The 288,358-nt window shown below is 47.4% G+C and overlaps 1 protein-coding gene and 5 long non-coding RNA genes across 9 annotated transcripts; 1 reads left to right on the forward strand and 5 right to left on the reverse strand.

Moving 5' to 3' along the window:
* Positions 1-26,785: 26,785 nt before the first annotated feature.
* Adamts16 (ADAM metallopeptidase with thrombospondin type 1 motif 16) lies at positions 26,786-151,752 on the reverse strand. 2 transcript variants are annotated; one of them, XM_078018537.1, is made up of 23 exons: positions 151,077-151,752; positions 150,850-150,952; positions 144,176-144,501; positions 118,031-118,292; positions 116,277-116,476; positions 114,887-114,970; positions 112,688-112,847; positions 111,144-111,249; positions 103,235-103,372; positions 99,478-99,631; positions 93,388-93,483; positions 86,712-86,860; positions 85,750-85,922; positions 83,953-84,083; positions 82,007-82,130; positions 81,413-81,657; positions 79,498-79,636; positions 67,591-67,717; positions 41,272-41,473; positions 40,944-41,138; positions 38,646-38,870; positions 28,710-28,857; positions 26,786-27,988 (listed from the first exon to the last, which is right to left on the reverse strand). In XM_078018537.1, the coding sequence occupies exons 1-23, from the start codon at positions 151,134-151,136 to the stop codon at positions 27,873-27,875; spliced, it is 3,663 nt and encodes a 1,220-aa protein (XP_077874663.1). In that variant the 5' UTR covers positions 151,137-151,752; the 3' UTR covers positions 26,786-27,872. The 2 variants fall into 2 exon arrangements, with proteins under 2 accessions (XP_077874663.1, XP_077874660.1); XM_078018534.1 differs by having other exon boundaries at positions 150,850-150,955.
* On the reverse strand, positions 68,712-79,491 carry LOC144365791 (uncharacterized). The gene is made up of 2 exons (XR_013424553.1): positions 79,213-79,491; positions 68,712-70,873 (listed from the first exon to the last, which is right to left on the reverse strand). It is a non-coding gene; the product is annotated as an uncharacterized LOC144365791 (long non-coding RNA).
* Positions 150,870-162,336, forward strand: LOC144365788 (uncharacterized). The gene is made up of 4 exons (XR_013424551.1): positions 150,870-150,970; positions 154,365-157,568; positions 158,862-159,073; positions 161,938-162,336. It is a non-coding gene; the product is annotated as an uncharacterized LOC144365788 (long non-coding RNA).
* Positions 162,337-166,848: 4,512 nt separating this feature from the next.
* Positions 166,849-171,377, reverse strand: LOC144365793 (uncharacterized). Its single transcript, XR_013424554.1, has 2 exons — positions 168,156-171,377; positions 166,849-167,449 (listed from the first exon to the last, which is right to left on the reverse strand). It is a non-coding gene; the product is annotated as an uncharacterized LOC144365793 (long non-coding RNA).
* A 1,197-nt stretch (positions 171,378-172,574) lies between these two features.
* Positions 172,575-191,234, reverse strand: LOC144365796 (uncharacterized). Of its 3 annotated transcripts, XR_013424558.1 has the most exons (6): positions 187,914-191,234; positions 186,676-186,970; positions 180,818-181,052; positions 178,671-178,778; positions 176,438-177,066; positions 172,575-175,875 (listed from the first exon to the last, which is right to left on the reverse strand). It is a non-coding gene; the product is annotated as an uncharacterized LOC144365796 (long non-coding RNA). The 3 variants fall into 3 exon arrangements; XR_013424557.1 differs by lacking the exons at positions 172,575-175,875; positions 176,438-177,066 and adding an exon at positions 177,520-178,430 and having other exon boundaries at positions 187,914-191,222; XR_013424556.1 differs by lacking the exons at positions 172,575-175,875; positions 176,438-177,066 and having other exon boundaries at positions 177,520-178,778; positions 187,914-191,221.
* A 15,692-nt stretch (positions 191,235-206,926) lies between these two features.
* On the reverse strand, positions 206,927-212,036 carry LOC144365799 (uncharacterized). Its single transcript, XR_013424559.1, has 2 exons — positions 211,355-212,036; positions 206,927-210,824 (listed from the first exon to the last, which is right to left on the reverse strand). It is a non-coding gene; the product is annotated as an uncharacterized LOC144365799 (long non-coding RNA).
* Positions 212,037-288,358: the final 76,322 nt, after the last annotated feature.

Genomic DNA, 288,358 nt, shown 5'->3' on the forward strand with positions numbered 1-288,358 from the left:
CTCTGGGTGACAGGGAGGACTGTTGTGGACCTGGTCTGCTGCAGGCAAAGCCAGTTGTAAATGTGTGCACACTGGATTCTTCCACAGCTGTGGGTTTAGGAGCAAGCACCCCTCACAGGTGAGAAGGGGTCAGGGCTGTTCTTCCCACCCGGTGGGAAGCGGCAAGCGGGAGGCCTCAGCAAGATAGACTAGGTCCGTGTCCATCTGGGGGACGGTTGCTCATGCATGCATGGAGACCCCTCACACCATTCTGGGTGCACCTTATGCCCTTTATGAAGTTGGTTTCTCCCTTGATAGAGGCACAGAGTCACGCTCGGTCATATGGGGGTTCAATTGGGAAAAGCTATTTTCTCAGTGGAGAGGCCAAGGTCAGGGATGCTAGGCAGTGTCCACTGATCAGGCCTAATGATGGTGGGCACACCAGTGTGTTCCGAGGGTCCCTCCTCCTGTCCCATCCTGTCCACATCACACCCACACAGCACTGAGCTGCTCAGGGCCTGAACAGAACACCTGAAGCGCACACACACACACACACACACACACACACACACGTGCTCATGCTTTACTTCCTGCTAAAGCACTGGTTTTGAAACCTCCCATTGGTTCTCATGTGACTGATTGTCATGAAGCAAGGTGTCTGTGACTCAGATTCTGTGCTGGGTCGTGCCTCACTTTGTGGGAGGAAATGAGAGGTGAATGCAGAGGAGTGAACCCAGTGACTGAGACCCCTAGGAACACACAAGTGTGCTCACACTCTTCTCGAGGATGCCCACGTCACTGCTGTCCACTTCAGTCCACTTCAGTCCACTTTAGAAGACCCTCCTTCCCTGTCCCCCTGCCCCTTAGACCACACCCTCCCAGTGACTACAGCTACCCCTTGGCCGAACTCCTGTGTTTTACTCAGTTTTTTCACTGCTGTGACCAAGAGACCTGACAAACACCATTAGAGGAGGGACAGTTTATTAGGGGGCTCACGGTTTCAGAGGTCTCAGTCCGCAGACAGCAGGCTCCCTTCCTCAGGGCTCGGGGTGAGGCTGAACGTCATGGCAGGAGAGTGTGGCGGAGGGAAGCGGCTCAGGTGGTGGTCAGGAAGCAGAGAGAGACTCCACTCACCCGATGCAAATAGACACCCAAAGCCACGCCCCTGATGCCCCCTCCTCCAGCCACATCCCACCTGCCTCCAGGAACCACACAGGTAATTCCCTCAGGGATTAATGCACTGATTTGGTTAAGGCTGTAGCCCAGCCATTTCTCCTCTAAGCCTTCGCGCACCACCTCACACATGGGCTTTGGAGGGACACCTCGCATCCAATCCTAACAGCCTCGCCTCCCTGTGCCGCCCGGCTCCTCCCAGCCCGTTCTGAATTACTCCTCGGGTCACCCCTCTCCTCTCTCTCTCTGGCCTCTCTGCTTGTTCTCCTCTTGCACTCATGATTGAGTCCATCTGCCCTCGGCCTCAGGACGTGACCCAGGCGGCCGTGACAAGCTGAGGCCCGACTCCAGCCCAAACAGTGGCCGATTCTCCGCCTGCTCCTCTCTGTCCACCATTGGTGGGCCTGCCTCATACCAGCCCAGAGTGTCTCCCTGGTCCTACCCCAGCACAGCATGGGGCGGGGGTGGGCGAGGACAGGCTGTGGGACCCCACTCTGTGCTGCAGTAGACAGTGGCCAGGCCTCCACCAGGTGGATCTGGCTGACGTCCTCCTTGGCAGGCAGGCATGGCTGCAGGGAGGAGAGGAACGTGACTCTGTCTGGGGAAAGAGCAGGTGAGTCCTCTAGGACAGAATCAGGGGTCAGAGCAGATGTCCCCCTGGGAAAGTGAGAGGAAAATGGGTGGCCTTAGGAGGAAAGAATAAAGTGACCCCAAAACATAATCAGGGTTTGATGCAACGGCTGTTTTCCATGTCGCAGCGGCACACGGCTGGGTGAAGTCAGTGGTTTCCGAAGGTGCAGCACCAGGTGGGGAAAGGCTTGGGAGGATGTGCAGAGAGACTTGAGTTCCACTGGGAAGATCCGGGCTTTCTGTAGCAGAGCCCTGACCTCTCGCACCTTTGGACTTTGCTATGGTCAGGGGAATTGAAGGTGTCTTTGGTCTCACCAGTCAGGATCTCTCGGCTGGCCCCAGCCTTCCACCTCACTGCAGGGAAGGGCCCCCAGCCTGGAGAGTCAGGGCTCCCTCCTGAGTGGCTGTGGTGGAATCCTGTGCTGCTCTCCCCTCCTCCATGCTGACAGGAAGCTGGGCCTGCCCAGTGGCCTCTGTGGGAGCAGAATGGGGGTCAGCGTTTCCTCCCCAAAGGGGAAAATTTAGGGGAACCAGGCTCCCTACCACGTCCCAGAGGCCTGGCTTCTCTGTGACGTGCTGGGCCTGAGGCATGGGGCCACTGTGCATCTGGTTTATGTCGGAGATATTTCATAATTAAAATGAGAAGTAGTGGGACAGAGAAAAATCAACATGGCAGAGAAAACAGCTGACTGAGCTCATCCAGCTTGGGGAACTGGTAGATGGGATTGAGAGAGTGTTGATGGCCGGACAGGTGACAGACTCGGGAGCAGAGAGGTCAGGAACGCTGCAGCCAGGTGGACTCAAGATCAGCTACGAGGAGAACAAGAGAAACAGCAGAGGGAAAGTCTTCCTGGGAAAGCGCTCAGCTGCCCTGTTCCAGGCTGAGCCTCACAGGCACGAGAATCCACAGGAGCTTAGAGGTTCCTGGTGGCTTCTGAGTTGAGACTTGCTTTGTACTCAGCTCTATCAGGTTTCATGGGAGGGATTCTTTTAGGAGCAAAGTGAAGATGCACATCTTTAAACCCCAGGAGGGACATGGAAAGGCAGGACACATTTCCAGCCAGGAAGGTCCCTGGCCACTGGGAACGCGGCAGGGTGAGCACCCTGCCTCTGCCTGCCCGGTGGTATGGAACCCTAGGAAAGAGGCGCTTTCACCATCTGGGGTGGAACTCCATCCAGGGTGGAAGCTCTTCTGGGCCTACTGAGGGCAGGGTCACTGGCACAATGTCCCGGGCTCCATTGCTCCATGGCCCCCTCCCTCCTGGTCCCCAGGCTGGCTTGCCAGAGAGGCCTCTGCAGAGCTGACGGGTCAGACAAGCCAGCTCACACACGCTGTTTACACTGCTCTGCAGGATGATGAGACCTCGGGCATCCAGAGTCCAGATGGATATTTAGTCCATTTTAGATGATTTGCAGACAGCAGTCGTCCTGGTGAGTCCATTTGTCAATCATCTCGACCATCGCCACCACTTGTCGCCAGGGAGCACAGTGCCCGAGAAAGGACCCGAGATCGGGAATCGCAGCCTGGGCACAGTAGAGAAGAAAAAGGCCCTTCCTCCAGACAAGTGCGGGCTCTGAGCCCTGGTGATGTGTGGCACGTCTCCCTGGAAACGCAGGAGGACGGCTTCGGGGCGAAGCTTGGGAGGTCAAGAAATGCAGCCATTATTCTCCCCTGACATGCCGGCACCCAACCGCCCCTCCTCTCGCCCACCTAGGGCCCCGCGGCCCAGCCAGGCCCGAGCACCCCCTGCTTGCTGCAGAGCCGCAGGTGCCTCCTGCCTGCTGAAGGGGTTCTCCAGTTGCCCTCCCAGGGTGCAGGCTGCACGGGACCCGCTGAGTGTTCACTGTGGAGCCTTTGGGGCTGGGACAGGGGAGCCACCGGGGCAGGGGTCAGCCCTCGGGATGTGAGGAAAGGGTGCCCTGGGTTCTCAAGCCTGTCACTGGGGTGCCAGTGGGTGGTAAGGACTCCCAGTCCTGCTTTGCATTTCCCAGCAGGCGACCTGGGGAGAGTTGGTTCTACTCTCGGCCCTCAGTGTTCTGACCTATGGCACAAATGGCTTCGATTCTGTGATCTCTCCATTTCAAGATTCTTTTGCAAAACTCTGATTTTCCAACTTTGAATGAAGTGAATTGCAGTGCACAGAATTAACTGGTTTATGCCAAGCCATCAGATCACCCATGGCTTTATCTTTAAATTTGTTATTTTTATTATTTTTATTTGTGTATATGTGTGTGTGTCCAAGTGGGGAGTGGCCTCATTTTCTGAAGTTATTATTATTTTGTGTTGTACACAAGGGGGTGGCCTCCTTTTCTGCTGTTCTCATTGTTTCGAGTGTGTGTGTGTGTGGGGGGGGCTTGCTCACGAGGGGCGTGGCCTCATTCCTTAGTGAGGAGTGGGTGAGTAGGAGGGGTGTGCACCTATTGTCCTCTGGGTCCACAGGCAGCTGCTTGCACAGCTGGGTTTCAATGCAGATGTCTTATTGCTGTGCGCATCGTTCTAAAGTGATTGGCAGTAGTGCAGCTGGGAGAAGGGACATGTGTCCCCGTGACTGCCTGAGAACTGGTGTCCTGCGACCAGAGGCAGTAAGAAGTACCCAGTGTCCAGAGCAGAGGCTGTGGCTCAGGCCTGAGGCGAGGCTGGCAGAAGCCACAGCACCCGCGTGTTGGCACCCATCTAGCAGTGACAGAGAGGTGCCACTGACCTCCAGCAAGAGTGTCAGTGGGCAACATTTGGCTAGAAAAAAAGCATCAATGAAACCTTAATATCCCTCAAAAATGCTTCAGACTTCCTTGTCCACTGACATAGATTGGGCCGATGGGTTCTGCCTTTGATCCCTGCTGCCGAGTCCTGGCAGGGAGCCCAGGCCATTGCCGAGACGGGCCACACGGCACCAACCTTGGCGTCAGCTTGGCTCCCTGCTGCCCACTCCCACCTCCTGCCATACAGCAGCAGGTCTTCCTGCTGCCCCCGACACAGGGACTCTGGGTGTGACCTCCTTCCATAGCCTCCACCTCCAGCACCCTGGAGCCTCCCCCCTGGATGGTGATGGCACCTGTGGGCCTTGCTGGCCCACCCCCCCCTCAGGCCCCTCTGCTCCACAGTCTCAGTCACAGCCTGTCCCTCACCCGCCCTCACCCCCGGCTTGCTCACAGAGGCCACTGTCCTGGAGACTCCACGGCACAGCGCCCTGGACCTGACTTGCCCTCCAGTCCCTCCCTGACGTCTGGAGGTCTCTCTCCTGCCAAGAGGGACACTGATTCGGGGAACTTGTCCTGCTCTTCCCTCTGGCCAGTGGCTCTCACGGCCCCTGAGCAGCCAGGCTGTCCTGCAGATGAAGACACCCTTCCTCCCCGTCCCTGCCTGCGGAGCCCTTCTGCCCTTGTGGCCACCAACTCCCACAGCCTGGACGGTGTGAACGACAGGGATCTGCTGTCCAAGACCAAGGTGTCCATGGGCTTGGCTCCTTCTGGGGCTGACAGGGGGATCCAGCGCAGGCCTCCCCTGGTTTCTGTGGTTTGCAGTCCTTGGCCTACAGGGGCATCACCCTGATCTCTGCCCTCATGTTCACAGGACGTTTTCTCTGTGTGTGTGTCACTTCTCCTGTCAACAAGGACAGCAGTCATACTAGGGGACACCCAGTGACCCCGATTTAGCATGATTACCTCTTTCCAGACCCTCCCTCCGGCTGGGCACAGTGTGCACACCTGTAATCCCAGCTGCTCAGGAGGCTGAGGCAGGAGGATCATGAATTTAAAGCCAGCCTTGGCAACTTAGTGAGGCCCCAAGCAACTGTCTCAAAATAAAATATAAAAAAATGACTGGAGATGTGGGGATGTGAGCGTGTGGCTTAGTGGTTAAGGGCCCTGATACAATTCTTGGTACCAAAAAAAAAAGAAAAAATGATACCTTACCTCCAAAGACAGCCACAATCTGCGGAACAAGTCAATTCAGGGGATATACCTTGCCTGTGACATGGGAGACTCAGCACAGAGCAAGAGAAAACAAAGTGGGGGGTGCACTCGAGTTGGCTGTGGGCAGGGTGGAGGCAGCTCAGAAGTGTTTTCAGGGTGGACTGAAGAGCAGACAGGTCAGGATGCAGACAGATGTAGCTTGCACTTTAAAGGAAAGAGTGTTGGTGAAAGTGGAAGGGAAGTGTGGGTGTGTGAACGTGTGGGGTGTGTGTTCAGCGTCCTGGGCCAGGGTGCAGAAATGCAGATAAGGGAGACAGACAGTTGCCGAGGAGTGGTCTCTGGGACAAGTGGGAGCAGTGCTGGGGAAACTTCAGCATGGCTTGACTCCTCTCCTCCCAGCATCAATTCCTCGTACAATTAAAGAAAGACCAGTGGAGGGGAGAGTGGCCACAGCATCTCCAGGGCTGACTTCAGGAGGCAGACGGACAGGACTGAGAACAGGGCTCGGTGGCTGTACTAGAGGAGGGGGCGACCTCAAGGCCAGGCTTCAATCTCCTGCCTCCCTTTCCCCTCCGGCCTTTGGCTCAGGACCACAACCTGGTCAGGCATCTCACTTGTCCCTGATGCATTTTAAACCTGCCCAGAGCTGGACTGATGAGTCTGAGCTTGGGGAAATGGGACAGCCTTCTGCAGACACTGCTGACAATGGCTCGGAGATCTCTGCCTTCCAGGGCTGATCAGGAGCTCTGATGACAGAAATCGTCTCTGTGGGAGGTTTCCTCCAGCAGGACCGACCCATCAACACCCCACCGCACGCCTTGCTTCAGCAATACAGGTTCAGGGAAAGGCCCCAGGAAGTCTTCTTGCACTGCCCCCTGGGCTTCCTCCACCCATGGGGCTTTGCTCGGGTGTCCTGGGCTGCAGCCTACACCATCGATCCAGGCCCAGGGACTGCAGGACACCCGTGGCCATCTTCTATAGGCCCAGACCACCGAGGAAGCCAGCATTAGAGCATGTCCTTGTGGGGACCCAGGTCAGAAACTCCTCCACGTCTGCATTATCAGGCACAGGTGGCTTCTTTCTGAACACTGAGTTTATTTTTATGTGTATTACATAGTCATGTTTCGGGGTTCAGCTAATTTTCCTACAGATCTAGCATGTGGGGCTGTGTCTCACCAGTCCCTGCCTTCAGGGCCTGAGCCGCTCGGCTTTTCTACTCTCTTCTGTCTCTTCCCCAGCTGCCCGCGCTGCTGATTTCACTATCCTGTGTTTATTTTTACAAAAGCCCTCAAAGTCTTTGCTGATCTAAATAGGCTTATATAAATAGACTGCTCTTTACTTTAAAAAATGAAAGATTATTAATTTTTCTAAGGCTTCTTAAGGAGTGGTATGCACCCTAGGGGTTCTCCAGAACATTTCAAGGGGGATGCAGACAAACACATTTTAAACTTATAACACATACAAATTTATGACACACATTCAAATACACATAGATGCAGATTTTAAATGAAAACTATGATCCCATGAATAGTATCAACTAAGACAAGGTCAAAGTAAGTAGCACGTATTTAAATTTTTTAGTCACTCAAGATGTATAATATGTGTGCACGTGTATACTCATGTTATTAAGGAGGCTTAAAGAGAGGTAAACACGACAGACTTACTTGGAAGATGTGAGCTTGCAAAACGTGGATACTCAACACACACACAGTTTGCAACATCCACTCAAAAATGATCAGAGGCAAGTTTTCACATGTAAAATCTGGCTATATGCTGACACACTTACAGCAAGAGGTACAGGAAAGCTGCAAGTAGGTACAGAAAAAATGCAAAAGGCTACATCCAGGACATGCTGTGCAGCTGGCACAGCCTTGTCCCATTAGATAAGGTGGATCCTAATTCAGAAAGCACCAAAAACAAAGTTGGCACTTCCTGGGGATGAGAAGAATAACTGAAAAGGAAGGTACACGGAATGTCAATCACTACGTGCCTAATAACAGAGCCTCAAAATACATAAAGTAAATCCACAAAATAACTAGCAGACATTCCCGGGCAGCGGTGGATGCTGTTAGGACAGGAGGTGACTTAGCCAGAGTTCCTCAGCAGCCTGAGCCCAGCCTACCCAACATGCAGCCACGTGCTACAAATGCTGAAGCAGAGAGCAGAGACAGCTGCTCTAGGAGGTGTCACTGGCTCACGCTGCTCTTGAGACCTGAAGAGCTTTAAATGCAGAGAAGCAGCTAAAATGTTACCGTAAGGCACAGAGGACCCTCGGGCGTGTTCTGCAGCAGGTCGTATGCAAAGGTTAGTCTGAGGTCTCTCAGAAAAAAGTGACCTGCCCTCTGGTCAGAGTCCCTGCAGCTGGGGTGGGTGGGGCTTGGAAGAGTGCTCACTAAAGCCCAGCTCCCTCCCTGAGCCTGAGACCCTGGGTCCAGATTAGCCTGCACTTCTAGTTCTCAGGTCACACACTCCCTGCTCCTGTGTTGAGCAGCCACAGGCTGGGCAGTCCCGACTCTTCAGCGTGTGCTGTGTGGGTACTCCTCTCCCATGCCCCATGTCTTTCCCTCAACGGTCGTTTGGGGAGATGGGGAGCTGAGTAATGGCTGCTTCAGGCCCCTAGAGGGTGAAAGAACAAATATGTGCTGCTTAAAGCCATTAAGTCTCTGGAAACTTGCTACAGCAGCCACAGGAAACCAGACAGGTGGGCTCCACTGTTGAGAACTCGGCATGGGAGGGGGAGCGGGGGTCAGCCACTGTGGGCCCAGCCTGTCGAGGTGCAGCCTGGAACACGGAGATGACCACTTCTCAACCATGATGATCCTGGCCCAAAGTACTCGCTCACAATTTCTGAGGCTGTGAATTCTGATATGGAAGTACCCCAGGGGAACAGGCTGGGACCAGACATGGGGAAGTGAGCCAAAGTTCTCAGAGTTTCCTGGTGCAAGGCTTGGTGCCAGAGAAGTTTCATCTCTCCAAGTGCGTTCTTCTCCTCTCCTTGTAGAGACAAGTTTTACTGAGCTCCTCTGTTCTCTCACAGGACAGTGCATTTCCAGACCCATGTGGGGTGAAATGGCGTGATGGGTTCCTTCAACGGCCCCCGGGCATCTCCTCGGATGACCCTGAGGCCTTCTGAACCATGTGCATCTAATGTCACTTGCACGAGAGGCGGGAGCACTGAACAGTGGCATACAGAGTTCAGAGCCACCACGTTCTGTCAGAGGCCACAGTGGTCCACACAGCCTTGCAGAAGAATTTGCTGCAGCAGAAGTGCCCCTTGTGTGCTGAGCTGGAGGATTCCATTTCTAAGGAAGCACGCAAGCCTGAAGACAGAAGGCACATCTCAATTCTACAGCCAAAAACGAGGAGAGAGTATCTTCTACTTGGTTAGCTCACCTGATCTGAAAGAGTATCATTGAACACACACGTTGCACAGGTTGATGTTAAATCTTGTAGCTATTTATTAGTATCCACAAGTAATAAATGCTGGGTGGTTTGTCTCTGCATGTAAGATGTCACAGATTGCCACCTCCAGGACTATATGTCATCTGAAGAGTCCTGGTCCATTCAGGCTGCTGAAACAGAAAGCTACACATGGGTGGGTGTCTCCAACACCATGTGCTCCTCACAGCTCTGGGCTCTGGGAAGTCCAGGAGCAAGGCCGTGTCCTGGTTCATGGACAGCTGTCTTCCCGCAGTGTAGCACATGGCCGGAGGCTGAGACAGCTCTCCTGGGCATCTTTTTGTACAGACACTAATCCCGTGCCAAGGGCTGCACAATCGTGACCTCATGACCTCCTAATGCTGTCGCTGGGGATAGGGCTCAAGGTGACTTTCAGGGCACACGAACCCCCAGTCTGCAGTACAGAGCCTGTGTTGGGCCTGCACTGTACTGGCCTCTGGGAAGACGGCTCTGAGTCCTTTTGCTGAACTGCACGTGCTCTTGCTTGCCAGGCTCTGCACTTGCTGAGTCCCCTCTGTTCGCCACTCCGTGCATTTGTAACTTTACAGGATCCTCGAGGATGCAGGTTTTGAGATGTTGCTTCAACAAGCACTGTCCATCTTAAAACGACTTGTATGTTAACGAAGCTGAGAGCAAGAAGAAACACAGCCATGATTTGTGAGCTGTGTCTACAGAACCATCCGTGCTGGAGGAATCCAATATTGGCTGATTTTTGATTAATTAATAGAAGATGGGTGAACTTGATACAGGATAGACACAGGTTTTTTTTTTAAATTTTTTTATTTTTTATTGAGTTGGCACACAAATTACTTATGTTTACCTGAGAACAAAACTTTGTTACGGGTTTTTTAAGGTAGAAGAGACATTCCAGAGTACCTGGGTCCCTGATTTTTGTTTTGAAAGAACTGAGGCCAGAGGAGGAATTTGGAAACTTCCGAGTTCTTTTTTCTTTTTTAATCTCTCCTTCAGAACTTATTGTGAGAGACACCATTTTCTTTGCCGGAATTTCAGCCCCCTCCCCTCCCTTCCCGCTCCACAGAAGGGATTTCCTGGGACATTAGGCTGAGATCTGGTTGGATCCACCTGGAGCGTCTGCACACGGGGCAAGTACAGGCTTTGTAACTGACTGAGCCTCATCCCATGCAGATCCGCAGGGCAACCACCTCTGACGCTAGATGGGACAGGAGGCTCCAGGGCTGCAGTGGACACCACACTGAATAGTGGAGAATGGGAAAGTCAGGCGTGGATGAGCTGGAGCAGATAGCAAGAACGGGGGGCTGCCAAGAGACTGCGGCCGGAGCAGTCAAGAAATAGGGTCTGAACAGGGAGCCACGGTGATCCTGCTGCGTCTATGCATTTAAGATGCTCAGCCGTGAAGCTTGTACCAAGCCAGCAGGAGCTTTGCCTGACACACACTAATACTCATGATAAAACAAGAGCAGAGCACCTCAAACATCTTATGTTAAGGTCTGTAAACAAGTTAAAATAACACCTGGCATTTTGCTAGGGGAATGTTAGGGTTCGTAAACAAGTCTGGATGGTGCCTGGCAAAATGCCAGAGGGAGTGGTTTGAAAAGTAACAAAAGCTAGCCATTAAGTGTGGAGATTCCTTATTGGTTGAATGATGTATCTAGTTTATGCTAATTAAGATAAGCTGTGCAAAATGTATAAATAGCTCTGTTGTCCTACAATAAACGGCTCCCTCTCCTGCTGTATCAACATACACAAGTTATTCGTCACCCCCGCCCCTTATTTTGCTCAGTCCAGAGGTTCCTCTGAATCTCTTCAATTAGTTCTTACCCTCCCATAAATGACCTGATGGTGGTGGAATGACCTTGCTACACCTTTTAGATTTAAAGCAAGGCTTGTCCAGGCAGAGCCCGTTGGGCACTACCCCAGGTCCACTTCTGATCCTGGGGCTGTGGGGCAGCAATGACCCCCTCCCTCCTGAGCTTCCATGCTGGTCGCGGACACACATGGCAAATCAAATGGACAGGTGGCCATGCGGTTGTCAAAATGACGTCTGACTTGAAGACCCCCGCTGGTGATCCTAAACTTGGCTTTGGAGTCAGATCTGCCTGTGTCCCTGACCTTCCACTTCTGTTGACCTTGGGTGACTGGAAATGCTTTAAATTTAATTTTAGTGTTCTATAAATTCAGGTGCTAACACTGTTTTCTGAGTTTGGAGTTCCTATTTACAAACACTCTGTATCTTGTCTATTTAGAGAACTGTTATCAATACATATTATTAGTAATGCAATATTCTTTTCTTTTTTTTTACTTTCTATTTTTTTTTGTTTTTAGGTATTCATGACAGTATAGTGTATTTTTTTTGTATTTTATTTAATTTAGAGACTGAGTCTCATTGAGTTGCTTAGCACCTTGCTTTTGCTGAGGCTGACTTTGAACTCACAATCCTCCTGCCTCAGCCTCCCAAGCCACGGGGATTATAGGCGTGTTCCACCGCACCCAGATAATAAGGTGTATTTTGACATATAATACATACATGGGGTGCAATCTATTACAATTTTGGTCCCATTTTTGTGTTTGAACGTGATGTGGAATTACACTGGTCATGTATTCATATATGAGCATAGAAAGTGATGTTGATTCATTCTGTCGTTCCTATTCCCATCCCCTCCCCCTTCCCTTCATTTCCCTCTGTCTAATCCAATGAACTTCTATACTTCCCCTTCCTACCCTCCCTGTTATGGGTGAGCATCCACATATCAGGGAGAACATTTGACCTTTGGCTATTGGGGCTGGCTTATTTCACTTAGCACGATAGACTTCAGTTCTATCCATTTACTTCAAATACCATAATTTCATTCTTCTTTATAGCTGAGTAATATTCCATTGTGTATATATTTTTCTTTATTCATTTTCTTTATTCATTAATCGGTTGAAGGGCACCTAGATTGGTTTCTTTTTTAAAAAAATTATTTATTTATTCTAGTTTGTTATATATAACAGCAGAATGCGTTTCAATTCATAGTGCATATACAGAGCACAATTTTTCACGTCTCTGGTTGTTCACAAAGTAGAGTCACACCATTCGTATCTTCATATATGTACTTGGGGCAATGATGTCCATCTCATCTTTCCTATCCCCATGCCCCCTCCCTTCCCCTCCCTCCCCATTGCTCTATCCAAAGTTCCTCCATTCCTCCCATGCTCCCTCCCTATCCTCATTATGGATCAGTATCCACATATCAGAGAAAACATTTGGCTTTTGGTTTTTGGGGATAGGCTGACTTCAGTTAGCACAGTATTCTCCAACTCCATCCATTTACCTGCAAATGCCATGATTTTTTTCTGTTTTAATGCTGAGTAATGTTCCATGTGTATATATACCATAATTTCTTTATCCTCTAGGTTGGCTTCATAACTTGGCTACTGTGAATTGAGCTGCTATAAACATTGATGTGGCCGTGTCACTGTAGTAGGCTGATTTAAAAAGTTCTTTGGATATAAACCTAGAAGTCTTGTGATAATTTATGTGTCCCAAATAGCTGACCAAAGGTTATTTTCCAGCTGGAGAAGAACATCTGTATGACAAGTTCTCGTAATTCTTTATTTCTCACAGGGATTAGAGGCATTTCTGTTCAGATACTTGAGAATTTTGGCCATTTTGCACTTGTGTTCTGAGCAGGCCTCTCTGTCCCTCACTACCTATAGTGTTTTCCTTTGAAGAATCTGATTTTGGTACTATATTTTGCTAAAGTCTGCAGAATCTGGACGTATGCTAGCTTTGAGGAAGTGGTTTATCCTTTGGGTTTTCTGAACTCTTCTGAGTGACGCCTGGGAGTGTTGACCACAGAGCAGCTCCAGGGTAGACAGTGAACGGATACTGAAGGAAAGAGCGTAAGATGGGAATTGACTGATCTTTTGACATTAAACATGCAAATTGGAATATGCAGTACTTGCAAAGTAACTTGCACTATGACTATAATTTTTGAATTTATGGCTAAATGAGATATATCACTGGGAGTGATGGAGTGGGGTGTGTGTGTGTGTGTGTGTGTGTGTGTGTGTGTGTGTGTGTGTGTGGTTTTATCTCTTTCCCATCAAAAGTGAGTTGATAAAGGATGGGGAGGTGGATGATGAAACGCACAGTGTGATCAAATGCCAGGGGTTGGCTTTAACTTCCAACCTCCCCCTTGGTTTGGCAGCAGAAAACCAAACCAAACACACTCCGGGGATCCCTGTGTATTAATGAGAAACTTTGGCCTCTAGGGGCAGATGTGATAAAATCTGTGAAAATGTGGAGCTTGAAGGATGTTGCCTAAGAAAGAACAATAGATGGACTTTTGCTGGGCAGGATGCGTGGGTTGAATGACTTTTTATTTTATTTTTTCTTCATTTCCTGAATTTGTGAGCAACATTTGTGAGCCCAGAGGCCTGGGGTGGGGAAGAGCCGCAGCCATGTCCTGACCCACTTGGAAGAGTACAGGGTGGGAGGAAGGAAGGACCCGGGGAGCCTAGGTGGAGGCTGGGAGTTCACTTTAGGAAGGGAGTCCCGGTGTCTGGAGAGAAAGGAGGACAGGTCCTTCCATGCTGAGGGTCTAGACACGTGACACCTAGTGTCCAGGAGGCTGGAATATGCTTCCTGTCTGCAGTGAGGTGGACGTAAGCTGGGAAGCTCCCTGCTCTGAAGGAATGGTGAAAACTTGGACTGTTCAGATTTTTAGAGCATTCTAGAAAGAAAGGAAATGAGGTTTGGATGTGGAATGAATCATTTTTCAGCTACAGAAAAATGATTAGAACGAGACAGGGAGTGAAGTCCCAGAAGGGCTCGGAGCCTCCTGCACCCACCGCCTGTCACTGTGCCCAATTCGATCACACTGCAGAAGGGGCACCCAGGAGCTAAGAAGGAAGGCTGCAGAAAGAACCAGGGGTTCCCCAAATATACAAGTACACCTCTTCTACTCTGCTGTAAGGGCTGGTCTCCTATCACTCTGGCTTTAATCTCGCAGGATTACCTAAAGAGAATGAAACGGACTGACTCATTTTTCTCTAATATTTTTCCTTCTTTTCTTGTCCTCCTTAAAGAGTATAGATCATGGCTGGACTCCTCAAGAGCAAAGGAGGATTCAACTCTCAGAAGAAAACACAGGCGTAAATCTTTGAGATCTGGGATTGGGCAATCTTATCTTAGAGAAGATACCAAGAGGCCAAGCAGCCAGAGAAGAATCCAGATCAACCAGATGTCACTGGAATTCACTTCTGTGGTCCAGAGGACACTGTGAGGACAGTTGAAAAACAATCCTCAGGAAGGGAGAAGCACTCGTGGGTCCTGTCTCTGACAAAGGACTCATTCCCACGACACGCGAACACGCTTAGAGCTCAGTGACGAGAAGACATGTAACCCAACCGCAAATCAGCCAAGACTTGTATTGATCGTTATCCAAATAAAATGTACAAGCACCCCGCCCCCCAGCACTGACAAGATGTCAGTATCATTTGTTATTAGGACTATCAAACCAAAAGCACAAGGAGGCGCTCTTGCACTCACTGGGGTGGCTTTTATAATAAAGATGGACGGTGGAAGGGCTGTGGAGAAGGAGCACATAGAGCGCCCTCACGGCTCGGGAGAAGTGGAGGGTGCTGCTTTGGGAACCAAGTTGGCAGTTCCTCAAAATGTTAAAGAGTTGCCACCTGACCCAGCTGTTCTACTCCTAGCAATAAACCCAAGAGAAATGGAAACAGGGGTTCCCATAAAGCCTTGCACACAACTGCTCCTAGCAGCCCCAGTGCCCGTCAGCTGGTGAGTGGGTAAAGGACTCCCATTATCTGTGATAGAGAAATGCTTTTACTATGTAAGTGAGAGAAGTCATACATCATAGCCATGCACTGTATGATTCCATTTATGAGAAATGCCCAGAGTAGGCAAAGTCACAGAGACAGAGAGCCCATTAGTGGTTAGCAGAGGCTGAGACTCGACTGCTAATGTATGAGGTTTCTCTTTGGGACGATGAAGGCATCTGGAGCTGGATAGTGGTGACAATTGCAAAACTTTGTGAACATACGGACAAAACCACTGAATCGTAATCATACATTTTCAAAGGGTGAAACTTACATGTGAATTGTGTCTCGCTCTAAGAAGAAAAGGCAAGAGGAGGAAGGCCTCGTGCCTCCACAGGCCCTTTGTCAGTAAACTGGTGGGAGTGATACTTAAGGAGCCCCGTCAAGTACTCCAGCCACAGATCGTATGTCTGCATGTCCAGTGGCGTCCTTGGTGCTGGTTGGATGGCTGGGACACTGTTGTCCCCTCTGGCACTCTCCAGCAGCTTAGTGGACAAGTAATTAGTGAGGTTGTCACTCTTGGAGAGGCGCCTTGCCCAGCTCCCCTGGTGTCCACCCCCAGGACCGAGATCCTCCCCAGCTGCCAGCCCCAGGTGGGGGGGAGGGGCTCCTTCACCTTCTGCTCTGTTCCGGTCAACGTGGTAGCCAACAGGGAGCCCTGCTGTGTGTATGGACGTCAGAAGGCGTTTTAATTTATGAAGTTGGCTGAGGGGTGGCACAGAGAGGGAAAAGACACAGAAGAGAAATGGGGGATCTTTATTTCTTAGGCTTTCGGAGCAGGGGTCTGCACGCCACCCAGGGCCACACAAGGGAGCACCAGTGTCCTCAGGAGGCAGAAAGGAGGAAGGAAGAGGGAGTCCAGGCCAGACCCTCCATCGCATTTCCATGGAAAAGACGGGAAGGGCTCAGGACTGGCCACTTGGAATCATTCTGGGTCTCTGGCCAGTGGCAGGCCCCCTGGGCCTCTGGTGATTCTGAATTCTGTTTTCAGTTATTTTGAACGGTCACTTTCTCCCAAATAAACTCCTCCATCAAATTCAAGGCCCTGAAAGGTGGACGGTGCTAAGCATCCAAGGCCTTATTTTTCTAAGCCCAGTCCTGGACCATTCACGGACGTTGGGGCCTGAAAACAGCCATGAAAAGCACAGGAAAGAGGCAGAGGGCAAGGGTGCGCGGTCGTAAAGGCCCACCTGTAACTGACTTCTCAGATACTTAGAGATAAATCAGCCAGAAGCCCTTAAGAAACAACGCCAGGAAAAGGTGGTCTGTCAGGGTGCAGGGGATGGGGGTCACAGGCCTGGGGAAGGTCCAGCCATTGTGGAATGAGTCATGCTAAAAGGAAGTGAATGTGTGGAGGGTCCACCACACAGGAGGCCGGCCAGGGCCTGGTGGATGGGGCTCAGGAGTGGCCGGCAGTCTGGGAAAAGCGTGCTGATGTTTAGGGTCCCCTTTCCTGCCAGTCCCCTTGCCGTGTCTCCTCACAGCCAATGTGGCCTAAGTGGGTTGGTGGATTAATTGCTTTCCTCCTTTGTTTGCCTGTGAAATTTGCTCTACCTCCCTCACCAAGGATTTGGCCACACAGTTTTCTTCTGGCCTCAGATCCTACTAGGGGGCAGGAAGGTACCAAGAAGAAGCTGCCAGGCTCCAACCCTTCACTACAAATCGTAGCAATACCAATCAAAGAGGCAAATGAACATTGTTTCATAAATTTAGATTTGATGAGAACAATTTTGGATTCATTGTAAAACACAGTCATTAAACCAAAAGGAGCTCTGTCCCAGAAACAGGTTAGTATCACTGAGAAGAAAAGAACACATGGTAGGCTTGTCTGCGGGTCTGATTTAACCCTGGGAGGTGGCTCATGAAACACCCCAGGGAAAGCCACAGGCACCTCCCAAGCCCCGGGCTTGACACATCCAGGAGGAAGCGTGGGTCTGCAGCCCCCCTGGGCTGTGAAAGCTCATGCCAGCCCTGAGACCTGAGGCCTGTGGAGGTCCAGGTTGTCCCAACACAGAGACGGGAGGGAGCGCGCCGCGGAGGGTGCTCAGGCACTGCCTCACCTGACCTCACCTGGTGCAGATCTGGCCAGGAGAGGTCACTGCTGTGGTCCCGACTCTCCCCTCTTCCCAGCGGCTTCTCTGCCTGTTGGAACTGACTCTCCTGGATTCTAGCAAAGGGCAGTGACCACGAGTCTCCTGAGGGTGGCTCCTGAGCAGAGCAGGGCCCTGTGCTCCAGGGAAGGCCAGCCTGTGGGCCTAGCTATTATGAATAATGTCACTCTGAGTATTCATAAGCATTTCAGAGAATGTGCTTTTCAATTTTTTTGAGTTTGCACCTTAGAGGGTGATTGCTGTATCTTATGGCAATGCGGCGTTTTACTTTGTGGGGACCTGCCAAACCATTTTCCACAGTGGCTGCAACATTTTGCATTCTCAACACTTGGCATTTTACATTTTTATCATCATTATTATTATAACTATGATGGTGGGTGTGAAGTGCTATTTCACCGTGGTTTTGAGTTTCCCTAATGACCAATCATATTTAGTTGTTGGCCATCTGTGTATCTTCTTTGGAGAAAAGTGTAAAGCAATTCTTTGGCCATTTTTACTTGGATCAAATAACCTTTTAAATGTCATTTTATTGTCAATCTGTACATTTTATTTATAAATATATTATGTATATGTATATACTCTGTATGTTAGATCCTGTCTTACCCTGGGTTGTTATGACAGAATGCACATACTCTTTGACTTGGGATGGTGTTAGGCCGTAATTTAATACAGCTCCTGTTTCCTATTAAAGCACTGAGTATCTCATGTATTTTTTCTTTGAATGCTGTCTTGAAGGGGCAAAACAGAATGGCTGTATAGATATCATTTTATATCATTGTAAAGTTGAAAAATGATAAGCCAAATCATTGTAAGTTAGGATCGTCTGTACCTTAGACTGGGAAATTCTGAAACCAAGACCTTCATGGTTCAGAGTTCTGCAGGCTGGGAAGTTCACCATCAAGGAGGCACACCTGGCCCCCTCACATTCTCTGCCTCCAGTGATGGGCCTTGCTCCTCCTCCTGGAGGCCCGTCCTACCTCCACCCTCCCTGCTTCACTGAGGATGGGTCCCGTCTCACCCCGTGGCCCACTCTGCCTGACAGCTTCTTGAGGATGCAGTCCTGTTCCCTTAGACTCCACTCTAGCCCTGCCTCCAGGGCTCCAGTGAGAAGGTGTCCTTGATACTTAGCCCCTTTCCCGTCGTCCCCCCTTCCAGCTGCACTAGAGAAGTGCTCATGCGCAGGCACCAGCTGGAGAGTCTAGCCTCCCTGCAGACCCCAGCGCCCAGTCTGAGGACGGGCTCCTCTTTCCACACCTTAACCTTAACACATGCCTTCCACCCTCCTTCCTGCATGCTTTCGGGTTGGATGCCTTTTGCTTCACATTTGCAAAACTGATTCCCACAGTCAGTGAGAAAGCAGGATGAGGCCTGGCTCGTTCTAACTTCATAGCACCTTGTTGCAAACACAATGGGGAAGAAGGACCTAGTGATGAACTGGGGTGAATGGATTTGGCCACATGCCTGTTAGACGTTATTAGCTCACCCAACCCCACAGTGTGACCAGACGTTTGCAAGTTTTACTGTCTCAAAGGTCTTGGGGTGAGTGAAACTGGGTAAAAGGGAGGAAAACAAAGAGAAGCAGTGATCCAGGGAAATTGGCAGAGAGGTTTCTGGAATGAAAAGTTTCTTGGGGTTTGTGACCCTAGAAACCACAAGCTTTGGGGACCTGGTGTTCAGGACAGAACTGCTGAGCCCTGAGGAATGTGTGCACACTCGCTCCAAGTGCAGCCATCTGAGAGCATCCACAAAGAATGTCTCATGTGACTGAAACCAGATCATGACCCCCAGGACGGAGATTCCTGGCACACAGTGGCTGAAGCCGGCTCCAGGCAGTGGTTTTCTTCTGTGCTTGAACACCCGCCCGCACTAAAGGAGAGCCCGTGTTCAGATCTCCCTCCATGCCCACCGTGCACCCAGCCCTGGTTAGCAGCACATTATGGTTGAGGAGGAGAAGAGAAAAGGTATCTTCAACGATGAGCTATTATGAATAATGTTACTATGAATATGAGTAACACACTTGTTTTCCCTTGTCAGAAGACAGAGCTGAGGAGTGATTAAGGAGATCTGAGATACGTGCATAGGATTTCTTTTTAAAAGGGAATTAATCACCACGGAGTCATCACAACTTTATCCTAACAACATCTTGCATTTTATGGAACTCTGCTTTTTGGAGTGTTTTTGTGTCTTTGATCTGCATTTCAAGAGGAAGCCAGAGTGGCACAGCAGCTGCTCCAGCAGGGCCCTCTGCCTCACTGGGTCTGCCCAGTGGCACCGCTGGCCATTTGATTTCAACCTAGAGACTCAGGGTTTGCTAAACACCTTCACATTTGCTCTCTCGTTATCGAAGAAGTCTGGTGCAAACATACACATTCATTTATTCCTCAGTAATTTATGACTTATTCCCTGATAACATTAACTGGCAAGGAGATCAGGGCCTCTCTGGATGACAATCTTTGCCCTTCACTTGGCTCATGGCTCTCATGAGGAAGTCCCCGTCCTTCCGCCTTCAGCCACCTGCTGCCTGAGAGTTTGACCTCCTCTGGCTCAACCTCTCGGCTCCCGCAGAGGCTTCCTGAGGCCTTCCTGATGCTCCCCATCCTGGCTTCTGGGCTGGGCCGCGGAGCATTCTCTGTCTCTTTCCTGTCAGCCGAGGAGAAATCCTAAGCAAGTTGGGTTTCACTGAGTCCTAAAGCAAAAATGTCTCAGCCCTCTCCCAAGCCAGAAGCCCAGGGGCGTGTGCAGCATGGCTGATGTCCTTGTGCCAGCTTACTTTCTGGCCTCTGGTACTCTTCTGAGACAAGGCTCTGTCCCCATCTAACCCACTTCCCCTGCTAGGAGCGACGCAGTCGGGTCCAGGGTGTTCCGAGCCAGGTTCAAGCGAGGCAGTTCTTGTGTGAAGGGAAGGAGGGGTGTGTTTGGGAGTCTTCAATGTGCAGAGGTGACAGGAGGTGGGAGGGATGGGTGCCAGGTGTGGAGCTGGGAAGGAGCTGGACAGAGGACGCACTCAGACCTGAGGGTGAGCTGGTGGTTTTGCCAGGACTCCCAGGAATCAGCCCTCGGGGACCAGAGTGAGAGGGCCTGAGGCTGAGGCCATGGAGCTGGTGGGCCAGGGGCTGTGGGCATGGCGGAGAACGCCCAGGGAAGCCCTTGCACAGGGGTGAGGACAGCTGCTGAGAGAAAGGGCCACGCAGAGTCAGGCTGGGGCCTTGGTTTCCCTGCACCTTTGGCTCAGTTGGAACGAAAACAGTCAAAATGTTAAGGGGAGCTTAGCTTTAAAAGTCCCCCTGTTGCTGTGGTAAAAACTCGGAAAGCAGGTGGAAATCCTCCAGGGTGCTTGGGAGAAAGTGTTCCTCTACCCCAGGACTGGGAAATGACCCCGTCCTCCACAAAGACCTTAACCCCCCAGGTCACAGGTGTTCGGCTTCTGTGGACCCTAAAATAGAGCTGGACTGGAGGCCTGCCAGGTCATGCCAGGCAAATGCCCGTAGGGACATTGTCCAGTCTCTCTGCCCGTGTACCTGGCCCCCACCTCATGTCAGCAGTCTTCCCCAAGACAAGGCTGCCTCCTGGAGCTGGGAGCAGCTATGGAGTGAGGGCTGGGAGGGACCCTGAGATAGGAACTGGTGGGACCTGCCACAGGGCTGGACACCCTGGATGTGAACGTCCATTTCCAGACAGAAAAGCCACCCACACGAAGGGTGTGACGAGTCTCAGTAATTCTGTCCTGCTGTGGAGGAGCACCGGAGGGCAGGACGGTACTGAGAGGTCCTGAACATCCACCTGCCAAGGCCTTCTGTTCCTTCAAGTCGAGAAGTGTGCCATCTGTCACACGCTGCACCCTTGGCTACGGTGATAGTGAAACTCAACTACTTTGCCAGCCATGGTGGTGCCTACCTGTAATACCAGCAGCTCACAAGGCTGACGCAGGAGGATTTCAAGCTTAAAGCCAGCCTCAGCAACTTAGCAAGGCCCTAAACAATTTGGTGAAAATCTGTCTCAAAATAAAAGAATAAAAATAAGGCTGGGGATGTGACTCAGTGACTATCCCCCTTGGGTTCAATTCTCAATACCCAATCAATCAATCAATCAATCGATCAATTAAACTACTGTGTGTGTATGTGTGTGTGTGTGTGTGCGTGTGTGCGTGTGTGTGTGTGCGTGTGTGTATGTGTGTGTGTGCATGCGTGCGTGCGTGTGTGTGTGTGTGTGTGTGTGTGTGTGTGCTTTCAAATTACACATGCTCTTTCTTGATGAAACTTCCAATAATGAATGGTTATACCTCGGACCTTGAGATCTACTTGACCACAAATTTATAAAAACAGCACAAGTTTTTTTCCTCTTCTTAACATCTTTTCTAACTTCATTTAAAATTTCCAAGAGCTGAGAGAGGCATAGATATCATACAACCCTCATTGTAAAACAAAAATGGAAAATGAATAAGAAAATACTGTGAGAGATGCGAGACAAGACACACACATACCCTGGGAGGCTTCAACACGGAACTTTGTCTCCCCACAGCTCTGGAGTGAGAGGTCCCAGGTCAAGGGCCCAGCAGGGCTGGTTTCAGGAGAGGTCCCTCTTCCTGGCTTGTAAATGCCACCTTCTCACTGTGCCCTCACATGGCCTTTTCCCTGTCTGTGTACACAGGGGATCTCTGGGTCTTTTCCTCTTCCTACAAGGACAGTGGTCCTGCTGGATTAGGGCTCCACCCTGTGACTTCATTTAACCCCTTTAAAAGCTCTGGACACTTTGGGAGTCAGGGCTTCAGCGTGGGAGCTTGGAGATGTGGTCCACAGCAGGAAGTGATACAGGAGGAGAGTCTAGGGTGCCCAGGGGTGAGGAAGTGAGCTTGGGGGCTGTGAAAACGTGACAGTACAGCACGTCCTAGAAGCACTACACTCACCAAATACAGGAAGCAAATAGACCAAATACAGGAAGCAAATAAATCCTCCCTGGGAGGAGGCCCGTTGCAGGTAGGACCCCTCTGCAACCCTCAAATGCCCCCGGGAAGGTACAGCTTTCAGCTTGCATGAGCACTGGGAGCTAATGGCACACCCCTGCACCGTCATGAACCAGAGGAAATGGTCCTGCAGGGGAATTGTGCAGACAGACCTGGCCTTCCCCTTGTCCTGGTGATCTAGAGCTGTTTTTTGTGGGGGAGATCAGCGGGCTGTTCTTGGCCTTGGGAAGAGGACAGTGACAGCCAGGTGAGCCAGCAAAGCAGATCAGACAGGCTCTGCCCAGTCCTTCCATGCGCTGGCCTGCCCCCTCCACCATGGGCTCCTGGCCCGCTCTGTGGGAGGACACAGGTGCTGCTGGCACTCTCCAGGCTTTGGATTCGCTCTTGTGATTTCAGACCCACCTCAGATCCTTGGTGGTTTTCAGCCTCCAGCTGGGGCAGCTGCCACAGGGCCAACCATCCACAGCCCTGAGATCAGAGAATAAGTCTCCATCATGAAGTCATGGTCCCCTGGTGGCAGCTGTGAGCCCTGGGAGGCTCCTCTGTGACATCCAGACCCCAGAGGGGTGGCAGCCAGGCCACAGTCAGTGTGAGTGGCAGGTATGTGAGCATGGGTACCACTCCTGCTGAAGGCCACTGGCAGGAGGATCTCAAAGTCGCCTTGGGTCCCTTTCCTCACCAAGTGGGCAGCTTGTCCTGGACTCTACCCACCTGGCCTGTCCACATGTCAGAGGTGGTTTCTGCTCTGTCCATGACCTGCAGTATGAATGTGGTTGTATAAGGCTTTCAAAAGGCATCACCAAAATCATCCTTAAAAATTCTCCAGAACTCTCTGCGTCTGGCTTCTGAGAGCAGAACTTCCTCTTCGTCAACACCACGTGAGCCTCAGTCCTGTTCTCAAGGCTGGGGTGTGACTTTAAGTGAAGAATTGACTGCACAATAGTAAGTGAGAGGGAAGCACTAGCATCCTAGCATGGTATACTCTTGGAGGAGCCTGGAAGAGTGAAGTGCTTTTTATAAATAACAAATCCAACAGCCAGGGAGGTGAATTGACTTACATAAGGTCACACAGAGAAAGTGTATAACATACCTGTTCACTGTACACCCCAAGGGAAGGGACCCTGCCTTGGAACTGACCACCCTGCACATGTGATTGATGGTATCACTCTTCTGCAGTTTTCATTCCTTCTTGGCACAGTGCATTATACATCCCACCATGCCACCGACCACACAGGACTTGACCATGTCCTGTGTTCAGCCAGTGGGGTGTGGGTGCAAGCCACAGTGTGCCCACACTAGGCAGAGGCATTGAGAGGCAGCCTGCATTTCTAGGAATTTCTTCCTGTTTTTCCTGGGTCAGTGGAACAGGAAATCCTGGATAGGAGCCATCCTTTTACTTGGATTCAGGGCTGAAGAAAAGGCAGAGAAGAGAACCAAAGTCATGTGAGTCAACATGAGACAGGAAAGAGATAGCCTTCATGGCTGCATGCCATGGGATCTGGAGGTTGTCATTACAGTGACCACGCTGACTGGTAGAAGGTCTGACTACAGCGTCCTTGAGATTTTCTCCAGCTCCAAGAGACCACAGGACTCCATCCTCCTGAAGGAAGTGAAAAGCAGATATGGGGCCATGACACACTCCTTGCCCCTGAGGGACAGGAACAAGAAGCTGCGGAGAGGTGCCTAGTACCAGAGTCAGAGTGCAAAGGACCAGGCTGAGAAGGTGACCTGAGAGCTGAGCCTGGGAATCTGGCCTCCCTGCCAGGGGAGACTCAGCAGTCCCAGGAGGTCCCTGCATGCCCGAGGCAGAGGCGTGAGCACCCAGCACTTAATGAGGCTCCAGGCTGAGGTGGTGGTTTGGTTTTCCAGAAGCTGCTGCTCAGAATGACAAAGCCCAGCAGCACAGCAGGTTTGGGGTGGGCTAGGGTGAGCTCTGACTCAGGGAGGCCCAGAGGGAGTGCTGGGCTGTGCTGGGGGCGCTTCCCTCTCTGAAGTCTCCCGTAGACCTTCCTGGTCAGGGTTGCTGGGAGCCAAGAGTTTAGGCAGGGAGATTTTGCAGAGTTGCAGGGAGACGGATGGGCAGACGGCAGACTGGGAGGCAAGGCTGCCACCGCCAGCTCTGGGGTGTCTGTCTAAGCTGCTTCCTCCTCCTCCCACGGCTTTGCTCTGCCCACGCCTAGCTCAGCAGGGAATTCCTGGGGGCTGGTTCCTGGAGCTCTGGGATGCCCCCACCCTGCCCTTGGGCTCCAGGGAGCAGCACCTGGCAAGGTTCCTGGGGGCCCAGGCCGAGAAGGGCAAAGACTGTCTGTGATTCCCTGTGGCCTCTGAAAGCAACTGAGAAACAAGCAGAGGAAATCCACGCCAGAGTGCAGTGTCAGCCCCTGCAGGTGCCTGGGCCCTGTGCCGGTCATGAAGATGCCTCTCAGCTCTCCACCAGCCTGGCCCCTGACACTTGGGGATCGGGGCAGTGCACAGCACACCAGGATTCATCAGGATCGAATCACCAGAACCACAGAGCCACTTCCTGGTAGCTGCAGTTTCTGCGAGTGTGTGGCTGAGGCTGAGACTGAGGCTGGGGCTGAGGCTGGGGCTGAGGCTGGGGCTGAGTGCAGCGAGAAAGCAACAGGGTGAAGAACAGTGACCATGGACCCACCTGTGCTGGGAGCTCAGGGCATTTCACACGGGGGTGGTGGTGGATCATCCTGCTCTCCACTCATCCCCGGGGCGTCCATAAGTTTTGTACCTAGAACTTTTCCAGCCCAAATTGCTGAGACTACATTAGAAACAAACAAGGAGAGGAAAACAGAAAATCCTCAAGCCCGGTCACTCTGCATGTCCAGAGGCTCTCTGAGGGCAGATGGCGGGGGCAGAGCAGGGCCCAGCATGTGGTTTTCAGGAGCTCCCCAGGTGTCTGGACACCAGTGGGAGAGCTGGTGGGTCCACCTCACTCTGGCTGGGGTGGGAGGGGCTGCACTGGCTACCGCTGAGGGAGGGCAGCCAGCAGAGAGGCTGCCATGGGGGGGCTCAGGCCTGTCCATCAGGAGGGTCCATGTGGAGGTGAGGGTACTTGCTCCTTGGTCCAACCCAGCTGTGCCCCGGCTGACTGGCAGCGGGTGAGTGATGTGGCACGCGGTGCTGTCGGCTGCTCCTGTGGCTGAGCACGTGGTGCTGTCGGCTGCAGCAGGGGCAGGTTCTGGGTGGGCCTGGCAGGTCTGAACCAGAGCCCCTCTTCCTCCTTGTCAGGATGTGAGCTGGAGGGGCCACGCCCAGATGAGGGGGATTCACCAGGTGCTGAATGGTCAGTCCCACAGTCCCCTCAAGCCTTGGTCCTGGGCAGCCCTTGGCCCTCCCTCGACTGCCCAGCACCTTTCCTGGACGGGTACAGATGCCCACTATGCCTTCCTCCGACTGTGTGTGATTTCTTCCATTTTAAGCACCTGATCAAAGCTTCCCCTCTCTGACCCACCATTTCCCTTCTGAACAGAAGCAAATCTCTTCCTTTGCCTATCCCTGACCCTGTCCTCTGGGGCCTGATCAGCCTTGAACTGCGTCAATATGTGGCTGTGCATTTTCTCTCCACACCTGGGCCACTCTTGCCCCCTCTCAGCTCCACCCAGCAGGCGTCTGATGAGGAGCTACTGAGAACAGTAAGCATGGACACTGGAAGTCCTCTCTCTGTGCAGAGGCCTAGAGACCCGCTGAGTGCCTTGGAGAATCGACAGGTCCCTGGTGCTGGTGTTTGGGTGGTGAAATAGGTGGCCCCTTTTCTCCTAGCATCCCTCAGAGACGTTTTTCCTGGTGTGTGATTCTAGGAAGAGCCACATTTGTTTCCTGTCCTGATTTCCTCTCTGTGAAACGGGATGAGGGCTATCTCCTCCCGCGGTCAGGCCCAGCTGCAGGTGGTGTGGGCTGAGCGAATGCAGGTTTTCTGTGAACCAGGCAGGCCCTCCAGGGGCATGGGGCCGACCCTGTGGAGCTGCTGGTCAGTAGTTGACATTCTGAGGGGCCAGGGTCGCCTCAACGACAGGGCAGCAGTGGCTTCCCATGGGCTGGTTACATCCAATCATGGGGACTACAAAGGATGAGTTCATGTGTCAGCTTGGACAGACTCCGTGACAGTCCGACACCAGACTGGACGCTGTGTCAGGGTATTTTGTAGATGCGATTAAGGCTAAATCAGTAGACTTTAAGGAAAGCACATCACCCTGCATTCCATGGGTGGGCCTCCGTCTCATCTGATGAGCCCTTGGACACCAGCACTGAGGTCTCACTAAGAAGGAATTCTGTCCCAAGCTGGCACCATGGGGACCCTGCCCAAGTCTGCAGCCCGCTGTCTCATGGAGGCAGACCTAGGAAGGCCACTCCACTCAGCCTTCAATGTCCAGCATTGCAGTCCTCTGTATGGTTTCAGGGTATCCAGGCTCCACAATTAGGCAAGCCAGTTCCTTAACCTATCACCCCACTTTTCTCTGTATGTCCTATTGGTTCTGCTTCTTTGGAGAACGCTGATTGACAAGCAGGGGTTGCAGGGTCAGGACAGCTTTCCCACTGGACCTGGCACCAAACCTCCATTGCTGGAGGCCACCATCACCCCTGCAGCCTCTGCCTCGCGGAAGCATCTCTCCTGGTCTAGTCCAGCCCTTTCTAACACTCTCCAGCCCTGCTCCTCCCTCGTGAGGCTCATTTGCCAGGGTCTCCTGCCAGCCCTCCATCTGGGAAGCAAAGCTCACGGAGAGTCACAATGCCACTCAGGGGCTTTCCGTACTATATAAAATTTATTATAAAACTTCGGCAAATATAAATATCCAGATGCCCATTCAGAATGGAGCCACACCCTAGGAGGGGAGCCAGAATTAAGCACCAATGAGGACAGGGAGAGGGTGGAGGCCCACGGTGCAGCTGGCCTTCCTCCTCAACCTGTTCCACAGAAACAACCAAACTCACAGAATGAATGTGAAAACCCCACGACACACAAAATCGGACCGCAAGGCTTCCGGTTATGATCACACAGGCTGCTCCGCCGACACCTCTCATGGCAGGAACCCCTGTTTCCGGGAGGGTCAGATCTTGCTGTAACCTGTACATCCAATCCATCATTTAAAACAGAAACGCACTAAGAAACAGGTTCGAATAGGAAACCTCGCTGGTAAGTAACTGAGAAAGATAAAACAGTAAGCATGAAGGTCTCTCCTCCAGCGCCTGCGTCTGAAGGGGAAGAGGCCCTTGAGCAGGAATTTCCCTCTTTGAGTTCATAAGCAATGTCCAGATCAGGGGCCTGGGAGCTCCTGAGGGATGACCTAAACTCCCGTGGCCACTGGGGTAGGAGGGGGAACCTGGGCAGAGCCAGGGAGCTGCACAGCACCTGCCCCTCCAACCCTGAGTGCAGAGGGGCCTCTGAGGTGGGGCGGGAGGCTGGAATGTCAGTGACAGGTATTGGTGCACTTTTCTTATTTCACAGCCTCTCCTTCATTTCACAAAGCACCGATCATTTCGTGTTCAGCATGCTCAGCTCTGCCTGACTCTGGACTGATTTAGCTGGAATGTAAATGAGGTTGAGCTTCTCCTGCTTCACAGGGTGGGCCCTCCTGCCTGATATGCCAGAGGTTAGCCCACAGGGCCCCACAGGTCACCCCAACAGGAGACTGTGCACTGCATGGGCACGGGTATGCATGTGCCTCACCCCGAAACACTTGTGCACGCACTCTGGGTCAAAGGGCCTAGCACTGTGTTCCCTGTTCCAGCCAAAGCTTCCTTGGAGGCATCCCACTGTGGATGGCACAGCGACTCTGTGCTGAAACTCCTCTACTGCTCAGTGTCTTCTCTGCGCGGTGGGCCGGTCCGACTCACAGGTTGGACTTGGAGCAAGTCTTGCAGCACTGCTTGCCGTAGAATTTGTGGCTGCACATCCCATGCTGAGGCACCAGGTGGCACCAGTGAAAGTAGTCTTTGCAGAAGGTGTCTGGAAACAAGCACACTCTACGTTAGCCAAGTGCACTGAGCACAGCATCGGCAGACCTCTGCTTGCTAATAACGGCAACTTATCATTGGAGGGCAGCTCTTCAGGTCTAACAGAGACCTGTAGAACTTCTACTTTTCCCAAGACCTGTGGGAGTTTCTGGAACAATTCTGCTCTTCTTTTTGTGTTACATGCACCCACCCAATCACCCATCCCCCAAGATGATGGGTTCTCTAGGACTGAATACCAACTGCCTTCTTCTCTGGGTGAGCCCATTCCTTATCCCCTGTTCCATTTGCTGTCAGAGGAACCCTGGCAGATTGCCAGCTCTGCAGCTGCCTCAGGCATGGGGTGGTGTTTTGAGACCATTAGAAGAAAGTGAGACCTTTGTGTAATGCAGGGTGAAAAGCTCTGTTAGTTAAAATTTTCTTCTTCAAGTATTGTAAATAGCCTTGCCAGAGTCAGGAATTATATGCCTTTTAAGGTCAGACTTACATCACAAACAGCTCCTGTCTTCCTAAGGAGGCATGAGGATGGCAGAGGCCTGCTTTGTAAGTATTTTATTATAAAACTGGAGGATGGAGTGACAAAAAAGAAAAGGCAAAATGGACAGAAGGCCCAACTCTGGATCTCTCTAGCCGTGGACACCCCCACTTCCACAGGCCTTCCAAGGAACTACTCCTGACCTGACACCCCCATCCCACATGAGGGGATCCAGGCTCACCTTTCTTCTCTGGGATGGTGCAGAAGTGAGTGTTGCAGGCCAGGGAGGACTCAGGCTTCTGGTGTGGTGAGCAGTCGGAGGCTGGCCGGCCCCCTGCCATGCACTGCACAGAACGCCTCTGCACACCTCCCCCACAGCTGGCTGAGCACTGCGAGAACAACACAGAATGGTCACCAGGCTGCCAGGTCCCAGCACAGGGCTGGCATCACTGCACCCACCCACCAAAGAAGGCAGTTGTTGCATGCCAGCACATCTTTAGTGAGGATGAGGGTCAATAAAAGGCATCTGAAGTGATGCTCAGCCCCAATACAGTCAAACTGCCCCTGCTCACCCCCTCTCCAAGAGTGCTTCATGCTGGGCACTGGGTTGGGCCCCTGCAGGAGCATTCTGAGCCAGCTGGTGACCCTTCCAGGTGCTCAGGTGGGAGGTAGCCCTGGTGTGACTGGGGTCACTCAGGCTGGGGTTTCAACAGCTACAGCCTGAGGGAACTCCTGAGATCAGGCACTCTGGGGCAGAGTACACTTGGTAAAAATAATTATACCAAATAATAATGGATATTCATGGATTGGCATGTTATCTCCTCAAACAGGCAGTAGTGAGAAAAAAAATACACTTAGGTTCCAACCTCCAAGAAGGTTACCCATGAGTTATTCTTTGATTACAGAACAAGAGGCTCCCCTCTTTGGTTTCTATTTGAGCATTTGAGAGAAAATTGCTGATGTCAGACCCAGAAGCAGGGCAAAGGTACTTTCTTACCTGTTGGTTCTCCCCTGACTCTTAGGGCCTACACCAGCCCTGGCCACTGGGGAATGCAGGGTTCCTCTTCCTTCCCCTCCCAAGCATCCCCCTTGCCCAGGTGGTCTCCCTCTATGACTGTGGTTGCTGCCCAGGTCCTCGATTAACTTCAGGTATCACAGAGGGGAAAGGTTATCATAAACCTGGAGTGTTCTTGGGGAGCCATTGATGGTCTGATGAACGCAGGAAATGGGTGCATTTCTGGTGATGTCAGGTTGCTCTCTGTGTCTGATGTAAAAGAACCAGTCCTTCAGGGAATGTCCTCACTCAGCCACCCTTCAGGTGGTCCTCACTGGGAAAGGCTTCATGAGCCAGCTCCTGGTCACTGCTCCACCCCAGGTTCACCGGCTGCAGTGCCTGGGTGGTTCTGCCAGCTGCAGGGATCACTGCTCATTGTGCCTGGCCCTTCACATCCCAGGGCTCTGGGCAGAAGCAGAGAAGGAAGGGGTGTGCCCAGTAGATGATCCTTCATCAGCTGGATGGGTGCACACACCACAAACTGTGAACTGGACCCATCCAAGATCCACTGGGGCAAAGAAATCAGGGGGTAAGTGACTAGAGAGGCAGCGGAACCTGGACCATTGTGATTAATCCACCTCAAAAGGCCACTACACAAGTCTAGACTAAATCACGTACGAGCCGCTCCAACGAGGCTACCAGCTCAACAGTGTCAATGGTTAAGCCATGAAAGAAGTACCTGCAGAAGATGGCCAGGATCAGGGGTCAAAACCCCGGGTGTGTGGTGCCAAACTAAGTGGGTGCTTAGCTTGAAGGATCACGCTGTGCAAACCTGGGGACATTCATGACCAACACTGCTCGCCCAAACCTTGAAGACCACGTCCTGGAGTCCCGCTGCAGCCAGTCACGGGAGAGGCTGTGGGGGCTCTCCATGGCTGGCACCAGCCCACAGGAGCAGCCAACCTGAGGCCCAGCTTTCTTTGCCTCTCTCTAGGATCTGCTGCAATCAGCACTTTCAAAGTGACCTTAAGTCCCCTGGAAGAGCAACCAGGTGATGGAGCAAGTAAAACCTCTTCCTATACCCTCGGGAAGGGAGAAGAGGGAACACTGTGACTCTAAGGTGAAGGGGTCATTCGCTGTCTGCTCTCTGGATAAGGCAGAGCAGGCCCTGGGCCTCTGTCTGGAGCATTTCTCGGAGGCTTAGCCCTCACTTCAACCCCAGTTTCAGCAAAAGTCACCAATAATTCAGTTTCAATATATGTCCATGGCAAATGAACAAATTATGGTACGGGCAGATTCATGTCTGGTTTCTGAATTATCAGGGTCACCCACGATAGAGCCAGATGTTTCCTGTTGCTTACGACATCTTTCTGAGCATTCTGTGGAAGCACAGCTCTGCCTCTGTTCTGTGTTCTGCATGTCGGGGGTGCACCCAGGGCTTTGGGGCACGGATGTGCTGTGCTGAGATGGCCATTCCCAGGGTCTCATTGGGCATATCCACATCTGTTGGGGTCCACAACATATTCCATCCTTCAGGCTGAATTTCTTTCCTAATCAGCAGCTGGGGAAGAATTCTACTCTTGCTAAGGGTATTATGCCCACCTTAGTGATCAAGAGAGCTCTCCAGAGACTTTCATCAGTCATAAAATAATTAATATCTGGTTTGATTCATTTTTGTCATTGATTCTCTTACTCAACAAATATTGATCACTCATCTCTTCTGTACCAGGTATTATTCTAGGCGGCAGATACTCAGTGATGAGCACAGCGACTGGCCCTGGCCTCAGGGTGCTTTAAAACCCAATTCTTGACACGTCTTTGGTGCAGCGGTGAACAGCCGGGACCTTGAGGTGGTGCTGACTCTTGGCATCCTTGCTTCCCCACTAGCTAGATGGGAATCTGCACCGGGCTCTGATGATTCAGACACACAGTAAGCATGAGAAGCCTTGGTCTAGAAAGGTTTAAAGTTCCCCAGGGAAAACATACTTGTGGGATAAACAGCCTCTAAATTCCTCAAAATTTGCATCTCTTCATGTAAACTGGAGGAACTAAGATGCAAAGCTCCAAACTCTGAAAATATTTTGAAAAGAATGCTTTGAATCAATAAAGACATTATTATACAAGGAGATGGAAGGGAAATAAGAGACTTGAAGATGTGTGTTCATTTCTCTCCAGGAAGGAAAAAAATGCAAGTTGTTTGTCCACAGCACTGACACGGTGGCTCAGAACTCGGCAGGGTGTTTAGAACTCCCATTCCAGACTGTCCGCTGAGTCGGGCAGCCTCTGGTTCCCAGGCAAACTCAGCTAAGAAGCACCTGGACCCCTTGACCACCAAGTGAACTCCAGGGGTGGAGACCTGTGGGCCAGGCAGGGACAGGAAGAGACCAGGAGGCCACGGTTGGACAAGACGGGCGGGCAAGTCACTGAAACAGCACCACGGGGAAAATAAGTCTCAGTGAGAAGACAGTCTGGACCCTGGACCTGGAGGCTAAAGCTTCGGCTTCCTCCCCCAGCTTCATGAGACTCACCTGAGCCTCCTGCCGATGGCCCAGATAGGCCTCCATGCTGCTCAGTCACAGTGACCTGCTCATCCAACCCCCACCCAGGGCCAATTGTTGGCTCCTTCCCCAGACCACAGTTCTCACTTTTGAATGTGCATGGAATCACCTGGAGGACCTGTTAAATAGACTGCTGGGTCCCCAACAAAAACCTGAACTTGGGCTGGTGTGGGAGGCATCTGGAAACCTGTATTCTAACAATGTCACTGTGGCTACAAGTGGGGACACGCTGGGGGAGCTGCTGCCCCAGGTTTTCAGTTCCACTGGCTGTGCTGTTCCCTTTTATAGTTTTCAGAAGTGACCTCAGCTACCTCGACCTCTAACAGAAAGGGTCCACAGAGTCAAAGTGTTCTGACTGTGAATGCTGAACCAGATCACCCTTTAAAAAGATGGAGGCTCAAGATCACTGTATTGTTTTGAGCAACTAATAAAAAAAAATAGTAGAAGACAGAAAAAAAAAATAAATAGATGGAGGCTTTTTCCAAAGTGTGGCCTTTGCAAACGCCATCATCTCTCAGTCTCAATGGGCTGCTTCTCACTCCGGCCAGTTGTAGCCTTGGAGAAGACCCTGTGGCCCCTTATTTAAATGAATCCTTCTGTGCACAAAACTCCCCCCCCCCGCAACACAGTACAGCCCCAAGTCCCAGCAGCTCTGCAGGATCAGTGTGGACATTCTTTAAGGTCCACTTCTCCTACTGGTATGGAGGCTCCCCAACAGGACTGGGCTGTTGACGGGTGAGCGCACCCTGGCCTGGTTGTGAGATGTGGTGGTGGGGTGAGGATACAGAGCAGGACCACCCTGCACTCCAGTGGGCTCTGCCAGGGATGGGCAGCATCTCACAGAGCTGGCACCTTCCTGCACCCAGAGAGCCTCTCCTTGCCTCCTTTCCTGTTGACCTCCACCCTGCCCAGCCTGAAGCCATTGCAGTGAGCCCAAGACTCCCAATTGCCAAGACTCTGTCCAGCTGGGAAGATGGACAGAGATGTGGAAGAGTCACTGCAGTATCAGGGGGACAGTCCTTCTCAGGCACCAGCAGTGAGCGTCTTCTGGCATTTCCAGTATGGAGTCAGCTGCCTTGGGATGACATTCATTCCTTGGCTGGGAGACCACCTTGCTGGTTATCAGAAAGACCACCTTGCTGTTATCAGAAAAATGCTGCAGATCCAGGTTGGATCTCATGTCCGCACCCTCCAGTGGGTCCGACATAAGACATGTCCTGAGAACACATTATTCAAATTGGTGAAGAGCCCGATTCTCTCCCTTCTGAGAGTCTAAGACACCAGAGTCTCCCGTGTCACTAGTGATCTGATGTCTGATTTTAGAGAGACCAGCGGCTCACTTTGGGAGGCAACACAATGAGGTGAGTGGGAAAGATGGTTACTCTCAGTCATTAGTAAGATAAACCAAAGAAAAGCAAATAATAATGTTTGCTTCTAGCGCTTTTTTGTTTTTAAATGAGAGAAATACTTCTTTTCTAGGCCATTGGGCTTTGTGGGAAAATGCCATGGGACATGGTGACTGCCCGTCTCCAATGGCGCCTGGTGTTCTGACTGCCCTGCCTTGTCACTCAGAGGACACATTGAGATCATGGGGCTTCTCGCATGGGACATATTGTCCCCCAAGCACAGGGGACAGTGAATACCTGAGTACTTGCCCACTTCCAAGGCCACAGGTTTCTGGCTTTCATCGCCCGCCTGTCGTGTCTCCACTGAGAGGTCCCACTCCATTTCTCCTTTGATGGGCCGTTTTCTGCTGGGCCTCCATGCATTCTCCGCCTTCAACTCTAGAGCTTCTTTGCACTGTAACTTGTCCCTCTGTTCCAGAGACAAAATGCCAACTCGACTGAGAATGGAACCAGGCAGGTCTCAGTGGCCTGACCCAGGGCAGCTTCTGGTGGCTTATGCTGCAAACCTGAGTTGAGGAGCTTTGGGCTGTAGCTGTTGTGCCAATTCAGTCCGTCACAAGCCCAACTCCTTGAACTCAGGAAGTGTACCACGGCCCGTCAGTGGTGGTGAGCTGTTCTCGCCCGGTCCTGGCCACACTGGCAGCTGTGAGGACGAGGGTGCGGGTGCCCTTGTTAGAGGCTGGCATTTGGAACGGCATCAGAGCCACAGTTACCAGGGTGAAAAACCCAGCACTCCGTCTGTGACATGGCTGCTCACTCCTCACAGTGCAGCGTGCTCCTCCGTCAATCTGTGCACAGTCCTGGTAAGGGGCTCCCAGAGAGACAGCTGGGGCCCCCGCCCACTCAGCAGGGCCACATTCATCTCTGTCATGTGGAGCAACACAGTCCAACAGGTGATCCCGCTTAAGCTGTTCCCAGTCCAAACAGTGTGGGAACCACCTGATTAAGCCCACATGACTCAAATGATCTGGGCCAGTGCTTCACCACGCCTACCGTAAAATGTGGGGATAAGCAAAACCATTAGATCTGCAGAAGCCCCACAGAGCAGACCAGGAACAAGGACCTTCAATTTCTAAAGGAATAAGCCTGTCTGGAGGCAGAGCTCAGTGGTCACGGGCCATTCACCTCACTGGCAACGTCCCAGTTTGAGGGCACAGCCATGGGTACAAGGGCTCACGGCAAACCTAGCTCCTTATCACCTTTCCAAAAACAGCTGCAGTCTCCTAACAGTGGATGAGGCACAGTGGATGGAGACTTTAGTCAGCTGGTGGTAAAAATCATATATCAGACAACCAGACGGGATTCTTCAGACTTGCAAAAACGATGGAAGATGTCCTTTTGGTTTTAGGTTTGGGTTTGAGTTAACTATTAGTAAACCTTGTTTTACTCTTTCTAAATGTGCTGGCCGGCTCCGTGCTGAGCAGTCGGGGTTAACAGCTGGAGTTGGGGGCGGGACTCACCTTAGGAGCCTCAGTGTCCTTCCCTGGTGAGGACCAGACCTGGGCTCGTCATACCTGCATACCCAGAGCATCAGTGGGGTGAAGTATGGCATCGTGTGGGGGATTTTAAACTGTTATTATTCTAATGAGCTTTTATCTAATTCTGAAAAGCATTCCATGATGGACTTAGTTGGTTCTGTGAAGATGTCTGTTTTCTTTGGGCTTCAGTAAAATACAAACAAAGGTGTGTGTGTGTGTGTGTGTGTGTGTGTGTGTGTGGTTTTTGTTTTTGGTACTGGGGATTGAAGTCAAGGGCATTTAACTACAGTCACACCCCAGCCCTTTTTATATTTTATTTAGAGACAAGGTCTCACTAAGTTGCTTAGGGCCTCACTAAATTGCTGAGGTTGGCCTTGAACTCTTGATCCTCCTGCCTGAGTCTCCTGAGCCCCTGGGATTACAGGCATGCGCCACGGTGCCTGGCCAAAGTGTGTTTTCATTTCTGTCAAATTCCTTGGTTCATCTCGGTTTCCCGTGCAGGGCTGGGTTTAAGAGAGAGGATGCTACGCACCAGCTGCCAACAGAAGGCAGCAGTGGGTGGGTGGGTGCAGGCCGTTGCCCTGGTTTGGGGGGATCAGGAGAACCTAGAGAGAAGGCACCAGTGGGCCATCACCTCAGCTGTCCTGGCAGCTGGACTGCACAGCAGGGCACCTGGAGGCCTTGACTGCACCTGACCTTCTGGAGAAGCAGGTGAAGGAGGAGCTGCGGCGTCCAGAACAGAGGCATCCTCTTCACACGCCCATGGGCCCAATGCCCGGCTGGGGCCAGGAAGGACATGGAGCTGAGGAAGACAGCCATAGCCCATGGCAGCTCACCCTCTGGGGGCCAGGAGGAGACCCCGTGGGGCAAGGAATGCCCTACATGTCTTAGCTCCCTGGGGCTGCTGTGCTAGACCTCTGCCTGTGTGCTGGACCTGCAGAAACTTATCCTCATTTCACATGTTCTGGGGGCCACAGGTCCAGAGTCGAGGTGTCGGCACAGAGGTGGTTCTTCTGGGGTTCAGAGGGGATCCTCTCACCCCTTTCCTGGAGTCTGGTGGTGCTGGCCACCTGTCACCTTGTCTCTGCCTCTCCCTCATCTCATGTCCCCTCCCCCATGAGTCTCTGTGCTCATGGGACCATCTCATAGTAGCAGTTCCCAACCTAATTCCAGGTGTCCTCACCCTAACTAATGTCACCTGCATCTATTTCCAAATGAGATCACCTCCTGAATTTCTGGGTGAACATGAGTTTTGGGAACATGATTTAAAGCAGGACACTGCTCTTGGGGCACAGGGCACTTCCCCTTGAGAAGGTCATGCCCAGTGGCAGGCTGACAGGAAAGGGACTCACGGTGGGCAGTGCAGCCTGTGTGCCCCCCACCATGGGGAGGATAAAGTCAGCCTAAGGAGAGAACCAGGTTGGGGAGAGCCGGTCACTGTCAGGGAACCAGACCCCAGGCTGGCTAAGCATGTGAGACACAGTGGGCTGCTCAGCTCAAGGCTCTGTCCATTCTTGGACCTCACCCCTGGCCACCTGCTCAGTGAGCCCCTGACCCCATGGAAACGGATTTCCTTCTCAGGACGGGTTGTGTAGGCAAGTACCACCTGGCCTGTGGAGTGGGCTCTGTGGCCTTGCCCAGTGGGTCCAATCACAATTCTTCAATCCTTCAAACATACTCAGATCAACTTGGTTACTGGAGTCTACAGGCCTGGGGACATGGTGCCTGGCGGGATGTGAACTGTGGGTGACTTTTGATGAGTCAGTGGCTGCCTTGGTTTGCTTTCTCCAGGAGTTCTCCTCATGCACCTGACATGCACATGCACGGGGTCAGCCTGGACCTCCGGACCCCACCAGCCTGCTCTCCAGCTCAATCCTGGGAATCTGGGGGGACACACCGGCAGGCAAGCTGGCATTGTCTTTGGCTATCAGGGATGAGGAGCTACGAGTGGGTCCCTTGGCAGAGCCTGCCACGCTGGCAGACAATGAAAATGAACCTCAAGACAAGGGCACCCCTCCCCTATGAGGAGTGGGCTCTCCAGCAAGACCTGAAGCAGCTGCCCCAGTGCACTCATTGGACTCGTTTCCCTGCAAATCCACCCACTCATCAAGCATTCCCTGAGCGTGGGCTGGGTGCAGTGCTAAGCACAGTACAGCACGTGCACAGCATGTACATACGTGGATATGTGTGCATGTGGTGTTCATACGAGTGCAGGAGCAGTACATAGAACATATGTGTAAAACACCTAGCAGATGCTTCCACCTGTGACCTGTGGCTAAACATCGTCCCCATGGTGATCTGCAGGGATCTCCCCTGCCTGGGCCTGTAGCAGCTGCATGAGGCTCCAGGTGGGAGGGGCGGGCACCTGGGAGGTTCCAGACGGCAGCTGTGCTGTGTCCACACTTCATTTATCAGGCCTGGGGAGCTGGGGGGGGGGTGCACACTTCCTCAAGGGGGCCGCACCCTCCCTGGGCACCCTCCCTTACTGACGCTGGGAGCCCAGAGTAACACTCGCTGTGATGCAGGCTCCTGGGACAGGCTGGCACAAGGACAGTGAGAGGACAAAGTGGGAGAGGGGTGCTTGGTTACTGTCCCAGCAGGTCCCCTTTGTGGGCAGTGGCAGGAGTTGGACCAGGGGAAGACCATTCTCTGGCACCAGGCACTGGAAAGACCATTTGAGAAACATCTTGGAGAGAGACCTGAACCCTGGAAGGTCCTTCTGGAAGTGACGTGGCACAGATCCCAGCCCGTGTTCCCTGGGGTAGGGTGCTGGAATCCACAAGGGCACCAGCTGGGGCTGCAGGAAAGCCCTGGGTGGGGCGGCCTGATGCCCCTGTGCATCTGATAAACTTGGGACTTTACCTCGGGTATGTTGGAGCAATGTAACTGACAAGCTTTGGGACACTGGCCAGGGACGGAGGTGTTTCTGTAAGAGCCCACGGCTCACTCTGCTGCCAGCCAACCAGACAGTCACAAAAGGAAAATGGCCCTGAGCTGGACAGAGGCGAGGCTAGACTGCTGGCCAGTGGAGCAGGGGTTGCATGCAGGGCCCCGGCATCCATGGGCTGCGTCCTCCTGGCCTGTGGCAGGAATCCCAGCAGGCGGGAGAGGAGCTAAGCGTGGTTCCAGACAAGAGGGGATCCAGAAACCAAGGGCCTGGGAAGCAGGACCACAGACCCTGAGAGCTGAGGCTGCTGGGAACCCAAGCAGGAAACAGGATGAGGGATGGGGGTAGGACAGTCTCGGCCGAGTTCTTCCTTAGAGTGGAGGACGTGTGGGAAGAGGAGGAGGACGGCATGAGAGAAACCCCGAGGGAAAACGGTGGGCACTCAGCGGAGGCCAGCCAGCTCCCCGGGCCCAGGCAGGCCACTGTGTTCCCAGAGTGTCAATGGCCTCTCTACAGCTGACAGCTGGTGACACATTTCTTCCCATCCACACCCCTCTCTGAGAAATCCTGCCCAGCTGTGACCAAAACCATCACATTTCTTTACACTTAATGGGACAGAAATTCAGAACAATACCCGCGGGGCCTGTAGGGCTGAGTGACATTCGGAGTCCCTCCTCAGAACGAAACGCCCAGGAAAGGGGCCACCTGCACATGCTGGAGAGAAGGTCATGGGGTGGCCAGGTGGGCTCGGGCAGCACACCTCTGCAGAGAGCCCCCGACACCTCCCACAGGCCACCAGATCCTGGGGCCGGGAGCTGTGCTGCTCCCCCACCTGGATGCTCAGAGCCTCTTACCTGGGACCAGGGCGAGGCAACCCAGCTGCCCCGTGGGGGCCCTGCGGCAGCCTGTAGGGGGTACGCTGGGCACGGGAACAGCGCACAGGGGCGCGCCAGCTCCAGGTCGGGCTTTGGCACGTGCAAGCACTTCCTGGAGGCCAGCTCCCGGTACTTCCCCGAGACGTACTTCTCAGCACATTTTAGGAATCGCTTCTGGGTCCCCCTCTCACATGTCGCAGAGCACTGAAAGAGGAAGCAAAAGACAGCTTTTTTTTTTTCCTTTTTTCAAAATCAGCGGTTGTCATGTCTTCTCACGATATTAGCTTGAAAATTTATGTGAATATAGACATTTGGTGGCAGTTATTGGGCCTTGGCATTCTGAAAGGCATGATGGATCCATCACTTTCACAAGGAGGATCTTGAGGTCACCGTGGTACCTGATCATAAGCAGGGGCAGGGCAGTCAGGAACCACTGTAGGAATGATTCTGAAGCTACTGTTTCTCTGAAAGGTTAGAACATTGGGCTCTCACTGATTAAGACGTAGAGAAATTTTATACACAAAGGACATGAGATCAACGACACAGACCCACGGATTGATTCAGCCACCCAACTTCAGGCATGCTGGGGGTCCCTGAAGCAGAGACAGGTAGAAGCAGCCAAGGGCTCACAGATCTTCCCCAGAAAACGGGGTGCTGCCCGTGAAGACAGCAGCATGAATGGAGAGAGCAAGCACATCTCTTTGCTCCCTCCAAGGTATGCACTAAGCCTGGGCTGTGCCTGCCACCAGCAGCCTGAAGGCGCAGAGAGACCCTGGGCAAACAGCACATTGGGCAGAAGTCTGCAGCCACCTGTCAGGCAAGAACAAGACATGCTGCTTTCCCCCAGCCAGGCCAGGGGCTCTGAGAGGAAGCCTGGTCCCCAGTGTTGGTGACTTGGGCTGGGGGACAGTGGGTGAACCTGAGAAGCCCAAGGACCGCAGGGCTGAACTGCTAGCTGGTGGCCTAAGCAGAGGGGACCAGGTGGCAACACCTGCCCAGTTCTGACCTCACACCCCCAACTATCACCTCGCAGGTGTGTCTTCTGTGTGTCCTGATGTCACAACAGAGATTGCACTGAAATAATCATCTAGGTTGTTTAGTGGACCATGCCTCAGAGAGAAGCTCTGGGGTGTGTATGTGAGTGTGTGTGTGTGTGTGTGTGTGTACGCTCGCCGGTGCATATTCCGTTTCTGGCCAAGGGTTTTCTGTCTGGACCCAGCCCACAACCTGCACAACCCAAGCTGCTCGCTCCACCATTAGGCTCCAAGAGCATGCACAGCCAACATATTTTTTCTCATTACGTAGGATTCTGTCCGGAGACACTCGATCAATCCTGTGCCTGGGTGAAAGAGAGCCTAGCGCTCCTCATTAGCAATGACCAGCTTGCTCCGGTGAGCAAGCATGACCTTTCTAGTTTCTAGTGGCAAACAGCAGGATTAAAGACCCTGCTTGGCGCTTTCCATTCTGAACAAGGCATTTCTGAAGGAGCATGGGGAAATGAGACACCTAGAGGGACCCGTGTCCGACCCCGAGGAGTGTGAGACAGGGACGGCTGGGAGCTTGTTGCCTGCCTGTATGGACGTGCAGAGCTGCAGCCCGGGAGGTGGAGACCCTTTGACACTCATGCGGATGGGTGCTCATTTGGTGGGCTGCTGCTGCCATTCTGTGGGTTGTAAGGTATTTGAGGTCCTTTAGGCTCACTTGGCCAAAGCAGGTCAAGAAGGCTTCCACACTCCAAAGCCATGCTTTCGCTGTGGTCCCATTGTGATGGTCTCTAGGGTGGCCCCTGAAGGGGGCAGCACAGGATGGGAATTCCAGGGCGCTCAACACAGAGACGTCCCCTGGGAATATACAGGCTGCCTACATCTCGGGAAATGAGACTTCTTTATCCTAAGTGACCCAGCTTCTTCCTGCTCTGCCCTGGGGGAGCATCTCCTAGAAATGGTTGCAACTGTTCTGGAGTTAGGGGAGGTTCTGGGACCCCCTTTCACCACGAGGAGGGTCCCCTGTACTCACGCTCGTGCCCTGTTCTCACACTCCTGTGCTGGATGCTGACCGAGTGGGGCGGCATGGATGTCCCTGGAGGTGATGCTCAGGGACATGACTTAAGGAGTAGACCTGAGCCCAGGGAGGGCCTTGGAGAGGGGCTAGGAGATTCAGGACTTGGGCAGTGCAAGAAGCCAGGTGAAGGAAGGGGAGCAGGAAGCAGGGAAGCAGGAGAGGAGGGCGGCCCAGGAGGTGACAGGTGGGGCTGTTCCTGAGGACTGGGAGGCCTACCTTGGACCAGGCGGACACCAGCCACTGCAGCTTCTTGTGCTTGTGGCAGCGCCTCAGCAGGCAGGGCTCGTGAGTCCTGGGCTTGGGCTCCGCGGTGCAGGTGGCATCGGGCAGCAGCTGTGCTCTGGCTGAGGGGTTGGTGCTCTTGCAGGCCACGGCCCTCTTCCTCCACCCCTTTCCGCAGGTTTGGGAGCACTGTGCACAAGAGCCGACGGTCAGCCCCCGGCAAAGGAGGCAAAGGAAACAGACAGTGCTGGGGCCCCCGCTGCAGGCCCTGCGTTCCAAGGGGAGGGCCATCCACTGCCTCCTGGCCACCCCTCCCAGTTACCTCTGCCCAGGGCCCGGCGCTCCATGCGGGTGGGCAGCTCTGAGAGTTGCAGGCCTGCCGGCTGGAGGGCACAGGCTGTGGACACAGGCTGGCCAGGACAGTCTCCGTCTTGTAGTTCGCCCGCTGTGTGCACCGCACAGGCCGGCTCTGAGTGCCCCCACCACACGTCCGGCTGCAGGTGCTCCAGTTCCCCACGGACCAGCTGGGGGGTTGGCAGAGAGAACCACAGTGAGGGCACAGATGTGTCCTGGCCCCAGGAGTGGAGGTCGGGTCTCTAATGGCTCAGTGTGTGGCTGGCACGGCTTCAGAGCTGCGGTCTGCACCTGCGTATGCTTTTCAACTACAATTTCCACAGAGGAACCATTTCTGCCCCCAAATCTGTCCTGATCCCACTTGCTCCTCCCATCTTACTGAGGGATCTGCCATTCTCTCCCCTTCCCTGGCTTTTGGGCTTCCTGGACTTGGAAATAACCCAGCTCAGAGTAGTGTGTCCGTTCTCTTTTATTAAACAGAAAGCTCCAAACATATTCAAAATACAGGACCTTCACATTCCCTCCTCTCAACTCCAACAAGTGTCAGTGTATGTCCTTAGGCATGAGGCAACTTAAAGCAAATTACAGATGGAAATATTTCAGTGTCTCTAAAAGATAAAAGTTCTTTGTTGTTTAACATAATCACAATATCACGATGACTCCTAAAACATCAAGTATACTTTTTTTAATATCACTAAATATTCAGCATCTGAATTCCTAATAGTGTTATAAACATTCTGCTTATTAAAGCAAAATCCAAATAAAGCCTGAACTTTGCAATTGATTTGTGTGTCTTTCTTGTCTTGTGTCTCTAGGTTCTTCCTTAATCCTGTTTACTTTTATCTTTGATTTATCTGTGGCAGAGCTGGGTTGCCTGCCTTACTGATTCTCCCTCTGCTGTTCTGCTGATGAGGGATATTGATAGTTACGTCTCTGTGTTCCCCAGTCCTCTACCCTTCCTGTGCATGGTTGGATCTAGAGGCTTTGCTTAATTCAGGTCCAACTTGATTTCACATGACTGTTTCACAAGGGCTAATGTACTTTTCCAACAGCAGGTTCAGAATGTCTGATCATTTTCTTTTAATGTTGATGCTATATAATGTGTTTTTCCCTTCAAAGTCACAATATTATTTTTCTTCTCTGGTTATAAAAGTATCCCTTACAGACAGCTGTGTAGACAGGTGATGGAGCCGGGACGGAGGTGGGTGTGTGTCAGACCAGTGGTGCCCACATTGGGTCTCGGTCAGTCTGAGCAGGTCCACACAGACCTTGCTGGCTTTGCACAAGCCCACCTGCAGCAAGGCTTCGTGTGCACATGGGAGTGGGCCATGCAGAGAAGGGGAGATCAGGAGGTCAAACATGGCCTGAATGAAGGTCAAACATGGCCACTGGGATGAGGAGCCAAAGCAGCACCAGTGAGCCTGGTGAGGAGCTCTCAGGCACCAGACACACCTGCAGCAACCAGGGGAGATGCGTCAGCGGCTGGAGCCTGGAAACTGCGTGATTCAGAGAGTGAGGAGGGAGAAGCTGAGCCTGCCCTCACACCTCCTGGCAGACTGCCGCTGTCCCCACACTCAACGTGGCTGAGGCAGATTGTATATGCAACTTTTTATTCAGCATTTTAAAACTTCAATATTTAAATCAACCACTTTCCCACACAGCAAAGCCTTTGTAAATATATCTCCCGTGTCTCTGATACTTCAAAACATGGACCAAGCACAAACCCAAGGACACGAGGACCTAACGGCAAAGGACCGCTCTCGAGCTTCAGCAGAGCCACAGACTGCCTGAGATGGCCAGGACTTCTGAGCAAACTGGCCAGGGCCTTTCCTCAAGTTCACAGGGAGGCCGTTACTCAGGTGCTGTTAAAGCCAAGATCTGGGTTCTTCTGAAAGTCCTGAGAGTGGCTTGGTGGGGTGGAACCTCTAAGGAGAGGGGAGGGATGCACTTCCTGGGTGAGAAGCGGGAGCCATCCCCCCCAGAGCCCTTGGTGGCCCCCTCACGAGGCTCCACGTGGACCCAGCAGGCCTTGGTAATTTTATTGCTTTCATTTGGAGAAACCTGAACTGATCCAGGCTGGGTATTTTTCCTGAGAAGATTCCATTATGGTTTTAAGAGAATGGTCAAAAGACTGTAGTCCCAAATTTTGTGCACATAAAAAGAAAACAGGACCCCTCCCACACCAAGAAAGGGAGCGCTCCGCGTCTTCAGTGTCCACAGGATGGGAGTTTTGTTACCTGTGAAGCCAGCGCAACGTCACATCCTCCTGTGCGGAAGGCTGCTCTAGGCCGCCAGGAGGTGCTGACTCTGCCCTCGGAACCTCTTGGTGGCCCCTCCGCCACGTCTGTGTGCTTTCTTGTTCCTCCTCACATTTGCTCTCAGTTCTGCAGCCTTATAAATCATACTTGGTGTCCACCCTGGGCTGTGAAGGACGTCCTGGCTGCTCCTGGACTTTCCACCCACCCCACCGTCTGCTGTCCCCTCGTCTGAAGACGTTCTCCCTGGGTTCATCCAGCCTTGCCCTTCTCTCCTAGGTCATAAGAATCCTCCCGAACAGAGATGGTTCAGACTGCGTCTGAAGGGCCCAGGTCTGCTCTGCTTCACACACAGGACTCTGCGGAAATGTCTTTGTGGGGCTCATGAAAAGGTCGGGATCCCCACCAGCTTCTGTGCTGGCGCCCGAGGGTCTCACAGCTGGGTGGACATTCGTAGCTCACCAGTGGCCACAGCTGCTTTATTTCAGTTTTCCTAAATCCACCAACTGGAAGGAAGTCAGAGGCTGGGATTCCTCAAACCAGCTGAGAGTACTAGACGGACACGGGAGGACTTGGTCACCGGCCCACCATGGGAGCCTGCCACTACTGAGGGGTCCACTGGCAGGGCACCGGGTGACTCTCGGTGCTCCAGGACAAGAGGCAGGAGTGGCTGCCATCACTGCTCAGCTCAGGTGGGATTCCCAGAACCACGTGCTCCAGGTCGCTGCTAGCACTGGGGACGGGGATGTCCACCAAAGGCCCACGTGTCAAAATCCTGGTTCCCCGGCGACAGCCCTTAAGTAGGGAGCCTCCTGGGAAGTCTCAGGTGACAAGGGTGTGCCCTCAAAGGGGGTCATGGGACCCAGGCCTCCTTCACACCTGTTTCCCAGAGGAAAAGGGGCTTCCTGCCCCCCACGCGCCTGCCAGGGTGCCTGCCTCCCCACAGGCCCAGAGCAAGAGAGCTGCTGGGTCTTGGGCTGCCACTTCCAAAGCTGTGAGCCAAAATCAGCTAATGAACTTCCACCCTAAGTTGATTTATTTCAAGTATTTGCTTTAGCGAAGTAAAGCTGACTCGTACAACGGTCACTAGACGTTTCTCAACAAAATGACGACACCCCCGTCTTTCAGAATCAAAGCAACCCTTGGGCTTTGGTCATGGACTGTGTCCTCGACACTGCAGGTTCCGACAGGGGCTGAGGAAAGCCCTGGTCAGGGAGCACCACGGGAGCGCTCGGGGTGCCGGGACAACAGTCCAGACCCAGAGCCCCGCCCTGACCTCTGCTGCCCACGGCTGAGCCCCAGAGCCAGGCTCGGCTGCTCTGGGCTTGGCAGCCTGGTTTCCGGAGGCCAAGGGGACGCCACCTTCCTCCAGAACTTGGCCCCAGGTCCTTTCTCTCTGGCTTTTGTTGGGGTTTTAGGTGAAGCACTCTGCTGCGTTTTCAGTACTAACTCTTGGCTCCGTGCACAACTCTGGCTGCTCGGTAAACACTGGGGCACAGTGAGAGCGCAGAAGCTGTCACACACCGTGAGAAGCCACCTTGCGCTTCAGGTACTCGCAGCAGGGTGCAGAGGACGATGTGGAGGTGTAGCCTTAGCACTTACTGCTGCGTGCTTCTTCAGCGTCCCAGCCAGACCAGGGCGCAGGTGGCTTTCCCACGTTGGCACCCCTGCCACTTCAGGTGGGCTGTTCTTCACGGAGTAAGTCACCCCCCGACTTCCTGACATGAGCTCCGATGGGTTCTACACGCGGACACGTGCACAGACAGCCCCAGCAGCAGGAGGCCGAGGCAGCCGTGGTGTGGCCGGATGGGACAGGCATTAGCTGGGCCGTGAGGACACAAGGACCCCGTCCTCCTCTGAGCAATGACAGCGTTTTCACATGTGTAAGTGATTGGAGATCTACCACTGTTCTAAATGAAATGTTTTAAACATAACAATCCCCACTCAAAAATAAACATATGTTGCTTTGAAAAATCTGCCTTTCCTTAGGAAAAAAAATACTTAACAAGTTAATTTAAAGCCTTCTGGCAAGCTGCAAGCTGGTGGTGCCGCCCAAGGTCGCAGCCTTGGGGGACAGGAGGAGAGGAGCGGGCTTTCCAGCTGGCAGGTGGCCCTGCAGGTCACCTCTCCCTCCTCCCTGACTTGGGTTTATTGTTGTCAAGGTCTTAGGGCATTTTGTCAGAACCACGTGGTGCCAGGTACACTCCGAGCAAGCTCAGGTAGAAGTCCAGCTCTGAAAGAGCCCATGGTCTTGGTAGGCGAGGGTACACGTCAGAGGCATGAGCATCCAGTCGCTGGACTGAGCTGGGCTTGTGTGTGCTGATGTCTAGGCGACTCAGAGTCCTCCAATCCTTCTAACGCAGAGAGTAAGGGCCACAGGAATGAGGCCAGGTGGTGAGTGAGTCCCTCCTCACTCAGTCGGCTGGCGCAGATGAGCCGGGCCTGGACTGGCCAGGACCTTCCAACTGTGTCTCCTGGATGGTTCTTCTCACAGCGAATGCGGGTCCAGCCTGCTCTTCCCATCAGAACAGAAAGCCCACTAGTGGCCATGGTTGCCAGGGAACGGGGCCCAGAAACCAGGCCTTCAGGGCACGGCAGGACTCGCGGCTTGAGAGATCTGCTTTTTTCTTCAGCCTCAGAAAGTCAAAGCACTTACTTTGCCTTGTGAGACTCGGGAGAGATTTATAATGAGCCAGACACTCATGCAGGATGGTTTTCATGCTCCCTGGAGCATGCAAAGCCCAACTGGGGGACGCAAGACGCTCCCTGCAGAGGAACCACTGTGGGCGTTGATTTTATGAACTGTGAGAAGCCAAAGGTATGTAAAGTGGGCAGCCTGCTATTTTTACCAGGCTCCCCTGTCTTGCTGTCCTGTCACCAGATCTTATCTGATCAGAATCCATGGGACAGACAGAGCTTCATTTACCCAGGCAGCGGGGAGACAGGGAAATGGGATGAGACACGCAGACAGGAAAGTCTGACCTTGTTGTTCAAAAGGGCCTTAAGAATTACCTGTTTCCAAAAAAAAAAAAAAATCCCTCATGTGGGGTTTCTCTCTGCACAACACTGGGGTGTCCTGCTCCGTCCTACTTGGCCTCCTAAACTCCCTGCTCCCTGAAGCTCTGCCTCCTCAGGAGACTGCTCCTTCCTCCAGTGTCCACAGAAGATTTGCCAAGAGAAGGCGAGTGATGGGGCTGGAAGGGAAATAAGAAGTGACGAAGGTTCCTAACCTTGTCATCTGTATGGGGACACTGAGGCCAAGAAGCCAAATTGTGTTTCCAATGTGTTAGTGGAAACACAAACAGGAGGGATGAGAATCCTCAGGCTGCACCTGCCCTAGTGACTCCATGGTGTAGGACAGCAGTCCTCAGGCTGTGCGTGCCCTGGTGACTCCATGGTGTGTAGAACAGCAGTCCTCAGGCTGCACCTGCCCTGGTGACTCCATGGTGTGCAGAACAGCAGTCCTCAGGCTGTGCCTGCCCTGGTGACTCCATGGTGTGCAGAACAGCAGTCCTCAGGCTGTGCCTGCCCTAGTGACTCCATGGTGTGTAGAACAGCAGTCCTCAGGCTGTGCCTGCCCTAGTGACTCCATGGTGTGTAGAACAGCAATCCTCAGGCTGTGCCTGCCCTAGTGACTCCATGGTGTGTAGAACAGCAGTCCTCAGGCTGTGCCTGCCCTAGTGACTCCATGGTGTGCAGAACAGCAGTCCTCAGGCTGTGCCTGCCCTGAGTGACTCCATGTTGTGTAGAACAGCAATCCTCAGGCTGTGCCTGCCCTGAGTGACTCCATGGTGTGTAGAATAGCAGTCCTCAGGCTGTGCCTGCCCTGAGTGACTCCATGGTGTGTAGAATAGCAGTCCTTAGGCTTTGCCTGCCCTAGTGACTCCATGGTGTGTAGAACAGCAGTCCTCAGGCTGTGCCTGCCCTAGTGTCTCCATGGTGTGCAGAACAGCAGTCCTCAGGCTGTGCCTGCCCTAGTGACTCCATGGTGTGTAGAACAGTAGTCCTTAGGCTTTGCCTGCCCTAGTGACTCCATGGTGTGCAGAACAGCAGTCCTCAGGCTGTACCTGCCCTGGTGACTCCATGGTGTGTAGAACAGAAGTCCTCAGGCTGTGCCTGCCCTGAGTGACTCCATGGTGTGCAGAACAGCAGTCCTCAGGCTGCACCTGCCCTAGTGACTCCATGTTGTGTAGAAGAGCAGTCCTCAGGCTGTGCCTGCCCTGGTGACTCCATGGTGTATAGAACAGCAGTCCTCAGGCTGTGCCTGCCCTGGTGACTCCATGGTGTATAGAACAGCAGTCCTCAGGCTGTGCCTGCCCTAGTGACTCCATGGTGTGTAGGACAGCAGTCCTCAGGCTGTGCCTGCCCTGAGTGACTCCATGGTGTGTAGAATAGCAGTCCTCAGGCTGTGCCTGCACTAATGACTCCATGGTGTGTAGAACAGTAGTCCTCAGGCTGTGCCTGCCCTAGTGACTCCATGGTGTGCAGAACAGCAGTCCTCAGGCTGCACCTGCCCTGGTGACTCCATGTTGTGTAGAAGAGCAGTCCTCAGGCTGTGCCTGCCCTGGTGACTCCATGGTGTGTAGAATAGCAGTCCTCAGGCTGTGCCTGCACTAATGACTCCATGGTGTGTAGAACAGTAGTCCTCAGGCTGTGCCTGCCCTAGTGACTCCATGGTGTGCAGAACAGCAGTCCTCAGGCTGCACCTGCCCTGGTGACTCCATGTTGTGTAGAAGAGCAGTCCTCAGGCTGCGCCTGCCCTAGTGACCCCATGGTGTGTGGGACAGCAGTCCTCAGGCTGCGCCTGCCCTAGTGACTCCATGGTGTGTGGGACAGCAGTCCTCAGGCTGCGCCTGCCCTAGTGACTCCATGGTGTGTGGGACAGCAGTCCTCAGGCTGCGCCTGCCCTAGTGACCCCATGGTGTGTAGGACAGCAGTCCTCAGGCTGCACCTGCCCTGGTGACTCCGTGGTGTGCAGAACAGCAGTCCTCAGGCTGTACCTGCCCTAGAGACTCCATGGTGTGCAGAACAGCAGTCCTCAGGCTGTGGCTGCCCTAGTGACCCCATGGTGTGTAGGACAGCAGTCCTCAGGCTGCACCTGCCCTGGTGACTCCGTGGTGTGCAGAACAGCAGTCCTCAGGCTGTACCTGCCCTAGAGACTCCATGGTGTGCAGAACAGCAGTCCTCAGGCTGTGGCTGCCCTAGTGACTCCATGGTGTGTAGGACAGCAGTCCTCAGGCTGTGCCTGCCCTGAGTCACTCCATTTTGCAAAGCAGTAGTTTGCATAATTTGATCCATTTTCAGTTTAATAGCTAAGGATGGATGAGTCTATACCTTGTTTGTTCAAGTAAATAACCACCATAAAACAAACTGATAAATAAATTAAGTGTGCTTTTTAAGAATGACCACTGTGACTTATCAAATCAATCAGAAGCACATGGATGCAGGGATATATCAAACTCATAACAGAATAACCAGGCCCATGAGCTTCCTGAATACACCAGATCACCTAGATCACCACAAGATATGCCCGGTTACTAGAGACCCACAGAACTGGTAGAACAATTCAGGGATGGGGTTGGCCCTGAAGTTCTGAATCACTTTCACCCATTTTGTACTTCAATTCCTTGTATTAAGGTTGTACTGATTTTGTTTTTAAACCATAATAGAAATAGTATGTGCTAATAGAAAATCTGAAGGGTAAAGTCTGATGGATAGGTTCTTCTGTGAATGATGGATGCCTTCATTCCCTGTCACTAACACCTCAGAGAAACCCACCTCAGCTCCTCCCTGGGCCACTTCCCTGTCCCTGCACAGCCCTCCTGGTTTTGAAGATTGTGCCCTGGGGCTGGGGTTCCAGCTCAGTTATAGAGCCCTGCATGCTATCCCTAGCACCACAAAAACAAAACAAACAAAAACAACCCACAGCCGGGCGCATTGGTACATGCATGTAAGCCAAGAGGCTCTGGAGGCTAAGGCAGGAGGATTGCAAGTTCAAAGCCAGCCTCAGCAAAAGTGATGCACTAAGCAACTCAGTGAGACTCTGTCTCTACATAAAATACAAAATAAGACTGGAGATGTGGCCCCTGAGTTCAATCCCTGGTACCCACCCCCCATAAACCAAAACACACAGAAACAATCCCACAAAGACAGTCCTGCAAGAGGCCCTGGCCCACACTCAGCTGAGCTTCTGTGAATGGAGAGTCCAGTAGGTGTGAGATCCTAACCAAAGGGCCGTCCAGAGCCACTGCTGGGAAAGCTTTGAGACCACTTCCTCCTACATGGACCCTCCCAACACAAGAATGCAGCTGTCAGGGAAGCGAAAGGAATTCTCATGGCATTTCCTTCCTCCAAGGCCCCCCTAGAAGTCTACACAGACATCCCTGCCCCGGGAGGCTCTGGGATGCAGTGTCTCACCTTGTCCTTGCATTTGACGTGAAGGGTGATGATAATGGATATTCACAACTGGGGATGCTGCCAGGTGATCAGGGTTCCTCTTATGCACAAAGTGACCGCCACTGGGCAGGGGCCTCTAGCCTCCCACAGGAGTCTCCTCCGTTTTCTCCCAGGAGGTTAGAGCAGGGGCATGTTTGTCACGTTGGTCTTTGTCTTGGTGGCTCCCTACACCTATTCCATTCTGCCCTGGACACCAGACACACATCCTGTCCCACATGAGCACCTCCCTGCAGTCTCACTGCAGCCTATGACAAACTCCTGTGTGCTCTGAATGGACACCTCGGCTCACTGTGCTGCTCCCCTCTGCTGGCAGAGCCCTGGGAGGTGCCAGCCTTGCCCAGGGAGGTCAACAGCCTTCTGCTGCCACTGGTGACGGGAAGACTCCCCAGAGCCCGCTGAGTCGGCCTCCGAGTCTGTTTATGCCGACCGAACTCGTCACTGTTATGTAATATCATTAGATTTGGTGCGGCTGCGTGAAACACGAAAACAGAGGGGCTTGTTTCTAAGAAAACCCAGCTGTGTGGTGGGCACGATGCCCTGGACGCAGTCATTAAGTGAAACTGCTGCCAAGTGAGGTGTGGCCGAGGCAAAAGTAAAACATGGAGAAAAGACGGAAAATTAAACTGCTCTGGCACCTGGACAGACAGGACGTGTTTCACCCTTCGTAAAAAAAACCTGAATTGGACACCATGCTCAGTGGGCCTGTGAATGCAGAGGGTTAACCTGGACCTCGCACAGGCAGACCCTTACGGGATGAAAGTTTGGGGCCGTAATGAAAAGAGTTAGCAAATGGATGCATTTAATTATTTCAAAGGAAAATACACATTTAAGGTATCTGTGTACCTTTGAAATGATTCCTTCCCATAGTCTACTTTTCTCCTCAAAGGGTGGGTAGACTCCTCAGGTGAGGACCTCGAACCTCCCTGAGGGGTCCCTGCATGAATGACTGCTTCAGGTTCTCTTCATCTGATGGCCCCGTCCTGGCTCTCCCTGTCCTTGCAGGCACCTGCAGCAGAAGTGGGACCTCGCCAGCTTCCTGCCTGCAGGCCCCACAGCCCCAAGAGCACAGATGCTGCTTCCAGACTCCCCAGCCAGGTGCTCACCCCTATACCTCTGGTGCCCAGGTGGAGTCCAGCTCTGTGACGGTTGGTTTTGTCAACTTGACTTGGCCGTGGGGCACAGATATTTGGGAAATCATTTTTCTAGATGTTCCCGTGAAAGTTCTTTTAGATGAGATTGATATTTAAGTCAACAAACTTGAAGTAAAGCCAGTTTCTTCTCATACTGTGGGGGGCCTCGTGCAATCAGTTGAAGGCTCAAATGGACAAAGTCACTCAAGGAGGAGAGAGGTCTAGCAGATGGACTTTGGATTTCATCTGCAGAACTGCAGCTCCTCCCTGGTCTCTGGTCTGTTGCTCCCCCCACCCCTTTGTAGATTCCAGACTTGCCAGTCCCCACAATCACGACAGCCGATGCTTTGAAATCAGTCTCTCTATGCTCACACACAAACACACAACCTATCGGTTACTTTCCTCTGAAGAATCCTAACTAATGCCAGATCCTGGTCATTTCTCATGTAAATGTCTCTTAGTTATCTCCCTCGTGGGTTTTCCCAGAAAAAGCCAGTCTCGGATCTGTTGGTAGGAAGTATTTTCAGTGCTAATATGAACACTATTTCTTTGGTTCCGTTGCTGTCTGGACCCCTCACTGGCTCCAGTTTCCCAGGCATGGGCTCCCCAACAGCAGCCTGCCACACCTGCCTCCCCAAGTGCTTGCTGCAGGCGGTGGCCAGGTATGCAGGAGCTCAGGGTCCCCGGAGAGACCATTGGCTCCTAGAGCAGAGGAGGGCTGTTCTGGCAAAGTGCTTTACGATGGGAATCTCCTGGCCTCGGTACAGAGCCCCACTCAGCGCTGAGGTGCGTCACCGGGGTCTACACAAGGGACTGATTTTGTCTCTCTAGTTACCTAGTGAGCCTAACGCTGGCTTCTGCTGATTTTTCCGCTGTGTGGAAGCTGCCTTGGGAGCTCTGACTTCCTACAGGGAGGAGTGGAAGCCTACTGCGAGTACAGGAGCAGGTCATGAGAAACACGGTGTCTTCTGAGGACCTCGAGAGCCACCCCTGAAGGCCACAGACCCTGCCCAGATGGCAGCTCCCTCACCAGCCTGGCTCCCCTCCTGCTCAGCTCCTTGGACAGGCCTCAAGGGGAGACAGCAGCTCTGGGTGGCAGGAGCCAAGGGGGACCAGGATCTGACGCCACCAGGGAACAAGAGGGGTGCTTCTGTGGGCAAGAGAGAGGGACTGAGGGTAAGACGCGGGAGGCCCAGCTGGCCTGTGGGAGGCTCAGGCTGGCCCAGCTGGCAGGTGGGCTCAGGCCGGACACAAAACCTACACCTTGCACCTGGGCTCCTCAGTGCCTTTGTGAGGCTCCCACAGCTAACCACCTGCAGAATTCTCAGCCTGGTTGTGGGCTGACAATGGACATCACCACCCTGAACCCCAAGATAAAGCTCTGCTCTTTGTTAAGTACCATAACATCCCTGTGGCCTCCTCTGGGTTCACCATGCTGAGTCCATGCTTCCCAGGATCTGCTTTTGCCTGTGGACTCGGAAATCTGCCAGTTTGACCCTGTGCCCTCAGAGCCATGCAGACAGTCTGTGCCCTGGGTTCCCATGGGCTGCATGGCTTCCATGGGCTGCCTTTCTGGTGTCTGACCTGGGTGTGAGGTCCTGGGGTGTGGGGGTTCAGGGGTGACTCTGCCCAGGTGGCCTGGGTTGGACCTGCTCCTCCTCACCAGCTGGGCAGCTTTGGGGGAATCACAGAACGCCTAGCCACTGCATTGTCTGCACAGTGGGCCATCCACACCCCAGCCCCGGGCAGAGCTGGGAAGGTGGGGTACTGAGTGGCAGCTGAGGTCCTCCTCCACCTAGTCCCTCATCTCTCGCTCGTCAATCGTCACTGGGGAAAGCGAGGCCATTCACAGAGACCACACGACCAGCGCATCCAGCCCCTCCACCTCACTGCTCAGCCGAAAGACGGGGAGGGAAACCCATGTTTCACACTTGATTTCTACGGTTTTTTTAAAGTCAGTGAAGTTACAGTTAATAAATATGAATTTTTAAAAAGCAAAAACTCATAATAGGGACATAAACAAATTTTGTGGTGTTACCTCCTAGAGATTCTCTGTTTTTGTAACGGAATGAAGAGGCCAGGAGGTTGAGCCTTGCAATTCTAGAGGACGCAGTCTTAGAGGACAACTGAGGGATTTCAGACAAGTTTCTTGAAGGGGGCGGGGGAGTGTGAGAAAGGACATGGAAAGCAACGTCCATGGGGAAAGGGGACCAGGAAGCAGGCACGAAGCTCATTTAGAGATGCCCAAAAGGCCTGCACAGTACCCCCACCTCTCACCCGAGGAAAGGACAGAGCAGGTCGCGTCCCAAACTGCAGGTCTGAAGAAAGGATAGGCCTGGTGATAGCTCTGTGAACCCGTCTTTCCAAGAGAATGCATAATTAAACACCCACACAGCCCTGGAGAGCCTGCTGAAGCCCACCATGTCTGGAAATGAGAAGAGCTTGGGGCCTCTTGAGCTGCTGCTGGTAACATGTTGCTAACATTCCCAGAGAAGTGGCATCCCCCACCACGTCCTTGGAGCGTGACCGCACTTGGGCATTCTGATAGCTGGCTAGGAAACAGCCTCCTGACACCATTTAGGTGAAAACCAGCCTCACAGACAGGAGCTTGTGGGCTCCCTTGGTGTGACAGCGCCAAACCTAACTTCTCTTCACTTTGGGAGCCTTCCCTATAAGGACAGGGTTAGGGTTAGGGTTAGGGTTAGGGTTACTTAACAAAAAATGTTATGTTACAGCAGCACAGTTGGCCTGTCAGGTGCCTGGGCAAACTTCCATGAGCGATTATCCAGAGAAGGCCAGGCACTGAGGGACCACATCATTTATCAACCGAACCAGGACACCTTGGTGGGAGGGGAGCCGCTCCTGAATAATAGGACAACAGGCAAACGTGAGCTCCATCCTCCCTGGGCAAAGGGGGACGTAGTTCACCCTTCCTATAGGAATGTCCAGTATTCATATCTTGCATATACACATAGAAACATGCATTATCAATTTTTAACAGACACATGTATTGTACATGCAATTTCCTAATACATACACATGCAAAAAATTAATAAGGTGAAGATAAGGAGCTTTGAAATTCACTTTTGCATGAATTCACTAACAGCTTGCTCATCTGTTCGATAGTGTGCTTCAAGCCTGGCTTGATGTTTTTCTCACGATACTCCTTTGGGTGCCCATCTGCCTCAGTCTCTCAATCTATACTGTGGGGATGACAGCAGTGTCTACTGAGTGGGTTACTGGGAGGATTGAGAGTTAGCTTTTCATTTTTTCAAGCATTAGGTAAAAGCTGGTTCTGTTATTTTATCATTAGATCATCATTTATATGGATTCTAGTTTTGTGGGGCCAGGGGCTAACGAAATTCATGGCCGACTCCTCTAAGAACAAGACCATCAAAATGAAGAACCTAAACTTGGAGGAGCTGAGGGCTCCACGTGAAGAACACCGAACCTGACCAACAGGTGCTGGGGGAGGTGACCCCTTGGCCTGGTTTGCCTGGGAATTCCAACTGTGAACCCAGGAAGGTTCCAGGCAATCTAGGATAGGTGGGTCTCCCTAGGGTTAATTTACTTTCTCTTCTTGTTGGCAGATTTAATCTTAGATTATATGTATTTCCAATAACTGTGCTATAATCCGAATGCTTTCGTATCCACTCATTACTGCTAATTATCATAATTGCTGTTCCAAAAGTGTCTACCTTTTTACAGTGTGTCATGAGCCATTAGCTGTTGCTCTAAGCAAAACAGATACAGGTCTTTTAGTCAAATGTGGCAGATGTGGCAAATTAACACCTGCTATGGTTTGGGTGTAAGGTGTCCCCCAAAAGCTCACATGTGAGGCAAGGCGAGAGGGTTCAGAGGGGAAAATAATTCCGTGGTAAGAGCCCAATCAGTGCATTATCCCCGGATGGGATTAACTGAGGGTAACTGGAGGCGCGTGGGGTGTGGCTGGAGGAGGTGGGCATTGGGGGCATGGTTTTGGGTGTATATTTTGTATCTATCAAATGGAGATCTCTGTCTCTCTCTGCTGCCTGATCATGGTGTGAGCTGCTTCCCTCTGCCACATTCTTCTGCCGTGTTGTTCTGCCTCGACGGGAGACCTGAGGGATGGAGCCGGTTGTCAATGAGACCTCTCAAACTGTGAGCCTTCAATAAACCTTTCCTCCAGAACTGTGCTGATTGAGTCTTTGAGTCACAGTGGCAAAAAAGCTGACTATGACAACACCCATGTCTGTCTCTTTGCTGCCTTACTAACTGGTAATGAGGGCCAGGAGGGACTGGAGAGACCGACTTGAGGACTCCAGTGAGAGGTGTCAGGGTGGCGGCTCTGAGACTTCCTGCATCTTCCCTTTCGTCCCTTCTGTGCTCAAGGGCTGGGCACAGGCACCAGCTGCCCCCACCCAGGATCTCCAACACCCTTGGCTCCAACACAGGGTCCTTCTCTGGAGAAGCAGGTGGTCCCTGCAGAAAGGATGTCAGAGGTGACAGAGCAGAAACAGAAGCAGCTCTGCCCAGCTGTCCTGCTGGCTGGGGTCCCCCAGTGACAGCCTGACTCAGCACGGAGGGTGTGGGACCAGCATGTCCTGGTGGCTCAGCCCCAGCCTGCCTGCAGGGTTGAGGACCACGGGGGTTGGAGCAAGCCCACACTCCAGCCATGGAAACGTGCCATTCCTCTTCAGCCCAGTAGGGGACTGTTGGTGAAAACTGTCTCACGGATTTCAAAATGACTAGAGGACTACAAAATTTACAGCTCAGAGAAATGATTAATGCTTGAAGAGACGGAAGTGCTTGTTACCCTGATTTGATAATTGCATATACAATTATAAAATTACCAAGGCACCCCACAGATGTGTGAATAGTCTGTCTCAATAAAAAGAAAACATAAGAAAGTGAAAATGCTAGTTGAATATGTGCATTCAGAAGGCAAAGAATATGAAGAATGAAGGGAATATTAATGTTTTCTCCAAATTGAAAGGTATCGCTGTGGACTCAGCACACTGAGTGGAAATACCATGCCATGTAAAGCACGTCAAAGCTCATCAGAGACATGGGGGTAAAGAGGCCACCCTAAGCTTCCCCAAGGACTGATGGGAAATGCACGGACCCTCGTAAGTGAAGGCTCGTAACAGAACAACAGCAAGCTCCTGGGCAGCCGCAGTAGGGAAGTGCACCACAGTGTCCTGCCCAAGAAACTCCAGGGGGGCACTGCCCCCAACTGTATTTCAAACTGCCACTGAGAAGTCTGAGAAAACCAACCCAAGGAGGGGAGTGTTTCCAGATCTGGTGTGGCCAACAAGGCAGGGCATCCAAGACACCGTCTGGACTGGTAGAGACCCCAGCGCCAGGATGTAGGTGGCACGGGCAGGGAGGCTCCGGAGAGGCTGGAGAGTCTGGTGTGCTTGGGTTGTGGGTGGGATGTGGGCGGGATGTGGCCAGCACCTGGCCTCCCCAGGCCCTCCCAGCCCTGTTCAGCAGGCGCTCCGCAGACAGTCTGAGGCTGCCTCCTCTCCTCCCAGCTCTGCTCCCATGGGCTCCGCCCTGCTCTGTTGATTCTTCTTCTTTTCACCCATGACAATGACCATTTCTAAAACAGGTTATCACTTAAAATTTATATTGATAAACAATAAGTTAAAGGTAAAGTCTAAGTAAACATGTATTGACAACATTGCAGCCTCACAGTGCTGTTAACTCTGCTCCTCAACTCAGGAATCCCAGGGGCCGGGCCTGAGCTGCTAATCACCAGTCTGTCCCAGGTGCCCAGCGCTGCGGGCACACACTTGGAGGACGACTCAATGAACTTAATACATATTTTGGAGCTTATGTAAGGAAACCTAAGGAAACAAAAGTCAGATCACTGTTAACTTTTAGGCAAGCAAAATTTTATCTCTGAAAGGCAACACACAAGGTGTTGTACTTAGCCAGCAAGGAATCATAGGTAATGAAGAAAATAACGACTACTGGTAGGATAAGGGTCACACTGGCATGACACAGGAGGGGAGCCATGCAAGGAGCCCAGTGATCCAAGTGACGAAAGAGACCCCAAGGGACTACGTCTTCACCTGTTATGGGGAGCAGGTTGATCTTTGAAACCGGTAAGTAGACAAAGTAGTCACATATATTATTTAGACATGTTGGGGACAGAGACCAGAAGAGAGAGAAGGTAACTGAAATTGTTGACTTTGGTCTGTGAATTTAGGTGTTTGTTGGGAGGATAGAAAGGAAATTAACTTGTATAATGAGCTTTAAAGGATGGGACAGTTTATTTATTTATTTTAAAAGAAACAAAATAATAACTGAAAAATAGATGCAAGGAATAAAGGCCTAGATTCAAGTTGGCATGTTGAATTTTGAGAATTTAAATGGATTCTTCTACATCATCCTACTTTTTAAATTAACAAAGTATGTAATAAATGCATCAAGTCAATTAGAAAGTCCTTAGGGTTGGAACTTCATTTGGTACAAAAGTAAAATCAGACTTGGAGACAGTCAGGGTAGCTGGCGGTGAAGGGATGTTCTTGTGGGGATTCCTGCCCTGTGCTGCATCTCGACAACTCTGAACGAGCCAAGAGACTGTGGTCCTCCTCCAGGGTGATTATGTTCTCAGTGACCACAGGCAGGGGCAGATGGAGAAACTGTTCGCTGTTTCAGAAATTTGCCTTAAACTTACAGGGGCCCTGGAGGAAAGCAAGCCAGGCTGGACACAACTGTGTCTAAGCCATCACGTGGTTTGACTTTTTACCTTGTAATACTAGTTCATCAGGGAGGCAAGGTCTGGCTGGAATGCAGTGTTTTAATCGAAAATGCTACTTACACAAACAAGATTAATTTGAGGATCACTTTGATCCTGGGAATGTTGTTGAAAAATGTATGCATATCTTTTAAATGCAGTGGGAGATTTAAAAATTATTTATTGGAAACTTAAAAAAATAAATTAAGAACTGCTTAGTTAGAAACCCAAGGAAAACAGGAGGATGGAAAAAGCGAAAATTTGGAAATCTTCTTCCTACCTGTAGGAAATGCTCATGGCCATATGCTAAAATGAGTGGATAAGGTTTTTCCTTCTAGATCCTGGTAACTTCATAAGGAGAGAAAACCCAAGTCAGTTCAGATGGCAAATACGTTGCACAAAAGCATGGGTACAGGTGATTTAGAAATGACAGTACAGCAGGACAACAAAAAGTAGCTTGAATTCTTAAGCAAATGCTAGTGTAAATTGTAAAATAAGCTGTCAAATTCCTGAATCAAATCTAAAGTCCACCGGTCGGCTTTAGATTCAACTGTTAACACACAGTTCTTATGCAGGGCTTGATCAGGATGGCAGGACCTCACTATTCTCACTTTCCCCGCCCTGGAGGCCAGGGAATTTTTAGTTCAGTGAAACTCTGGATTTTCATTTTTTATTTTTTTATGGTGGTGGAACTGGAGTTGGGTGGGGTGGAGTGATAACATAAAGGATGGTTATGATGGGAAAGTGACTTTTTCTTCCAAAATGATGCAGGTAGCTTTTCATTGAAAAGATGGAAAAGTGCCATTTCATGAAAAGCTAGAGGCACCCCTTGGAAGTTGGTCTAAAACCTTAGAGAAAGTCTGCATGCTCTGTGGGTCAAAGCCCTTCCCTTAGCCAGCATTGCTACAGAGATGGATGGCAGCAGGCCCTGGTCCAGCGTACAGATGCCCAAGGTGCCAAGAGCTGCACACTTGAAGGGACCACCATGGTGACCCTTTCCACCCACTCCCCACACTCTGCTGGGCTCATTCCAACAAGCTGCTCCCTGTAGGGGGCGCTAAAGGTGGGGCCCTCCTGGCTTCCCAACTTCCAGCTGACTTGTGAGTTCCCGGAGAGCTGCAGGAGGAAGCCCTTGATCTTGAAGAGAAAAGGCAGGAGTTTTGTCCAAGGTAAAGACCTTGAACAAAAAAGATTAAAAAGAAGAAAAAAAGAACAGAAAAGAAGAGACAGTCTCCTTTAAAAAGCCAAGTTTGATGCAATGCCACCTGATACCAAGTATCATGGCCTGAGTGGGGCTACTGTCCACTGTCGAGCACTCAAGAACGTGTCTGAGCAACAGTACAGTTGGCTCACAGGAACGATTACTTGCCACCCTAAACTTACAAACTCTAGAATTCGTACATTTTGTTTTCATCAGATCTAAACACTATCTAAAAATACCATGTTTCACTGAGTGAAAGTCCCTTATTCCCATTAAGTATAATAGAATGATTTATAGTTAAACCACAACATGAAAATGTGTTATCCAATCACGCTCTAGAGGATAGCCATACATTTCCACAAGATGGGGATTTGAAGTGCTTATTTCCTTATTTTTCCATCCTTACATTTTTGAGTTTGGTCACGTGTTTTGATTTCTTGAGCTGCACCACTGAGTGAGTATGGGATTTTTGCTAGGGTGATGTTCAGAACCTTTGACCCCCTAAACATGGCTTGGGCAGGGACTGACTACAAAGGACACCGAGAGTTGACATCAACTGCTGAGTGGTCCCTGTGTGGCTGCTACCCACTGCCCTGTGTAAGAACACTGTCACACAATGGCTGGCTGGGAGTCAGGCTAATGACTCTTTCAGGTGGCACCTAGCATTGTGAAAGTTTTGAGTAGCCAATTCTGAACTGATGGAATAATTGAAAACATTTGTTCAACGTTCAGTATTCGTACAACCACCGATACCAGCCTCCCTCCTCCCTCCCCTAAGCCTTGCTTTTCTTAAAACACAATATGAAAAACATGTGTCTCCATCCTGTGAGGAAGAGCTGTTGGAAGCTCTGACCGCAGCAGACCCCATGTTTCACTTGACTGTACAGTTATGGCTCCTGAAACAGTCCTCAGAACAGCTTGGGTTTTAATGCAGACAGAGAGTTTCCCCACCAGATACCCCTAGAAGTGTAGTTCCTCCCTGTCCCTTCACATGCTGGGCTCTGGGTATGCCTGGAGGGACAGAGCAACCTTCAGTCACCGTGAGGAAGCCCCCAAGGAGGGGTGCCTGGACCAGCAACAAGCTCCCTCCAGCAGTGGGTGCATGGTCACCTCTACCTTGGAGCCACAAGCCAAGCACTGGTTTGCTCAGATTTGGTCTCCAGGCTGGAAAAAATGCACTTCATTAACACAAGGCCCAAGGAAACCGTGTCAAATGCAAGAATGTTCAGGGGTGGAATGATTTGATTATGAAAAGTGCAACCTAATCTGTGGATTAACACACTGATATGGATTAACTGGGCAGTGACTGTAGGCAGGTGGGATGTGGCTGAGGAGGTAGGTCACTAATGAAGTGACTTTAGGGTGTAGAGTTTGTCACTGGTCTTCAAAGCCTCTCTCTCTCTCTCTCTCTCTCTGCTTCCTGGTCACCATGTCCTGAGAGGCTCTCTTCCTCCCTGCCCTTCTGCCATGATGTTCTGCCTCATCTTGGGCCCAGCACTATGGAGTCCACCATCTATGTATGGGCTGGACTCCTGAAACTGGGAGCCAAAACAAACTTGTCCTCTTCGTTTTTCTTGTCTTTTGGTGGTTTGGTCACAGCCACAGAAAGCTGACTAAAACAGACCTTTCTTTCCTTCATTAGTGAACTGAGCACCAACCAATATCTGAATAGACCTCTAAGTGCTTTGGCGGGGTGCACATGTGACCATGAGGGGTTCCCTTACCTGCAGCTGGTGCCTGTATAGACACATTTTTATTCTCCGTCACTGCAACAAGATACTCTGGGATTTATTTGCTTTTCAAGTGGGCCCAGAGGTTTGCCATGTGGTCAGGTCACTGCCTCAGCTTTGTCCTTCCTACTCAAACAACCGGTCCTCCCCACTGTCACTCAAAGCAGGTGACTATGCTGTTTTCACAGACAAAAAGAAGTGGTCAGTAAAATACTTCTCAGCACGTGGCCACCTTCCCTCTCCCTCCTCGACCCTGCCCTGTCCACCCACAGGTAGCACCTGGGGCCCTTCATCGGCTGCCCACAGCTGCTCCAGCAGGGCACAGCCACACAGGCCACCTCCCCAGCTCTTGACCTAGGTCGCTTATTTCTAGGGTCTTGTGATAATCATGCAGGAGTGCTCTTAACTCGAAAATGTGAGAATAAAGAGAATTAATAAATATGAAGCCGGAAGGAAAGAAAGAGAAGTGGAATCTGATGACAAAACGTTAACTTCAAACAAAATCGACTGTGAGGTGAAAACAATATTAGAGATAAGGATGGTCCTTACAACTCGTGCTGAAACCAGGCCCTGTCTCGCAACACAAAGTGGAGGTGTGAAGTCAACTAAGAGGAAAACTAACAGGAAAGGCTAAAAAACACAAATCCTGTGATTTTAAAACAAGTCACTCAGCAATAGATGGGGCTGGGGGTGTGGCTCAAGTGGTAGCGCACTCGCCTGGCATGCGTGCGGCCCGGGTTCGATCCTCAGCACCACATACCAACAAAGATGTTGTGTCCGCCGAGAACTAAAAAATAAATATTAAAAAATTCTCTCTCTCTCTCTCTCCTCTCTCACTCTCTCTTAAAAAAAAAGCAGAAAAAAAATTAGAACATAATGGATTTATAGAATTACCTAAGGAATTAATTGTCACATAAATATCTTAATTCCAGCCCAAAACACACATTTCTTCATTCCCAGGATAAATATTTATAAAAATGCCTATTCGTAATATGTCAAGAAATCTCAAAAGGGCCAACAATAGATGATTTTAACCCTTTCTTTGATCTCAATGTAAGAGCACTTGAGATTAAAACAACAACAAAAACCGACCCCGAAGCCTCCATACATTTGAAGTGCAGAACTGCAATCCTACATAATTCATGGGTCAGAGGATAAGGCAATGGTGTCTGGTGGTATCCAAAAACAGTGTGTCTCATTCTTCCCGCAGGCTGCTAATTCTGAGGGAAGCTCCCAGCTTCAAGGGAAACTTAAAGAAGCATGATGAGTACACACTCACGGAGTGTGTGGAGAGAGCGCAGGCTTGGAGCGTGGCCCAGTTAATATTTCCATCTCTCTATCCATCCATCCATCACCTCTCATCTTTTATATCCACCATCCATTTGTCTATCATCTGTCCATTATCTATCAATCCATTATCTATCAATCATCTATTCTATTTTTATAGTTTAGACATGAGGTGTCTCCCAAAAGTGAAAACACAAAGTTTTCAAAGTTTGCAACAAAGTTTAGGGTTGAGATCCTAAACCCAATCAATGCTTTAACCCCCTGAAAGGGACTAACTGGGTGGTAACTATAGGCGAGTGGAATGTGGCTGGAGGAGATGGGTCCCTGGGGGCATATTTTGGGGATTGATATTCTGTCTCTTGTGAACAAGGGCACTCTGTGCTTCCTGATGTCACGTCCTAGCTGTTTTCCTCTGCCACACCCTTCCACTTGATATTCTGAGTTGGCCATCTATAGACCATGACCTCTGAAACCGTGAGTTCCAAACTCTTCCTCCTCTAAAATTGTTCTTGTCAGGTCTTTTAGTCACTGCAATAAAAAAGTCGACTAGAACACCTATCTTGCATTCTACATACTTATCTTTCATTAATTCATCTGAAATCTATTATCCATTTACCTATCTACCATCTACTTCCTATTTATCATCTAGCTGCCGTCTTTTTGTCTACCATTCATCTCTTGAATATCTCTCTCTCCTCTATCTAGTTTATCTAGTCTAAACTACCATCCATCTATCTCTGTCAGCTTATTTTATATTCTTATTCTGAAATATCAGAAGCATATGCCACAGTTTCAATTACTAGGCTAAGGTTATACTGATTATAGGAAGACTGAGAGAATTTTGGTGTCAACCACACTGGGATCTGAAGGCCAAAATAATGAAAATATTATGAGAGATTAAAATATTTAACCTAAGTAACCAGCTAAGTTTCCTCCCAAAATAAGTATCTTAAGTTTCCAAGTCACAGTTAAATGACCCCAGCTGATAGCCTTGGCATTCCTGCCAGCTGACCTCTTCCTGTGTAGATGCCACCTAAGTGGTCTGGTTTCCTTCATTGCCGTGGCAACCAGCAAGCTGCTGGGTGGTTAGTATTTACAGACTCACACTTAAAAGAGACAGAAGAGGTAAAGAAAGGAAAATAAATAAAATGAAAGGAAAGGAAATGAAAAGAAAAGAAGGAGTAAACTTTTTTTAAATCCCAGCAGCCCAGGAGACTGAGGCAGGAGAATTGCCAGTCTGAGGTCAGCCTGGACAGCTTAGCTGTCTCAAATGAAAAAATAAATAAATAAATAAAAATTAAAAAGGGCTGGGAATGTATCTCATGGTAAAACACCTCTGGGTTCAATCCTCAGCAACCCCCACCTCCCCCTAAAAAAACCAAAAGTTAAAATCATCCCCCCTTCCTGTGACTGAAAGCATTGCTATAAGAGAATGTTAGTAATAGGATTATCCAGCTGAATCTACGTTCAATTTATACAGTGTGCAGCCCGAGGACACAGTTCCTGGCCTGGGTATCTCTGTTGTGGAAGGAACAACTCTGCACGAAAAAAGTAACGTGGTCAAACCAACATCAAGCGGACACGTGGCCCGTCTGCATGGATTCCTGAGAGGCTAAAACAGCACTTCATCCCAGTGTCTGCCCACACTGTCACTGTGCGCCCCTAGACTGGAGGGCCGGAGCGGCCCTTCCCCATCTGGAAGGCATTTCCTCGGGCCGTCAATCCCTGTCCAGGAAGGTTTGCTATCAGTGTTTGTGCTTAAAAAACTAGATATTGGAGATAAATGACTTAAGAGCCAGTCCATTTAGATAAGCTGACAAACATAAAGGAAGTAACTGGTTGTGTGATTTATAATTCCTGTTTCAAAAGCAAGGGATGAAAATGCCTGACTCACACTAAAATAGGGCAGGGGCAGGGGGGGGGGAGGGCTGCAGGCTGCTTGTCTGCTGTAATGTCAGGAGGAGGGGGAGGGCGATGGGGACCTGTGTGGGCTTCCTCCATCCCAGAGGAGCAGCTGCAAACTGCTCATGCCCAGGAAGCCCCAGGGGTCCAGGCCAGCAGACACAGACCCATTAAGATCATCTCTCCCTCACCAGGGGATCAGGGGGCTCCCCATCCCCACCCCCACAGAGATTGACCATTCAGGGCCATTCCTTCTGGCTGGTGACCCTGTGGCTTTACAGTGACCCAGCCCAGGGCCCCAGAACCTGGGCAGGCAGGTTTCTGGATGTTGATGGGGGCTCAGGGGCTCTCACCAGCAGAGCTCTGACCCCCTGTCAATTAGGGTGCACATGGGAAGGCCGTGGGTTAAGAGTGTAAAGGTTCCCATTCTCCATTCTTTGGGGACCCTCCTCCAAGTCAACATGAAACTCTGAATCTCCCCCCACTGCACCCTGCCATGGAATCATCTGGAGCAACAGCTGAGGGTGGGATGGTTTGCTCCTGCCACGCAGCCGTGTCAGCTCTGAGAGCTTCAGAGTACCCGAGGCTGGGCAGGGACCTGCAGCCTCGAGGAGAAAAGAACAGGGACACACGCTTTCCCTGTCCCAGAAATGGACTCACTCGGGCTTTCTGTCTACTTAATTAGAGGAAAAGAATTAATTGTCAGTAACCTACAACACAGAAATGTGCAATACCTTTCAGAGGAAAACCAAAACATTTTAAAATTAAAATCTATTTCCCAACTCAACTGCTAAAAAATAAAGTGATAAAATAATATCCCGTAAGTATTAAGTAGTGCAGGACCATGTTTCTGCATTTCATCCCGATTATTTTACTTCACAGACTAAATAAATAACTGGTTTGTTTTTCTTTTTACAGAAGAAATAAAAATATCCAAGCTTTAGTGTTTATCAAACCGAGGAGCTTTTATGTGGATGATCTCAAGAGACCCTCAGCTTGCTCTAGAAGACAGGTACCATTACGACATAGATCACATCCGAAGTGGGGGAGGAGGTGGAGCCCACTCACCCTCCAGCCACCAATGGCATCCACCGGGCTGAGCCCTCCACTGGAAGAACTCCATTTAGGAGGCCTGTGAAATAGACTCTGGGGGAGTCCCATTTGTTTGCAGGCTCCTGTGACTTGCTGGGGGTGAGGCAGGAATGGGACAGATGCACTCTTGCTCCTCCAGAATCTCCCAGCCAGGAGCTGGGTCTGTGGTCATGGGCAGCACCTTTGAAAGTTTCCTCTTCCAAAGGATGATATCAATGGTTCTCAACCATGCAACACACAGACATCAAGGAGACCGGAAGGAGGTCTCTCGATTTCCCCTGGGTGGATCTGGGGTCACCTCAGCCTCAGTTTTCCATCAGTCCAACTTCCCCTAGACTGACCCCTTTGTCAACTAATTGTGACTTTTCTTTCAGCATACAATGCTTTTGGCAGAATTTACTTATTAAATTGGATTGGAATGAGTTAAGCATAGAATACAGGACCCAGAGGACTACAGAAATGTCTTTGGCTCCGATCCCTCTGTAATAGAAAGAGGCAGAGGAGAAAACTAACCCTCATCATTATAAACGGATGACAGAGGAGGAGAAAAGGGCAATGCATGAATTCACATACACACCTAGCACAGACATGGTCATTCGCCGTGTGACAGCATGTTGGTCCAAGACACACCACATAGACCAAAGTGGCCCACAGATTATCTTGGGCTGACACTTACCATCCATGACGATGGCCACTGGAGCACAGGATCAGTCCCCGCTGTCCAGGGAGGTGGTGAAATTAGTGTGCCAACGACAAAGATCCCTCCTTCCCCAACTAACTCCAGGCTCCTCTGAGCCCTCCTCCTAACCCAGCCTTGGCCACAGTTCAGTGCATGTCCCTAGATGACCCCAGCCCTCACTGTCTACCACGTTCTCCATGGGAAGGCGTGAGCCCGACTCCGTGCAGCCTGACTTCTGTAGACAGTCCAGATGCCTTGCCCAGAGACCTCCCCTTCCCTCCCAGGATCCTGCTTCCTTCCCTTCCAAGACTCCAGTGAGCTCTGCTCACCTCCACAGGGATCCCTTCTTCTCCCAGTGACCTCTGCCCAAGTCAAAGCCGAGCCCAGTTCACGCTGCACTTTCCCTGCTGCAGTAGTCATTCTGATTAAGACCTTCTCATGTCCAGCCTGCCTTGTCTCTGAGCCCTAGTTCCTGCAGAGGTGGCCTGTTCTGTTCTGCCTGCCTCAGCTGCCCTGAGGTTCTTGTTCTTCACTCTCCTGAAGTGCCTGCTTTGGTACGACCCGCCAGGTCCAGAACTGGTGCTCTTGCTGCACCCTGGCTGTCCTCAGCCCCGCCTGTAGGGCTGTCCAGTCAGGGGGAACATGCAGCTGACCCTCCAGGACCTGCAGGGGTGCACAGCACCAGCTCTGGAATCGCTGACACTGTGGAGCCTCAGAATTAGGTGTGTGTGACCTTGGAAAGAATCCCCAGGGAGGCGACAGAGACCTCAGTAGCTAATGGGTTTCCAGGACTGAAATTCTTGTGTCAGTCCTGATGGACATCTCTATCAGTACCAGTGGGACATGGTGGTCGGGGAACCAGGACTGAGGCAAGTCCAGCGGTGAGATAAGGTGGTCCCCAGCTGCACTGTAGGCAGCTGTGCGGGGAGGACTGGAAATTCCCAGCTCCCCAGGTTCTGATACGTTGTCTGCATGCCTACACCAAGCCGGAGCCCAGCACATAGAGAGCTCTGAGAAGGACAGAGGGAGAGCACCTCTCTCCTCCTCTCTGGAGGAACATTCCAGCACACCAGGCACCCATTCTCCCGCCACTATGGATCCTCACAGCCATAAGTAGTGATTGACTTCTAGTGTGTTTAGTGCATTGGGCTCTCCGAAAGGTCTTGCTGAAGCTCGAATTTCTCCTGTAAACACATTATCTTAGGCAATTTACACCATCCTCCTTGACGTGTCCCGAGGCCAATATGAAGACCTGGAGACCAGACAAAGCAAGGCCTTGCTCAGGTGGTGCTCCCGGGGGCAGAGCAGGACAGAGCAGGACCACACTGCCTCTTGGGGACATTCCCAAGCCCACGTCTCTGAGAAGCCCATGTCGATCTGGAGATCCCCAGGGGTGGCAGCCCTGAGGGCAGAAGCCCTGGTGCTGTCCCTCACAGGTGCACCTTTATGGGGTGTGGCAGCAATTCTGTATCCCTTATCAGCTGGGCAGGCCTGGGTCAGGCTCTGCTCCTCCAGTGTATTTCATTAAGTAAGAAAAATGCCATGACACTGAACAGGACCAGAGGCTAAGAGAGAACGTGTTACTATCACCAAACATAAATCCAATGGAATGCTACTGTGAGAATGTGATTCACAGACACAGACCTTCCAGGCCATTTCTCACTAAAATATGCTTTTCTAGACACCTTATTCAGGCTGCTCTTGTCCACTCGCCTCTCGGTGGCTATGCATTGAAAGGAGGTGGTCAGCACTTCTTGTGGTGCAGACTTTGGACCTCCAAGGACTCCCTGAACTGTGATCCTGTTGTGTCGAGCAGGGTACCACTTACCTGGGGGGACAGGCAGAGACTTTGCAGGACACCAGCCCTGTGATGGGTCGGGTCTTGGGACTGCAGAAGGATGTGTTAACTTGAAACTTCAGGTCTCTGTAGCAGCCTTCCTTGGTGACCATCTGTCCTGTGGGAAGGAAGAGATGGACATTACAGACTTGCCATTGTGCTCTGTATCAGAGGAAGAGCTGGCATACCTTCCTGAAAACCTTGATTACACTTTTATGCCTGTGTGTTAAGGTCCAAAGGCCAATTCTGAATACTCCATTTGCTGACCTGTCTTAATGACTTTTAACTGGTGGATTTCAACAGTTCTAGGATGTACACAGCTCCTCCCATATTTTAACACCTTTAAAATTAATACGTTTCTTGTGTTTAATGCTGTAATGTGTTTGATAGAATATAGCAGTTTTTTTTTTTAAAAACTATAGCTGGGAATACTAGCATTTATCAAAAGAAATGCCAAGATTATATAAACTGTCTCAGATTTCCATTTGAGAGATGACAAAGGGAGACAACTAGCAATAAGTCAGCAGGAAGCACGCACAACAAAATGGTTAGCAGTTTATCACCAGAGAATCGGGGGCTAAGTGTTGCCTGGGTCACAATCTGGATGCTTGACTTGATGATGGTGACTCAGAAGCTGCGTGGAATGAGGCCGGTGGGAATGAATGTCGGTCTGATTGCTCTCCTCCATGTACATCCCATGAGCTATTTAAAGCTTTATGAATGTCCCTTAATTTGTTTAGTGTTCCAATTAATGAAATTGTCTTGAAGGAAGCATTATGTGAGGCTCCAGGAACAGCCATAGTCCTGGAGACAAGGAGCAGAAGGGTGGTTCCAGGGCCTGGCAGGAGGGAGAGGGTAGACTCATTGTTTTATGAACTCAGAGCGCCTGGGCTGACGATCAAGTTTTGAGGTGGACAGCGTTGACGGCCGTGCAGTAACACAAATGTACTTAACACCGGTGAACCACACACTCAGGAGCAGTTAAAATGGTGATTTTATGCTGTGTATATTTTTGTGATATCAAAAGAGACTATAAATAATTGAAGGATAATAATTAGAAGTTCGTACAATAGAGAGAAGTCGTGACTTTGAGAAAGTCACGGAATACTCTGTGAAAGTGTAAGAAAATTTATTTGAGAATGTATTTATTCTCCTGAAGAACATTCATATGAAGGAACAAGGTCTAAGTCACACACAGTGCCTCTAAGAGTAGAGATGAGAAGTCAAGTTGGCATCCACTGCACGTGAGGCTGTGGGCAAGGAAAGGTAATTAGGACAAGCGGTTCCGGCACGTGGCGAGTTTGTGACCCCCTTATTCTAACAGATGGACTCAGGAAAGTCAACAAAGGGTTTGGTGACCAGCCTTAGGGGCCAATCCCCACAGGCAGGAGTGATCCGGGGGGAGAGCAGAAGTGGGGGGCAGCACAGGGGTGCCTGTGCTCGAAGTCAGCACAACAGTGCAGTTCAGGAGCTGCGACCCCACAGCCACAGGCCAGCGGAGGCAGACGAGGGCTGGAGTGGAATCTGCAGACCCCAGTGCTCCAAGGATCCCACTCAGGTGCCACTGGGCCAGCCCGAGGCAGAGCAGGTGAGCACAGGACCTGGAGGAAGTGTGGGCAGCCCAGTGGCTCCTCAAGGGAAAGCACAGCAAAAGCAAGTGATGTCCCAGAAATCCAGCATTCTCAGGGACGCTGGGACCTTGGCAGGCCACACGAGCTGTGCCATCACACGTGGGACAGACAGGCACTGGGGGCACTGCAGCACTCAAATGCCTCCATACTCAAGTCCTTAGCGAAGCCCCATCCACTCAGGAGGGACAGGCTGTACTTGTGCCAGATGGGCTCAACTTTCTAAAGGAAATTCCCTCGTGTCCATGGGCGAACACATATGCCACATTCCTACTGCTACCCTTGTTTAAATCCTACTTAACCCTTCCCTTGCAGCCATGTGACACTGTGACCCTGACCTGTGGCCTTCCCCCTCCTCTGACCCCCAGGCCTGCCCAGGTGCTGTCCTCTGAACCTGGAAGGTACCCCCCACTGCCATGCCTCTGGGCTCACCAGGCACATGGCTTTCCCTTCTGAGTGAGACCCTGGCACTGCCTTCCCTGACTCCCTTGGTGGGGAGGGGGTCCCGCATCAGACTCCCTTGCTAGTGAAAACCCCGGGAAGCCCGGGCCACCCAGGGTTTCTGATGCATAGATCTGCAGGAGCTGCAGTTTGCAACAAAAGCCCTGGAGCTGCAGAGGCTGCCAGACCAGGGGCCACCTTAAGAACCTCTACTCTAGGCCATATGAGAAGCTGTGACTTTTATGCCTCAGTTTACCCAGGTGTCACAGAGTACACACAATTCCCCAAACCCTGGGACTCTCTGGAGTGTGGGAAGATACATGCATGCTGAAGGCGTAACTGGGGACTGGGGGCCCCATAGCTTCAGGAAGGCAGCTGGCCATCAGAAAGACTGAGGCACCATTGGGAGGTTGGAATTCTCAGCCCTGAGCGCTGGCCTGCCCTCGCCAACCTCAGAGAGGGGAGAGGGGCTGGAGGCCGAGTTCACCTCCAGTGGCCAATGAAGTACTCGATCAGGCCTACCTATGTAAACCTCCACTAAACTTCTAAAGGATGGGTTCAGAGAGTTTCCCAGTCGTGAACATATCCATGATCCAGGAGGAGGTGCACCCCAGCTCCACAAGACAAAAGCCTGTGTCCCTGCTTGACTCTGAGCCTAACATGCCATTCACTTTTATCCTTCATGATAATCTGTGACAGTAAAGGAACACGTCCTGAGTCCTGTGAGCCATGCTGCAGTGAAGCCACCTACCAGTTATCCAAAGGGAAGGACTGTGAAAGCCCCAACGTGGCAGTGAAGTTGGGCAGAAGCGTGGGGACCTGGTGCTATGGTCCAGATGTCTGCACCAAAATTCATGCTGAAATGGCCTCCCTGTCCAGAGGGTGGACACTTCATCTGGCCATATGTCTGGGGGTGGGGCCTCTGGGAGGTAAGAGATTACATGAGGCCTTAGGGTGGGGTGCGAGCCCACAGGGAACTGAGCTGAGTTGGAGACACCCAGCTGTTTCCAGAGAGGGGAAGACTGCTGCTATGTCGGTGTCAGGGGTGTTGAGAGTTAAACAGTCGATGTCAGCCCCACAAGGTCTGTGCTCATCATCCCGGCAAAATGCCAAATGGCAATGTCTCTGCTGCTCGAGGCATGCATCATAGGCCGGTTCTTGCAAGGTTGGCCTAACGAACACATGTCATCCTCTGGAACACGTTTCTGGAGGGCAGAGAACATGTGTTATTCATTTCTGTAATTTCAGTAGCTGGCATGGATTAATTTGTTCTCATTCATAAGTACTTGGTGAGTCATTGGCCAATTTTTTAATGTTTAGTAACTTCTAAGCTCGTACAAGTTAATGGGGGTTAACTAATACTTTGCCAAAAAAATCATCAACGTAGGGTAGTAATCTTTCTTTTATACATTACTTAGGAGGAACTGGGACACATTTGGTATGACTCACCTACGCATCAATACCAAGATTGAATTTGGATCATGTTTTATGAACTCACTTTTCTACTTGCTCACCAGGAATGAGAAACTATTAAATTAGAAAAAGAAACAAATGTCTATTTAAAACTATTCTTCAGAGAATCTTATGGACTCTCTTAAGGTAATCATCATAATGACCCCATTTAAGGGAGGAGCGTACGGAGGAACTGTCCTCTTTTCTAACACTGTTGGAGGTCTCCCTAATGAGCAAGGAAAGCTAACTTTTCCTCTACTTGCGTTTCAAGCCAAAGTTCCTTTTTAAATTTCTTTAGCCAAATTCCTACACTGTTTTAGGGGGCGTGAGTCTACAAGTAACAACTTCAGTTTGATTTCCTGCTTTGAAATTAGAAACATGTGGAATTCAAACCTGTGTTCTAGTCTCAAAAAAGATCACTGGGGATTCCCAGCAAGGTAGAGCCCCTTAGCTAAGCAAATGGAAAAGGTGCTTCACTCCAAAACAGAAGCAGAAGCTGACTGACTAATATACATATTTTTCTTTCTTATTGGAGATATTCTTTTGGCTTTACTTTGAATAGCCTTAGTGTCATTTCAAACTCCTATGCCCAAGGCCCTGGGTTTTTACCTGCCAGGAAATCCAGATTTTACCTGCCAGGAAACTCATGTGATAACCAAGTAAGAATGCATATAGGTATAACACACACATATTTCTCAAAGATAATGTTGGCTTTGTCTAGTGGGGGTGCATGTTCTGACTCTGTTATTTTTTAGCTGTGACTTGTTTTTCTTGATGGGACATTACCAGCACATGAGGCAAAACTATTCTCTGCTGTGCAGCTCAGACACAATGCCTCGAGGCTTCTAGCATCCCGGGGTCTACCCATTAGTGCCTGAAGTGCACCCATCACAGTGACAGCTGAAATGCCTTCCCAGTTTTCCAAATGCCCCTTGTGAGGACAGCACCATCTTCAGTTGAGGACATTAGAATGACTGTAAGCAGATAAACAAAAAAGTATAAGATAAGGAAAGAAAGGTGAAGTGCTCTGTGTACCCTGGACAGCTTAACTGGTTAATGGAAATAGAGCAGAAAAGAGAGTGGTTGGCAGGTTTAAAATAAAATTTTCTTATGAAAATGTTACAAAAAAGGAATATGTGGGATGTAGATAAAGCAAAATTCCGAGGACAACTCATGGTCTTAAATACAGACATGGATAAATAAGAATGGAAATAGGTGAAACCAATAAGGGAAGGTCATGGAAGAGATAGAGAACCAGAGGCCAGGGCATTAGAATCCGATGGCAGATGTCAATCTATTGAAGATGAACACTGTAACCCCAGCCCTGGAACTCCCCCCCCATCACACTGTTCCTAGCAGCTCAGTGGCAGTCACTGGCCGTGTGTTTTCTGAATCCCTTGTCCATGTGGCAATCAGCTGGACCCACCAATGGGAGCACTAGCACAAGACCAGGCAGGAAGAAGAGTAAGAAGTTGAATCACCACATCTCTTGCCCCAGTGGACATAACCTGGGCTCTGGGAGGTGCAAACGTTTGCAGTAGGCCTCAGGCATTTTCCGGGGAATCACCTGCTCCTGTGGTGGCTAGAATCCCCTACAGCTTCTCTGACCTTCAAAAACTGGAGCCACCCTGGGAGCTAGAGTTGTCTGTCTGTGACCTTGACTCCTTCATTCTATCTAGTAACCACCAATCCTCTGTATTAAATGCCTCCTGCCTGAACACTTCCTGTTAGGATCTGCATTCCTGGCTGAACTGTCACTCACATACTGACGGAAAAAGAAAAGAAGTAATAAGTAGAAACTTACAAGATCAGAAATGAAAATGAAAGTTCATATGTAGAATAAATAAAAATAATCTAGTGAGAGACTCAGTTTAAACATAAAAAATAAAAATTTTGCATCCCTTAAAAAGATGGTTTTCTTAATTAGAAGAAAATAGCACCAAAATTGATAAAAATTTTTATACAGTTACCATTCATAATATTAAAATGTATTATAGATCTGCCTCCTGAAAAAGCAACAGATTCTCATTCTTCAGTTATAAATTATACCAACTGCTAAGAAATAGATAATACCAAAGTTACTTAAATTGCTCCAAAGCATAAAATTTTTTTTTAAAAAAAAGGTTTCCAACATCAAAAGAAATAAATTTAGTACATCTTAATACATGAAAGAAAACTACTGCTCAATGATACTTAAAGGAGTAAATGTGAAAATGTTGAATACGAGAGGATGGGATTGAATAGTACATGGAGAAACATAAGTCATCAGACAATGATTCACAGCAAGAACGTAAGAAGGTTCTAATATTAGGGATGAAGGTCACAATTCAGTGAATAAAGGAGTAAACAAGAGCTCTGCCATTAATGTAATAAAATCTACCTTGTGATAAATTCAGCCTCCATTTTTGGTAAGAATGTTAATGAACCATATATAACAAATGAATATTCACTTACATCAATATATTAGTAAATTTGTGTTTGTGTGCAGATGTGTGATATTTATGTGTACATATATAGATATCATATGTTTATTTAAGCCTAGAAACTGGCATCATTGAGAACACCAGGAATATTTTCTGTAAGGTCAGGGATATGAAAATAATTTTATTTATTACCAGTAGTAAAATTTAAATGATTTTGAGAACACTGTTTTACACAATTAGACAAGAGTGTAAGTGTCATGAAATTTACAAGGGAAAATGCATGTGGTGTATCTACCGAGGCAGGTGAAGAGAACAGACGTGAAGTCATCTGCTAAGTGAGCCTGGGAGTGGGGAGTCGGGGTGGGGGGACCTAGAGACAGAGGAAGATGGACTGCCAGAAATTCTTGGGTTACTTGAAAAGAGTCAAGCCTGACTTTGGAAAGACCAGAGGGGTCTGTGGTGAAGGGGCTGACACTGGGGCTGAGACGGGCTGGGAGTCCAAGAGTGGAGGTGTCCACCGGTTGCAGAGAACAAGGATGGAGGCAGAAAGTGCTCACGGGTGGTAAGCTGAGGAGAGATGTGAGGACACACCTCTGCTGGGGGCCAGAGAGAGGGAAGGAGGGCCTGTTTCGTTACATGTGTGCATGGATGGAGATGAAGGTCCTGAGATGAAGGGAAGAAGCAGTTTCCAAGACAGCGTCATCAGCTGTAGAGCACTGCAGGTCGCAGAGAGAAGGGTGGGAAAGAGCCCGTGGATTTGGTGCCTGGATGGGTCCTGGCCAGCAGGTCTTGTGGCTACAGGTTCGGGCTCCCTCTCTGGACAAGCAGGTGGCCCCTGCATGGGGCCCAGAGCAGGAAGTGCAGAAGACGCCTGTGAAAGGTTTCATGTTAAAAGACAAGAAATAAAAGGAAAGAGTAGGAGGAGGGGAGAAGAGCTTGTTTTAAGATGAGGCACACATGCCCCTGGCAGAGAGAGGGCGCCCGTGCTGAGCAGAAATCCGGGAAAGGGATGGGGAGAGCTCCTGGGGAGCTGGGTCTGGAGAGAGAAGCGCCTCCTGGGCAGACAGGCCCAGGGAAGCCCCAGGAAGAGCGCAGTCCCTGGGCAGGCTGGTGGGAGCAAGCCCCTGGGTGCGCCTGGCACGCCTTCCCAGCACTGGGCATGGGAGTGGCCTTCTGAGGGGAGACTCCACAGGGTCTCTGTGCAACATGTGGAACCCATGGTGGCCCTGCTCCACCACGGCTCTGGCTTCCAGTTTGCTTCTGAGGGTTGTTAAAGTGGGGACTTCAATCTGTTAAGATCAGGAGAGTTTGGGATTCTGTTAACAGAAACTATTCTCCTCTTCCTTCAAAATCACAGCGGGGAGGGTGGGTTAGCTCCCCAGGCCCAGTCCTGGGACTTCTCCAGGGATGCCCTGGTCTTCTGTTCTCCCAGCTCTCACTGAGCCCATCTTTGCCCACCTTCCAAAAAGACCTTAGACTTTCTCTGTCTCAGCCGGAGGCAATCCTTTGATCGCCATTTATGCAAGCTTCTGTGTGCAGCAAAGTTGTTCTTTTAGAATTTTCCTCCAGAACAATAGTTTTCCATGGCAATTTCTATACACAAGGGATTTCAGGAATTTCTGGGGGTTGCCTGGAGATCAGGGCAGGGACTGCACATTAGATATGACGTGTTTGGAGAGAAGTCCACAGCAAAAGCCCAATGGCAAGGGTCCCCTGCACCAGGGTTTCGCCAGCTTTGGTGCACAATAGGAATACCAGGCAGTGGTGTCAGCTGACTTTGGGCCCCATCCTTGGGGCTGTGGGATAGCCCAAAAATCTGCATTTCTAACAAGTCCCTCAGAGATGCTGATGCTGGCCTGGGCTCCTAGATGCTAAGGGCCTGCCGTTACTTTTCCACAAGATTTCTCACAAAATGATCTTAAACTGACAGCCCTGAGATTATGAAGTTAAAATCAGAATCTTTTCAACTCCGTCACTCAGCTCTCATGCTACTGTTCTGCCTTTGTGTCTACAAGCAAACTAATTGTGTGTGGGGTCACATACAAGTACATACATGCATACGTATGCACCCATATGTAGAAAAGTTCTTCCCCCAAAGAAAAATTTTTAGACTTTTGGTAATCACCCCTGGGAAACACTTCCCCAAGTGGAGTCAATATTTGCAATTTCTAAGACAATTCTGAGAATATTTTACAGTCTATTCACTGTGAATAATACTTAAATAATGCTTAAATATGCCAGTGCACTGGCAGTAAAAATTCACTGGCATAGGAGAAACTAGGCTGCTCTCCAAGGACCGCGGTGAAGGGGCCCAGGCATGTGGAATACACACACCCTAGCACGGCATCAGGTCGAGGAGCCACGGAGCGATGGGCATGCCTTCTCCATTTTTATTTATTTTTGACATTTATAATGAAAAATAATCCCAACATGCCCAACTGGGCCCCCATGGAAGTGGACTTCCTGTCTGAGCAGGCCCAGCTCAGGGAGTCTGGGGCGTCCAGCAAGAGAGCAGGGACCTCACTTATCCACAGGCTCCTCTTGTCTGCAGGACTTTGGAGTCTGCTCTGGCCTCTCCTTATCTCCTGCTCACCTGTCCCCAGGAACCCAACATGGAAAGGCTCCACAGGGCAGGGGAAGGAAGGACTAGCCCGGGGCCAAGGAAGAGCTCACTCTGGGTTTCCTTTGAACCATATTGTACTGTTAATTGACATGACTGCAGAACAACTTCTCTGTGCCTGGCACACCTCACACTGAAGACACTGAAACAAACCTGCTTAAACTCCCACTCCCTGGCCTGTGCCCAGATGTTTACTCCTGAGCTCTGGAGTGGCTTCAGGGTGCAGGTGAGGGTTATGCTTCAAGAGATGCTCTTTCCAGTGAGTCCAGTGCCACAGGGGAACAGACGGGCCTCAGTCGGGGCTCCTAGGTCTGCCCAGGAGGAGCATCTGGGGCTTGCGACAATCCCTGACTCTCTCCTCAATTTTCCTCTAACTCCTGTCAGACCAGGATTTCCTTCCTGACCCTCTGAGGGAGCTCCTCCACTGTCCATCAGACACCACGCTTCCCCGTGTGCCAGCCACCTGTCACCTCATCTGCAGCGGAAATGACCAGGACTAAAAGTTAAGCACACAAACCCACACTTAATTCTTGCACAATGTCTTTTTGTCAAGGGGATTTCCTGGGGTCCTTAATCAGAGACTGTCGCTCTGATGTGGTTTGTGTACTCAAGATCCTGGGCTCTGTGTGCACCTAGACATGGGTATTGGGGCCTGGGGCGTGGGTTCCCGCCCTTGGGTGTCAGACGTGGGTGGCTACACCGTTCTCCCTACCTCTCCTCCCTTACACTGGTCTTCCTGGTCCCTGCTTGGGGACAGCATGGAGGCTCACACCCTCCATGATGGTGCGAGCCCATCTGTAGAACACATATAAACACATATCTGATACATGTACACGTGGCTGTATATGTGGTCACATCTCAGCTTGTGGTTCAATTTCTCTGGAGAGTCCTGACTAATAGGCCATATAAACAATAAAAGACAGGCAATGAATTTAAATATTTCTTTCTCTGTTTTCAAATGTCTTTTCTGAGGAGACAAAATTGTGTGTAGTCAGCCACGTGTCCAGTGGCCTTTGGCTTGTCCACGACCCGTTTTTACCCCATGTGTGGATGATCGTGCTGTCCGATGAGTCCCACTTGGTGGAGTGGGGTCTCCTTAGTCATCTGGCTGAACATTTAGAGAAACTAGGGTTTTATTTCTCTGCCCAACAGCACATCTGTGAAGCAATTTCTCATCATTGCATATGGCCACTTCACTTTGTCAGAGAGAAAAGTCGCATAGTCCATGGAAATGTGAGATGAATGCTGGCCAATTTTCTAAGATGACCCATAGTAATAGATAAGAGGAGAAGGCTATAAAATTCAAAGTACAAAATAAGAGATCCAGAGAGAAGGATCCATTAGCTGTGGCGAGATGAACGCTGGCCATGGAAGGAGGTGAGTTTAATGAGCAATGTGCTCAGCAACTACTTTTATCTTTCTATAGAAACCAGCTTTGGCCTGTTCCTTAAAAATCACTTAAAATCTCCATATTTTGCCAAAGTACTCGAAAGAGGACTATTCATTCTTAAAGACTATGATTTTATCAAAGAATCTCTAATTTTCAATAATTCTAACTACAGAATGAATTCCAGCTGTTGCCAAAAGCGTTATCCTTCTAAGCAAAGCCACGCAGGGCAGTGGAGATGGTTCCACAATTAGTCGTGTGCGTCCTAGGGCAAGGGGCTCTGCCTCTCTCTGAGTGCTGGATACACGGTTGGGTGCAGCGCAGGAGCCTTAGAGAGTCTCAGAATCAGAAGAGGAAGGATCTCTCTGAGAAACCACCGTGAGATCCTGGGAGGTGTTCAGATTCTGAAGTCCTGTGTACTTAAGTGACAGCTTCTCCAGACACGATCGCTCTACTCACAGGACCTAGGGTGCATCAGAGCACAGAGGATGGTGACAAGGGTCACTTATAGATGGCTGTGACATCGTCCCCTGTCTGATCAGAAGCAGACACTATGCTTAACAAGGAACTGACCAAGTGCCTGACTACCCCAACAGCATCAACCTATCAAAAATGGCAAAAGGATACTGAATTAGTCTGTTTTCTCAGTGTTTCAATGGCAAACCTGAGGCAGAGCACTTTATAGAGAAAAGCAGTTTCTTTGGCTCGCCGTTTGGGAGGCTGGAAGTTCAAACAGCATGGTGTTGGCTCCTGTGAGGGCCCTTGGCTGCCACACGGCACACAGCCAGCGCCCAGCCAGCGCCCAGCCGGAGCTGCTTTGCTCCTCCTTTCCTTAGGTGGACAAATGGCGGCTCCCTGGGGCATCGCCTATGCAGGGCCTCCTTGTGCTTCTCTCTGCTGCTGAAGAGCTACCTGCTTGCTGTCTTTCTGCACAGAAAGGACCCACATTTCTCCACAGAAAGCTCCTGGTGTCTAGACCCAGGGCTTTATGATTGGAATATTTTCTGTTTGGTTTAAAATGGGAAGAATTAACATCCATCAAGTGTTAGCTTTTCAGATTAGTGTGGTTTCCTTTACCTTTCGGTTTTCCTTTTTCCCCTTTATCTCATGTATTTAGAGTGACTATTGTGAATATATGAATACAAATTTTGATTTTTCTTTATTCATGTCATTCTCTCATATTGAAACACAGTCTTGTCTAATTTCTTGACCACTAAACCTGAGAATGCACCAAGCCAAGATCCATTTGTTCAGGTGGAAATGTGAATGTCAGAGCCTGCGTTTTATTCTAAATTCGCGAATATTTACAAATTTACTCCCACCTTTCCTCAGGGCACATTGGCTCTTTAAAAAAAACTGTTTCAGTGGAATTGCTTTTATCAGGGAAAGCATGGGCTTAAAATTTGTATGTTGTTAGGACAGCAAAGCCATCTGTTGTCACGTGAAGATCTTTTTGACATGTCCTCTCATAGCATCTCACTGCAACTTTCATCAGATTCACATGATTCCTGGGTGGTTTTGAGTCTATGACTTGAAAGTGAGTTTTCTTCCAGTAAATTCAAGTCTAACACAAGGTCAAATTAAAAGAAAAACTCTCCATCACCGTTTTCCATGCTCAATTCTGCTTCCCGTCACAGACATATCTAATAATCAGCCACTTACATTTGAATGATATTTGAGTAACGACGTGATCCTTAAAACATCTTACGATGCACCAGAGGACGTCCTCATGGCTCCACACTGAGGCAGGCAAGGTGGCATGGTGGCTGGGGCTCACCAGTGACAGGGCCATCTTCCCTTCTCTGTCACTTGGAATGATTGGTTGCTCAGGGGGATAAGCCCTGGTTTACTTACTGGGACCCGATGAGGACCCAGTCAGGGTGCCCCAGGGCCTGATGCACTGGGCACCAATGTCCCCACCTCCAGGAGCCGCCAGAGGAAACCTACCCCCTCCGCAGGAGACGGAGCACTCAGACCGCACGATGGCCCATGTGTAGCTGGGCTGAGCGCTGGGCTTCTTCTCAGCACCCGACCGGGGCACTGAGTATTCCCAGGAAATGCCTGGGTTTCTTCCCTGGAACAGGAGCTACAAAAGAAGAAGGAGAAAAATAAAATTAATTAAAGGTAAATAAATAGCTACACACTGGTTAGTTGCTTTAAACCACTTAAAACGTGAATGGAATCAAGGAGAAGTTGGATGGAATGGTAAAACAGACACTGCCCATCCTTTGAAATGAACATGAGCCTCCTAACAGGGAAAGACTCAAGTAGACTCAAACACAACGAGGAGAATTAAACATTCCACTCTGCTGCTGTGTAACCTATTACTCTGTACGAATTTTCAAGTGTCTGCAGGACATCCAGGGCATCTCCCTTCATGTTTCTTTGGGATTCTCTGTGGGTCCTCTTCATTGTAGTGAGCCAGAAAGTGATACTGAAAAAGGAGTCTCACTTCCTCCAGGTTCGTAGGTGACCAGGACACTGAGGTAAACATGGCTAGGCCCACGCCTGGACAGTCAGGTGGGAGCACTCCCTGCCCCTCGAAGCTCAGGGACTTCGGCGTGCTGGAAAGGCCCTTTAGTCCAGGAGAGACAGGTTTCATTAGCAAAGCAGCTTACTCAGGCCCAGTGAGTGGTGCCTGGTGATGGAATTGGATCTGGATCGTGCACTTTCTAGCCTGAGACCTAATCGTAGCCCTCAACATAGACCAGACCCTTGCATCTCAGTAAGCACAGATGTTTGGAAACCTCATCTTCATTTGCTGACACAAATTCCACCTGCTTGCTCCCCTTGACATTAAAGGTGGATAGAGACACTGGCCCCTGCCTCACTGCCCTGGAGTCTCTTTCTCTCCCTGAGGACACAGCAGGGGTCCCAGCTGGTACAGATGTGTGGGAGGGGGGCAAGCTGCAGCAGATGGTCACATGGCCGAGCAACAGAGATGTTCTCCAGACCCTCTTCCATGAAGAGCAGCTTCCAGAGAACCCCATTTTTTTCCACCCTAAATTATCTGTCTTTTGTTGAGGTCATTAAAGTTAAAAGCTTAAATGATGGAAGAGAAAAAGCAAGCAAAGAATCCAAGATGAGGACATGTACAGTGGGCAGAAGGCCGGGGGCTGGGGAGATGGAGGTGGCCTGTGGAGACGCAGCAGCACCCTGGGCCATCTCCCAGGCCGACACAGAGGAGGGGATGGGGCTGCCTGGCCAGAGAGTGGGTAGGGGCATCTGGTAAGCTGCCACCTCCACGGTGAGGTGTGGGTTCACCGGCAACTTCTGAACCAAGAGCTGTTCCTGAGCTTCACAGAAATGTGAAACGGGCGGAATCTAGTACATCCACAGTGTGCGCTGCCCTCTGCCTGGGCCGCTGGGGTACATTTGGTTGCCAGAAGAAGCCTGACGGTGTCAAGTGACTACACACTCATGGCGGAAAAGGCTAGGGCTTGGGTCAGGAGGAGACCCACATGCACACCAGGCCAGTGAGACAGCCCAGGTGTGGCCAGTGAGGGTCAATGCTGTGACACTGGCAGGTCACACAGCACATGGCAGCAGAAGGCTGATGTCTCCAAACATCGCAAGCTCCCCACTCCCAGAACGGGCTCTTCTCACAACCATTGAGTATACAGGAGAGAAGTGGATATTTATAAAAATCAATGGATAAAGACCAAAGATGGAAACGTGTGTTCCCCTCATCACACACCAAGAAAAGACAGGAGACAAAAGCAAGTCTACAGTCCCTGCAGCTGCACATGGATCACTCTTAACTGCACATTCTGCCCCATAGTTACAAGTAGGCCAACAGCCGTGACCTATGAACACACCCAGTGACCACCAAGCCGAGCCCCCAACCACCAGGCTGCTCTACCTCCACCATCAGCGTTTCGTTGGTTGGCCCGGCAGCGGTCAGGCTCTCTGGCTCCTTGTAGGACCGCCTGTAGCGGAAGGTAGTGCCTGCAAATTCGTATCGTCCAGGCCAGTCCACAGTCCAGTGTCCGTTCAGGTAGTACCTCTTGAGGGCGTTGCGCACAGAGATGTAGGAGGTGGATGTGTTCATTTCATAGATGCGAATGCTCCGGGCTCCAGGAGGAAGGGTGACCACGTGGTAATACTCTGCATGACCAAAGGGGACAGGGCGTCTGACTAGTGCAGCTTCTCCACAGACTTCAGAACCCACGTAGGACCCGTAGAAGATCTGTGTCAGCCATCAAATGGAACTCGATTTGGAAATTGATGCACAAGGTTTTTACGGAGTGAGCAGGGCTCCTGTGATTTTCACCCTCCTAAGAACCCTTTAAATTCAAGTAGACTGGCAACCACTCCTCATCCACACCAAAGGCTCGAGAAGCCAGCTGTTGGCACTCTGAGCGCCTGCTGTTTTCACTCTGCCTCCTCCTCCCCCCAGGAGCTCCAGTTCCACTCCCCCTTGCTGGAGACCTGCAGGCAGCGCTGGGACACTCACGGTTGGTGTGGTGGTGTGCGGTGTAGACGCCTCTGTGGGTCGTGCAGTCTGAGTTATTTCCCCTGCACACCCCACAGGAGTCCTCAGCAGCATCAGATCCAAGGATGTTGTCACAGCCCACTCTCTGGAGGACCCACCAGGTCCCATGTCATTCATGAAAGAAAGGACAATACAAGCAATACCGTCATTAGTCTCATGCAAGAAACCTCTTTGCCAGCGTAGGTGAAAATCTCACCCACACTGGGTAGTTAACAAATATTTATTGGATACCCAATATGTGCACAGCGAGACTGTGGTTCTACTCTTGAGAAACCTTAAGTTGTGGAACGCTACAGTGCTGCTCCCCAGCAGGAGAACCCCGAGCCCAAATGAGACCTTGGGTATTCATGTTGGAAACGTGGGTGAGTTTCAGACCCATAAAGAGCGTGGCACAATGACAAACAATGGTGCACGTGAGCTCCACTGGAATGCACCCATGTGCTTCTGAGCTGCCAGGTGCCGCGGCAGAAATGGCAGCTGCCACGAGGAAATTCTCCCCTGAGATCAATTAGAAAGGGTGTATGTGTGGAATTTCAGGAGCTCTTACTTTCTATGATGCTTATTTCTTTTATCCTACCAAGGAAAATAGGATCTACATGTTTTTAAAAATCCACACAACTATAGCCCACAATTGCTTGAAATCCACGGGGTCAGATTTCAGAACTCAGAGTGGAAACTTTGGAAAGATGAAGGGTGTCACACCTAGATGCACATGGGAGACCCAGCGAGGCCTGGGGAGCACCCCACACCTAACACATTAATGTCTCCACTGCAAAGTCACTACACTGAGTGGGATAAAAATGGAAAATCGACATTCACACATTAATTCAGGGCAGATTTTGCCACCAAACAAGTACAGGTCCTAAAGCCCTTTCACAGTTCTTTGGAGTTCAGCTTTCTAGCTTTTTAGATGTCAGTTACAAACAAAGGGTTGTGACACTATAGGTATTTCATGTTTAGGTGTGCTTAATAAGTACTTAAAATAACGGCATATTGAACAAATCAACTAATAATTAGACAAAATTGAGCATTTTGCAGAAGAAAGAGGTTCCTGGAATACCCCATCTGCTCTTCCTGCCTCTGGAAGGATTTCCCCAAGGACCTCCGTGGGGGACCAGCAGAGCCCCGAGGAGCTAGAACCGGCCTTGAGGCTTGGACTCCTGGGGATATGCATACCAACTGGCCTTCCTGGGTGGTAGATGGGGTCTGGCCAGCAGCACTTTCACTTCTTGGTAACAGAATCCTTTCCACCCTTATCTCTGTGAGTAATGCAAGTCCCCCGCTAGCTGCTCCCCTGGCTGCCACCTCCTCCCGCCTGTCTCCCCCAACCTTTTCCTTCTGCCCTCCCCCTGAGGAGCCTGGGTTGCTGCACCTTGAAGAAACCACTGTCCTGCAGGAGCTGCTGCACGGCCCCAACTTCCCTGCTGTCCACGTCCCCACTGACTATCCCACTAATGCCCAGACCTGCCACCTCTTCCTACAGCTCCACTGTCCCCAGTCTGCCTCAGCCGGGCTTGAGGATGGAAATGCCAGTCTTCATCCTGGCAGGCAGTTCCCTGGAGAAACATTGCTCCCTGTCCCCTTCCTCAGTGTCCCCCAGCCCTGACGACTACACCAGCTCCCGTCCACCCAGCTTTCTGACATTACCTGGCTGCCCACCCTCTTCCACTCTCCTCTGAGACCTGGCTGGGATGCGGATGCCCCCTCCTCCTGGCCCCCCGGATGTCTCAGACCCACATCTAAGAAGGGAAGGCTCCCCCTCTCCGGCTCTGCTCACTCCTCCGTGATCACTGGCTGTGACTGGGAGGGAGGGGCTCCTCTTCCAGGGCCTCTCTAGCCCCCAGCATGCCTGCCTCAAAGCGGACTGTCTGGAGACATGTGTTGAATGAATAAGCAATCATCATTACCTCACATATCCCATCTACACAAACATTACGGCTATCCTCCGAGCATGGAGTCCCATCTTTCACTTTATTTGACAAAGAAAAGAAGAAATCAAATCCTTCTGCGATACAGTAGAGTTTGCATAAGTCCTGATCTTAAAAAGAAATACACACACAAACACAAATAAGAGAGATACTTAAGCTCGGATCATTTTGCTCTGAATTCCAGATAGATCTCGATTTCCCCTTAAAATACCTCCCACAGTGACACATGGCAATGACATTTCCCACAGTGGCCTCCTTGGCCTTTGCTTTTTCTTTAAACTTGTTGGGGTTATTTCTAGCTTCACTATTCTCTCTCACTCCAGGGTTCCCTACTGTCCCTGCTCTTTACACAGTGGTTGGCACATAGTAGGCATTCAATAAATATTTGTTGATTTAACTCCGACATTATGTTTCGCCTCACAATTCTCTACCCTTTCAGGAGTGCATAAAGGCCACTGCCATTGTGGAGCATGTGCAAAACTCTTACAAATAAGATGTAATAAAATACTTAAGAGAGCCACCAAATTTCTTAACACATTTGATGAAATATATACAGTTTTTAAACATAAAAGGGATCACTTTTAATAGAATTTTCCAGAAAGCAACAATTTCTACAAAGGTAATGGATTCTCAAGAATAGTGACTGGTGTATAGAGAATATAGAAAGTTCACGTCCGGCCCCAGGAATCCCTTCAAGGTCTTGTGGCTGATCTAGTTAACATGGCTTTTGTAAAAGCCTTTATCTTTGTGTTCTCTTTCTGATAAGGAAGGAATTAGTTGGGGATGAAAGCTGTCCACCTTGGCAATTTCCATAGGCCCAAGACTCATCCACAGGTCATTTCCCTCCTGTTCAGGGTAAGTGGCCCCACAGAATGATTTCAAGAATCAAATTTAGTGTGTGCTTCCAGGGGTGACTAATTTATGACTTGGTATGTGCTTCCATGAGTAACTGATTTATTCACTGAAGGCTAGCAAAATCACGAGGAGCACACACATTTCTGACCCCTGTTTCAAAGTTCATTCCTCTGGTCTCTCCTGACCTTGGCTTGCTCCTCCTCCTGCCTGGCCTGATTCTTGCAGGGTGTGGGGAAGAGCACAACCAAAGGTGTCATGTAGGAGTGGCCTGCCATCTCCCACCCTGCATTTACTGCCCCTGTGCACCTGCCTCCCGATCACAATGAATCAACGACTGTGAACCCCGGGTGGGATATCCCAATGCATGTGTTTCCCAGGGTCTCCGTGTCTGTCTGGACAGTGTTCCCATTTCAAAGAATGAGGTGACTAACTGTGCTTTAGGTTTCTCCCAATTATGCCACTTGAGCTACACTTCCTGAATATAGTATATTTGAAAATTATCTAATGTTCTAAAATCTCCTACAGTTTTTCTTCCATTATTTAATAATTCTAAATATTTAATGGATTATATGTTTCTAATAACATTGCCGTCAAATACTGGGACTCATATTTTAAAAAATTGATTCATTTTTAATATACCATCAGCTTTGAATTTCTTATTATTTCTTTAACAAATTTCCTTGCATTATGCCCCTGCTCTCTGTCTGGCCTATGGATTGCTGACCACACAGCTGGCCACATGTGGATGAGATGCCAAGGTGGTGGGACAGGCCAAACTACACCAGCCCTCATTAGAGTGAGCAGCGGAGCCGACCCCACAGGGTGGCGTTAACGTGCCTTGGCAACCGCGCTGCCAGTCACACCATTGGTAAGCAAAGGTCACAAAGCCAGGGCTGTGCCCAAGAGTGGGCTCCGGCTTACCTGCCACCTGGGTGTAAGGCTTCCACTTGTAGTGCCAGCCCCGGAACCGCTGGCTGTTGTACGCGGCGCACTGGGCGGCGCGGAAGTCCATGCTGTCCGGGGGGCATGGCTGACTGTTGCAGAGCTTCAGGGTGCGGGTCGGGCCCTCACAAAACTTCCCTCCATGCGATGGTCTGGAATGTGAAGCCCCCAGTTAGGAAACTCCCATGTGAGAAGCTGCACCATGTCCCCCTGGGGGAGCTGCTCAGGAGGGGGGCTTTCCCAGGGAGAACTGGGACTGCTGGTCCAGGGCTTTGATCTCCTGACCCTGCTCCTTCCCAGGCCAGCCTCTTTGTCCCAAGGCCAGCATGCCAGGGCCCATGCAGAGCTCCACCTGCCCCGGGGCATGTGCAAGCAACCTGGGAGCAAGGGCCTGAGAGGACAGTGGACAGGCCATACCCGCCTCAGGCTTCTCGGACAGGAGGAGCAGAAGAGTACGGCCACTGGGGTCTTCAACCAACCAGGAGCAAGAGGAGGATTTGAAACTCTCCCATGTGGGAAGTGCCTCTCTCTGTCTGTCCTCTACCCAAGTCCATGGTTAAATCTCTTGTTGTAAAGGTGAAGGCATTTGATGGAAAACCAATTTTTTTTTTGTTTTATCTTTTTGCTTGGAAGAGTTGTTCTTAGGGCTTCTTATTCCCTTGGGTTCTACATATTTCTCTTACAATTTAGCTGGTTAAGCAGACCCTTAGCATTTCAAGTACCTGTGGTTAAATCCCAATTTCTGAGTCTGTTGCTTTTTGCTAGGGTCAGGGAGTTATCGGCATCTGACATTGTCTCAGAGATGCTCATTTAAGCAATTCTTGAGTAAAATGCTTTTTGTGCTCAGTGTCTTGTACAACATTGTGCAAAGTACACAGTCGGTGTTTCCGAGTGTGGGCACTGGCAGGCTGTTGGGAGGGCCCATGAATCGAGGGACATACCTGGGATTGGTGCAGAGGCGGTCTCTGTGAGACACCCCGCCCCCGCAGGTCCTGGAGCAGGGGGACCAGGGGGACCAGTCCGACCAATGTCCATGGGTAGGCTTGGGGCCTTCGGCACCATACTTCACACACTGTCCTCCGCGGCACCACTAAACATTTTAAAAATACATAAATAAATAATTCAGGTGAGTCACGGGTGAGCAAGTGGACTGTTCTACCGCTATGTATTGGCAAATTGCGGATTTGTAAAATGCGCACACACTAGCATCCCCACTCGCAAGTGGACGCTCAGAACAATAGTGCTGCTGCTTCTGCCTCCCATCCCTAGGGAGAGCACACCCAGGGAAGACGCGGAGAAGACCAAACATCCGAGTCCTGGAACCTAAGAGGGCGTTGTGCTCTGTGGGCATTCAGTCCACCTGCTCATCTTCCAACACTGAACTCTGATCTCTCCTGCAACAGGTGCTTTTCATAGCTCCTGCAGAAGAGTCAGTCTCAGGTGCAAAGCGCAGCTGGAGGCCCCAGGGGCTCAGCGCCTTGTCACTTCTGTGACACTCTGTGCTGTCACTGCAATGCACCTGGGCCTGGAACCTCAGGCTCCTTCACGAGGGCATGTTAGAGGTCATCCAGCTGTCCACAGAGAGGACACGATTCCTGTGGAATCCCATCTGTCCCCACTTGGGCCAGAGATTCCAGCTGCTCCTTCCCAAGAGAAGTGCTCATGGTTCTCAGTTCACATTGGATCTGACGAGATGACGTTGCCTCTGTGGAACAGCGAGGCCACACTCCTCCTGACACGGAGGAGGAGGGAAGGAAGACGGCTGTGCCTGGCCCTGGGCTGCATGGAGCCAGCAGAGCCCGAGGGCAGGGGAGGCGCAGTCACTGCTAGATCAATATCACAGGTAGCAAAGTCACTCCAAGATTAGAGCCGCGGCTCCAGACTGAGAGAAGAGTGCTCCTTCTGTAAGAGGAAGATCACACCAGTCCCTCACCGATTCATGCACCTGGTGAAAACTCAGCACACCAGTGGTGTCAGAGTATCCATGACACAGGAGTGGCAAGTTCAAGGGTTCCATTTAAAATTACTCCAAAAATAAAAACTAATCTTAAACCCGTAATTAATTTTGAAATCTTTAACCATCTGACTATTTGATTTTTCTATATAAGTAAAAAACAAAAACAAAACCCTCTGTCTCCCATCACTACTTGTCCACGTCCCAGGTGGCAGAACAAGCCCTGCCAGTTCCTCAGTCAATGACAATCCTGCAGCTGGGCACTGGGCACTTTGTGAGTTGGGAAGAGAGAGGAGAGAGGAGAGGAGGGGAGGGGAGGGAGGGGAGGGAGGGGAGGGAGGGGAGGGGAGGGGGGGTGAGGGGAGGGGAGGGGAGGGGAGTGCAGGGGAGGGAGGGGAGGGAGAGGAGGGGAGGGGAGAGGAGGGGAGGGGGGGTGAGGGGAGGGGAGGGGGGGTGAGGGGAGGGGAGGGGGGGTGAGGGGAGGGGAGGGGAGGGGAGGGGAGGGAGGGGAGGGGAGTGGAGGGGAGGGGAGGGAGGGGAGGGGAGGGAGGGGAGGGGAGGGAGGGGAGGGGAGTGCAAGGGAGGGAGGGGAGGGAGAGGAGGGGAGGGGAGGGGAGGGGGGGTGAGGGGAGGGGAGGGGGGGGAGGGGAGGGAGGGGAGGGGAGGGGAGGGAGGGGAGGGAGGGGAGGGGAGTGCAAGGGAGGGAGGGGAGGGAGAGGAGGGGAGGGGAGGGGAGGGGGGTGAGGGGAGGGGAGGGGGGGAGGGGAGGGAGGGGAGGGGAGGGGAGGGGAGGGGAGGGAGGGGAGGGGAGGGAGGGGAGGGGAGGGGAGTGCAGAGGAGGGGAGGGAGAGGAGGGGAGGGGAGGGGAAGGGAGGGGAGGGGAGGGGAGGGGAGTGAGGCCCTGGAAGGAGGAGGAGACAGCAGTGTCCTGTGTGTCTGTTGCTATTAGTGTTTATCTTTTCTGTTTGTTTTTTTTAATCACCTGGTTGTAGCTTTCTAATAAAAAAGGGAGCAAATATGAAAGGAAAAATCAACAAGTTGAGTCGGTTAAAAAATGTTTTCAGAAACATCTGTCCAGTCTGAAGGTGCAGAGAGGACTGGCGCTCCTGAAGGAAGGCAGGCGGGTGGAGCCAGGGGCCCCCTTGAACGCGAGGATCCATTGCACAAGCAGCAGCAAGGCTTTCGACAGGTGCCTCTAGGCAGCCTTGCTGGGTGGTGACCACTGCTGTCGATGTGATGTTGCTACCTGGCCACGTCCACAGCAGTGAATGGGTAGTTACAATGCAGTGGATATAACCACCTGTAGTGGATATAATACATGGAGTGCAACCCGTTCCAATTAGGATCCTGCTCCTGTGGTTGTACATGAGGTGGACTTACACTGGAAAATGATGTCTCGTTCATTCTACAGCCTTCCTATTCCCACCTCTCCCTTCCCATCATTCCCCTTTGTCTAATCCAATGAACTTCTATGCTTCTGCTCCCTACCCTCCCTTGTTATGAGTTAGCATCCACATATCAGAGAGAATATCCGGCCTTTGGTTTTGGGGGACTGGCTGATTTTACTTAGCATGATAGTCTCCGGTTCCATCCATTTCTTGGCAAATGTTGTAATTTCATCCTTCTTTATAGCTGAGTGATATTCCATTGTGTATCTATACCACATTTTCTTCACCCATGCATCTGTTGAAGGGAACCTAGACTGGTTCCACAGCTTAGCTATCATACATTGACTGCTATAAACATTGATGTAGCAGTGTCACTGTAGTATGCTGATTTGAAGTCCTTTGGGCATAGGTCGAGGAGTGGGATAACTGGGTCAAAGGGTGGTTCCATTCCAAGTTTTCCAAGGACTCTCCACACTGCTTTCCAGAGTGGTTGTGCCAATTTGCAGTTGTATCATTTGACTTGCTTCTAGGTACTTATTGTAAAATATACTCTTATCTGTTAAATGATATATGAAGCTATTCATTGCAACTTTTTTTTTCTTTTTAAATAATAAAAGGTTGGAATCAACCTAAATGTGCATCAGGGCTTTAGTTTAACTATAATAACATTTGTACTAGGGACCACTTTTCAGCTTAAAATAGAATAACAGTATTTTTTATGTATACATATAGAATGGTATAGATATTATATAAAAAAGTATATGAATATATATAATAAATGTTTAAACATTTATGGTTACTTGTACTCTTTATAATTGCCATTCTAACAGGAATGAGATGGAATTTCAGTGTAGTTTTGATTTGCATTTCTCTAATTGCTCGAGATGTTGAGCATTTTTCATATTTTGAGGTGGTACTAGGGATTGAACCCAGGGGCACTCAACCACTGAGCCACATCCCCAGCTCTATTTTGTATTTTATTTAGAGACAGAGTCTCACTGAATCACTTAGTGCCTTGCTTTTGCTGAGGCTGACTTTGAATTCATGATCCTCCTGCCTCGGCCCCCAGAGCCACTAGGATCACAGGCACGTGCCACCACGCCTGGCTCATATATTTTTTGACCATTTGTATATCTTCTGTGAAGTTTCTGTTCAGTCCCTTTGCCCATGTATTGGCTGGGTTACTTAAAACCCTGACTTTTTAAAAAGGAAAGTTTCAAGATCTCACAAGCACAGTATACCTCACAGACCCCCGGGTGCTGGCATCCAGCTCAGCACGTATGCACTCAGGGGCAGTCCTGTCTAACCTGCATACTGTCCACATTTTACTTCCCAAAAACTGACCCCCAGACTTTGTACCACTTCTTTAGAAATATTTCATTACATGTCTTAAAAATTAAAGACTTTTAAAAATATGGACCCAATACCATTGTAAAGAAACTTACAGCGATCACTCAGTATCATTGAATATCCAGTTGGCGCTCACACTTGCATTCATACCCATATTCTTCACTGATGTGGAAGCAGGGTACGGGCACAGGTGCCCTGCCTTGCCACATGTCCTCCCTCCATCCTCTCTCCTGCCTCCATCCACCTGTCTCCTGCGTGGGGATCTTGCTGGCTGCATCTTCAGGAGACCTCCATCTCCAGGGTGCCACCAAACACGATCCTTGGTCCCCTGGGCTTGCTGCATTGAGACAGCTGGGCGAAGGAGGTTGCCCAGGGTGTAGACTCACACACAGAGGGCTGTGTGTGTGCATAGGTCGAGGAGTGGGATAACTGGGTCAATGCCTGGAACCCTGTGTCGAGGTGCCTCAGTGTCTCAGGGGTCCTGGGGCTGCCTGCTGACCATGAAGGTCCCCAGCATCTTCCCATGTGTGAGTCTAACAGCCATTTTACTAGTTGGATCAGACATTAAGACAAAATATCCTTCATCAGTTTGATGTTTGGCCCCTGAGGCTGAGTTCACATGGGAAAACAGGATGCTCTCTCTCTGTGATTGGAGACGTCTCCACTCCACATTTCTCTTGGCAAAGCTGCCCCGCAGCCCTTCAGCAGGACCCAGAGTCTGGGAGCTCCCAGGTCCACTCACGAGGTGTGCCAGGCTGGCCTCGCACGTTGCTTCTTCTAGAACTGGAATCATCCTTGACACAAGAAGATCCTGGTTTCTTTTATTAATAACACTGGATTAAGAAGCTACAATCCATTTGAAAGGTGGCCATTGCTATCAAGTTGGCCAACAGAGTTTGTGTATATGTGTGAATTTTTAAATTTTAATTTTAAAGAAAACAAATGCTTCATGAATTCAGAGCAATTTATCCAATTCAGATTTAAGGGTTACGCATGTTACTCATTTCTTTGATTTTGTACCTGTATCTTTTTCCTCTCACACATGAGAAGTCTGGGTCTTAAGGACACAGCACTGACTATTTCCTCTGTCTTCCATAGTTTTAGAAGAACAAAGCCAATGGCTGCTGAAGAGCTTAAAATTCTTTGTGGTAGTCTTTTTTCCTATTGTGTACATCCCCCTGGAGATGTAAGGTCCAATTACTGGGGTTAAAGGTCATTTGGGCTCATTCCTCTATTATGGCCATGGTAAAGCCACCCACTAGAATTATCGTTAGTTTACATTTTTTTATGTCACTTTTGTTTGTTAGGGGTTATCTTAACAAATTTCAAAATCACCTAGAATGTTTCAAGCTTTTTATTTTAAAATATAAGTTAATGATTATATAGAATAGTTTTTTTTCTCTCTCTCTCATTCGCTTGGTCTTTGATAAATGACAGCATGCTACATAAAACTTTTTCTCCTCTTCTTCTGCATTTGAGAAAGTCTGCAGATCATTCCACAGAAGGACGCAGCCATCTTACCACTCTTTTCTAAGCTACATAATTCTCCATCATGTTTGTTTCGAGAAAATTCCCTCCTGATGGACATCTGTATATTTCCAGGGTTTTGCTATGATAACTAGAGCTGCAGTTCATTTTTCTGAAAATGTATCTTTTCCTATTCCTGCAGACATCCTTAAATGACTATTCTAGTTTTAAAAACTGTCTTTTAAAATCCCTTTTAGAGAATCTGACAAGAAAACATCATCCCATGGGGTTGGGAGAAGATGCTCAGGTACAGGCGCACACACAGTTGTGAGTACAGCTCACCTGTCATGATTACCTGCTGCCTAGCACTCAGGCCAATTACCCCGTGTCCTGGCAATCAGAATCCCAAGACTGCAGGATCCCATCAAGAAACAAGAACAATTTTTACTAGGGATTCATTGAGCTGCAGCTGCCGATATCAGTAGGTGAACTTAGCTCCAGATCCCACCCCTGTGAGGGTGCCGGCCCTGGCCCAGGGAGCTAGCCTCTTTCTCTGTGCCTCCTCAGTCACTCTCAAGGCTTAGCACCCGTCTCCGACAGTCTGAAACCTTCCTGTCTGCAGCCACATTTAAATACCTTTAGGATGTGCTGTAGCTTGGAATTTAAGCTCAAGAGATCAGTGATACATTTAGGTAACATTTCTCTTACATATTCATTAGTAACACTAAAAAGATCACAAACATAAAACATGAAAATGTCTGCGGTAAAAAATTGATTTTCATATATTTCTATCTTCATCAATTATTTTTGCATTCTAAAAAGGCAACCAGGTTAAATCAAAAACATTAAAATATTATTCTTACTTGCTAAGATAACTTATTCTTTTAATTTATTTTGTTTTATTACTTTTTGTGGTACCGGGGATCAAACCCAGAGCCTCCACATTCTGGTCAAGCTCTCTACCATCGAGCCACAGCCCAGGACCACCAGTTTATTCTTAAAATTTAATGACATACTTGTCCCTGCTTGCCTCTAGGTAACAGACTTCTATCTTATTTGTTTCTTCTTTTTTCTCAAAGCTCTGTGTCTTTACCCATAGCCAGCAACAGGTCAAAATGCTTTACTGCAAGGTCTGCAGACTGAAGCTCAGAGGCCTACACAGCAGGGATGCTGGCTCTTTGCTGGTGAAGTGGGGTCAGTGGTTAATGTTTCCCTTATTAAATGGACTCAGTCATCAGGTCTTGCCGGACTTCTCTGTAATTTTGGAAAGCTCATCAACAATATTCCCACAAAAGTGAGAAATATCGATATAATAAACCACAGCTCTTGGCAGGGGTGCAGGCAGACACAGGGGTATGAGGAACGCTGGGTTAGAACAGGAAAATGAAACAGGAGGAGAGGTGTGTGCGTTGGGGAAGTGAGAGCTGTGCACGTTGTCCCCCGACCGCAGCTTCTTACCATGTCCTGCCCACACAGGGTGCCCTCTGCCGCCGGCATGAACTTGGTCTCACATTTCCTTCCTATGCGATGGCACCACAGGGCTTTACAGATGTCCTAAACAGAATAAACGAGGTCATCAGTGTGGCCAATGGCCCATACACTTGTGATAAAATGTCAGTGAAAAGTCTACAGGAAAAACAACATTCTCAATTAAAAACGGATGTGTATCCTGCAGCAGACCACGTGGTGGGCAAGGCATTGTGTTTGGCATTGTTTCTTCAGAATTCCTTCTCTGAATCTGTGTTTATTTGGATTTACTCAGTGTAAATTTAACAACATTATATTCTCCAAGTTAAAAGGAAAAAATATGCTTGATACAAACATTGTAGAAAACTACAAAAAATTACAATTTTTTAAAAAAGCCAACAAAATGTTTTATGATTTATTCTTTTCCACTTCAATTTCCACTAACCACTTGAAATTGGGATTATAATTTTTAAATTAAAAATGATTAGGAAACTTGTTGATCCATCCATCCTTCTATCATCCATACATTCATCACTCATCCATCATCCACCCATCACCCATCCATCATCCACCCATCATCCATCCATCATCCACCCATCTACCACCCATCCATCCCTCCAACATCCCCAAAGCTTTGGTGAAAGCTTAAAATACGTGAAGCATCTCACTAGACACAAGGTTCGGTAATGAACGGGACCCAGACTCACAGTCTTGAACTTGGTCTCAAAGGAGTGAAGAGGACTTACTGCACAGGGAGGGAGAGGTGCCCCAACTGGGGAGGGACAGGAAGTAGGCTGAGCATGCAGAGCCGCAGAAGGCTTGCCTGGAGGACTCCAGGAGTCTCTGAACCAGCCGCCCCTTTCATTGTCCCTTGGTGCGGGGATCAAACCCAGGGTCTCACACGTGCTAGTCGAGTGCTCCACCACTGACGCAGCCCTGACCCAGTTCTTGAGCTGGGAGGAGGCAGGGGGCACTCAGAGGAGAAGGGCATGTGCAGGAAGCACTCAGGATGGTCCTGCGTGAAACCAGGGCTGGGGCACGTGAAGGACGACAGGCGTCCCAAATGGAAAGAATTATTTTTTACTTCATATCATTTGAGTCCAAAGGAACATTTAGTGACAGGCAAAGTACGACCTGAGATATGACGGAAGCTTCTGGAATGCTGGTGGGAGCTCTGGCACAAGGTGATGAAACATTTCTGAAGCTGTGTGCAATTTTACAGGAAATGGAGTGGCTGCAAGCGCCAGGCCCCGTTACTATAGAGAAAACGCAGGCAGCGAAGCTGGGCTGGAAAGACGCCCCGCGGCCCCGTCCCACACTCCAGTAGCACCGACAGCATCTTGGCACTGTGCAAGGCAGCTGGAGAAGGGCGTTGTTTTTAACGATCCATATTAACTTTACTGTCATGAAACTTGTTCTGAAGGCCCCTTGCACTTGTTTATGCACCACACATTAAGAAGTTAGGTATTTAGTAAAGACACAGCTTTGTATTTTTTCTGCCTGTATCTCCTCAATAAAAAAAATAACTTCTGGAACTTGGAGTCTTTACAAGTGAGCTTTCAATGTTTTAATTCAGAAATCAGTTGCTTTTATTCTGAGCCATTCATAAAAATCTCACATGGTCACAATCACTGTGCCATCAAGTGCCATTTTCTTGTGAATCCCCAGGATCTTTAAGTACTCCTGGGACAAATGTGTCACGTTGGTGGCTGGCACTTTGTTTGGCTCAGGTCCTTCTCAGAGGGGGACAAAGAGCTCTACAGCTGCTCTGTGAGAGCCGCGGCCCAGAGAGCGGCAGCAGGTGGCACAATTGCACTGGAGTGGTGGCCCACAGAGGCCTCTGGGTGGAGGGGACACAGAGGTCTACTGATGCAGGACGCTGGGTCTGAACATGGAAGAAGAGAGTGCAGTGAACAGAGGCGGACAAGGAAGCTGCTGTGTGCTGGGTCAGGTGGGAGATGGCCACAGGGGTCCAGCACAGAAGTGGGCATCCCAGAGAGACAGAACTGGTGTGGATTAGGAGGACTGGATTGGGGAAGCCAGGGCCTTGTGTCCTCACTGTGTGTATGAGGGTCGCCAGTCACCAACATGTCCAGAGGCTGGATGTAGTGGGCACAGGGAGCATGCCCAGCTCGGGGCCTGGACCTAACAGCTGCTAAACCACTGCACACTCTCTGCACTCCTAAGGGCTTGAGGGTGTTCCGCAAGTCACAGGTCTCATCCTGCCATCACAGCGCCACTCCTCCTGCCATCACAGAGCCACTCAGTGGTTGCTGTGACTGCAGGGCTAGGGGGCTCATTCTCAGGGCCCAAGACTACTCAAGATGATGCAAGGTAAATGGTGCAAATGATTCTAGTATGTTCATGGTCACTACGTGGTGCAGTGCTGGGTACCTAACAGGCTGTCAGAAAATGCCTTCTCAACAAGTCGAACATGTACTTGGTTGTTCCTGTACAAACAAATGACAGTATGAGCAGGAAAAGTTTTAGTATATGATGAAGTTCATGATGATCAGTGAACTGAAGGAAGGACTGGACCGTAAGATGATATAGCTCCCATCCAAGGTGATTCCAGAACATTCTTAATGTTTTAGTTTTTGGAAGCATTATGCATAATAAAGACACAGGGTGGCAGATACTATCACAGGTAACAGTTTCAAACTCAGCTAAGTGTAAAGGCTTCAAATGCAGGATGCTGGTGCCAGCTCACCACCGGAGCAGGGACGTCCCTAACTCTCCTGCACCCTGGCTCAGACCCTCTGTGCACTTCAGCCTCAACCTGGGGCCCACTCAGTGCCCAATTCCAGTGTTCAGGCAGGAATACCTTTTACATGAGACACACTTGACATATCAAACAATCCATGTCCCTGTTCAACATTAGCAATAGCATGCGAGACCTTGGCACCCTACAGATTTAATTGTCTGCCATAAAAAATATGGCACTTTGTCTGGACACCCCAGTAAATGCTGTAGTATCACAAAGAGTTAGGTGAGGAAATGAACATTAAACACTACTACACAACCCCAAGCCCTTTGCTCTGACATTTACCACACTGACTTGACTTCTAAATTGTGGACATAACCTTCAATGTCGGTGTTAAAGCATCACTGCTGTGTGCCGTGGTGGCCTCAGGGAACTAGGAGTCCTCTTGGAGTAAGGATCCTGTTAAGTCACGGTTCTCGTGTCCAGCAGCAGTAATGTGAGACTTGCTGCATGGGGTGGGGGAGCTCCTAACTTAGCCACAGGACCCAGCACACGGAGGAGATCTGATTTCAAGTAATTCCAGCTAGTTATATTTCAGACAGCAGGCCACGGAGCTATGTTGATGGAGCACAGTAGTCATGGTAAAGACCCAATATCTGTGACACTAGTGCTTCACGTGGCAGAAAAGAGCCAAACCCTGTGCCACCTTCTCTGCAGCTTTAGGGAGGGTGCTCGCTCATGACTTAACCTGTGACTTCAGAGTTTTGTTGATGAAGACCAATTTCAGTAATAACGACGTGACTGAGCTGAACATAAGGCATAACACCCCAAACCAGCATTTCAGATGGCTGAGTTGAAGACTCGAGGAGGCCTTCAGCACAGTTGTTTCATCTCCTTAGACAGCCTGTACGGCACTCGGAAGATGCAGATGACACCACGGAGAGAGTGCAATGCCCTGTAACCATGTTCCACCCAGTAGGCTGCTCCTATCGCTAATTCCCATCATCACCCTGCATCCGTGGACAGAGAAATCCGCTGTCACACGTGTGTGTGAAATTGCACCCAAGAATGTAGACACACACACACACACACACACACACACACACAAATTCTAGGGGAACTTATTCCATAGAAAGAGGCCTTAGGAATATAGGGTAAAAAAAATGATAGCAATTTGAATCTGAGATCTATAGGAAAACGTAAACACATAATGATAATATATAAAGAAATATAAAATATACTCATTTCTTGTCTTAATGTTATAAATAACTATTTTAAACAAAAAGTATGATATTGCATCACGTGGCTTATAACATGAATATGCATAGAAGTAAATGTGGCAGTGATGGGTAAAGTGTGGGCAGTAGGGATCTTCACACTACAGACAGCATGGACAGCTGTACATGGACTGATGTGTGGTGAGGATCCTTTACCACATACCAGGAGGCTGTGCAGACTCTTGTTAAGAAGTTACTGTACACAGTAACCTCTAGAGCAGCCAAACACTAGCACTAGAAAGTGGAGCCAAAAAGCAAGTAGAGGTTAACAAACAGAATCTATAACAAGCAATTTCTTCCACAAGGCGGAATACAGGAATCACAAAGGAAAAAGAAATGAAATAAAAAGCAAAGAGCAAAATGGCAGATTTAACTTCCCTATATCAATAATTTTAATGTAATTAATTACAGAACAATTGAACATTCTAATGAAATCAGAGAGATTGCTCAACAGGACAGAGCAGTAATACCAAATAAAAGAATGCTTACAACACACATCTTATACAAAATACAAGCAAATTAGAAATAAAAGGATAAAATTACTATGTGCATAGGATTCCTAAGTCAGCTAATATGGCTATATAATTATAAAACAAAGTAAGATTTAAGAAGAGTAATATGACCAAAATTGTTATTATAAATTAACAGAAGAGTCAAGAAGACGGAACAATCTTAAATACATACACACCTGCTATGGAGTTTCAGAATATATAAAACAAAATCGAAAGCAGAGAGGGAAACAGGGACATACACAACCATCATCGGCAACTAGAACACCCATCTCCAAGAAGTGCCATGACTGATAGCAAATATAATGCAGGATACAGGAGCCGTGAATGATATTGTCAAATAGAAATAGGCGTTTCTTAAACAATAAACCTGAGCAGCCCAGAATTCACATCTAAGTGTCCAAGACTTTATGGAAAGGGATGCTGGTAACAGGTGCATGTGTTTGTCAAATTTAAATTTTATACTTAATGTATTTCACTACATGTAACTAGGCCCTCAAAAATCAACAAACATCCTGAATTTGACTGATAATTGTTTTCCAGATGGCTTTAGGATACCACAAGGGACATGGTTTGTGGTCACAGAGCAATACCATGAGGAGAAGGGAGCACAATCTGGAAAACCCCATCTTTAAAGGAAAACATTGGTGCTTTGTCTCTTCTCCTCAAGAAACACAAGAGAAACAATCGAGAAAGAAAGCCCTCGGGGATTCCCACCTCCTGCCAGGTCTCAGGCAACACAGGGGTGTGGGCAACCTGACTCACGGGCTACCCACTGGCAGGCCAACGTGCCCAGCTGAAGAGGCAGGAGCCCCTCCTGGGAGCCTGCTTGAGTTAAGAGGAAGGATTACAACCTGGGTTTAAGCTGGGGTTTCGCAGCACATTCCCATGTGTTGGGGTGGGGGCTGGGGTTGCTGCAGGACTGTATTCTTTGTCTATTTTTCTCTTGATTTCATTATAAACTAGAATAGAAGAAACCCCAAATCTAGCTACTTTCATTTAATTTCTGAGAAGCTCTCTGTGGTCCAGTAGAGCAGGCTCCTAAATCTCCATTTTCCCCGCTTAACAAAAGCATGTGTCTGCGTTACATGAGGAATTTCTATAGGAAATGATGTCGCTGGGGTAGACAACATCTTTTATGAGAAACTGCTCTATAAATACTTTATTCGAGGAATTTAATAATCAGAAGCCCTGCATAGGCTGCTGCTTTCTAATAAATTATCTTATATAGGGAGGGAGTAGAGGGAACATTGTTTTCTTAATATCATCTGAAAAAAATGCAGAATATTAATTTGCTGACTTACCCCAGCTAAAAGTTCTTGTGGAGCTCCCACATGATAAATCAGAGAGAGATCCCACCTAACAGGCCCAGTCGGTTCTCAAATGAAAACTGATACCCACAGCAGTATCTACTGTCATCTTCTCTGCCAGTAGAACATGTGTTTCCTGTTATGCGGGGCCAGCCCTAACACACAGAGGGTTTGACATTTGGTAGGTACCCAATAAATTCTGAATTCATCAATGTCAGTTACACTAAATAAAATGATTTTGTGAATCATATTGCATTGAGCGTTGGCCAATAATCACTTGCCTTTTTAAAATTCAGCATGCATAGCTTGGCTTTTTCTCCAAATTGCCACTTGCACTGTGTGTTTGCATCGTATAACTCTCCCGGCAGCTTCTCGGGGTACTTGTATTCCTTTCCAGGCTTTGGCTGGTCAGCAAGGCACACTGCTTGGGTAGTGCTGAAACAAAGAAGAGATGGGCAACTGGGGAGGGTTACCAAGGTGGTCCCATCAACCGAATCTCTATCTCATGCAATTGTGCAAACTATTTTGCATAGAAGGAAACTTTTTTCCTGTGGTTCATTATATCATTTATCCTGATCATATTTAAACACAGCAGCACACATTTCTGAGTTATTAATAATAAATTTTACCTTTTCCAAGAAGGCAATTTGTTCTTTGTTAGATTTCTCAAACTTATCAAGGGGAAAAGTGTAACTGAATAATTAAAACCAGATGTTCAATGTGAGAAGTTCCTATAACAAAATCTTTTATGTACACTTCTTGCCAGAAACCATCAAAAGACGAAACCAGGCACTGTAAAAATCAAAATGCAATGAGACTATTTCAGTCTGGAATTTCTTCCTTTCCTTTCTGCCTCCTCTCTTATCTTTTAGGCAGGGAACAGTCTGTGTAATACCTTAGACCTTTTAGAGGACCTTCAGGGAAGACCACATTTCCACTAGCAAATGTCTATGTTCAGGGGATTTCTGCCCAGACCTTCCAATCCAGAAGGAATCTAACTCGAGTGAAGTTCACTAGTAGATGGCTAAAGACCAACTAATGCTCACTTCCTCCACAAATGGAGCATTACATTCCCTACCAGGATGATTTGGGAGTAATATGTGCATTTTAGGGTGATATTTGAAAGTTTCTATGATTGCAAATAGCAACTAAATCCTTTCAATAAATTTCAATACCTCCCAACCTAAAACTGGCGAAAACTTATTAACAAAATTCAATCAAGTTATTTTGTAGATGTACAGACTGATTCTAAAGCCCACAAGGAGAGGCTAAGTACCCAGAACTCTTCTCACAGCGCTGAAGGAGAATGCAGCTGGAGAGCTGACCCTGCCCAACGCAAGACTCTCGGAGAAGCCACGGTACCAGGAAAATGTGGAGCCAGTGGAAGGGCACACCTAGATCAGGGAGAGCCCAAACAGACCCACATACACCCGGCCACTGATTCTTGACCTGGGAGGAAGGCAAGAGAAGGAGGAAGGGACGACGCGCTTTCCATAAACACTGCCAGGTCAACTGGACATCTCCATGCCAAAAGAAAAATCTGGAGACTTTAGAGGCTCACAGTACCTGATTTCAAGATTTACAGTGAGGCTGTGGTGAACAAGCCATTGTCATCTTGGCAAAAGGACAGACACATCAACACAACAGAATGGGGATTCCAGAAAGACAGCAGCGCCACAGGTCAGTTAAGTTTCTGACGAAGTTGCAAATCTAATTGAGAAAAGGAAATCTGTCCTTTGCATTAGATAGTACTGAAAAAAATTGGACTAGCTTATGAAGAAAAGAAGCTTGGTCCATACCTCATGCCCCATAGGGAAACTAACTAAGACTGTCTCTTTAGCCTCAATATAAAACGGAGAGAACCTATACAATTACAGGAAACTAGACTGTACACCTTTCACCAAAATTGGATCATAGACTTAATATAAAGTGTAAAATTATAAGACCTTTGGAAATGACATAGAAGAACGCCTCCATGATCTCCATGATCTTGATGTCCTTTTAAGATTTAACAATACCGAAGGCATACTTGATAATACTTGATAAGCTAGACTTTATTAAAATCAAAACTTCTGTTCCGTGAAAGACACTAACAAGGAAATGAGAAGACAAGCCACAGACTGGGAGAAAATACTTCCAAAAGTCACACCTGATAAAGGATTGTTATAAAATATATAAATAACACTTAAAATTCAATAATAAGAAAATAAGACAAAACAAAAACTCAAAGAGAGAGAAAAGCTCTGAATAGACACTTTGTTAAAGAGTATACACAGATGACATGCATATAAAAGATGTCCAACATTGTGGGAGATTAGGGAATTGCTATGTAAACTCTCAGTGAGGTTCCCCTGCACACCTACCAAGATGGCTGGAATCCAGAACCCTGACAGCATCAGCTGTTGATGAGGCTGTGACGCCACAGGAACTCTCATCCCATCAGAATGGGTGCCAAAGGAAAGTCATTTGATCATTTACAAACTATCTACCACAACATTCATTTGGACAAATGAATTTTGACTTTGCTATATGCCTGACACACAATATTCAGTAGCATCCATGTGACATGCAAAGCAATAAAACTTGGAGATTACTTGGAAAACTATATTTAAGACTTTGGAATGAGAAGACATCTTTTCTCAGTGGCTTATAGGAAGTATCAACCCTAAAGAAAATATAGATGATTCAGACTCCACAAGGAAAATGAAAACCCCTGCCTATCAAAAGACTACACCCGAAGAGCAAGTAGGAAGCCTCAGAGTGAGAGATGTTTATGTTCCATAGATTCTAGGATGGATCAAAATGTTCATGGGTGTATAAAGAAATAAGGAAAAGAAGGCCTCGGTTTTTTAAATGCTCAAGAGATTTGAACAGGCACTCTACCAAAGAGGTTTGTCAAGTGGCCATTAGACATGTTAAAATGGTATTTGCCCTCATTAATCACCACCTTAAGCTGCTAGTGCACACCCCACAACATGACGAAAGTGAGAAATATCAACACCACATCTGGCAAAGGTCAGGAGCACGTTAAATGTCCACTATTTTATAAAGAACTTGAGAGATGATTTGGTGCTAGCTCATCATTTTCCAAGTAAGAAGAGGAGGTTTCTGAGAAGGAGGCACTATTTGTTAAGGAGCCCCCTTCCAGGGATGAAGACGTGCTCGGCTCCTGGGCTGCCCCCTGCTTCTCCCCACTACATAGCGGTGCTCCTCTCCAGCCTCAGAGTTGCACGGGCTCTGCAGAAACCAGGACCAGCTGTGACTCGCTTGCCTTCCTGAAGGTGGAGTTCACACAGCCGAGCAAGCTGAGGACTGAGCGCACTGTTTCCACTGGACACAGGAACATGCTTAATTATTTTTAAAGTAAAGAGAGGCCATGTTGTCATGAATTGTGAAATAAGAAGCTAAAATTTCCCTGTCATGGACCTCCCAGCTGCAGACATGAGCAATCGTGATGATTTTTGTGTCTGGTAACAGAAAATGACATAGGAATTCATTGAGTGGGCTGATGAATTTACTCCAAATAAGTATTTGTCCTCATGACTCTACAAGAATGGAGTCAAGTTGTGCTGACAACTGCAGGCCAACTGGGTTCTCTCTTCATGTATTTTTTTTTCCCATCTGCCTGATGCTAGACTATTAATAAAGGAGAGCAGATTCATCTCTAAAAGCTAGCCAATTATTCTTACTCACTGTTGGGAACCTGTCCACACATGATTGATATTTCCCTATTAATCGATTGAAGATGCCTATTTATAAAAGTAAGAAAACTTTCCAAAACATTAAATGCTGACAAATGCCTTGGTGTGATTGATGCTACGTGGACTTCCTTGAAGTCTCAAGATCAGCCTGGGATTGGCTGTCAGACCTTCATGCTGTAACAAAGTGTCTAGTCAACTCCATGGTCAGCTGAATCTTAAGACACCTTGGGAGGAGCCCAGGCCCGCAAACCCACCCGAGCTGCATGCACAGGAGGCTGAGCAGGGAGTGACCACCAAGGGCGAAGGGAGGTGACACAGTTGGTATAAGCGCTCCTACCTTAAAAACTTGTGCAGGTACTGGCGGCTGCAGGGAGACCAGGAGAAAACCCCGTTGCGTCCTGCCAGCGTGGGGGACATGATGTTGCCCTCTGACTTTTTGCACATGTTCCCTTCTCCATCGTGGACCATGCCAAAGCTACGGAAGAAAGAGAGAGAGAGAGGGGTGGCTCTTCAAAGCATAGTGCAGTTTCAAGTGTCAAATGTGCTCCAACAACCCCAAGTCTGTGAATCCTCCCATAAGCTTCAAGTAAGGCAGGCCAAGGCAGAAGCCAACGTGGCCTGGAAGGGCACGGGTGTCTTCTGTTCTGAAGAGTAGACCGTTCATTGATGATCAAAAGCATGCATGGGCATCCAATCAGAGCAAGTGCCCAGGTGCCCGCTGAGGGCAGATGTTTTAAAAAGGAGCATTTCACGCCTGTGGGAAGGACAGTTTGTTGTGACTTGATAAATCTAACACTGGTCAATCTTGCTTCCTTCTCTCTGCACTCTTTGATCACTGGGACTGTCCAAATTTCTAAGAACATTAGAAAATGCAAAAAACAGGCTCCCAGCCAGGAATTGTTGACCTGGGGAAGAGCCATCCAGGTATCTGAGGTTGCCAAGTAAGCTCCCCCGGAGTGTGTGGTGCTGAATGCAACTAGCGGAAGACTGAGCCCCTGCTGCTCTGGTCAAGGGACTCGCACTCCATCTCCACAGCCACCCTGTGTGCCTCCTTCTCATGCCAAGACCAGGCTGTGGGGTGGCGCTGGGCAGGACGTGACTCCTTGACCCACGTCTCTCCTCCCTCTGGAGGGGCTTCTCCCCAGAACACAAAAGGGTGAATATGGTGGATTCATCTGCGGACATTTCCTGAAGCTGCTCCTATTACTCTTGAGTGAGACCAGACCAGGGATCCAGCCCCGGGGGCAGCTCAACTGCAGTGGCCACAGATCAGGGCCACACTGACCGGAGCTGCAGCCTCCTGTTACCATGAGCCTACTCCCGCTTGACCTCCCAGAGTTTCCTGGTTGGACAGCCTTGTGCTGCCATGGTCACCTCTCCCAGAGGACCCCGGCATGCTGCCTGGGGAGCAAGGCAGGGGGTCTGGGACCTCCATGAAGGACAGCCAAGCCATTACTGGCACTGATGTCTCCTAACCAGTCGTTGTGGAACTCCCTGAGCACAGGGTCCTGACTAAGTGAGACACAGAAAAAAGAAAGGCAAGAGAGAAAAACGAGGACGGACAAGGCGCCGCTGGATCTGGGGGCTTTCTGAGGCCCAGATCCTTGAAGAGGGGAGGGAAGGGCGGGGCCAGGAAACGCCCGCAGGGGAAGTGGCCCCACTTGGGGACAAGAGGCTCTGCACTTGTGGCTAAGACTGAACTCCTTGGTCCACTGAGCTGTTCCACTTAGCACTGCATGATAATAGGAGCGAAAATAACATTCTCGGACACCCACTGGGGCACAGGCACCATGTCAAGCACACGACACACATTTTCTACCTTCAACCTCACCATACCCCACAGGTGGGTGCACTATCAGGTCAGCAAGGCTGAGGACTGGAGAGAGGCCCTGTCCAGGTGCAGAGTGAAGACCTGAGATCAGACACCAGGAGGTCAGGGCCCTTGCTGGACAGGCAGTGGTGAGACCTGACAGGACAGAAGAGTGTCTCCAAGGAGATGTGGCCTGCAAGTACTGTGGGATTTCTGCAAAACTCCGACCAGTTCTGAGGGTGATGCGGATGTGGTCATTCCAGCCTCCGCCCATTCTCTGAAGCTCTATTAAAGGCGATTCATCAGGGCCAAGGAGACCCTGTGGCAGGGGAAATGTGTCATGGCTGAGCAAAGGAGCTGGGCTCAAATCCCAGCTGGGAGGCGGCCCTGGGAGGAAATGCTTCCCACCCCGCCCTGGCTGGCCCTCCACCTGCTGGGGAAGAAGATGCCACGTGGTCCAGCAACTGCCTAGAAAGACCCACTCCACCGCGCCTACCTTTCTAAGGAACTGAGAGTGCCGAGGCCTAGGTCTACGGACACCTTGGTTTTAAGCTTTCTCATTAAAGGCATTTTCCGTGATTCTTCAAACTCTGCAGTGCGTTAGAGATCTGAGATGCACTGCACAATGTGGCTGACCACAGCCGCTCTGGTGGCTTCTGATGCAGCAGGGTAGGGGTCAGGATCTGGCACTTGGCTTCTTACACACCCAGCATCACTATTTCATAAGTTGCGTTGTCCCTCAGTATACCATGCACAGACACGATGAACGCCAGTAAGTCAGCATAAAAATACCACCGCGGTCATATCTCATATTGACATTAATGTGAACAGAACACATCTGGAAGATGAGGTTGGTATTTGTCAACCAAGGGAAAAAAAATTACTACTGAAGGTATACATGCTAGATCATTTTATTTGCTCCTGTGCATCAGAACACTTTAGTTAAGTGGTTATCACCCCATGCTTAAAATAATAAAACAGATTTCCTTCCTTCATCCTTTACCAATCTGTTAATTTGGGAAGAGCCGAGACCCTCTCCCGTGCCCTCAGCTCCACTGCCAGGGCTCCAGGGCTCACGGCAGGCTCTCCATGGTGACCAACAAGACAGTCTTTCTGGCTGTAACACTAACTCAAATGCTGGGCACAAACTGAATTTCAGATTAGACTTTGAAAATGATACTCATTTTGATACTTGGATATGTTTAATGTTTTCCACGATGCTTTCTTGAATGACCTAATTATTATCAGCAAATATTTTTTGCATTTCTAATGGTAGAGCAGGATGAGCAGACCCGTGTGGCAGAGTGCGCACCGACTCTTTCAGCTGTTAGAGAGCACCGTTAGGGAATGGGGACACCTTCAGAGGAGCTCAGTGTCATCAGGGTGCTCACTCCACCCTTGGAGTGATGATGGTGTTCTGGGGGAGGGCCCAGCATGGGCGTCATGCATGGTGTAGCTCGTCCTCAAGAGGGGCAGGAGGCTGAGATGGAGAGAGCAGCCGGGAGTGGCAGACACCTGCAGACTGCGGACTGGAGGGTCTCGTCTCTGTCATGCACAAGCTGTTTGATAACAGGTAAATTGTTTAGCCCCTGGGCTTCAGTTTCCTCAGATGCCAAATTATAAAGTCTACATAAACTGTACAGCATGCCCAGCACTGTGAACTTCACAGAGGAAAATTCAGAACTTCTGTCCCTTGTCTTGCTTCGAATATGGTCTTGGTCACATGCCTCGACATGTGGAAGTCACTTGTGCACACGTGGTGTATATATGTGTATGTATGTATTGGGGGGGAGCCAATGGACTTCAAATACTTTTTGGATACAGGAACAAGAACTTTCAAGAGGAACAGTGATAAATAAACGTGGTAAGAGCTGAAGCCCTTGGTCGGCCAGGGCTCCAGATGATGGAGCAGGGGCCGGCTTGCTGCAGTCTTCTACAGGTCCTTAAAGTCACCAAGCACCTCCTTGTCCCAGGGTGGTGGCAGAGCACGGTCATGAACAGGTGGGATGCCCATCACCCCCTAACACCCCAACGTCATCTACCATCCCTAGGAAGTGCGACTGAGCTGCACCATCTCATCGCCCAGCGTTGGGGCTGCCTGCCCACGCTGCTTCTTCCAAGTGCTCCCTGACTGTCCCCGCGTGACCTCTTGCAATGCCCACACCCCTCTTTACTCCAACCCTCGCATGGCCTGTCTACTTTGTCTTCTTTCTTAGAATTTGGGAGGGCACGGGCTGCTTTTTCAATAGATTCCTACACAATGCCCTGTGGGCAGATGCAGACTGTGCCCAGTGACTGGGTGCGCAGGTTCAGGGGAGCCGGGCCTGGAGGACCACGCATCCTCTCAGCACGGTGATCACGCTTGGTGGTGTCTTTGTGGTCTGAGATGGCAGCACAGGGTAACCCTTGAAGCCTACTCTGTAAAACGGACATGTGCAGCTCAGCTAGTATGGTTCATATTGCACGGACGCACGAGGAGGGGAGCTCCCGGGGCTCTCCTGATTGCAGATGGCAAGCCCATGTAAAAGCTCTGTGAGCTCTGATAGTGACAGGCGCAGACAGAGGGCATGGTGGGAACATCAAGTTAAGGGAATAATTTTATAGTCTGGGCCTATGGTGCTGACTCCACATGCTTTCACTTTTTTTTTTCTTTTTCTTTTTTTGGTACCAGGGTTGGAACTCAGGGGGACTTAACCACTGAACCTCATGCCCAGCCCTATTTTTGTATTTTATTTAGAGACAGGGTCTCACTGAGTTGCTTCATGACTCACTTTTTTCTTTTTCTTTTTTTTTCCTGAGGCTGACTCTGAACTTGAAATCCTGTCTCAGCCTCCCAAGCTGCTTTCACTTTTGAAAAGCAATTTACTTGCAGCCCATCCTGGTTTAGTTGGCAGGATATGTTTCATTTCTCTGCAAACTACAGGAGAAATACAGGCCCTGTAAATCAGCCTTTTCAATGCTGTGACTAAAGGACTTTACCAGAACAACTATAGAGGAGAAAAAATTTATTTGGGTGCTCACGGTTTCAGAGGTCTCAGTCCATAGAGAGCAGACTCCATTCCGCGGGGCTCATGGCAGAAGAGGGAGGTAGAGGGAAGCAGCTCACATGATGATCAGGAAGCAGAGAGAGACTCCACTCTCCAGATCCAAAATACATGCCCTACAGCCACACCCCCAATGAGCCACTTCCTCCAGCCACACCCCACCTGCCTCCAGTTACCACTCAGGTGATCCTATCACTTCAATAAACTTGTTCCCATGACTCTGAGTGACATGCCTGAAATCATTCTGATTTGATTGCAAGATTTGGGGTTTGGAGGGGGGCCTTCATGCCATCTCACTTTTCTTGGAGGCCCCAGCCCCCAAATGATAGAACTGATGAGTCTGGAATCTGTGCCCTGCCCACCAAATGGTATGACTTCTCTTAGCAAAGGGAATTCTCCAATGGACTTGTGTCCAGACACACTCTTCAACAGGTGCCTTCTGCCCTCTGTGCATCTGTGTGATTTTCAACACCACTTCTAGCAAACTCTATGCCCTGCTTCAAGATATTTAATATAACTAGAAAACTCTCCTTGAACCGTGTGTTCACTCAGCAATCCTGGTTCATCGCCTTGTACTGGAGCAGAGTGCATATCTGGATTCTGGCTCCAGTCTCTTCAAACCACCTGTTCTGGACAATTTCTATTGTTAGGTCCGATTCCCCAGTATGAAGGGCAAGTAGGTGGTGGATGAAAACAACTTAGAAGAAAGTGGATGGGCATAAACTACGATCCTTCCTTGAGTTGCACTGAAGGTGAGAGAGCATCGAGTGTGAAGCTAGATACATGCTCCATCAGGAACAGGACCCAAGACATGGCTGTCACCTCTGAACCAAGACATTCATGCGTCTTCCACAGCAAAAGTCCTAATAGATAAAAAAATTACTTTTTAACCCTCAACATGAGGAATTCAAATTTGACCCTCCTTGGAGCTTCTTGCCAAAGAAATGGTAAAGGCACAATGTCTGTGCCAAGGCATCTGATCCCTGCATCAAACCTGAAATTCCTTCCTCAAGAAATAGAATAAAATATGTTAATGCAATAAATGTGCTTGTCTTCAAGTCAATTAAAGTAAAATGTGTGACGTTTATTACTGATGTCATGTGCTGTGGCCTTTCTCATTTGGAGCTGTCAGACCTAAAGCTCCACCCTTCATTTGTCCCCCTCCCCGCTCACATTCTGGCTCACTCACCCCCATTCCACACACACACACTTGCTGGATACTCAGCCTGGACCCCTCATTTGGGGAAAGCAGTTTAAGAGATTTTCCTAAGTGGTTTCCTCAGTTTGAGTTGTCTGTGAAATTGCTCCACAAATTTTACAAAAGTTGCCTGATCCAAAACAGGTATTGCCATCATATCTGCTACTACTATTATCATAACAGCGATCGCTGGTTTGTGTACTTAGCTTATGCCCAAAACACACATTTCCTGTTTTCTCGGCATGAGAAGAAGCTGTTTCGTTGACAACACTGGCTCTTAGAGCTCTGGTCTCTCTCCTGCAGTGTCCTCTGAACTGCCGCTGGTCCAGAGGACGGGGTCGCTTCTGGAGGTCATCTCCCATCACTCTCCTTCCTTCCCACCCACCTGCAATCCCACTCTCAAGTGATCTACGTTTCTCTCATTTCAAGGAAGTTCTTCAGCCATATGGCCAGGCTGAGTGAGGAAAGGAACTATTGACAATTGGCTGACTCTGGTCCTCGTTGACCTGGGGATGGAGAGCCCTGTTAGAGGCATCCAGATTCGAGTCAGTCAGCTTCACCTCCTGCAACAGCCTGCACAGTCGCGCCCACATCTCAACCGCTTGTCCAACGCTGACGGCTCAGTCCAGGTGACTTCAATATTTCTTGCCTTGATAGTTTAATTAAATTCAGGTATGGTTCAGAGGACAGCAAGATCCTCGTGTCGTTACAATAATGAAAGTTTTTGAAGTTTTTACTCTAGCAGACTATTAAAAATACAATTATGATTTAACTGAAAGCCTTATAGAGTATAGGTGTAATTTTCTAGGCAATGAAATAGTCAATCATTACCTCTAATGATAAAGGGATCAGTAATGGGATATGGAGCATCATTTTCAGGTCACATGGAGTCTAAGCTGCAGAGCCCCATGTAGTTCCACAGACAGAGGTCACACATGTGTGTGCATAAATGTGAACACACACGCACACACACCACACACCACACACACACAATACACATGCCACATCCCCACACACAACACACACACAACATATGCACACAATACACGCACATTGCACATACCACACCACACACCATTCACACCACACAAAATATATACACACCACACACAACACATGCACACAATACATGCACAACATACACACCACACACACAACACATGCACACAATACACTCACACCACATACCACACACACCACACACACAATACATATACCACACCCCTACACACAATGCACACACAACACATACACACAATACACACATCATACACACCACACATCACACACAACACACGCACACAATACACACACCACACACACGACACATGCACATAATACACACACATTATACACAACACACACAATACATGCACACAATACACACTGCACACCACACACACACACATGCTATACAACACATGCACACACCACACACACATACACACACACACACACACACACGCCTGAATGGGTGTGGGTAACATGAGTCTGTGACTTAGTCTATTTTTCAACAGGGGATAGAAAAGTTAGCTTTGCAGAAACACAAATCACAAACACCCCTTTTGATTTTTTTTTTTTTGCCAGTAAAATCAGCTTAAAATTTAAAAAGTAAAAGAAAAAGAAAAATTGAAATGTTTAGGAAATTTTCTGGGCTGAATTCCAATACAGTTTCAATACACAGGACACTATCTACACCCACTCCTGGCCTGTGTGCTCATGAGGTCACCTGTAGGAAACCCTGGCTGCTTGGACTGCAAGTGGGACCCTTCAATCCTTTTAATGAACAGATCCATAAAGTTAATCAGCTACAGCAATATCAGACAAAGAAAGCTTACCTGAGACTCACAGCTGCCATAAGTAATTGCTAGACTCCCCGCGCCCATTTTACAGGTGTAAGTGTAAGGTTTTCATGTACAAAGAGGACGCCAGCATCACAGCACCCTTGTTGAGAGCCACTTGCCCAGGACCCTGTCCAGCTAGACCGAGCCTCCTGGTGCAATGAGATGCCACCTCAGTTCAAAACCAGTTGCAACACTGAAGTCGGGTGTCTAATGACAGCATTTTACAACTGACATCTCACAGTCTGCATGTGAACTCCCTCTAGAGACATGATTTCATGCACTGGTAACCCTATAGTGATCACCCAGTTAGGAGAGGCCCCGGGCTGCACCCTCCCTAGAGATGGGCTTACTTGTGTCCAGACTCGTGGGCGATGGTGAAGGCCAGTCCCAGTCCTGTGTCTTCATTAATCGTACAGCTGCGGTATTTACTACACATTCCGCTTATGGGCGCAAATCCTATGGGGCAAAAGATTGAGACAATCTATGCCAGTGTTGCCATATAAAGAGTCAGTAAATATCTATTTTCTGCCCTATGATACAATCTGGTCCTCGCCTTCATTTGGGGAACCATGAAACGGACCACCCTTGGACAGTCGTGGAGGGATGTGACCGTGTGTGGGAATGTGGGCAAGTGGTCTACCTGGGAGCCCAAGGACTCCGTCCCATGGAAGACGGCTCATGTTTCTAGCCCATGCTCCTGACACAGGCTGTAACTGGGGCCAACAGAAGAGGGTTTACTGTGTTCTCTGTTACACCTGGGTTCACAAAGCCACTGGAAGAGCCCGTGGAGAACAGGTGTGACGGGAGGCCCCAAACCCACCCCTGTTCCGTGATTCTCTCACTTCTGAAGGGGCTCTGGCTCATCACAGCTGCGGCTTACGGCAGAAGGAGACAGATCAAAAGCAGCCAAGGGAAAAGTGGAAAAGTCACGTGGCGCAGAGTCTGGGAACCAGGGGTGAACTTCTGAGACCCTTCCCCCCTGGGGACACAGCTTATCTCCCCAGCAGTGAGTGTGACCACCAGTGTGAGGTGCTGCCCAGCAGCTGGGAGGCTCAGTGGCGCTCAGCCTCCAGGGTTTACTGGAGGCTGGTCATGGGGCACCATGCCTGACATGGACCACTGCAGACTCCCAGAAGGAAAGCAGGGTAGGCAGAGGCCATGGTGAGGGCACAGTGGGCCACTCTCCTAGGTGGAGTGCTAAGGACCACCCTAAAATCTGAGTGTTCTAGGGACAGCCAAGGGCCAGCCTTGTAAGCAGGTCCCCTTCAAAGGACAAGCAGTTAGGCCACTGTGGGGACACTAGGATAAACCTGTGCTGGACAGAATCCTGCCAGAGAGATTTTCCAACAAAAAGCATTCCTCTGAGAACCAGGGGAGGAAAGAGAGTAAGAGAAGGTTCCAGAGTGTTGGAGTTAGGGGCCCACTGCCTTACAAAGCCCGCCTCTGGGTTGTACCCAGCCTTAGAAATAACTAAAGCTTGCTGACTTGCTAAGACTGAGATATTGACAGAGAAAAGGGAAAATGAAGAGCACAGTATCTTATGCTATCTTTATAAATATTCATAAATGTGCTGTTTCTGCTGCTTAGTGAGATCTTCTGTGTATAACTTGGATCTATTAGCCTATTCTCATGTGTGGTAGAAAAAATGGAAAAAAACTATGTCCCACATCAGAAGAGATGGAGAGTCAGACTCTGAGCGACCTTCATCTTGGATGAACAAGAGCCTGCTCCAGGACTGAGCCCAGCTGTGCAGGGAAGGCAGTCTTTTTCCCACAATCAGGCTCAGCAGTAGCTGCGGCTTGTGGATGTGGGCAGGGCAGAAACCCTCAGCACCCACACGGCTCACAGAAGGGCATACCCCACATGGCCCACAGCTTCTGCTGGAGGGTCTTACCTAGAGTATCACAGGGCTCGTTCTTCCAGGAGCATATGTCCAGGCCAGTCAGTAGGATGGCGTGGTCATGGCGGGTCCCGTCCTTCCCCATCAATCCCGACTGCCACTGACAGAAGCTACTCAAGGTGTGGTCTGCGTGGTGACTTATCACCAGCCCTGGCTGTGCAAGAGAGGCCAAGGCCCCATGAACATGGAGGGAGATGTTTCAAGACCTTATCATCACCACCAATCTTCGTTGACTTGGATTTCAAATACAAAGGTGGACCCGGATAGCAGTAAGCTAATGTGTGCATTTTATGCAAAAGAAACCCTGACAAATTCAGTGCAGAGACTCATGTACTTTTCTGTTTATAAACAATTGGAATATGTCTGGCTGAGCCTGAATGCATGTTCAGTGATTCAAGAAAGAACATTGGTGCATCTTTTTGTTTTTGCACTTAAAACCTTTGGAAAACATTGGCAGAGTTACATAAGGTAACAAAGTCATTCAAGCATGGTTTTCCTATACAGACAAACATGCAAACATGCGTAGCCAGTGATAGGATGCTCATTTCATAACCTGGCTGGCAAGTGGTATCTCCAGCCATGCCCCCTCGCTGTTCATTGTTACAGTGTTCCGTTAAGTAACCATCCTAGGACAGAAGCAGAGGGGTCTTATTTCGGAGAGGTGCCCTTCAACTAGGAGGGAACTCTCCAGAAAGACGTCCATAAACACCAACTTCTAGCAGAAGAACAGGGATATGCCAGAGTGAAGAACTGGGGAACTCATGGGAACTGGGGAATTCGGGGTGTGCAGGAGCATCCGTCAGAGCAGGCTGCCACGAGCTTTCTGAGCCACTAAGACAGGAATGCGACCATGTCCATGTCGGTGGCCAAGGAGAATCAGGACAGGCCTCAGTTTCAGCACACCATCTTGTTGAGAACTCCACTGCTGGAGTGTGGTCGAAACCTTTGCCTGTTGGTCACTAAACGTTTTCTCCTTTAATGTTGATTTTGTTTTTCTGGAGAGACAAATGCATCCAAGCTAAGTGCTGTGCGTCCACACTGAGGTGCGCCTGCATTCCTCAGCAGCAGATTTCCAGGAATATGGCACTGATTAAAGTTAACACAGGTGTATGATCAAAAGATAACCTGGCTTATTCCTTGCAGCTTGGATGGATTCCAAGGCGAAAACGTTTTAATACAAGGAATAATTAACCTGTCACCTGAGAAGCCCTGCTGGTCTGGGGCTCTCCCCAGGCCCACACTCACAGAAAGGACAATGAGGTAATCCTCCCTGACCAGCCAGGCTGGACACAGCCCTGCCCGGGCACACACACCTCCCCCCGTCCCCTCACCCCGTGGGGAAACAGTGATCTTACAGCTTATGAATGGGCTCAGTTTCTGTCTAAAAATTCTTTGTTCTACAAACCAGAAAGCTGTGGCTAGGAGGCAACACTGGTGCGTCACCAAGGTGGAAATGGACACCTGTCCTCACTTGGGTCCAGAGCACACTCTCCTTTGCAGAGTCAGTCATCAGGTTGGGGAAACCCAAGTGGTCACCTTTCACGACCAAGATGCCCTCCACTGTTTACGCGGGCCTCTAAGGGCTCACTGTGAACGAGTTCCTGGAGTGTTCCCTAGGGGTCTGGACGGGGACAGCGAGGTGCTTCCTCACACTGCTACTGGGATCCCACAGAACTTGGGGTCTACGTGCTCTCAGAGTAAGTGGTAGACATTCAGAGTCTTCATGGGGAAAGGTGGGGAGGTCAGGTGCGGGCACCCGGCTTAGGAGCAGAGGTGATGGGGTCAGGCAGCTCGGCCCTCAGCCCGGGTCAGTGACAGGCTGCAGCATCTTCACTCCTCCAGCAGAAGGCGGAAGGAGCTGCACTCCAACTGCCCCCAGAAGGTCACGGACACAGCGGCCAAACCCCGTATCCCCAGCGTTCCCACCCATAGGTCTAAGGCAGCTTTTCATTCCACTTCCAATCATAGGCCAATTAAAAGAGTGTTTCTTACTGTGCATGCGCGCGCGCACACACACACACGCACACACACGCACACACACGCACTTTAAAACAACCAAAAAAAAAAAAAACTGACTGCAAAATCAACTGTTCCTAAGAGAAAGAGATGTAAAGAATCCACAGAATGTGAAAAGCATCATTTTTCACTTAATTTTCTGGGGAAAAGGAAGCTGCTGGTTTTGAGGCACCGTACCTGTTCGTCTTCTAGCAGGATGAGACCTACGACTGCGATGTTGATGTTTCCCCCTATGGTTCCATCCTTGAATAAAGCAGACACCTGGAAGAGCAAAGCCACATCAGACCCTGAGCAGCCACACGTCCCCTACTGCACGGACACTGCCTGCGTCCCCCCGGGTGAGGGCCATTTCCATGCTCTCATGTGGTCAGACAGGCAGAGATCCATCAAAAGGCCACTGGCCAGTCCTCACAATGTGCCCCTGGAGGTGAAGGCGCGAGGTGGGGGTTCACCTCCTGTTTAGCCCCACTGAAGGGAGGGCCAGGCCCTGGGTGGGCAGTGTCCTCCTCAGAACAGGGGCACTGCTTTACTCACAGGGATGACCACCTGAGCCAAGCAGGCCCCAGGCTCTCCTGGTGAGGAAGCCCAGGCGCACAGAGAACTGGTGAGGAGGAGAGCAGAGGACGGGAGAAAGAGAGGGAACGTGGTGAGAAGGCCATGGCAGAACAGAGCGACCTCGAGAGACAACGGAACAGGAAGCAGACGTGAAGGATCAGGGCAGTGTCCCCGGGCAACAGCAGGGACAGTGTGGCCCCAAGACACGGAGGTACAAGGACAGCTCCACACCAGGGCGCAGACAGCACCCTCACTGGGAGCAGGCTGGTGCTATGGCCCTCCGTGAAGAGGGCCCAGAGCCCTGCCCTGCTGGCCACCTTCTGAACCTTCCCTCAGTCCCTGACTTCATAACCACACGACTGGACCGCCCAATGTGACACTAGCAATGAGCATCACAGATCTGTGCACAGAGACACTCGGGTGCTGCTTACTGATGGTGAAGAACCAGAAATGCCTTCAAAATAGTGTCATTGAACTTTTTTTGAAAACTTTCAAACATCCCAGACTTTGCCGCCTGGGATCCAGATTTCACTCTGGTGCTCTGGGGTCAGCACCCCTCTCCTTGCTCCTGAAGAGTCCCTGCAGCTGCAGGTTAGAGAGGAGGACACTGTGTGAGACGATGTTCTGCCGGGTCATCCTGCTTTAGAGCTTTTGTAGTAGATTAAAAACCTCACACTCAACACCTGGACATCAGCCCTCCTAGGAAAGTGGGTGCTTCTACATTCTCACTTAAAAGCACAGATACTGCTGACATACTCACTGCACTGAACTCCTCGACCCTCCTAGGGAGGCCTAGCAGAGGAAGAGCCACTGAACCCCAAACCCTGCAGGGCAGACGGGCTTGCAGAGGGGTCTGCTCGCGTCTCCTCTTTATGACACCCTCCGAAGTGCAGAGAACGGCTCTTTCAACAGGATCACACTCAAGCAGGGTCGCCACCCGCTGAGCGTTTCTTCCCCAGAGACGCCCACCCAGCTGGACACTGCACAGGCCGGTGCTGGCGGCCCACCCTACCATGTTGAGGATGGTCAGCACGTAGGTGGTGATGTTCTCCTGCCCGTGGCTCTGCATCATCTTCCTGTCGACCACCACCAAGGTCTCCACGTTCAGTTCTTTATTCCGGTGGGACTTGAGGAGTGAGCGCCGGCACCGGGGGACAGACTCGTACTCATCGGGAAGGACGAAGAGGTCCTCCGTGGGGGGCTGGGGTGCATCTGTGAAGCAACACGGGGGAGAAATAAGGCAGCGGTCCCCTTAAGCCCAGATGAACCTGGGGAGCGGGGTAGTGACATCACCACAGTTTTCTGAGCTCGCCATCACACTGACGTAACCCAGGTGGGCACAAGTGCCACCCTGGGGCTGGTCTTTGTGGGGCCCCTCCAGTCTCTGCAGGGGCCCGTGGGGTCCTAGGATGGCACTGCACAGGCAGAGGGAGTGACGATGACCCCCGTGGAACCCCTCCTAGAAGCCCTGGGGTCTGGATGGCGTGGCCCAGAGCCCTGGGTCTTATTTCTACTGTGGAAATGTGGGCTTGGAACAAAAGCATCTGCAGCCCAGGGCACGGCAGCCGGAGGTCCCTGGCGCTGGACGCCGGGGCAGAAGCACCAGGTGAGGGTCCTGCAGGCCAGAGCCCCCACAGGCCCCTCAGAGTAAACCTCTCACCCTCACCAAGGTGCTCGTAGTACTGTCTCCTAAACAGGAGTGTCACCCAAGCACCCGCCATCAGCCAACGCCTGAGGCTGAGAAGCCGGAGGTGCACCCTCCAACAGGCTCAGGCTCACTGTTGACTTTGAGCAGATCCATCTACCTGAGTCTGCCGTCTCCACAGAGGGACAGAGGGACATGGAAAGCAAGACTCCCTTTCTGAACCCGAAAGGGAAGAGCTCTCCTGAGTGTGAACTGCCCTGAGGCAGGAGACCAGGACCACCCCAGGGAAGTCCAGGGACAGAAGACTGAGCCCACTGACCTAGTTCATTCAGGTTTGGGATCTCTAGTTGGTAGGCATGTGTCCCACGGGCTTTATTTACAGGGTCAGATGGCCGGAGTAGTGCCTATCCGGCTGGTGGGGCCAAGTGACTTTCTTCCTGTTCACCAAGGTCTGCTGAGCTCCTGCCCTGACTCCCCTCTGCTTCGGGGGGTTGGCAGAGCAGCCATCACACCAGCCACAGGGGAGGCAGGAGCGGGGAGGCTAATCAGGGGGTGCTCTCGGGACAGCTCCAGGAATGAGGGGAGTTCCAGGAAGGTGCATTCCTGACCAAACGTAAATAACAGGTCACCCCTTAAGGAGCCAAGCCAGACAGAGCAGTCCCTGGAACTCTGGTGGTGAGCTGCAGATGAGGGACACCCTGTGGGTGTGCCGTGTGATGTGGCGAGGCCTGTGAATGCACGCGTAGACAAACTGCCTCAGCAGGAAGCAATGTCGGCCTCAACAAACCCGAGCCTCCAAAATACAGAACCCCTGAGCAGAGGGGACAGGGTTCTTCTGAAGATGTCTGGTGGGTCCTGTGCTTCTGAGTGTCACTTTTCTGTCCAGGGAACAGTTTGTTTAAAAAAAGAGAGAGAAAAAAGTCTCCATCTCCCAGGGCGGGGTGCTCCACCCTGAAACCCTGAGTTGGCATCTAACAAACTCTAGAACCCTGCTCCAGGGCCGTGATGGCAGCTGCAGACGACATCTTGCAGGTAGGTGTGTCTTGAAGGAAATCAGCATTTTCCATTGGCTCACACAGACACCAAATCTTTACCCTCACGGGAAGAAGCGCCTTACGTACATTTCTTGCGTCTTCCACAGAAGTGCTGCCTGTGCCAGAGCCCCAGGTTGTCACTGAGGCCCTGCAGGCCTGGGCTGGCTGGCTCCCCGGTCCTGGTGAGCAGCAGGCCAGGGGGTGCCTGCGGGGCCTGGGGTTCCACTGCTCTCTTGTACAGCACGTGGGAGGCAGGCCCACCCTGCTCAGAGCCCTTCAGCCTCCCTGCCAGGTGTGGAGGGAGAGGTGTCAGGAAGTAGTCGGCCTCCTCGGTCCTGATCATGCCGGCCTGGAAAACCAAGAGCAGGAGGGAGAGCAGGATCAGCCACCGCAGCTGCAGCGTGACTCCCCAAGCCTCACGTTTCAGGGGGTTCTCTCAGGAACAGGCTATTCTCTCCAGGGGAGCATTTGTTGGAAAACCTGGGCCAAGAGAGAAATGGCAGGGTCCCCACACACAGCTGAGCCCCTTCATCCAGTCTGCATCCTTCTGGAGAGATCTGCATAGAGCAGTTCTGTGACCCAGCTCCAGGCACAGACCGAGGGCTCACAACAATCAAAGCTGGCTGATTTAAACCAAAAAGGCTGAGGGAACGTGGCCACAGATTTCCATGCACTATCAGGAAGAGTCCCAGAGAGACAGATCAAAATGGAATCCTGATAATTTGAAAACTATGTTCAAATGAATTTTACAACTGGAATAACATGCGACACTTTCTAGAAAGGTATAACTTAAAAATTAATCAAGAAGAAAGCATGAGAGAATTGCTTAGGGAAACTGACAGATCTTTCTAAGCAAGATGTTTAAATCTTCTCCATTAGGAAATAAAAAAAACAAAGTGATTCCATGAAAACACTGTTCAGTATAACAGACTGAACAAGGAAACACATCCAAGAGACTATGTTTTTTCCCTTTCAGAGCGAAGAGCATCTTAAAGTGTGATGATGGCTGTTGGTGAGAGTGAGGACAGACAGACAGGTGTGGGAGCAGCTCAGGAGACCATACCGCAGCCGCCTGCGGACACTTGGCGGAAGACGTCTTGTCAGCCCTTCCCGCATAGTGAAAAAGATGGACCCTTCACAGGAGCCTCACCACGATGAAGTGAGGTTCAGCCCAGAGCTGGAAGGACCTTCAACCATGCCAGTCGCACAAGCTCGTGGCAAGAGAGCCGGGGATGCCATTTCACAAGGTCAGAAAACGCTGAACGAAGGGGGTGCAGAAGCCAGGCTCCTCCAGAGGACAGTGACAGTGCCCCACACAGAAGCCAGGCGGACATCCTGCCGGGAGGTTTCTGAGGCCCAGAACTCAGACTCACACAGCGAGAGCAATCAGGCAAGAGGAAGAAACAAAGGGCACCGCAACTGGCGGATCAACGCGCTCAGCAAACTTGCAGGAAACAGAACCGACAGGCATGGGTCAGTAGTGTTCCTCTCCACCAACAGGAGAGTTCCTGAAAATCCAAGAGAGCAATCCCACCTACCATAGTTCCCCACACACCCAGGAATGAATTCAACCAGTGAGGGGACAGACGTCGACAATGAAGATGGAAAACACTGATGGAAGTAACTGAGGAGGACAGAAAGAGGAAATACATCCCAGGTCCATGGGTGCAAGAGTCAGCCTTGTTCAGAGGTCGCTGCCCACAGAGCCCACTGCAGGTCCAGTGAGATCCCTGCCCACCTTCCAACGGCATTCTACACAGAACTAGCAGAAGTCCAAGTGTCCGCCTAGGACCACAGAAAACCCTGAGCAGCCAAGCCACACACAGCAGGAAGAACCACATGGAGGCTCCACACCACCTGCCTCTCACACACTGCAAACCCCAGCCATCGTCAGATCGGCAGAGGCGCCCAGCACACACCGATGGGCCCCGATGGACAGCCCAGAGGTACACCCAAGCAGCTGCAGCCTTGATCCTCAGCAGGGGTCCCAGGAACACACACCGGCCCTAGACGTGAGAGGCTGTGGAGCGGTTATCTTCAGGAGAGTCAAGCAGGAGGCACAGGAGGGGAGTCCACTGCTCAAGGTCTAAACGTCTGCGGGTGGCCAGACTCTCGAAAAGAGCCGGTGGCAAGGCTGGATGACAGGATGATGGGACTGTCTCCAGATGAATTTTTTAGACTCTTAGAAACGTTATTAAGTATGGCTGTCAGTTTATAATAAATCAGCTGCCTCTACGGAATGTCGATCCATCGTTTAGAACTTGGCAGGACTGAACTTCCACTGATTCTCGTGGTACCGCTCTTTTCCAAGGCCATTTTGATATTTTTTACTCCAGGACACTCATTAGGTTCTACAAGGTCCTGATTTCAGGAATCTGATCCTCACTGTGGGGTTGGGCAGCAGGCACCCTCTGACCTCAGTGCCCACTGAGAGGGGCTCTGGGCTGTCCTGAGGGGGTCGGAGTGCTGGTGTGCTGTTGGGTGTTGGGAGAGGACCACTGAGACTCGGGGGGAAAGCAGGTGGGTGAGGGGAGACGTGACCAGAGGGAGCCCAGGCTTCTCACGCGTGGGGGACCAAGCTTGGCCAGTGTGCCTGCGGGTGCGGGCTGGCAGAGGCAACCCGGGGAGCTATCGAGGGACCATCGGCCCTGTGGGGGGTGGACCTCCTGGGGCCCGGCCGCCCAGCGCAGGAGAGGGAAGCACTGGACCAGGCACAGGAGGCGAGGCAGCCCCAGGCAGGGCTGCAGTGAACCGCTTGGTCACCGTTTCCGCCTCCAGAGCCAGCGACTGAGGGAGGTCAGCTGTCAGCCTGGAGCTGTGCCAAAGAGCCCAGTGTGGGGCTCAGTAACAGCTGAAGCCAGGCGACTTGCCTCTTTCTGCATTTTAAGAACCCATGAGTGTCTAAACACTTACTGAGGGCTTCCACCTGCCTGCTACCCAGGTGGGTGGGTTTTCCACACTACTGAAGGTAACCCGTGTGAGTACTGAACTAAGAGAGAAGAAGCCACGTTTTGCTTAAAAATTTTTTTCTGACATGCCCAGGATTCCATATTTTTCAAACCATCCCTTAGAACATCATCAGCTCTTAAGGAACCCAGGACAAATATTACTCAGCATCTCCCCTGCAAGCTGGAGTGAACTCCTGGAGAAGAGCCAAAGGAGTGGGACTCCCCAGCCTTTACCATCCGGTTCTAACATTTGTTAGCTGTGTGACTTGGGATGACTTGCTCAGCCTCTCTGTGCTCTTTTGTCATCTTGGAAGTAGATAAAAGGATAGCCACTTGCCATGAGTTTGTGAGACTTAACAATATATTTAAAATACATGACCCATAGAAAACTTTCCAAAAAGGTTTACTGAATTAATGGAAGAATGAGTGTAAAATACCCTACTTTTCCCTGACGATATTCAGATATCTTCCTGGTAATTCAGATGTCCCCGAGGATGCTTCAGACCCTCTGAAGCCCTGAGTATTTCCATACCCAGCATCATGATCACCCCAAGTCAGCTCTGCTTCTCTTTGGACCTTCTGCTCGACTTCTCCACTCTTTCCCCCTCCCTCACCTACAGCTGTTCCAGGTCCAAATCCAGTTTCTCAACTCCCCTGGCTCAGCTCCTTCCTAGGTGGCCCTGGCTGGAGGACCCAAGGCTCAGGCAAGTGACCCACTTCCACTGGCAGAGTTGAATTTCCATTAACAAAGCAGCCAAGCATTACACGGCTTGTATTAATAATTTATCTGAGTTACAGTATTCTATATTAATAATTGCTAGTTTGACTAAGCACCCAGAGTGCAGTCACGTGGACATTTTAGGATTCCTTGGTAAGCAACAGAGTCACCCCACCAGCTTGCTGTGTCCTTAACATGTATTTAAAGGACAGGTGAACACAGGAGATCGATGTCTCCTTCTTGTCAGAGCGTCCCACTGAATCGAGGCCGCTCACTTGGAAACTCATCAGAAACCTCGTGCACAGCTTCGGCAGACCCGCCACCTGGAAGGTGTCTGCAGCTGGATTATTAACCTCCTCGCCACTTTGCAAAGGACTCCTCGGGGCCTTGTCCCCTGGGCCAGCTCTGTCACTCCTCACTGGGGACTCACCATCCACTTGAAGTGCCTCCATGAGGAAGGAAAGGGCAGGTGTCCCATCACTGCTGAGCACAGCTGTTTCTGAGCCTGGAGGCCGATGCTACTGTTTTGCGTTTGTTATTCTTCAAGGTTAAAAGTTGATTTTTTGTTAATTGTGCACCCACTGACACATGGATCTAGAGCTTATCTGTTCATGTCAGCTGAGCCAATCAATAGGCCACACAGAAAGTACCAGGAGAGTGACGACTGCTCGCAGAGCTGGCCTCTCCTACAGTAAACGTCATCCCAGGTGACACCCTGAGCCCTTGCCAAGGAAGCCAGCTACACTGGCTTGAGAATGCAGCTCAGTGGCTGCTAGTCACACCTTCCCAGGAGCCTGTCATCTGTCACTGATTCCTCCCAGGCTCCTGCCCCCCTGCCCCACCAGAGGCCTACAATCCACCGACCATGGGGCCACCACGTCCATCTGGGATCACCATTTCCTTGGACTCAGAGGCTCCCCCCCCAATCCTCTGGACACGCACCGCCCAGAGCTCTGTTTGCGGGTCTTTCCCATATCTCAGTGTGGGATGACACAGTGTGGGGACACGCTTACTGTCACAGTGTTCTTGATGGTGGAGCAGCAGGTAGACCCAGGCCTCATGGCAAGCACAGTGGCCAACTAGCCAGAGGTGGCTCCTGAGGCTAATCATGTGGCTCGGGTCCTAACTCTGCCTTTCCTGGGCATAAGCACCACGTGTGTGTCTGCGTGTGCTGGTGTCTGGAGACCCTGCTTCTGTGTCTGCAGATGGAGGATAAATCTATGCTCTTTCACTGGGTGATTACAGGTGTAAAGACACACTTCAAAGGTAGCAAAGAGAAGACATCTTAGACTGTCCATCAAGATCACGGGATGGATTTGTATAGAATGAAAACAGCACGTGGAGCCTGGAGAAGAAAGGAGAAGAGAGGAGAGGAGAGGGGAGGAGTGGAGTGGGGAGGGGAGGGGCCTGTGCAGAGTGCGCTACAGGCAGGGGAGTGCCCAAAAGGCTGAGGGTAGTGCAGAGAGTCACAAGAGTGAGGGACAGTTATCGCCAGGGATGCCCTGGCAGCTCTGGGCAGGGCCAGGAGGAAGCCAGGGGAGGAGCACACATTTCCCATTAGAGTCCATGGGTCCCCAGAGCCGTCACCTGGACCCATGAGCCACTGCTGGAATCACCCGTGTTCCTCGACACAGACTCGATCCATCCCAGCGTGCGACCCCATGGTACCCTTCCCTCTGGCTGAGCGGCTGCCTGCTCCAGGCCAGTCCTGCCCCGAGCTCATCCCACGGACACGTAGCTCACCAATCAGCTGCTGTCTCTGTGTAATTGGGCCACAGAGGGAGATTCTCTCTCCTTCCACCAGCCACGGCCCTGCTCCATCTCGGAGCTCTGAAGGTCTGGAACAGTCACACCAGGCTTCTGCTGCACCCATTTATCAGTCCCCTGTGATGCCCCTGCCTCCGCCCCAGTGCTTCAAGCCACGTTAGGGTTCGTGATTCTGTGGCAGATGTGCACAGCTGGGATCAGCAGCTCTGCTCTTTTAGATAAGGAAATCGAAGCTGTCTGTCAGCTGGTGACTGGGTAAACAAAATGCGACACAGGCATGGAGTGGCCACCAGTCAGCAGTGACAGGGCTGATGTGCTGAGAAACTCTACCGTGTGAATGAACTCGATGACACCATGCTGTGTGAAACAGAGCAGGGGAGGCCCAACACTGCACAACGCCACGTCCAGGAAGTGTCCAGAGCTGGCACGTGGCAGGAGGTGTGTGGATGGCCGGCAGGGCTCAGGTGGGGCTGGGAGGGGGGCTGATGCCACTGGGGGCTTTCTGGGGAATTGAAACTGGATGGTGGAGATGGTTGCACAACCACATAGATTTACTAAAAACAACAATAACAACAACAAAAACCCCACTGAACTGTGCCTCTGAAGGGTGAGGTCTTGCTCATGTGATACACTTCAATCAAGTCTAGGAAACCAAACAAACTGAGGCTCTGGGAGCGTGCCAGGTCACAGGGGACCCAGGACCGTGGGGCTCCCACGCCGGCTACTGCCTCCACCTCGTGGTGGCTCATTAGCACACAGGAGCCATTCTGGAAGTGCCCTGGAGAGACAGCCAGGCTGGCCAACAACGCGGCACAGACTCAAAGGCTGAAGGAAGGGCAGAGGCAAACCATGAAGTGGGAGACGCGGCGAGTCCTGGGTGTGGGAGGTGTGCACATCCTCCTTGTGGCTTGGGATACTATAGAATGCGGAAGAAGAACCAGTCCAGTTCCTTCCAGCAGCCTCTCTCCAGGGGCAGTGAGGTGTGACAGCAGCTGTGTCTTCTCCACATTGTCCCCGGACTGGGCAGCCCCAGAGGAAGAGGAGAGGCCTTCACCCAGCGGTTTCCAGCTGCAAGCACACTACAGGAACTGGCCAGACCTTCACTGAAGGGGGACTGACACGCTGAGGTTGGGATCCATGTGGTCTGCCCCCTTCTGCTCCTCCGTCCACGACTCCTGAGAGCCCCTCCCTCCTGACACCCTGAGTCAGCAGGTCTGGGGGCCAGGGTGACACCCTGCATGCTTAGTGAGATCTGCAGAGCAGACGCCCAGACACAGCTCTGTCTCAGGAAGGCCAAGGATCAGTGCCACCTGGCTCTGCGTCTACCTTACCCCACCTGACGGTGAGCGAGGAGGGCAGACATCACCCCATGGGAAGATATGATATTTACTATATGTGCAGGGCTTTCCAGGACACAATGAGATCTGATGTGAAGTTTGTTATAACTGATGTTTCCTTATTTTCAAGCAAGTTAAGGTTAGATACCTATGTTTTCTGATGGCAAATGGTTAAGTACCAAAAGCCATTCCAACTATGACCACTGTGTGCTGCAGTTACTGGAACAGTCTGGGAAGATGGTCCAAGACGAGCATTTGCAGAGAGGCCTAGAGATAATTATCTGTCTCAACACTGTTCTCCATGACTTCTGTCACATAGGTGAAAATCTAGGCAGTGTCTTCAAACACCTGTCACTATGGATGCCGAATTTGACCAGTCACAGATCCCAGAGTCAGACATGTGACTGTGTGTTCTCATACACATCAAAATCTCACAGGGATGTTAAAACTTATGTCTGGTCCTACTCCCAGGCTGCTAAACCCAACTCGTATACTCTTTATATTAGGTGGTAATGCACATTCAAAATGGTCTGCTTAAGAAAATCTTCCTATCAATAATTTATTATGCAAATGTCGTTTTTCCTTATAAATAAAACATTGGCTCATGAGAATCTGGGAAACTCTATGATCTTCCAAACAGCATTATTAGGAGTGGTTCACCACTAGAACACATGGGCAGACCCACCACGTCAATGAACCAAAAGGAAAAACAATAAAACAGATATAAAAAAACAACAAACCATAAACCACAACACCTAACAGAAAGAGAGCAGGCTGGGTGGGTACCTTCCTGTGACTCCTGGTTCTTTCTCTAAGCCACCCTGATCAGTCCCCAGCACCTTGGCCGATCAGTGAGGAGAGGCTGCAGTCCCCCTGCTGAATCAAAGAGACCAGCTCCACAGGAGCTTGGCAGTGACCTCCTCCTCCTAGCCCATGGCCAGAAATCCAGCCTGGCAAAGGCCCGCCAAGCCTGCACCCCCAAAGTGGCTCTTCTGAACCACTGAGTTCTTGCACTAATGCTGCCGCTCAGTTAGCCTCCTCTGCAGTTATGCAGTTCTGTCACCAACAGATGCCCCCAGAGGTAGCTGAGCATCTCCCACATTGCCTCTCCTGTGATTGCCAGCATTCAATAACACGTGGTGACTTTAACTCTAATGCTACACCAGTAAAATTCTGCAGCCATGGCTCAGTTCAGCCACTGTACTTGAGAGTTCTTTGCATATTTGTAACAGATGACTTTCAACGAATTAGGGCTGAGAAAAGGAACCTTTGGTAATGAGGATGGAATTTCAAAGACATCCAACTGCCCTGCACTGGCCACTCCTCTGCCCTCCGCATCTCCACCACCACCTGTGCACACTAAGCTCTGCTGAAATCTGAGGGGTGCCTGCTCTTCTCCAGGTCACCACCAGGGGCTGAACCTGTGGGTGTGGTCCCCGTGTGATGGCTCAAAATCCACATGTGCGCTCTGCAGAGGTGCAACTGCCTCTCAGGTCTTATGGTTAACACTATGATCAAAACAGAGCTAGCACCGCAGATGAAACACAGCAGACGACCAGCAGACAGGAGCTGCGGGCCAGTGAAGCTGTTCATGCTCAGTGACTCCAAAAACAGTTCAGCATCATGAAAATCCTCAGAAAGGAAAGGTTTTTGGAATCACTACATAAGAGTGTGAATGTGACGGTGTGGATGCGAGGCGTCCCCCCAGATCTCCTGTGTTCACACAGGAATGTTCGGAGGTGAATGCTGGGATTGTGAGAGCTTGACCCAGTCAGGCCATCCTAGTTTAGACGGCCTCACTGGGTGGGACCTGTGGGCAGGCTGCGTGTGGCTGGAAGAGTGGGCCACTGGGGGGGGTGTCCTGGAAGGGCATCTTCTGAGACCCCTTCCCTGACCCTTCTCTCTGCTGTGAGTTCAGCAGCTTTCCTCCACCACGCCCTTCCCCTCGTCCACCACGCCCTTCCCCTCGTCCACCATGCCCTTCACCACGTCCACCACGCCCTTCCACCAAGATGCTAGGCCTCGCCTCAGGCCCAGGGCAATGGAGTCAGCCAACAGTGAGTTAAACCACTGAAACTGTGAGCCCTAAATACATTTTCCTTTTCTAAGTTGTTCCGGTCCGAGTTTGGTTACAGCGACACAGCTTGGTTACCAGCTCAGTGCAGGTGTGCGCCTCACTGACGGAGCGTCCCGGCAGGTCATACCTACAGCTTCCCATAAGACAAACTAAAAGCGCCCCACTTCAGTTCACTCAGCCATTTCCAGGTGAACCGCTCGCCCCTCTGGGCAGCCAGTGGCGCTCTCACCACGGTGCCCCTCAAGGAGCCTTCCGCCGTTCTCCACACGCCCTGTTGGCTCATCAGTGTCAGAAGGAAAGGCTGCTGTTGGAGACTGCCACCAGGTCTACGAGAAATGCACTGTTCCAGATAGGCGAGGCTGGCTGCACTAAGGAGGCACCAGCTGTGTGCAATCTGAGATCTCTGCAGGCTTCTTTCGTGAGTTTGAGATTTAAAGAAATTTGTTCAATGACATGTTTGCTCTCTTTCTCTCTCAACTAACTAATATGTTCCTGGGAGCTGACAACACTAGAGCTTTAAAAGTCCCGGAAAACCTCCAAAATTGCCTCAAGGAACCATGGGTTTCTGAGCAAGGTAAGAGAATTGCAAATGCCCCTGCCCCCCACATGCATCAAAATGATGGAAAACCCGGGTTTTGTACATCAGAGTTCTGTTGACAAAAGCCATGGTTCCCAACCAACCAGACTCCAGTGGCATTCAGGGAAATTGTCCCTGGAAGGGGACATGGGAGCTGGGTGGGAAGGTCCTCACTTGTTGGGGGATCCCATGGACATGGTTTGGAATTTGGACTCTCTCCCTTCATTCTCTTTATATAAGGGTCAACACTTCCTCAGAACAAAATACAATCCGTGCAGCAGTAAAGCATGCCATGAGCTCCCTGGGACAGTGCCTGGCGTACAGCAGGAACTTGTTTTCATGTCATCTCTCTTCCCTACAATGACGGGGCATTTTCGGATTTGACTGTAGCTACACCTGTCATATCACAGACCTGCTGTAATATGCACGCTCCTTCATGTGGTGATGGAGCAGAATGCTGTGTCAGTTTACTCCATAGTAAGCAAACGTGGAATTAGATGACTTTGCAGCTGCCCTGGGGCACACAGAGTGTAAGAAGTACAGGTTTAGACTTGACCCTCAATCCCTGTTTTAGAGTCGTAGGAAAATGACGGCAGATTGAAGAGGAAGGAAAGTAGCTTAATGCCCTCTGCGTGGAAACTGCACAGTCCTTCCACCGGAGGTCACGGGGACAGAGGAGCCATGGTACCCAGAGAAGGTCAAGGCCTGCAGACACATTTGCTGCTTCCGTGACAGGAAAATGCAGCGCTGTGTGCTCAGAGGCCACCCCTTCTGGTCAAGGGCTGTAAGTGTGGCTGCAAGAGCATCTTGGATGTGAACAGAGGAACAGTGGAAAGGATGTGTGAGTCGAAGGCGAACTCGGACATTAGGGGACTCGGGAAAGCAGCTTCTTACAACAGAGAGGGTCCCATCAACCCAGCGATGGCAGCCAAGCCTCTGCCTCTTCCAGAGTCGGCTGAACACGGAACGGAGCCTCTATTGTGCTTACCGCCTCTGTGGCCTGACTCCCATGTGCACTGTCTGACCCTAGTGTCACGGCCACCCGGTCCCATCACAGGGCTGGGAGTAGCCACTCCTTCAACAGAGGGCAGATGAAAGCTGAAATCAGAGAAAGGAGAAGCGGCTGGGGCTGACTTTGAAACCGAGATCTGAACAAGTGACTGCTTGCAACTCTCCAGATGGAATCCATTTCACAGAGCACGAGGTGCAGGGGACATCTAAACTGCGATTAATTGCCAAAATAGAGGTTCCGCTTTGCTGTGGAATATGATACAGTGTCAGCATGTAACTGTTTGCTTGGCCTTTGGGGATGGCTGCGGGTGCTGGACAGAATGGGTGCTCACTCTGGTAGTAGGATGAGTCTATCTGAATACCTCATTATGTGTGTTAAACACCTACATACGAGGCTGAGGGCTGCCCCTCAGTCACATGACTGTCACGGTAAGGGCTGTAAGATACTCTGACATGCAAATTACCCCTGTGAGATCAGTGTTTTCACCAATGCTCTTCACACTTACAGACAGAAGTGCCCAAACTGCTTCCAACACTGCTCTCCCCATACGTGTGGAGGCTCCCAGCTCCCAGGGCTCCAGGCCTCTCTGCTCGGGGCGGGGGGCAAGGCTAGGTGGGCCAGTTCTCAGCCACACACACAGAGGACTCAGCCTAGGTGAGATGGGGGTTTCGTTTCTTTGCTTTTATGTTTGTAAAGTTTTCAGTCAATGTCGGCCGTACTCGGAGTAGTTTACGTAAATATAAACTTGCATGTTCCGTTCACTATTTTAGAACAAAATTCCAGAGGAAACTGTGGTCCCAATGAGCCCCTGCACCTGGGGCTACGGTTATTTCAGAACTTTAGACTTGAACCTATTTCAAATAAATGGACTTGATAAGCAACCTTTCCAGAAATTTCAAAACCAAGAGGCTCTTGTGCTTCCTCTAGCAAGGAAAACTCGGCACATGGATGACTTTGGGGGTGGAGTGAGTTAACAGGAAGTTCAAGGTGTCAGGGATCAGTAAGCTAAATTTTATTAGAATGCATAAACTCACAATCATCTGTCTGCCAATAGACAACATGCTGAACTGCTGGAGTCCGGTAGACATGTGGACATGGGACCCAGCAGTTTTTAATGGTAAAGATCTAATTATGCCACGCATCCCAGCAATATTAAAAAAGGGTAGTGACAGTGTTGAGCAGTGAAGAAAAGGCTACACGCTGTTTCTTCTTAAGAGACAGAAGACACGCACGCCTTCCTCGCGCACTTGTACACGTAAGCTAGCAACAGAACCGTGCCGTGAAATACGCTAGCTTCTCTTTTGGCTTGTAGCCCCACAGCCCATCACTCTTCCCTCTATTGCCTCATGTCAACCTGCAGAGGGAATCGGAGAACTCTCCAGCTTCAGTTAGATAATCTTTGCAAATAAAAACAAGGTTATGGCTCCTTTGGCTGCTGTGGTGGGATTCAAGGGCAGAGTGTCAGCTCTTCTGGGTGTGTTCCTCACGATTTCTTGTGAAGCACAAAGTGATCTCCCAGGTGTTAGGAATAGGCAGCTTTCTTCCAAAAGTGCAGGCATGAGCGACGGCTGTGAGCACTGACTGGCCAATGCCCTCGCAGCCTAAACAGCCACGACCGTGTCATGCCTTTTAATCCCCCCGACTGTCCCCAGTTCATCACTCTAATGGTTTTGGTGTAAATAAAATACCTTCCTCATCCTATTCCCTCCCATCTGCGGGACGTCTTTAAAAGTCAGTGCAATGTCAAGTCCTCGTTTCTTAACTCGGAACTTGCTTGCATGACAAAGTGCATCTCATGTTCTGGTGAGGTTTCTCTGTATCCTATCAGTAGTGATGGGCAGAGGAGCTGAGGAGGACCAGGACGGTGCTGGATTTGAACTTGTGATGCTCCTGTTGCTGCCTCCGGAGCCGTTGGGATTACAGGTGTGCACCACCACACCCAGCCCTTTCCAGGATTCTTAATCCACAGTGGCACACTGTCCTGGTCATAAACTTGGTAATTAGAAATGCCTGGCTAAGAGGCCAAGGCACACCAATGACATTATCTCTGTGCCCATGTACAAGGTATGAAAGATGAAGGAGCCAATGACTACCACTTGTTTTTTTTTTTTTCAAATTGTGCTTGATTTAAAGTATATCATGTTACCCAAAGTGCATTGGAATACGTCATTTAGAATTTGTTTAGAGACTCTCTTCACCTGCACCAGAACATTTTCTCCTGTGGTTAGCACTGGACAAGTGTTCATTTCCGTGGCCTTTCCCCAGGTCCTCTGATTCCCTGCTGTGAAGTGCACTCCAGGGCTCCCGACAGGCTTGGACGGTGCCATGGGTGTGCATGCTGCCCAGACTCCACTCAGGGCTGTTTCTAGGCTGGGCTTTCCACAGGTGCTACACCTCCTGTCAACACAGGCTGTCTCCAGCACAGCAGGAACCCGTATCGGAAACTAACATCTGTCCTCCTTCCACCATCCGCCCGTCCCTCCATCCCTTCCCTCGTCCGTCGTCCGGTTCCTTCCATGGGCCATGCCCCCTGCTGGTGCTGGCAGTGCTGTCAGAGGTCCCGACAGTCAGGCCGTGGCCCTCAGGACTCTCACTCTGCACAGAGGGGGAGGGGTAAACATTGGCTAGTAACTAAAGGAGGAATTACCCAGGGACAGGGCTTCTGAGGGGAACCACAGAGTGACGTGTGACTGTACTACCTGCTGCCTGGACTTGGAGTGTGGGAGGATAACTCACGGGAGGTGTTTCTAACTGAGACCTAGAGGATAAAGTAACATTTAACTAGAGCAAAAGAGCTGGCGGGATGGTGTTCTGGGCAGAGGGAAGAGTCCTTGGTAAGCCCCTAAGGTCGTGAAGAGCTGAGCTGTATTTCAAAATTTACAAGATGTTGGGGCTGAGCCTGGAGTTGCCCCTGCGAGGCTGGAGGTGCAAGCAAGGCCAGGGTCCCGGGGAACTGCTGGTCACACTGAGGATGCGGAGCCTGCCCAGAGAGCTGTGTTGAGTCAGGGGATGGGGAGATGGGGACTGTGATCTCCACCCTCAGGAGGCTCCCCCTGGAGGGGAAGAGGAGGGGGACATGGGGGAGGGGGACCTGGTGGGTGATCTCTGTGTTCCTGGATCATCGTCAAGCCCCTCCCTCCCCACTCTGCTCAGGATGCTACAGGCCTGCCCTGCACCACCTCAGATAAAACTGCCCGTGTGGGAAACAGTGTCAGCAGCTGCAGATTGAAACAGGGATGCGCCACATTGCAGGGAGGGTTCTTACCTCCTCACCCAAGAAGATCAGACGTGAGATGCTCACATGACAGTTTAAATCATGAGGGAATGAAATGACCTTAAGGTTACGAAGGCAAATACTTCCACAGACTAGAAGAAATCACCAACTTTTTTTTTTTTTTTTGGAGGGGGTTTCCTAGGGAATAAACCCAGGAGTGCTTTATCATTGAGCTACATCTCCAGTCCTTTTTATTTTTAGACAGAGTCTCTATAAATTGCTGAGAGTCTTGCAAAGTTGTTGAAGCTGACCTTGAGCTTGCTATCCTCCTGCCTCAGCCTCTACAGTCACTGGGTTATAGGTGTGTGCCACTGTGCCCAGCAAGATATAAACAATTAACTAAACTATATTTCACTTACATGTTTCATTCCCAATTTCTAATGTCTTAGGGTAGACAGAAAATTATTTAGTGACAGAAAACTGGATTCATCAGAAATTTCTTACTGAAGAGTTCTAGTAGTATGATAGTATTTTTACATTAAAGTAGTCAACTACTTGACCATCTGCACAATGCTAACAATGAATCACTATGTAAAATTTTTAACTCTGTTAGGTCATTTTTCTTTCAAAATTTCTAAGACTTTATGCATGAGTATACATAATTATATCCACTTATTGTTAATTGGCTACAGAAGAAAAAAAACAGGTATCCAACCTACATTCCTTTCTCTCACAGTTTTTTAAGAGAGGTAATTTTATTTAGCTTTCTTGTAATTTTCTGAATTATAGAAAAGAAAAACTAAAATCATGCTGATTTTGCTACTGATTATAATGTTTGGATTTATTCAATTTAATGCCTTTAACACACATGCTACCTTCCTCAAAAAAACACATGCTATCTTCCTCAAAAAACTATCTTCCTTAAGAAAACAAACTCTTAAGCAGTAAATTATGTGTGCTCAAAGTGCAAAAAGATGGATCATGGTATTAGGAAGGGATCAAAGTCAGCAAGAAGATCTACCTGAGAGATGGGGGGTAGAGTTTCAAGAGAAGAGAAGGGGCCACCAGTAGCTGCTGGCTGGGCTTTGAGGCTGGGGCCCTCGGGAGTGTCATGTAGGACGGCTGCCGTCCATCATAAGGGGGGACCACCTCCACCAAGTGTGTAAATTCACTTTGATTCAGAGCCTGGCCTCCGGCCTACAAGTAATGCCGTCACCATTTCTCCTTCAGGAGTGATGCAGAGCAGCAAAGCAGAGACAGAAAACTCACACACACGCATGGACAGAAGAGCCCCTGAGTGCCCACATTACTCCTGAATCCATCATGAAATGCAGCCTCCAAGCTCACTGCAGAACAGGGACACCGCATCTCCCCAGGAAACCCTCAGGCCCAACTTGAACCAGAGTAGGAAGCAGGTCAAGAACCCCCAGCAGAGCAGAGCGGAGAGAGGCCTGGACGCTGGGTCTGACAGCTCCTTCCTCATCCCACACTTGGCTAGCTGCCCCCAGGCCCGGTAGACTCTAGTCCTTCAGAGAGACTGCCTTTTCCCAGATACTCTAGGATGCTCCTACTTTAGGGCCTCCTCTCCCCTACAGGCCACCGGCTATGCAAATGATTCGTGTAAAGCAACAGAATTCTTATTTTATCACTAAAAACCATCACTTAACATTTTTTTTTTTTTTTAATGAAAGCTTTGCAGTTTGCCAGGCACAGAGTACTCTACTGATAAAGTCAGAAGCTGCAGGGCGTATGACATTCCTGCTGTACTCTCGATAGTTCTCTGTGGATGCAGCTTGACTGTTACTAAGAAATCTTCCCATCGCTCTGCACTCTCCTGTTAAATGCTGCTCTGTGATGCTGACGATGAGCTGCACAAACCCAGTTTTTTCTGTCATCTGCTTCCTGTTCACCTCTGTCAACACTTCACACGACGTGAGGCCACAAAGTCAGATCAAAAAAGGCAGAACTGGCTCCTGCGGTCTGTCCCACGTGTACTTCCTGGATGCCCTCTCACTTCCCATCCACCCACTCACCTCCTGTCTGTCTGCTCCAGGCTCCCCGCCAGTCCCCTGTGGACTTCCTGTATACCCTTCACTTCCTGTCTGTCTTCTGGAGCCTTCCTTTTGTCTGCCTCCTTGTTTCCTGTCTGTCCCCTATGGACTTCCTGTCTGCTTCCTGTTCCGATGCGCCTGGCTTGACCCTGGCAGTGGCCGTAGGCTGCAGTTTGCCTGAAGAACCACCCAGGTGCATCATGCCCCCCACAGTTCTAGCAACCGCTGGCCAGCGCCTCGGGCTCAGGGGTGAGAGGCCCAGCTCCAGGCTTCTAAATTATGATGAGTCTCCCTCAGTTTCTCAGTCCGGGGTTGGTAGTCCCTTCCAGCCGCTGTGTCCCATGCAGCCTAGCCTTGTGTCTTTAGGCTTTCCGCTCTCTACTGCCTGCTTAAAACAGCATTAGTCCACTCTTTACTGAGAAGTGGTGCACTTTCCGTCTCTTGACGGAAATGTGATCGATGCCATTAATGATGACACAGAAACAGGTATAACAAGAGTGAGAAAGCAAAGGTGGGGGGGGGAGAGGGAGAGAGGGAGAGAGAGAGAGAGAAACTGTTAGTTTAGAAGTTTAGATGGGCGAACCAGGAAAGTTATGCTGAAAGTGACATTTAAGGAAAAAAAAGTGACATTTAAGGAAAAAAAGAAAGCCACGTGTGTTGTTGAGCTCAGTCAGGCAAGGCAGCATTCTGCTCCCAAGGCCTTAGTTTCATGTGGCCTCTTGTAAAGAGCAGGTTTCAGGTGCCCCGTCCTTCAGGTAGTCCCACAGGTGGACCGTTCCCCAGTCCACGCCCACACGGATCATGTTCTGCTCCCCTTGGAGATCTCTCTGTCTCTCTTCAGAGAGGTCTTGGCAATGAAGAACTTCCTGGCTTCACGGAACTGGAGGTGAGCACCAACATTTGTCTCACCACAATGAGTCCTTGTGTCAGCTGTCCTTGTGGTGAGGCAGGACACATCTGCCTCTTGACACAAAGACATTGACATCAGGAACGCAAACCAACAACCAGAAGGGATGTCAGTCACACAGTTCTCTCCCCTCTGTTACCTGGACAGATCTAGACCAGGGACACGTGGCTTCACTGTAAAATCTCTGGACATATTCCAACACTTAAACTCCTTCCGTTACTTTTTCCTTATAATCAAAAGGTAATATCATACTCTACATTAAGGTGAAAACATGGCTGGACAGAGAATTTGAGACTCTCATTCCAGACCTTTCTACCTGTCTTTGGAGTATTTGCCAAGGCACTCTACCCCTTTGGATTGAGTTTTATTATCTCAATAATGAAGGGAGTGAAACAAAGCCCATGGATTTTACCATTAAATTTCTCTAGTCATCTGATTTTTGTTGGCCACTAGTTGTAAACTAATAGAAAAATCTGGGGCCACTTCAGGTGTGAAAGTCGCTTTGATCTACTTATAGTAATGAAATACATTCATTTCTGTCAATTTTAAACTTTTACCATTGTATTTATTCTTAAGTAATCATCAGAAATTTATGAAATTTATTCAGTACTTTCAGTTAGTTCTGTCTTGAGAGTTTCCCAGTAGGCCAAAGCGGAGCACAGGGCATGGAGGTGCTGGGTGTGGCACATGCCTCCGCGCCCAACACCGCCAGCTGGTCATGCCATCACTACTCTTCCCAGAGGGTGTTCTCCCAACACTCACACTGTCTCTTCTGACCATTCCCAATGCTGATTCCTCCTTTTCTACTCCGATTTTATTTTCCTGGCATGAGAACATTTTTCAAAGTCAGTTGGAAATCTGGCAGTAATCCAGACAGCTTTCTAGGATTTATTAGGTGCTTTAGAAAAATATCTCAATGACTAGAATTTCCAGGGAATCCCTAGAGTTTGTGACTGGAAATAAAACCATATAATTCAACCCCACCCACCCCCAGCAAGTTTCCAACCAAGCAAAGGAATTCTTAAACAGAACCAAGAAGTGTAGCATCTGCAAATTTTTCAACAGTTTTGAAAACAAGAGAATAATAGGATTTTTAGAAGAAGTGATATCTACGTATGCATTAATTCCTTAGCAAATATCACACTTTATACAACAGGAACTAAACTCCATATAGATTTTATTCCAAGGACAGTTATCATACCATGTTTATTTTTAAGCAAAAATACTAACCTAAGTACAGGACTTGCAAGAAATTGTTTAGAAAATCTATTCCTTTCATATTCAACAGAAAATATTATTAAACAAACCTCATTTAAAACTATTGAGTAATGAAGTTTGTAAAAGCAGTTTTATCAAAAATCCTAGAGATTAATTCATCTCTTAAATATGTACTTCATTAGAAAATTCAAGGTGTCATAGAAAGAAGTCAAATGAAATAGATTGTAAAATTGGTTCATGTTTATGTATACTCCAAAAGAGAGGTTGAGAAGACTCATGATTTCTGTTTGTAAATTAATTATGCATTCAGTTATTGCAAAAAAATGAATTTGGGTTTGCATACAATAAGAGCTTGGTGGCACAAAGTGGCATAAATAGGTTTTTTAATTAAATGATCAGTTCATAATATGGTATCAAAAATCAGAGCTAGAAGCAGATAATTATAAATTAAAGCCACAGGTATCACCACTGGGGCCCCCGATGTACTACAAATGGAGATGCCAAGAACAAGTGGGTAGATGGCAAGGAAGACGGCACTGGGGTGGAAACCCATGAGAAAGCCACTGCACTGCGGAGCGAGCTCAGTGAAGATTCAGTGGAAATTCACATGCAGAAGCCACCGATTCCCTGTAGGGAGATGACAGCCTCATGATCAAAGGGATCCAAGCATTGTGGTCTCGAAGTATTGGCCTGGAGTCAGAACACATAGGTCCATCATCTGCTTCTTTAAGAATGAGCTTCAGAATATCCTTAAACTAAGGATAATAAAAGAGTCTTGGGCAATTATCTATAAAATGTGCTAATAATTAGCGGAGCCTGACTTTCTGAATGGCAGTGTGAAAAGTGTGGCAGCACTTTTCCCTGGTGAAACTGCTGAAAAACCACACACTCACTCACACACACTCACACACACACACACACACACACACACACACACACACACACACCCTTTAAAATGTCTGAAAATTATCCCAAAGGCATAAAAAATGGAGAAACAACAACTGAATACAATCTAGTAACTCCTGAAAAAAGTGCCGAAATCCGGTAGCATTTGAGCTATTGTCCACTTATATCCTCACTCTGCCTCCAGCTCAGTGTGACAAAAATTCTATCCCACGCACATGCAGCCACAAAGACAAGGGATCCCAACCTCTTTCTTCTCTCCACCAACTCCCATTCTAGGGCTATATTTTTACATCAAGAATGACAAGTCTAGCTGGGTGCGGTGGCTCATGCCTGTAATACCAGCACCTCCAGTAAGCTGAGACAGAAGAATTATGAGTTCAAAGCCAGCATCAGCAAAAAGGAGGCATTAAGCAACTCAGTGACACTCTGTGTCTAAATAAAATACAAAATAGGGCTGAGGATATAGCACAGTGGTTGAGTGTCCCTGAGTTCAATCCTTCGTACTCCCTCCCCACCAAAAAAAAAAAATGAAAAAAGAAAAAGAAAGAAAGAAAGAAAAAAAGAAAGAAAGAAAGAAAGAAAGAAAGAAATAAAGAAAGAAAGAAAGAAAGAAAAAGAATGGCAAGTTCCTGAATTCATCCTCTCGGTTCCATATTGCAGAAGCTCAGCTTCAGGCAGACATGGCCATAAGAGCTAGTTTTCCTTCTATCAAGAAGTCCCTACTCATACAGTGCAAATTCTACTCTAGGCTCAGTAGGCCAAGAAAAATGAATCCATATACACTTCACTCTAGCTTACTTGCAGGGTGGAAATTTCAGACTAGGAAGCAAATCAAAGCAGAGAGTGGGCTTCCGTCTCTATCTAAGTTCCACTCACAGAGGAGGAGTGTTGCAATGAGATGAACAGGCCACTCCACCAGTCCCAGATGCAATCTGGTACCTCAGAGGTTTTCCCAGGAGAGACGAGCTGTGATAACAAAGTGCTCACCTATAGGGGTTAGCTTTATTTGGAACAGAAGGTAGGGAAGTTTTGCCTAACAACATCATCAAAAATAATCACCATCTTTGTTGTGAGCAATTAAAAGGAGGAAATTCTGCCACTTTTAACAACTTGGATGAATCTGGAGGACATTGTACTAAGTAAAATGAGTCGGACACAGAAAGAGAAATACAGCATGATATAACTTAAATGTGCAATCTTAAAAAAAAGGTGAATACATAAAACAGAGAGTATAGTAGAACCCTGATTACCGGGGCAGGGAGAAAGACAAAATGGGGACAAATTGGTCAAAGGACATAAATTTGCACAAAATAAGTAAGAATCAATAGCTAACATAAGGACTTTATATAAAGATATTCTATTGTATATTGAAATTTTCCTAAAGGAGCTCTCCCCATGCCCCCCACAAAAACACAAGGTATCATGGAAAGTACAAGAAGATTGATTTTCATGCCTGTAGTAATTATTTCATTATATGTATATACATCAAACCATCATGTTCATACCTTAAGTACATACAATGCAAACTTATTTTAAAAAAAGAAACACATGATGATAATGTATCAGAAAATGGAGAATACAATAAAGAGAAATATAAAAAAAGAACTAAATGCAAATTCTAGAATGGAAAAGTACAATATTAAATGTTACATTTAGTATAGGAACTTGATAATAGATTTGAATCGCAAGGAGAAAATCATCAAACTTGAATATAAATTAATGAATATTATTTTATTCAAAGAACACAGAGGAAAACAGAAAAGAAAAATGCACAGAGTCTCAACAAAGTGATAACAAAGTATGTATCAAAGAAGACAAGAGACAGAAAGAGAAATAAACTATTAAAGAAATAATGGCTGAGTACATTCTCAGTTGGTCAAAAATATTAATCTACACATTCAGGAATTTCAGCTAAATCCAAGAAGAATAAACACAAAGATAACCATATATATAAACATAAAAAATGTGAAAGACACAGAGAAAAACTTAAAAGCATTAAGAGAATAATAACTATGTACAATGAAACTGCAACAAAATGAACAGCAGACTTACATCAGAAACTATGGAAGTCAGAAGGCAGTAGAACGACAAACTCCAAGTGCATCCTCCCCAACAAAAATCAAACCAAAGCACTGTCAACCAAGACAAGAAAGGTCTCTGGGTGAGTTTGGATCAATCTAATTTATTGAACTTCCTTCCTCATCATTCCCAATAATATCTGTACAGTCTGCTGAGAACAGGACATCCTGAGATAGGAAACAGGGGGAAACAGCCCAAACTCTGCTCCAGTCTCTCTCCCACCTTGAGACAGAAAGTGCTTTAGTGTTTTTACATTGTGCATTACAGTCATCCGGGTATGAAACCCAGGATGAGCTGCATATCAGGATCATTTAGCTATAGTGCTAGTCAAGCATATGCAGGCAAGACCAAGACTCCAACCTCCCTGGGCAGGTTGTGGAGCCTCAGGGTCCAGCTTATGGGGACTCCTAGGCTTCATTTGTCTCTTGCCTCCAACCCAAAAGTAAATACCCACTTTGTGTGGCTTATTGTGTATTTGGTGTTCTGCCTCACCAGATTTCAGATATGTTGGTAGCCAATACTCAGTGAACCTTCTTACCAAACCAGTAATCTCTAATCTTTATGCAGAAAATAAAAAACAACTTTGAAATACCACTTTATAATTACGAGAGTGGATAAAATAGAAAAGATAGACATTAAGAAGGTAGGAAGAATGTGGTGAGATTGGAACCCTCATACACTGGAGGAATGTAAATGGCACAGCTACTATTGCAAACAGCTTGGCAGTTTCTCAAAATGTTAAGCACAGAGATTTACATGACCCAGGAATTATACTTCTAAGTACATACTGAAGAGAAATAAAGACACAGGTCCACACATAAACCTATTCACAAATGTTCACACCAGCATTATTCATAACGGAAAAATGAAAACATACAGTAGTATTTACCAACTGATAATGGATGAAATAAAATATGTGGTAAAATAAAGCAGTGGTATATACTACAGCATAGATGAATTGTGAAAATATCATGCTAAGGAAAGAAGCTAGCCACCAGCAAGCCACAGGTTGGACGTTTCTCATAATAAATGGGCAGATAGGCAAATCTGCAGGGAATAGGTTGGATTCTGAGGCACTTCAGGAGTAAGAGAATTTGGGGAAATGGGGATGAACTCTAGGGTTTTATTTCTGAGGGGATGTCAATGTCTACTATTAAATTCTGGTACAAACTACACAACTCTGATTATACTAAAACCCACTGAAGTGTACATTTTGAAGGCATGGACTTTACATTATGTTAATGATACCTTGTTACAGCTTATATTTAAAATAAATTAGTATTTATCTCTTTGGCTTATCCGATTAAGTGAATAACAAGTGTGAAGCTACTAGCAAATTATTTTGCACAAACATTCAACAAGTGAATACCATTCTTGCAATCATCATCATCATTATCATTGTTATTTCTAGCCCAGGAGTTCTATCTGTTCAACAGTTTTCATTATCTACATGAAAACAGGGCTTTTTGATCCATCCTTTTTCTCCTTTCTTTTGTCTAAGCATTAGAATGAATTTGTGTGAGTGTGAGGTCATTTCAAGAGACACATACTGACAATTTGGTAGAGATGTAAGTATAACAGATATTATCTTGAAAAGGTCATGCTTATTGTTAACCCATATTTTGAATCAAGATAATTGGTGGTACAGTATACCAATATTATTTGGCATAGTACTTGATTAATGTAAAAATATTGATCTCTTTTTGGAGGGTGGTATTATCAAGAATTCCATGAATTTTTTAGATGTTAGCCACCTTTCTTAGGATGCTTGTGACCCCCCCCCCATGGGCATCACGTCCTGACTCTACCCTGAAGACTGGGCCTGGTCTTGGTTGTGGACCACTCCATGTGCCACCACGGTGGTGAGGTGCCCTCTGTTGACTCTCCTGGTGCTCACTGCCTCTCCTTGTTTAAGTACCTGGGAGAGAATGTGCCCTCCCCTGCCCCTCTCATCAGCCATGGTCTCTCTGGGCCCAGGTCTGGCAGGCTCCAGGGACACAGTTCTGAAGCCCACTTACCATTCACGTCCTTTTTGTCCACATACATATAAAGTAAAATGCTTGTTTTAGTTCTGCTTTTCTCCTTTATGACATTTGTTTGCTACAAAGAGAACCACCACATCAACTAGATTTCAGTGCTCTTCAAACCAGTCATAAGAGGACAACTTGGAAAATGTTCCACATTCAGAATCGGATGACCCAGGGGAAACTTTATATGGCTGTGGTGGCCATGGCACAAGATGCTACACTCTGAGGCAACATGCTTGGAAACTCAGAAGTGATATTTTCATCCTGAAGGTTAAATGGGGAGAATAGGGAGCACTTCCCACTAGACAGGATCCTGCCTTCATGTGCTTTCCACTGGGCTCTGCCAAACTGTCTGGGTGAATACAAATAGGACAGGGCCTGGCCACACCCAGGGCCAAATTCCTTAAATAAGGAAGTTCTTGTCTCTAGGGAAAATGCTATCCACTCAAGGATGGTTTGGAACCAGTTTTCAAGAAAGGACAAGAGCTACAGAAGCCTGCTCATGCAGTCAATGGCCTGTGGATGTCACAAGGTCAAACCACCTGCACAGAACCTAGTTTGCCCAGAAAATAGACCTGCGGCCTGTGAGGGGACAGGAAGTCCTGCTTCTCCCAGGCAGTCAGCCAGCAGCATCTCCTGCCCCTTCCTGTGAGCCCCACGGACACCCCAAGGGCAGGCAGCTGTGAACTTCCTGTGGCTGCCCTGGGGCTGACAGTGCAGTGCAGCCTTTTCTCTGTGCGAAAACCTGATGCCACAACATGGACTTCGACGCGTGGCAGGCAGCGCACCTCTCCTGGCATCAGGAGCAGCACAAAATGCTCTACTGGCTCCTGGCTCCCACCAGAGAGTGAGGTCAATGAATTCCACCTAGAAACTGGAAAAAGTCTCAACTGAGGCTGCAGGTAGCTCAGGGGCAGAGCACCTGTCTAGCCTCCCTCTGCTCTTCCTCCTCCTCCTCCTCATCTTCTCTGAGGTCTGGGTTAGACTAGAATCTGAACATCCCCAAAATGACAAGGGAGCTCTCATCTCACGGAAAAGACACTCTCTTGTTCTTCACGTGCCAAAAGATTTGAAGGTGATGGGTGGGGCGACCCCAGCTGGAGAGAAGCAGCAGATTTGACGGCCACTTGAGGGCCCCTTCAATATTCTTCTCATCTGGCTAAAGTGAGAGGACTTTTAATCCTTCTTTTTTTCCCTTAAAATGCCATTGGTTTGTCCTATCTCAGGGCAAGTGCCCCCAAACCTCTCACTCTAAAGGCCAGCTGAGGTCACATTTGCAATGACCGTCTATGGACAAAATATCAGGCAAGCTGGCGTTCTTGTATTTGGAAGATGAATGGTGAAAACATACAAATTTCTATTCCCTAGGTCACACTATCAGATTCCATTGTTTACTGCCCAGAGGAGCCTATTTTTCTGTTCTTTTTCACTTTTTATCTGCACAATTACACTTCTGCTGTTAACTCCCGTCATGTTCAAAGACAGCCAGAAATCCCAAGCTGCTGCCAGCCAGCTTGATGCATGGGACACCTTCCAGGGCATAACTCAACTACCACGGGAGGGCCCTGCCTCTTGGAGACCCAGGGTCGTCAGAGGGTCTGTCTCCCGCTGCTAATGGCAAAGACCCACCCAATCCCTGAAACCAGAGCCAGCGTTGCCAAAATTGGAAAGGCATGTTCCACCTTCCCACACATGGCTGGTCTAAGTCTTTGCAAAAGAAAACCAAGGAAAGGAATAGATATCATAATTTTGTGCAATACGTGAAGAGTTTCACTCCATGTTATGATTTGGAAATGAGGTTTCTCAAAAGCTCATGTCTGAGGCAATGAAACACAGTTTAGAGGCAAAATGATTTGGTTCTGAAAGCTTAAACCTAATCAGCAGACTACACCATTGATATGGAGCAAGTGCACTGCACCTGCAGGCAGGTCGAGTGTGGCTGGAGGAGGTGGGTCACTGGGACATGCTTTGGGGTTTATATCTTGTCCCAGGTGAACGGAGTTCTCTCTCTACTTTCTGGAGGCCACATCCTGAGCTGCTTTCCTCCTCCACACCCTTTCTCAAGATGTCCTGCCTCACCTTGGGCCCAGAGCTTTGGAGTTGGCTGTCTATATACTACTAACACCCTCTAAAATCATGAGCACCAAATAAACTTCCTCCTCTAAAATCGTTCTTGCCGTGTCTTTTGGTCATAGTGATGAAAAAACTGACTAAACCACTCAATTAAGGAAGACTTGCTTTGGGGAGAGGATGTGGAAGAACCAGCATATAGTCTTCATGCTCCACAAGAGTGCGAAATCACCCCCACCCCTGAACATGCATCCCAAACCAAAAGCCTTTACAAAGGAGAGCAGGAATGAGATCAGCTCACATCAGAGTCCTCTAAAGAGTAGAGAGTTAATCTTCTAAAGCATTTTACAGGATTCAGCATTTGCATATATGTAGCTATTCAAAGAATGGTTACGGATGTGATTTTGGCATCCGATGCCCCCCACCCCGTACACACACAAGTCCTTAGGAGCTTTGGGGTCTGGACTCCTTCTTTCCTAGCAGGAAAGGAAGTGGAGGACAGGCTGGGAGCGTTTTCCAGAGCTGTGGACCATGTCCAGAAGCCCATGTGCTCAACCTTCTGCTCTGCCAGGGCTGGAAGCGTCCTGACCACGCAGCTTCACTCTGGTCTTGGTCACGTTGTGTTTATCTGTGCCTGAGATTAATTTGTGGCCAACAGTCTAAGTATCTCCTAAGCCTTTTTCCTCTAAAACTATGGAAGCATTTTGATGATAGTAGGAGAGAATTCATCCAGATTTCCAGCCTGAGCAGGCCTGAGGGAGGCAGGGGGAGTCCCGGCCGGCACTTGCTCCTCACCCTAGGGTCTCTGCAAACGCAGCACAGGAGACAGACAAGCTGAGGGGACGGTCTTAGTCACCTACTCAGGAACTGAAACCTGCACCAGCAGAGGCACCATCTGATGTGGCCAGTGTTGCCCTGGTCTCAAGCTTGTCACCAACATCAGAATGACAGGAGAAGGTTCTTAAAGTCTCAAACAACAACCAACTGACCAAGACAGCCAAACCAACAACTAGAGTCACATGAAGACATTTCCCTGTTTCCATAACGGAGTCTTAAACTAAGTAAAAACCTTCGTATGAAGCTGGTTGACACAGACCTGGCTGCAAGTTCAATGCAGACTTTCCAAATGGCGGAATTCATCCGCCAGCCGCGAGGGCAATGGTGGGGAGGGGTCCACACAGTTTCCCCCTTACTTTTAGAGATGTCTGCCCCATGATGACAGAAACACAAGCAAGGCTATTCTGAGGACATCTCTGGTGGTGCCCCCCATTTTAGCCAGGACCACCCCCACCTCAGTCCTGGCAGCCAGAACCATCGCACTCACCAAACCTTGGCAGGTTGAAAGGGCCACGGAGGAGTTTCTGTGGGACCTCAGGGAGCCTTGGTAGAAGCAGAAGTCCTCAGGTGGGAACATCTGCACGGCCTTGGTGCCCCTCTTCCCCAGGGTCTGCACCACGAACCCCGGAGCCACCAGGTTGCTGGAGGCTTTCAAGTCCACCTGGAAGTCATGCCTGGAGCCCTTCAGCCGGAGGTGCAGAGAGTCACCTCCTGGCTGGGCCAGTGCCCTTCGCCGCCGCTGGTGGTGCACGATGTCATGGGACACGTAGTCACCTCTGCTGTCAACCTCGTAGGCAGACACCAGGTCATACTCTGAAATCAGAAGAGAGGCAGGAAGCTGAGTACCTTCAGGCTTTTGGAAAGAACTGCAAAGTCTTAGAATTAAGGCGACCTTAGCATTTTCACCAGTAAGAAATGATGGAGGAAAATCCAGCACCTTCCCATCCTCAGATCCAAATGCGGGCTAAATAACACCTGAGTTAAAAGGAAAAGTCTTAGAAATGACTTTTAGGTAAAACACTGCTGCCCTCATAATGCCTTATTACTAATGCAGAACCTTCTATAACATTTAAAAGGGAAAATATATTATGGATCATATAAGACCAAAATTGGTCTTCTAGGATTATATCTCATAAATTGTGTTGCCAGAGTAACCATCACAGGTAGTCATTTTTACAGCTCTGAGACACTCTGGATTAATATTGTTTTTATCATAGACATCTTCAGTGATCTGACAAATTCTATCTTAAAAAATCATAATTTTTATAAGATAACTTGCTGCTTAATTATTTAAAAGCAGGAGAAAGTGCAGGGTGCCGACAGACTCCAGATCTACCAGGTGCCAGTTCTGAATGCTGGCATGTGCGTCTGCACCCCCTGGAGAGCTCAGGAGCCCTCTGTTGGTCTGGCTTCCCCTCCTGTTTCCTTGGGCTCTTGTAAATTGATTGGATCTCACATTCCTCTGCCTCTCCCCACTATAATTTATACTGTACCCGTCTACACCATATTCAAATTAATTAATTCTTTTTAAAAAGCAGAAGAAATCCCAAAGATGCTGGCAGGTTTCTGGACCAGCATCCAAGCCTTCAGGACCATGGTCACAGGCATCTCCCAGGGCTGCATCTGGGGTCAGGCCTTTTCTGCAGAAGGAAGAGCGGAGCTCGGGGCTCTGAGGGATCCTGGCAGGTCCTATGACCACCTCTGTGTCTTCTCCAGATGACTCGTCCCTCCCCAGGGAACCAGGACCCATCCTCTCATCACCACCATCAACAATGCCCTCCACGGTCCAGGGCAAGGTGCTTCCCAGAGGGTGGGGGGAAGGGTGGGCCTCACCCTTGGGGTCAGATCTTGCTACCCAGACCTGGAGTTGACGGCCAAGCAAAGACCTCTGTGTCAAGGCCGGATCACAAAATATTGTAGTGAGTGATTCGTCAGCTTGTTTTATATCTTTTCCTTATTTAACCCATTAAGTCTCAGTCTTCCAAGCACAAATCGACATGGGTGCCTTAAAATAGGTTGGAATAATCTAGAGCTTCCATTTCCCACCTACGTTAAGCTAATGGACATATATTCAATTGCTCTGATCACTATCTATTACTTATCTCAAAAGAATAGACCTCTACGAACATGATGATTATTTCAGAGTTACCATACATGGGACGTAAGTTTCCATAGGTGTCCCACATCCCAGATGATGGGGCACAGGGGCTTATGCCTATGGTCCATGTGCCTTCGATTGCTGGTGAGCCCTGGGCCTGCACATTCTAGGAGAGGGCTGGCTTCCTGTCCTGAATTTTTTCTACAAATTCACACACTTTAAAATATCAGCATGGTGTGAGGCCTTCCACCAAATGTGAGTTGTCTTTGAAAAGGACACTGGACCCAGCCCCAGAGCAGGCCAAAGGAATCTCACAGCATCCAGGTGGACATCCTGTGGACTCGCAATGTACTTCCTCTGGCTTGTTGGACATAACCCCAGGGCTCATATTCTAAGAAGGCATCTCCCCTCTGTTATCAACAGACGCTCTCAGGAAGCTGCTCTGCCAGACGCTTAAGAACCCAGCTCTTCTCTGTTTTGTCGGTAAGATAAAGTAAAACCTCCATCTGCTTCTGTCAAGTGGAGTTCGTTGTAAGTCAACAATATTCAATACATTGTTTTTGGAGATGGGGAGAAGATTTTCTTCACAGTTGAACTTCAGATTAGATTGTCCTTCTACTCCTGCTCAGTCCTGGTAGGTGATTTCGTGGTGACACAGGAGCAGGGCTCTGGGAAAAGGTGTGTGTTGGGTTTGGGAGAGGTGAAGACGGCCAGGGATGATGGCGGGACATAGCCGGAGAGCCTGCTGCTGGAGCCCAGGGCAGGGTGAGGGCCCGTGCCAGGCAGGCAGGGGTCAGAGGGCATGGCAAGTCCCCCTCCATGCAGTTCTTTTTAGTTCAGAGCCCAGCTGAGCTCTGCTGGGCCTCACAGGTCGGTCCCGACCATGTGGTATGAACGGGCACTCAGCCGACCTGACTGGGGTGGGGAGGGCCTTGCAGATTGGAGAAGCAGCAGGTTCCCACCGAGGACTTGACAAGTCACCACTGATCTTCAACTAACCACCAAAGAAGGTAACTTGTGTCTGATGGGGTAAAATCCGTTGGCAACACGTGATATTTTAATTAGGAAAATGAGAAATCATATGAAACTGGTGAAAGTGCCCGTCTTGGTGGAGAAGGAGAACTGGGGCAGCGGTTGGTGCTTCTGGTGAGATGTGGGAGTCTGTAGTCTGCTCCAGGTGCCACTCAGAGAGGATGGGCCTTGCTCCTGGGCGGCCTGCATCTGCCCAAAGCACTCTCCTTACAGGGAGACACCCCTCTCACCCAGGGTTCTGGGTTCTAGGAAAGGCTCCTCCCCATCATCTGTTAAGGCCTCTCACCACCTGGCCTCCCAGGGGACAGCTTTCCATTTGCCCCTGACCCCTTACCCGTCCTTTGGGGTCAGTGGGGACAGGAAGCACATGGGGTGGCTTCAGAGCACAGCTCATCAGCAAACTCTCTTGCACACGAAAAGGTGACAACTGAATTAAAAAGTCACACTTCTCCCCAGTGACATAAGCCACATTCTTAGGACCTTTATTTGGAGGGTGGAGGATATTTACCCTTCACTGAGAGGAGGGTGTGATTGGTTGAAGGACCTCTTTCCCAAGGGCACGCAGTGTTGTGCTGAGCCACCCAGGAGAAAGGCTGACAGGTGGCATTGCCCCGTTTCCCTGGTGCAGACACCCTGCACGGCTGGCTGCAGTGACCAACATGGTATTGCTGACACGGAATCAGGAAGGGACTGGCGGTGGTCCATCACTGTGACATGTGTCCACCTCACAGACGCAAGGTGCTAACAGCCTCGGAAGCACAGGGGACAGCAGGATGCGGGAAATCAGGAAGGGAGGGGAGCTGCGTATTTAGCTGTTTTGTAACAGGGGCTTCATTTCACTGTGTTTTTATAAGTTTTAATTTTTTACCAATCAGTTGAGTAAACCCCCACCATGGCAGCCGCTGCCTCTCCAGAACTGGCGTGTGCTGGCAGAGACCCCAGCTGCGCCGCCTGCTTCCATCCCTGTCCCTCTCCAAGAGGAAGGAGAAGGGCCTGCTGGGAGAGCCTCCTCCAGGTTCTGTCCAGTGGTGCTCAGCTGAGGTGACTCCCGCCACTTGGGACACATGGTGCTGTCTGGAGACTCTTTGGTCTTCACAGGGGGAAAGGGACACTGTTGCTCCTGGACTGGGGCAGGCTGGACCCGGGGCTGTTGCTGAGCATTCTGCAATCACGGGGCAGCCCCCAGAACAGGATGTCAGTACAGCCAAGGTTGAAAAGCCTCCCTGAGTTCCAGAGAGCAGCCCTTAGAATCCCATGTGTGCTCTAGGCATGAGTCCATGGTTGGAAAGGCCAGAGTTCAGAGAATGAACCCTCCGAGCAGGGTATCCGCCCTGGCACCCTTGGGAGAGAAGCCAGCTGGGACACCCGTGAGCCGAATGCTGACCCTGACCCTGCCTCCTGCTCTAAGACTGTAATCCCCCAAACAGTGGCTCATGATGTCTTTAAAGTGAGATTCCTGCTGTTTGCAATCCTTTAAAAAAGACCTTGCCCATGTAAGATGTGTTTAATGAGAAAAAAGTTTGTGGATCCCTGCTCACTCAGTACACTGAACTACATGATTTCAAGTTTTTTTGAACACAGCCTCAAGTCTAGAAGGAGTCAGTGTAGAAAAGACCACTGCGGGTGTAGACCCCCTGGTGAGCCTGGGGGGCCAGCAGGTAGCAGCTCCAGGCACTTTGCTTCCTCCTCTGTGTTCAGTGACATCACACTGGTGGCTGGGAGTTGGCAGCAATGGGATATTTATACCACAGGAATCCAATCAAATGTATGAACTGGTGCCCAAAACCTCCCCCCCAGAGGGGAGGTTGTCAAACATTTACAAGCAGACTGCTGGGCCATCCGGAGACTGCCCTGTCTCCTGGCATGTAGGTGTCTGAATGTAAACCATTGCAAACTTCAAACAGACACACACAAACACACATCTTTTACATTAAAAGTTAAAGCAAGTTCTAAAGAACTTCTAAACCTTACTTAGGAAATTAAAAAGTTAGCAATCTGTGATGGGTCTTTGGTTTAACAGAGCCAGGATTTTTATTACAAAGATATATTTGTAGGAAAGAGCATTTAATCTCCTATTAACGAATAAAAAGCAATGTTGAATCAACAACAAAAACAAAAACAAAAAATTGGCATGTTTCTTAAGAGTCTGAAAATGGAATGGATCGAGGACATCGATGGCATGCTCTCTCCACTGGGAGATTGATCACTCAGACACACAGCAACATTCAGGAATTGTTACTTGGAACAAAAATCAGGGCCCCAGATAGTTATTTCAAAATCAACTTGTATCATGGGTACCTGACATCCCACAGTCAGCTGATCCCAAGGTCACATGAAGTACATGATAGCTCTGCTACTCCAGACCCAAGCAGGGAGTACTGCTGAGTGGTCTTTTCTCTGGAAGTGTAGACACTGTCCACTGATGCCCACTTTCTCAGTTCAGCCTTTCATAATTAAACAGCTAAAGCACAAGAGGGTTGGGGAGGTGGGGGCAGTGTGTCTACTAAGACAGAACCTCCCTAATGATGGCTCACACCTGCTTCAGGTTCTGACCCAGCCAGGTAAGTGGCTATCATGGGCACACTGTGCTAACGGTACCAGCTGAGAAGGTGACAAAAGGTTGCTTCCCTCCATGCTCACAGGAAAGGAAGCCCAAGTCTTAGGCAGGAAGCACAGGCTTTTCTTCCTGAATAGTTCTCTATCTATAATGTTCTTGCTCTAAATAAACTTCAAAAATGCTATAAAATACTCTAAAATATCCTGAGTCCCTCTGGAATTTTCATGATTTTATTCTAAAACAAGTACTTTTTTACCACATCTTAAAAGAAATACGTGAAGGTGGACCATTAACTTTTAATATGATCATGTTGTAGAATGCATGGGGAGAGAAGCATTAAAGGAGATAAGGATCGCTTGGGAAGGGAGCTTTAAACAGACCCAGAGTTAACTTTCCCCTTAACTACAGGGAAAGTGATTTTTAAACATTTTATATTATTTGTATCTAGCGCCTTCTGGTGGTGCTCAAAGGGGCCCACGGTCTAGCATCAATCTCCTTACATACTATGTACAATTCACATATTCATTCAGTGGAACAGAATTTCAACAGCTAATGCATATATATTTTGTCTTTCTGTTAAACAGGATGAAGAAACTGCATGGAAGAATTTGTGATCATTAACTCTACTTTCCTAGGTTTTCTAAGAACACATTGAAATAATCAAACCTAATTCTTCCTCTAAAAGCCAATGTCATTCCCTGTGGAAAAACGATACGGAGAACTAACATCCAGTAACTGCTGTCACACGGGGCACACAGAGAAACCACCTAGAAACCAATGTCACACATCTGTTTTCTCCTTTATCTGAGGGGGTAGCATGACACAGACCCATTCCACTCAGATGCTGCAAAAGCCACTTGTAAGCAGCAGAAGCCAAACCACACATTGTAGAAGGATCAGATTCCTTCCCTACCAAATCGTGGCACAGAACACAAACATTGCTGATGACATCACAACAAGCTAATTAGCCATTCCACTCTCTATGATGCTTCACTTGTGACTCAGTTCTTGAAAAGCATTAACTTTTATACTCAGATCACAAGCACTGTGGGAAAATGACAGCCTTTTGTCTCTTACTCTGATAGTTAGATATAGAGGGAGACTTGGGGTGGTGGAGAGGAGGGGAAGAGAGAAACTCTGGTAAAGACTTTACATCAATGAGGTGTACATTCACCTATACGTTGGTCTAGACCCTGCCTAGGCTCTTCTAATTTTCTAAAAGTAAAATATATTTCCTTGTCTCTTTCTTACTATTAAAACTGGCACACTGTGACTATTATCTCAGGAATTTCAATATGAATATCGGTGGAAGCCCACTCGTGAGCGCGCACTCAGGCTGTTTGAAGAATGCAGCGAAACGTCTTAAAAGCAGAGTTTAGAGTTAGGAACATTCGCAGCGGTTTATAAACCAGCGGTGGGTTTTTTACGAGGTGCTAGATTGCAAGGATTAGAAGACCCCAATTCGCTGACTTACCGCCGGTTTCCATTCCTCCAGGCCGTTCCGGGGGAGGGGACAGATGCGGGACGCTAGGGCTTCCAGACGCTGCAGCTGCGGGATCCATCGCGCACGCAGGTGCCTGCTGGAAAACACCTTGGTGAGACCTCTGGGGTTGCGGGAGAGGAGCCCCGGGAGGGACGCGTTCCCACCTGTCAGGGATGCACGGCTACCTACCGCCTGGGGCAGAAGCCCACCTTACTCACCTGCACGCAGACCTGCGCCAGCAGCAGCACCCAGAGCGTCGCGCAGTCTGGGACCCTCATAGCCGGGTCTCCCCGCGCAAGCTGGCGCTGCGCTCCTGAGTAGAGTTCGCAGGGCTTTATCCAGGGGCGCTCGGCCGTGAGGGCGGGTCACTGGATGGTCCGCAGCCGGGCAGCAGCCAGCCACCAGTGTGCAATCGTGCAGCGAAGATCCCACCCGGGCTCGGCTCAGGATTCCAGCCGCCACTCCAGCGCCCGCGCTGGGGTTATTACTGCGCCTCCGCGCAGCGCGGGGGTGGGGGTGGGGGGGTGGAGTGGCAGCCCCAGTGGCTAGGGCGGCTGAGCACCCGCCCTGGGAGAGCCTGGGAGGAGGGGAAAGGAGGGGAAGACAGGAGGGGGAGAGAAGAGGAGGGGAGGGCAGAAAAGGGTAAGAGGACCCAGCAGACCTGCTGTTGGGTTGCAGGACTCTGCGGTTAGCCTTGGGCAGCCGGCTTCACACACAGGAGGGCTGGACTTGCGCAGCTCAAAGAGCAGAGCACCTGCAGCCAGCAGGATTGCTTTCTGACGCCCTGGCTTTCTCCGCGTCCTGCCTGTACCCTGGGCCCTCTGGAGGGTGCAGAAGATACCTCTTATCGCCCTGCAGAGGGTATTGCGTGAGCACCAAAGGGCGCCCAACCTTACTGGGCACGCATGGGGCTGGGCATGCACGGGGCTGTGTGTAAGCTCATGTGCGTGGAGCTTGGTGATCCAGGAATTTCACCCTTTCACTGCTGGCCTGTTGGACTATGCGGTAGGGTTACCGACCACATGTGTACATCATTGCACAATAGGTTCATGCATTCACGCGTGTACAAGTACACGAATATGTGTCTACACCCTTGTGAGTACATGCAAAGGGTACTTCTCTGCTGGCTGCTCTCCCACTCCCATACTTTCCCTAGGTCCTGGGTCTTGGACTTCTGCTGCTGTAGTTGCAGGGTCCCTCACATTCAGTATGGTCTGACCTTGCTGAATTTGAAATTTTGGAGAAAGGTTGCATGAGAAAATGTGGTGGGTGTGCTCTGCACTTCTCTGCCAGCCTGCGTGGAGCCTGTAGGTGCCCAGGGAGAGCTCACAGTGGACTTCTTGCCTTAGGCAGTCCTGAGTGTCAACCATGCTGGGCAGATCATCTGGCTGGGCCTGAGCTGCTCCTGCTCCAGATATCTATCTATCTCTCTCTCTCTCTCTCTCTCTCTCTCTCTCTCTCTCTCTCATTTGAAAGTATTGTTCAAAAAACACAAACATTTTTACCAAAAGGACTGAATTAGAGTAAACTTAAATCACCTGTCATCCTCCTCCCTCAATGCCCTCTAATTTTTTTTTTTTTCTCAACAAACCTGCGCTTACCTGGAAAAGTGAGAATGAGCTTGGACAGTGCCTGGATGTCTCCAAAATGTTCTTCAGAAGGAGGCAGAATTTCCCTTTCTCCTGAGTACAGGACTTTGCATGTTTGGTAAATGGGGTTTCTAATTACCTCCAATTGTGTCCAGTATAACATAAAAGGGAATCAGAGTTTCCGAGTTGAGTTTCCCAATGGAGATGACCAGGGCCTCTCTTTTATAAATTCAAATGGATGAAATGAAAGAAGAATGGTTGATATAAAATGATTCACTATTAGGGTCTTTTTAAAAGACTAAAACCAAAACAGTGTTTAATCAGTTTCTTTCCATTGTGAAAAGTAAATGCTGTTCTTTACAATGGTGCAAGTTTCCCATTTCTTCCAGTTGTACGAGGAATCCAGTGCTCATCCTAGGAGAGGGCAGACTCCAGCCTGTGGGTACAGTTGGGAACTGATGTGGGTGACAGATCTTAGAACACTGTGCAGTTACTCAAAGCTGCTTCTCAGGTTCAGGAGGGAGCAAAGGGGGAGGCTGGAGGCTAGGGGAAATGGCAGCACACAGGTCCCCTGCAAAAGGGACAGCCAGAAAAATGAGAAGTTGCGTTGCGTTGGTGTACAATGAGTCAAAATGCATTCTGCTGTCATATATACCTAATTCAAATAAATAAATAATTAAAAATATTACATAAAAGGGGGACAGTTGGAAGTGAGTGGCCAGTGTGTGGGTTGTAGCAATAGTGATGGGGGCCAGATAGAACCATTTGTTTTTCTTTTTTACCCAGAATTGAGTCCAGAGGCACTTATCCTCAGCCCTTTTAAGTATTTTATTTAGAGACAGGGTTTCACTGAGCTGCTTAGGGCTGTTATTGAGGCTGACTCTGAACTCTAGATTCTCCTGCCTCAGCCTCCTAAGGTGCTGGGATTATAGGCATGCACCACTGTGCCGGTCTTCAACCTGGCTTTTAAAAGGAAGACAAGGATTCAAATTTGGATATAGAGTTTTCTTTAATTAAAAACATCCTACAAATATAACTCTAAGGACAAATATTGCAAGGATTCAAGCAGAGATAATCCTTCAGTCTGCGACAGGTTGAGAATTTAGCCCTGAACTTTAAGGTCTAATTTAGAAAAATAATGTTGTTATACTTTGCTTAGAGCCTGAACTGGTCTGGCCAACTGCTTTTGCAAGTCAAGTCTCACTGAAACCTGGCTCATTTGTCTACAGATTGTCCATGACTCCTTCACAATGCCAAGGCTCAGGTGCCACAGCAGAGACTGTGTGGCCAACAAAACCCAAAGGACTTACAATCTGACTCTTTCCACAAAAATGTGGCAGATACTAATTTTTTAGTCCAACAGATGTTAACAGTTGCCTGTATTCTGGCAGCAGGTTCTCCTTCATGAAGTCATTCGAAAAATCAAGGCTATGTTTGACAGGAAATAAAAATTAAAGCACAATGAAAAGAAAGTGCTCCCCAAGTACCTGGCTATGGTGCTTTACCCCAGGCCAGTGACCTTTTCAGATCAAAGAAGCAAGTGTCCATCACCACGGGGAAACATAGGGAACTTCAGATCATAAGGATGGAACTTGGTCATAGCTCTTTTCTAATCGGAGTCAATTTTAAACCAAAGCAATGCAATGGGCAGACTGTACACCAAACATCAAATACTGTTCTCACACCAAACACCGAAGAGATGTGTGCATGTTTGTGAGCTGCGAAGGCCGTTCACCCTGTACCCCTGCTCCTGATCCATGATGTGCACAGAGGGGACTAGTCTGGTGTCATACAAACTGGAATTACTTTGGTTGTGGATGCTTAAGGGGGAAAACTGTCACAAGGACCTGTTGAAAAACTCCTGCCGCTCATATTGCTTTCCAAAAGATTAATGTCACTATGTATTACTTTTCACAGATCAGAAGAGCACAATTCCAATGACAAACTTAGTGCCAAATAACTGCAGTCTAAAGTGAATCTTGTCAATTCTTGCTGTTGGCATAGGAGAAGTGAAGCCCCAGAGAGGTGTAAGCAGGTCACTTGACCTCACCTGACCCTACCTGACGTGTGGCAGAGTGATACCAGGTCAGGCCTCATGACGCTTTCCCAAGTCATTCCCCAGTCCCCAACCCTGAAAGGATGGCTCATAGGTCCAAAGCAGAAAGAATGCCCTTGCAATATAAAAAAAAATGGTAAATAGAAAGCACATGAGGAGCACGAGAAGGGGATACTAATGTGAGAAGCTAAATTCTGAATCTAGATAGAAAATAAGGTCGGGGCAACAGGTCTTAGGAATTGTGTGAAAATTGGGACTCACCGTGACTGACAGGGGAGCTTCAGAAATGAGGGGACATGGAGGTTCTTTTGGACTGGTTGGCAGGACTTGGCACAGCCCCGGGTCTCCTCAGATCCCTCCTCTAAGTCCTAACTGAACCCCAGGAGCTCTGCTCCTCAGTGGCAGTGGGATAGCTAGCCTGGGTCCACGGGAATGAACTCGTAATGTCCTAATGCCTGAGGGGTGTGTCAGCAGCTTGCACGCCAATTCTGTTGCTGACCGTGCTCTAGAACCTGCGTTCCTCCTTCACTCTGAGTCTTCAAAGATGAAAGAAGAAAGGAAAGTTGGAACCAAGGGGAACAGACGACGGTAGATTCCTGAATTCAGAATAAGACATTCGTGAGCTTCTTCCTCCATTGTTAAACACAGACTTAAATTATTATTTAACTTAAATAATAATAATTCATTGAGTTATTATACAAGATTAACTATGTGTTTTATGCATTTTATGATCATCATTGCAAATTTAACGTTGCTGATTTTATGACTTCTATTGGGATCCACAGGCCCTCTTACAGTAAGGGGCTTGCTGTCACCTGCACGGCTGGGAAGGGAGACATGCGTGTGTTCTCACAGCCTCTGTTCATAGGAACCAGGGCTCTGGCAAGCCCAGGCCTGCTTCCCTCTGCTGGAGACCACGGGCGGTCGGTGAAGGCTGGCCTGCCAGCAGCTGTCAGTTGCCCCACAGAACCTCCCATAGCTGCAATCGGAGCCTCCGCTGTGTGTCTGTGGAGCTCCAGGCTGGTTGGGCACTGGGAGGTGGAGCGGGGCTGCTGGCCTCAGTGGCCGTGACTGGGAGTGCTGTGGGGTTGGGGGATGGCTGCCTCCTGCTGCCCTGCTCACCTGGGTCCCACAGTGCCTCTTGCCCTACAGGCTGAGCCATTGTCGATGGTGAGTAGATTCAGATGAAGAGCAGTACAGGAAGGACCTGTGGGGCCTGGCCTTGGGCTGTCACACGCCACATTCTACACCGAGCAGGTCACCGGCAGCCCGGGGAGAGCTGTAAGGCTACCTGGCCAGATAGGGAGAGGGTGAAGGACAGAAATGTGCCATTTTTGCTATCAGTCTATTTTGGGTGTCAAGCCTCATCCTTTCATGAATTTTAATGTAAGGAAATGGTGCTGCTGGTCCCCGTGTTACCAGTTCAACAGCACGAGACGTGAACTGGAGCAGGTGGTGTTCCTATGGTGGAACTTCCAGGAACATCTGCAGTGTGAGCAGGGACAGGTCGAGGTCAGCTGTGCATGGCGTTAGGTCAGGACTGTGATGCCCCCATCAAAGAGGGGGCTTTCTGCTCACCCCCGGTCACACTCACCAAGGGGTAGCTAAGAACCTTCCCTTCCTCTGTTTGTTGGAAGATAATAGGTTAATCAGGGTATGGGTTAAATCATGCCCTCTACCAAGTTCACACATTGAAGTCCCAGCCCCTGGCACACACCAGGTGACCTAGTCTGGAGATAAGGTCTTTAAGGAGGGAATCAAGTAAAAATGAGGCAGGCCCTAAGCTAGGATGACACATGCTCTGATGAAAACAGAATCTGGGAACAGATAACACACAAGGAGAAAGCCATGTGAGGTAGAAGGCAGAGACCTTTGAAAGTCAGGGAGCACCAAGGATGACCAGAAAGCGCTCAGAGCCAGGAGGGGGCCCAAACAGACTCGTCCTCACAGGCTGACAAGGGCCCACCCTAGTAGCACCTTGATCTCAGTCTTGCAGCCCCTAGGACCAGTCTGCGTCAATAGGGTCTCTATTGACCAGGAAAGAATGTTAGGGAAAACACAAACATTTATCCACGATCATCTTTCCACTCCAAAGCCTGAGGTGGGAGTCTCTACGACTAAATCCGATGGCTGAGGAACACGGGGGCATTCCATGCAGGGTTTACAGAGATGGGCAGGTGTGTAATCTGGTCAGCGAGATCCAGAGAGCTAGGGGGAGGTCCCTAGGGCACAGGGCACACGGGAGATGGCAGTGCTTCTAGAAAGGTGCTTGGATCTTCCCTTTCATGTGCACCCAGAGATCTAAGTACACAGGAAAGATTCCAGAGTATAACCATGAACATGCTTGATACCACCCAGAAACCTGTGTACAGAGCTGAGAAGATTCCAGATAGCCTCTAGAACCACCCAGAGGTATGAGTGCAAGGGGCCTACCAACACCAGAGAAGACTCCAGATCAGTACTAAGAACAAGCTTGGTGTCACCCATAGGTGCTCCCCCCACAGAGGGACCCCAGCACGGGGCCTGAAGTCCTCCCATGAGAAGGCTCACAGAGCCATGCTCTCTATCTCTCAGTGCCCTCGGAATCCCCGGTGACTTGAAACAAGCTGCCACTGGGCCATCACTAGAGCCTGAGGTCCTGAGTGTGGGTGGGTCTGGATTTGTGGAACTTCTTGGAACAATTCCATGAGCCACTTGAGATTGAGACTGGGACCAAGCTGGTGTCATGGTTTGGACTTTAGTCCCCCCAAAGCTCATGTGTGAGACAATTCAAGAATGTTCCAAGGTAGAATGATTAACTTATGAAAGCACCACCTGATTAGTGGATTAATCCACTGGTAGGGATTAGCTAGGGGGTAACTACAGGCAGGCAGGTACGGTTAGAGGAAGCAGGTCACTGGCAATGTGCCTTTGGGGTTTATATTTTGTCCCTGGTGATCAGCGCTCTCCTCTGCTTCCTGGTGGTCCTGTCCTGAGCTGCTTTCTCCTGCTACACCCTTCCTCCATGTTTTCTGTCTCACCTCCATCCCGGTCAGCGGAGTCAGCTGATGACGGATTCTGAAACTGTGAGCCAAAATAAAAATTTCCTTCTTTAGGTTGTTCTTATCAGGTCTTTTGGTCACAATATTGAAAAAGCTGGTTAAGGATCAGGAAGACAATCACATCAGGTGGCTCCCAGTGAGGGGCCAGGATGGGTAACAGTGAGGACATTCTGCTGGAGGCTGATAGTCCTGCAGCCATGGTGTGCTCGTGTGTTCTGCCATAGAAGCGAACCACCCAGAAATGTGTGTTGAGCATGAGTGTGCATGCACATTGGAGTGTGCATACAAGTGTGCATGTACCTTTATCTATAGTTTAAAGAAAATTGTCAAGTAATGCGTGCATCACTATTTGATTTTTTTTTTAATTCTTAGGGAATTTTTAGAGAAAAGGAAGAGGTGTGGGTGGTGCCAGTTTGAGAAGCACAGGGTGCTGTTCTTATCCTGAGACACATTTTATGTTGTTGAGGTTGTGACATCAAATACGTACTGCTTTTGTAAGTTAAAAAAAATATGTACGAAATTGGTTCTGAGATTTAGAAATGGTCAGTGCAAGTGGTGGGCCCCCTAAGTGAAGTTTCATTAGCTCATATGTGTATATGTATCTGTGCGCCCATGTGTGTGCGCCCATGTGTATGTGTGTGTGCCCATGTGTGTGTGCTCACATGTGTGTGTGCACATGTGTATGTGTGCACGTGTGTGTGTGTGTGCACATGTGTCTGTGATCACCAGTGGCCCTTCACAGGAGCCAGTGGAGATATTTCAATATTTCATATTTCGAGTCAGCTTTTTCACTTCTGTGACTAATAGACTTGACTAGAACAATTTTGGAGGAGGAAAAGCTTATTTGGGGCTCATGGTTTCAGAGGTCTCAGTCCACAGACCGCCAGGTGCATTTGGGGCTCAAGGTGAGGCTGAACAACGTGGCAGGAGAGTATGCTAGAGCGAAGCAGCTCACATGATGGTCAGGAAGCAGAGAGACTCTACTCCCCAGATACAAATATATACCCCAAAGCCACGCCTCCAGCCCCCCCAGCCACACCCACCTACCTCCAGTTAGCACTCAGTCCCATCATGGGATTAACACACTGGGTTAAGACTCTCACAATCAGGTCATTTTACCCCCGAATGTTCTTGCATTGTCTCCCCTGTGAGCTTGTGGGGGCACCTTATACCTAAACCACAACATTTCTTGCTACTCTGCCCACAGTCCCTAGACAGGCTTGCACTCCTTCAGCTCCAGAGTGGGAAGCTCTGGTGCCCCTGCATTATTTGCAAATGACCAGGGGTGGTCAGAAACCCTGGTCTCTACTCCTCCAGGCAGATTCCTAGCAGGACTCTTCAGAGGGAAGTTTGCATTGTCTTTCTCTGTGATGGCGTCATGTGCCCTACCAGGAGTGCTGGGATTCGAGGTGACACAAGCCCCCGTGCACCACTCTGGGCTGCTTGCCTCCCCAAACCCGTGCTTTGGGGCTCTGCTGAAGGGAGTCCTGTTAGGCTTGGCCAGGCAGAGGCACGTGGGCTAGTGACAGGTGAGGAAGAGGGACAGCCTATTCCCAGGAGGGCTTCTCCCGCAGGCATGTGGGCGGGTGCAGAGGGCCAGCAGGTGTGCCTGGGCCTCCATCTTGGCATCCTCCCAAGAATCGCCCCGTTAAGTGCCGTGGGAAGCTGAGGCCACGGCAGGCAGCTCCTGGCCCCTGAGAGGCCTGAGGCCCTTTCCCCTGCTTCCTGGCCATCTCCTGTGTGGAAGCTTCAGTTCCTTGTGTGGAATTAAACTCCCTTCTGTAGACTTAAATGCGAATTTATCATTGAATCTCATCTTGCACCTGGTAGTTTCTCTGTGCTCAGTACATTTTGCCTCCGTGATCCACGGCAACCCCCAACTTTGCACAATTAACTGGAAGTTTTAAAACAAATAGCAATTATCTGTTCCCCCAAGATGTGATAAAACTTGTAAAATTATTGCTGTTACTTTTTATTTGGAAGCCATTTTTGCCTAATTGTTCTTTGTGTTTCATTGTCAGTGGTCTACTGTATTATCTATCTTCTTCTTCATGTAAATTTTCAATTTCTGTTTTCCTAGAAAAGAGTTCCTATCATTTTATAATAGATTATTTTGCCTGGATTCCATCTCCTCCTTCTTTGTTTTCTATATTATTTAATTTTTATTAAAGCTTATTTTCTGATTTTTCAGAGTACTGATCCTCCTTGGACTTACCCTACTATTTCTGCATATTAAGTTCCCATGACTCTTTCTTCAGAGAATAAATCATTCTCTACAAATTCTCCCTTCTGTTTTTATCTCCTAGTCCCCCATGGGACTAGGAGATAAAAACAGAATAATCTTAGCCCACAGTGAGGAAGAGCTGCCCTGAGCCCACTTCTTCTCCTCTCCAACCTCCACAAGGCCTGGGCAAATTGGTAGAATCATCTATGTCTCTTTACCAGATGCAGCAACTAGAAGGGAAATATTTAACCTGCAGTTTCACTCTATGCCAATGAGTAATGCGGCTGACCTGGGTGAACTCATCCTGCAAACCCATACAGACTCAGGAGCAGAGATCATAGCCGTGTGCAGACAGGCATCTCTCCTGGCTCGGGAAGAAGACATTAAAGCCAACTGCATTATGGAAGGGCATTTGACTCAAGCCTTGAGCACGGTGGCATCTTGAATTTCTGAGTCACAGTGACACTTTTATGAAGAGTATCAAGAGGAGAGTGGGCTGTATACGTGCTGGAAAATCCCCAAGTCTGTTATGCCAAACTCCTTTCTAGGGAAAAAATGGTTTTTGTTTTGTTTTTCTTTTTTGAAATTTTGCTTTAAAAGTGTTTTTAAAAATCCCTACTAGATAAAGTGTTTGAAGTGATTTCATTGGAGCTGAGGGACTTCAGTCTTTACGCACATTTTGAATTGTATGGATGCATTGAAAATATCTCTGGGAGTGAGTTTGCATTAGTTTTCTCTGGAAATGTATGGGGCGTTCAAAAGGTCAATGCTCAGCCTTTTCATTTTTGACCTGGTTCGTTCATCACTTGAGATGATTTCCTTGCTCTAGAATTCACCCTGGTGCCCTCCTAAGTGTGCCACCTGTGCACATCTGTCTCATACCACGAAATAGGGAATGTATGTGGATCAAGGCATCATGGAGGATATTCATGGAGCTTTATTTTTGGAAGGCCAGCCAATGAAACATCAGGATGCAGCGTCAAACGTGTGCTCATCCTCATTATAATTTACACCGGCATCTGTGACAGAGAAAAGGATTGTCATGTCAAGGTTGGGCTGTGGCACAGTAGTGGAGCATTTGCTAGGCATGCACAGGCCATGGAATCAGTCCCTAAAAAAAGTTGGAATCAACCACCAAAAAAGTTGCTTCATATAATACAACACCATTTGAAGGGTGAAATTTATAATTGTAAGGTCATTCTAAGTCCAGAAGGCTTGGGCTTTTTTCTTGTTCCTTTATATGGGATGTATAAATACATCCCATATAAAGTACAATATAAAGTACTTGTATTTTCATTTGTATGTATTTTCATGTTACAAATGAACTTTTCAGTTCAAACATAAACACAAAATTTAAAAAAATATACAAATGAGAATCTGTATATTAATGCATTCATAACTGAGAATCTGAGAAATTGACTAAACTTATTTTTAATGTTAAAAGTAAATACTGATAATAAAACTATGCCAAATATATGAGAAGAGAAAATTTAAAAGATTCTTACTATTTAAGAAATAAAAAGCAGAGGCTAGCTGCAGAAAATGGAATCAGAAGGCAAGAACATGAAGAGAGTCATACACTAATTCATCTGTCCCACACCGTGCGCCTATTGAAAAACAGGGCCTTAGATTGTGTTTAAAAAGTAAAATGTAATCATAGACTTAAAATATACATCTTTTGCAAAGGAAAACTGAAACATAAAACCAATTGTTCAATTAATATTAAATCAAGCTAAATATTTTTTAGGCAAAGATAATAAAATGTGGCTCTGGACACTCATGAACTTGTGGAAGTCTTCATTCTCTCATCTGTATAACCAACTCAGCAAAAATAGAGCCCAGGTCAAGGGTTCAATATAGTATCTGTGAAGGGCTAAGTGCCTAGAATGTTGAACCTGCCGTATGTATTGAAACCACTTTAATTTAAATACAATTCAATAATTTTAAATGATACTTTAAAATAAGTAAACAAATGGGCAAAAACAGTTGTCAATTCCACATGAGTGAAGACCATATTCCTTTCCTTTGCTCTAACTGTTGCTTCCAAATCCATTTGATGGACTTGGGGAACAGTTCCAGTGATCTCCAGAAGGAGCCTCACATCCTGCAGCCCAAAGACCAGGAATTGTGCAAAGGTCCATCGTGACAAACCCAGTTCCTCTCTTCCAGATCACATCTCCTTGGTAAACACCTTGAGCGAGTGGAAATGCTACCGAGCAGATGCACAAAAATCCAGTCTCTACAGAGGCATCCCGAAGAGTCAGTGGATCTTCAGAGAAGAGGCTCCCCCCAAGACGATGTCTGAACACTGGACTCCCTGGGGTTTAGTACCCTGGGAAAGCTTCAGGGGGAGACCTGGACACAGAGGGCTGGTTAGCACCATGACTCTATCCCCTTCTGTCTTCTAAAGATGGAAACATTCGGGTTCCCATTCATGAAATTCCAAATTAGCAGCCAGATGATACCATTTTTCAGACAAAGAGGAGAGTACATCTAGTGTCATCGTCCGTGTTTCTTTTATGAAGAAAATTGTAATATGACTAGAATAAAAGTTTCCCTGATAACTCAGCCACAATTTCCGTGAAATTTGAATGTCTGTTCTTCAAATCTGAATAATCAAAATAAAAGTTTCTCAGTTTCTAGCTGCCTCTATCAGTCATCTCAAAAGAACTAATTAATTTGATGAATGTTTCTGAAATGTCCTTACACCAAATCCAGCTTGATCAGTATGCAAACCTGATGACCTCCTGTAACGTGGTTGGAATTTGAAAATACACTAAACATGTACAAAGTAAATCAATAGGAATGCAGAGTGTGCTTTTCCACGTTGCTGCACTCCCCTGTTGGCAGGGGGAGGCTCCGGTTCATTCAGGCATTGAAAAGTCACCTTCTCTGGCAAAGTGCTATTGGCGAGGCTGCCTTTTCCAAGCCACAGCTCGACTTATGCCTGAGGATGGAAGATGGCTCCTGATCCCCTCACCCTGACTTGTTTTCTTTATTGCTCTTGTGCTACCTGGGATCATGACATGCCATTGTCTTCTGCCTGGGTTCCTCCTGGAATGGCTTGCTCACCTGCTGTCTCTCTCCTTCACAGAGATGCCCGGCATGTGGCAGGTCACCTATTGGTCACCAGGTCTACACTAAGTTCCCTTTCAATTTTCGTGATCTTCAGAAAACCTACTGCTCTCTCTCTGCTGGAGCAGTAATAAAGAGCTGACCTCATCCAGCCTGTCCTCAGACCCTTCAGGGGCCTCACTGGTGTAACAGGAGGGAAGTACAAGGCCTCCCCAGGCATTTCAGCGTGCACAGTTTTGGAAGAATGACATTATTTTTGTGCCCAGAGACAGACAGACAGGCTGGCACAGAACAGGTTGATGAGTGCTCGTCAATTGTGGATTTGCCATCTCTGTCCCTTTCTCTAAGCAGATTTAAGCCTTTCAATTCACTTGTGTCCATGTGTTTTAAATCATCTGGGCTTCACTTTTTTTCATGCTTCAGGAAAGACTGACCAGAAAGGAGAAGGGTTGATCAGATTCCAGGAAGGCTCTGATCCAGCAGAGGCCTAGGCGGGGCTGGCAGACTCCCAGTGGGCACCTGGCAAGGGGTCTGGGCTCCAGGGAGCAGAGCAGGGCCACATGGGCACCAGCCCTTTGCAGAGCACTGGAGCACGTCCAGGGATGGAGTGATTCAGAGGCAGATGTGAGAGCAAAGGCCAATCAGAAAAGTAGAGCAGAGGGAAGCAGGAAGGTGACCAAGCCTGGTCACCTGGTGGAGAGGATGGCTGCAGGGAGCGCCTGCCTCTGAGCGGCCGTGGGCCTGGAGGACCCACAGTTAAGCTGCCCTCCCACCCAGTCAGCAGCTGCCTCTCCTTCCAGGAAGTGCTTCTGTCTCTGGCACCAGGTGTGGGTTTTGAAGAAGACCCAGTGTGCACGGGAGACCTGCAATCTGGCTGGTTTCTGATTCCGTAGATTCCTGCTCATCCCAGTCTCACCCCACCATGGCACATACTCACACACACCCCCCGTGGTGGCACCTTATGAAGAACACACGGCCATCCCTGCCTCGTCCCTTCCCGAGAGCACCCTGGTGGGTCGGGGGCTGCAGGCTGACCACTGCACTTCCCCAGCCAGTTGGGTCCCCGAGAGGAAGAGGGTGGGCTTGCTCCTCTGCACACCCTGGGCTTTCACACGAGAGAAATGTGTGTCTCAGGGACTGTGGCTGGAGAGTGTCCTTTCCTAGGGACACACCCGCAGGCTGAGCTACTTTGTGGTGGCCAAGAACTTGTCACTGAAGGATGTGGAAGGGACACAGTGCAGACAATTACTCTGGGGAGGACTAGGGTGGTATCAGCCCACCCAAGGGCTTTACACCCTTCTCCACCAGAGATGCTTCATGGGTTGACAGTGACCATGGTTCTGTGATGGGGCTATGGCTGTCAGCTCCCCTGCAGCCTCCCAACGACGACTGTGTGTTTTACAAACTTGAGCTGTGAGTGCTCAGGAGTGAGTCTGCTGCTAGCTGTGTGTCCCCACACCAGGCTAGAGCACTGTCGTGCATGCACAGGGCTCTGCCGCCTGACCAGCACACCTGCAGCAGCACGTCTCAGACCGTCACCCAAGACCAAGACAGTGTCCCCTTCCACAGTAGCTACACTCTGTGGGGCCCCTCCCTCAGGCTGGTATCTGACTTCTTGCTTGGGACAAGCACAGCCTGAGTCCTGGTCACCCTCTGGAGCACTGCTGGAGGACTGGAAGACCTACAGGGCGCACTGCCCCCCTGTCAGGAGCCCATGCACGGCCCCAGGCTCCACCTCCACTCAGATCCAGCCCCATCAGCACTGCCCCAGCCTGGGTGGCACCTCTGCAATATCCTGGGAGCAGGTTTGCAGGGTGGGGGGCAGAGGTCTAGAGTTTTGCTGGGGACCAAGATCAGGATGTAGACCAGTCACGGTCTGGCTTGGAAGACATCTAGGGTTCTCATGGGATGTACAGGTGTATCTCAACACACTGTTCGGTTTTACTTGCTTCACAGAATTGAAAGGTCAGAAAAGCCCCCAGACAGCTAGGTTTTAGTGGAGTCTCCTGAACTGGTCTTGAAAGTCATAAGTGAGTGACAATCAGACCTGGGCCCTCACTGAGTCAGACTCTAACCTGCTTGCACAGATGGGAGCAGCTGGACCAGGTTGACCAGCAAAGTCCTCTGGAGTGCTGGAGTCCCTGCCTCAGGTGGCGGTCAGCTCCATCTCCTGGACTTCCCAAGGCAATGCCCCCACCCCAGCTCCTTTCTCTGCCCATGTTCCCAGTAGACGCTCGATTGTATAAAAGCTGGGGAAGGCTTATCAGATGGGTTGAGCAGCAGCATTGAGTGGGTCCTTCCTGGTTCCTGGTGCAGGAGGGGCATGTGAGGACAGTACTGGACACCTCTGCATACTGTCCTAAGGAGGATAACCTTGGGAAGGCCCTGCCATTTCTTTTCCCCAATCTACTCCTTTAGATCAGCCAGCTGCTTCCCAGGTCAGAAAGAGGCAGATGTGGAGAGGTGTGTGTTTCAGCCACATTCCCTTCTGGGGAAGAAGCCGGAAGTTTATCTCCTCCACAGACAGGAGGATTCGGTCAGAAGCAGGTGGGAACGTGCATCTCACCCTCTCCTGACCCACAGAAGGTCACACCAGGTGTGTCAGCAGCTGTGTGGTGTGCTGGGATGATGGTGGACATGCCAAGCCTGCTGCAGGAAGCCATCTCACACGCCCACCGCTGCTCTTCACACTCTCTGAGACTGGGCAGGGCGGCTGGTGCCTCCAGGAGGGCTCTGGCTTGGAGTCAGCGTACTTTATTCGTTTTCCCTTGAATCTGTCAGGAGGTCCAGTCAGGAGTCAGACACCGCACAGTTATTTGAACAGAGGAAATTTAATATAAGGAATGACTAGCCTCTGATAGCAGCACGTAGAGATGTGAAGAGAACGTCACTGGACAGTCCCTGCTGGGGGAAAGCCAAAGAAGCCCACCAGGAAGGGACCCCTCCCCGAGGCTGATCTCCTTGCAGGGGGCATTGGTCCCGCCCACTGAGCATGAGGAGGCTGCTGTGCTGCTCAGGCCAAAGCCCTGGCCCTGCCATTGAATAAGGCCCCCTTCCTGTGGAGCCACTGACCAGTCACACCCCTCCTGGGGCTCTGAAGCCTTAGTGGACAGCTACAATCTGTAATTCATCTACTCACCAAGTAGTCAGCTGTGCAGACAGGCAAACCCAGGGTCTCAGGGGGAGCCGTGGTAGGTGGGGCAGAGCGAGGGGTGTGCCTGGACGGGCAGCAGCCTCACCCCAGGCTAGCTCCTGCACAGCTCGCTCCTGTAGCCCACAGAAAGGAGCAGAATGGGGGTGCCAGCCTGCCCTGCCCTGCCATCAGGGTTCTGAGGCTCTGGAGCAGACAGGCTGGGCCTAGGTTTCAGCTCTGGGACCCCTCTCGGGTACCAGCAAGTGGCTCTCCGTCTCTGTGCTCAGTTTCCTGTCTCTAGGCTGGTGGGGTGATAACAGCACCCACCTGTGAGGTGATGAGGAGGACTGAATGAGTTGCATCTTGAGCACTCGGAGCAGTGAATTTGTCTCTCAGGCAGCTACAACAAACGACCCCACACTTGGTGATTTCAAATGGCACACAGTCGTTCCCTAACGGTCCTGGAAGCCAGGAGTCCAAGGTCAACATCACGGGGCTGAGATGCAGGTGTTCACAGAGGCTCTAGGGTAAGATCTGCTTCTGACCTCTCCGTACTCCTGGGACAGCATCATCCCACCCTCTGCTCGAATGGCTTGATGATCTGCTCCTCCTCGCAGTCACACCTTGCTCAGTCTCCCTTCTGAAGGGTGCTCACAACTGCATCTAGGGCCCACCCAGATAATCCAGGACAATCTCCCCAACTCAAGAGACTCTGACCAGCAACAGTTCTGGGCTTTGAAGCCTTTGGCTTCACACATCTTTCAAAGACCCTTTTCCACAGAAGGTGACCTTTGCAGATGACCAGGACTAGGGCCTGATGTCTTGGATCTTGGCGGCGACTCAACATCTAAAAGAAGTAAGTGCTAAATATGTGTTCACTACTCTTTTTTTATTGATTAAAAAAATAAGTGACAGTGGAATGCATTACAATTCTTAGCATACATATACAGCACGATTTTTCATATCTCTGGTTGTATATAAGTATGTTGACACCAATTTGTGTCTTCATACATGTATTCACTACTCTTTTCATTACCCGTCTTTTAGGATACGTGATTGGGCGAAAAAAAAAAAAAGTGTCCCCCAATGGCTTTAGAGCTTGGAGAGGACTGAGAACTTGCCTGTGTCCAAGTGAACTGTTACGGGGACACCAGTATTTTTCACTGACAATGTGATTTCTGAACCAACATCTGCTTCAGTAGACGCTGTGCCAGCCTCATTCAGGCCAAGGTCAGGTGCTGTGTCTGGCCTGGGAGGTCAGTATGGTTACCTGCCGTGGCTACTTGTGACCCAGGCTGGCTAGGAGCCAAAAGCACACTGTGAAGCCAGCACAGGCCGGGAGTCCTCTCTCCCATGACTCCTGTTCTCACTGGTGTCTCCGTCTGTGGCCCAGGAGCCCGCCAGGCCCTGTGCAGGACGCTGAAGTTCTGGAGGAGCATGCATTACTATTTCCGTTTCCTCCCAGGCCTAGGCCTGGAATGAACCAGACAGACAAGCAACTCAGCATGAGTTTCATTATCAGCAAAGCCTGGATAGGTGCCCTGAGTAGCCACAAGCAGTCTTCATTCACACTTATCTCAAAAGCCTGACTTGAACATGCATGGACACACACACACACACACACACACACACACACCCTTAACTTATACTGGAACCTTAGAACCACAGGTGTCCCCAACAAGGACAGAGCCCAACCCATTAAGAAGCAGAGAGCTTGTGCTCCCTGCAGAAAATTGGGTGCATGGGCAGGGGGCTGAGCATCAGCTGGTCAGTGTGGTAGACGCCCTGTGCTGCGGAGAATGGGCACAGCCCGTAGCAACGCACAGGGAGGGAGGGAGGGAGAGGTCAGGACAGGGGTTGGCAGCTGCCTCCCCAGCCTTGGATCCTTTCCCTGAGGAGAGTTATGGTGACAAAGGCTGTGAGTTGCTATTGGTACATTCCTGCAATACACGTGGGTTCCCTGGTGGCATCTGAAACCACTCATCAAGACGGAATTGGTGCACAGCACGCGCTGAGAATAGCTGGCACCTGTGGGCAGGTGCAGGACTTTTGAGTTATGGGGCTGGAAGGGTCCAGGCATTGGGACTGAAGGTGCCCAGATGGTCAGTTGGGCAGCCTGGGTGATGAACCGGGACCTAGGACTTAACATACTCAGTGCTGACACTTAAAGAAGACTAACCATACTCTGAAGACACAAAGCCCTGTGTCCAGAAGTGAAAGCCAGGTTCTTGGTGGAGACAAAGCGTTGTTGGACTCTGAAAGCTCCTCCGACATCACAAGGCGCGGCGTGGAGGCCTCATCCTGCATCCCGAGGAAGCCCCGACAGGGAAGGCTCCAGGTGTGATGCAGAAAGAGCTCCTACTGCCCGGCAGGGCTGGAACCTCTCCTGGGCTGGAGCGGGATCCTGGGGGGGACCACCAAGCCCAGGATCAACACTGTGGGGGTTGGAGAAATAAGAGCACCCAAGGGTCCCAGGGAGCCTGAGAGAAGGGGACCTAGGGGGGTGGGCGGCCTCACACATGCCTTCCCAGACCCCAGAGAAGATGCCGTCCTGAGGGTGTGGTGAGAAGCCCCCAGGAGAGCCAGATGCCCTCTAAGGGCCAGTCGTTCTATCCAACTTCAATTCCTAGCACACGTGGGACTCAGCGCTCGCACGAGTCGTGGCTTTTGTTTTCTTTTGTTATGTTATGTAGCTGGGGGAAATGAGGGCACAACTTGAATCCAAACACAGAGAACACAGGAAGGCCACCAGTGGGGGTGGGAGAGGGAAGGAGGGCAGGAGGGCAGGCAGGGGCACATGTGCTCGTCTTAGGACCTGCTGTTAGTTCTAAACGTGTATGGTGGGCAGAGGTTAGTGACTACAGGAGGGTCAGGGGGCAGGGATCAAGATCACCTTCATCTGCACCGTGGACAAGTTACCTCTGAGGCCCCTCAGATGGCTGCTGTGGGTACGCACCTGTGGGCAGGTGAGGAAGCGGTTCTTTGCTTACCTGTCTTGGACCTCAATGTGGAAAATCTTTGTGGAGATTCTGTTCTCCATGAATCCTAAATAGTTCCTATGACCATTCTTAGAATGTTGCTGAGAATCTTTGGAGTGTGAGACTACATAGCAGGGATGTGTATAATTGGTCTGCTTGCTGAATCTCTTCCTTTTAAGAATCTATTTCTGACCCCCATCGATTTCCCACAGCATATACTTGAGAAAGAATTATTCCCAAGGACACATGTTAGGCCATTCCACGGCCACTCAGTGGACATTCCATAATCCTCAGGGCAGTGGAGAGCTGAAAAACAGGATGCTCGGAGAGGCCCTCTTCACAGGAGACTGGCCCTGGGCAGCTAGTCCTCCACAGTCTTCAGGATCACCACCTCATTCCCTCAACGCGGCAGCCTCTGTGCTGTGGTCCCTTAGTGAGGAGTGAATTCTTCCTGGTGTGGGACGTGGTGCACTTCGACAGATCTTTTCTAGGACTCTGTAGTACGCTTATGCTGCAGCATTTGCGTCTTTCACGGGAGGCAAATGTAAAGTGTGCCGGTCCTGCAAGCTCAGGACCCCCTATAACCATGCCCTTATCTCTCCTGTGGCACAGAGCTGGGAGCCAGCTACTTGCCTCATTTTATGCGTCTACTTGGTAAACTCTGTGGCCCAAATTCTACCTTCTCAATCGCTTTTCCCCTCTTATGCTCACTAGCTGGCTTGAAAACTTTGTGTTCTAGAATAAATAAACACAAACAAAAGCAGAGGAGCTATATGCATGGTTCAGCGTGGCCAGCTCCAGTCTAGACTGAGGAGCTGGATTCCCAGGTTGGAATACCGACACCTGCCTAGGGTTGGAGTTGTGCTGAAGGCCTTACACTTCCACGGAGTTTCCTTGTGATTTATTTTGATTATTTGGCTTAAGTCAATACATTTCAGATTTCTGAGACTGTTGTAAATTTTTAGCACTATTTTAATGACTTTCATTACGATTCTTGGATTTGGAGAAATTTTTAAATGTGAAGTGTGACATGCAACAGTAAGCTAGGAGTGCCTAGTGGTGGAGGGGTGAGGCCTGCTTTCTGGCCCAGAGATCCGTGGGAGATGACATGAGGCTTTCTTTAACCCAGCTGGCTCTGTCCCCAGACCAGGCTAAATGACTGGTTCTCACCATTAAATAACAGCTCCCCACCAACCTGCCGCGGTTGTGTGGACTGTAATACGCCAACAGCACTCACGCCTCTGCTCTGGGCAGAAGTGTCCTGCTCCTCTGCTGCTTCTGACTGGGGGGCTCTTTGCTTTGGGGATGAAGGAAATTTCTGGAATGGTCCCAATCTCTCTACTTCTTCCTGACGGTGTTCTTCTCTGTGTGTCTCAGGTCTAATTCCCTCTCCCAGGCTGGTGGAGCTTGGGCCTGTGCCTGGGCCAAGGCTTGGCCTCCTGAGATAGGGAGGAGGGAGGAAGACTAGCCTTTAGTGGTAATGGATTAAAAATCAGGGTTTGGTCACTGAGAAAAGAATGAGTCCAGGAAAAAAACCTGAAAAGGTGACCGGGGGGCTCCAAGTCCTGGGAACTGGTACTTTGGGAGCAGGGGTCCAGGCCTGGACAGCAGAGAACAGGACACAGGGAGTTACTCTTGAGTCTTGGGACCTAAAGGGATCTGTCTCGCCTGTCCTGGGGCTTGCTGAGGGCCCCACATGCCCCTCCTCTGACGTCTCTATCATAGTCCAGAAGTGTCCTCTGGGGAAGGTCATGTTGCTGAGTTCTGGAAGCACTTACTGTTCTCACGGGCTCACAGCTAGAGAGCCGGTTGACTCAGGAGAATCTCACCTTGACATTCACCCTATCTGACTCAAGTCCTATTTACATGAGAAGCTGGACTTTAGAGTTGATGCTGGACTGACTTCAGACCTTGGGGACTATTGGGATGGAATTATCTATTTTGCATGTAAGAAAGATATGTGTTTGGGGGGGGCCAAGAGCAGAAGGAACAGACTGAATGTTTGTGTCCCCCCTGAAATCCTGGAGTCCCAACCCTTATCTGTGTTGGGGGATGAGGGCTATGAAGTGGTAAGGGTTAAAGGAGGGCATAGGAGTGGGTCCTAAACAGATAGAGCTTGGCTGTTATACAGGGGGACACAAGGTGTCTCTCCCTCTGCATGTTGTGAGGGCACGGTGAGAAGCTGGCCCTCTGCAAGCCACGGAAATCATCCTCACCACACGGAACCCCGCTGGGCCTTGATCTGGGGCTGCTGGCTTCAGATCCGTGAGAAGTGACTTCTGTTGTTTAAACTATCCTGTCTGAGAAGACTAACACAGAGTTGGGGAAGAGGGTTGCAGGAAGAGTCCCAAGCCAACCAGGAACCCACAGCCAGGAACTCTGCTCCTATTTCAAAGCCATCACTGTGAACACCAGTCACTTGCCCAAACCCATGTTTTGTATATGTAATAAAGCAAATAAATAAATATATATATATATTTAATGCCGAGAGACTGGATCTACCAGTACTAGTTTTCTTGGGAAATTCTTGAGAACTCCTGGGTGGGGCATATCCTTAAAAAATAAAATGCCTCTCTGTTCCATTTTTGTCCACCTAACAGCTAGAGAGAACATTGATGTCCTCCTCATACTTACAAACTCAGAAGCTCAATATTGTCCAAGTACAGGTTTTGTAAAATTCTTTTCAAAGTTCAGAACAACTTTACCAATGGTGTGTGCCACCCATCAGCACAGGGTTTATTTCTAATAGAACCTCAAAAGCCAAAAATCCTTCAGCTGGGAAGCATGAATGCTCCCCAAGCCCAGCAGACTAGTGGTTTGGGGCAAGAATCATTCCTGAATCATCATGGGTAAGCCAGTCTCCATACAGCAGACACAATGGCCATAGGTCTTCCAAAAGGCTGAGCATGAGTAAAGCACCTCCGAAGTCCAAGAATACACTCACATTACCCTTATTCCACTAAGCGCACGCAGAATCTCCTCTCGGGACATTGACTTAAAGCCAGAGGAAAACATCACCCTAACTCCAGGAGGGAACGGGTCTGCGAAGCCCACGTAGTTGACAGTGCTGTCTTGGCTGTGAGTCTCAGCTCCCCGTGGTGGAAGCCTTGCTTGGGTTAGGAGGCCACCACCAGTACCTTGGAGCAGTCAGACTGTGACGTGGACTATAGCAGGTGACAGAAATGTAAAGTGACATTTATGGTTTAATAATGTCCTCCTGAAACTCACATAGCAAAGTCCTAGCCCCTGAACCTAGTCCCTAAACAGGTGAGCCAACTAGAGGGAGATGACTAGGGTGGCCCTAATTAACACAGCTGCTGTCCTGGCAGAGAGGAGACATTCGGACACCGACAAGTGGGCGACAGCATGTGACGATGAAGGTGATGACTGGGACAGCGCTTCTACAAGCCAAAGGCCACCACAGGTGGCACGGACCCCCAGCAGCCTGGACAGAGGCCTGGGTCAGATCCCCCTTGGGTCCCAGGAGGAACCAAGTCCCTCAATCTCAGACTTTCATCCTCCAGAACCGTGAGGCAGTCTCGGTGGTTTCAGCCACCTGGACTGTGGCACTTTGCTATATAGGTTTGGCAAACTGATTCAGTCACCGTGGGATTGCTGCATTATATAACTGAAATAATATATATATATATATATTAATTTAAATAAACTGCCATTGTGAAAATTACAATACCTTGGTTTAAAGCATTGAGGACTGAGGATTGTGCTTAGTATATTCATTTATTCAACAACCATTGTTCAGTGCACCCGACATGGTGGTAGGACCAGTGGACAGCAGGGATATAGCCAGAACTAGTCATTACTCCCTTTTTTTAAATTAAAAAATAATAGTGAAGCGAGTCGGGAGCCCTTCTTATTTTTCTGATCCATCGAGAAGAAAGAGCCCCAGGTACTGAAGCAAGGCACCATCTAGAGATATTTATAGGTTCCCAATTAAGAGGGGAGAGTTATTTTGGATTGGAGAAATTTTACATAGAAGATGAGCTCAGAAATAAGAGTCACAAATAGCTCTGGGCAGAGCAACATCTGAAAAAATAAATAACCAAGCAAACTGATAAAACTGCAAGACCTATATGAGACTGAAGAAAGCAAAAAGAACAATACAAACAGATAATGAAATTTGCTTGAAAGTACTGAAAGCTGTATGGAATGAAAAGAATCAGGCATTGAGAAGATGCTATGAAGCAGAAATGCATGCTACACAGAGCACAACAGCATGCATGTACTAAGGAAAAATATTTCCAAACCTTAGAAATAAAAAAATATAATTATTGAAAAGAAGGAAATAATGAGATAAAGCAGTATATAATAACAATGCAAAAATGATAAATGAAAACAGCAGCTTCAGAAATATACTATGGAATAGCAATATTTAAAGAGATGCTTTTGGAGGAGATTCTAGAATTCAAGTATTTTTAAGAAGAATGCATTTAAAAAATAAAATGAGGGACTGAGATTGTGGTTCAGTGGTAGAGCACTCACATAGCATGGGTGGGACCCGGGTTCAATTGTCAGCACCACATAAAAATAAAGGCATTGTGTTGTGTCCATCTACAGAAAAAAAAAAAAGATTCTCTCTCTCTCTCTCTCTCTCTCTCTCTCTCTCTCTTTAAAAAAATGAAATGAAATGAAATCTCGTCGGGTAGGAAGGCCTAAGACTGTGATCTGGACAGTACTGACTTTTTGTGAAAAATTCTTGGGAATTGGGGTGTCAAAATGCACACACCGGTGGTGACATGCACGGGACAGGCATTGGCAGAGCTCCAGCTGGCAGTGAAGAAAGTGGGTTATGTTGACCCTCCAGAGCTTGGGGTGCTCAGATCACTGGGCCTGGGAATGGGGGTCCAACAGGGAAACAAGGACAGCTAGCAGAAGATCACCCCCGGGAGGAAACGAGGTCCAGTGATGTTGATCCCCCACAGCGTCACCCATCAGATGCATCACAAGAGCAAGACATAGAGATAGCAAAGTGTCCCTCAATATCCTCCCCCTTTTTTTTTTTTTTTAAAGAGAGAGTGGGAGAGGAGAGAGAGAGAGAGAGAGAGAGAGAGAGAGAGAGAGAGAGAGAGAGAGAGAGAGAATTTTTAATATTTATTTTTTTAGTTCTTGGCGGACACAACATCTTTGTTGGTATGTGGTGCTGAGGATCGAACCCGGGCCACACGCATGCCAGGCGAGCACGCTACCGCTTGAGCCACATCCCCAGCCCTCCTCCCCCTTTTTTAAGACACTCAATGTTTTAATAAATAGACCTAGGAGATTAGTATACATTTAGGGGGATAAAATACAATTCTTATACACAAAAAGTCAATTGCAATTAATTTATAGAGCAAACACTTAAGGCAAAGCAATAAGGCATTTAGGAGATAATAGAGAAAACTAGCTTAAGAATGTTGGGCTTGGGAAGTTCCCAAATGGGATAAAGCTTGACTACTTTAGAGGTACTCTAGTGCCTTGATACTTGTTTCCTGTCGGGAGTGCTCTCCCCTTACTAATCCACATTCCCTCACCTCCTTTACTTACTTTCACTCTCTTAGTGAAGCTGTTCTAAGAATATCCACCCCCCTCCCTTTTTTTTTAAAGGAAGAAATAGACATTCCTTTGTCTGGGCTACAATGGAGACATGGGCATAGCAAAAGATCCATCCACCATCTTGACCTTTGGTGTCATTTGATCACTGGGAACTCAGGGAATGCTTTATATTTTTATTGGATAATCAGTAAGTTAGCTATTGCCTTTGATTTTATTCTTTAGAAGAGTTATGGTTTTCTGAGTGATATTAAGGGCTTTTTATGTAACTTTTTATAAACCATATTAACCCCTTTCTGTCATATTTTATGCAAATAAACAAGCATAATTTTATAATGTTGAACTGTTTGGACTTTAAATAACTCAGTGTAATATATCTTGCTTTTTCACTTTTTCTTGTTTAAATTCAAGGTCTTTTATACATCACCTTTCTTTCTATTTTTTGGGGGGGTACTGGTGATTGAACCCAGGGGCGCTTAAACACTGAGACACATCCCCAGCCCTTTTTTGGTATTTTATTTAAAGACAGGGTGCCACTGAGTTGCTAAGTGCCTCTTTATGTTGCTCGCTATGTTGCCTCTCTATATTGTCAAAGCCTCCCAAATCGCTGGGACTGCAGGTACATCCCACCATACCTGGCTTAGACCTCATCATTTTGATTTTATTTTCATTATTGCTTCTTTCTACTTTAAGTTCTACTGGTTCAAAAAATATAAAATATAATTTTTTAATAACAGCAATGGCATGCTTAGTTCTTTGATTTGTATTTAATAATTAAATAAACTATTAAGGCTACAAATCTGCCTCTGAATTTATCTTTGGATGTTGTTAGGCAGGATGTATTTTGATTTTCCATATTTCATAGTTTCTTTGTTCTTTTCGTTCACTGATTCACTCTAAAACCCACAAATTATGCAGAACTTTTGCCACTAATGGTAACCGTGACTATGCAGTACTTAGATACTGTAACTTGTAAGAGGTGAGTTCCGAACACCGATCAATGAGCTCTCTGTGGCTGTGTTGATGGAGTGTGGGTAGCTTGCACAGCCTCAGCTGGGTTCTCAGAGATTCAGGTTTGCTGCTGCCCAGACACCACTGAAGTGGTGAAATCAGCTTCTGCCTCCAGAACAGTAGCCGCCTGTCTACACTGCTGTGGCGCGCAGCCTCGCGCAACCTCCAGCATGGATGCCTTAACCTCTCGGGCCTCTCCTCCCACCCATACCAGGGACTCACTTTTCTCCAGCCCTTTCTTCTTCTGCAAGCCGCCTTGTCCAAACACGTGGAGGTGTGGAGGAAGGCACTTCACCGTAAAAACACATACGGTGTGGAAGCTTGGCTCTCGAGTTTTCCACTGTAGAACTGGAATTCTGGATCCTGTGATGTGGAGTGGGGAGAAGCAGTGTTTTTGAACATTTTAAACTGTGAGTTCCATTTCAAGAGGCAAAGTGCAGATGTAATACAGATCTTTCTGGTGTTGGCACTAATCTTTTGGTCAGTAGAAAGCCTTCCATGTTGCCTATCTTTTATTTATATTGGCACATTCTGCATCCCTCCACCCACCCATTCATCTATCTTTTATTTTCCTTTACCTTTGGAGTGAAACTCCAACTCCACTTTAACTGCAATATAAGCATTCCAGTTAGACCTGGGTACTAATAAATCTGCTTTGGACCATGTTTGCACATCAAGTGGTATCTTACTGCTGATATTCTTCTTCTTTTTTTTTTAATAAGATGACCCATTAAACATGCCTGTGGTAGAAATAAACAAAAATCATCAACGTAATGACCCCGACGCTTAGAAGTTGTGTGATCCACCTCCTTCACCGTCGGTCGGAGTTTTATTTCAGGGCCTGGGTGACTTTCAGCACAATTCAGGCCCTCTACTATCTACTCTCCATACCATGGAAGGGGTCTACGCCGTCCATCCCACTCACCTGCATGAAGCGGATCTCACTCCACTCTGCTGACTTCTCCTCTGGCTTCGCTTCTGCGGACACAGCACCCTCTCCTCTCCCCGCGTCCTGAGGGCTGGATCGATGCTCTCCCCCTCGAAGCCTGCTTCCTCCTTCACGGCGCCGATGGTTTGGCATCACTTCTGAGTTCTAAACATGCTCCAGGGCTACCATCCAGGTATGGTGAGGCTCTGTGAGCAACACGGAGTTGTTGCTCCAAGATCCAAGACAAGGGGACATGGCACGTTATGCCCTGGAGGGCCACAGAGGGAATCACCAAGGTTGTAAGAAGGCAGAGGGGAGGAAACACGGACAAGAATTTCCAATTTGGCTTTTCTAAGAAGGAATCGTCTGAGACAGTTTTAGAAGTGTCCAGTTTTAACACCTTCTGCAGGCTCTGGGCACAGGAGCTGTCCTTAGGTGTGTTGAACCAGGTACTGGGGTGATTGAGCAGGAAACAGCGGCCTGGAGTGTAAGTGCTCAATGAAAGGGTGATTTGGTGAAGGGACTCTGGGTGGGTTGAATTGCACATGGCGGGCACACTCGAAGGCACTTCTTTACCACATCTTGCAGCTACCCCAGGGAAGGGCAGGCTCCCAGAGTTGGCCAGTCTAAACATCAACAGAACAGAAACTAAAAGCCATGGCTATTTTTTATTGGCACATAAATTCTACCTTATATTCTTATTTCTAACTTATTTACCAAACTCCTTAACAACGCGTTGCTTTCTTGTTCAGCTTTATGTGTTCTTCTGCATCGGCTACCATTGAATACTTATTATAAATACATGATGGGTGTTTGTTCACCAAAACACAGCACAATAGAAATTTATTCAGAACGTGGCAGAGATGAGAAGACAGCAGAGCACTTTGTCTGTGCCATACTTGCTGTTCAACCTCTAAAGGGGTCAGCTATTAGCAATTTTTGTCTTTTTATTTCTTTCACCCTCCCTTATTTCTAGAAAAAACAACCATTTTTTCTATATCCTGGTATTAAAATTCCACTTATTTTCTATGTGGTATGCCACAGTCTGGCTGGGCACAAGATCACAAGCCACTCACACCTTGTAGATTCAAACAGCAATCCTTTATTCCCGAACTCACACCGGCCTTGTACAAACACGTTCTGGGGAAATCCAAGTTCTGCCCGCAAAATTCACGTACCACCAGGCTTTGAATCCCCAAAACTTTTTGAATTCCACGAGAACTCAATGGGAACTCAGGCAGCAGGATACGCCCTATTCCCAGCAGGAATAACCTTAAACCTGGAACCGCCCTAAACCCAGATTGTCCTAAACCGGGAACGCCCTAAACCCAAGGAGAGGGATACTTCCTAAAACCTGCAGGATACACCCTAAACCTGGATCCACCCTGGTCCTTGAGCAGGGTCTCCTTTCTCAAACATACATGCAATGTCACAGCGAATGTCCCAGGCAAGTCCATTTCCACGAGTCCTTCCTCTAAGCAACATGGGGTACGCTGGCAAGGAAATTTCGATGCGTCATTCCTACTTGGCAATGGCCCTCAGCAGTGGTATGTATTGAATCTCTAAAGAAAACCTCACAAATATGAAATGCTTGTCATTTATCAAAGAACTGAAGGATGAACCCTTTGCTTTGGGAAACTCTTACCGTCCCCTGAACTGGCAATCATTTTCATGATTTTTCACATCTTCATTTCTGACACAGACTGGAAAGCTCATGACCCACCTGATGAGCCACAGCACAGGGGGGTTTCTAACTAGAGTGGTGGGTACACAGGTGCACATCAGATAGCTGGGCGGGGACACACGTGCACACCTGCTAGGTGGGGACACATCTCTGAACAAGTTGGGTGGGGACACATGGGCACATTTATTTTATAGGCGTGGGTGTGACTGTGACGATTGCAGGATTCACTTCCTAGGAGTCAAGCTCTGGAGAGGTGCTCCTGCTGCTTCTCTGTGGCCTTGGCTTGGTGACACTGTCCTCATCCTGCTGAGGTGGTTCCAGGAGACAAATGCAAGGTTAGGGACCCAGAAAACCACAAGACTCCGGGAAGTTTGCCACAGCTTTGCTTCAAACCAATCTTTCAAATTAGATTTGCAGAGGCCTCCTTTTCTCAGTGGGTGATTTGGAGGATAATGGAACATTTGTACAGTATGTGTTAATCTACTGATCCACCTCCATTTAACAACTTCAAAGCATCCCAAACACTAGGCGCTCGTTAGTACTTACATGTGGCTGGCAAGGCCATTTCAATGCTGAGCCCCATGACAAGAAGAGGTTTGGAAACAGATTGTCTCTGCTCTGGCTGGGGACATCATCTGGAGAAATACCTGAAAACTGTGACAGCACAAACACTCAGCCAGACTGTCCCCAGAGTAGGGCTTGGGGGTTGAAGTTGCTGGCCCCAGGTAAGCACACATTTGCTGGGGTAGCTACCCCGACTGTTAATCAGACCTAAGTGTCTGCTCAGGTGAGCTCCGTGGAGCTGGTGACCCAGGGGCAGGAAAGCACTGCCTGTGCTGGTTCTCAGCTCCTCCGTGTTCCTGTCCTGGATGGAAAGTGTTCTTCCTCCTTCCCACCCTCCAGGCTCTGCCCCTTCACTCCTAGTTTACTCCAAATTCTTGCTCCACCCAAGATCTCAGTTTCTCTTCCTTTTCCATGTTTTCTTCCTTGTGACTGTTCCTTTGGTAGCACCCTCAGCTCCTTCCTCCCAGGGAGATGGTCTTCGGAGCCTCTCTCATGCCTAAGCTGCTGCAGAAGACTTCTCCTCATTAGGAAAGTCCAAGCATCTTTCTTCCTCCTTTGCCTTCTCTGAATGACCCCCAGAAACTTCTCTGAAAAGGTCACTTATGTCATCTTGATCAACAAAGACCATGTTTCTTAATTTTTCTAACCAAGATGATTCTCCTTATGTTCTCGTTCTTTAAAGGACACGTGCTAAACTATGTGACATCCCATTCCCAGTAGGTGATACTGTCATGGTTTGGATCTTCACTGTCCATCAAAGGCCCCTGTGCTATGGCTTCATCCTCAGCCATGGCACCCTAGGGAGATGGTTGAACCTTTAGGAGATGGCGCCTGGGGAGAGGAAGTTAGGTCATTAGGAATGTGCTCTTGACATGGGTTTGTGACTGCAATCTTTCCTATTTTCTTTGCTTCTCGAAAGCCCTGAGGTGAGTGGTTAACTCTGCCATACATTCCTACCCTGATGCTTTGCTTGCCACAGGCCCAAAATGGGGTCAAGTGGTCATTGACTGAAACCTCTGCAACCATGAGCAAACATTTTCTCTTTTAAAGTTGACTTATCCCAGGTCTTTGGTCACAGAATGCTGTGACCATTGGGAAGCTGACCAATATGGTGCCTAAATCCAGAGTGATATAAACCAGTTCTGTTCTGGAGCCCAGAGGGACAGTCTAGAGCATCACACAGGAGCATGGAGGCCAGAGCCCACTGCCTGTATGGCCTGGGCAAGTGGCTCCACCCTTCTGTGCTCACCTCTAACAAAAGGCTAATAATCGGCATGAGTCTATGGATGTGTTAATATATGAAGAGTGCCGTGGCCAGTTTCCACAATGCAATAGGCATATGAGTGTTATGCTTCCCCATTCCCTTTCTTTCGTTTCTTGTCAAATACCCATGGTGTGCAGACTTTCTTCAGGAACTGGGTAGATGTTTCTCCTGTCACACTGCATAGTGGGAAGCATTATTTGTCCCTTTTGATCCCAGCTATCTAGGATTTAGTCTCTGAAGAGAGACAAGATTAAGAACAACAGGTCTAGTTCCATGGAAAATAATTTTTGACCATAGCTTTGGGCTAGAGGAGATGGCTCTGCTCACCTCCTACAGTGCAAGTATCAGCTTTGGGTAAGTACTCAAACTCATGACTAAATCCAAGCAGCTCTGGGAGAGCCTTCCAGCGATTTCAGACCTGGCTGAACTTGTGGACAGCCACCTCTTCCTGGTGCTACTTCAGGTAAGTTTCACATCAGCTCTCACTTGGCTACTGTTTTCCATTGATGAGGACTAAAACATTAATACCCCAAACCAGAGACAAACAGTTTATCATTGAGTGAGTGACACATGTAGTACTTGATATCAAAGCTTTTGGTCTGATTCCATTCTTTTTTTTTTCACAATTCACTAGCAGGAAGAATCTCTTATCCTAGTAATTACAAAAAGAAGAGAAAAATCAAGAAAGAGGGCTGTGGTTGTGGCTCAGTGGTAGAACACTTGTCTAGCATGTGTGAGGCACTGGGTTTAATCCTTAGCACCACGTAAAAATAAATAAATAAAATAAAGGTATTAAAAAGATTTACATATTTAAAAACAAAATCAAGAAAGAAATTTGGTAGGCAAAGGGCATCTGTGAACTTACGTTTCCTGGTTGTTGGTGCACACACAGGCTGCATGCGTCCTAGCCCTTCTGACCAGGTCACCCTGCTGTGGGTCTCACAGAATGAGAGCTGAATGCTGCTAATGGAAAATTCTCTCATTGAACAGGTGGCCGTGATGTTTGAAGGATGTCATGGGGCCTCAGGCTTGCCTCTCTCCCACTGGTGATGTGATTAAAGACCCAAAGGTCTCTCAATTGGTAGCATTGCAGGACACTTCTGCAAGAGAAGACTGGGTTCTAAAAAGGTTGAAACATAAAAATGGAAGAGAAATCCATCCCAACAGATGCTTAAAATCTTTCCCAGGCATACAAGAAATATGAAAAAAAAGGTAACATTATGGTTGCTGAATTTCATAATTCAACAACAATTGACTTTAAAGATAAAGGGGGAGGGGGAAGAATAGATATATATTCAATAGATTACACAAAGAGGAATAAAAGAAAGGAGGGGGATAGATGAAAGATAGATAAAAGACAGTGGAATGAATCTGAAAAAATGTTTCTCTGTATATATATGAATACCCCACAGTGAATCCCACCATCATGTACATCCACAAGAATGGGGTCCTAATTAGAATAAGATCATTTCCATGCTTGTATAATGATATCAAAATGAATTCTCATGTCATGTATAATGAAAAAGAACCAATAAAAATTATAAAAGGAAAAAAGATATTGAAGTGGATGAATACCAGAAAACAATTCAAAATAATGATTATTAAACTGATTAATAAATTCTGAGAGCACAGAAACATAACTGAATAAATGATCAAGTCAGTACAAAATATTAATTAAAAATTCAATAAGGGGACCAATAGAGATATTGAAAAAGAGCCAAACAGAGATCTTGGGAAGGAAAAACATAATAAGTCAAGTAAAATATCCAACTGAAAGTCTCTGTGCTAGATCAGAACATGCTGAAGACAAGACTCAGAGCCAGAAGATAAAGTGACCAACCTTGAACTTTCAGACAGTATTATAACAAAGAAAACAAGGAACTATGACCAGAATATAAAAGAAAACTCTGAAACCATATTAAGAGACCAAATTTAGTAGTTCTTGGAATTGAAGAGCGTTGTGATTTGCAGAATAATGGCATAGATACTGTATTCAGGGAAATAATAACAAAAAATGTTCTAAACCTTGAAAATGAAATGGGCATGCAAATAAGAGATAATTTAGAATCAAATACACAATACTTAAAAAGAACCTCTCCATGACACATTACAATTAAAACTCCTAACATACAGAACAAGAATAGAATCTTAAAGCCTTAAGAAAAAAACAAAAACATAGGTTGCATTTAGAGACAGGGCAGTTATAATTACTTTCTATTTCTTAGCACAAACTCTAAAATCCAGGAGGCCTTGGAATGCTGTGTTCCAAAGCCTGCTGTCAATGAAGATTGATGTGTTCAGCAAGTCTAACCTTCAGAATCAAAAAGAAATAAAAACCTTTCATGATAAGAAGAAATCAAAAGAATTCATGATAACCAAGTTGTCACTAGATAAAATAATTACAGACATAAAGTTCTTCATACAGAAGAACTCACAAACAAACCCCACAACTCACATATGAACTAATCTCTTTTGAAGAATAACTAAGCAAATGAGAAAGAAGATGAAATTATACATTGGGAATAAATCAAATGACAGGAATTAATTTAAAAAAACCCTTATAACAACATTAAGTGTAAATACCCAGTTCTCCAAGTAAAAGACAAAGGCTAAGATAATGGTTTAAAAATCAAGACCAAACTACATTTTGTTTGCAAGTGACTCATCATTGTACAGGCAAAGACAACAAAAGGCTGAGAGTGAAAGCATGGAAGTTGATATCCCATGCCAACTGAGCTTGAGAAGAAGCAGGAGTAGCTAGCACGCAACAAAGCAGAGAGCAAACCAAAATTAACTAGGGAGACCAAAACGTCACTTCATACCAGTAAGGGAACAGTTCAACAAGAAGATATGATGATAGTAAGGACTTATGCCCTAAGTGTTGGTGTACCTAATTACATAAAATAGACACTGCAGAAATTAAAAACTGAGACGCCAGTACAACAATACAGGGTGATTTCAACACACCTCTCTCACCAATACTTTCTGAACATAAAAATACTACAAATCAAATGGAATTAACAAATTTCTATAGATTCTTTTATCCTACAACTGACAAATGCACTCTCAGCTTCTCAAGGAAACTTCTTCAAAATAGATCATATTGTAGCTCACAAATCTACTCTAGGAAGTATGAATATTTTTGTATAATTCTTTACATCTTTGCTGATGAATTATAAATCAACATAAAAAAATCCCAAAATATATAAACACATGAAGAATGAACAATACATTTTTGAGTGATTAATGGGTGATACAAGAAATCAGGGAAGAAATTTTAAAATTCTTAGAATCAAACAAGAGTAGTAATACCACATATCAGAAATTCTGTGACACCATGAAAACAACTCTAAGAGGAAAGTTTATAGCTATGAGTGCTTACATAAGGAAGTCAGAATGATCCTAAATCAACAACCTAATGATGCATCTCAAAACCCTCGAAAATCAAGAACAAATTAATTCAAAAATGAAGACAAAGTAGTGAATATTTAACATCATAATCAAAATCAATGCAATTGGGAATAAAAAAATAGAAAGAATTTTTAAATTCTTAAAATTTTTAAAGAATCAATGAATTAAAGTTTCTTTCTTTAAAAGATAAACAGTGTTGTTTAGTTAGTTTAGCCAAACTAACCCCCTCCCTGCTATAGACTAGATCTGAATTAATAAAATTAAAAGTGTAAAAGGAGAAATTTCCACAGACATTTCAGAAATACAGAGTATCATTAGGGAGTACTTTGGAAACTTATACTCCAATAAATTGTAAAACCTAAAATAAATGAATAATTTCTAGATACATAAGACCTGCCAAAGTTGAATCAAGAGGATATCGAATACATAAACAGAACAATAACTAGCAATAAGATAGAAGCAGTAATAAAAAACCTTTCAACAGAGCAAATCCCAGTACTATATGAATTATCAGGTGAATTTTACCTGACTTTAACCAACTAATGTTAGTGAACCTCAAAATATTCCATGAGACAGAGAAGGATGGAATATTCCAAATTCATTCTATGCGTCCAATATCACATACATACCAAAATCAGAATACATTAAGGAAAGAAAAATACAGAGCAATGTCTCTGATGGACTTAGATGTAAAATCCTTAGCATAATAAGAAAAATCATATTCAAATATATATTAAGGAGATTGCACATCACTACTAAGTTGGTGTTCCAAGGGATGCAAGGATATAATATACAAATTTATAAATATATTTTACCACATAAATAGACTGAAGCATAAGAATCACACAGTCATCTCAACAGATTCATTCAGAGAAAGCTTTGAAGAATGTAGTTCCCACTTAGGATTAAAAAAAAAAAAAAACCCTGAATGAGCGAGGAAGCGAAGGAACTTACCTCAACATAATAAAGGTTATTTATGACAAACCCAAAGCCAACATCATAGTGAACAGGGAATATGGAAAAAATGTTCTTACAATTAACAACAGGATAAGGATGTCCACTCTCACCGCTATTTAGTATTAGAAATTCTAGCTGGAGCATTCAGGCAAGAGAAGGAAATAAAAACAATAAAAATAGGAAAAGAAGATGTCTGATCATCACTATTTGCAGATAATATGGTCTTATACTTAGAAGACCTAAACAGCTCCACCAGAAGACTGATGGATCTAATAAATATATTCAGCAAAATACCAGATTACACAATCAACATACAAAATTTAATACCTTTCTATACAAAAATAATTTTATTTTGTTAATTTTATTCCCAATTGCCTAAAAGAATACTTATGAATAAATGTAACAAGGGAGATGAAAGACTTCTACAATGAAAACTATAGTATATTGAAGAAAGAAATTGAAAGAGACGAGAAGATGGAAAGATCTTTCATGTTCATGGATAGGCAGAGTAAATATTGTTAAAATGGCCATACTACCAATAGCAATATACAGATTCAATATAATCCCCAACAGTTAACAATGACATTTTTCAAAGAACTAGAAAAAAAAAGTCCTAAAATTCATTTGGAAGAATAAAAGAATAGCCCCAAAGAAATGCTAAGCCAAAAAAATCAATGCTTGAGGCACCACAAAACCTGATGTCCCATTATACTGCAAAGCTACAGTCACAAACTTCATGGTATGAAGTAAAAACAGACCCCTAGACCCATGGTATAGAAGAGAAGACACAGAGACCAACTCACAGGGGTAGAGCCGTCTGATCCTTGACAAAGGGTCCAAAACATACACTGGAGAAAGGTCAGCCTTTACAACAAGGGGTGCTGGGAAAACGGGTTATCCATATGCAGAGGAAGGAGACTAGACTCACATTTCTCACCCTGAACAAAAGTCAACTCAAAATGGATCCTCAACCTAGGAATTAGACCAGAAACTGTGTAATTCCTAGAAAAAAATGCCAATACTCCAACATATAGAGGCAGGAAATGATTTCTCAATAGGAAATAATGCCAGAGGTTAATAAATGGAATGACTTTAAATTAAAAAACGAAACCTCTTCTTACAAAGGAAGCAATAATGTATTTGAAGAGAAAACCTACAAAATGGAAGAAAATATTTGCTATCTATTCTTCTGAATATATGAAGAACTCAAAAAACACCACAAAACAAAGTAACCCATTTAATAAATCGGCAAATGTTCTAAACAGACACTTGTCAAAGAAAGAAATACCAGTGATCAACAAATATATGAAAACACACTCTCATTGTTAGTGATTAGGAAAATGAAAATTAAAACAACATTATAATTTATTTTAGTCCAGTTAGAATGGCAGCCACCAAGAACATCCACAATAATAAATGCTGGAGAGGATGTACAGAAAAAGGAACACTTTTACCCTGCTGGTGAAAGTGTATATTAGTGCAACCACTGTGGAAATTTGTATGGAGGTTCCTTACAAGACTAGGATTGGAGACATCATGTGACCCAGCTCTACCTCTCCTATTTATATATCCCATTTATCCTAGAGAATGAAAGCAGCTCACTGTAGTGATACACGCTTACCCATGGTGATAGCAGCACAATTCACAGTTGCTAAATTATGGAACCAGCCTTTGTTTAAATTAATGAATGAATGGATAAGGAACATGTGGTATATATACCCAATGGAGTTTTATTCAGTCTTAAAGAAGGGGATTTTGTCATTTGCAGGAAAATGTATGGAGCTGGACAACATTCAGCGAAGTGAAATAAGCCAGGCTCAGAAAGTCAAGGGCTAAATGCTTTTTTTTTTTTTTCATATGTAGGAGGCAGAGAGAAAAGAAAGAGGATCTTGCAAAAATAAAAGGGAGAAGAGTGGAGTGGGAGAAGGAGATGAAGGGAGAGGAAGAGAAGGAGGGATGGGAGGGGAAGGGACCTGAGGAATTGACTTGAGCAAATTGTGCTCTACGAAAGCATGAACTTGTCACAGTCAGTTCCACTTTTATGTGTAATTATTATGCACCAATTAAAAAACAATAAGTAAATGGAAGGAAGACCAGGAGAGGAAGGGGGTTTGAGGGGAGGAGGGAGGGAAAGGGGAAGTAATGGAAAGGGAAATGGAACAAATCATGTTAGATGGATCTATGAATAAGCCACATGTGGACCCATGGCCATGTACTACACCAATGCACTCACAGAAACACAACAAACAAAGAAGGAAAAATAAGATACGATAAAAGTTTGTCTCAAGGGGAGTGAGCTCAGTGTGCCAAAGGGAGTTGCCCTGGGAACCCAGGTTTAAAGCAAGACCTTCTTACCTCAATTTACCCAGACCCAGTTATATAATGGAGGCTTCATTGGAAAAAGGACGTGTGTGTGTGTGTGTGTGTATGTGCGTGTGTGTGTGTGTGTGCGTGTGTGTGTGTGTGTTCTTGCACACTTGCAGTAGGAGAACAAATATTTATAGGGGAAACTTGAGGAATGGAGAACCAGACAGAGCCTCCCTCGAGGGCCACGGGTGTGCTGCTGTGCCTCTTCCCCTGGGGACGTGGGGCTCTTGCTCAAGTTGGCAGGTGACTCCCTGAGAGACTCAGATCCAGGTTTTCTGCTCCCCTTTGATGATCAAATTCCAGCATCCAATATGGAAAAATCGTATAAAACAAGAATAATACAAAATAATGAAAATGAAATCATTAAATTTGGTTTAAAACACCTGCTGTAAGAATTCTTTTTTTGTTGTTGTTGCTTGTAACCTTTCTCTTTTTTTTATTTGTTCTAGTCAGTTCTACATGACAGTAGACTGCATTTTGACACATTATTCATGAATGGAGTGTAACTTCTCATTCTTCTGCTTGCACACACCGTGCCATCACCTGGTTGTGCAGTCATATACGCACACAGGGTAACAGGAATTCTTGATGTACGTAAATATATTTATGGAGAATTTCTTGGGAAAGTGGGCTGACTGAATGAAAAAAGAGTGAACAACAACAACAAAAATCCCCCAAAGAAGGTGGCTGGGCACCCATGTCCACCCGCTTGAGGCCAGGATGGAGGGAAGCCAGAGAGCAGAGCCTGTCTGCTTTTCAAGGTCCCTCTGGAGGGCAAGGCATCAAAGGAAGCTATTGTAAGGAATTTGTGTTGGAAGGGATAAAACCAAACTGCACACTGCATTGAGGACACTTCCAACACATAGGCCCTGTCGGACCTGAATCTGTGGACCCAGGGGGATTTATGGGTCTACATCAGCCAAGGGCCCGAGAGCCACCTCTATGCCCTTGCGGGTAGACTTCCAGCAAGAGTCCTCCCCAGGGGGGCTGGAGACTCTCTGAGGGCCCACCTGTCGTGCTGGGCATGCCGAGTTATCAGGGGCTCAGCTAAAGCCCTGGGAAGGCTGAGGGTGTTGAGGTGGACCTGTCCATTGGAACTCTACCACCCTGTCTCACCCAGCCTGCCTCTCCCTCCCTCCCTCCAGATGACGATGATTCCAAACACCTGGCCATCTACAAGCAGCACAGAGGCTGAAAGATCAACGGAAACCAGGATTATCACTTACCATGGTGTTACTGTCTCTTCCCTTCTATCAGAGACCCTCGTGAGTCCTTTTACTTGCCAGTCCACTCTACGGGGCATTTGAGGACACAGTGCCCACCTTGCCAGGATGGCCACCATATAGTCAGCTGGCTCTGAGGGCTATCTGTGGCAACCGGCTTTGCATCTTAGGTGAGCCATTTAACTCCTGGGGTTCTCAGTTGGGGCATGGAAACCTTGGGCCCTCAAATCCTCTGACTGACTGCAGAGGCTCACCATTTTTCTCTTTACATTCCAACATTTACTACAGGTGTAATCCACATTTATGTTCGTAGATCTTGGTCTTTCATTCTTTTAATTTGCTTTGCAATAGCAAAAACCTACTGTAGATTTATCACTTATCTACTGATACCCTTTTCCTGTGTCTCTGGTAGGGACCAGATGTTCTTGGGAATCATCAACCCTACATGTTGGGCTGCAAAACCACAGTGTCTGACTCCTATTAAACCTGGATTTGGCAGGAATCACTGGTAGAATTTTTCTTCAGGGTATTGTTCTTTCCTCATGAAGGAGGTTTAGAAGTTCAATTGAAATTTGCTCCTGCAATCATTAAAACCTCAAGGACATTTTCTACCATTAAAACAAACAAACAAAGTACGATCCACAGCATCTGCGAAAACACCCCCACTTCTTTGAGCCTTTCCTAAGTAACCGGCAATGAAGTGAGGAGGTAGATGTGAAGGCCAAGTTCACTGGCGGAAGTTCTGTGCTACGTATGGAGAGTGGACATAAGACTGTCTGCAGTTAGGAACTGGGGTCTGCAACCTCTATCCTCATCTGTAGCTGAGAATAATGCCTTTCCTCCTCACTTTACACTGCTGAATGTCACCCAGGACAAGCTGCCAAACAGTGTAGCATCACAGACTGTTAAGCAATTCCATGATGCTGTTTGCAACTGCAGTTTTTGGTAGACTAGCCATTCTCTTTCATATCACTGTGTCTCTAGGAATGTAGGCAGGGGATTGTCAGTAATGGGAGAAAAAAGAAAAGAAAGATGGCAGAGAAATCAGTGGTGAGGAGGGCAGGAAGAAAAGAGAAGTCAGGAAAACATCCTCCCGGATGCCACATCATCCTCCAGCTGTCAGTACCCGAGGGCTCCGTCGCTCCTATAAAACCCGGGGTATCAGGAGAGGTTTTGCCTAATGAAGACGGAACCCAACCAGTACTGGTTACTAGCACTTCCAGGAAATGGTGCAGTGAGTGCGGTAGCTTCCAACATAGAAACTCATCTTTGTTGCGAAAATAGATGGGGAATCCGAGCATAAAAGTCACAGAAACAAGTTCACGGTTGAATTTGAAACAATATAGCAGAAAGAAAAATGGTGAATCCAAGATCATTGGCTTGGTCCTGATGCCAGGGAACTTAGTATAAGCAAAATCTGTCACATCCTACCACCGACTCGTCCAAAATACACTTCTGTCTAACGAGGCCTCAGGGACATAGGTTGAGGCTCTACCTGGCCTACAGCACCAGAGTGGACTGTGCCTAGCACTGCGGCACTGAAGACACCTTGCCCAGTCAGATGACCAGTCTCCACGCCCCTGATGCAACCATCTGTGACCTGGGATAGGGTATTCACTGTCTCCAAGCCTCAGCTCCACCTGTAAAACAGTGGGGGGGGGGGTAATAATATTTCCTATTTCTAGAATCTCTAAGAACAAATAACCACCGATGGATGTAAAGTTCTGTAGCAGGGGCTGCCCAGAGGGGCTGTGGCAGGGAAGACTCCCCATCGATGACTGGTCTGCTCCCTGACCTGAGGGCAGCCTTGGTGCCCTCCAGTGATGAGGAAGGCCGTGACCTATGGGACTGGATGCTAGGGACAGGCCTGTGATTCTGGTGTCCCTCATGTGACTCAAAGGAGGGCCCCGACAGGTCGCTCCACAGACTCATGCAGTCCAGATGAGCTCTTGGAAATAGCAGCACTTCATGGACAGGAGTCTTGGCGGAGGTGCAGGTATTAATGAGGGCTGCAGGATATTTTTGTAGGTAATTTGGGTGTCAGAAACATATAAAGAAGTATCCAGTCTTGGTTCCAAGTAACACAGGAATGTCACAAGAACTTGTGTAAACGATAAATGCGGTTCCTGGTACCATTCACATGATCTTCTGGTGTCATAAGAAGAAACACGGTCTGGTGGGAAGTGTATCTCCACTAGCTGGTCTCCTGGATCTTGAGTTGGGCCTCTAATTTTTACTCCTCTTTGGCCATATGGCCACCCCAAAGAAAGATGACATTTTCCAATCTTTTCTTGAAGCTTCCTGACGTCAAGAGAGCAGTTCTAAGTAGTACAATACCAGCAGAAGCTGAATGTTCACCTTCTAGGTGAAATCGCTAAAGAGGAGACATGTTCATTTCTCGGTTCGCCTTCTTTCTGGCTGGAGAATGGTGCAATGGCTGGAGCACTAGGGTGTCATCTTGGACCATGGTGTGGCCACTGTGTGCCAGGGTGCTGCTGCAGGCAGAGGGAAGAGGCCTCAGAAAATCCAGTGAAGTCCACCCGACGCCCACGGATGCCTGGACTTTTTAAGAGAGAGGAACACACGTCTATCTTTACCCATTAATACCTTCCAGGAACAGAAATAATGACAGACTATTCCACAGGTCACTCGAAGGTTAGGAGACTAAAACTCAGCTCCAGAAGGAGGATAGTCATCCATAAATAAAACAACGAGGATGAAGAAGAAGTGGATATTTTAGAAAATAAAGAGGTCCATGATATTCTGAAATCACATAAGAAGGAATCAATGTCCGCCTCTTGAACCCTGATTAATGGTTGAAACAACCGCAACGTATTCTTCCTTCACGTGGTTCTTGTGCAGATGGAGACGCGTCCCATTTTGATCCCTTTGTGCGTCTCTTCCTCCTGTCGCCATGACAGGGCAGCCGTCATGGTCGGAGGGTTGTCCTTAGTGCAGTGTCACTGTCCTGCCTGCTTTTCTCTTGCATGTGGCATCAAGTGCTGGGTCAGGAAGCTCTGCTTTGAGATTTGAGGATATTCAGTTTCATCTGCCCGAGATTACTTTCTAACACCAAGTCCGTGAAGCGTGAAGGCGCAGGAGGAGACCCGGGGGTGTGAGGGAGTCAATGGGCAAAGCAGATCCACCCTCTTTACCTGACCGCCAGCAGCGGATCCCAGAAGGACCTCCCCCGACCAGAGCTGTTTTGGTTGGCGACGTGACAGCGGCAGAGCCAGCGCCACTCAGGCTGGGTTAATAGTTCACTCTTTACATACGTGTTCTCTGACCCCGCGGTGTTTCCTGGTGTTCCAGTGACTACTCTCATCACCGAGTAACTGGGGTTAGCACAAAACACACGCGTGCTCTCCCAGCTCTTCTGGGTCTCCCTGCCACATATCATGCTGGGCACTCAGATCTTCCGCAGCCAAAGGGTCCATGCCTTATCCAAACAGAGTGGGTGACTTCAGGTCACTGCTCGGGAGAACTTGCTGAAGCCATCAGGGAAAACCAGCTTCTCCTGTACCCAGAGTGGCAAGAGCTGCAGCTCCAGGGGAGGATGGTGTCGCCTGGGCTGAGGAGGTGGGGCTCTCCCTGGGCAACTGTGCAGACAGAAAGAGACATAAAGAGAGAAAGAGGGAGAACATGCTTCCCATCTCCCAATCTTTTAGTTTTTATTATTTTTACCTTTTTTAAGTTTCTACACTAGTGAAAACATATGATACTTGTCTTTTTAAGTCTAGCTTATTGCACTTGATGTTATGTCCTCCAGTTACATCCATTTTCCTGAGAATGTCATGGTTTCATTTATTTTTTATGGCCAAGTAATCCCCCCTAATGTTAATAAACCACATTTTTTTGCCCACTTTATCCATTGATTTTTCCTAGACAGATTCAATATTTTGATCATTGTGAATAGTGCTGCAATAAACCTAACCAAGGAAGTATAAGATCTGTACAATGAATCTTGAAAATACTAGAAAGAAATTGAAGAAGACACCAGAGACTGGAAGGGCCTCCCGGGTTAAGGATTAGAAGGGTTAATACTGTTAAAATAGACCATACTACCAACGCAATCTACCAATCCAATGCAATTGCCATCAAAGCACCCATGACGTTCTTCCCAGAAGAATGAAGCCATCTTCAATGTCATAAAAGACTTCAAATAGCCAAAGACATCTTGAGCAAAAAGGGCGATGCTGGAGGCATCCCAGTACTTGACTTTGAAACACACCACAGAGCTCTAGGAAGAGGAGGAGCATGGCACAGCTTGAAAACAAACATGGAGACCAATGAATCAGAAAGGAAACAGAGGCAAAGCCACATCGTCATAGTCATCTGAGTTTTGACAAAGACCAAAACACATGGGAGAAAGGACTGCATCTTCAACAAATGGTGCTGGGATCTGGGTTTCCCTGTCTCTCACTCTGCCCAAGAATCAACTCAGATGGATCAAAGACTTCTGTAGAAGGCTCCAAAACCCAGAGTTACTGAAAGAAAGCATTGGAGAGTCTGTTTGATGCTAAGAAGGTCCTTAGCAATGGATTGTTAGGCCAAACACAAGGGTTAAACTTGCTTTTTTACCCTACTAAATAATGAGGCCATACAAGGGAATTTCACTTTGCAGTCTGACGCCTGTCCGTGCACTAAAGAACACAGTGACGTCACAGAAGCACATTTCCAGGTCTGCACATTTCCTTCGAGCCTAAGTCCCAATTTCTTTACATTCCTGAGTCAGGCTTACCCATCTTGGAGGTAATTTGGCGGCGAGTGATGGAGATCCCGTGAGGTCACCATGAGTGCAGGTGGCTGTGTGATCCACATGCTGATTTTTCCCTGGGCTGCCCTTGTGCTTAGCTCTCCCTGTGGGAACTTTGGCACATGCCTGGTTTTCATTGTTTCATGTGCCTTGCTGGGTTTGTTTAGCTCAGATTAAAAATTTTCTCTGGAGTTTTAGGTCTTCATGGTTTGCATCCAAGTTTTACTCTGCCCAAGAAACGATGCAGACCCACATCTCCCCAGGTGTGTTCCTGGGAGTGGTTTCTTGATCAAAGGGGTCTGTGATCAAATAAATTCCAGAAATGCACAGCTGCCCAGGTCAGGCAGGGTTCTTAGCATGGAACTGTCTGAGCTTTCACCCTTGGAAGGCATCTGCTGACCCCTGTGAGGAGAGTCTGGCATCACAGCCACCAGCTTATTGGACTAGAACTGTTTTCCTGAGGGTCACTGCAAGGGATTAGAATCTGCTCATTTATCTTTTAGGGAATGATGTGCTGCAGCAGGATTGTAAGGGCAAATTGCTAGCCTTCTGCTTTCAAAGCTCCATGCATTCCAGTGTGGCACAGAAGACAAAGTGGAAATTTAAGAAATATCAGGTTTGCTTCTAGAAAGTGTCAAACACATGGGGGACATACTCATGGTACAGAAGCCTGTCACCCACTCAGCATTCCCATAACAGATCTTCTCAAGGTACCCCTTTGGGTAAGGATGTTTTCCTCTTTGCAACCCAATGTTCCATTTGCATGTATACTGGAAGAGGTTCCTGAAAGCAGCCTGTCAAATCACCTTGGTGGTCACCCAAATAAACACACAGCTGGAGAATGCATGTCTCTCTTTTCTTGTCATGAGACATAAAGTATCCCTTTGGAAAGAAAAGAATAAAGAACTGAATATTGTGCTTTACAGTTCATGATGTATTCTTCTTATTTACTTCCCATTTACTTTACTTCATAAAGTAAATATTGTAAGTGCATCTGAATGTAACTTGATTTTCTTTGTTACCTCTTTAACTCTGGCTTCCTTTCAGCATGGCCTTTTATTTAATACTGACTTTTCAATAAAAAGAATTTGATAAGAAGTCTACAGAGAGCATTGTGAGCTCCCCCAGATTCATCAAGATCCTTGATGGAAAAGATACACAGGAAGCCTGTCTTCATGAATGATGAGCAGGTGCACCTCAGACAAGCCTGGGTGGTGGGCGAGGGACTAAGTAGCTTTACCGCTGATTGTGCGACAGCCATCCAAGTCAATAAGCTGACCTGGGATTCTGTAAGGTGGGCTTCATTTCTCATGTATGAAATCTCTTGCATTTTTTCCCCTTGGATAGAAATAAAATAAAAGAGCTGGAGGCTGATCTCCACAGACATGGTTGCTTCTCCATCAAGGGCAGGTCTCCTGCTGGCCCTTGTCTAGGAGGGGCTCAAGCACAGGAAAGCAGCCATTCTGACCTGGCACAAGGTGATGCGTTCACGAGAGCAGGTGGTCTTCAGGACCCCCGGGGGGCTCTGGTGATCACGCAGTCATCCATTTCTACTCATTCTGGAAGTTCTCAGGCCCCACCCTTTCTGTATGTTAAAGCAAGAAGTTGGTGGTCATAATGATTTTGAAAGTCAAGTTAATGGTCTCTGGGACACAGTCTCATACAAATGTAAGTTCAAAGTCTCCCATTACATAGGATAGACATATGACCTATCAACTGCACACCAAAGAATTGAAAGCAGGGTTCAAGAAGAACTTGTGCAAGAATGTTCATAGCAGCGTTATGCACAATCACCAAAAGGTGGAAAATTCCCCGTGTCCATCAATACATGATCAGATAGACAAAGGTATGATCTACCCATGCAATGACATGTTATTTCTGTACAGAAGGGCTTGAAGACTCCTGCATGCTCTAGGGTGGTGAACGAACCTCAAATGCATGCCAAGAGGAGAAGACACTCACTTGTTTATGGACAGCAGGTTTGCTCTAGAGGCTGAAGTGTGAGATCAGGGCCAGCATGATGGGATTCCCGGGAGGACTCTCCTCCTAGCTTGTGCATGGCTGCCTTCTTGCTGTGACCTCACATGATTGAAAGCAACTTCTTTATAAGGCCACTAGCATCTGGGAATTCCATCCTCAGGACCCATGGAAGCCTGGTCATCTCCCCAAGGCCCACCTTCAAATACCATCACCCTGGGGTTTAGGAACTCACTCCGCAGCAGCAGGACTTCCACATCTGTGTGGCAACTCGGTTCTGGTAAGGAGATAAGTTAGCAAGTTGTTAGAGTTGTGTGAAGTTGCTGCCTTTGTGGATCATCTTACTGTGGTGATTGCTGTCACTGTCATTTGCCATCTCCCTTGTGGATAAGAGAGTGGTTCACACATTTGGTTTTAGGATGTCCAACTATCGAAGAAAGGTTAAGACACTCACCACATTAAAAAGGAACAGATGACTTCACTGTTAGGAATACATATCAAATGTCAGACATGGTTCAATTCAGATCAGTCAATTGACGTAAATTAAACAGTAAATCAACTAGGGACAGCCATGGAGGATTAACAATGCATCAAAAAGACATGCATTTAAAATAAATCACTGTCCAAGTTCTAAGTTCAAGGAGCACAGCGAAGGGACAATGACTCCACATTAAACATGATGCTGATGCTCACAGAGGGCAGGGATGCAGTGCCCCGCCTGCAGAACAGGTGAGGAGGAGCTTCACTACATGGGTAGCAGAGGGAGACGGGGAAGGCTCTTGGTGCAAGCTGCCCTGAGCCTATGTGGACAATCTGAGGAATGAACAGGAGAAATGGGAAGAGGAAGACGCAGGAGTTCAGAGAGCTCTGGAAGCAGCTCGCCCAGAAGTTCCGGGCTGGAAACACCATTGGACTGCACTTTCCTGTCTGGCTGCATTTCTTTGCCTACAGTGCTGCAAGCACCTGGGAACACAGAGTCTGCTGGGGCCCGTGGGGGCTTGGCCTTCATTCACCTCGGTGGAGCCTTGTGTCTGGGCAGACTCACATCCAGAGAGGCTTCTGTTGCTCCTGGGCTGTGCTGGAAGAAGAGGCTGGAGGCGCTGGGGTTTATGGGGCCTGGCGACAGCCTTGTTGCTACTGAGTACAGCAAAGGAGAGACCAGCAGAGGCCCTGCCTCTGACCCTCAGCCGAGATGGTCCCCTGCCTCCTGGGGGTGGAGGGGCTCTACCTTGTCTCACCTTTTCCCAGCCCAGGCTCCACACTTGGCTGGACGCTCAGAAAGTTCAGAGAAGAAGTCGCGTCTCCAGATCCCGGGAGAGTTTGCAGGAGTGCCCCCGAGGCACGCCAAGGTGGAGGTGTGACCTTTCGGAAGGACACTTCAGCCACTGTTCATCTCACCCAGTTCCTCCCATCAGCAGAGCGTGAGGGGCGTGGTGAGAATGGACAGGAAAGGGGGCGAGGCAGAGGAGGAGGTCCCGCAGCTCAGCAAGGCCCGAGCTGCACATGGGCCCCCAGGAGACCCCACCAGCCTCTTGGCCGGCAGAGCTGTGTCCCAAGTCAGCTCCTGTACACATCATGGAGGACCCCACTCAGAGAGTGTCCGAGGGCGAGAACAGGGCCTGTGATCCACCTTGCTTCCCCCCTGCCGTCACCCCAGGGGGGCTGTCCCCTCTGTATCTCCAGGTACCTTTCCTGCCCTGGGCAGCAGGAAGTCAGTCCATACCTGGAGCTGGGACTGCATCTGAGTCCGGAAGGAAGAGCAGACAGACACAGGCCCAGAGCTGAGCACGAGGGGGACGAAGGGAGGAGTGAGGGGAGACCCCGGAGAGCCCCAGCACAAGTTGGCACCTTTGGGTGTTGCACCCTAACTCATCTTTGACACTTTAGAAAATGGTCTTGAGGTGTAATAGGGCCAGGGCTCCTTCAGAATGGTCTGCTAAGGGAACACAGTCTGCCCTGTTGTGGATAAGCGGGCCAGGTCATGGGTGATTTCCGTAAGTCAGTAGAGAAATAACTTCTAAGGCTCCGGGAAGAAAGCAGGGTGAGTGGCAGAGTGGGCTGCGGACAGCGGGGGGAAGGGCAGAGAAGAGGCTCAGTGACCGGGACGGGGGTCCTGATGTTGAAGGTGACCCCGACACTCCTGATGGGGACACAGCCCTTCCCAGCTGGCCGTCCAGTGGACGGACCACACCCCCCCGGCACGCCGACTGCTGTCTAGAAAAGTCCTGCTCAGATCCCACCGCAGGTCTCGGGCCGGAGACACAGGAGCTCCTGTTCTCTAATGGCTTCTGGTTTCTCTGCTGTCTGGTGGCCTTTTGGGTTTCCCTCACGCCTGCCTTACAGTGGAGGTTCCTGGTTTGGCCCCTCAGGGAATCACAGCCCAGGAGACAGCCATGGGGACCGAGTCCCAGGTAGGCGAAGAGCCCCCTGTCCTGCCCTCCCTCAGGGTCTCTGACCTAAACCTCAAGGCAAATCAGAATGGCAGCCCCCAAACCAAGCCCAGGGGCCATCTAGAAGGGTACGAGAGCGCTGGAGAGAAAGGGGGACTTAGGGCAGGACTTTCAGGGAGGAATGATGGTCGGAGGGGCGAATTCAGAGGGAAGCATGGGAACTGTGCCCTGCACAGACACTTGCAGGGAACAGAAGGTCATGCTGTCAGAACGAGGAGGGGACAAGTAAGTTCTGTAATACTGGGAGACAAATACCTTCAAGGAAAAGTTAAAAAAAAAAATCCTGCTGGGTTTAAATAATCCCAGTCAGCAAAGTTTGCACTTTTGGAAAAATGTGTCTGAAAATGGGACTACAATGCATGTCATTGTGCCACCCCCGCCCCCACCCTGGGGCCTCGGCCACTCTCACAGACAGACACAGGAGATATTGAGCCCTAAGCCGAGCTTGACCGGGCTTCCTCGCCCCTGGTGGAATTCCTTCCCTCTGCAGTGCCCGTTCTCAAGGACAACTTTCTTCCTGCGATGGTCTGGGCAGGCCTTCACTGCAGACAACGGATCTTTGGATACACTGGCCCGAGCCAAGGACAGTCCACAATAAACAGTCGTAATGTCCGCAGTGTGGACACTGGATATGAACAGGCTGGGGGGCCTCAGATTTCTCTCCCTCCAGCCCTAGAAACTTCTTGCAAGCTTCTTCCATATTCTGGAACTATTTGGAGATCTTCCTCAAACATTGTAGTGGCCTTTCCACCTTTGAGTCCACTTCTTCTGGGCTTTCTGCTTTTCTCCTCATAGGACATGAAATTGCAATCTTTATCCAATCGCTACCAACGTCAGGACATGCTGAACAGTGAAATTCCCTCTGGGAGGAAAGAGAGCTGGGTCTGTGGGTCTCCTGCTCTGCATCTGAGAACTCTGCATCAAGTAGGAAACACGGAGTTTTCCAGAGATTTGAGTCATATATCTATTGTGTTGTGGTTAAAAAAGAACATATGTCCGCAGTCTTTCAGCTGAGTAGGCTGAAATTACACTCAGTTAATGGCCTTTCTGGTTCTATGTTGGCTTTTTAATTCTTTACATGGTCAAAATACACTGTCCGTACAGCTCTTGGAGAAGACACCCCGGGGCCTGTGCTGGGTTTTCTGTTTGTCTTGTTGTGGCAATGGTAGTCTGTGTGTGTGTGAGTTTATCCCATGCCTTGTGGTAGGCGGGCGTTTCCCAGGGTTGGCTGGCTGGGGGGGCCTGTGCAAACGCTGTTGTGGATGTAGGATATGATGGATTTATAGAACAAGGCCAAGTTAAAGGGAATCCTGGAATTTAGGGAGTGAAGAGAAAGTTCAAAATGAAGAACAGATTTTCAGTGTAGATCTGTATTCTCAAGAGAGTAGATAGATAAGTTTTAAGTCATGTTTACACAAAATGATGATCTCCCTTTGTTTTTTAATTGAAGAGCGTTTTCAGAGCAATTCTCAGTTTACAGATATGTAGCACAGAAGAGGCAGAGATTCCCCAGATCCTTACCGGCCTTCTGCAGTGTCCCCAGTGCTATCTATGAATGACTGGTAGGAATGTGTCACTCACAGCTGATGAACTGATGATATTATGATGTGATCTGAATACAGCCTCTGACCCTGTGACCTTGCCCGGTCACCTAACAGTTCTTGCAGAGCATCCGACTTAGGATGTATAGATCTCCTACTTGTACATCTAAAAACTGTGCAATCAAGTGTGAAATGTGGACTCTTCTAGAAATTTAAGTTGTGTCTCCATTGTGTTATGGTTGAAATCAGGAGATGTGCTGTAGTCTTTTAGTTGAGTGGACTTAAACACACTCAGGTGTGCCTGCGGCTTGTCTGTACTTGTCTTGCCTTATTTCATTCACCTCAACTTGAAGCTTTCCTTAAATATAACTCATCAAGTTCATCTGCAGGTAAAAGGGGTGACCCCACAGCCCATGAGCTCAGAAGTGGGTCTTACCCCTGCCCCAAGACGGGAGCGGGAGCAGAGCCAGAAATTTGGCTCCCCACATCTCCACCAAGGGCTTTCTGTGAAGCCAGACACTTTGTGCTATGGAAACAACTATTGTTACTGGGAAGAGACATGAATTATTTTATCAAGGCATTTAGAGCTCTTTATTTTACTTGTTTTCACAAAAATGCTTGGTTTGGCACATGGTCAGTACAATCCAGAAGTACTGCTGGCTGCTGCAAATGCAGGCCCCAGTACTGCACAGTCTTGCAGGACTCGGGATGCAGATTCCTGGAAATACTTCTTATTCATCCAAAGACCCCTTAATCAGAAATAGGAACCGAGGGAGAAACACTAGGTTGGAGAGGACGCGGATGGTTTGCCACACACTTGGTTTCTATTCTCTCGGGTTCAGCTTAGCAGATGTCTGAAACTTAAAACTGGCTCAGTTTTTCTAAGTCTGGATGGAGGGTGAGGGCTCCCCTTGCCAGAGTCGGAGATGAGACCCACAGGACCTGGGGTGTGCTGCTGGGGAGCCCTGCACGGCTGCAGCTTCTCAGCTCTGGTCTTGACGGGACTCGCCTGCCCAGGCTACTATGCATTTTAATTCTACAGTGAGAAAGTTAGAGTCCAAGTCGTCATTAAAGGATTTTCCAGCTCAAAAAGTCACAGTCCCACCAGCGGCTTGGTCATCTTTACTGCATGATAACTGGCACACCTACTTTCTGTTAAGGTCAGACGAAGTTGGGTTCTCCTGTAGGGATCCTCGTGGGGCTCTCCTGAGGTCTTCCTGGGGAGGGAGGTTCAGGAGGGGGTGCTGCTCTTGACTTGGACATACTGTGACAGTACCCAACTCCTAGCCCATGCCAACCACTGCCTTGGGCCATCTAGTAACCCTTGGCATTTCTGCTGCTTTTCTTGAGAAGAGAGAGAGACAGTCAGAGAGAGAAGTGGGGACACACAGCAGCCAGAAACTTGGGCTCCTCATCTGCCTCATTTAAAAACATAAAAGAAATTGTTTTCTCATCTTCTTAATCAGAGTTTCTCAATCCCAGCTGTATGTGAGTCACCTGTGTAGGCCTGTAGGCCTCTGAACCAGGTCACCCTGGGGCCAGGTCAGCTGACCCTGACTCTCCGGGGAGATGGTGGAGCCTTATTTATTTTTCCTCTAGGGGTCACAGCTGTTTCCTCTTTTTGTCCTTTTCAGCTCTTTCCCCAGGCTCCTTGGTTTCCTGGGTGGCTCTCAGCCCTGCTGACTGAGAAACCTTGAGGGCAGGAGCGGCCATCTGCGGGCAGATCACCTTGCTGCTGAAGCCAGAGGTCACCTTCTAAGGCCCAAGGCATCCACTTCTTCCATGTCCAGTGTCCTTCTGCTGGTTCCAGGGGTCCAGTGAGGTCCCGGTGGCACCCATATTCACATCAGAACGAGAACCCAGCCTGATCTTGCCTTTGGTTTCCACAGTCCCCCCACCATCTGTCTGTCTAGACTCCAGCAGCACGGAGCTTCCCCCCCAGCAGCTGAGGGGTTTCTAGTCTGTGCCTCTTTCCCACCCTCACTGTGCCCCTGGCCCGGCCACTCTCTGGTCATCACTCGGTGGATCAAGTGAGGGTTGGCATAATACTTTCTCTCTTCCCTGGAACTTAGTCTCCCTTCTGAAACTCTCTGCGGGCTATGTGCTGCTTTGGTCGGTGTGCCTAAGGTCCGCCTTGCTGGCCTTCTCTTCACGGGCTCCTTCTTGACCTTTCCAATCTCAATGACATCACGGCTCTCAGCGATCCAGGGGAATCCTGGATGTGTTTTTGACAGTCTCCTCATAGACCACCCTGTGTTCAGAGGTGTTGACATGTCTCTTTTTTTCCGTATGATTTGAATCTTCTGCGTGGTTCTGAGGGCAGTCTAGTTGATTCTGTGCTCAGATCTGTTGAAGGTGTAGCAAGCACAGCCTTTGGGCAAGGGGCACCTTCTGTGTTTCCAGCTCTGCGAGCTGGATACTGACGCTGAACCCGACAGCCAGGAGGGACACCTCTCGAACTATTTGAAAAGGATCATTTCTAAGGACTTCGGGAAGGCAGAGGCATGGCACTTGTCATTAATTAGCGGTGCACCTGGGAATGAGCCTTGTGCACATTGGCTGCCATTCACAGCCACCTCACTGTCTTCTCAAACCCGTCCACCTCACCCCTGGACACTTTGTCTAGCAGGTTCTCACATTTTCCATTAGTTGAAGGAGGACATATTTATGAACCTAGGAATCTGAGAGTGTCCTGTATTGTCCCTTTACTCTCTCACGAAATTGAAGGCATCTGTTCTTTTCTGTAGAAGACCTGAGGGAAGCAGCCTCTCTCGTCCCCCTGCTCCTTCTCTAGGGCAGTGCCCACCTTGAAAGGTGAGAAGACAGAGAGTCTACAGGTCAGTGTGGACGGGCACGGTGGTCTCGTGGGCCTGTCGATGCTGCGGACCTGCCGTCTGCCTCTGAACCCACATTTCATGGTAAGGCTAACCTCCTCTCTCATGCTGGGCTGTGGCTCCCCGGACCCTTTGTGCTGGAGCTGTGTTCCCTGGTAGGCAATGCTCTTGGTAGAGTCTTGCACCCAGACTCAAGTCCAGCTACTTCTGAAAGCATCTGCTTGGGATATGGCAAGGTCATGGTCATGGTCATTCCCTAACTGTGGGTACAACGGGATCTCTTCCAGATGGCCACAGGGGCTGCTCCCACCACTTCTGTGTTGCACCTGCCCAGGTGGGAGTTCAGTATTGATGTTGGCTTTCTATGCCACCTAGGAAAAGGGTTGAATTCTATCCTCAGAGAGCTTCCTTGGAGCTGCCCAGGGAGCTTCCACAGCTTAGAACGGCCCCAGGGCTGAGGGTGGGGAGACACACTTGTCTTCTCTCTAGCAGATCGTCCTTGCTCCTGATGAGTTCTGTCCAAGACTCTTGCTTATTTTAAGGTGTGAATGGAATGCAGAGCACTCCATTGCTCAGTTCACTGAATGCTCAGTCTCTTGCTCTCTGTTAATCTTTGACTTTCTCTTACACGTTCTGGAGATAAGTACCACATTTCAGAATGGGAATGGTGTGGGGGGCACAGTGTGCTGCACACACACCGTCTGCATCTCTCCTAAGAAAGTCGCATAGGTGTGGCATGTTCATCCCAGCCTTGGGGCCTCAGCTGAGCCCAGAAGAAGCTCAATTTTACATCTGGCTACTTAGTTAATTGTAATAAATATATATGATGAATGGGGCATTCCAAATAAAGCCAGAGCTCACTAGGCAAGATGGTAGAATCCCTGCAGGCTGGGCACTGCTTGGTCCAGTCCAGCTGCCTCCTCTCCCATACTGCCATGTTCTCTGGGCCCTCTGCTTGCCCTCCTTTTCCTGGCCAGGTCTCCAGGATCTGCTCATGTGCCTGCGTGCTTGTGTGTCTGCATGTGTGTGGGTACACCTGTTGGCACGGAATCTCGGAGTTTGAAAATGCATGCTTCCAATAATAAAACTAAAAGAGGGATTTTATCAACCATGTTCCCAGGGCATTAGTTGTTTTTCTGCTAAGCTTTTCAAATATATGTATTATTAAGGGTGGATTTTCCCACAGTGTGTAGCTCCCGGGACTTGCATTTCTTCATTATTTTAATTTGAACCTCCTGGTGCCCGTTGCTCTCTGCATGTTTGTCTGACCACCGAGGGGCCTTGTGAGGGTCCTAGAGGTGAGTTAGTGCGCGGCTTCTCTGCAGGAGGGACTTGCTTGGGGGTGTTAGCTGAGGTGATATTTAGAAGGATTTTGAGGGCTATGATGAAAAGATGGGATTTTATTTGGAAGAGATGAGAGCTAACCTGTGTTTTCAAAAAGAAGTTCTTCTTAATAAGGTCGGCCATAAATCAGAAGGTCTGTGCCTGGCAGGTTTATTGTTTTATGGTGCGTGTTTATGTGTGCAGTCCCGGTAAGTTAATTTTTATCTTTGAAGTGAGGTAGAGCAAGGTTCATAAGGTTCCCAGACACCCCCCCCCGCCCCCGGAGGGGACCTCACTGTCCCCTGACAATGGTCTGCTTCACTTCAGGCTCTAGGTCAGAGATTAATGGCACAGAGATCCCAAAATGTGTCTCTGTAGTTTTGCTTCCCTTTGGACTCAGCTCTGTGACGTATTTTGGCCAAGTGGATGTGAGCACCTGTGAATTTCCATGTGCCTTTTTGTATTATTGGGCTTGCTTGGTGGGGGGTCTTCACTTGCTATGATGATGTTTTCTGCCTGGAGGGATGTAAGAGACCCATGGATGTTGGCCCAGTCCTGAGAGCCATCCCAGGTGATGCCTCATGCACTGGCAACAGCCTGCTGAACCGTGAACAGGTAAGAAAGCCCAGCATTGATCAGCCAAGGCACTCACGGACCTGCAGCTAATCACATGCCCAGGTGAGATCAATGAAACCACCCTGCTGACCACTGACACATGAGCAATAATAAATGTCCATTTCTAAGGCATTGTTCTAAGGCTAGTTTGTAAAATGCCATTGTCATGACAATAGGTAACTAATGGAAAAGCTGGTACACATAAGTGGGGTGTCAGTGCTGTGGAAGCAAAAATCTAAACCACTGGACACTGCATTGGGGCTGGTTGGTGAGCTGAGGTTGGAGGAGGAGATGACATTTTACAGGCTTGAATTCAGTGGCCCGTGTTATGGATGGAGGAATGACGTGTAAGACCACCATGCAAGGTAACTTGGGAGGTGGACAGCAAATATACCTAATCAACAGGAATTTGCACAACCAAATTTAGAGGCAGAATAGTGGCTCCTACTAATTATGCATAACAAGAATTACAAACAAAGATGAGATGATCTGTGGGAACATTGGGGCATTTTGAAATCAGAATTTAGAAAGAATATGGATAGGCTAAAATTTTGCAGAGTTGGGATGTAAAATCACTTCTCATCTTCAATATGCCCATTGGGTGTAATACTGTCAAGAGTCAATTCTCACCTTGGAGTGGAGGTTAAATTAGCAATGTGTCTGCGTAATCTCCCATGGTGGCCTCGGTGCACCTTCTCAGCTGAAGAAAGGGTTGTACATGTCACGGCACAATCATCAAACTTGCAAATGTCATCCTAGTCTTGAATCCATTGTTCACATTTAAATTTTACTGGTTATTTTTGCTTAGCTACATTTCTTTTTTGTACATCAGGATCCAATTCTGTGTTCAACCTTGAATTTAATGGCCATGTCGAGTTGGTCTCCTTTTAATCCAGAAATTTTGCTCAGCCTTAATCTTTGATGATTTTTACTTTATGATTTCAATCCAATTATTTTGTAGACTGTCCCTCAATGTGGGACTGTTGCATGCCTCCTCACGACTGGGTTCAGGTTATTATTATTATCATTTTGGCAGAAATACTGAGGAACTGATGTTCCCTTCAGAGGGAGTGGTCCCTGTGGGCACATGAAGTCAGTGTGTTCCATAGTCAGGGCTCTTAACTCAGGTCAAATAAGGCTGCGTTCTGTGACAGCTGGTGAGCCGTTCCTCCCTTTGCAATCCACACAGTTTGGACTCTCTGTAAGTGCCTACTGTCTGCCAAGCTCTCACTCGCTAGGTCTGCATCGCTGAAGAGCCTGGCTTGAATCGACTGTCACCGTGGGGAGGCGACGTTTTGTTCACCAAGCCTAAAGCCATTTAGGGTTGTTGGTCCTACCTCACAGATCAATTCTGGAGAGTTCCAGCAGAAAACATGAACGATGAAAACATATTAGAGACTCTCAGAGTGAGTCACGGAGCACGAGAGAACCGACCTTTGACGTGTCTTTGGAAGCAGCACCGCAGGGCTGCTCCAGCTGGGGAGTGCTGCCCGGGGCAGGGCCACTAAGGGCAGTGTCGGGGACTGTGACCGGACGTGCTGGAAGGTCTCTGCCCTCATGCTCACCATGAGGACCCCACAGCACCCACCTTGTAGCATCCCTGGTCTTGGAACAGAAGGCTCATTCTGACTCACTGAGACATGACTTTTGGGGGAGTCTTGTGCTGACATGGAGGCCATGGGAGGCTGAGAGGCAATTCTGGCTTCCTCCTCCTGGGCACAGGGTAGCAAGGCATTCCTTCCACCCCTGGGAGGCACGTTTGCAGATGAATTAGACCATGACCTTTAAGGGCCGTGTCCTCCACCCTCTTCCTTGCTCCTTCCTCCTTCTTTCTTTCCTTATTTCTCTCTCTCCCCCTCCTCTGTTCCTCTCTCATTCCTCCTCCCTTGTTTTTATGTCTTTAATGTTATTCATGCTTCTATAAATGGGGTTTCTTCTAAATTCACCCCTTCCCATTGTCTGAATAATTTGGGACCTCTGTCCTTGCACAACAGGACAGGGGCCACCTTGCTCATTGGCTGTCCCCTCCAGAACTCCTCTACCTGTTTGTCTTTGAGCATTCCAACCTCAGCTTTATACGCAAAAGTCAAATCAGACACACGATCAACTGTATAGACACGTGTGTTTCTATAGTCTTTACTGAGCAAGTTTCTTTAATCTCACTTCCTATCTCAAGATAAATTTCTTCTTTTGATAAAGTACAGTCTCTCCTTTGAGGAGGATGCTGCTAAATTGCCTTCAAATTTTAAAACTGGTAATGTCTTCACTCCTTAACAAACTTGAAAGCTTAGTAAATTGTTCCACGCTGATGCTTTCTTTTTTCCTCAACATTCTGAGCATGTTTCTTCATTGATTCTCTATCGACCTAGCCAATGAGAAGTCTCTAGTTAACCTGAAAGTATCGATAACTTACATTTCTTGCTGTCCTTGCTTCTGCTGCTCCAAGTTTCACTGTGTCGGGACCCCACATGGACTCCTCTCAGCTCTCTCTAGGTGTGCATTGAGTCCTGGTGGGGACCAGGACTGCCCCTGGCAGAGGTCCCCAGCATCCACTCTCTCTCACCTGTTCCGGAGCTGCCGCTGGCTTCCTGGGAAACTCCTGATCCATCTTCTGCATCTCTTTTGTCCCTTAGCTGTTTGAAAGTGGCTGCTCTACATGCCCCTTGCCCTGTCTGAGCATGGGGTGGCTGTTTGGGGAGCTGTGTCTTGCTCCCCCTCCCATCTCCAGGTTGACTGCCTCAGCATTCGTGACCCTCTGTGTCGGCGTTTAGGGGACATTGACTTTCTTATGAACTTACGTGCTCACGGATTTGTGCAGGCTTTAGAGGATTTCAGTGAGTGTCTGTTGGCACCACACTTAATGCTATGGGTGACAATATTAAGTTTTATATATTCAGAAAATGGGCCGTGTTTTCTTTATGTAGGCATGTTTATGACCTTAGATCAAGGTAATGAAAATGTGATCACTCCTAATGGAGGTCTTAGGCTCTCACACTTAAAAGGCTGAATTGGAATTCCAGAAGTTGCCCCTCTGAGTCCCCTCCTGTCCGGCATCCTGTCTCTGAGGGTCTGTAGGTGGCGGGGTCTTCCTGTGTGTCGTGTGGTAATACGTGTTCCATTAACTCTCACCCAGTGCAAAGATGCAGCCTGCATTCAGTCATTTTATCTTTCAATACTTATAGTAGAAGAAATTAATACTGTTTTGACAGGTGTCTATAGTTAATTGATACAAAAATGATGAAATCCTCTTTATCTCTCATTCCCTCCCTCTCTTCCTTCTCCCTTCTTTATTTTCTTTCTTTGTCAAATGCACAGTACCCATTCTGTGCCGCAAGCTTCTGATAATCCTCATAGTAAAATAGACTGTCCTTGCCCCCCGGATTTCAGATTTTCCAGCACAGCAGGGTTGGGGACAACCAGGCATATCCAGCTCAGTGCGTCACCAGGAGAGATATGAGAGTAGAGACAAAAGGCACCCAGACATCTTGCAAATCAGAATCAAGGAAACTCTTCAGAGGAGTTGTCCAAACTGATGCTTTAATAAAGAAAACTGGGGAAATAAAGAAAAAGTGGACAGGGATGAGTCTTAGCAAAGGCAGCAACAAAGAAGGCCAGAGAGACTGGGTTCAACTCCCAGCTCTGCACCTGGTAATTGAAAAGTCCTGAACCACTGGAAGGCTCAGCTCCTGTGTGTAACTCAGTTGGTGACGACGTGTACCTCCGTAGGCTTATTATGAGGAGTCAGCCAGATTACGCCCACAAAGAACTTGGCCCAGTGCCCGTGAGGAGGGCCCTGGTCCAGCACTATAAGCACAGAGAAGTCACCACCACTGCGTGCCCAGGTTGTACAGGGGCCGCTGTCCCTGCCCCTTCTGTCAAGCCACTAACAGGACTGGCTGCGTTAGGTTTGCTGAGCTCATGGAGCTCACTGGAATCAAGGGGTGCCCCTGCCTCCCAGCATGGCGTGCCCGGTCACGATGGCACACTCTCCCTCCCCAGGCAGCTGTAGGCTCCTTTGCCAGCAGCAACCGTCAGCGTCTAAAAGCCAGGTGCTTCTGCCTGGCTCCCTCCTGGGTCCAATGAAGCAGTGGACCGAGGAGATGGGATAACCGGTCAGATGACACTGCGGGGAGCGGGCAGCACCTGCCCTGGAGGCTGATCATGAGGAGCCCAGGGCAGAGCTCCCTGCGGAGGGCACAGGGGGCCCTCTGAGGGTGCTGCTTTGTGGTTCTCAGGACTTTGCACAGACTCTGCCCAGAATAAAAGCAGCTGAGGCCAAACACGCGCCAAAGCAGGTTGATGCTCTCCCTCCCTCACCTGCACCAGTGATCCTGGTGGCTGGAGACAGATTTAACATCACTGTGATTAACAGCCAGCCGTCAGAGCTGGCTCCAGCACTGCATTCCAAGTGAGAGCATCCTTGGAAACTTGGCTGAATGGCTTTGAACAAACGTAAACCAAGAGCTTTGGCAAAATTTGAATCCATCTTGTTATATTTCCAATTTCTTCAGTTTTTGAAATTAGAAAGATTCACACTATTTTTTTTTTCAAATTTCTGATTTAGTGTAAAGTCAGGGATAAGTGCGTTAGTCAGCCTTGCGTACCATGACCAAAAGACTGGACAAGTACAATTTTAGAGAAGGAAAAGTTTTTTGGGGGCTCACAGTTTTAGAGTCTCTGGCCATAGAAGGCCCATGGCATTGCCCTGGCCAGAGGTGAGGGAGGCTTCATGGTGGAAGGGTATGGTGGAGGAAAGCACTCAGGACATGGCACCAGGGAGCAGAAAGAGGGACAGAATATAAACTCCAAAGGCACGTCCACAGGGACCCACCTCCTCCAGCCACACCCCACCTGCCTACAGCCACCACCCAGTTAATTCATTCATGTGGATTAATGCACGGTTAGCTTAAGGCTCTCAGAATGCCATCATTTCACCTCTAAGCCTTCCTGTGTTGTCTCACACATGAGATGTTGGGGATACCTCATTTCTAACCATAAGGATAGCTGTCCTGTCCAAGGTCCTCTCCCTCTCCTTTTGAGAACAGATCAGCACGAGTAGGAATCTTGGTCAAGATGCAGAATCTCCCGGAGCACAATGGGGACACACTCACCAGAGTCTGTGGGGAAGTCCACACGGGAGCAGGTTGTCTTCAGGAGGCCCCTTCCGGCCAGCCCCCAACACACCCAACCACTGGCCCAGATCTGAACTATCAAAGTTTTAGGCTAGTTCTGCCGACTTTTCCTGTTCTTTAGGAAAATATGAATCTGGGGACCATATTCCTTAAAAGGCAAATACACCCCATTTTCTTATTATTGGACACCTGCTAGCAGGGCCAGACCTCGACCCAGGAGGGGACCCCAGGGCCACCCTCCATCTGCTGTTTCTGCCCCAAAGGGAGACTGGGAATTCTGGCCTTTAACATAGGGGAAATCATGGGACCTTGGGTGAGAAATAAATTTGAACTTAAAGAATAAAAAGTGAGTGATAAAAGCTAACACTTCTCTCTAGACCTGGCTTCCCTCTTCTCTTCTCTGAACATGGTGAAAGTTCAGGTATGGTAGAAACAGGAAGAAACAGAATATTATTGAAAAGGGAAAAGAAAGTCCAGTCATTGGCCAGGGAAACCTCGTGTTGGTCTATAGTGAAGCTGATCAGGGTGGATGGGACCCCATCTCAACTCCTGTTTGTCATCCATGTCCCAAGGGACAGCAGTACTGAGCACTGGACTGAGTCGCCTGGAGAGGGCCGTCCTGGGCCGGGTCAGGAGTGACTGCACGTGGTCTTAGGTGTCAAGGCAGAGGAAGGAGCGGCAGGGCTCAACCAGACTGAGGACGCAGTCCCTGGGCCTGGAGGCTGCAGCAGACACAAGCAGCCTCGTGAAGAGTACGCGTGGCCAAGGTGTCCCAGGAGCGACCAGGAAGGGACACATGGAGACTTCAGGGAATCCAATGGCCACAGGTCAAAAGCTACATTTTGTAACACCTTCTGTTTTCTAAATCTACAATATGGATTTCTATACATTGTTTTCCTTTCATGCAAATTGGAATCCTGGAATGCATTGATCTCGTTTAGCAATGTTTTCATCTACAGGTGTAGCTGAATTTCATATTTAAGCTCCACATGAGGAATGCAAACGTTTCCTACCACTTTGGAGTTTGAAAAGTTTCCTTTCAACTTGATGAACACAAAACCGTCCTTCTAGGTAGGTTTATACAACCAAGTCTTGAAAACACTTTCGCAATGAATTCAATAAAGGAGACTGGTTTGTAATTGGATGAAGATCTAATGGTCTTTGAGGAAATCAGTTAACCTCATGGAACCTGAAACGGTTGCTTGGCTGGCCACAGAGACTTTAGAGAAACCTTAGGAAAAGTACTCTCCAAAACAATGATGCTTGCACTTGGCAGGGATCTGTCTCCCGGTGGTCACTGAGCAGCCACAGGGACCTGGGTCAGGGTCTGCACAGCCCCCTCACTCTCCTTTCAGGGAGAAGGATCAGGTTCAGATACCTGACAAAGGAAGCCGGTGGAATAACGGCCTCTTTGCAAAGCTTTCTCAAGTCTTTGAATCGACTCCCTTTGTGTTCTCAGGCAGTGAGGTTTCCAGACACAAACCAAGGGGATTGAAAAGAGTTTTTTTTTTCCAGAAATTCAAAGAAATACAGCAAGACACATTCATACTAAGAATATAAACTGAGTTTGATGTTTCCTCTCAGCTCTTTCCTAAAACTGGACCTCAAACAAACCATCCTGTCATTAGAACTCCATACCAGAGCCACACAAAAATAACCCGGAGTGCCTTCACCAGGGTGGAGAAAATCATCAAACTTTGGACAATGTTTTGCTAATTTATGGAACTCTTTTCACTGAAAGGAGGAGGGGGTTGGAGCTGGCAATGACTGCAGCTAGCTACAGTGGGAAGTCCCCTGGGCTGAGCGCAATTGTCCTGAAACACTGAATTCTTGTCCTGAACGCCAGAAGTAGCTGGCCTGCAGCAGGATTTGATCCCCTGGTCGCAGCTTCTCGGAACACTATTTGCAGCCTTAAACTTGAGAGGAGAGCTCCTCACTGAAAGTTCCACGTTTGGCCAGCACCCTTGTAAAACTCCACCGGCACTGTGGAGGTCCTGCTGCCACCATCCTGTGGAGGTCCTGCCTTTAGTCTCCATTCACCATCCACAACAGAATGAGAAGCATGTGTCAGCCCAGCGTCTCACCAGGCTGCTGACAGAGACGTGAAGCTGCTGCACTTGCTGGGTGATGGAAGAGAGAGTTCTGATGGTGCCAACGGGAGCTGTGTAGCAGCTCTGAGAACAAACGCAGGGGAGAAGTGACTGTGTAACACTCTTCGTTTTCTGTAGAGTTTGACCAAAATTGCTGAATCTCTCCACACGCGGTTTCCAGTTTCAGGAAGCTCACCTATTTATGTGGAGAGCAAGGACAGATCAGAGAAGCAGAGTAAATCCCCCATCCAGGTAAGGCAGCCCCCAGGTCTGCAGAGGAGGGCCCCCCTCGAGGGGCCACCCAGAACACCTGCCATCTCTCTCTCTCTCGTCCGTGTTTCCTGATGGCCCATTTCAAAGATTACAGATGTCACTCTACATGAATGCAGATGTAAAAATTAGCAAAAGATCCATGTTGTGACATGGGGAAATCATCATCAAAACTCATTATGCTCTACAAGATAGCTTCTATAAATGAAAGGTCATGGGGTACCTCAACTTAAAGCAGAGAGTGAGTGGGCAAGTGCTTTCTCAGGCACATGTGAGAAGGGGGGTTCAAATGTCCTGCACCGTGGCACCAGAGCATAGCACAGGTCAGGATGGGCCGAGAGGGGTGGCACGTGACTCGGGACTTGGTGACAAGAGACTCCTGTCACCACACAGGAGAGCTGTCAGAACCAGGTCACATCAGCACTGCGTCCTGGCCTTCTGGACGGGAATTCCTACCCCATCATGGCTCCATGAAGACGGATCTGTAGACAGCAGGAGCTGAGCTGCAGCTGAAGATCAGCTCCCATTAGTAGCTGGAGAAAGCTTGTCCTGACGTGCTTTCTTTGTGTCCGTCTGAGGCACTCTGTCCCCTGGGAAGGACAGCACTGGCTTCACTCTTGGTGATGACTGTACCTGGATCTTCCAAGCTTGCAGGGTTCAACCAGGCTCCTGAGGCTGAGCTTGACCCTCACTGTAGCCCATGTCTTGCACACATGGGCTGGCTGCATGGACTAGGGCTGGACAGTCGTCAGCCTCCCTCTAAGCTTGGCTGAGGCCCTCCTGAAGGGTTCTTTCTGATTCAAGCCCTGTGGCTGAGATCCCTTCCTGCAGACAGGAAACAAGAGTTCAGGGTGAGAACCCACACCACTGTGGGTGAGTAGCAAGCACCACCAGTGTCCAGAGGCAGAGGGAAGATACTCTCCACCTCACTGCGTCCTCTCTCTTATCTGGGCAAGAAGATGATTGCTAGTGCTGGTTTTTAGACTAGGAAACAGGGCTTAGGGCTGTAAGTTCAGATTCAAACCCAGAACTTCTGAAGTGTAGACTTTGTGAAGATAAAACGAAATTAATCAAGGGCATCAGATGCACAGTAACATCCATCGCCTTCCCCTGTGAGATATGCCTGCTTCACAGTGGACTGAAGGGCTGCTCCAGTGGCCTTGACAGAGACCACGTGGCCCTGCTGGCTCAGTTTCTGTTCACACTGCTTAGGTTTAGCAACTGCATGGATGTTTTTGAATGAGCCGATCTCCTAGATCAGCTTTTTGATCAATTTACCATGTGGTTATTGAGCAAAGTAAATTGCAATACAGAAACATGTAGATCCAATAACACATATGTACGCATTGGTGTGCACTTACACGATGTGAATATATATTCCTACATTTGTGCAGATGTAAACATACATGCACACCCACAAACACATAAATCTTTGATCTTGGTACTTGGCTTGGCCTGGTTAGGTGGAGGAAGAAAGGACTGATGTCTTACAGGATCGAGGGGAGACAATTCCACCTAGGATCCTCTGCTCACCTATGAGGTGCTGGGAAACTGAAAGTGTGCTCACGTTTCCACAATCCCGTCGCTGCCGTGTGAACCGTGCTGTTTCTGTGATCTGCAGAGGCAGTGCTCAGGGACAGGGACTTGGGGCAGAGGTCACTGAACGACGTCTAGGGAAGGAGGACCCACTGAGGAGTCTGGACGGAGGTCCTCTGAAACCTGGAGTTGCTTTCGCTCAGCGCTGGCAGGTAGCCAGCTGCACAGGGACAGAGAGGATGTAAGGAGACACCAGCACCGTGCGATAGAAAGTTGCCATTTGAAAGTTAATGTATTTTTAGCAGGTTCTAAAATAGATACGAACCATATTTGAAATTCCTTCACCAGCTATTTCAACTATCTAAAGTTTAAAATGGTTTTGTTTTTGTGCTTTCCTACTGTGTGTTTAAGAACATGATGTTTTTATCCACTCATCTTGACAAGACATACACACAGGTGTGATTACTACAGTCAGGCAAGGCGATATATAGGTTTTACTTGGTGTGTGTGATAAAGAGTATTTAAAATCTGCCCTTAGCAAACTACTCATAAAAAATAAATCCTTTTTTTTAAAAAAATCAGTGTGTATACATATGTCTATCTACATCCATGAACACTTATCCGACATGTTAATGAGTATTCACAAGGTGACTGGCGCTCTGGATGTACACACCCAAGCTGGAAGAGGAATCAGAACCATTTCCTTTAGCAGAAATTCTATTTCTGGGACCCTGCCTGGCAGGATTCCAAGTGAGGAGAAGGGATCACAGTTGTCCCTCAGAGCCACCCCACAGGAGAGGAGCGGCAGGCGTCCTGCTGCCTTGCTGTCTTGGATTACAAGCATCCTGGGGTGACAAATTTAGAATGCATTTGCAAGCTAAAGTTCATCCTCAAACACAAGCTGGTCCCTCGTGAACTTTCCCAGTGGGCGTATTTCCACGGAAGCATGGGAACCTCTATGACATTCCGTTTCAGACTGGTTGCTGTTCTCAAGAGGGCTTGAAGTTCAAGCTCAGAATCTGGGATTGTCCAACTTTCCATTCACAAAGTAAAATTCTATAAAAACTCCCTCGACATGCATTTCCCAAGCTCCTGTTTGTCACCTCGGTCATGGGCTGGAAATCCCACAAAGACCTCAGAGAGATCAGCCGTCAACTGCTTTAGAGTGCCCAGACCTACGTAAAGTGAGAACATTTATTCCATGTTTTTATCTAACAAAACCAACTGTGTCTATGGATTTGTTATGAAGATCAAGCACACGGCCTTTACTTTTCAACACCGAGAGGTTTCCTTCAAACCAGGAAGAGAAGAGTTGCCCTTCTGGCTCAGAGCCCAGCCCCTGAGGCCCTCAGTTCTGCTGCCAGCAAGTGTCTCCAGAGATTCTGTAAGGACGGGCCCATTACTGGCCTGATTCAACCTCCAAGATTCATTTATGGACTGTTTTTCATTATTCCCATCAAACTATTATTACTTTTTTTGTGCTCCTTACTGACAAGAAATCTTGGTGGCATGAGCTCTCCAATTCCACTTCCTGCTTCGATAAGCAATACTTCTACTCACCTAATGGTCAGAGCTCAAGGTCAATGTTGGCCTCAAGGTCAAAGTTCCTTCCATATACAATTACGACCTTTCCATTTCTGTTCTTTTTCTTTTATTTCTTTATAGCTCATTTATTTTAAAAAATAATCATCCTGAGCAATGTCTTGCTTTCAGCATGGACACCAAACCCCTCTGGTCTCTGGAGCAAGCTCCCTCTACCTCATCTTCAGAAGCACACAAGTCAGAGGATGGCCCCTGAGTCCTTTCTGGAGACCAACAGTCTATTTACCACTTAGACTCTCCTCCTAGAACAGGTATGGTTGTGTGCGGCCACATTCATTTACAATGTGCATCAAAATGAAAGGGGAACAAAGCAAAGAGGGGCTGTGGCTGAGATTTAACAGAAAAACTCACCATAGCTCACATTAGACCTCTGCAGCTGCTGAAGTTCACAGACCTGTATGAATTCATATGTTAGTCTCACAGACAGATTTTACAAGTCCATTCCCCTGACAATTCAACCGATAGCTTCAATGGCCCTGCTCAAGGTCAACCTGCAACTGCAAGAAGCATTAGCACCTTCAGCCATTGTTCCCCAACACCCCTCCCCCTCCCGACTCTCCTTTCCTGATCTCCCTGCTCCTCACTGAGAAACGGGAACAATGAGACAATTCAGTCATTTCCCCTTATCCCTGTAATTCCCTCCACCCTGTCCTTATGTGTTCTAAGACCCTAGTGGATTCCTGAAACCATGGATGGCACCAAATTATTTTCCCTATGTATACATACCCATAATGAAGTATATTTTATAAGTTAGGCACAGTACAAATTAAATGGCAAAAAACTAATAATGACATAGAACAATTGTACCATAGTTCATTACGTGAACACAGTCTCTTACAGTACCATTCTGTATTCTTGTCTTTGCACTTAAAACAATTTCTCTTTAGCATATCCAATTTGCCAGCATCAATGTCCTCACATTTTGGGTCTCTGTTAAGTAAAATACGAGTTCTTTCCACACAAGCACTGCAAAATTTAGATGGTGAATCTAGTAATGGGGATGGCTATTGAGTGACTAATGGGTGGGTAGTGTATACAGTGTGTACACGCTGGACATAGAGATGATTCATGTCCCAAGCCGGATGGGGGAGGACAGCATAAGATTTCATTACACGACTCAAAGTGGGATGAAATATGTGACTTAAGAATTGTTTGTTTCTGAAATTTTCCACTTAATGGTTTTAACTTCTTGTAACTGAACCTACAGAAATTGCAACCCTGGGTAAGGGAGGACTGTTGAGTGCCCACTGCCCCCCTCATCCTCAGCCCTTCTGTCTCTGTCTTAACTGCAGCAACCTTCTTCAGGAACACGTGTAACTCCCTTCTCACCTGCTTGATGAAAAGGCCCCAGGGGCTCCCACCCCATACCCCCTTTCCATGAGCTGCTCACTGCCTCTGTGGAAGCTGCTGCTACTCTTAGCAGCCCCTCCCTCCTGCCTTCCTCCTCCTGCAGTCAGGTGTTTGCCCCTGAAGACACCTGCACTTACTGATGCACACGGACCTCCTTGTCTCGTCTCCAGCCAGCAAGTGGCTGAGCTGGGACTTGAACCTGGCAGGCGGAGCCCAGAAGCCTGTCTGGAACACCTTGGTAAAATGCTTCTCTGAGAACAGAATGGCCAGTGAAATGGTAGACCAGACCCTGCCCTCCTTGACACAGCCGTCCAGTGAGTAGGGTAGACACTAACTTGTACTCAGAAATGCCTTCATGTTTAGAACCCCAACAGAACCCTAACATAACCCCCATGATGACCTTGCCTTCCCACCCTGCCGACGGAGCATCCCCAGGCACTGCTGGGACCTCTGCGACTGCCTCACCGGCTGCTCAGGAGAAGGGCTGGGCAGTGTGGCACTGGCAGAGAGAGCCCAGTCTGGTGGCACCTGCTCTCAGTGCTGGAAACCCACCAGGTGTCTTATTAAATTTTTGCTGCTGCTGGCTCTGTGGCAAGATGACTTCCCACCTAAGTTTCAGTGCTGAGTGAATGCAAAGTGCGCTTGATATTTCCAACGATGTTGGAATGAGAATTGACTTGCAATTGTTTTCAGATTAGCTGATTAAATAGCTAGCAGTTATGGATGTATCAGAGAGAAACTAGAACTATACATTTGTTAAAGTAGCTTACTGGTTTTCCTATGGAAAAGGGGCCTTTGTGTAATAGCGATGGTATTAAAATGTAAAGAATCATGTATTAAAGAATTGTATGTATTTAGGAAGGTAAGCTCTTGGAGTCAGCATGTACACATAAGGCAAAAGTTCTAAAGATATCCAAAGACTTTGAGTCATTCAAAAAAATCTTCTAAGAATTTATAAAATGGCTCTATTGGCCCAGATGTCAAGAGCCAACTGTCCCCAGCAACATCACTACCAGCAGCAGCGTAAATACTCACCATAGCTCACATTAGAGAAAAGACAGAAACCTAAGCCTCCGAGTGTACGATATTTAGCCCCACCCTTCCGTTGCTTTACCAAAATGAACATCCACCACAGTGAAAAAAATATGTGCACCATCATTAGGTAAGAAGTGCCCAAGGAGCATAAATAGAGCATGGACTTCAGCATAGTCTCTGTGAGGCGTTTCAAGCAGGTCTTTAGCATCTCCTGATGTAGGTGAGATGGAAACCAAGATCATGCTATGATTTCTAATTATGAAGAAGAACCAAATTCTAGGCCACAAAGAGCTCTCCGAATCTCAAATTCACAGAACTTCTTTTATAGAGGATTTACATAAAGGATGTGAACCAGCATAATAACTGAGGCTCAAAAACACCTTCCAGGCACTTTTACTGGGCGTGCAGTGATAGACTCGGTAGCTTCGTCCCACATGGCCTCTCAATGAAAGCTGGCCTCTGCCTGGAGGGCTGAGCAGCGAAGAGTGGGGGCCCGCGATTCAGACCCAGAGTGCCCAGGGTCGCCCAGCTCCATGCTCAGCACGCAGGCCTCCTCGGTGTGGCTGGAGCCTCAGAGACCTCATGGAGGTGACCTCCGAGAGCTGGACTCCAGAGCTACGTGCTCCACCCCATGCCACCAGCCACCGCTTCTTATTCTGAGGGAGAACAACCTGTACCTTTTGGCGTTTAATGCACAAATGATTTTCTTCATGGAGATTGTGGAGCATTTATTCAGATGTTTCCATTATGAGTAGGGAAGCCACACGTATAGAATCGCATCTATCACGACAGAACAGCAGTTGAGGATTGGGGAAGCAGACTGCCAAGAGCATGCCCCCAGATCATCCTGCCCCTGTGTTCATGTCCCGTGCAGTCCCCTTCTCTGGCCGTGGGAGGCGGTGACTCGCTGCCCACCCAGCCAGCTTCTCGGCCACGTTGCCTCCTGGGGACTCTCCCGTCCAGGCTCTTCTCTGGAGTTCTCTTGCCGTGTTCCCACTTCTTTAGAAACTCTCTGGAAAATCCTCTGTTCAGGTCACGGTACAGCTTTCGTCTCCTGGTGGGACCCAGCTTGACACAGAGCTCGCTGACCCTGGATGCAGGATGGAAAGCCCGGGGAGAACCCTGGAGATAGCGTCAATGTGCCCAAAGGATAGGGCTCCTTGTGACCAGTGGGCTTTGGTCCGAGGCCTGTCACGTGGTCAGGGAAGTGAATCGTTGTGCAGGGAGGGACAGTGAGCCTGCTTCCCCCGCTTCAGGCGCTCAGCAGTGTTCTGTCCCATCTGAGGCCGACGGCTGGATGCAGGGTGACTCCTTCCCTAGGGCATCACCCTAGACCATGACAGACACATGGCCACAGCACCGGCCCTGTCACACCCTCCAGAGGAGCCTCTAGCCTGTGGTGACAGGAGAGTCCATGAAGGGGCACCTGCCAGGCCAGTCCAGGGGTGAGACCCAATAAGCACTTGTAGGTGCTAATCGGTGACCATTACCTGCTGTCTCCAGTAGATCAAATCACTAGGTTCCAGTTAGAGTGCCTGCCTGCTCCCAGAGCCACTGTGAATGTGTGATTCCCATCTCCACATCCAGGTGTGGTGTGCAGGTCAGAGGTACAAAGGGCACACAGCAGCCCCCACCCAGACACTTCAGCTGTCTTTTTCCAAAGGAGAAGAGCTCTCTTGCAGAATGACTGATCCACAGAACGGCATTCCATGTGACTTCACGTCAGACCAAATGTTCCACTTTTGGAAAGGGAAATGCAACAGAGGGCCCATTGCAGGATGCACCAGAAAGGGTGAGGTCCCTGCCGCCGAGTAAATGAACTTGGCTGCTTCTTAGTGGAGCCAGGTAGGAGCTTGCCACCCATCTCTCCTGGGGTACCTCTTAGGGATTTCCCTTCAATTTAGTTGAACAAATGCAACAGCTGTCCCCTGGTAAAAGGCATGCCAGACAGAGCTCAGATCCCAGGGTAGGAGCTGGGTCACGGCCCCAGCAACGACATTACCCAAGGGAGTGCAGAACCTAGGGTGGGTAGGAGAGGGAATGAGAATAGGATTTGTGGGTTTGAGCCTCAGCATCCTGGCAGAGGTGGATGGTCCTAGGGACCTTCCTCCGCTCAGTACTGTGGAGGAGAGGCTGCCAGAATCCTGGCAGAGCTTCTCTGAGATCTCCCACGGGATGAGCCCAGGAACCCAAGGGCGGAGCTGAGGGCTGTCAAGGATCCTGAGCTGCATCTTCCTGGTCTGCTTTCCAGGACAGTAGGATCCATTTCTACAGCTGCTGAGAAAGTGTTGTGTCTCCATACGCAAGTATTGCACCTGCGGCTCCCTGGTGAATTTCCTGCCCACTCATTTCTGCCCAGTGGTCCCCTGCACATCAGGACGATAAGCAAGCATGTGACAATGCTCCCATTCTTAAATGAAAGCTCTAACAATTTAAAATCTTCAGCTCTTTTCAAATGACTATGACATAATCCTTTCAATGTTTTCTAAAATATAAGTATCTTCTGAAATTACTTATATTTCACTTATTTAAGTATTTTAATAAAAAAGTAATTTACTAAAAATCATATAAGTATAAACTTTACTTCAAAGGAAATAGCAAACCAAAATGAGGCTGAGTCAAGCCAAAAAGATCATGATAAGGGCTCGGAGAGAGAAAAATGTTAGATTGCCTATATATCCCTGCCCCACATACAATGAGCAAAGAGCTATTCAAATGCTACATCAATAAAAGAAAAAAAATACAATTTATATTTTAGAATGTGGAATTGCAGAAGACCAAGTTAAGTTTCATCCAAATGCAGAAGTGAGAGTTAAAGAAATGTGGAATTATTACAATGCTTCAATTCTCCAAAACCAAATTTAGAAAACCAACAATATATATGACTGCTAAATGTTAACACCCTAAGTACCCAAAACCTCCTACAAATAGTTAAAAGAAAAGAAAAAGAAAAAGAAAAAAAGCCTAAAAAGCAGTTAAGAGCCAGGCATGTAATCCTGTAATATAGTGGCTGGCAAGGGTGAGACAAGAGAATCACAAGTTCAAAGCCAGCCTCAGCAACTTAGTGAGGCCCTGAGCAACTTAGTGAGACATGTCTCAAAACAATAAACAAACAAACAAACAAATAAATAGATAAGGGTTAGGGATGTGGCTGTGGTTGAGCGCCCCTGAGTTCAATCCCCAGTACCAATAAATAACAGTTAAGATTGAGAATAAGCAATTCAGAATTTAAGAAATAAACCCAACAGCTACAGATACAGTCAACTTTGAAACTGAGTGATCTCTGTGATGATCATTAGGGTCTAAATTTAAAACACAGTGGAAGCTACTGCCACCTGTCAGGTTAGAAAGATTGAAACAGAGTAGAGCAAAGTGGGAACTTCTGCAGTGTAAGAGCTGACAGGCTGTGGCTTTGCAGGATGACACACAGCTGCTGTTACTGACATATTACCATAGAGCCTGCAGTGGCTAACAGTACCCATGACACAAACCTGCAGTGGCAGAAGCAGAAACAAAGCACCAGGGTCAGAACAACCCCCTTTAGTCTTAGTGCAGTTGAAGTCCCTGAGCTGCATGAGCTCAGAGCCCCTAGGTGTTGACAAGCTTGTACCCGTATAAGGACTGTAGAATGCACCCTCCAGCAGATTTGCACCAACTCCCTGCCTTGATGGACCCCAAAGTTGCTTATGTATAAGAGTACAAGCCCTGCTGCACTCAAGGCTCAGACTGTTGGAATTCTCCCTCTGGTCATGAAAACTAATAAAAACAACTCTATTAGTGGCCATGTGTCCTACCCCTCATTTCCTGCTACAAATACTGTGAAAGAATTTGGGGTTGCTCCGTTTACCCACTAGCACACTGTCGCTTGGGCTCTTGGGGCCAGTGGGTGCAAAGCAACATCAAGCAGACGTCTGCTCAGCAGCTCCACGTGGCCTCATCTGCAGTGCTGAAGCCCAGAGCCCACCAGCTGGGCGACATCAGAGAGGTGGAGGGGCCACTCAGAGCATCTATGCCATGCAGAGCCACCTGAAACCGCTTTGGAGAAAAATATTTAATTGTGTGAAAAAAAATGTTCACTTCAGTTTCTTAAAATTTATTTTTAAAATGGTGTGGTGTCAGTTTTGTAGAATTCAATGACAGCTTACTAAATGCTAAAAATAACCATTAAGTAACCTCAGCGGCTCTCCAGACAATGACAACATGGGTAATTGCTAATTTTTCCCCTTTTTCTGCATTTATTTAAGGTTTACTATGCAATATAGTGAATAACTATAATAATAACTTTTAGGTGTGATACTTATTAAAATAAATTTTTAAAGTATTTTAAGATAAAAAGATTAAGGCAATGGTATTCATTGCTGCTATCTGAAATTTGAAATTCGGGGTCTGAGTCCCACAGTGCACACCCCACTCAGCCCAGCTCCTCCAAGGCCACATAATGAGTTGAGGGTGCTGAGCTGGGAGGTGCCCAGCTGCTGTCATCCCCCGTGGTCTACTCCAGCATCTCACACTGAACACATCTCTCCAGTTGTGGCTCCCTTCTGACTTCCCAACACTCCCATTTTCTGCCTAGCTTCTTCAGACCCTTGTTCATTTTGGGGGCTCTTGCTGGTCCTCCCTCAACTTCTCCTGATCTCAAACTCCCTGCCCCACCATGATCCCTGCGGTGGTCATCCTGTGGACGTGCTTAGCAGACCTTCTCTCGCTGGAAGCTCACTTGGTGAGAACTTGTGGTTTTACGTCCTCTGCCTCCTAGTTCCGTGGGCTCCATGTGCTCTGGCAAGGCATCTGTGGGGGCCCATTGCCTATTCTTGTGGTGAAAAGTCACGGTGGCTGTGGGCCCTCTGTCCTGAGCTGGGAACCGGCCACAGCCCGAGCCTCACATGGGGGTTGGGCTTCTGCACTTTATTTGGGCCTCTATCTCGGCTTCTGACACACAGGTTTAGGTCATATCCATTTTTTAGGTCCTGATTAATCAGGGTCACTGAACGTGTGTGCTCCTGTGGCCCCGGCCTGACAGCCCCAGGGGATGGGCGTGGTTGGTGCTCCAAACCAAGAAGCAAATAAACAAAACCAGCAGCAACAGTAAAGCTCTCTCACTTAAAAGGAGGAGCAGTTTGACACCACGGAGCAAAGCCACGCAGCAGCCCAGGCTGGGCTCTGGCACCCCGTTGGGAACAGCTGGGTGGTTCACTGGGATTTCAGGAGGGTGAGTGAAGCTGGGGGCGCTGTCGTGGTATCAGGTTGGGGCTGAGTGGGAGCAGAACTCTGGAAATGTAGATAAGGGGGTGACAAGTTCCCTGTGTGTCTCTATGGCTTCTCTCAACAGGACAGCAGTCACTGAATTCAGGGCCCACATCAATCAACATGCCCTTGTCCTAACTTGATTAAATCAGCCAAGACCCTCTTCCCAGGTCAGCGCACATTCTCAGGTGCTAGGGTTAGGGCCTCGACACATCTGTTTTGAGTGACCTTTCCATTCACGACATATAAAAGTGAAAAGAGGTGGTACCAACCTAAGACTCAGCTGTCTCAGGTCACCTGCCCTCCGAGAAGAACAGGGCGAGACCACGCCCCTCAGCACCAGTCCGCAGCTTTCCTGTTAAGTGTAAATCAGTCTGCACGTTGGGATTTGCCTCCTGTCCCTTGCGCAGCCTCGGGGAACTCCGTCTGGAACCGAGAACCACGAGGAGGCCCAAACACGGATTCTGGACAGTGCTGACAGCTGCTGTCCCAGGTCCAGCAGCAAGTGTCCTCTAACCCTGTCAGGAATCGGAACAGTCCTGTTGCTCCCAGGCCGGCCTCCCTCAGCCACCCAGGGGAACACGCAGAGGGAAAGGGGCTCTCCTCTCCTGTGACCTCCGTCAGTAAAAACAGCAAGCACACACAGACCCCAAAGAGAAAGCCATTTGTCATCCCTCAGGTAGGTGGTGGGGACGATGGCACATGCTTCCTGATACCAAAGGTGCCCAGGGCTGCTCTGAAGTGTATTCAGGGGTCTCTGTGGACCTAGGGGTTGCAAAGGTCACCACAAGCCACCCCAAATCACTCTGAGACCAAGAGATAAGTTGGCAACAATTCAAATCCCAAAGCCCATCACCTTTCTCTATTTATTCAGACTTTCCTGAACTCTGAAGCTACTTGTTGCTCTCATAAAGTACAAACTGACATCTCTCGTTACAAGTTTTCTACTATTTTTGTTTGGAAGGGAAGATAGGGTTATGAATTCTTCTTCCTCAAAAACTGGTTTTTTTTTTTTTTTTTTTTTTTGGTAAGGAGGATTGAACCATTAACACGCTATCACTAAGCTCCACCCCTAGTCCTTTTTGTTTTAAATTTTGAAGGTTCTCACCAAGATGCTAAAGCTGGCCACAAACTTGAGATCCCTCCTGCTTCAGCCTCCTAAGTCACTGGGATTATAGGCATAGCCACAATGACTCAAATTGACTTATGATATTTGAGCTGTTTTTTCTAACTATGTATGCATAGGTTTTCATTTAAATTACTTTTGTTGCAGAACAATGGCATGCCACATTTGAGATATCTCTTTTGTGGTGTATAGGTTGCAATATCTTTTTCCATTATTCTGTGCTTCTTGACTTTGTCCATGGTATGATTTCGAGTGCAGTGACTGTCATGTTAAATTTATTGATCCACATAACTACTCATGTTTAGAAAAAAAATTCATAGCCCATAATTATTTTAGAATGTTCTTTGTGTAAGAAATAAAGGGTTAGTCCATTGACTTTCTCAATGACAATTATTTTTTAATTACTTATTAAATCATCTACATAATAATTGTCTCTCCTCTCTTGGTTTGAAACCCTGTCTTCATTGAATTTGAAGTTGCCTTGTTGTTTTGCATGTGCTGGGCTCTGCACTCCCTGGGCTGGTCCATCTTCCAATTACCGTAAGTACAGACAGATTTGGTTTCTGCTGCTTTCCAATGTATTTTGTTACTTGATGGCAAGTCCTAATCCTTTATATCTGTGCTCAAAATTTCCCAACCTAGTGCTGCATTAGCCAGATGACCTTGGTTGTTCTTATCTACTTCCAAAGATCGTGGGACTCTCCATAGAAATTGCCTTTAATTTACCTAGTTATTAAAGATAATCAATACCTCTAATGTGTCAATCTCACTTTCGATAAAAATTATACTGCTAATTTATTCAAAAGTTTTCCTGATTCTAAAAAAGACTTTATAGAATTTTACATACAGCATTTTGAATATCAGGTTATTTACTGGCCTTAGAGAATTTGTAGAGTTTGGTTCACATAAACTCCTGCCTGCCATAGTGATGCTGGCCCCCAGGACTTCATGTCTGGGCTAGTACATGTCACATTTTATATAGAAGGTGATGGCTGTAAACTCTGGCAAGATGCTCTTCACTGAAAGGTTGAGATTGCAAACTTACATTCTCAGTTCCACAAAGAGTAAGTCAGACAAAGAGATGATTGAGAGTATTATAAAACAGCACACATTTTTATAAAATCTTTCCTTGGGGATGCATTTTTAAGGAACTGATCAAGTATGCCTGGAGTCATGCTGGAAGAATCAGCAGTTCTCATGTAATGGAACGCACCCTAGTTCCAGAGGCTAGAGACCATGTGATAAGAGCAGAGAGGGAGGGGGCCTGACACATGACTGCATTAGTAGAAACATTCAAAATTAATAGGATGCTTCTTTGCTCTTTTAGCACTCTTTATCTGTTTACTGCTATAAATGGATGATTCCTGTAAACTAGATAAATATCCCTATCCTGTGCTAATTCAGATACTGTCTTAACATGTGCAAATCTCTGATGTATTGTGTGTTGCCTCCTGCCTATTTTCCAACCCTGGGTTCTCCACCAGGGCTACTGCTCTTGCCCAGGGCATGTTGAAGATGTGCAGACTTGGTCCTGGAGCCTCTGCTTCTGCTGGACTGGTGCCTCCCCAGCTTCCCAAGTCCTCTCACATTCAGGAGGCAATGGTTTATTCTCAGGTTGTTCTTTTTTCTCTGTAGCAAAACAAAAGCCTTTATCCATAATCTAGAATTTCTTTAAATGATACAAGTTCCTTAAGGAGTGCTTAAAAAATAGAAAAGGACCCCTGTGATTCTTTGGCCCAAGCCTATAGGCTCAGAAGCAAAAAGGTCTGGGCTCAGGATGAAAGGCTCTGGGCTGTGGGTAGGAAGGACACCTGGAGCAAGAGGCTGTGCCGTGACAGCTTTGCCATTTGCTGTATGATGCCAGCTTTATAGTACAAGGCTGCTTCCCGACTGGCACTCAGGTGAGAACCACGTTAGTATGAATGGCCCTCCTGCTCATGGCATTGATATATTCTTAGGGAAAAGCACAGGTGTTATGTGCTGCAAGAAAGATTCATTTTCTAAGATCCGTTTTCTGCCAATGGCTTGTCACAATTATTGTTCTCGTTTTACCTATGGTGTATCTCAAAAATTACTCCAATTTGCCTTATTTGGGGGGAAAGTACATTTTCCCATCTTCCGTTCGTTCTTCACCTTTCCACCCAGTAACCTTCACAAATTCTTTCTTAATTCTTTGTCCAAGTTTTTCCAGTGTCAGCCGAATGAAGCCCAGACCCTTTAGGTGGACGGTTAAGGCTTTCCTAATGGCCTGAGGTGACAGGGCCCAGGAGCACCACTGACCATGTGAGTTCCAGCTAGTAGCTGAGTGTCCACTGCAGTCTGGTCAATGAAACCAGGAAAGTGGTCGCCATGTCCGCTGCTAGAAGAACATCCAACAGAGTAGGGGTGGCTGGGGATCCAGCCCCACCTGCTCCCGAACAGAGCTGAGGAACCTGCTGGAAAAGAGGCTGAGCTGACTGAAGTCCGAGCAGATCCTCCACTTGGTGAAGGCAGAGCCTTCGGACCTGGGCCTCAGGGAAGGGGACGGGCTTTTCTCTGGGAGCAGTCCTAGCTCTGGGTGCCTCATTTGAAAAGTATCAAAGCACACTGGGACAGCCACAGGCGAGGGGTCAGGGGAAGCCCAGAGGAGGGCAAAGGAGGCAGGACAGTCTCGAAGCTTCTCAGACAACGGAGGGCAAGAGACGTGGCTGGGCTTGGAGGGCCCACCTACAGAAGCTGCACTGGGCCCACGGATCTGTCCGACTCAACTCCTGACCTGAGACGGGAAGGGCAGCAAAGGTGCAGCTGCCCAGAGATGGGGCCTCCCAGGCTGAGAAGTGTCTCTGGAGGCTCCTGAGCAGTGGCAGGGCCCTGGTAGGGGTCCTGCAGGGGTTGAAAGTGGGCTCTGAAGCCACCTTACGATGAGGACTTCCCTTCATCGGAGATTCCTAACTCCCCCAAATAACCAGGAGTTGGTGACAGGCCCTTCCTGCCCTCCTCAGCCACCAAAGGGCCCTCCCTCTGAAGCTGTCCCTGTCTCCAAGGCTGTGCTGGCTGGCAGATAACCCCAAGTCACACACTCCATCCCTGCTCCAGGGTGGTCCTGCCAGTCTCCTCCACAGGCCCTGAAATCCATGCCCTTTCCTCTCCTGGTCCCTCGGTCACCATGCTCTGCTCTGTGCTCCCAAGCACCCTCCTTCTGGTCCAGGGTCCATGTGGCAGCACAGCCACCTTCTCTAACATGGGAGAGCTCGTGCCATTGCTGAATCAAACTCGCCCCAGGCTTTCATTTATCCTTAGGATAAACCTGAACATCCCTTGGCCCCCGGGAGGTCAGGATCCTGGGCCAGCTTCCCCTGGCCCTTCCCAGCCCTGGCAGCAGCAGGCTCTTCCCTTCCACAGGTTGGTGCGGTGGAGGCTGCCTGGGGGCACCTGCTCCCTCCCCTGGGCTTGATGGTTCCTCTCAACACTTGGGTCTCCACTCTCAGGTCTTGGACTCCACGTGGCTCTCGTGCCCTTCACGGGGAGCCCTGTGCTCTGTCCTCCTGCCTGACAACGTCCTGATTCATTGTGGCTTTCCTTCTGTTCAGCTGTCACAGCTCGTCACCACTGTGCCTGTTGGTTTCCATGTTACAATGGATTTTTGTATGGGCCTGTCCCTATTGGACACAGGCCAGGCCACCCCGATGACCTCCCCGGTCACCCCTGGACCCTGCTTTGATTTTTGCATTTCTTTATGATACCTGACCTGCTCTGACATAATGCTATCAGTTTCTTCTTCCAGCCCCAGCCTCGCAGCAGATCATAAGCTCCATATTGGCAGGAGCTCTGTATTTCCAGTACCTGCTTCAACCCTGGACACACAAGATGCCTAATAAATGTTTAATGACTCTGGGTTCATTTGACCACATGTGGCAGGAGACCCTCTGTACTGCTTGGCAGCTGGCCTTGTACATCACACATACCTGGAAAGTGTTTCTTTAATATGTAAATAGAAAAGCATCTGCTTGGCCAGTAGCAGAAGGTGAGCCTTCAGTGGAAGTGTGGGAAAGAGTGATGGGGATTAGAGTCGGAAAAGCCTGTACACACGCCCCTGCCTGCGTCACTCTGTGGAATGTCGGGGAAGCCATTCGATGTTGCCAGGCAGCAGAGCTGTCACCTTCAAAGCAGTAAAATGATGTAATACGTTGCAGGATGCTAGGATGATCAAGTAAGTCCAGACATGTGCCTCTCCAGACCCTCTTGGCAATCCTTTGTCTAACATGGGTGATTATTTTCTTCCAATTATAAGGCAAATTCAAATTAGTTCTCATACCCTATTTTTAAAAATTCACATGTCATAGGTGCTTTGAGAATTTTAGTTACTAGAGACAACTCATAATTTCTTTGAAGAATTCTGGACCATCTCCCACTTGATCAGCTGTTGTATACTCAGGGAAAATCAATTATGGTTTATTATCCTGAGGAGAGCATGTGAGAACAGCATCTAGTGTTGTTATTCTGCAACTTCAAGGAAAAAAGAAAACTGAAAATAAATAAAGAAATGTGAAATTGAATGCACGTCACGTAGAGAAGATTTTGGAATTCCTGGCATTTCCTGGTTTCTTTCTCTCAGTACTGAATGTGTGGACTGAGTCCCATTTGGTTTGAATGACATTTATTTGACAGAACTTAATTTTCCTCTTAAAAACAGATCTATTTGACATTAATTCAGCAGGACTGGGATATTAAATTCACCTGCATTTAGTTTACAAAGATGATCCTGCAGGTGACGAGGAGCTGTGGATTGTCAGCTTAGAAATACAAGGCCACAGACCAGAGGAGGCAGGGGACTCGGTGCTAATGGCCGTCCAGGACTAATGAAGTCACATTGGAGGTCTGTGGGACCTGTCCTCCTACTACATCAACAGTTATAGTCACGCCCACTGTCTGGTGAGCAGGGGTGTCAGTGGGCAGTGCTATTCATTTGGAAATAGAGGATAAAAATACTGAGTGGCAGAAGGAGCAGATGCCCTTGGAGCACCTGTGAGCCCCTGGGAACAGGGCGCCTGCAGGGTCCCCCACTGGGACGCTCAGGCATCAGTGTTGTTCTTGCAGGAGAACCTGTCTGAGGAGGCCTCTCAGGGCCAACAGGACGGCTTCCTCCAGGCAAAGACTCGGACGACCAGCTCATGGCTTCTCCGGGAAGCCGTGTGTTGACAGCCCTTGGCAGAGCAGCGGTGCTGGGGATTGGGTTCCCACCTCCAGCGCAGCGTCGCCCCTCTGCCAGCCCACACGGTGTGGACACACCATGAATCACTCTGCTCCCCTGGGCTTCCCGGATCGGGTTTAATGCCGAAAGGGTAAAAGGGACCCGGGCTGGGATTCCACAGAGACTTGACACTACGGCACCAAGGGAAAAGGGCTGCGGAAACTTGCCTGTTCCGGAAAAGAAATATATGGGGAACCATGTGTTTCCATTTTACAAGCTAAAAGTCCCTGTGTCTGAAGACATGCCCAAGGTATGGGGACCATGCAGCCACCGGCTGGGGCCTCAGCAGCCAGACATTTGTGGCAGGGATCTACCCGAAGCTAATCAGGAAAGCAAACATCTGTCTGTTTTCTGTTCTATTATGTGAATTAGAGCAGATGATAGCTTTAAAATTATACCATTGCAAATGTTTGTAAGCAGACTATGTCCTCACTTTTCATAGTTCCTGAGAAACGACATGTAGCTGTATTGTCAACCTTATTTCAATTCCATTTATACTTTGGTTAAATTGTGAATTAAGATTTCTCTTTTTTTTTTGTAAATTTATTTCCTCATTTCATCACCAGTTAAAATTGGTAAATAGAAAAGATTGTTTTTTGTAAATCAATTTTGCACGGATTTACCTCATTGAAGGTTTTCATCAATTCTAATGGTTTTCAGTGGGTTCTCTTGTTTGTTTTTCCAAGGACACGATTAGCTTACCAGCATTGCTCTTTCTAACTGGTTTTAGATTCTATACTTTCTGCCTTTGTTGTTCACCTTACTTTTACTGGTGTCTCTCTATATGCCTTGGTGCCTTCTTATCTATTATACAAATTTTCACAAACATTAAAAATAACTAAAACAAAAGTAGCACCTTGTACAACCACTGAAGAAAAGTCTAACAGGGTATTTAATACTGAAAGAAACACTCTGGAAGTAGGAACATATAGAAGTGTCACGGAACTGGGCACAGGCTGGGTGTCTGTGTCCTGGTGAAGCCCACACTGTGACCCTCACCACCCACTGTGCGACGGTGCTGGCAGCTGGGCCCTGTGGGAGGTGATGGCTCTGGAATGAGACCAGAGGCCTCATAAGTGGTGACAAGAGACCAGGGTGCTCCTTGTCTGCAGTGTGGGGACAGGTAGTGGGCTGTGTGAGACAGGGAATCTGCCAGGGCCTCGGCTTGGACTTCCCTGCTGTCAAGAGGTGAGAAATCGTTGTCTGTGGCTCATAATCCAGCAGTCAGTGGTGCTCTGCTGCAGCAGCTAGGTGGATGAAACAAGAGAACAAGGAGCTGTGGGGGAATGAAACATCCCATCTCCAACATTGCTTCATCTAGTAGAATTTCATGGGTTTGAGTGAGGATGTTATGAAAGTAGATGAAGCTACAAGATTTAATTAGAGAGCAAAGCATCAGCATAACACATATTCTCTCTCTCATATATCTAAACTATCTGTGTTCTTCATCTATCTATCTATCTATCTATCTCTATCTATATCTATCTATATCTATCTATCTGTCTATCTATCTATATCTATCTATCTATCTATCTATCTATCTATCTATCTATCTATATCTATCTATCTATATCTATCTATCTATCTATCTATCTATCTATCTATCTATCTATCTATCTATATCTATCTATCTATCTATATCTATCTATATCTATCTATCTATCTATCTATATCTATCTATCTATCTATATCTATCTATCTATCTATCTATATCTATCTATCTATCTATCTATCTATCTATCTATCTATCTATCTATCTATATCTATCTGTCTATCTATCTATCTATCTATCCATCTATCTATCTATCTATCTATAGTACAATGTAGGAAATCACTACATAGGTGAGGAAGCCTAAGAAGGACCTTGAGCAAGCAGAGATGAGCATAAGCAGGCAGCCACAGCACCTAGGCCTGTGGTGGGATGGGAGGTGAAGTAACTGGCCCGTAGGCCCCACTCCCAGAGGCCTCCCTAGAGCAGCTGAGATCACCATCACTGTCACTGGGGCAGAGAGAGGGACTAGAGAGCTAGTATGTCACTTCCACTGTCCCCTCTGAGCCTTGCAGGGCCACACCAGGCAGTACTAATGGATCCACAGCTGGGACATAGCTAGAAGGCGCTGGGCCTTGCAGTTAAAAGGGGAGGTGGAGAAGGACTCTCTGAGAGCCAAGGCCCAGAGTCATCAACAGAAAGGAGAGAATTTTGTCCCTCTCCCAATCAGGCAAGCGTGTGACACTTTAGAAAGATTTCCATACCATGGCTATTTGGCTTAAATGAATCTGAAGTCAACAATTTTAATAACTTGGAAAGAGGATAAAAGTGAAAAACATAGCAGCTCCATGAGATCTAGTAGAATATTATAAGCCTTGAGGATCCCCAGGTAATTGGGGATGTCATTACATCACAGTAAAATACACTGAAATATTTCACCTCAATTTCAACAACTGTGAAATCAATAAGGTGGATTCTGTGGAATCTGTTTGGAAGAAAATACTAAGTGTACTTGCCAAAAGCATGTCAGTCTTTAGAATATTTGAAGGAATATCTTCAGAAGTATTCTTCTATAATTTATTTTAGTATGATAATATTTTATTTTAGTAACATAATTTAAGTGCCATTATATGTGTTATAATGAGTAAATTGTATGTATTACTGGCAAATTAAAAGGTGAAATGAACAAATAAATAAAAATACTGAAATAAAAATACTGAAAATATTTTTTGATTATTCTGGTGTAAAATAGATCCTGCTGATTTAGCTTGTATTCTTTCTACAAGTATCCTAATGGTTAATTTGAATTGTCAACTTGATTGGATTAAGAGATGCCAATGATTAAGAGATTTATGGGTGTCTCAATGAGGGTATGTCAATGATTGGCATGTGGGATAGCCAACTGAAATGGAGACCCTACCTAAGCGTGGGCAGTACTGTCCAATAGGTTGGAAGCTGGGCAGAATACAAGGTGGAAGAATCAAAAGGCAGCAGCAGATGCAAGCTCCATGCTTCTTGAATGGGTTCTTGATTGCTGCTGTGATCGCCTGAGGACATCAGACTCTCACTTCTTCACTTTTCCAAAGTGGGCTCTGCCAGGGATTCTCCAAAGAATTTCCAAAGTCTTCTGTCTGGGACTGGGATAGTAGCATCATTGATCTCCCTTGTTCTAGGATTCAGTCTCTTGGACCGCATAGCTACTGGGTCCTCCAGCTCTCCAGCCTACAGATGGCCATTGTGGACTGTCCAGCTTTTGGTTGTGTAAGCCAATTAATAAACTGCTGAGAGCCATAGCCAAGTAGGAATGATGCATGGCAATTTCCTTGTCAGCCTACCCAATGTTGCTTAGAGGGAGGACTCTCCATTGTGGAAATGGGCTTGCCTTGGACCCAGGTCATTTGCAGTGACATTGCATGAATGTTTGAGAGTTTTGATTTGAAAGGTGACCTTGCTCAGGGATTAGGGCGGATCTGGGTTTAGGGTGGATCTGGGTTTAGGATGGACCCTTCTGGGAATAGGGCAGTTCCAGGTTTAAGGTGGATCCTGCTGGGAATAGGGCGTATCCTGCTGCCTCAGGCGCCCCAGCTCCTTGAATTCCGTTGAGTTCTCCCGGGATTCAGAGAGTATTTGGTAGGCAGAGCCCCGTGGAGGTGGATTTTCCCAGAACGTGCATGTAGAGTGCCGGTGAGAGTTCGGGAATAAAGAATTGCTGTTTGAATCTACAAGGCTGTGAATGGCTCATGATTTTTGTGCCCAGCCAGACTGCGGCAATAAACCCCCTTTTTATAATCATATTTCTTATTGATTCAGTTCCTCTAGAGAACCCTGATTACAAGGTTGTATTCATAACAAATTTTTCTAGGGAAAGGAGACACAAAAGTGAAGAAAACAGAAGATGTCCAGGACTTCGTGACCCTGGCTTCATGGCTAAATGTGGGAAAGAGATAATTGCAAAAGATACCATACAAAAGGTACCATGTTTTAGTGTTTAACAGGTTTCATGGAGAAAAATACTTACAGAAGTGGATGAATGGTCTTGCAGTTTGGTGGGGAAGTTCATTATGGGGAAGAATTGGTCAGATCTCAGAGAGGAGACTGGAAATAAAGATCTGAAGAGAGCAGGGGCACAGCCATCAAGGGGAAGGATCTTCAGAGCCCGAGGGCAAGTTAGGGGCATGGCCAGGGTGTTGACGAGATGGAAAGATGCCACTCTAGCAGGGATGGAAACAGCAAGAAGATGAGGTCAGAGACTAGACTGCAGTGAGGATTGGAGGGGGCAGGTCACCTAGATCCATGAAAGCCTTTTCTTGAGAAAATCCTTGGAAGATTTCCAGAGGTGGGAGAACCATCCATCACTGCAGCCAGCATTGCTCTAATGGACCATCTTATCTCAGACTGAGAGGTCCGGGCAGCAGGCAGGAGTGGAGGCAGGATGACCAGGAGGAAGGACACTGAGGTTATCCAGGCAAAGATGGGGACCTCAGTTCCAGGTTCTGACTGATTGTAATCACTTCCTCCAAATAAAAGCAACTGTAAGTACAGACAAGTACATGAGTCAGGTGTCTTGAGGTACTGGGCAACAGACAGCACGAGTTGCAGACCCTGAGGAGAATCTGAACAGAAGCTGGCCCCAGGACATCATGCAGAGGCAGCAGGAGCTGGAACACACACAGGGTGGCTGTGTGAAATAAGAGGTCAGATGTGGGAATCTGGGGCTGCAATTGTGGAGCATGGCCACGAAGCAGAAGCAGGAGATGTCTCTAGAGGAGGGGCCCCAGAAGTAACCATGGGGCTTACATGGAATCCTCCTGCAGGGCTGTACTGCGCACACCCAAGAGGCCCCTGTAGGCCAGGCAGGAGGTGGTGTAGGACTCCGATGCCGGAGTTCAAAATTATTTGAGCCATTTGGGGTATTTTGTAATGATTTTAAAGATTGCTTTTTATTTATATAAAATGCCGCTGGGATTTTGGGAATTTGGGGAGGGATTTCACTGAATCTCTTTCACTGAAGCTACTTTTGGTAGTGTGGGCATGTTAGCAATGCAAATTCAATCAACTTATCAATATCACTCAATGAACAGAGATACCTTTGTGTGTCTGCTTTACTTTTCCTCAGTACTTTAGTTTTCTGTGTACAAGGCTTCCACATCCCTGGTTAAACCTATTCCCAAGAATTTTATTCTTTTGGAAGCTTTTGTAAATAGAATTACTTTCTTAATTATTACTTGAATAGCTTGGTGTTATTGCATAGAAATGCAACAGACTTTTTGCATGTTGATATTTTTTTTTTATCCTGCAACCTTGTTGAATTTTTCTGTTCATGTGTGTGTGTGTGTGTGTGTGTGTGTGTGTGTGTGTGTGTGTGTGTAACTTTATGGTTTTTCTGTATTTCAGTTTTTGTGTTATTTTCAAACAGAAATAGCTTCGTAATTTCCCACTGAGATGTATTTTATTTCTATTTCTTGCCTGATTGCTCTGACGGGGGTTCTGGTGAACAGGAGTGGGGAGAATGGGTGACCTTGCATTCTTACAGACCTTGGAGGAAAGCTGTTGGTTTGTCCTTGAGTGTGATGTCAGCTGTGGAATCGTCCTATGTGAATTATACTGCACTGAAGTAAATTCCTGCAGTTCCTAGGTGGCTGAGATCATGTATTACAAAGTGTATTAAAATTTTCAAAATTTATTTTCTGCACCTTTGGAGATGATGACGGGATTTTTATCTCTCTTTCTGTGATGAGGTATATCCCACTGATTTGCATATACATGGAATGATCCTTGTATCCCAGTAGTAAATCTCAGTTGCTTATGATGTATGTTACTTTTATTGTACTGTGAACTTGATTTGTTAAAATTTTGAAGAAAATGTTGACATCTACGTTCCTGGGGGTCTTGACCTGCAGTTTCTCCTGTGGTATTTCTGTCTGGCTTTGGGGTTGAGATGCTGCTGGTCTTGATAAAGGAGTTTGGAAGCATCCTCTTCTACTATTTTTTAATAGTTTAATCAGAATTGGTATTAACTCTTCTTTAACGGGCTGAAGACAGAGCACAGAGGAGGAGCACTTGCCTGGCATGCATGAGGCCCTGGACTCAACCCCCAATGTCCACAACAAACAAAGCCAAACAAATAAAAAACTCCAAAACAACTTTCTGTAAATACTTGGTAGAATTTGTCTGGCCTCTCCTTCTTGGTGGACTCGGATCCAAATTCACTTTCCTTCCTTGTTACTGCGGTTTCCAGGCTTTCTGGGTCTTCCATTCCATCCTGGTAAGTATTTGTTTATCTTTTTATTTGGGGAGATCCAATTCATTGGCGTGTTCTTGCTGCTAATAGGTTGTTACGATACTTTTTGTTTTCGTCATATCTAATACCTCCTTTTTCATTCCTGGTTTATTTATTTAGAATCTTCTCTTTTTATCAGTTTGAAAATAAAAAATAACTTCTAGTTTGGTCAATATTCTCTTTTTTCCATTTATTCCGGCTCTAATCTGTATTTTTTGGTTACATTGATCTTGGTTTGTTCATTTTCTATCTCTTTGCAGTATAAATTTAAATGTCTTGAGATCTTTCTTCCTTCTTTTTTAATTGATAAGATGTGATAAGTGGTACTTTAAATTTTTATGGGTACATTATAGTTATACATATTGTGACATCCATTTTGAAATATTCAGAAATGCATATGACATAATTTGCTCTGTCCCTAGTACTACCCCTGCCCTCCTTCCCACCTCCCACGATCCCCTTCCTCTACCTGTCTTTCTTCTATTGGTGCCTGATAGGTACACATAAAAGGACACTCCACTGAGACGTATTCATACATAAATGAAGTGTACTGTGGTCAATTTCATTCTGCAGTTCATCTCCTTTCCCATTCCTCCTCCCTTCTCCTAAATCCCCTTCCTCTATTCCACTGCCTTCTGTTTTTATTAGATCCCCTTTTAAAATTTCCTTATTTCTCTCTGTCTTCTGCTTATGAGAGAATATATTCACCCCTTGACTTTCTGAGTCTGGCTTAATTCACTTAGTGTGATATTTTCCAGGTCCGTCTACTTACTAGCAAATGACATCATTTCATTCTTCTTTATGGTTGAGTAAAAATCCACTGGGTATATGTTTCATGTTTTCTTTACCCATTTCTCTATTGAGGGACACCTAGTATATTGTGAATTGTTCTGCTATAAACGTTGATGTGCCTATATCACTATAGTATGCTGACTTTGGTTCATTAGGATAAATATCAAGGAGTGGGGTAGTTCATTCTATTCCTTGTATTTTGAGGAATTGCCATACTGCTTACCAAAGTGGCTCTGCTAATGTGCAGACCCACCGACAATGTATAAGTGTATCCTTTCCCCAATATCCTCGCCAGAATTTTTTGCTATTTGTATTCTTGGTGATTGACATCAAACCCGAGAAAGGTATTTATAAAAATTTTACAAAAATATGGAATCATTTTGCTGCATCCTAAAAGTCTTCACATATTGTTTCTCATTTTGAATTATCTTGATATAATTTCCAATTTCCCTTTGGATATTTTTTTATCCAGTGGTTGCTCAAGAGTGAGTAGTTTAATTTCCATGTATTGTGAATTTTCCCATTCCGTTTCTTCTCAATTTCTAGTTTTATTTTATTATACTCAGAGAGGATACTTGAAATAGTTTCAGCCTTGCATTTTGTACGTTGTATTTTGTGACCTTGCCTGTCATCTGTGCTGAGAATGTTCTGTATGTGCGGGAGAGGAATGTGTTCTGCCGCTGTTGGGCGGAATGTTCTGTACGTGATTGATGGGTTCAGTTGATGGTGATATTTGAGTCTCATATTTCCTGATTGAATTTCTATCTGGATGATCTATCCATTATTGAAAATGAGTTATTGCAATCTCCTATTATTGGATAATTGTCCGTTTCTCTCTTTGATATTTCAAGGTTGGCTTTACACATTTTAGTTGCTCTGAGGTCGGTGCCTAATTACTTAGGAATGTGATGTCTTACTGTTGAATTAACTGTTTTATTATTGTGTGATGACTTTCTTTTTCTCCTGTGACAATTGTTGACTGTAAGTCTATTTTGAGATGAAAATAGCCATCTCCACTCTCTTGTTTTCCACTTTCATGACCACCTTTTCCTATCCCTTCACTTTCAGTCAGTGTGTGTCTTACACCTGAAATGCATCACTAGTGACAGCGTAGAGGTGGGTCATGGTTGACTCTCATCCTTTAAGCTGTAACTCCTGATAGGTTACCATTCCTATAGCTGTTCTTGATGTACAAATGGTATTCATTTCCCAGCTCCCTTCTTTTGTAATGTGGCAATTTGGTAGAGTGATGCACCTTGAATATTTTCTTTATCTTCTTTTCTACTATAGGCTTTTTCTCTTTGCATTTGAAATGAGGTTTGCATAAAACCTCTTCTAGTTATGACAGTCAATTATCAACTGATAAAACTTTACCTTCAAATGCAAAAAAAAAAAAACCTATCATACCACAGCCACACTGTTTTTATTATTGATTTCAGAATTTATTTCATTGTATGCTGTGTACAAATTACACAATTTTTGTGGTTATAGTTTTTGGTTATAATTTGGCTTTTAACTTCGATAATAGGATTGAGAGTGATTTGTGTTCCATCATCATAGTATCCAGCTATTCTTTTAAGTCTATGTATTTCCCTTTTTCAGTGAAATTTATAGATATTTTGGGTTTCATTAACCTGAATGTCTGTAGCCAGGTACAGTGGTACACACCTGTAATCCCAGCGGCCCAGGAGGCTGAGGCAGAAGGATTACAAGTTCAAAGCCAGCCTCAGCAACTTAGAGGAGCACTACACAACTTAGCAAGACCCTGTCTCAAAATTTAAAAAATAAATAAATGAACAAAAAATGGCTAAGGGTGTGGCTCAGGGGTTAAGCACCACTGGTTCTATTCCTGGTACCAAAACATCAAAAACTACACCAAAACCTGGATGTCCATTTCCATCTCCAGACTTGGAAACCTCCCAGCTAGCATCTTTGATAAAAGCACTCTTTCCTTTCTCTTCTCTTTCTGGAATTTCAGTCACATATGCTGGTTCTGGGTGGTCTCCCTAAGTGTGATAGGCTTTCTGCTCTCCTCACTTTTCTTTTCCCTTTTCGTCCTTTCTAAACACAGAATTTGGATTGGTCTGACATTGAGTCTCCTGATCCTTCCTTCCGCCTCATTGTGGTTATTGTTGAAACTGTCTATTTAATTTTCAAGGTGTCATTGTGCTCGTTAATTCCATAATAATTTGGTTCCTTGTTTTCTAATGTTTTTCTACCTAATTTGCACACTTTCCGTTTGTTCGTGTATTGTTTTCATGTTTGTGTTTGTCCATCTGCTTTCTTTCACGGCTCTTGGGTGGTTTCAGATTGTCATTCTGAAGTCTTTGTAATGTAATCTGGGAATCTCTTTTTCTTCAGGGTCAATAATGGAAATTTACTTTGTATATTTGGTGGTGTCCTGCTTCCTAATCTTTCATGATTTCTGTAGCTTTGCAGGAAACAGTCAGTCCTCAGGTGCTCCAGGTGGATGGTCCAGCTGGGCTGTGGCTTTTGGCTTAGCTGGCTGGTGCTTTGTTGGGCAGGTCTGCTGCTGGTCTGCCTGGGTGTGAGTGCTTTGTGCTGGGCCCTTGACTGGCTGTTGAGACACGCACACTGGGTGTTGAGAGCCGACACCCTTAGTCTTTGTTCTTATCTGTCCCCTGCTAATTCCCTCATGTTCTGAGTGGGGGATAAACAAGGAGGCCCTCTCAGCTCGCCCCCCACATGCGGGGGAGGTCACCATCTCACTTCACTCTCTCCATATGGCCTGAGGAGTTCGCTCTTGGCACTGGACTGCGTTGGCTTGTGGAGATGACATACGTAAAGTGACATACGTATGTTTACCCCTCGATTCCTCTTTACTCATGTCCTAGCTCCCCAGGGCCCCCAAACCTCTTTGTTTGTTTATCTGTTTTTGTCAATGTGTGGCCATTAAATTGACCTGTCTGCAGAGATACAAAGGACAGAAACTCCTGTTCCATCAACTTGTGGACATTTCCCCCCAGGAAATTCTTTTCAACAAATGATATGGGAACAATTGGATATATATGTGAAACAAAATGAAACTTGATCCTCAGTTCACATCACATAATATTTCTTAGGATGAATCATTGACTTAAGTATAAAAAAAAGATCCAGGCATGGTGGTACACATCTGTAATCCCAGTGACTTGGGAGACTAAGGCAAGAGGGTTGCGAGTTCAAAGCCAGACTCAGCAAAAGCGAGGTGCTAAGTAACTCAGTGAAACTCTGTCTCTAAATAAAATATAAAATAGGGATGGGGATGTGGATCAGTGGTCAAGTGTCCCTGAATTCAATCCCAGCACCCCCTCCACACACACACATGAAATTAGAGTATAATAAATAAAAATGTAAGTCAATATAGCATCAATTTAGGCTGGCAAATATTTCTTTGAAGGAAAGAAAGAAAAAAATACTAAATGTAACAATTCCCAGGGTTAATAAAATTTATTACATTGAAAATTTCTGTTCCCAAAAGAAACTATTAAGAAAAGATAAAAATTTGATGCAAGCTAGAGTCTCTAGTAATTTTTTGTAATATATGAATTTGAATGACACTTGTAAACAGAATATATATGAGTCAACAATAAAAAGTCAAAATGATTGAAACAAATAATTAATGAACTCATCAGATAAAACAAATCAAAGGCAGAGATGGGGAGGTGGGCTGGCTGGGTGAAAAGCCAACAGGGAACTTTATGTTTTAGAGTGAAGACACAGATGTGTTGAACTTGGAGATCAGATACACATCGTGTGACTAGCACCTGAAGGCTAGCTGCACTGGCTGCATTGATGACAGAGAATACTATAAGGAAATTATTATCAGAGGCAAAGAGACAGTTAAAAATGATAAATAAAAGGTGCAATGTCAGGAAGACATAACTATGTGTGAATATATGATCCTGAGAAGAAATTTACAAAATTATCTGAAGCAAAAACATTGAAGGATTAAAGGAAAAATAGACAATTAAACATCAAATATTGGGGACCTATGTGACCTCTTCCAGTAAAGGATGTGACAGCTAGGCAGAAGGTCAACAGGGGCCAGAAGGAACAGCACTCAAGTTAGCTGAGCCTAGATCTCTGCAAAAATCTCCCCCAACTCAGAAGAACAGAAATAACACCAAACACACATGAAATGTTCTCCAGAGCAGCAGGCCAGCAGCATGCCGCTGGAGATCTTAAACAACCTTGGTAAGTCCAAAAAATGGAAAATATACAAAGTTCCTTCTCTGACTACCATGAAATAAAATTCAAAAAGAGTAACAGAAAGACATTTCAGAATTTCACAAGTATATTGAAATTAATCAACTGACTTGTAAACAAATAACTGTCTAAATAACAAACAAATGGAGAATTAGAAAATATTTTGAGGTAAATCCAAACGGAGAGCGAGCACAGGGAAAGTTACGGAGGCACTTAGAATAACCACGGGTAGGAAGTTATTCCAAGATGGTGGAGTAGAGGGGAGCCAGTCACAGGCTGTTCTGTGTGTGACTGCGAGGGGACAGTTGGACGGTTTCCCCCACGGGGCTCCCATTGATGAATTGAAGCTTCTCTGAGCGTGGGACAGGATTCCACACAGCGGATTGTTGCAAGCGCAGCACAGAACATGGGAAAGTGGAGTCGCTCTAGCATGCCGCTGGAGCCCGCTGCAGAGGAGTGGAATTTGAGCACGGTGGCTTTCTGGCAGCAGAGAGGAGACGGAGTTGCAGGGTTATTGCTCCTTCAGGGATGCTACCTGCAGCAGCGCACGTGACCGGAAGGAGGACCAAGTGAGTTCTGGACATAATGTAGGAACAGCCCAGCCCCCTCCACCTCACCAGACACCCCTATGTGGAAATGGGCGGATGGCATCTTGGAAAATGTACCTCATCAACTTTTGGCGGGTGTAGCTGACAGTGCCATGGGCGTCTGAACAGGGGTGTGGTTCCCAGCCTCCCTTCCCCAGCTGTGATAACTCAAAACCTTTCTCACCAGCTCTTGGTGGGCATGGCTACCAGAGGGAGTACCACAGAACACGTTGCCGGTTCCCACCTCCCCCTCTCCCCAGCTAGACGGCCTGGTGAATACCCAGCACAGAGGTAGTGCTCAGCTGATCAGGATGGCAGGGCGGCAAGGGCTGCACCCCAGAGTGAATTCAGGGCTGCAAACAAGAGATCCATCAACTGGGGTCTGCGAGTAGGAGAGGTGAGGGAGATAGAGACCAGGATAGAGATCTCCAGGTGAGGGGGATAGAGGTCGTTTTGACAATGAATTACATAAGCAAATCGAAAAAAACTCAAAGAGACCGGGATGGGAGAGGCCGGTGAGGGAGAGCTGCCTCACATGGATTCCTTCCACCACCCTGAGGGCAGAGACTCAGCTTGGAATGCACAACACCACCTACTGGAAGAGAAGAAAACAGAACTCCAAGAGTGCATTTTTTCTTTCTTTCTTTGTTTCTTTTTACCTTTTTTTAAATTTCTTTTTCTTTTTATTCCTTTATCTGTTCTTTCCTTTTGTCTTGTCTTTTTATTTTTCTTTCTCCTTCTCTTCCTCGCTTGACCTCCTAAGTGTTACTATTTCTATTATGTGTAATATACGAAATGCAAATAGGTGTTTGTTTCTATGCTTCTTATTGTCCTCCCATGTACTTATCTACCCTAACATACCTCCTGTCTACCCTCCTGCTAATAACCCCCTTCATTAGAGTTCTCCTCCAAAGTTGCTAAGACATATTAACCCCGTACACTCGCATCTTTCCCCCTTAACATAACATCCTACGCCCAACCCTCAGATCTCAATATGCCACCAGAATCTGTATGCCTTTTATGAAACTAATGACTATATTTTAAATAAAAATTGAATCCAACATCTCTACACATAGAGACTAACCATAAATGTATTAATAACAAAAACTTGCTCATACATGATGTATTGTTGGTATTGGGAACTGTTAACATTGACTTTCTCCATAAAGGAGAGATCTCAGAATTATGCAAGATCAATATATATATATATATATATATATATATATATATATATATATATGAAAAACAATAACACAACAGTCTCACAGAGCTGGAAAGAAATGTGAGCAACATGGAAATACAAGGAAAGAAAGGACCACAAACAATGCAAGACAATATAACACCAGAAAAGGTAACATCTACAGCAGGAAGAATGTCAAATAAAGATTTCAGGATAGCCATGTTCAGATGTTCTGGAGTCTCAGGGAAGACATTAAACAACAAAAGCAGATAATGAAAGATCACTTTGACAACAAATTACATAAGCAAATCCAAGAAACAAACGGTCAACTCTGCAGGGAGATAGAGGTTATACAAAAAAACCAAACAGAAATTCTAGAAATTAAAGAAATGATAAACCAAATTAAAAACACAAATGAGAGTATCATCAGCAGAGTAGACCACTTAGAAGAGAGGACATCAGACAAGGAAGACAAAGTATGTCATCTCGAAAAGAATGTAGACAGCACAGCGCGACTGATAAGAAACCACAAGCAGAACATCCAAGAAATATGGGATAGCATAAAGAGACCAAACTTAAGAGTTATTGGGGGTAGAGGAAGGCATAGAATCCCAAATAAAAGGAATGAGCAATGTTTAATGAAATAATATTAGAAAACTTTTCAGACATGAAGAATAAAATGGAAATCCAAATCCTAGAAGCCTACAGGATGCCAGATTTGCAAAACCACAAGAGACCCATACCAAGACACATTATAATGAAAATGCCCAACATACAGAACAAGGAGAGAATTTTAAAAGCCACAAGAGAAAGGAAGCAGATTACATTTAGGGGTAAACCAATTAGGTTAACAGCTGATATTTCAACAGAAACCGTGAAAGTAATAAGATCCTTGAACAACATATTTCAAACACTGAAAGATGATGGGTTTCAACCAAGAATCTTGTTTCCAGCAAAATTAAACTTCAGGTTTGAAGATTAAATAAAAACCTTCCATGATAAGCAAAAGTTAAAAGAATTTGCAGCTAGAAAACCAGCTCTTCAAAACATCCTTGGCAAGACATTTCATGAAGAGAAAATGAAAAATAACAATGAAAACCAACAGTGGGAATTGGTACACTAAAGGAAAAACTAATCAAAGAGGAAATCAGGTCAAGTTAAATAACAAAAATAAATAAATATGTCTGGAAATACAAACCATATCTTAATAGTAACCGTAAATGTTAATGGCTTAAACTCACCAATCAAAAGACATAGGCTAGTAGACTGGATTTGAAAAAAGATCCAACAATATGCTGCCTACAGGAGACTCATTTGATAGGAAAAGACATACACAGACTGAAGGTGAGAGGTTGGGAAAAATCATACCACTCATATGGACCTCAGAAGCAAGCAGGGGTGTCCATACTCATATCAAATAAAGTAGACTTCAAACCAAAGTTAATCAAAAGAGATAAAGAGGGACACTACATACTGCTCAAGGGAACCATACACCAACAAGACTTAACAATCAGAAATATATATGCTCCAAACAATGGTGCAGATATGTTCATCAAACAAACTCTTCTCAAGTTCAAGAGACAAATTGACCACAACATAATAATCATGGGTGATTTTAACACACCTCTCTCACCACTGGACAGATCTTCCAAACAAAAGTTGAATAAAGAAACTATAGAACTTAATAACACAATTAATAACTTAGACATAATTGACATATATAGAATATATCAACCAACATCAAGTGGATACACTTTCTTCTCGGGAACACATGGATCCTTCTCAAAAATAGACCATACATTATTCCACAGGGCAACTCTTACCAAATACAAAGGAGTAGAGACACTACCATGCAATTTATCTGATCATAATGGAATGAAATTGGAAATCAATGATAAAGTAAGGAAGAAAAATTTGTACATCATATGGAAAATGAACAATATGCTACTGAATGAACAATGGGTTACAGAAAACATCAAGGAAGAAATTAAAAACTTCTTAGAGGTAAATGTGAACACAGACACAACATATCGAAATCCTGGGACACTATGAAAGCAGTACTAAGAGGAAAATTCATTGCTTGGAGTTCATTAAAGAAGAAAAAAACCAACAAACAAATGATCTCACACTACATCTCAAAGCCCTAGAAAAGGAAAGAACAAATCAGCAGCAAACGCAGTAGAAGGCGAGAAATAATTAAAACCAGAGCTGAAATCAATGAAATCGAAACAAAAGAAATAATTGAAAAAATTGACAAAACTAAAAGTTGGTTCTTTGAAAAAATAAATAAGATCGACAGACCCTTAGCTATGCAAACAAAGAGAAGAAGAGAGAGAACTCAAATTACTAGCATAGGGGACAAAAAAGGCAATATCACAACAGACACTTCAGAAATACAGAAGATAATTAGAGATTATTTTGAAACCTTATACTCTAATACAATAGAAGATAGTGAAGGCATCGATAAATTCCTTAAGTCATATGATTTGCCCAGATTCAGTCAGGAGGATATACACAACTTAAACTGACCAATATCAAGTGAGGAAATAGAAGAAGCCATCAAGAGACTACCAACCAAGAAAAGCCCAGGACCGGATGGGTATACAGCTGAGTTTTACAAAACCTTTAAAGAAGAACTAATACCAATACTCTTTAATCTATTTCAGAAAATAGAAAAAGAGGGAGAACTTCCAAATACATTCTACAAGGCCAATAGCACCCTGATTCCAAAACCAGACAAAGACACCTCAAAACAACAACAAAAACAACAACAAAAACTTCAGACCAATATCTCTAATGAATATAGATGCAAAAATCCTCAATAAAATTCTGGCAAATCGAATACAAAAACATATCAAAAAGATTGTGCACCATGATCAAGTGGGATTCATCCCAGGGACGCAATTTTGGTTCAATATACAGAAATCAATAAATGTAATTCATCAAATCAATAGACTCAAAGATAAGAACATATGATCATCTTGATAGATGCAGAAAAAGCATTTGACAAAATACAGCACCCCTTTATGTTCAAAACACTAGGAAAATTAGGGATAACAGGAACATATCTCAACATCTTAAAGACTGTCTACACCAAGCCCCAGCCCAACATCATTCTAAACAGGGAAAAACTGAAGGCATTCCCTCTAAAATCTGGAACAAGACAGGGATGCCCTCTCTCACCACTTCTATTCAACATAGTTCTTGAAACACTGGCCAGAGCAATTAGACAGACGAAAGAAATTAAAGGAATAACTATAGATAAAGACGAATTTAAACTTATTTGCTGATGATATGATTCTATACCTAGAAGATCCAAAAACTCCACCAGAAAACTTCTAGAACTAGTAAATGAATTCAGCAAAGTGGAAAGATAAAAAGTCAACACCCATAAATCAAAGGCATTTCTGTATACCAGTGACAAATCCTCTGAAATGGAAATGAGAAAAATTACCCCATTTACAATATCCTCAAAAAAAAATCTTGAGAGTCAACTTAACAAAAGAGGTGAAAGATCTGTACAATGAAAACTTAGAACTCTAAAGAGACAAATAGAAGAAGACCTTAGAAGATGGAAAGATCTACCTTGCTTATGGATAGGCAGAATTAATATTATTAAAATTACCATATACTACCAAAAGCAACTATTTAATTCCGATCAAAATCCCAATGGCATTCCTCATAGAAATAGAAAAAGCAATCATGAAATTCATCTGGAAAAATAAGAGACCCAGAATAGCTAAAGCAGGAAAAGTGAAACAGGTGGTATCACTATGCCAGACCTTAAACTATACTACAGAATAATAGTAACAAAAACAGCCTGGTATTGGCACCAAAACAGGCTGGTAGATCAATGGTTCAGAATAGAGGACACAGAGACCAATCCACAAAATTACAACTACCTTATGTTAGGCAAAGGTGCCAAAATCATGCAATGGAGAAAGGATAGCATCTTCAAAAAATGGTGCTGGGAAAACTAGAAATCCATATGCAACAAAATGAAATTGAATCCCTTTCTCTCACCATGCACAAAAGTTAACTCAAAATGGTTCAATGACCCAGGAATTAAACCAGAGACTCTGCGTTAATAGAAGAAAAAGTAGGCCCTAATCTTCATCACGTGGGGCGGGCCCCAATTTCTTTAATAAGACATCTATAGCAATTCAATAATTAAAACCAAGGATCAACAAATGGGATGAATTCAAACTAAAAAGTTTTTTTCTCAGCAAGAGAAATAATATGTGAGTTGAACAGAGAGCCTACATCCTGGGAACAAATTTTTACCCCTCACACACCAGATGGAGCTCTAATCTCTAGGGTATACAAAGAACTCAAAAAGCTAAACATCAAAAAAACAAATAACCCAATCAACAAATGGGCCAAGGACCTAAACAGACACTTCTCAGAAGAGGACATACAATCAATCAACAAATACATGAAAAAATGCTCATCATCTCTAGCAGTCAGAGAAATGCAAATCAAAACTATTCTAATATATCATCTCACTCCAGTTAGAATGGCAGCCATAATAAAGACAAACAACAACAAGTACTGGTGAGGATGCAGGGAAAAAGGCACATTCATACACCGCTGGCGGGACTGAAAATTGTGGCCAATTTGGAAAGCAGTATAAAGATTCCTTGGAAATCTGGGAATGGAACCACCATTTGACCCAGCTATCCCTCTCCTTGATCTATACCCAAAGGATATAAAACAGCATACTACAGGGACATAGCCACATCAATGTTTATAGCAGCACAATTCACAATAGCTAGACTGTGGAGCCAACCTAGATGACCTTCACTGGATGAATGGATAAAAAAATGTGTCATTTATACACAATGGAATATTACTCTGCACTAAAAAAAAATAAGATCATGGCATTTGAAGGAATAGGATGGCATTAGAGAATATTATGCTAAGTGAAGTTAGCCAATCCTCAAAAAACAAAAGCCAAATATTTTCTCTGATATATGGGGTGGGGGGTGACTCAAAGTGAGGTAAGAAGGGAGAGCATGGGAGCAAGATTACCTCTAGATAGGGAATAGGGGTGGGAGGTAAAGGAAGGGAGAAGGGGAATTGCAAGGATGGTGAAAGGAGACCCTCATCATTATACAAAATACATGTATGAAGATGTGAATTTGGTGTCAACATCCTTATATACAGAGATATGATAAATTGTGGTATAAAGGTGTATTAAGAATTGTAATGCAAAAAAAATCAATAAGACAACTCATGTATAATGGCATAATTTGGCGTGAACATACTTTATATACAGAGTTATGAAAAATTGTTCTGTGAATGGATAATTATGAATGTAATGCATTCCACTATTGTCATGCATGTAAGAAATAAATTTTAAAAAATGCAAAAAAGAAAAAAGAAAAGAAAAACTCCACACATGTGGTATCAGAAATGTTGTGAGAGAGTGGAGAGAAACAGAGGTGTTTTCCTTAAGTGATGGTTTCACTTGGGGTGGAATTTATCTCCTATTTTTGTCTTTATACCTCTGCCTATATTCTAGTGGTCTTGGACTGGAATCTCTAGGATCATGAGCTAAATAAACCTGTTCTCTTTATAAGTTAAAAAAAAATACCAACTGTTATTGCATAATGCATAATGTGAATGTCCACGTGTAATGCCGAAAGATTCCAAACTGAAAGATTTAGCTTTAGCTTAGGAACTGGCAACAAAAATTAATTATGTAGAAAACACACAAAAATAGAGGAAAAACATCTCCTTGAATAAATCTAGTTAATTAAAAATGATAAACATTCAAATAGAAAATTTATAAATCTTTGGTTAAAAGGAAAAATAAGAATGCAATTACTGATATCAATAAGGTAAAGAAGACATTGTTCTTGCTTTTACAGAAATGAAAATGAACGTGAGCAAATACTGTGAACCACTGTATGCCAATGGAGTAGTTAGCATTAATGAAACGGTGGCATTCACCGGGAGATGCAATGGGAAATTAATTCAGTAGGAAGTAGAAAATATGAAGAGGCCTCCATCAATCAAAGAGGTTGAGTAGTAACTAAAATCATCCCACAGATAAAAATGCAGGTTCAAATAACAGCACTAGTAAGTTCTATGAAACATGAAAAACTTAATGCCAATTCTCCCAAAAAATAAAAGAGGAGAGGACTCTCCACCTCATTATATTACCATGATGTCAATCTCGGGAAAGGACATAAGCTCTCAACATTGTATTTAACCTTGTCCTAGAAGGTCCTGTCAGTGCAGCGAGAAATCCTCCTCCTCAAAACAAAGACCCCGTAACAGGAAATCCTAAGGAATTCACTAGAGAAGCATGAAAATAGATGGAGTCCCGTAGGGTCACAGGACACATGGACATACAGAAGTCAATGCATTTATATAAAATAGCAATTGATAATCTTAAGCAAAATTAAGAAAACAATTACATTCAGATAGCATCAGAAGGGACAAAATATTTAGGAATAAATTTTAAAGTTATACAAACTCATACATGAAAATTAAAATGTTGTAAGAAATTAAGGAATCCGTGCATCAATGGAGACACACCTAAGTTCTTGGACTGGAAGACAACCAAAAAACTTGGGCACAGCAAAGGAACAACACAGTGAAGAGGAAAATTTCTGTGGGCTGGGAGAAAGTGCTTGCAAATTAACATCCAAAAGGGGTTACATCAAAAGTACATAACAGGGGCTGGGGGTGTAGCTCAGCCAGTAGAGTGCTTGCCTCGAATGCACAAGGCCCTGGGTTCAAGCCCAGCACCACACACACACAAAAAGGTACATAAAGGAGTTGGACGATTCAGTAGCAAGAAAACAACCCTATGAAAAAATGGTAAAGGACATGAACAGATATTTCTTGACATAGAGATGGCCAAGAGGTATGTGAAAAACCAATTATCAGGAAAATACAGATGAAAACCACATGGAGATAGCACCTCACGCCTGTTAAAATAGTTATCATCAGAAAAATTAAAATGAAAACTTTTGGTAAGTATGTAGAGAAAAGGAAGCCCTGAACATTTTTTTTAGTGGAAATGCACTTTACTTTAGCTACTATGGAAAACTATATGAAGATTCATTAGGAAACTAAAATGGAACTGTTATAGTCTTCAAAAATTGTACTGCTGGGTACAGATCCAAAGGAACTGAAATCAGTACTTTAAAGAAACAAACTGTCCTCCAATTATTTTGTAGCACTGTTCACAATAGCCAAGAGCAAGAAAGCAACCTAGACGTTCATTAAAGAATGAAATTAGAAATACAATGTGGCCCTCATATACCCCGGAACACTATTCACCCTTAAAAGAAGGGAATTCCGTCACTAGTGAGGTGTGTGTCCCCAGAAGACATGATGTTAATGAACATAAGTTGGACACGGAGAGACAAGTACACATCATCTCACACATGGATTCAAAAAATGTTGATTTCTAAAACAGAGAACAGTACGGAGGTAACCAGAGGCTTGTAGAGGCTGGGGAAATGGAGCTGTTTAGTCAAAGGGCAAAAATTTCAGTTAGGAGGAATAAGTTCTGAAATATGCTGCACATCATGGTAACTATAGTTAACAATAATGAGTTATGTGTTCCAAAGTAGCTGAAGTTGTAAGCTTTAAATATTTCTTCACAGACACACAAATATATGAGGTGATAGTGACATGAATTGGCTTGATGTAAAGGTTCCATGATGTGTAGGTATATTAATACATCACGTTGTTTCCATAAAATATCTAATTATTTTTATTACCTGGAAATACTTTTAAGACACTGCTATTAAGTTGTTAATATTCCCCAAATTCCTATTCAATCAATGCACCTCTATCAAAACTGTGCATGACTTGTATACAGAAAATTATCAAGTTGATTCCAAGACTCCTATGGGAGTTAGGACACCCATAATTGCCAAAAAAATAAAAAATAAAGAAGGAGGAGGAGGAGGAGGAGGAAGAATCAAAATATTGAAAAGAACAAAGATGGAGGACTCACCCTTCCTGATTGTAAAACTTACTATGAAGTTATAGTATATAAAATGTGTGGTACTAAGATAGAGGTAGGTATAGAGACTAAGGAAAAGAACTGAAATTTCAGAAGTGACCCCTAATATGAATGGTCCATTAATTTTCCACAATAGCATTAAAATAATTCAATGTGAAGGAATATTCTTTTTAGTAAGCAGTGCTCAGAAAACTGCGTGTCCACATATAAATAAACTAATTTGGATCTTAACATGCACACCATGTAAACAATTACTCAAGTGGATAATACATGCAAGAGGTAGAAACACAAAACCCTGGAAAAGATGAAACATTGGTATGAAGCTTTGAGATCCTGGATTAGGCAGTGTTTTGTTTTACTTTGTTTTAGACAAAAGATGAAAAGCACAAACAAAAAAAAAATTAAGTAAATAAAATCGCTCAAATCAACTTTGAAAACCTTTGTACCTCAATGGAAACTGCCAAGAAAATGATAAAATAATTTATAATATAGGAGAAAATATTTGCAAATCATATACCTGATTAGTTACCAATACGGCATTATGTAAAAATGTGGATGTGTAACCCATGTGATTCTGCAATCTTTGTAATGTTTTGAACAACCAATAAAATAAAATAAATAAAAAAAAAAGAAATGTTTACTAGAAGACATGATCCCACAGTAAGTGAGCTCTGTTTTGTGCCACACAATTCTGTGTCTGACTTTTGGAGAACTGACAAACTCATCTTCTGCTGCAGCCCTTGGTCCTCTGACATTCCCACCGTCAGCATTTGAGGAGGCTCCGTGGCTCCTCACCTTTCCAGCACTTCTTGTGTCCGTTTTTTGATTCATCATCTCATTGTGGTTTCAATCCGTACTTCCTAGTATATTTCTTAGGCTAAAAAATCACCAGCTTAAGAACATGCATTTACAATTATGCATTCATTTAGAGAGACCTATAGGTGGCTAACCAGCGCGGTAAACATGCTCACCATTATTAGCCACCAAGAATGCAGACTGAAGAGAGGGACTGTTGGTGCACAGGACAGCAGACACGAGGCTTGAAACAGACGTCCAGGTGGAGAGGCCATGCAGGAAGATGACCCACTGAGGTGGCCCTGCTGAGTGTAATGGCCAAGTTAGAAAAGTCCTTAGAGGCAGAAAGATCGTCGACTGGTGGGAGCGGGAAGAGGGAACATCGGGGAGTTACTGACATGCACTTGTTTTAGGGGAATGAGAATGTTCTGGAGTTAGATATGGTGATGTGGCATATTCTGGGACCGCTAATGTAACCACTGAGTTATACGCTAAATGGGGGATTTCACGGTTATGTAGATAAAGCTAAGAAAGGCCACATAGAGATAGGTCTGCCCCTGCTGAGTAAACCAAGACGAATGCAGAGGAGCACAGTCCATGCTTGAAATCTGTCCGAGTTCCTTTGAAAGAATAACTCACATTTTTCTCTGATGATGAAGTTAATTTCTTTTGCTGTTTCATTCTGTATTAAATTGTCTTCTATAAATTTATTACATGAATTTTAAGCTACATTTCCCGAGTCTCTTTTCCATATAAAAATACTACTGTCTTTGTGTCATGTCTTGTAAACAGGGATCCTTCCGTGTGATGAGGCTTTCACGACAACTCTCTGGATCAAGACGTCCCACCCAACACATCCCGCCGTGGAGGTGGGGGTGAGCGCCCTTCCTCAGCAGGTCTCACTGCAAGTCACGGTTCCCCAACTTGGTCAGTGTCTCACTTGACAGCTGCTCATTGATAGGAGTTCTTGCTAGTTTTCTATAAACTTGAGGAGTTTTCAGTATCCCTTCCTTGACACCAGGCACCTAAGTATATGTACCTTAGACATTTTAGAAAATGGCATTACTAGGTGATTTCCTATATTTTAAAGAAAGATAGTAAAAATGTGCACATTTAACCCATCCTAAATGGCTTCCGAGGTCCACCAGGAAAATTGAGCAAGTAAGGGCAGATATTCTCTCACAAATCACCATTAGTCCCCACAGCCTTGTGGCCCTGTCCTTTTGTGGCATAGCAAAACCTGCTAAGAACTGAAGACAGGACTTTAGACGTGCTGCCTCCTGCAGATGGCCAATTTGGGGGTTCATCTATGAGCACCCCTTGGGTGCTAACAGCAGACTGCACAGAATGCAGGAAACACTGACAAGTTAAACACGTCAGGAAAAGAGTGCTCTGGAGAGAAATTGTTTGTGTTCTGATATCTGAAGTCATCAAGAGCGTCTCTCTGAGTGCATGTGTTCGATAGTGTGTGGGAAGAAGGATAGAAGAAGTGATGGATCCATCAACCACTCCAAGATATAAAGAGGAGGAACTTGAGGGAGTGGGATGTGGGCACACAGAGATGAAGGCAGTTGGAAGTGAAGCTTGAAGTGCGATCCCTGTATACATGTCAGACCCCTTAATGTGCTGCAGGAAATGAGGTCTACTTGATATTTAGTTTGTGTGTCACCCAGAGAGCCAATTTGCTGGTAAATTGTATGACAATTGTTTAAACTCATGATTTCTTATTAGAAACAGCACCAGCAATGCATTTGAAATTTAAAAATGGTCCACATGCCTTGAGCCTACGCTAGCACAATCCTACGGACCTGGGTATACAAGGCGGTTACAAGATGCCCCTCCCTTCCTTCACAGAGTTCCTTGTTCATTGAAAGCCCTGCCACGTACAGGTAAACAGGCCAAAGGGTTCTAGCACTCCTGGTTGCCAGAGGCCAACCGAGAAGGCAGGTATGTGAGCATATTTCTGGATTGGATGCAGCCTGGCATGGATGCCATTAGGCTTTTAGATTAGATGACCCCAATGTTTTAAAAGCAATCTCGTAGTAGAAGTTATGTGCTTCTGTTAACTTGCTCTTCTGTTGACTTGGATTAGGGACTACAAGAAGACCCCCTCCCCCAGCCCTTAACCAGATTCTACCCAGAATCCTCCTGGCCCTCTTCTCCACTCGACTCTAGCCATGGGCTCAGTACCCTCTGTGGCTTTGCCCATTTTTAGTAAGACCTTGTAAAGTAGGCTTAGCTAGAATCTCTCTGCCTCAGACTGTGACCACCCACAGCCTTTGGTGAAATCTCCATACCCACCATACCCCTGTGACATCAAAGCACTCCAGCCTACCCTTCAGCATGGATCCTGTCATGTTGGTTTGACCAGAATCCCTAGGACCCCTGACTTACCTCTTAGCAATTCCCCATCCACTGACCCCCACCCTGCCTTGGATACAAACCTGTGCTTGCCTGTTCTGTGTGCACACATGCTCCTAGTTCTGCACTGAGGTCTCTCTTCCCCCACTGCAACAGATCCTGAATAAAATCTGGGTTCGCTTCTTCAGCAACTACCTCATTATAGTTCTCTTCGACGGTTCCCGCGGGGAGGGAAGATTTGGTCTCCCAGGTACATTTGACAATGTCTAGAGACATTTTTGTACTGCTGTAGCTAGAGGAGGTGCTGCTGGCATCTAGTGGGTACAAGCTAGGGGTGCTGCCAAAATCCTTAGTGCCCTTCCACCCCACTCCCCAACAAAATAGGCACCCAGCACAAATCTAATGCTTCCAAGTTCAAGAAGCTGGCTTAGCATCAGCAGACTTCTCTGAAATCAGCCCTCAGCTTCATCAATATGGACTCTTATCTGCTGTTTCACTTTTCCTTGTTTCAGTAAATCAAGGTCAACCATGGTTGAAAAATATTAAACAGAAATTTCCAGAAACAGAAAACTCATAATTTTAGGGTGCATGTCATTCTGAATGGTGATGAAATCTCTCCTCAACCCCTTCCATCCTGCCTGAGTCCTGAATTACCCTTGTCCAAGGCACCCCTTCTAAATATGCTCCCTCCTTCTAGTCAGTCGGTCTGGAAGGCTCAGATCAACTGTCATGGTGTCAGGTTCCCGTATGTAGTATTCTCCACCACCTGAGGTTTCAGGCATCGCCTCGGGTCTCAGAAAGTACCCTCTGTGGATGAGGGGGAAATACTGCTATCCTGGTTTAGGTACATGGTGTCTCCCAAATGATCCTGTGTTTGTGCAGGAAAGTTCAGAGGTGGGATGATTAGGTGGTGAGAGCCACAATCCTAGTGTGAGTGGCCTGGTGGTATCTGTGGGCAGGTGGAGCCCTTGTTCATCCATCATATATTAAATTCTTTACAAATTTTTCTTTCTCTTAAAACTCTTCTATACCCTTTGAGTAATTTCCCCTTTTATAATTTCCCCTAACCTTTACTTTATTTGGCATTATATCTCTTTTTTTTATTTTGGTATCACAGTGATCGTCATAATAAAGATATGTCTTTGGAACATAACTTTAAATGCACTTAATTTTAGCCTACCATGGGGCATTGTAACAGGAGTAGGGTGAGAGGCAGAGTCTTTACTCAGATGAGATGGGTTTCTTGAAAAATCTTATTTAAATTGTTTTATTTTTAAGGCTGACCAATGCCTGCTTTGGCTGGGATGGTGGTCCCTGGGGACATGCCCTGGAAGTTTACATCTTTGCTGTGGCCACTACTCCATTTCCTCTCACTCTGCTTCCTGTCGCTCACGAAGTGAGCAGCTTCTTCCACAGAAAACTTTGGCTATGATGTTCTGCCACGCTTTGGGCCCAGAGTTATGGAGTTGGCCGACCAAGGACTGAAACTCTGAAACGGTAGATCACAAATGAGCTTTTCCTCCTCTAAGTTGTTCTTATAAAGTATTTTGGTCCATACCAGCAAGATGATGAACAACACAGATGTTGGAAATGGGAGTGGGGTCCTTGTCACAGTGATGGAGAGCAGGATTGAAAATGGGCGTGGGGTTCTTGTCACAGGGATGGAGAGCAGGATTGAAAATGGGCGTGGGGTCCTTGTCACAGGGATGGAGAGCAGGATTGGACATTGGGGTGGGGTCCTTGTCACAGGGATGGAGAGCAGGATTGGAAATGGGGGTGGGGTCCTTGCCACAGGGATGGAGAGCAGGATTGGAAATGGGGGTGGGGTCCTTGTCACAGCGATGGAGAGCAGGATTGGAAATGGGGGTGGGGTCCTTGTCACAGGGATGGAGAGCAGGATTGGAAATGGGGGTGGGGTCCTTGTCACAGGGATGGAGAGCGGGATTGGAAATGGGGGTGTGGTCCTTGTCACAGGGATGGAGAGCAGGATTGGAAATGGGGGTGGGGTCCTTGTCACAGGGATGGAGAGCAGGATTGGAAATGGGGGTGGGGTCCTTGTCACAGGGATGGAGAGCAGGATTGGAAATGGGGGTGGGGTCCTTGTCACAGGGATGGAGAGCAGGATTGGAAATGGGAGTAGGTCCTTGTCACAGGGATGGAGAGCAGGATTGGAAATGGGGGTGGGGTCCTTGATGCCACAGGGATGGAGAGCAGGATTGGAAATGGGAGTAGGTCCTTGTCACAGGGATGAAGAGCAGGATTGGAAATGGGAGTGGGTTCTTGTCAGAGGGATGGAGAGCAGGATTGGAAATGGGGGTGGGGTTCTTGTCACAGCGATGGAGAGCAAGATTGGAAATGGGGGTGGGGTCCTTGTCACAGCGATGGAGAGCAGGATAGGAAATGGGGGTGGGGTCCTTGTCACAGCGATGGAGAGCAGGATTGGACATTGGGGTGGGGTCCTTGTCACAGGGATGGAGAGCAGGATTGGAAATGGGGGTGGGGTCCTTGTCACAGGGTTGGAGAGCAGGATTGGAAATGGGGGTGGGGTCTTTATCACAGGGATGGAGAGCAGGATTGGAAATGAGGGTGGGGTCCTTGTCACAGGGATGGAGTGCAAGATTGGAAATGGGGGTGGGGTCCTTGTCACAGGGATGAAGAGCAGGATTGGAAATGGGGGTGGGGTCCTTGATGCCACAGTGATTGAGAGCAAGAGCCTGCTGTGGAGCTGAGGCACCGTGCAGCTCCTCTTCTGCCCATTCCCGAGTTTTGATTAGTTTGACAATGGAACAGATGCCCCCTTGAGCTGTAGTTCAGATATCTAATACCATTAGTACTACTTGATTTCCCTAAAATGACTCTTTCATTAGTGTTCCCTCTCTTTAGTAGAGCGGTCACCTTAGCCCGTCCGTTATGGCCCTCTTGATACAGTCTGTCAGGGCGGACACAAATGTACACCTCAAGTTCCTTTCCTACATTTATAGCACATCTGTCTTTGGGTATGATTTTCTGGCTGATGCTCAAGATCAAGTTCATCAAAAATGAACCTCCTTCCCATCCTCTGCTAGGGTCAGCTGAGGTTACTTGGGGATCATTCTTGGGACATTCTGAGAAGTCTCTTGGCTCCTTGTGCCATTTTCCAGGAGGAGTCGAGGTCTTGCGGACCACATGTGGCGTCTCCAATGACCCTTCCTTCTTCAAGTCCTCAGGTCCTCTGATCAGGAGGCTGGGCGACTCACAGGATGGCAGGGCTTTTAGAGGGCCATGGTCATTCCCTAGGTCCTGGCTGACCTTTGAGGTCAAGGACCACAATACTGCCTGTTTTTCCCTTCACACCCTCACTTCCTTGGCTTTTGCCCCCGAGTAGGGTTTTATAGATCTCGCAGGCCATTTCCACCCATCTGCAAGGAGGAACAATGGGTTTCATTTTCAATGTCTACATTTTGCATTACCCCTTCCATTTAATTGGGGTTAGTATTAACCCTGGGAGCTGGCATTATATCCTCACTTCTTGTAGGCAATGGCCTATTATCTTAAATTAACTCAGGTTACTCTATTAGAATTAGTGTTCCTGAAAAACACTAGCAGGGAACAGTTGTAAATTTTAAAGGAAAATAAAAATAACAAGAGCAAAAATGTGTTCGGTTTGTATAACAGCTTTGAACTAAGAAACACATCTTTATAATAACACTGTTATCTTTGATATCTATTTAGTCTCTTCAAAACCTATATATCCATTAACTCAATCATATATTAAATTCTTTACAATTTTTTCTTTCTCTTAAAACTCTTCTAAACCCTTTCAGCAATTTCCCCTTTATAAGTTACCCAAACCTTTACTTTATTTGGCATTATATCTCTTTTTTTATTTTGGTATCACAGTGATCTTTATCTAAAAAATATGTCTTTTGAACATAACTTTAAATGCACTTAATTTTAGCCTACCATGGGGCATTGTAACATGGAGTAGGGTGAGAGGCAGAGTCTTTACTCAAGTGAGATTGGCCTCTTGAGAAATCTTATTTAAAATGTTTTATTTTTAAAGCTGACCATTGCCTGCTTTTAAAATATCATTCTATTTAGGAGTGGAAGAAAATAAAGTTTGTTGTATATTGTTATTTGGTTCTATTTAAATGCAGGAATCAAACAGAAAGGCTAAGAGAGCTCCTAACTTCCTTGTAGTGGCATAATATTTTCATATTCCATATTTTCAATTTTGAACAAATTGAGCTTTCCTTATTACCTTTACAAAAATACATTTAAATTCCCACCCCATTGCAAAGAGCAACATAAAATTTGCATATATCACTTATTGATAACAGATTACCTTTATCCAGTTACAAAATATTACATAACAAATAGATTTCCAAGTAAAAAAAAATTTTTTTAATTTATCACTACAGACAACGTTAGTTTGCAGAACATCAGTTTAGTAAAGTGCTCTCCCAAGCTTTCCTTTTTTTTCTAGTATTCTCAATTTTTAAAAAAATAAATAATTTTTTTTAGGCATACAATCTTTACATTCTAAAAGACTTATAACTTGGAGAACATGAATACATCTAATGTACCAAGAAGCCAGTAATAAACAGCATCATAACTACACAGATGTCACCATATTAACTTAGTTTTAACTTTAAAGTAAAATTTAAAATTCATATTATAGGGTAACTATGATCACAGGCTAACTTTCAATCTCTTACAAATTTAGCAAACACTATTAATGATCAGAAATAAACTTCTTATCTGATATACAATCCCAACTTGTTTATATAATAGTAAGACTCATGTTGAGTCAAACAAACTGATGTCAGCCAGACTTTAAATGGCAGTGTGGCCATTTTATGTATTAAAGTCCAGATACCATGTACTCTGCCTAGGAGAGAGAATACACTGGTTACCTCTGCCTGTACTGACAGGGCTTTTATTCACAAACTTTTATGCAACACTTAGCCAAAGCTCAGACAAATGAATTCTGCCTTTAGGTGCATTATATCCTTAGTCACATATAGTTAGGGTGTCAAATATATTGTAATAACCTAAAATAACTGTTGTTTACTGAACAAGTTATAATTACTTAAAAGACTTTAAAATCAATGGGTGCTTAAACAAACCCTAATTCTTGTAAGACTTAACTTTTCCTAAATAACAAAGACCTCATAGGCACAAGAAATCATCTCAATAACTAAGAGCAGATTGATGTTTCAGAAAACCTTATAGTTTAAAATCTAGAGAATTAGGTTTCGATTTTTATTGGCATATTTACTTTTGACCTTTGAGATATTGTTAAATAATTTTGCCTTTATTTTAGACATGAAAACAAGGCAGATATTAACTGTTTTTCCATTTACCAACAATTTATAAAAATACATTCCCTAATAGATTCCAATAAAAATATAATGTCTTGTATAGAACTTTAAAAGCCAAAAATGCTTGAATTTATATTTAGAAGTTTGTTTTAGTATTTTAACTTTTAAAATCATCATATGTCTCTTCTAACAAGAACATTTATAAAAGCTTATCCCACTTATATTAAAAAAATTTATGTACGAAAACCAAGATATCAGCAGGCACAGCTGCCACTCTAAATCATTTTCCCATAAAGAAATACCAAAATCAATGGACATTATGCTCTAGAAGTTTTACAGAAACCAACACTCCCTTGATTGGTTGACCACCTTGAAAAACATGTGGGTTAGTAATTTTAAAGGTCTTTATTGTTATCTTTTTGACCAATTTAAATTGACATTTTTAGTTAAAAATTTATTTAATCCATGTGAACTACAAGACATTGGGATTCACTTTTTTCACTTGTGAGCACTCATGTGTTCATAAGCTGGTTTTGTTACCATGTAATGATGTAGACACAGGCACACACATAAACAAAATATGCAATACCCAGGTGTGCACAGTGGACATAAAGACCTCAGGAAACAAATAGTCTCTGTCTTTGCCATACATGAGATCTCCACAGTGCTAAGAGGAAAGAACTGTAGATGCTTATTTCACAGAACATCTCTCAAATGTAACCCTTTACAAATGAAAACAGAGCCTGCCACAGAACCTTACAGTGTGACTCAGACGTGGGGAGGCCCGTACAGTTGTGGATGTTAGGAGTGGCGTCCGTCAGCCACCCTGATGATGGAGGGTGCAGGAGCCACTTGTCCTCCACGGGGGCAGATTTAGTGCAACCGACAGCATTGTTCATCTTCCTCCTTCGGGTCTTCCAAAAGAGAAGGTCTCTTTTCTTTTAGATTCCATTGATTTTGGAGAGTTAACCCTTGGATATCTGGCCTCCAAAAAAAGGCAGCAAGAGAAAAAAATAGATATGTGGTAAAAACTATTTCAGTTAGACAGAACAAATCAGAACAAAATGTACTAACCTAGGACTGTAGGACCAAAGGTAAACTCATCAGAAGAAGTATGAGCTCAGAAAAAGGCAGAGTCCCCCCTATCAAAATAAAAGAGCTGTAATTGCTCTTGTAAAGAAGCACACAGAATATCAATATCAGACCAAAGTGCACTGTGGGGTCAGATAGAGTCAGTGCAGACATGGGAAGAATGTGGGCGCCCAGAAGGTCAGCGGAGAGCAAGATCTCAGGAAAAGGTTCTCAAGAAAAGAAAACTTGCATGGGTGGGATTTTTTCATCCTCTTTCCCTTTTGCTGCTGTCACATCTGGAGAGAGGAGAGTATCCGCAGGAAGTGTGCATCCCTGACATTCCCAGGCTTGTCACGTCAGCTTCCTGTCTTTTGAAGCCCATTTCCTAGGGTTGGAGTAACGTCTCCATGTCCTAAGTTAGAGTATAAGGGAACTTCTGGAGCACCCTCAAGGAGCCTGGAATTTAGTGAAGGCATCCTATCCAGATTCCCTTTTACCTGAATGTTCCCCTTTCTCTAGTATCTAGGGTGGGATTGATGGAGAGAAAAGAATCCCAGAATATAAATAAATAAATAAAAACTCAGCTATCTATGTCATATAGCAGCTTGGATTTAAAAGTGATGCTTTTTAATCTCAAAAAACCAAAGGCCAAATGTTCTATATGTGGATGCTAACTCACATTAAGGAGAGAGAGTCGGGAAGAATAGGAACACTTTGGATCAGACAAAGGAGAATAAAATCAGACAAAGGAAAATAAAAGGAAGTGGGAGTCGGGGGAATGGAAGTAGGAAATATAGCAGAATGAATTGGACTTTACTTTCCTATATACATATATGAATATACAACCAGTGTAATTCTACATCATCTACAACCAGAAGAATGGGAGTTATACTCCATATATGTGTAATATGTCCAAATGCATTCTGCTGTCATGTATAACTAATAAGAACAATTTTAAAAAGTGATGCCTTTTTCCTTCTCTTAGAGTCTGCAACTTGTGTAGGTGATTGCTCTTTCTGCTTACATTCCAGATTCAAGTCTTAGAGGGCTAGATGTCAGGCAGGCAGCTAAGGATCAAGAAAAAACTTTATTTTGAGCATAAAAGGCAAATGCATTTAAATAGGGCATCCTTTTTTAAATAGGGTGTCTTTTTACTTTACATGTGGATCTCAGCTCCCACTGACTTGAGTCTAGAGTGAGATCCCTTGATGTTCTCTTGGTCTGGAGATAAACATGACAGGGGAATAAAGGAGAGAGAAAGACATTTCTACCCTGATGCACAGTGGGAGACAAACGCCTCATAATAATTGAGCTTCAGATTCTACCAGGGTGTTGCCCTAGCCAAGAATCTTTCAGTTGCCAGAGGGCACACTTTGTCTTCAAAGCCAAAATCTTAAAAATGAAGGCTCCAGTTTCTAACCCCAGGGGCTGCTGTGTTTGAGTTCCAATCAAGAGGGTTCTGGTTCTTACTAGAGTGTGCTTTAGCCAAAGAACTTCCAATTATCTCAAGACTTTCCCTCTAGTCACAAAGAATCTGAGGCATAGAATAGAAGTTCCGAAAGACTGAACGGAGGACGTAGCCGGAAGAAGTGAGGTAACGGAGGATAACCAGATGGAAACACCAAGTGTCACAGAGCTAGGCTCTGCTGCAGAGCCAAGGCAGCCCCCAGAGTCCTCTCTCACAGTTTCCCATGACCACACAGAAAAGATCTCAGACAAGTCACTTGGAATATCAGACATGAATTTATTAGGAGGGATAGAAAGAGGGGAGAAGGAAACTCTCAAGGAAGAAAAGTGGTACTGTCAGAGAGAAGAAGGATGGCACATTCTTTCTACCTCCCACTTTTATTGGGGATCTCAGGGACATTTCCAGAGAGTCCTGTCCAGGTCCACCCCCTGACTTTTTACTCACAGCAGAATGGCATCAGATTTTTACCCCACTGTGCATAATAAAAGCCCAACTCTAAGTTGAGTTGGCCATGTGGACCGGTTCTCATTGGAACTTGTTTCCACAGACTTTATGGTGAGTGGAAATTATCCTTATCTCCACAAGTTCTGGAATGTGGTCTGTGTAAGAGCTACAAAACTCCCACCCCGTCAGGGTAACTTGTGCACTTTATATTGGCGTTTCAGGCCTACATTTCTCTTGCAGATAACAGAGTGTTTGGTAAGGATAGTAAGATATCCTATTGACTTAAGCCAGGCAGGACTCTTGGTAAATTGATTTTTAAAAGAAAGCACGTGGGGGTTAGCACATGGACCAACCTCATGTCCCCACCACTCATGTCTGTTACCTGTCACACGACTAAACTGACCATGAAGCCTTTGGGACTGGTTTTCAGGTGGAACTAGATGAGAAAGGAATACTGGGAAAGCTTTAAAATGTTTCAAGAAGATCTTGATGGGTGATTGTAGTAGGATCTCAAAAGACAAGAATGTCAATAGCAATGTGGACCGTGCTCCTGAGGTTTCAGAGGGATAGGAGGACTCCCTTGGGAACTGGACTAGAGACATTTCATGATACATTTTGGCAAAGAACTTGTCTTCATTTGGGCCATGTTCTGAGACATAACTTATGTGAGGTAGAATTTAAAAGTGATGGACTATTAATCTGAGAGAGGATTTAAAGGTAGCACAGCCCTCTATCAGTGGCACGGATTTTCTCTGACAGCTTTCAGCTGATTTACTGTGAGAATTTGGAAGAGAAAGCAGAGCTAAAATATTTTGAAATCTGCAGTTTAGTCAGAAAAGTGCATGCGAAACTAGGGCCACTAAAGCTGCAATTTTAAAGAGATTATGACAACTGAAGAGATGCTAAGTACTTAGCCCATAGATGATAGGAGAGATTACTTGAGGGCATCTTAGGGATTTGCAAGAGGATATCAACTGCAGGATCAAGGATATAGAAGAAAAAAAACTTCTCTGAGAAAAGATCACGGGGGCACCAGCAGGGGCCTAAGAAGTTGTTTCATTGGGCTCAGGCCCACAGATATTCAGAGGTCCCTGGAGCCCTCTCTCTTTATGGATGCAGCATACACCATCCTCAAGTGTTTCAGAGCTGAGCTCTTGCCCAAGCTGTGGCAGTCACTTGCATTGACCTCTTGGTACTGGTTTTACAAAAATGCAGAATGGTGGAATTAGGGAGTCATGGAAGATTCAGGAAAGGTTTCAAAGGCAAACAAAGTGTAGTGGGATCCAAGCCCCTGCAATATTCCTATGGGAGGGTGATTTGTAAAGCCTTGACAGTGAGGTAAGAACTTGAACAAAGACCCCAGGAATCAAGAGATGCCAGTAACGTGGCCTGCCTGCTGAGGAAGCTGTTGGTGCAAAGTTAGCCAGGCTAAGAGCAAGCCCACGGGCACTGCAACTGGCCAGGCCAAGGGGCAAGGCTTTCCAAATCCTATAAAGAGCATACCTCCCCCCCATGTACCCTAGGTGCTGTGTGCGGAGTTCTGGGCAGAGTTAGGGGACCTCTTTACCTGACTGGGTTTTGGTCCTGTTTGTTACCATCCCTTCTTTCTATGTTCCCGTTCCTCCTTTTTGGATGAAAATGTTGCTCGGTGCCACTGTATGTTGAATATACATAACCAGCTTTTGATATTCACAGGGACTCACACCAAAGAGTTTGCCTGGAGTCTTAGATGACATTTGAACTGAACTTTTGAGCAATGCGGGAACTGTTAAGTCTATGGGGGCTCTTGAAGATGAAATAAATGCGATTTTCTTTGTGAAACAGACATGAGCTTTGGGGACCAGGGATAGAATGCTGTGTTTGGATATGATGTGCCCCCCCAAAGCCCCTGTGATAATGGAGGAATGTTCAGAGGTGAAATAATTAGACTGTAAGAGCTGTATCCTAGTCAGTCCATCTCAGTGACAAGAACTGTGTGGTACTGGGCAGATGGGCATGGCTGGAGGAGGTGGGCCACGGGGGGTATGCCCTAGAAGGCTTCTTCTTTGTGACCCCTTCCCCCATCTCTCTCATTCTGCTCCCTGGCTGTTATGAGGTGAGCAGCTTTTCTACACCATGACATTCTGCCTCACTTTGTGCCCAGAGAAATTAATTGACCATCTATGAACTGAGACCTCTGAAACTATAAATAACAAGTAAACTTTTCTTTTTCTAAGTTTCTCTTGCTTGGTATTTTGCTCACAATTTTATAAAAGTGACTAACATCAGTATATTCTTCATTCATTTCTTTGAGGAGACAGGGAAAGATAAATTACTGGTAAGCGTCCCATGTTGCCTGGGCATGGTGAGCATCCATGTGGACATGGTGAGATCCTGTGGCCAAGCCTGACTTCTGGGAGAAGGGAGACCTGCTGTTGCTGTGGTTTCAGCTGCATCCATCCCTGAGAGCTGGTGCCACTGCTACATGCTTCTTAAACCAGTGGCAGACATTGTATCTTAAGTAGAAAACAGGATTCTAAAGTCAGAAGAACGTTTACAAAAATCAGCATCTAACTTGACAGATAAAGGAAATTAGTCCTGAAATAGTTGCCTTCCAACAAAACTTGAGTAAAAACTCCAGGACTGTGTGTCTGAACCCTGGCCTTGTGGCTTAGACCCTCTTTCTCTGAGTGCAGCCTACGCCATCCTCAAGTGTTTCGAGAACCTTGGAAAAGCGTTGTTGCTGCAGGAAGCACAGCCTGCTTCTACAAGTGGTCCCAGCACTGACATACTTTCTTTTGAGATGATTTGTTTACTTATATTCATTTAATATCAATAGTAACAGTACATTGCTTTTACCAAAAGAAGTAGTCTTAGGCATTTTTAAAAGGGGATCAAATTTTCTGTACAAATGTTAAAAAATAAGAGGACTTCGCGGCTCCTCTGCTGCCCCTGCACGCACCTGCTAATCCCACTCTGCGTCTTGACTAAAGGTGCTCCCGGGAGGCAGCCATGGAAAAACCCTCCTGCCTCCAGCTGTACCATATCCGCCTTCCAAGACTGCCAGAAACGTGGATTTTTGTATAAGAAAAAAAAAGGGCAACAATCTGTATTTGTGTACAACAGCCAACTGGCAGCTTTGAGTCATCCGCAAGGTGTGAAAGCAATAAATCTCCATACAGTCTCCACATGACAACCCACAACCTGAAACCACAGATCTTCCACAAGCCGTGTTAGAGCACAGTCACCTTCCACAGCCAGCCCTTGCTTTTTTGAGCTCACCTTTTCCCATACAGCCAGTTTATTACACTCCCCCGTTGGCACAATTGTGTTTGAATCCATATGATGGTGGCTGCTTTTTTAGAGTGATATGGGGACTCATTTACTCTCATGTTCAACCACGGTTTTGCAGACAGGTGGGAGACCCAGCACAACAGTGAAGATGTAACAGCGCTGATGCTGAAATGGCTCCACTTCCAAAATGTTTGGGTTTTACCACTTCACATAAAACCAAGAACATATTCCCAACAGGTGGGTAGCTCTTTCCTAAGTATAGATTTGTGGACCATGCTCCCTAATTCCGTTACAGCTCATGGCTCCCAACCTGCTTCACACACCCGCATTACGTGAGCAAATGAGTAAAGAACACAGAATCCTGGGAGGAGTTTTGGTGGGCTAAGCTTTATGTAAAGAGCTACAGAGAACTGTACATCACCTGTGTTCATACCCATTGGCCTGAACTCAGTCAATTATGTGGCCACATCTAACTGCCAGGATATAAAAATGCCATGCCACCACGTGCTGAGGAAGAGAATGGCAGGATTAGGTGCATAGATAACCAGTCTGCCATACCTGGTTTTAATTTGGACCTCATCCTAACAAATAGCATGTTCTTGTGCAAAATCTTCAATCTACTTTCCTCTGGATTCTTCCATCATTTCTTCAACACATGGACTAAAGATTCTCATTCAACCTTGAGATCAGTGTTTAATCAACCAAGTTCAATGACTGTCTACTAAAGGTAACGTGGGTAGATGGCCCACGAATATGGAAATTACTACCACCAATTTGCCCAGCTTCTTGAGTAATTTCTCTTGCAGTTTAAGGCAAGCACAGAGAAGCCAAATTCAGATTCTGTTCATGGTTCTACGACAAATCCTGTAATTGGCAGAGGTGGGTGGAGGCTGGAGAGACCTGGTGAAGTTGTGAAAGTATTCTACTGAGGAGAGAGAGACAGAGACAGAGACAGAGTCAGACAGAGAAACAGAGAGACCAGTCAAGCTCATATTTTTCTAGAATGCATTTGTAAATAATTCTGTGAAACCTGCCCATATTTTTTCTTTTGCAAATAACACATATTTTCCAGAGGGGAAGGCCACCCTGATCCAGCCACAGCCTTCTCACCTGGAGCCTGACTGAGCTGACAGGAGAGAACACACGCTCCCTAGTCAGTGTGTCTAAGTGCAGACGGAGCCTGGTGACTATACTCAGCATCTGTAAAACTCCTACAGGAATTTATAGGCTGAATGAATGAGTCAGGCATTGGGAGGCATCTTCCACCCCAGGCCTGGCTGTAAGGAACTTTCATCCTCCTGTAACAGTTTGTGATTGTGGATTCTCAGACTAAACAGTGTGCTCAGTGACAAAACAAACATGCATGTTCAAAATAGATTCGTTAAATAGTATAAATTCCAGCTTATGGTCATCTACTTATAAAAAAGCAAAACAAAAGAGAACACTGGTGTGACTTCAAAGGAATGATTCATAACACAAAAACATATTAAAATATACGATAAATTGAAAAAACCTTCTCAAAAACAATCAGCTTCGTAAGCCCTTGTGAACCTGCCTTGTGTATATCTGTCAGTCCAAGAAAGGCCACAGTCACACAGGAAAGTGCCCAGTCCAAGAGCACAGGGGACGCTGCTCAGCCCTCTCCAGCATCCACACAGCTGCCTCCTGCAGGTGTTCAGAGCCTGGACAGAAAGCTTCCGCTCACCTACGGAATATGCAGTCTGGGGTAGCAAGATGTGGGCATGTTCCCACATGTGGGTGTTAAACCCAATCTCTTTCAAACTGCGGGGAAAAGTGAGACACAGGCGAGCCAGAGCTGCTGTTTTTCTGCCACAGTATAATTTTCTGGGTTTCTGGAAGCACACTCTGTTGGGGATCAGGAGTGAGAAAGTTGAATTGCACGTTCTTACGTCCCCTTTATTGGAGTTGGGTGAAAAGGGTGAGTGGTGATACACTAATGTGAACTGTTACCGAGAGTGTTGCTCCCTCTCCAGGGTCTCTCTGCCCAGGAAGGATAGGTGATCTCAGTCACCTGCAACGAGGGGAGCTTTACTTCTGCGTGCCTTCTGCTCAACACTGGTATTTCCATGCCCGCCATCAGGTGAGGCGTCTCTGTACCTATTTATGAAGACTGTGCACTAGGCAAGGAAGACCCCCTGGGCTCTGAGATCACAGAGGGGTGCCCTGGAAGTGAGCTGTGCTGGAGACTGGAGGCTAGAGAGGGAAGACAACCTGTTCACCCACGGGAGGGGCAGCTTCTCTGGGTGCCACAGCTGTGAAGTCCCATGTCTCCACGCCCAGCTGCTTTCTGTTCCTGAGTCACGAAAGGCAACATTGAGGTTCTCAGTTCTTTACATTTCTGGAATTCTTGGTCAGGCGTGGCTCAGGATCTGCTGTGTGGTTATCACCTCTGCAAACCAGAGCAGGTCTCCACGGGAGCTGGGCACGGTACAGCAGCACGTCAGGAAGAAGGAGGTGTGGATGGGCAACAGAGGGGAGGACGGGCACTGCTCTTCTAAATGGCTGCTGGCTTTACACCTTCCCCAGACAAGCCTCTGCGGAATCACCCCACATGGCTACATGTTAGGGTCTGTAAACAAGTCGGGATGGCGCCTGGCATTTTGCCAGGGAGAGTGGTTTGTGAGGTGGTGCCAGCGAGCCATTAAGTGTGGAGATTCCTTGTTGGTTGACTGCTGTATCTAGTTTATGTTAATTAGATAAGCTGTGTGGAATGTATATATACCCCTCCTGTCCTACAATAAACGGCTCCCACTCCTGCTGTATCAACGTACACAAGTTGCTCGTCACCCCCCGGTTAGTTTGCTGCAGCCGGACTGCGGCATCTACATGTTTGAACTTCCTAAAAAAACGTTCTAGAGGTATTTCTGCCTGTTTGGGTATGATTTCCTACTCTTCTGATAGAGGTACATCATCTTGGTGGGTTAAAAAAAGAGGTTAACAGGAGGGTGTTTTCCATCACTAATATGGGGCCCAGCAATGAGGTATGAGGAATGTCATATTAAGTAGGTTTTAACATTGTTCATTTTTAGCCACTGTAGGAAGAACCCCTCGGCTGGGATTGGGGATTGTGGCCACCAAGAGAGCTCTTAGGGAGAATGAGGCCCCAAAGGTGTATTAGTCAGGGTTCCCCAGAGAAACAGAATCGTCGGAGTGAATCTATGTATTTGTGATCTCAGAAATAAAGGTAACAACACATTCCGTGTGTGTGTGTGTGTGTGTGTGTGTGTAGCCAGAAAAATATCACTGCAAGAAATTGGCTGATGTGGTGATACAGTCTGAATTACCAGGAGCTGTGATGGCGAGCTGAAGGCCCTGGAGAGTCAGTGGTGCGAATTCCAGACTGCGTTCATCTCCAAGGGTGGGGGATCAGTTCCCCAGTTCACAGACAGTCAGGAACAGAGAAGGGTTCTCCCCTACTCAGGCCTGAGTTCTGCCCAGGCCCTCCATGGACTGCATCAACACCCCCCTGCTCGGGGGCAGTCGGCCTTGCCCAGTCTGTCCACCAGCTCCGACACCATCCCACCCAGGAACAGCGTCACCACAGCAACGCTGAGCCCGGGGCGGGCGGAGTCAGGCTGCATCTTTCACGCCCCACCCCCACCACCTCCTGTCTGGTTTCTAGAAGGGCTGATCACAGTGTGGGCTGAAAAAGGAGACACGGGGGACCTAGGGAGACTCAAAGAGGCACTAGAATGTCTGAAAATGGAATCAAAGACAGATATGTTCACACGGTAGACTCCACCCTTCTTTAGTTAGGTTACAGCCATGGGTTGAAAAGGAAATGCTGTTTCCTTACACTATCAGTAATGTGGGAGATTAGGTCTTTCTTTCAGATTCTACGTGGGCTACTAGGATACAGCAGATATTTCAGAAGAAAAAAAGAGCCAAAGAAAGGAAAGACTTTACTGTTGTTATGGCGGAATTAATAACATCTTTATTCCAAGGCCCATTGTGCTGGGTCATGAGTTTTCTCAAATGGTTTAGAGTGTACTAGGGGAAAAAAGAGAAATAAGATTACCATCACTTGTTGCATGATGACGGGGTGGGTATGTGTTGAGAAATGCATCGTTAGGCGATTCTGTCACCGTGGGAACATCTGGAGTATACCTATGGACAGTGAGACAGCCCCGGCTCCACAAGGCAGCATGATCCTATGGCCACCACGGTATGTGTGTGTGCAGCTCCTGTCGTTGTGTGGAACAGGACTATCGTCCAGATAATGACACAACTGGAACATAGGATGGTTGATTTGGAGGTCCCTGGCCAGCAGTGAGAATGAGTGAGCTGGGTTTCTCAGTCCTAGATCGCAAGAGCCACTCAGTTAGTGAGTGAACAGTTTGATATCACCAGGTACCAAACCTTCCACTAGATGAAACAAGAATTGACTCTGTTCAGCCCCACAGAATGTCTAAGCAGGAAAACCTGATGTGTGACATGCGCGCTGTGATGTAAGTACATGCATTATTATGGTTTCACTCATTCCACAGAGGTGTGCTGGGCAGGAACAATATGCTAGCTATGCTTCTCAGTGCAGAGGACAGAGTGTGAGGTCCGGGCTGGTTGCTGACCCAGAGCTTGTATCCTGGGGGGAAAGACATGTGAAAACACACGACTTAACTACAGTGACGTTGCACGCCGTGGGGGCAGAGTGCAGGCCCAGTGGGGAGTTTCTGGAGGGTCCCAGAGCAGATGTGACGACACAGGAGAATTCTGTCATTGTCAGGGATGGAGTCACAGTATTAGGGTTAGGATCATTTTCCTTTCGGTCTCCATATATTTTTAGAAGAGGCTGAAGGGTAGGGCAGTGAACTGGCACAAGGATCTGAGAGCACCTGCCTTTAACCAGAGCCACTGTTTTGGACCAACCTGCTGAGGGTGGTGGGCTGGGAGGATTCTGGGGATTCCGAGTGCATGCTCCATCTACTATCCATATGTCCACTTCTGAACACCCGGACGTTTGAATGGCAGCGTATGAATCCATCTGAGTAGTCTTTACCCTATGTCACAATCGATCTCTGCTGAGCTCTTGACAGTGGGAGGAAGACAGTTTGACCAAGGCCACAGAGATGGGCTCCCTGGCACGTTAAATGCCCGCTGCCCACACACCAGCATGGGCCAGGAGCAGCCGTGCGTGGCTTGCGTGTGTTTTAAGTGTCTATTCAGGTAGCTAGTTTTTTAAATGCAGGACTCCTGCCATTCTCTAAAAGGCTGCCGTTGGATGCTCTCCCTGCTTCTGGACTCAGGCCTGTGAGAGGCAGGCACACAGCAAAGCAAGCACCTCCATCCCTCAGGGGTCTTTCTACCCTTCCAGGGCAAGCACAAGCCAGCTCTGAGCCCTCCTTCTGGTCGCACTGCCTGGCTGTGGACTTCTTATTTCTTCCACATGGTGGAAATGTCATGTTTGCAACTGCCAGTAGCCAACGGGTGCCTTGCCAGCTTGGGGCAAATGAAACACTGATCAGCAGACCCCCATGATGATGCAGATCACCCCAGAGACCACTGATGCTCTCTGAAATGGGTGATTGCTCAGAAGACCATCAATCACTGAGTGGCATTGCCACCCTCTAGTCCTGTGCTGAGTTCTTTTCTTCCCAGAGCTATGAGTTGTAAGATGCTCTTGTCTGACCTCAAGGGGATATTAAAGCTGGGAATTTACCTTTGGTATATATAAAATTCCGATTCCCCTCTTCTCTTTTCCTGCGGTTTTTCATGGCTTGTGTTTGCCTTGGTCTTTTCATTAGTGGCTTCAGGGCTCTTGGTGAGTGTGACCTAAGACCAGCGTTTTTTAAGCCACGGCTTGAAAACCGGATGGCTAGTCACGGCCAGAGTGTGACCCTGTGCCCAGAGATTCTGACTGAGCAGGCCTGGGGTGCATCAGCTTCCAGATGGTGCTGATGCCCCGGTCTGGCACCACACTTTGGAAGCCTGGGTCTGGAGAACCCTTGACTTGGACAGCGTTGCCAGGGGGGCCCAGGTATTCCTGCCAGCCCAGCAGAGAAGCAAGGTAGCTGCTAAGGGGGGCCAAGGTGGCAATAGGAAAGAGCCACTTCCTTTATCTATAATTAAATTTCACATCTTGAAGCAAAATAAAATGACTTAGGCTTAGTTTTATTTATATTCAATTAGATCACAGAGATATAAAAAATTAAAATCAAAATTTACTTATAGGCACTAATACTTCCCTCCCCTAAATTAGTCTTCCACTGGTATTATTGATTTCAATTAACTTATATTACTGCTTTAAATCACTGATAAGTATCCCAAATTCAAGATTTCTCCAAAGAAATCTCTTGTTCAATTTTTAAGTGAAAGAAAATTCTAGACTCCTTGACCTGAATAACCTTAATAAACCACACACACACCCTCTTCAAAAATGTGTGGACTCGGGGCTCAGAGCTCACATTGCAGTGGAGTGAAGTAATGTGAAAGCGTGAGGGACTCCACCCATCCACCCCTCCCGCTCAGCTTCCGCCTCCACTTACAGGTGGCTTGCCAGAAGGAGAGGAACCGATGACCAAAAGATATTCCAAACAAATCAGGATCTTGGAAAAATAACTGGCATAGCAAAGTACTCCAGCCCAAGGCCCTGGGAGGGACGCACAACCAAGCCCAAAAGGAACAGGCACATATTATCTTTCTTGTTTATTTTGACACTTTTCTTATGCAACATTACCATAAAGCATTCAAATAACTACTCCCATTTTCAGTTAGTAATAATAACTGTAATCGATATTTAATTGGTCATTCTTAGGTATTTCAATATATGTTCTGTAAAAATTGAACATAGCCTATCCAACACTCATACATTTTATATTTAATTTCCTAGACAGCCACAAAATCAAATTTTTTAAGATGTGCTTTACAGATCCATTATCTCTGTATTACAGGTTCCATGTTTACAAATGACTGAGAGCTCTCTGCATTCATGATTTGCTATTCATCACTATTCCTTTACTCTCCATAAAATTAAAGTCAGGAAGACAACTCCCTAAATCTTCCCCACTTTCCCATTTCTGAGGAATCCTCTCCTTTATTCCCAACCATCAGACACAACTGCTGGATGTTTGCAGAGCAAATGGAGAGAGGATGGACCCACGTTGGGGAGGCCCCCGCTGCTCAGAGAGGACAGAGAGGCGAGGCTCTTGATGACCACTCTGTCCCCGTCGTCATCTCCCATGAGAGGGCGGCATCAAGCAAGCAGTGCAGAAAAGTTAGGAAAAGGGCTTGCCCCAGGATGGTGCCAGGCCTCGGGCCACTGAATCACAGCTCAGGGCAGGAGAGTGTTTGCAGATATAAGAGGAGCTCTTTTTCCATGAGAAAATACTGAATTATGGGAGAGAAGCCAGATGAGTAGAGGAGGCCAATATTTTTCCAATTTCAAAATTGGCAAAAGTATGAATTCCAGAGATGATGGGCCAATCAGTTCAACATTGATCACTGACAGGAATTCAGAAGGAATTGTGAACAAGCAGAGGAGCTCTTAAGAAAGGGGCAGTGATCCCAGCATCAAGCTCAATTAGTTTCACAAAAAGAAACGTGTTTTCTTTTTGTACTGAACAAGCCCACTTTGCTGCATCCTGACTCCATGAAGACTAAGGAAGAGTGACCTTGGGGCACACAGAGCTCGCTCAGCCCATCCGTCTCCAGGGTCCCTGCTCCACCGTGCCAGAGCCTGTCCTTCTGGTGTTCCCAGGTACTTGATGAAGCCACAGATCAACCTATCAGAGTGACTGCAAAACTGCTCAAAGCCCACCACTCCTTAATCGGGGTCGATCAAAGGGGCAGCCCTGATGACGTGTGATCGTGTCCTTTTCTTTATCAGATGTTATTGTCTGTTCACTTGTTTGGGTAAAGGCACAGAAGCCATGCTTGTGAGTTTTGCACATGACATGAAACTGGGAAGGATGTTCAATATGGCAGATGACAGAACTGGGCCAAAAGAATTCAAAAAGAAGGGGCCTAGAACCAAATAAAAGAGATAAAATTTAAGTGGGAAATGTGGAGTCAGTTTCTGGGAGCTCATGGGCTACTGTCCATATGGTGGCCAGCAGAGGTCCGCACTGTTTCCACACTGAAGTTCGGGGCAGCTGAGTGTACATCTGCAGAAGCATCTGCATGCTGATCTCGGGAGGCATGGGTCAGTGTGCATCAGTGTCGGGAACAGCCGGCCACTCACCCAGAGGAGCATGACCTTCCCTTGTGTGTCCACAAAGAATGCGTCCATCAGAGGACCTGAGGGTGGGTCACAGGCCACACGTAGGAGGAGCCCTGGATGCAGATGACCTCTGCTGTCAGGGCTTGCCTGTGAGGGGAGAAGCCCCACAGGTACGTGGTGAGCACGGGTAGGTGGCTCCAACAGGAATCGGATCACCGTTTGCCATTAGAACTGTGGGTGTCCAAATCACCACTGAGGTGGTGAGCTGCCTGTCGGAGGGGAGTCGTGAGTCTGGAGGGCCCTCTAGGAGGCGGTGCAGGGGAGTCCGCATGGGCACGGGGACTGTCCAGGCCTTGCGGCTCTCAGTTTCCCTCCTCCAGGAACCAAGCTGGCCACGTGCTACACACACACACACACTCAGAGGAGAGTCTGGTTTGGAGGAGGCCAGAGATGTCTGAGTCTGCTACCTGGCCTGTTCCTGGGTGCTCTGTCTCCATGTCTACCTGTCCAGAGAGTGTCCAGCCCCACAGGTCTCCTGCCCTTGCTGCCACTGCCACAGGAAGGGCTGTGGGGACAATGAGCTCGCTGTCCCCCGTTTTAATGAGGAGACTTCTCTTCCCTCACGCCTCCCTGTGCTCTGTTTGTTTCCGATGGCAGGGCTCTGGGTGCTGAAGTCATGCTTGTCCTGCGTCCAGGTCTGAATTAAGATAGCACGGGCTCTGAAAACCTGATGAAAATGTCTACAGACAATTAATGAAGGCCCTGCAGGTTGTCGTTGGTGATTTTTTTAATTGCTTCCACAAGAAAGGAACACCAATTACTTTGGATAAAACAAAAATATAACAGAGGAACGTGTAATACACAAAAATTTGAAGATTAATTGAAACAGACACCGAACTTATTCTCTCATTTTTTAATAAAGTGAGATAACAGTTATGAAACATTTTGAAAAGCGTGAAGTGAGAACTCTGTTTTATTAAACACGGTACGACAGTAATTGGAAATAATAGGCATAGGAATCACCATGGGTTCTACCTCTGAGGATAAGCTTGCTGACAACGTCAAAGTTCTCAGTCTGTTTATTCTTCTCTGAAAGGGAAAACGATGAGCAAGCACAGGGAGGTCTGTGATCTGCCCTGTCCTCCTCGGCCTTGATTCTGACGCGAGCCCACCACAGACTTCTGCGTTACTTGGCGGTATTGTTCTCCCCTCCGTCCATCCCTACCCGCTTCATCTGCCCATGCTTCACCTCTGTGTTTGACTCCTCCCGTGAGCGTTGATTGCTTCCTGTTCTAGTCTCAATGGTGCAGGTGAAAGTGCTCGTAACCTGGGGTAATTGATCTTTAAGCCTCACAGAAAAATTCTAAATTTACAAACAGTGAGCCCTTTTCTGGAGACGGAAAAATCGCAAGATGGCAGCCCTCAAATGCCTGGGACTGGAGGCTTGGGGCTGAGCTTCCTGAAGCTGCGGGGCCTGTGGTTACTTGCGTAAGGAATGCTTCCCTTCACCTTGTCAAGTGCTGGCTTTAAAGACACCAACTTCTATTTACAGAACTAAAGGCAGAAGGGAACTAGACTCCTCCTGTCCAGGGCAGGGGACACACTGTGGTATACTTGACAGCATCTCCACTATTTGGTATGGAAACCATATGCTTTAAAATATCAAGAAAGCATCCTAAAGAAGGTTCCAATTAGTGGATACTTGATGCAGGTTTATTGGTACTAGGGGAGAATAGCTAAGTGCTGAACCAGCCACAGTTGTGCAGAGTGGCTCTGAGCCAAGGTAATCCAAGAAGATGGAAACACTTTATCCTTAATATTAGAAATGTGCTCTTTATTCAAACCTCATTTGAGCTAATGTGTAAAACAATAGGAAGGAGTGGGGTTGAGCACATTTTAATAAGCCCATTTCTTTAAGGATCATAATGGGGATACAACTGGAATTACTGGGGATCTGAGAATAGAAATAAGAGATTATATACAGAGAATAACTGGCCTTGTCATGCAGTATCGGAGTTTTCAGATGGAGCGCCTACTCACAGAACAAAGCCGGACAAGTTATTAAATGTTTTCTGACACTTCATTAATCTTACAGGTTTTATGTGCAATTTTTTTCTTGAGAAATTTTGACTACATCTTTGCTTACTTTCAAATTGGCAATTGTAAGAAATTAAACAGCTGAGGTTCCACAGAATGTAGTTGTGAGAGTAACCACATGTCAGTAAACCTCAGAAGATATAAAATGAAATTCAGGTTCATTACCATGGAGAAGATGTGCCCTTGCAAGGTCTGTCCGTCCTGGGTGGTTACCTAGTAGTCTACACTCTAAATCCCTCTGCTTGCCTTGGTACTGTTACCTGAGCTCTCCTCTTCTCCCCACCAGTGGTCAGTGCCCCTGTGCCCACGTGCCAGCCCTGCCCCCTGCCTGCCCTGCCCAGGAGCATCCTCCACTTCTGCCCACCTGCAGAGACGCTCCTCCTCCCAAGTGCTACCTACTCAGCGCTACCTCCTCAGTGAATGTCCTTTCACCGTGTTCCCCACACAAGCTTTATTTGACTCTCTCCTACAGCTGATGTGACAGGGACATTTGTCTCTCCTTAGGGGGACAGAAATGTTCAGACATTGCACTGTCTGCTACCTAGCTTTATATTTTCAGACTCGACCCCTGGATTCAACACACAGCAGCTGTTCCTGGCCTTTGGGGAACATCCAAACTCCTAGGAAGACTTGTGCTCCTATAGCCACTGCCCTTCGAGTGCACTTTATGTGACACCAAGTTGTCCTCCAGGCTCAGGGATCACCTCCATTCTTCCCATACCCAAGGGCTGGGACTCTGATCCTGGTTGATGTCCTGTTGGTGTTCTCTAGCTCGCTGTGGTTGAACGTTCTTTCTGGGCCCCTAATCCCAGCACTAGATGTGACCCTTGGGCTTGGAGGGAGGACATGCCAAGCCATGCGGTGCCAATCAGGGAAGTGAACATGGGTATTGTATGACAGGATACAATGATATACTTATTCATGTCAGTAAGTCAAAGTGGATGGAAATACATGTTCTTCAAGGATTTGGATGGTTGCCACCAGCAATAACTCATGCAAATCCCACCTTGATGGCCCAGTCTCCACAGAGTCCAGCAAGCCAATGCCCAGAGATGGATGTGCCCTGGCTTTGAGTTCACCTGGAGGAGTGTTTTGGTGTCGGCATTTACAGAATAACTATTAAGTGTTAGATATCATACACCTGAATCTGACCCTCATTTGTCCTCAAAGCAACCCTTGGAGGTAGATATAGTTTTAGACATAGGTGTGAGTCTAGGCCTAGGGATAGATAGGCAAAGGCATAGGTATACATACAGATGTAGGTGAAGGCATAGTGTGGGTTAGGTACAGTCTAGGTGTCAACACAGGTATAGGACAAAGTACAGGAATAGGTCTAGATATGGGTATAGGTGGAGGATAGGTACAGGTTCAGGTAGAGTTACAGGTGTATGCCCTATAGGTATCATATAGGTGTAGGCTAAGGATGCATCCATAGGTATAGACCTAGGTATAGGTCCAGGTATGGTTATAGGCTCAGGAGTAGGCAGCAGGTAGGTGAAAGCACAGGTATAGGCATAGTTTACACATAAGTACAGGCAGGAAACCCACCTGAGATATTTCTAGAGAGTATAGATACCCACCTCAGCTCACAGCTCGGACCAGTAGGACACTCACAGGGAGAACTCAGGTGTGTACTGCTGGCATTGTCTACAGGACATCTGTATCGATGGGGTCAGCCAGGATGTGCACGCAGCCATTGTTAGTATAAGACAGCAAAATCAGGTTTCCTTGTGCATGTGGTCAGAGTCTCAGCAGAAACATCATTTCTCTCATTAAAATAAAGGTGTCTGGTGCTGTGTCTACACCTGTAATTGCAGTGCCTGGGGAGGCTGAGGCAGGAGGATGGTGAGTTCAAAGTCAGCCTCAGCAAAAGTGAGGCACTAAGCAACTCAGTGAGACTCTAAATAAAATAAAAAATAGGGCTGGGGATGTGGTTCAGTGGTTGAGTGCCCCTGAGTTCAATCCCCAGTACCCCCCCAAACATAAAAGATAAAGGCATATGAAAAATGGTTAAAAATCAATGCTAACACTGACTCTGAGTATCTGAAAACTAACCATCAGCCTCTGTGTTAGTTGCTGCTCACAGGGGTGTCTTCCTGAGGCCCATCACCTGGCATTACCTGGGAACTTGTTATTGTCTTCTTTGTAATTTGCTAGCAATTTATGGTAGTTATGGGTCAAACAAACACGTTTTCTCAAGCAGCTCAATGTGTAGAGGTGGCAACAGAGTGGGTCATGGATTCAAATGACCCCTGGCATAAAAGGCTGAGGGGAAGTCACTCTGTTTGACTTAAAACTCTCAATAGAAACACTAGTGTTTGTCAAACTCCTTGCAATTCATATAGTAGAAACATATTAGCTAAAAGATGTCATGTCATTTTGAAGCCAATGTTGACCAAAAACTCGTGAATAACCTTGGGTTCAGAATGAAAAGTTAATAGCTACGTGGGTGGCCAAAGCCAGAAATTCCAAAATATTAAGCCAAAAGCTTCAGATGGAGTATTAAATTTTATTTTTAGTAGAACTGCATAGACTCATATTTTTACCATTTATATTTCATTGTTTTTCAATTATTCATAATAATGTGAATCCTTAGCAATGGAGAGCATTCCTTGTAGCCAGAGAGGGCATCCCACCTGAGAAAGCAAAGGAGAGGACCCACAGCCTGCCTGCACTGGGAGTCCTCTCCGTTGACACCCTCCTGTTTAGAATCTGGAGATGCCCAATTTATATACTTTATATTTATCATTTTTCTTGAATAATTCACATAAAACTGAGGGTTAATATCAAATGACACATCAAATATTTCTTAATATTGCAGTTTACCTTGCTTGGATATAATTGGAGCTACTTTAGGAAGAGTCCATTTAAATGTTATTAAATTAGTAAATATGAGAACATAAGGAGAAACGGAGGAACCCATCCAGTCCTGAAGGTTGCCTCTGAGTCCTTAGCATCTGGGATCTGTAATTCACTGGAGTCGTGTTCTTTACCATGTATCTTTGTAGTAACTTCTACCTGTAAAAGGGATGGGCCTCTGTGCCTCTGAGGTTCTCCCATGTGACTTTGAACCAAAACGTGTAGATGTGGTGTTAATTCAGTCTTGACCCTGACCTTAGGAAGATTTCCATGTTTCTACCAGGTCAGTTGTGCTTCTACTGTGGCCCTTAGAAAAACAGTCAATTCATCCCGGATGAAGATAGAGCTGAGGTATTGGAGTCGTGCCCAGCCAAGACCAGGGTGGATTAATCCAGTCCAGCTCATATGAGGAAGCCACCAAATACCAGGTGGACGATCCACGGAAGCCCAGCCCAGATCAACTGAGGAGCCGTAGACATGGGGGCTACATCAATGTTCACTGCTGCCTTCTGCTCAGGTCCTTGTGGCTGTTGGTCGTGCGTCATTCTTGTGGCAATTGCTAACTGACGTGGCACCTTAGAAGGCTCATCCCCCGTCAGTGAACACTCAGGAACGAGCAGATCCTCTGTACTTCATAACCTACGAGTACTGTTGGTTCCTCCTGCTCATCAAGCACTTCACAATGAGAAGAAAAATACATCCGTTTTCTACTGCTGCCTGGAAAACTACCAGCACTTAGAAGTTTAAGACAGCACCCACTGATGGGCTCACAGTCCCCTAGGACAGATGTCTGGCACGAGGTGGAGGGTTCTCTGCTCGGGGTTTTACGGGGCTGAAGTGAAGGCCTCAGCTGCACCGTGTTCCTTTTTGGACTCTGGGGAAGAACCGACCTCCAGGCGGATTCGCATCGTTGGCAGGATTCAGTTCCATGTGGTGGTAGGACTGCGATTCCTGGTTGCCTGCTGGCTGTCGATGGGGGACCGTTCTCAGATCCTAGAAGCTGTGTGCATTCCATGACATGTGTCCCAGCCATACCCGAAGCACCAGATGGAAGACCTGCACTTCACCCGGTGGCTCCCCCACACTGAAATCCTTCCAGCCAGGACCTGCTCAGTTCCTTCCCAGGATTCACCTACATATTCCCATCCCACCCAAGTTCATCTCCCCTCCTTAAAGTCAACCAACGTGGGACTTTAATTAAAGATGAAAACTATCCCTTCACACACTGCCTGTGTCAGTGTTTTATTGAGTAACTGGGAGATAGATGTGCAATTGCTGGAGAGAAAGACTCTTGCGGGACATCTTAGAATTCTGCCCATCACAAAAAAGCCATAAATTACCACGGGGTTCATGCATTCATTGATCATTTTATTTAGCACACTTTCACTGATTACTTTCTACACACTGACCATAAGGTAGAGTTCTTTCGTGTTGATGAGTTCATAGTATTTCCTGGGCAGGGGACGAGCCAACCAATAATGACTGACTGGTGTAGCTGAAGCCGGAGTCCATTCATTATGCACTATTTAGGGTTAAGTACTGGGTTAAGAGACACAGGAATGATTCTTAGTGAAACATTAACATAGCAAAAGTAAAAAGATGGTAGGTGATTAAAAAGAAGGAGGAAACTATTATTTCGGGCAATTAAGTAAAATCCAATATCTGAAATTAAGTTAATAATTAGCAATGAGAATACAGAATAAAGGAGAGACCTGGGGGGAATAATTCAGCCATATTTACATGCTGAGCTTGAAAGACCAAAGGAACATCCAGGAAGGAGATTTCTGATGGCAGTCCTATCCCTCAAGAGGGACTCAGGATATGTCATACTTCCAGAGCTGTGGGTGGGATCAGGAGTGAAGATGTGCCAATCCAAATGGAGAAGTCACAGAGAGGTGATGGAAATGTGGACCACTTCAGACACACTAGTATTTTCTAGAAACTTGAATATTCATGGATGCTTTTTCTCCTCTTTGAAATCACTTGAAGCACATGTCACTGTGATCCCACATTTCCGGCAGGGGACCCCAAATCCAGCACGAGACTGGCATACAGTAGCTCTGCAGCGACTCTCTGCTGATGGATTAACATGGACTTGTAAATCAGAGCTCCCCAGATGGTTGTTTATGCCTCACGACCGTTCCAAATCCTGAGGCCAGATGAGATAATGCTCTTGAAAGCATTGTAACTCAAATGCGCGCTAACGGTATAAGCTGTTACAGAGAGCGGGAGCAAGAGGACAGGCCCAGGAGAAGAGGTGAGGAAGGAGGCTCAGCGCTCCAAAGGGTTTGAATGTTATGGCCCCAACCTGAGTCGTGAAGCCTGCGAAATACATGGGACCTGACACAGGATGGGGATCTTAGCAGTTGGGAGGCAGAGGTTCATAGGTGCTATCACCCTCCAAAGAGGAGAATCTGAGGACAGATGTCCATTTCCTCTTGCCAAAAGGGTATCAGGAGTATCCCGGGGTCTGGGAGTTGAATAGAAATTTTCAGACACAGTAAGATTCCTCTTGGGGTCCTGGATTCTTCCTGTTAGGGGTGCATTCATATTGGCACTCCCCTAAACCTAAGTGATACAGTGCTGGCCCATTGTGGGGTGTCTGGGGCTCCTGTGAACAGTGGGTCATCACCTGGCCAGCCCGCTCATGGACATGCACGCTCCTGCTGCTCCCGGGACTCCAGCTTCTTGCCAGACCCAAGTCTTTCCTCCACGGACTCCTCGGCAGGCCTGCCATCCACGGAGACTTTCGCACCTCCTGGGCTCTTCTGCCTCCAGAGTGTCACCCTGGGTTCATCTCAGGTCAGATAAAGGAAATCTCAGCCAATAAATCTTCATTGACCCTGTATGTTTGTTTCCTTTTTAATCTTATCGTATTTTGGATTGTTCAAGAATCTAAGGATACTGAGACTTTGAGTGTGCATCACCCCTGAATCCAAAGATGGGCTTCAAGAGGTCTCTGCTGAGAGCAGAGGAGTGGAGTCCAGGAAAGGGGCTTCGCAAGGCGAACAAGATGTTCTTCACGTTCAGTGTACACTGGGTGACGCTTGGCAGGAAATGCTTGGGATGGCGTAAGTGAGTCCATTCAGCACTGTGGTTATTTTGTGTATTTGTAATAGGCTTTCCTGGGTGGCTCTACATTAATGCTCATGTTATGCTCTTATGAATACTGTGATTTAAATGGGAAAATCGAAGTCCCCAGCTCTCCCCCAATGGAGAATGGCAATTGTCTGTCAAGAGATGGGGCTTCCACTCTTTCCGGCCTGATCTATTCACCAGGCAGGGGAGGCCCTGTTTTCTTTAGTTTTATTGCCAGGCCTGTCACCAACTGTGGTCGCTTCTCCCCTCCCCAGTTCCTCCCAGACTCATCTCTCTCTGTGGCCTGCCACCCCTGAGGAGAGCACTTCCACCTCCTGTCTGGTGGACAATTAAAGGAGGATGGACTGACCCACAGGAAGAGGAGACTTTATCATCACACTCAGTGATGGCAGAGAGCTGTTCTCAGGGGGACTTACTCCTTCCTCCCCTCCCTCCCCCTTTCTCTGCAGACATCAACTGGGCAGACACCAGCATGTGCAAGTCACCAAGTCCACACAGACCAACAGGGAAACCCCCTTCCTCACACTGTCCCCATGTCACAGCAGAGGAAGGGGCCAGCCACTTGGTGCTGGGACTTGGCAGAGGACGCCCAGGGAAGGCGCTGTCTTCTCTGCCAGGTGTTAAAAGACAAGCAGGGCATAGACAATGTTTTGGTCAGCTTTTTGTCACTGTGACCAAATTTCCTGAGGAAAAGAGCTTGGAAGAGGGAAGGTTCATCGGAGCTCGTGGTTTCACAGGTCTGTGTCCAGGGACTGCCACCCTAGTGCCCCGGGTCCCAGGTGAGCAGGCACATGGTGGCAGAAGGTCACAGTCACAGTTACTCAGCTCATGGGAGGGTCAGGAAGCAAAGAGAGGTAAAGGGGAAGGAGTCACGGAGAAGATGCAGCCTTCCAGTGGGCCACCTCTGCCGGCCACGTCCCACGGCTCACAGGGGCCACCGGCAATAACAGGACTGAGTAGGTCACAGCTCTCCCAATCCAATCGTTTTGCCTCTGGACACTCTTGCATGGACACGGATCTTTGGGGGACACCCCAGATCCAAACCATCACAATGAAGGAACGGGATTCTGCTCCAGGTGAAGTGGTAGACAGCGGCATAGAAGATGCCAGTGGAGGATTCAGAACGTTTAGAGCAGAGGCCTGGGGGGACTCAAGGGCCAGAGTCAAGAGGAAGAGCTGGAGCAGGAGGCCAGGGACGGAGATGGGACTGGGATCTGAGTGGGACTCCCAAACCATGCCGGGAGGCGTGGAGTTCTTCCTGAAGGACAAATGACAGAGGATTGGAAGATTTACAACAAGGAGAGGCATGAGTAGGTTACTTCTTTCTTGTGAGGTCAGCCCTTGAGAATGTAGATTTTTATTGAGCCAAGTCCTCATCTTGTGCCTCCAATCAAGGAGCATACCTGGTACCTAGTAGGCCCATGAAAATTTAGATCTGGGATGTCCCCCATTTTTAACAAGTGAATGGGCGTGCATTTTAAAAGAGTGAAAGTAGAAAAAAAACACACTATGTTCAAGTGTTTGGGTGGATTCTAAAAACAATGCTCATAATCAGATTGAGAGCTACAGTGAGACTTTATACCACTGTGTAAGAACTAACCTGATGGCCACAGTCTTCAACAGTTAAGGAGCAGGATATGTCACATGAACATGGCCTTCCTGACTCGCACTTGGACGGCTCCGGGAGTTAATTCTCACCAGTAAGGTGGACGAGTCTCCAAACCATAGAGAGGAAAGGTCACATACAGAGAATGGGTGGCGGTCATGCAAGTTGGCATGCCCCACTAGACTGTGATTTTCCCAGGCTGTGCTATGAACTGGGAGAAGGAGAATTAAACTCTCTGGCTGCCTCGGATGTCATCACACCAGTCCCTGTAATAGCCCCTAAGATATTTTTCTGGTTCCCATCTCCACTCCCACACTTCTGGTCCATCCAACCTGCACTCTGTCAGACTAGTGCTCCCTAAACACCCATTTCATCATGACATTGCCTGGGTCAAGCAGTTCAACCTAGACAGCACTCATCTAACAAGTATTTATGATTTGGCAGCCTGGGCTTCTGGGCTACAGCAGAGCACACAGGATGAGCCATCGGCACTGTCCTCTGGTGCTCCGAGCTGGGGCAGAGGAGCACCATGACAGAGCTGAGGTGCCATCCCCTCTGAATGTATGGTTGTAGACAGATGGTGCCACCCTGCAGTGCACTGTTTTTCTCATATGTCAAGTGGAAATTGCGATTGCCTCCCATAGTGCAGTGTGAGGATCACACACAAAGAGCCATCGAGGAACAAGCATCCAAGGGTTCCATAGGTGCCAGTCTCGGTTTTATCATCCAGAATTTCTGCCTGTCCTTTAGGACAGTCTGGTCTGGCTCTTGCTTATCGTGCACACTTTTTATGACTATTTCAAAAGCTTGCCTTCCTACTCTGAGTAGTTACTCCCTATTTACTATTTCTCTTTCAAATTTTATCCAAGGAAAGAAAACTGTAGGCCTATTTGGGAAAATGGGAACGTTTTCCTGATGTCCAATAAAAGGTTTACTTCCTTGTCACAGGACCACACATCTGTCCCCCCAAGTTCTGATTCAAAGTGACACCAGCATACTAATAATATTTGACTATGTTGGATCTCTTTTCAATTATTTGGAGGTGTGGTGCAGAGGGCAGTATGCAAATAAATAAGTCTGGATTCTGCTCTACTGAGCACACCATTATGGAGGATGAAGGTCACGTCTTGTGTTGACCTTGACATTACCTTACAGAGTAAGAGTTAACATACTAAAGTTTTGGAGAAGACAGCTGAGATTCACAGAAATTAAATGATTGTTACTTCAAGAGCAGTGCATTCTTACTTCACAGTCCAAATTTTCTCTCTTGTGCTACTCTCGCTCTCCCAAGAGTGTAAGATCTTTTCTGACTTTTTTTGAGAAGCTCTTTAGGTCAGTGTGGATGGTTGGTTCCTTCAAATTTGGCAGCATTTTGGAGTTTAGTGAGACCACCTTCTCGAGATAACTGTCCCTCTAGGGGAATGGCCTGCCCGTCCTGCAGGGCCCTAGCACTCAGGGAAACAGGTACTGCTTACAAAGTCATTTCCAGTACAGTGAGGCTGCTAGCTATTAAGTGTCTGGAAGCTATTTCACTGTTTTTAAGTAGCCAGGATTTGCTGCTAATATAGTCAGAGTCAGCATTACACCCTCCACTCGTAAATGACTTATTTAGAAAGAGCAAGACATGTTGTGACTTGGCTGTCTTCTAGTCTTTGGAGATAAGGTAAAAGTTCCTAGTAACGAAACATGAAAACAAACATATTACTATTATTTAACATATGTTACAAGTAAATAACTGGAGAACACACATTTGTCTGCCTTTCCCTCCCTTTTATTATTTCCTTTGAACTAATGTGTTCACCCAGCTGCCAAACATATGTTTTTCGGGTGACGGGCTCTTTGGGAGGAGCAGCCCCAGCACGATTCTCTACTGTCCCCTGCCTAGCGCTCCAGCACTGAGTGCCGGGGACTACACTGAGCAGCTTCCCTGGTACAGTCTTTGGTCAAGGTCAAGGTCGTGGGGTTCTGGTTTGCTGTTTACACTCATACAAAGTCATAGTATATCCTTTCCAGAGTGGCCTGCAGTGTGGAAAACTAGTGACAGATCTGTTTGCTTTCACTGAAGGTTCATAGGAGATTGTTTCAGGTCAGACTGTCCACACATAGCAGAAGTGCACGGTGGACCTCTGCTGGCTTTCCAGCACTGGGCAGGTGGGCGTGAACCTGGGCGCTCTCTCTAGCTGGGCTACCTGTAGGTTACCTAGCCTCTCAGTGTCTCGGTTTCCCTGTGGGATAGTCTCATAGGGTGTTTGGAGGGGATAATGTCATCAAGTACGTGATTCCCTGGTAGAGTGGAGATGGTAAGGGCCTCGGTAGGCCCTGTGTTACAGGCTGGTTGGCCAGCCTGCCGGGAGGTGGTGGACAGGGGCCCCCAGGGAAGAAGTCATTGGAGGAGACCCCTGAAGGAGATATGGAGACGCAGCCACTTCCGCTTCTTCTCCGCTTCCCAGCCACGAAGAGAGGAACATCTCTGCTCCACCAAGCACTCCCGCCATGGTGTCCCACCTCACAAGGACCCAAGAGCAATGGTGCCAGCTGACCATGGACTGAGCCAAAATAAACCCTTTCTTCTTGAAATTGATGTTCTCAGAGATTTTGCCACAGCGAGGGAAACCTGCAGAACACAAGTCCTGAGAGCCGAGCCCCGTGGAAGTCACTGCTGCCGTGGTGACTGACGGTGAAGCTATACACAACTGGTGACCAGGCTGGTGACGTCACGCTGGCAAACACCAGGTTGTGAAGAAAACCTGAAACAAGCAGAATAATCACAGCTCCTGCACTATTGAAAAGACAACTGTGGCGATTAAGTCACCTTCACTGCCCGTTTGTTGTTTACTGAATAAATGAATTGACCGCCCCGTCTAAATGGTTTGGACAAACTGAACACCAGGCACAAAATGTCATCTTTCTACCTGCTACCTCATTTTGGAAGCAAAATATTTCATAAATTAATTTTGGATTGAGTGACTTAAAAATTGCATATTATGATTCAGTTACATAAGATAGAACCTTTGTCTCTTTGTTTTAAATAATCCAAGTCAAGTTCACCAGTCTCTTTGTGCAAAGGAGTAAATATTTGAAGTAACGTTGGCTTTTGTCTTATCTAAAAGTCTCTTCCAAGTTATCTCACGCTCTCTGGAGTAAGCATTCTGTCTTCTAGAGGTGCCTTCTTCAGTTTTCCTGAATATGTTTTAGATTACAGAAAAATTGTCAAGATACTGTAGGGAGGCCCCACAATAAATTCCCCCTATCTTTACTATTTTACAGTAGGACTAAACAGTCATTGAGCTGAATGAACCAATTCTGCTCCATCTTTAAGAAGTGGCCTACCTTACTCAGAGCTGAAGTCCTGAACTTGCTTTCCCTCATGGACACATCTTACTGCTCACAGTCGGTCTTGTCTCCTCATCTCCTCTTGGCATTTGATTCCCAGGCTTCTTGGGGTGATGATGTGGCCATTCTGAAGAGATCTAGTCAGGCATTAATGGAATGTGGGTCACAGGTGGGCTTTACCTGATGTTCTTCTTCATCTTAGTGCTATAGATTGAAGGTCCTGAGATGTGGGGCAGAGGCTGATCAAGTCTCAATCCTCAAACGCCATCAAGCAACGTGACCTGTCACCATGAGGTTGATCATGCTGTGCCGCCTGAGGGAGTGTTTGCCAGGCTTCTTTTCTGTAAAATTACTCTTCCCCACCTTCATACTGAATTATTTGAAAGGAAGATTCTGTGTAAAGCCCACACAGAAGGACCGGGGTGTTTTGCCTTATAGGTGGAGCATGTAATAAATTATTTGTAATCTTCTGCATGGAATACTTACTTATTCTTCTTCATTTATTTACTCAATCAATTGTTTATAATAATATGGGCTCATGAATATTTATTTCACAATTTGGGTTGCAACCTAATTCCACTTTATTTTGTTGCTGAGATTGTCCTAGATTTGGTCATTATTCTTTCTGTTGGCTTCCCTCTCTTTGCCATTCCCCTTGATTTATTGTTCTGAGAGATGCTGTATTTTCTGGCATTTTGAGGTATTCCAGCTCCTCTTGTCTACCTCCAATCCTAGTCAGAATCAGCCATTCCTCCAAGCATCCCGAATCCTTTATCAGAGACTATTGAGAAAAGGAGCCGTGGTGTGTGGTGGCTTCTCAGCCCTCTCCACTGACAGCAGGAGTGCAAGTTCTATCAAGGGTACACCTGCAGGGCAGTTTGACCCATGTCCAGGTATGCAGGGAATACTTCCTACATGGCCAAATAGTTCATATTATGCTACATGAATTCATTTGCCATCTCTGGGACTAATCCATTACCCCCTGGATGGTTCTAGTCTCTTTCTCTTGCTTATCTACTTCCCACTCCAATGCTGGGAACACTGGGCCATGAGCTTGTTACCTGTAACCACGTGAAGGACTCTATCAACCACAGTGCAGTGCTCAGTTCTTGTGCCTTATTCACAAAAGCAAAAAGGCAGAAACCTCCCATCCCCTTCAGGGAGCCTGTTGCATACATCTATGATGCAGCTAAATGATCTCATCACCTTAATCCCTTTACCCAAGGACCTTGACATTTAAATACTGTTTTTAAAGAATTTGCAAGCATAGAGCTTCAGTGCTTATGTTATAAAGCTCCATGAGTTTTAAAAATGCATGTTATCATGTATCCACCTTTGCAATACCATACAGGATAGCTTAATACCTTAAAAATGTCCAGTGTGTGATTTATGTGATGCTATTTTTTCCCTTCTAGTACCAAACACTGATCTCTTTACTATTTTCACAGTTTGGCTTTTTCTAGAATGTCATGAAGTCGGGTTCATATGGTATGTTTCCTGATCAGATTGACTTTTTTCACTTGGAGGTAAAGATCCATTTATGTCTTTTAATGATGTTCAACATTCCATTGTATGGATTACTGAGATTTACTTATTCCTTTATTTATTGAAGGACAACTTGGCTGTTGCCAGTTTTGAGTGATTATGAATGAAGTCACTATAAATATTTCTTGTAAATTTTTGTGCAGATGTAAGTTATTAAATCATTTGAGTCAATAAATAAATTTGGGAATGAAATTGCTGGTTCATGTACAAGTCTATGTTTAGCTTTGTAAAAAATTCCCACGCCATTTCCCAGAGTGGCCCCACCATTTTGCATCCTAAACATCAGCAAACGAGAGCTCCTCTTGCTAGGAATCCTCACCAGCAACTGGAATTAAAAGCTCTTTTGTTTTGTTTTGTTTCAGACATTCTTATACGAGAGAGTAATATTCATTTATTTTTAATTAAAAATTTCCCAATGGCAAATGATATTGAGCATCTCTAAATCTGCTTATTGGCCTCATGTACCTCTTGTCTGGTGAGGCATCTGTTCAGATCAAAGCCCACTATTGAATTGGGTTGTTTGTGTTAAAATTGTTGTCTTAGACTGTTTTATTTATTATAGATAATAATATTTTATTGGGTATTTGTTTTGTGAGTAGTTAACCCCACTCTATAGCTTTAATGTTTATTAACAGCATCTTTCACAAAACATGCATTTTTATCTTAAGTTCCAATTATTTGTTGTCTTTCATTATGTTTTTAATACCTTTATTTTATTTATTTATTTTTATGTGGTGCTGAGGATGGGATCCAGTGCCTCCCATGTGCAAGGCAAGCGCTCTACCACTGAGCTACAACCCCAGCCCTCCATTATGTTTTTGGTTTGGATCAAAAGCTCATTAGATTAAGAGTTGTGATCTTTGTCTCCTTCTCCATACAGGTGCCATGGATTTCCACTTCGAATTTAGACCAAGAATACATTCAAGTTTTAGGAAAGGGGGGAGGTCGTGTGGTTCTGAATGCAGACGTCCAGCTCGGCCAGGGCTTGCTCTTGTTAACTGTCCTTTCTCCACTGCATCAGCTTTGCCTGTGGAGCAGGGAACAGTGGCATTTCTGAAGACTCTTCCTGGGCCCTCCACCTCTGGGTCCTCACATTGCTGCTCTGTGCTGTTGACTGCAGCTTCCTAGTAAGAGCTGAGAGTAGGGGATGTTCCTTCTCCAACTTCCTTCCCATTTTTCTGTATCATCTTAGCTGCCCCAGGTCTTCACCCTTCCACATAGGCTGGATACTCAAGCTGTCCTTGACTACATAATGTTTTGCTGGATTCTCATTGGAACAGAGGAGACTTCACATCCTAAGAATATTGTCTTTCAATCTGTGAATACAGAATACTGCCCCATTTTTGAGGACTCTTTGATTTCTTGCATCAGTTTTTGTTTTCCACATAGAGATCTTGCATGTATTATGTATAATTTATGTTTAAATATTTTTATTATTTTGGTGTTATTAAAAAAATCATTGTTTTTTTACAATTTCAAATTCCAGGATTTCTTTGTGGGTATATAGGAGAGGAGTTGAGTTGTGCCCTGAAGCTTTGCTATATTTTCACACATTAGTTACAGAGCTTTTTCAACATTCTTATTCAGATCCTTGAGACTTTCACATAGAAGTCCATGTGATCTGATCTCCTTGGTAGTTTATATCTTTCTTGTGAATCTGTTTATCTTTACTGTCATTTTCTTGTTTTATTGCACTATCTAAGACCTCCAGTGTGATGTTGGGAATGAGTAATGAGATCATCTCCTTACCTTGCTTCCAATATCATAGGAAGAATACCTGGTTTTCATTAAGTATAATGTCACCTGTGATTGTTTTTAGATACTGCAAAGTTAGGTAAGGACCACCGACAGCTTGTATCATAAGTGAATAGTGGAGGTGT

The sequence above is a fragment of the Ictidomys tridecemlineatus genome, chromosome 1 (assembly GCF_052094955.1).
Source record: "Ictidomys tridecemlineatus isolate mIctTri1 chromosome 1, mIctTri1.hap1, whole genome shotgun sequence".
Taxonomy (NCBI): Eukaryota; Metazoa; Chordata; class Mammalia; order Rodentia; family Sciuridae; genus Ictidomys; species Ictidomys tridecemlineatus.

Bases quoted from the DNA above. Each gene is read 5' to 3' on its own strand.
- Adamts16 (XM_078018534.1), bottom strand. From the start codon at position 151,136: ATGAGGGTCCCAGACTGCGCGACGCTCTGGGTGCTGCTGCTGGCGCAG. The intron at 111,250-112,687 runs GTAAGACCCTCC...TTTGCCCCATAG, and splicing joins CGAGCCCTGTGATACTCTAG to GATTTGCGCCCATAAGCGGA. The intron at 93,484-99,477 runs GCAAGTGATTAT...TATTCTGTTTAG, and splicing joins GCATGCTGAATTTTAAAAAG to GACATCTGTAAAGCCCTGTG.